General features: G+C 48.0%; 7 protein-coding genes and 1 long non-coding RNA gene across 9 annotated transcripts; 4 read left to right on the top strand and 4 right to left on the bottom strand.

The window, feature by feature from the left end:
* The first annotated feature begins 58160 nt into the window (after positions 1-58160).
* Positions 58161-60062, top strand: atoh1b (atonal bHLH transcription factor 1b). The gene has a single exon (XM_029655245.2). The coding sequence runs from the start codon at positions 58385-58387 to the stop codon at positions 59195-59197; it is 813 nt and encodes a 270-aa protein (XP_029511105.1). The 5' UTR covers positions 58161-58384; the 3' UTR covers positions 59198-60062.
* A 12755-nt stretch (positions 60063-72817) lies between these two features.
* LOC115125703 (protein FAM193B-like) lies at positions 72818-126535 on the bottom strand. The gene is made up of 11 exons (XM_065018281.1): positions 126253-126535; positions 124042-124320; positions 113359-113545; positions 112690-112902; positions 109320-110034; positions 105811-106000; positions 95766-96002; positions 86116-86358; positions 78276-79236; positions 77848-77923; positions 72818-77604 (listed from the first exon to the last, which is right to left on the bottom strand). Exons 1-11 carry the CDS (start codon positions 126397-126399, stop codon positions 77508-77510), a joined length of 3345 nt encoding a protein of 1114 aa, XP_064874353.1. The 5' UTR covers positions 126400-126535; the 3' UTR covers positions 72818-77507.
* A 14242-nt stretch (positions 126536-140777) lies between these two features.
* mxd3 (MAX dimerization protein 3) lies at positions 140778-173307 on the top strand. The gene is given in 7 exon segments (XM_065018204.1): positions 140778-140957; positions 148636-148660; positions 148662-148736; positions 151204-151233; positions 169605-169719; positions 172099-172378; positions 172842-173307. Coding segments are annotated over 7 exon segments (720 nt in total). The 5' UTR covers positions 140778-140887; the 3' UTR covers positions 172967-173307.
* A 10998-nt stretch (positions 173308-184305) lies between these two features.
* On the top strand, positions 184306-186339 carry LOC115115589 (uncharacterized). Its single transcript, XR_010463893.1, has 2 exons — positions 184306-185914; positions 185969-186339. It is a non-coding gene; the product is annotated as an uncharacterized LOC115115589 (long non-coding RNA).
* Positions 186340-188175: 1836 nt separating this feature from the next.
* LOC135571748 (PRELI domain-containing protein 1, mitochondrial-like) lies at positions 188176-200187 on the bottom strand. 2 transcript variants are annotated; one of them, XM_065018279.1, is made up of 6 exons: positions 200060-200187; positions 199425-199566; positions 196107-196332; positions 195649-195762; positions 193925-194003; positions 188176-191000 (listed from the first exon to the last, which is right to left on the bottom strand). In XM_065018279.1, the coding sequence occupies exons 2-6, from the start codon at positions 199514-199516 to the stop codon at positions 190876-190878; spliced, it is 636 nt and encodes a 211-aa protein (XP_064874351.1). In that variant the 5' UTR covers positions 199517-199566; positions 200060-200187; the 3' UTR covers positions 188176-190875. The 2 variants fall into 2 exon arrangements, with proteins under 2 accessions (XP_064874351.1, XP_064874352.1); XM_065018280.1 differs by having other exon boundaries at positions 199425-199563.
* Positions 200188-200758: 571 nt separating this feature from the next.
* Positions 200759-243535, bottom strand: LOC135571843 (spidroin-2-like). Its single transcript, XM_065019016.1, has 7 exons — positions 243450-243535; positions 203214-204043; positions 202780-203161; positions 202563-202695; positions 201986-202467; positions 201526-201903; positions 200759-201434 (listed from the first exon to the last, which is right to left on the bottom strand). The coding sequence occupies exons 1-7, from the start codon at positions 243533-243535 to the stop codon at positions 200759-200761; spliced, it is 2967 nt and encodes a 988-aa protein (XP_064875088.1).
* Positions 243536-244519: 984 nt separating this feature from the next.
* On the bottom strand, positions 244520-245639 carry npy7r (neuropeptide Y receptor Y7). The gene has a single exon (XM_065018203.1). The coding sequence runs from the start codon at positions 245600-245602 to the stop codon at positions 244520-244522; it is 1083 nt and encodes a 360-aa protein (XP_064874275.1). The 5' UTR covers positions 245603-245639.
* A 17603-nt stretch (positions 245640-263242) lies between these two features.
* trim105 (tripartite motif containing 105) lies at positions 263243-284904 on the top strand. Its single transcript, XM_029655462.2, has 9 exons — positions 263243-263350; positions 265224-265594; positions 272810-272905; positions 275782-276015; positions 276871-276884; positions 277247-277362; positions 280993-281174; positions 284001-284162; positions 284550-284904. Exons 2-9 carry the CDS (start codon positions 265310-265312, stop codon positions 284763-284765), a joined length of 1305 nt encoding a protein of 434 aa, XP_029511322.1. The 5' UTR covers positions 263243-263350; positions 265224-265309; the 3' UTR covers positions 284766-284904.
* Positions 284905-288358: the final 3454 nt, after the last annotated feature.

The raw sequence follows: 288358 nt of genomic DNA, 5'->3' as shown, positions 1-288358 counted from the left end.
CTATTTGAACAGTCGAAATGTTTACAAATTAGATTTTGCTGAAATGAAAGCAACTTCTGACAAGAAACTCATTGAATATAGTGATACTATGTTTACAGTGCCTTGCGAAAGTATTCGGCCCCCTTGAACTTTGCGACCTTTTGCCACATTTCAGGCTTCAAACATAAAGATATAAAACTGTATTTTTTTGTGAAGAATCAACAACAAGTGGGACACAATCATGAAGTGGAACGACATTTATTGGATATTTCAAACCTTTTTAACAAATCAAAAACTGAAAAATTGGGCGTGCAAAATTATTCAGCCCCTTTACTTTCAGTGCAGCAAACTCTCTCCAGAAGTTCAGTGAGGATCTCTGAATGATCCAATGTTGACCTAAATGACTAATGATGATAAATACAATCCACCTGTGTGTAATCAAGTCTCCGTATAAATGCACCTGCACTGTGATAGTCTCAGAGGTCCATTAAAAGCGCAGAGAGCATCATGAAGAACAAGGAACACACCAGGCAGGTCCGAGATACTGTTGTGAAGAAGTTTAAAGACGGATTTGGATACAAAAAGATTTCCCAAGCTTTAAACATCCCAAGGAGCACTGTGCAAGCGATAATATTGAAATGGAAGGAGTATCAGACCACTGCAAATCTACCAAGATCTGGCCGTCCCTCTAAACTTTCAGCTCATACAAGGAGAAGACTGATCAGAGATGCAGCCAAGAGGCCCATGATCACTCTGGATGAACTGCAGAGATCTACAGCTGAGGTGGGAGACTCTGTCCATGGGACAACAATCGTATATTGCACAAATCTGGCCTTTATGGAAGAGTGGCAAGAAGAAAGCCATTTCTTAAAGATATCCATAAAAAGTGTTGTTTAAAGTTTGCCACAAGCCACCTGGGAGACACACCAAACATGTGGAAGAAGGTGCTCTGGTCAGATGAAACCAAAATTGAACTTTTTGGCAACAATGCAGAACGTTATGTTTGGCGTAAAAGCAACACAGCTCATCACCCTGAACACCCCATCCCCACTGTCAAACATGGTGGTGGCAGCATCATGGTTTGGGCCTGCTTTTCTTCAGCAGGGACAGGGAAGATGGTTCAAATTGATGGGAAGATGGATGGAGCCAAATACAGGACCATTCTGGAAGAAAACCTGATGGAGTCTGCAAAAGACCTGAGACTGGGATGGAGATTTGTCTTCCAACAAGACAATGATCCAAAACATAAAGCAAAATCTACAATGGAATGGTTCAAAAATAAACATATCCAGGTGTTAGAATGGCCAAGTCAAAGTCCAGACCTGAATCCAATCGAGAATCTGTGGAAAGAACTGAAAACTGCTGTTCACAAATGCTCTCCATCCAACCTCACTGAGCTCGCCTCCTGCGCTCCCTCCTCCGGCAATGAAAGGCCTCATTGCCTGCTTCCGTAATGGGTCTGAACGGCCAAAGACCACCCCTCATCACTGTCAAACGCTTCCTAAAACACTTCAGCGAGCAGGCCTTTCTAATCGACCTGGCCCGGGTATCCTGGAAGGATATTGACCTCATTCTGTCAGTGGGAGATGCCTGGCTATTCTTTAAAAGTGCTTTCCTCACCATCTTAAATAAGCATGCCCCATTGAAAAAATGTAGAACCAGGAACAGATATAGCCCGTGGTTCTCTCCAGACCTGACTGCCCTTGACCAGCACAAAAACATCCTGTGGCGTATTGCATTAGCATCGAATAGCCCCCGCGATATGCAACTTTTCAGGGAAGTTAGGAATCAAGATACACAGGCAGTTAGGAAAGCAAAGGATAGCTTTTTCAAACATAAATGTGCATCCTGCAGCACAAACTCCAAAAGGTTCTGGGACACTGTAAAGTCCATGGAGAATAAGAGCACCTCCTCCCAGCTGCCCACTGCTCTGAGACTAGGAAACACTGTCACCACCGATAAATCTCCGATAAACCCCCGAGCCCATTCCCCCCCCGAGCCCATTTCCCCCGAGCCCATTACCCCCCGAGCCCATCCCCCCGAGCCCCGAGCCCATTTCCCCCCTCCAGCCCATTCCCCCCGAGCCCATTCCCCCGAGCCCATTTCCCCCCGAGCCCATTTCCCCCCGAGCCCATTCCCCCCGAGCCCATTCCCCCCGAGCCCATTTCTGCCCATCCCCCTCCCCCGAGCCCATTTCCCCCGAGCCCATTTCCGCCCCCCGAGCCCATTTCCCCCGAGCCCATCCCCCCCGGCTTAATGCCCACCGACATCATATTAAGGAAAATAAGAGCAAAGAGAAAGAATTCGGCAGACAGTGGGAGGGTCGTCACAACACAATCACACACATGAGCATCATAGCCCATCATTGTCACCTAGAAGATTCTGGATAGACAAAGGAAAGGAGCACTCTGTAGCCTTACTATATAGTGTTTACTCATCACAGACACAGACACAGACCCACATCTGTGCCCTGGAACTGTGAATGTGAGTCAAATCCTTAAATAGAACCACATAGGGTTGTCACGATACCAGTATCGCGATACTCAGAAGTTCAGCATCGTGGCAAGGAAACAAAACATGAAGCGGACTGATTTCCTCTCCGAAACAAGCAGCCTTATGTTGTCCCCCAGATTCACATGTTTATGTTCCAGGCTATAGCACAATATTTTCCATAGTGCTGGTTTTAAAGGCCCAAAGAGTTTAATCTGCTTCGTGTTTTCCTTGTTGCCACGTAGGATCACCATACTGATATCATGACATAAAATCTCTGCTCGGGAACTGTGAATTAAATTAATAAAGTTAAAATCCTTTAAAGAGAAACACTTTCCAAACAGAGACAAGACTACACACACAAAACACAAAGAAAATGATAACACTCTCTCATACACACATACACACTCTCTCTCTCTCCTTTCCCACACTCTCAACAAACTCTTGGAAAACATGTAAATGTTATTTATGATTGAAAGCCCATTCAGATGGAGAGTAGCTCTTCTACTCTCTAAGTGGTGTGTGTGAAGTGGTGGACTATATGAATACAGGGCCCAGGGCTGGATGTGTTAGCTCTCCGTCAGACTCTTTGATAAAGGATGAGTCCCAAGTGCACTCTATTCCCTACGTAGTGCACTACTGTTAACTGTGGACCCTGTTCTAAAGCACTATGAATAAGGCCGCATTTGGGACTCCTACTGAGTTAATCTCCCAGAATCCGCTCCAGGACACGTCCTCTATGCATGAATACATTTCAGACAACAAATAGGTGTCTATTACCTTTGAAAATAAAAGCTAAAAGCTACGATTGATTGGTTGTAAAATGCTGACATGTTGTTTCCCTATTTATAGTGGAGTGCATGAAGAAGACAGACTGATCAGGTGACAGACTGACCGGGTGACAGACTGATCGGGTGACAGACTGACCGGGTGACAGACTGATCGGGTGACAGACTGACCGGGTGACAGACTGATCGGGTGACAGACTGACCGGGTGACAGACAGATCGGGTGACAGACAGATCGGGTGACAGACTGACCGGGTGACAGACTGACCGGGTGACAGACTGACCGGGTGACAGACAGATCGGGTGACAGACTGACCGGGTGACAGACTGATCGGGTGACAGACTGACCGGGTGACATACTGACCGAGTGACAGACTGATCGGGTGACAGACTGACCGGGTGACAGACTGACCGGGTGACATACTGACCGGGTGACATACTGACCGAGTGACAGACTGATCGGGTGACAGACTGACCGGGTGACAGACTGATCGGGTGACAGACTGACCGAGTGACAGACTGATCGGGTGACATACTGACCGGGTGACAGACTGACCGGGTGACAGACTGACCGGGTGACAGACTGACCGGGTGACATACTGACCGGGTGACAGACTGATCGGGTGACAGACTGACCGGGTGACAGACTGACCGAGTGACAGACTGACCGGGTGAAAAGCTATGATTTCTTATTGATGACTTGAGACAACTGAGACATGGATTGTGTATGTGTGCTATTCAGAGGGTGAATAGTGTGTGTGTCAAGAACTGCAATGCTGCTGTGATTTCCACACTCAACGGTTTCTCGTGTGTATCAAGAATGGTCCACCACCTAAAGGACATCCAGCCAACTTGACACAACTGTGGGAAGCTTTGGAGTCAACATGGGCCAGCGTCCCTGTGGAACGTTTTCCACACCTTGTAGAGTCCAAGGCACCGACGACTTGAGGCTGAAGGGGGTGCAACTCAATATTAGGAATGTTTCCTTAATTATTTGTAACACTCAGTGTATGTTCTACTTTCACTATTCAAGCATCATCATCTACAGACATCTCCAGCCCAATGTTTTATGTACAGTTGAAGTCGGAGTTTACATACACCTTGGCCAAATACCTTTAAACTCAGTGTTTTCACAATACTTGACATTTAATCCTATTAAAAATTCCCTGTCTTAGGTCAGTTAGGATCACCGCTTTATTTTAAGAATGTGAAATGTCAGAATAATAGTAGAGAATGATTTATTTCAGCTTTTATTTCTTTCATCACATTCCCAGTGGGTCAGAAGTTTACATACACTCAATTAGTATTTGGTAGCATTGCCTTTAAATTGTTGAACTTGGGTCAAACGTTCGGGTAGCCTTCCACAAGCTTCCCACAATTAGTTGGGTGAATTCTGGCCCATTCCTCCTGACAGAGCTGGTGTAACTGAGTCAGGTTGGTAGGACTCCTTCCTCGCACATGCTTTTTCAGTTCTGCCCACAAATGGACTTTGTTATCCTTAAGTCATTTTGCCACAACTTTGGAAGTATGCTTGGGGTCATTGTCCATTTGGAAGACCCATTTCTGACCAAGCTTTAACTTCCTGACTGATGTCTTATGAGGTTGCTACAATATATCCACATAATTGTCCTCCCTCATGATGCCATTTATTTTGTGAAGTGCACCAGGCCCTCCTGCAGCAAAGCACCCCCACAACATGATGCTGCCACCCCCGTGCTTCACAGTTGGGATGGTGTTCTTCGGCTTGCAAGCCTCTCCCTTTTTCCTCCTAACATAACAATGGTCATTATGGCCAAACAGTTCTATTTTGTTTCATCAGACCAGAGGACATTTCTCCAAAAGTACGATCTTTGTCCCCATGTGCAGTTCAAACCGTAGTCTGGCTTTTTCTGGTGGTTTAGGTGCAGTGGCTTCTTCCTTGCTGAGTGGCCTTTCAGGTTATGTCGATATAGGACTCGTTTTACTGTGGATATAGATACTTTTGTACCTGTTTCCTCCAGCATCTTCACAAGGTCCTTCGCTGTTGTTCTGGGATTGATTTGCACTTTTCGCACCAAAGTACATTCATCTCTAGGAGACAGAATGCGTCTCCTTCCTGAGCGGTATGATGGCTGCGTGGTCCCATGTTGTTTATACTTGCGTACTATTGTTTGTACAGATGAACGCGGTAACTTCAGGCGTTTGGAAATTGCTCCCAAGGATGAACCAGACTTTTGGAGGTCTACCATTTTTTTCTGAGGTCTTGGCTGATTTATTTTGATTTTCCCATGATGTCAAGCAAGGAGGCACTGAGTTTGAAGGTAGGCCTTGAAATACATCCACAGGCACACCTCCAATTGACTCATGTGATGTCAATTTAGAAGCTTCTAAAGCCATGACATCATTTTCTGGAATTTTCCAAGCTGTTTAAAAGTCACAGTCAACTTAGTGTATGAAACTACCCACTGGAATTGTGATACAGTGAATTATGAATTGAAGTGAAATTATCAGTCTGTAAACAATTGTTGGAAAAATTACTTGTGCCATTCACAAAGTAGATGTCCTAACCGACTTGCCCATTACTATAGTTTGTTAACAAGACATTTGTGGAGTGGTTGAAAAGCAATTTGTGATGACTCCAACCTAAGAGTATGTTAACTTCCGTCTTCAACTGAATATACAGGTAACCGCCAAAATAAAGGAAACACCAACATAGTGTCTTAAATAGGGCGTTGGGCCTCCAACCAGAACAGCTTCAATTCAATAGATTGTGGGGGGATGCGACACCATTCTTCCACAAGAAATTCCATAATTTGATGTTTTGTTGATGGTGGTGGAAAACTCTGCCTCAGGTGTCATTCCAGAATCTACCAAAAGTGTTTGGTTGAGATCTGGTGACTGAGACATCCATGGCATATGGCTTACATCATTTTCATGCTCATCAAACCATTCAGTGCCCTGTGGATGGGGGCGTTGTTATCCTGGAAGAGACCACGTAGGTGATGACTCAGAATGGCTGTGTATTTACTGCCATTTAAGGGGTTGAGGAGACCTAAACCATGACAGGAAAAATGCACCATCACAGAACCGTCATTTACTCATGTGTTTCCTTCCTTTTGGTAGTTACATGTATGTATCTCTAACATGACATCAAATGTAAATGTAAATGTCATAATAGTTTATGGGCCCAACCGTTAAGACGCTACAGACAATGTTTTGAGACCGATTTTTGGGACGTGTCATGGTCCTGATAAAAACCGTTCTATATATTTTTTTCATAATTGTATAATTAATAAACTTTTTTTTTTTTTTATCCCACTGAAAACCGGTGTTTCTATGTTAAACTGAAAGGTCTCAACGGGTGATTTGGCCCCTTTATCAGCCTCTCTCCCCTCTGACGCAAGGTCACAAATCAACAGCTGTCAGCAGGGCCCATAAATCAGCAGCTCCCCACTACTCCACAGCCTCCTTGACACCTCCATGTCAACAGCGACCCAAAAACTGAGAACCTAAACTCTGAGAACTCCTTTTCCAATACAACTCTAAAAGTGTAATAAATAAAAAAATCCATATTTATCTGTTATCTCTGCTCACGCATTGAAACATGAATCAGAGACGCTAGTCTACCAAGAGACCCCATCTAGCGATTCCATTCCTTCCTGTAATTTGTACGAAGATTCAGGCAGAAGTCATTGGAAAATGGTCACGTTCTAAACTACAGGAATAAATCTTATTTTTGAGTAAAAGTTGAGTATCTTGTTATTCTATTTAGAATCTTCTATATCGACTGCTTTCCATTCCGTGTCCACTTTCATCAGCAATATAAACAACCTGTGAACCATTTGTTATTTATAGATCTTTTTGAATAATTCCTTTTGTTATAATTTACTTTAGGATGTTGAACCACACACCCCCCCCCCCCCCCCCCTGCTCAGATTAAACCTCTCACCTGGATGAAACTATTTATCAGTCACGTTCCTTTGTCCTCACCTACATAGCTGGCTGAGCTAGTGTTGTATAACCTATTTTCAGCCAACGCAAACAACGCTACTTAGGATATCTAGTTTCTTTAAATGGTACACTGACATGCTGCAAAGCAAGGGACACTGTTTATAGTGTCTGTAGGATATCTTGGGGCTAAAATAAATAATAATCTACCACCTAACTACTAGACATGAACATAATTGTATTTATTTCACCTTTCAGGAAGGAAAGTGTATCCTCTCTCCTTGATGACAAAGAAGATAAGTACTACTACTCACCACAGCTGTGTCCCTGATCAGAGATCCCATTTACATCCTGTAAGGAAGTGCTATTTCTTATGCAGGTGACCAGCCTACTGCTATTACATTGCTATAACTGAGACAACGTATTTTCACAGTAAAACATGTTAGGTCCCATACAGGATAGCTCCCACACCCACACACACAGCACACACACATTACACACACTAACTGCCGAGGACACACAGATAAGACATACACCCACACATTGGGAGGAAGAGACAGCCTTGACTTGCAGAAACCAGCGCACACACCTAATCTCCTTTCTAGCCGAACATTGTGTGACTGAGGACAACGCACACACCTAATCTCCTTTCTAGCCGAACATTGTGTGACTGAGGACGAGACCCGGAGGAACGACGGACGGCTCAACAGGACCAATCCAAGAAAACAACACCTCAACTGTGGCCAATCAAAAGCCAGAGACTTTCAGACTCAACCCACTTTTTGTACTGTACTTAACATGCGTACAATCTGTTATCGGCGCTCTTTCTGATGGTTTTCCAAATGAATGAGCCCGAATACGTTGTACCAGATATCTTTACTCTGAATAAACTGTCGCTTGTCATATAATTGACCATCTTGTCCGAATCGATCCTTGACCGACTCGCCCTATCTACATATCCCATCATCAACAAAATGGTAGCAGAGGATGGTTAACTAACGACCCAGTCCAGAGTGGTTGATGTGGGTGTGAGGGGGCGAATTGGTGGAAGGACGGTTCGTGGAGGACAGGTGAAGACATTCGGGGGAGGACAACAATTCTGCTCAACTCGGGAAACTGATCACAAGGGTCGACCTTAAACAAGGTAAGCAAAACCTGTTAAATCAAACTTTGCATATTGTCGTATAGTCTATCCAAATTTTGATCAGTATGACCGAGTGAGTATGAATTCTTGACTAAATTTATATATACGAATGACAAGTTAACGATAAAAATATGTGGTATTAAATCTGCCCGATGGCCTGTCTGAGAACAGTAGGGGATAGATTTAATTTGTATGTCTATTGTGTAAATCTGCCCGATGGCCTGTCTGAGAACAGTAGGGGATAGATTTAATTTGTATTTCTATTGTGTAAATCTGCCCGATGGCCTGTCTGAGAACAGTAGGGGATAGATTTAATTTGTATTTCTATTGTGTAAATCTGCCCGATGGCCTGTCTGAGAACAGTAGGGGATAGATTTAATTTGTATTTCTATTGTGTAAATCTGCCCGATGGCCTGTCTGAGAACAGTAGGGGATAGATTTAATTTGTATTTCTATTGTGTAAATCTGCCCGATGGCCTGTCTGAGAACAGTAGGGGATAGATTTAATTTGTATGTCTATTGTGTAAATCTGCCCGATGGCCTGTCTGAGAACAGTAGGGGATAGATTTAATTTGTATTTCTATTGTGTAAATCTGCCCGATGGCCTGTCTGAGAACAGTAGGGGATAGATTTAATTTGTATGTCTATTGTGTAAATCTGCCCGATGGCCTGTCTGAGAACAGTAGGGGATAGATTTAATTTGTATTTCTATTGTGTAAATCTGCCCGATGGCCTGTCTGAGAACAGTAGGGGATAGATTTAATTTGTATTTCTATTGTGTAAATCTGCCCGATGGCCTGTCTGAGAACAGTAGGGGATAGATTTAATGTATTTCTATTGTGTAAATCTATCCATTAAAACCGGTAGCGGCCGGTCTGTCTGAGTACAGTAGGGGATATATTGAGAACAATATCTGAGGGGGAAAAGAACAGTGGAAGTCTATAAAGAAGGTTTGAGAGGGGTTAAGGTTAAAATGGACACAGGAAGGTTATCTAGGAGGGGGGCCGCCAACCGGGGTTCAGCTGAGTACGATGGAATGTGGGTTAAGAGAGACGCTGAAGGAAGCTAGAGATAAGGAGGCAGAAAAGAAAAAAAGAAAAAAATCATTTTTTAAGAAAGAAGGGACTAAACAGAGAGAGAAAGGGCAGAAGCTGAACTAAAAATAGGAACTTGGGCTATCGAAGAGACACGGAGGGTACAACTGAAAAAAAAAAACAGAAATGATGGGAGTGGCCACCCCCACGGAGGAGGAAGAAGTAATGGATACCTCACCGAAAGATCCAACTAGTCTGAATATATATTTCAATTGGTCAAAATATACATATATATTTACTAAAACATACAATACATGACAAATGGTGACCCCGACGTGATCTGGTAAAAGGACATCGCTGGACATTGGTGTGCCAGCCGATTGGCCAGTACTGTCGTCGGACGGTGTGTCTCACAAATCCTGACCGGTCAAATAAAAAGGGTAAGCAGACACCTGTTGAGAAAAACTATAAAGTTCTGCACATTGGAGTTATCCAAATTTAGTTTTGTGAGACACCTGTTTGATGTAAGTTACTAAATTTAAACTATTATGATGTGTGAGATTGGAAAATAGTTGAGAAAGTAGTATCTCCAGTGGCAACTGCAATTTTATTATTGATCAACCATACTTAATGGTGCATTGTGTATGGGATGTACTAGTATGCCTGGCTGGTAGGTGGTAACAGAGAACACTTACTACATGTGTGAATGATGGGTAACGGGTGACCACCAAAGCTTGAATGGATAGTCTGGGACTACATGTATGAGTGGTGGGTGACGAGTGATCACCAAAGTGCGAATAGAAAGCCATATGATGCGAACGTGATGTATTAGGCAGGGCCAAGTGTGAATGACGGATATTTAAATTGATTACTCGGACTTGAGACCGATTTAGCCTTCGGGAAAGGGTCTCTCTAAGGTCCTAACAAAGCATAGGTGTGTGTGAAGTACATGGGGTAGTGAAGAAAAGGTGATAATCCGGGGGACACTAGACTTCTTAATACCCTAGGGGACCCACAGTGCATAATTGAGTTCTTACTTTAGACCTAATTGGGGGCCGATTTGGCCGTAGGGAAGGGGTACCACTTGGGTTTTAGTAAAGGCGTGGGTTGTTGGCAGTATTGTACTGTACATGGAATGTCGTTGGAAATGGAAAAGGTGTTGAGAACGCTGAAGTCCATTCTAGAATTCAATAAAGGCAGAGAGGGCAAGGAGTGGAGGAGACGGGGTGAGAAGCTGTACAGAGAATGGACAGAAGGTGGGGCCATTGCATCTCCTACTGGTCTGCTTGCTGGGGAGAATGAGGATTTGTGTACTGTCTGCTTGCTGGGGAGAATGAGGATTTGAAGTTTACTGGCGTAAATGAAGATTTGTGAGACTCAAATCGTATGCATGAAATACGCTTGATATTCAGTCGGGGACTAATATCGGTATGAATGAGGTCGGGGACCAAGCGAGTGTGGTACATTAGGTATTTCAGTTGGAGCTGGTACCGGTGAGAATGTTGAAAAAAGTCGCAGGCTTGCTGATGACAGTTATATCATAGAATATTGAGGGGGTGTGCATGACTGTTGGAAAAGGTGTTAAACTCTATTAACGTAAAATTCTGTGTGTAGATTTATATTATGAGGTTTGAACTATACTAATATTGTAGAATTACATAATCAACATCTGAACATACTTACGTTAAACATTAATTGAGCCACTGAGTAATAGATAAGATATACACTAGGTACGGGGCGACGGGTGTGGTCGATGTAAGACGGGAGTGGTGTTCTAACCAAGTGCTGAGAAATAAGGTAGATTTATTTTGTTCTTTTAATTAATTTACACAGGTACTTCCCGGTTATTGATTTTGGTTTGATTGTTCAGATAACACCACTGGGAACAATGAAAGGCCCGCAGAGGGGATTGCAGGCTGAGGTTTTTATGTTAAAGGGACAGTGCACGTTTATCACAGTTGTGTGTGTGTCTAATGGCTGGGTAGTTAAGGCAGATAGGGGAAAAGGCAGGCAGAGGGGCCCTCCCCCGCACTGCAGAGACCTTGAAAGTTGGAGAGAAGAGAGGAGAGTTTTGGAAGGGGGGCCAGGATAGGCAAAGATAGCAGTTGCTGAGTGGAGACAGGGGAGAGAGTTGGACATGTGGAAAATGATGGGGGCGCTCCTACAGGATAATGTCAGAACAGAAGGATAATATACTAATCTTACCTAAGTCATTATTTAGAGTAGGTAAGGTTGTTACCTGGGCAGAGCCAGGTATCAAAAGGGGGATGGGTAAATTGTGGTCTAGGATAGGATGGGGACTATTGGATAAGAAACTAATAATTTTTAAAAAATGTAGCTAACAAATGGGCATAGAAGTTAAAGATATAATCAGATAAAACATATGAGAAATTGTTTGTTAACCAAGCCTGTATGTCCAGGATTTTATGCATTACAGGTGAACTACAGGTGAAGTCACTCAATCCAGTCCCAGAGGCTTTTTTTTTCCAAATGAATGAGCCTGTATACATTGTACCAGATATCTTTACTCTGAATAAACTGTCGCTTGTCATATAATTGACCACCTTGTCCGAATCGATCCTTGACCGACTCGCCCTATCTACATATCCCATCATCAACAATCCCGATAAAAACATTCAAAGGTATCTGTACAGCCCCCTTTAATGTGACATGTATTTTCCTTGCCTGTCTTGTATTATGTTGTGTATGTTTGAGTCTGGAACAAATGGGCCGTGGACCAGAGCTGCTACCAATAAAATCATTTAATTATTAAAATGCGCCACAGCATCTGTTGTTTAAAGAGTTACCATCTCCTGAATTAAACACTATCAGGTATGTACCTATAACATCCATAAAACAGTCAACATATTAAATCATAACCTCTTATCATGTCATCATTCTGAACAGTTGTAACCTTCTTGGATCTGCAAAAACCCAAGCCTTACTCGTGATTCAGTACGACACAAATTGGTTTAATTATTTATTTACAAGTTAGCTAAATAATAACACAGAAAGAAAGAAAGAAAGAAAGAAAGAAAGAAAGAAACTAATCGTTGATACATTTGGAAACTACTCTCACAGTAATCATTTACTTTGCACACGAACCACCGCCCGTTTCAAAAGCGGTTCGTGCTTTCAGTTTCACGCTGACATCAATCCACAGTTTCTGGTTAGGGAAGGTTTTAATGATCACAAAGGCTACGACATCTCCGATGCACTTGCTAATAAACTCACTGAATCAGCGTATTCATCAATGTTGTTGTCCGTCGCTATCCGGAACATATCCCAGTCCACGTGATCAAAGCAATCTTCAGGCGTGGAATCGGATTGGTCGGACCACCGTTGAACAGACCTGAGCACGGGCGTTTCCTGTTTTAGTTTCGGTCTATAGGCTGGGAGCAACAAAATGGAGTCGTGGTCAGATTTACTGAAAGAAGGGAGGGCTTTGTATGCATCGTGGAAGAGTATCAATGAACAGCTGGGGCCTTGATGAACAGCTGGGGCCTTGGTGAACAGCTGAGGCCTTGGTGAACAGCTGAGGCCTTGGTGAACAGCTGGGGCCTTGGTGAACAGCTGGGGCCTTGGTGAACAGCTAAGGTCAAGATGAACAGCTGAGTAGTTAGAATCAGGTTTGGTAGCACTGAGCTAAAAAAGAACATTCTGCACAACGCTGTGGATTGTCAAGAGCCATTTAGATAACTCCTGATACAAACACTGCAACAAATGACAAACTGCTGAGAAACACCTGTAAAATACAGTCATTAGACAAGTATGCTGCTGCCATTTACAAATCTGAAATTGGATAATTCTGTACACTTCCATCTCCAGTAAAACAACATACATTCCCACATTTATAAATAGCCGTATAAATATGAAAACGGGTGGGACTACTCCCAGATGTGAAACAGAACATACAGGAGATGTTAAGTATTGATAGTGTGCATTTGACATAAGTTGCTTTTCAGTTCCACACAGACCAGCTTGCATTTCCCCGTGACAGGCACATTCCCACAATCCCCCACTCTGCCATAACGCATTGTGTCCCTGGGCAGTACCGTAGGGATGGCGTTCATCTCACGGATGAGGGCCTCTTTCATTTGAGTCTGAAAGCTGGTCTCTCCGTCTCTAGCAAGACGCATGCAGTAGTACACATCACCACGCTCACTGCCCCTTGTCTGCCACTCCACCAACCCAAAGGCTCTTTAAAGAACCATCTAAGGGGAGGGGAGGGAGGAGGGGAGGGAGGGGAGGGAGAGGAGGGAGAGGAGGGAGGGAGGGAGGGGGAGAGGGGGAGAGGAGGGAGGGGAGGGAGAGGAGGGGAGGGGAGGGGAGGGAGAGGAGGGAAGGCGGTGGCTGTCAAAACTATAAACGAAATAATAGTCCAAATGTATTCTCCGGGAGGCAAACCCACAATCTTCAGATCCACAGGCGGTAATTCTAACCATTAGACTGCAAACCTTTTTCTTTAAAACATTGATTTCAACAGACCATTTAAATGGACAGCCTGGAAGCTTTCGTTCCAAAGTGATTTAGTTCATTCACTCAGTACCGATTGAACATTTATCTGTCTTGCTTGGTTAAAATACAACAGTCTACAGTTGATTTGCTGAAAACAGACTTATTTAAATCCCGTAGCTAACCAAGTTAGCAAGCATGTCATTTTCTGTTGACTGTACACAGCATGGCGTACAATTGAAGCAAGCAGAGGGGAGGTTCGATTTCATCTGGCTATGACCCATCCAACGTCATTGGGCGAAAGCAGGAAGGGAAGGCAGATAGTGTTTTTATCAAAATAAATCCCTTTCGCATGTCAAAACACAAATCCTACTCATTACTACACATGATTAAATTACATCACTTGTTTTTGAGCCGACTTCACCGTCAGACCGTAAACTTCTGACCCACTGGATTTATAAGTGAAATAATCTGTCTGTAAACATTTGCTGTAAAATTTGCTGTAAAATTTGCTTGTGTCATGCGCAAAGTAGAAATTTGTGAAGTGGTTGAAAAACGAGTTTTAATGACTCCAACCTAAGTGTATGTAAACTTCCGACTTCAACTGTAAATAAGGACTACATGACACATGTCTTTCATGTAATGGACTTAGCAAAAGGACTGGTCTTGCGATATATATAGGTTGTTTTCTCTGCAATTTTTTCTTTTTTTTCAAACAATTGAAACCAATGAACTGAGCAGGCTGGGAACAGCTGAGCAGGCTGGGAACAGGCTGGGAACAGGATGATCCACTCCACTCTTGTCCTGCTGCAGTAGAACAGCACCAACACCTCTGGCACTAGCATCTACCTGAAGGTTAAACAGTTGTTCAAAGCCTGGAGCAGCAAGTACAAGGGTACTACATAAGATTTAGCAGATTCAAAAGCTACCTGACAATCAGGGGACCACACAAATGATCTAGCCGGACTGAGCAAATCGGTTAACTTATTGGATATAGGGGGCGCTCTTTTAATTTATGGATAAAAAAAACGTTCCCGTTTTAACCTGTTAGTCCTCTAGGGGCATTATTTCATTTTTGGATAAAAAGACGTGCCCGTTTTAAGCGCAATATTTTGTCACGAAAAGATGCTCGACTATGCTTGGAATTGATAGTTTTGGAAAGAAGACACTGACGTTTCCAGAACTGCAAAGATTTTCACTGTGAGTGCCTTAGAACAAAAGCTTCAGGCAAAACCAAGATGTTTGAGCGACCAGGAAATGAACAGGATTTCTGAAGCTACGTTTTCCATGATCGCCTTATATGGCTGTGAATGCGACAGGAATGAACGGACCCTTTCTATCGTTTCCCCAAGGTGTCTGCAGCATTGTGACGTATTTGTAGGCATATCATTGGAAGATTGACCATAAGAGACTACAATTGCCAAGTGTCCCGCACGGTGTCTGCGTGGAAATTGGTGCGCAAAAGTCAGCTACCAGTATGCAGGCTTCCAGGAACGGCATTTCAATGAAGAGATATATGACAAAACACCTTGAGGATTGATTCAAACAACGTTTTCCATGTTTCAGTCGATATTATGGAGTTAATTCGGAAAAAAATTTGACGTGTAGGTGACTGAATTTTCGGTTAGTTTCGGTAGCCAAATGCATAGTAACAAAACGGAATGATGTGTCCTACACAAGAATCTTTCAGGAAAAACTGGACATCTGCTATGTAACTGAGAGTCTCCTCATTGAAACATCTGAAGTTCTTCAAAGGTAAATTATTTTATTTGATTCCTTTGCTGGTTTTTGTGAATATGTTGCGTGCTAAATGCTAACGCTAAATGCTAAGCTAGCTATCACCACTCTTACACAAATTATTGATTTTCTCTGGTTCTAAAGCATATTTTGAAAATCTGAGACGACAGGATTGTTAAGAAAAGGATAAGCTTGAGAGCAGGCATATTTATTTCATTTCATTTGCGATTTTTAGAAATCGCTAACGTTGCGTTATGGTAATGAGCTTGAGGCTGTAGTAACGATACCGCATGCGGGATGGGGCGGACTATGAGGTTAAACAAGATATTTTGTCACGAAAAGATGCTCGACTATGCATATAATTGACAGCTTTGGAAAGAAAACACTCTGACGTTTCCAAAAACTGCAAAGATATTGTCTGTGAGTGCCACAGAACTAATGCTACAGGCGAAACCAAGATTAAATTTCATACAGGAAGTGCCCCAAATTTGGAATGCGCTGTGTTCCAATGTCTCCTTATATGGCTATGAATGGGTCACGAATGAGCTTAGACTTTCTGTCCTTTCCCCAAGGTGTCGACAGCTTTGTGACGTATTTGTAGGCAAATCTTTGGAAGATTGACCTTAAGAGACTACATCTACCAGGTGAACGCTTGATGTCCTCCGTTGCAATTATTGCGTAATCTCCAGCTGCGTGTATTTTTCGTTTGCTTCGAGGAGAAACACAGCTGCCACGAATGATTTATCATCGAATAGATATGTGAAAACACCTTGAGGATTGATTCTAAACAACGTTTGCCATGTTTCTGTCGATATTATGGAGTTAATTTGGTAAAAAGTTCGGCGTTGTAGAGACTGCATTTTCTGATTTTTTTCTTAGCCAAACGTGATGAACAAAATGGAGCGATTCCTCCTACACAAGTAATCTTTTTGGAAAAACTGAACATTACATTTACATTTACATTTAAGTAATTTAGCAGACGCTCTTATCCAGAGCGACTTACAAAGTGGTGCATTCACCTTATGACATCCAGTGGAACAGTAGTACATCTAAATCTTTTAAGGGGGGAGGGGGGGTGAGAGGGATTACTTCATCCTATCCTAGGTATTCCTTAAAGAGGTGGGGTTTCAGGTGTCTCCGGAAGGTGGTGATTGACTCCGCTGTCCTGGCGTCGTGAGGGAGTTTGTTCCACCATTGGGGGGCCAGATCAGCGAACAGTTTTGACTGGGCTGAGCGGGAACTGTACTTCCTCAGTGGTAGGGAGGCGAGCAGGCCAGAGGTGGATGAACGCAGTGCCCTTGTTTGGGTGTAGGGCCTGATCAGAGCCTGGAGGTACTGAGGTGCCGTTCCCCTCACAGCTCCGTAGGCAAGCACCATGGTCTTGTAGCGGATGCGAGCTTCAACTGGAAGCCAGTGGAGAGAGCGGAGGAGCGGGGTGACGTGAGAGAACTTGGGAAGGTTGAACACCAGACGGGCTGCGGCGTTCTGGATGAGTTGTAGGGGTTTAATGGCACAGGCAGGGAGCCCAGCCAACAGCGAGTTGCAGTAATCCAGACGGGAGATGACAAGTGCCTGGATTAGGACCTGCGCCGCTTCCTGTGTGAGGCAGGGTCGTACTCTGCGGATGTTGTAGAGCATGAACCTACAGGAACGGGCCACCGCCTTGATGTTAGTTGAGAACGACAGGGTGTTGTCCAGGATCACGCCAAGGTTCTTAGCGCTCTGGGAGGAGGACACAATGGAGTTGTCAACCGTGATGGCGAGATCATGGAACGGGCAGTCCTTCCCGGGAGGAAGAGCAGCTCTGTCTTGCCAAGGTTCAGCTTGAGGTGGTGATCCGTCATCCACACTGATATGTCTGCCAGACATGCAGAGATGCGATTCGCCACCTGGTCATCAGAAGGGGAAAGGAGAAGATTAATTGTGTGTCGTCTGCATAGCAATGATAGGAGAGACCATGTGAGGTTATGACAGAGCCAAGTGACTTGGTGTATAGCGAGAATAGGAGAGGGCCTAGAACAGAGCCCTGGGGGACACCAGTGGTGAGAGCACGTGGTGTGGAGATGGATTCTCGCCACGCCACCTGGTAGGAGCGACCTGTCAGGTAGGACGCAATCAAGCGTGGGCCGCGCCGGAGATGCCCAACTCGGAGAGGGTGGAGAGGAGGATCTGATGGTTCACAGTATCGAAGGCAGCCGATAGGTCTAGAAGGATGAGAGCAGAGGAGAGAGAGTTAGCTTTAGCAGTGCGGAGCGCCTCCGTGATACAGAGAAGAGCAGTCTCAGTTGAATGACTAGTCTTGAAACCTGACTGATTTGGATCAAGAAGGTCATTCTGAGAGAGATAGCGGGAGAGCTGGCCAAGGACGGCACGTTCAAGAGTTTTGGAGAGAAAAGAAAGAAGGGATACTGGTCTGTAGTTGTTGACATCGGAGGGATCGAGTGTAGGTTTTTTCAGAAGGGGTGCAACTCTCGCTCTCTTGAAGACGGAAGGGACGTAGCCAGCGGTCAGGGATGAGTTGATGAGCGAGGTGAGGTAAGGGAGAAGGTCTCCGGAAATGGTCTGGAGAAGAGAGGAGGGGATAGGGTCAAGCGGGCAGGTTGTTGGGCGGCCGGCCGTCACAAGACGCAAGATTTAATCTGGAGAGAGAGGGGAGAAAGAGGTCAGAGCACAGGGTAGGGCAGTGTGAGCAGAACCAGCGGTGTCGTTTGACTTAGCAAACGAGGATCGGATGTCGTCGACCTTCTTTTCAAAATGGTTGACGAAGTCATCTGCAGAGAGGGAGGAGGGGGAGGAGGATTCAGGAGGGAGGAGAAGGTTGCAAAGAGCTTCCTAGGGTTAGAGGCAGATGCTTGGAATTTAGAGTGGTAGAAAGTGGCTTTAGCAGCAGAGAGGGAAGAGGAAAATGTAGAGAGGGAGTGAAAGGATGTCAGGTCCGCAGGGAGGCGAGTTTTCCTCCATTTCCGCCGGCTGCCCGGAGCCCTGTTCTGTGAGCTCGCAATGAGTCGTCGAGCCACGGAGCGGGAGGGGAGGACCGAGCCGGCCTGGAGGATAGGGGACATAGAGAGTCAAAGGATGCAGAAAGGGAGGAGAGGAGGGTTGAGGAGGCAGAATCAGGAGATAGGTTGGAGAAGGTTTGAGCAGAGGGAAGAGATGATAGGATGGAAGAGGAGAGAGTAGCGGGGGAGAGAGAGCGAAGGTTGGGACGGCGCGATACCATCCGAGTAGGGGCAGTGTGGGAAGTGTTGGATGAGAGCGAGAGGGAAAAGGATACAAGGTAGTGGTCGGAGACTTGGAGGGGAGTTGCAATGAGGTTAGTGGAAGAACAGCATCTAGTAAAGATGAGGTCGAGCGTATTTCCTGCCTTGTGAGTAGGGGGAAGGTGAGAGGGTGAGGTCAAAAGAGGAGAGGAGTGGAAAGAAGGAGGCAGAGAGGAATGAGTCAAAGGTAGACGTGGGGAGGTTAAAGTCGCCCAGAACTGTGAGAGGTGAGCCGTCCTCAGGAAAGGAGCTTATCAAGGCATCAAGATCATTGATGAACTCTCCGAGGGAACCTGGAGGGCGATAAATGATAAGGATGTTAAGCTTGAAAGGGCTGGTAACTGTGACAGCATGGAATTCAAAGGAGGCGATAGACAGATGGGTAAGGGGAGAAAGAGAGAATGACCACTTGGGAGAGATGAGGATCCCGGTGCCACCACCCCGCTGACCAGAAGCTCTCGGGGTGTGCGAGAACACGTGGGCAGATGAAGAGAGAGCAGTAGGAGTAGCAGTGTTGTCTGTGGTGATCCATGTTTCCGTCAGTGCCAAGAAGTCGAGGGACTGGAGGGAGGCATAGGCTGAGATGAACTCTGCCTTGTTGGCCGCAGATCGGCAGTTCCAGAGGCTACCGGAGACCTGGAACTCCACGTGGGTCGTGCGCGCTGGGACCACCAGATTAGGGTGGCCGCGGCCACGCGGTGTGGAGCGTTTGTATGGTCTGTGCAGAGAGGAGAGAACAGGGATAGACAGACACATAGTTGACAGGCTACACAAGAGGCTACGCTAATGCAAAGGAGATTGGAATGACAAGTGGACTACACGTCTCGAGTGTTCAGAAAGTTAAGCTTACGTAGCAAGAATCTTATTGACTAAAATGATTAAAATGATACAGTACTGCTGAAGTAGGCTAGCTGGCAGAGGCTGCGTTGTTGACTATGTAGGCTAGCTGGCAGTGTCTGCGTTGTTGACACTACACTAATCAAGTCGTTCCGTTGAGTGTAATAGTTTCTACTGTGCTGCTATTCGGGGCTAGCTGGCTAGCTAGCAGTGTTGATTACGTTACGTTGCGTTAAAAGAACGACAATAGCTGGCTAGCTAACCTAGGAAATCGCTCAAGACTACACAATTATCTTTGATACAAAGACAGCTATGTAGCTAGCTACTGAGAGTCTCCTCATTGAAAACATCCGAAGTTCTTCAAAGGTAAATTATTTTATTTGAATGCTTTTCTTGTTTTTGTGAAAATGTTGCCTGCTGAATGCTAGGCTTAATGCTATGCTAGCTATCAATACTCTTACACAAATGCTTGTGTAGCTATGGTTGAAAAGCGTATTTTGAAAATCTGAGATGACAGTGTTGTTAACAAAAGGCTAAGCTTGTGAGTGAATATATTTATTTCATTTCATTTGCGATTTTCATGAATAGTTAACGTTGCGTTATGGTAATGAGCTTGAGGCTATAATTACGCTCCCGGATACGGGATTGCTCGACGCTAGAGGTTAATGGAGCAACTAACGCAGAGAAGTTTTTACAGAAACTACGGTAGTAGCCAACCATCCCTAAAACGCGGCGTAGCCCTCGTCTGGTGGTAGGTGCAGGGAATGCAGTTATAGCCAAGACCTTGGCATCAACAGGGCGCACCTGTCCATGGCCAACCTCTTTACCGAGATAGGTAACAGTAGCCTTCCCAAACTCGCAGGGTTTGAGAAGCAGCTGCCAAATGTTCATATACTACCCTTAGAGAGTTAACATGATCTGACCACTCAGATTAATAAATCACTAGATCATCAATGTAGGCACTACAATTGGGAATGCCAGCTAATAAGGGGTTAACCAGTCGTCGGAAAGTGGTTGGTGCATTCTGCATCCCAAAAGCCATGACAGAGTATTGTAGAAAGCTGTCTGGGGTCACAAACGCAGAATTCTCAGAAGCACGTGAGGAGTTTGAAGCACATAGTCAGTTTCACTTATTTTCTTTTCAATTAAATAAGGACCAGAGAAACGAGCTGACAGTGAAGATCCTGGACCAAGCAATAACACCAGTACTTGGTCACGAGGCTGTAGTGGACGAGAAACAGCCTGTTTATCATAATGTCTTTTCATACTTCATAGCTTCCTTTGCAAGAGCACAGGCTTGACGTAGGCTCTCACGAAAGCGACTAACGTAGTCCAACACATTCTCATCTCCCGCACACAACTCTTGGGACAAAAACGGTTCTTTAAGGACTTTCATTGGTCCTCTCACTGTGTGACCAAACACTAGTTCAGCCGGGCTGAACCCTAGAGACTCCTGTACAGTTTCACGAGCAGCAAACAAAACTAGAGGAAGTCCCTCATCCCAATCTTTCTCAGATTCCAAACAATATTTACGTAGCATAGACTTCAGTGTCTGATACCATCTTTCAAGCGCACCCTGAGACTCTGGGTGATAGGCGCTTGACACACGGTGCGTAATTGACAAGGATTTTAACACCTGCCTGAAGAGCTTTGATAGGAAATTGGTACCTTGATCATTTTGTACCACCTTAGGTAATCCAAATGTTGTGAAGAATTTAATTAAGGCATTACTCACTACTGTGGCTGTAATCCTTCACAGAGGAATGGCCTCGGGGTATCTTGTTGCCATACACATGATTGTTAACAGAAACTGGTTACCCGATTTTGTCTTCGGTAACTGTCCGACACAATCATGACATGTCCGACAGAACTGAGCCACATCTTGTTTTAAACCCGGCCAAAAGAAATGTCCGGACCACTGGTGATCATGAGCAAGGGATAACACATTTTGTCGAAAGGCTGTAGGAATCACTATTTGGTAAACAGCATTCCAATCTCCACCCGCGTCAACATGGGATGTTCATTTACGCACGAGGAGATTACCATCAATGAAGTAAGCCACGTTCTTCTTCTTCTTCACATCTTCCAATCAGCAAGTTCAACATACTTCGATTGGGGGGGTTGGGTAAGGGAAAAAGGAGCAGGTGTCTTCTGATTGGCGGCACCTGTGAATAGGGCAGAAGGAAAGAAAATAGATACACACACAGGATATCCGTAACAGTCAATAACACATTAGGAAAAAAGTCTATATACAGTGTGTGCAAATGAGGCAAGTTAATACAAAAGATCCAAATGATCAAACTGATCCACGAGGTAGATGGATTATTTTAAATATGGGACCAAAAATGGATCTGGATAATTAATCCATATAATAATATTCTTCGAATTTATATTTAATAATCTGTTGAGCTCACAAGTAACAAAAATAATATATTATTATGGTGGGAGATTATAATACGGATTAAGTACCTCAATGGATTGTAAAAAGGAAATCACTCTACAAACTATCACCCTCAAGAACTTGATCATGGATACATTAGAACTAGTGGATATATGGAGGTTTAATATCCTGACCTAGTGAGATATACATGGAGGTTTAATATCCTGACCTAGTGAGATATACATGGAGGAGGTTTAATATCCTGACCTAGTGAGATATACATGGAGGAGGTTTAATATCCTGACCTAGTGAGATATACATGGAGGAGGTTTAATATCCTGACCTAGTGAGATATACATGGAGGAGGTTTAATATCCTGACCTAGTGAGATATACATGGAGGAGGTTTAATATCCTGACCTAGTGAGATATACATGGAGGAGGTTTAATATCCTGACCTAGTGAGATATACATGGAGGAGGTTTAATATCCTGACCTAGTGAGATATACATGGAGGAGGTTTAATATCCTGACCTAGTGAGATATACATGGAGGAGGTTTAATATCCTGACCTAGTGAGATATACATGGAGGAGGTTTAATATCCTGACCTAGTGAGATATACATGGAGGAGGTTTAATATCCTGACCTAGTGAGATATACATGGAGGAGGTTTAATATCCTGACCTAGTGAGATATACATGGAGGAGGTTTAATATCCTGACCTAGTGAGATATACATGGAGGAGGTTTAATATCCTGACCTAGTGAGATATACATGGAGGTTTAATATCCTGACCTAGTGAGATATACATGGAGGAGGTTTAATATCCTGACCTAGTGAGATATACATGGAGGAGGTTTAATATCCTGACCTAGTGAGATACCCTACATGGAGGAGGTTTAATATCCTGACCTAGTGAGATATACATGGAGGAGGTTTAATATCCTGACCTAGTGAGATATACATGGAGGTTTAATATCCTGACCTAGTGAGATATACATGGAGGTTTAATATCCTGACCTAGTGAGATATACATGGAGGAGGTTTAATATCCTGACCTAGTGAGATATACATGGAGGTTTAATATCCTGACCTAGTGAGATATACATGGAGGAGGTTTAATATCCTGACCTAGTGAGATATACATGGAGGTTTAATATCCTGACCTAGTGAGATATACATGGAGGTTTAATATCTAGTGAGATATACATGGAGGAGGTTTAATATCCTGACCTAGTGAGATATACATGGAGTTTTAATATCCTGACCTAGTGAGATATACATGGAGGTTTAATATCTAGTGAGATATACATGGAGGAGGTTTAATATCCTGACCTAGTGAGATATACATGGAAGAGGTTTAATATTTTTAAAAATATGTCAAACATCACAGCACAATTGAAAAATATATGGCACATGGAAACCAAACGAGGGTGGTCTATGGTGATAGGGGGGATGGGCTGAGAGAGGCTGAGGGGTGGGATTAAAGAGCTGAGGTCTATGGTGATAGGTGGGATGGGCTGAGAGGGGCTGAGGGGTGGGATTAAAGAGCTGAGGTCTATGGTGATAGGTGGGATGGTCTGAGAGAGGCTGAGGGGTGGGATTAAAAGAGCTGAGGTCTATAGTGATAGGTGGGATGGACTGAGAGAGACTGAGGGGTGGGATTAAAGATCTGAGGTCTATGTTGATAGGTGGGATGGGCTGAGAGAGGCTGGGGGGGTGGGATTAAAGAGCTGAGGTCTATGGTGATAGGTGGGATGGGCTGAGGGGTGGGATTAAAGAGCTGAGGTCTATGCTGATAGGTGGGATGGGCTGAGAGAGGCTGAGGGGGTGGGATTAAAGAGCTGAGGTCTCACTGTAATAAATATGTGGAACTCTACTCACGCTGCGCCTTGGTCCAATTATTTATTCAACGTGACAGAATATTCCACCACTACAGGACCAAGCAGCCCAGGAGGTTAAGGAGAGCTGGACATGGGAGGAAATACTGGGTGGATGCGAGACCCTTCCTTGGCGGGAGAAGGTGTAATGGAGGACAGCGACAACGCCGGGGTCCGCGGCCACAAGGAAACCAAGGGCAACCCCAATAAAAAAAATTGGGAGGGGGCACAAGGGATTGTCGGCCGAGCCAAGGAGAGAGCCAGAGACCGTCTGGGAGTCGATGGAGCAGCTGGAGGAGGGAGATCGTAGAGAGATGTTGGTTCTGCACCGCACTTGCCCTGAAGAGCGTGTCATCAGTCCAGTGCCACCTTTGCCGGCTCCAAGCACCAGGCCTCCAGTGCGCCTCCCCAGCCCGGTACATCCTGTGCCGGCTCCCCACACTCGCTCTGAAGAGCGTGTCATCAGTCCAGTGCCACCTGTCCCGGCTCCTCACACTCGCTCTGAAGAGCGTGTCCTCGCTAGTTGCCCACCATACCCTCCCCATCTGGGTTCAGGTTTTGCGGTCAGAGTCCACACCTTTGGGGGGGTACTGTCACGCCCTAACCATAGAGAGCCCTCGGGGTTCTCTATGGTGTTTTAGGTCAGGGCGTGACTAGGGGTGTTTCTAGGTATTATATTTCTATGTTGGTGTGTGTGTATGCAGAAGGTGGATATTCGCTGACATAACACCCAGGCGAGTGTGACAACATGTGCACAGTGGTCAGAAGTGTCAGAATGGAATTTGTCCTGCTATCACCATGGCTCCCAGCACCACGTATGCATGCAGCGAGGGAGCTATGTGGAACTCTACTCACGCTGCGCCTTGGTCCAATTATTTATTCAACGGACATAACAGAGAGAGAGGGAAATATATATCAACAGAGAGAGAAATATATATATATCCACAGTATATCCACAGAGAGAAATATACAAACAGAGAGAGAAATATACAAACAGAGAGGGAGAAATATATATCAACAGAGAGAGAAATATATATCAACAGAGAGAGAAATATATAACAGAGAGAGAAATATCAACAGAGAGAGAGAAATATATATCCACAGAGAGAGAAATATATATCCACAGAGAGAGAAATATATATATATCCACAGTATATCCACAGAGAGAAATGTACAAACAGAGAGAGAAATGTACAAACAGAGAGAGAAATGTACAAACAGAGAGAGAAATGTACAAACAGAGAGAGAAATATATATCAACAGAGAGAAATATATATATATATATATATATATATCCACAGTATATCCAGAGAGAAATATCAACAAAGAGGGAGAAATATATATCCACAGAGAGAGAGAAATATACATCCACAGAGAGAGAGAAATATACATCCACAGAGAGAGAGAAATATATATATCCACAGAAACAGAGAGAAATATATATATATATATCCACAGTATATCCAGAGAGAAATATCAACAGAGAGGGAGAAATATATATCCACAGAGAGAGAAATATACATCCACAGAGAGAGAGAGAAATATATATCCACAGAAAGAGAGAGAAATATATATCCACAGAGAAATATATATCCACAGAGAAATATATATCCACAGAAAGAGAGAGAAATATATATCCACAGAGAGAAATATATATCCAGAGAGAGAGGGAAATATATATCAACAGAGAGAGAAATATATATATATCCACAGTATATACACAGAGAGAAATATACAAACAGAGAGAGAAATATACAAACAGAGAGGGAGAAATATATATCAACAGAGAGAGAAATATGTAACAGAAAGAGAAATATATAACAGAAAGAGAGAGAAATATATATCCACAGAGAGAGAGAAATATACATCCACAGAGAGAGAGAAATATACATCCACAGAGAGAGAGAAATATATATATCCACAGAAAGAGAGAGAAATATATATATATATATCCACAGTATATCCAGAGAGAAATATCAACAGAGAGGGAGAAATATATATCCACAGAGAGAGAAATATACATCCACAGAGAGAGAGAGAAATATATATCCACAGAAAGAGAGAGAAATATATATCCACAGAGAAATATATATCCACAGAGAAATATATATCCACAGAAAGAGAGAGAAATATATATCCACAGAGAGAAATATATATCCAGAGAGAGAGGGAAATATATATCAACAGAGAGAGAAATATATATATATCCACAGTATATACACAGAGAGAAATATACAAACAGAGAGAGAAATATACAAACAGAGAGGGAGAAATATATATCAACAGAGAGAGAAATATGTAACAGAAAGAGAGAGAAATATATATATATCCACAGTATATCCACAGAGAGAAATATATATCCACAGAGAGAGAAATATATATCCACAGAGAGAGAAATATATATCTATCCACAGTATATCCACAGAGAGAAATGTACAAACAGAGAGAGAAATGTACAAACAGAGAGAGAAATGTACAAACAGAGAGAGAGGGAAATATATATCAACAGAGAGAGAGGGAAATATATATCAACAGAGAGAGAGGGAAATATATATCAACAGAGAGAGAGGGAAATATATATCAACAGAGAGAGAGGGAAATATATATCAACAGAGAGAGAAATATATATATATATATATATATATATATATATCTCCACAGTATATCCAGAGAGAAATATACAAACAGAGAGAGAAATATCAACAGAGAGGGAGAAATATATATCCACAGAGAGAGAAATATATATCCACAGAGAGAGAGAAATATATATCCACAGAGAGAGAGAAATATATATCCACAGAGAGAGAAATATGTAACAGAAAGAGAAATATGTAACAGAAAGAGAGAGAAATATATATCCACAGAGAGAGAGAAATATACATCCACAGAGAGAGAGAAATATACATCCACAGAGAGAGAGAGAAATATATATCCACAGAGAGAGAGAGAGAAATATATATCCACAGAAAGAGAGAGAAATATATATCCACAGAGAAATATATATCCACAGAGAAATATATATCCACAGAGAAATATATATCCACAGAGAAATATATATCCACAGAAAGAGAGAGAAATATATATCCACAGAGAGAAATATATATCCAGAGAGAGAGAGAGAGAAATATATATCAACAGAGAGAGAAATATATATCCCCAAAGAGAGAGAAATATATATCCACAGGGAGAGAGACATATATATCCACCGAAAGAGAGAGAAATATATATCCACAGAGAGATAAATATATATCCACAGAGAGAAATATACAAACAGAGAGAGAAATATCAACAGAGAGGGAGGGAAATATATATATATCCACAGTATATCCACAGAGAGAAATATACAAACAGAGAGAGAAATATACAAACAAACAGAGAGGGAGAAATATATATCAACAGAGAGAGAAATATATATCAACAGAGAGAGAAATATATATCAACAGAGAGAGAAATATATATATATCCACAGTATATCCACAGAGAGAAATATACAAACAGAGAGAGAAATATACAAACAAACAGAGAGGGAGAAATATATATCAACAGAGAGAGAAATATATATCAACAGAGAGAGAAATATATATATATCCACAGTATATCCACAGAGAGAAATGTACAAACAGAGAGAGAAATGTACAAACAGAGAGAGAAATATACAAACAAACAGAGAGGGAGAAATATATATCAACAGAGAGAGAAATATATATCAACAGAGAGAGAAATATATATATATCCACAGTATATCCACAGAGAGAAATGTACAAACAGAGAGAGAAATGTACAAACAGAGAGAGAAATATACAAACAAACAGAGAGGGAGAAATATATATCAACAGAGAGAGAAATATATATATATCCACAGTATATCCACAGAGAGAAATATACAAACAGAGAGAGAAATATACAAACAGAGAGAGAGGGAAATATATATCAACAGAGAGAGAGGGAAATATATATCCACAGAGAGAGAAATATATATCCACAGAGAGAAATATACAAACAGAGAGAAATATACAAACAGAGAGAGAAATGTACAAACAGAGAGAGAGAAATATATATCCACAGAGAGAGAAATATATATATATCCACAGTATATCCACAGAGAGAAATGTACAAACAGAGAGAGAAATGTACAAACAGAGAGGGAAATATATATCAACAGAGAGAGAGGGAAATATATATCAACAGAGAGAGAGGGAAATATATATCAACAGAGAGAGAGGGAAATATATATCAACAGAGAGAGAGGGAAATATATATCAACAGAGAGAGAAATATATATCAACAGAGAGAGAAATATATATCAACAGAGAGAGAAATATATATCAACAGAGAGAGAAATATATATCAACAGAGAGAGAAATATATATCAACAGAGAGAGAAATATATATATATATATATATATATATATATCCACAGTATATCCAGAGAGAAATATACAAACAGAGAGAGAAATATCAACAGAGAGGGAGAAATATATATCCACAGAGAGAGAAATATATATCCACAGAGAGAGAGAAATATATATCCACAGAGAGAGAAATATGTAACAGAAAGAGAAATATGTAACAGAAAGAGAGAGAAATATATATCCACAGAGAGAGAGAAATATACATCCACAGAGAGAGAGAAATATACATCCACAGAGAGAGAGAGAAATATATATCCACAGAGAGAGAGAGAGAAATATATATCCACAGAAAGAGAGAAATATATATCCACAGAGAAATATATATCCACAGAGAAATATATATCCACAGAGAAATATATATCCACAGAAAGAGAGAGAAATATATATCCACAGAGAGAAATATATATCCAGAGAGAGAGAGAGAGAAATATATATCCCCAAAGAGAGAGAAATATATATCCACAGGGAGAGAGACATATATATCCACCGAAAGAGAGAGAAATATATATCCACAGAGAGATAAATATATATCCACAGAGAGAAATATACAAACAGAGAGAGAAATATACAAACAGAGAGAGAAATATCAACAGAGAGGGAGAAATATATATCAACAGAGAGAAAGGGAAATATATATATATCCACAGTATATCCACAGAGAGAAATATACAAACAGAGAGAGAAATATACAAACAAACAGAGAGGGAGAAATATATATCAACAGAGAGAGAAATATATATCAACAGAGAGATATATATATATATCCACAGTATATCCACAGAGAGAAATATACAAACAGAGAGAGAAATATACAAACAGAGGGAGAAATATATATCAACAGAGAGAGAAATATATATCAACAGAGAGAGAAATATATATCAACAGAGAGATATATATATATATCCACAGTATATCCACAGAGAGAAATATACAAACAGAGAGAGAAATATATATCCACAGAGAGAAATGTATATCAACAGAGAGAGAAATATATATATATATCCACAGTATATCCACAGAGAGAAATATACAAACAGAGAGAGAAATATCAACAGAGAGAGAAATATATATATATCCACAGAGAGAAATATACAAACAGAGAGAGAAATATATATCCACAGAGAGAGAAATATACAAACAGAGAGAGAAAAATATATATCCACAGAGAGAGAAATATGTAACAGAAAGAGAAATATATAACAGAAAGAGAGAGAAATATATATCCACAGAGAGAGAGAGAGAAATATACATCCACAGAGAGAGAGAGAAATATACATCCACAGAGAGAGAGAGAGAAATATACATCCACAGAGAGAGAGAGAGAAATATACATCCACAGAGAGAGAGAGAGAAATATACATCCACAGAGAGAGAGAGAGAGAAATATACATCCACAGAGAGAGAGAGAAATATATATCCACAGAGAGAGAGAGAGAAATATATATCCACAGAGAGAGAGAGAGAAATATATATCCACAGAGAGAGAGAGAGAGAAATATATATCCACAGAGAGAGAGAGAGAAATATATATCCACAGAGAGAGAGAGAAATATATATCCACAGAGAAATATATATCCACAGGGAAATATATATCCACAGAAAGAGAGAGAAATGTATATCCACAGAGAAATATATATCCACAGAAAGAGAGAGAAATATATATCCACAGAGAGAAATATATATCCAGAGAGAGAGAGAGAGAAATATATATCAACAGAGAGAGAGAGAGAAATATATATCCCCAAAGAGAGAGAAATATATATCCACAGGGAGAGAGACATATATATCCACCGAAAGAGAGAGAAATATATATCCACAGAGAGATAAATATATATCCACAGAGAGATAAATATATATCCACAGAGAGATAAATATATATCCACAGCGAGATAAATATATATCCACAGAGAGAGAGAGCAAGAGGGGAAAGGAGGATACCTAGTCTGTTGTACAAGATTGGACAGAGCGAGAGAGAGGACAGAGTGAGAGAGATTGCTAGAGAGCGTGAGAGAGGACAGAGCAAGAAAAAGGACAGAGAGAGAGAGTGAGGACAGAGAGGGAGAGAGTAAGAGCGAGGGCAGAGAGAGGGGGGGGGGACAGCGAGAGAGAGAGAGAGAGAGGCCAGAGCAAGAAAGAGAGAGGACAGAGAGAGAGTGATGAATGATAACTGATTGTAAATTAGTTTTCAGCACTGAGCTAGTAGTGGAGATATGGAGGTCATATGGAAACTAAAGGAAACACCCAAAACAGCAGCATGGGATTCATATACACACACACACTTTCATGACCTCACTCTTCTTCTCTTCCACCATGTTCTCCTGGAGTGTAAAGGTCACGGAGGTCAATGGCCAGAAGAAGAGAGGCTGCTCTGAACTGTGATGGTTGAAGGTCTGTGGTCTCACATACTAAAGGTGCGCTCTACTGCCATCTAGTGGAGGGAGTTGGAGAGGTGCACACACACACACACCAGAGGAGATTGGTCAGGCGTAATTGCGTTCTCTTATCAAAGCAGCTTCTCTCCATCTTATCAGGAATAACACTGAGGTGACAGAAAGTTCTGGTGAGAAGGCTGAGTCCCAAATAGTACCTATACACTGAGTGTACACAACTTTAGGAACACATTCCTAATATTGAGTTTGCACCCCCTTCAGCCTCAAGTCGTCGGTGCCTTGGACTCTACAAGGTTTGGAAAATGTTCCACAGGGACGCTGGCCCATTTTGACCCCAATGCTTCCCACAGTTGTGTCAAGTTGGCTGGATGTCCTTTGGGTGGTGGACCATTCTTGATACACACAGGAAACTGTTGAGCGTGAAAAACCCAGCAGCGTTGCAGTTCTTGACTCAAACCGGTGAACCTGGCACCTACTAGGTGATTTGTTCAAAAAGGCACAAATCTTTTGTCTTGCCCATTCACTCTGAATGGCACACATACACAGTCCATGTTTCAATTGTCTCTTTAGCCTGTCTCCTCCCCTTCATCTACACTGATTGAAGTGGATTTAACAAGTGACATCACTAAGGGATCATAGCTTTCACCTGGACTCACCTGGCCAGTCTGTGTCATGGAAAGACCAGGTGTTCCGGATGTTTTGTATATATGACAGCAATCTTAATGAAATTTTGCAAATCAACTTGGAGGTACACAACACACTCCCTGCCTCTCGTCGTGAGCCGTCTGTCTGTTACCAAGAATATGGCATCACTTCCGTCTCAGGTAGGAATGTGGAGAACGCTGAGTATAATGTAGAGAGAGTTGAGAGTTCAGATAAAACATGTCTAGGTCACAGGGGATCCCGCTGAGGAGCTGAGAGATAGTTGAGAGCTCAGGGAAGAATGTTGCGTTCCCAGAAAGTGGAGTTGAGAACAAGAAAATAAGGGTGGAGCACGCTTCTTCCTGTTCACCTTGTAATCGTAGCACTGATTTTTGTTATAATGCCATTGATTGGCTAGCTAAATGGAAGGCGGGACCCATAGGTTTACATCTCCAGGTTGGTACCTAACAAGTTTACTAACATTGTAAACTCTCAGCAAGTCACTACTTATCAGGTTAAAAAAAAGGTAGATTGCTAAGTCAGCCTAATGCTCTTTCTACGCGATTTTGATCTAATTTATGTAAAGATTCGGAATGGTAGACTCAGTAATTCCAGTTTAGCTATAAACCTTTTTCTGATGTGATTTCATTCCTTCGGATTTCGTCACTCAATTATCTAGATAATTGTCTCACATTGCATTCATCCAAGCTACTGTACCATCAACAGGCTTGCTATATTAGCCACTTCTAGATGCGAGGGGAAATTAATAATTAATAATAACTATAAAGATTATAAAAATGACATTTGGTAGGTTGTACTCCTGGTGAAGAGCTAGCTAGCTAGATAACTAACTGGGGAAGAGCTAGCTTGCTAGATAACTAACTGGGGAAGAGCTAGCTTGCTAGATAACTAACTGGGGAAGAGCTAGCTTGCTAGATAACTAACTGGGGAAGAGCTAGCTAGCTAGATAACTAACTGGGGAAGAGCTAGCTAGCTAGCTAGATAACTAACTGCATCTGCGGAGTTCATCAGTGTAACTAATAATATGTTTAAAGAAAATAAACAATATTTGCTAGCTAAGTTTGAAAGACTTAAGCACATAACACCCAGACAGATGTAGAACTTTAGGGACTTCCCACCAGGGAAATCTCATTGTTCTTGGTGTTTATTCAGGAAGGTGCAGCATGTTAGATAAAAATAAAGGCAACAGCTGAGTGTAGAGAGAATCGTTTCATTAAACATGATACAGACAGGTAACTGCCAAAACAATAGTTTACAGTTGACTAAATGAGGGATATAAAGTATATTATATAAAGTATATTGAAAGCAGGTGTTTCAACACAGGTGTGGTTCCTGAGTTAATTAAGCAATTAACATCCCATCATGCTTGGGGTTATGTATAACAATACTGTGCAGGATATTATTTTGGATAGCATGGCTCTGCCTCCATAGGATGACAATGCCCCTATCCACAGAGCACGAGTGGTCCCTGAATGGTTTGATGAGCATGAACGCGATGTAAACCATATGCCATGGCCGTCTCAGTATTAATCCTGTTCTGGCTCGTGGTGACCCAACGCCCTATTAAGACATTACGTTGGTGTTTATTTTTATTTTTGTGTAGCTACCTGTAGATCCACACGTTATTGTCTATCTCATTGTAACTTAGGAAGCTCATTCTATAATACAGACGTGGTTGATTTCTCTCCCAGGTATTTGCTAAAAACAAATGTAAAAATCTGGTAACTTTCCCAAAACCTGGTTGAAATATTCCCAGGAACCAGGAGGGGGACAAGCAGGAGATCAAGACATCTCATCAGAACCACGAGTTCTGGAAAACCGGGGGAAAGTTACTGGATTTTCTGCAGCCCTAGTCCCAGGGAACTGTTTGCACGTTTTTTAATTCCTGCCTCTGTCTTCCACGTAGACCACAAGTAGTTGAGTGGTGGAACCTATAGACCACAAGTAGTTGAGTGGTGGAACCTATAGACCACAAGTAGTTGAGTGGTGGAACCTATAGACCACAAGTAGTTGAGTGGTGGAACCTATAGACCACAAGTAGTTGAGTGGTGGAACCTATAGACCACAAGTAGTTGAGTGGTGGAACCTATAGACCACAAGTAGTTGAGTGGTGGAACCTATAGACCACAAGTAGTTGAGTGGTGGAACCTATAGACCACAAGTAGTTGAGTGGAGGAACCTGTTGACTCCTGTGTAAACTGTGGCTGTCTTCACTACAATTGTCTAAATACAAGTACCATATTGTTTTTTGCTAATCCATGCAGGTTTGTCATGGGATTTCTAAAGGATTCTGGCGGAGATAGATACAACTGCATCCAGGTTAAGGCCTGCTACCAGCCGGAACATGGACCACCCCATGTCAGTGTCAAAAAGTCATGACGGCACACATCCCTCACAGTTGAGACGAGCACAGGGTCAAGCTGGATGGAGAGCATGTTGTGATGTTAAGGTCCTTGCTCAAGGGCTCAACAGTAGGGGAATATCTTTAGGCTGTGAACCCAGCAGTCCTCCAGTTGCCAGATCAATTCTCTCCTTTTTGTCCCCAGCAGCTGGTCGAGGATTCAACTCCTATGAGGAGTGGAGAAGTCCTATTCACCATAAACCTATCTACTGGAGTAACTTCCTGTCAGAGAGACTGATTAGAGGGTTAGACAGGAGGCCCTGGGCCAATGGGAGGTCACGGGTGAAGGCTTAGGGCTCAGAGAGTGAGCCAGTTCGTTTTAACAAGCCCAGTGCCCCGGGTGCCGTGAGATTGCACATTTTAGACCATTCTATTGGTCCTTCAGTGAGATCTCCATCCATCCGGGGCACCGGGCCATGCAAAACAAACTGCCTCAGTAAGAGGGAAAGTTAGATGTGAAGATCGACACACATAGTGAGGATGCGGCAGTGGTGAGGAAAAACAGTTTTCAATTAATAAGTCTTTGCAACTTTTCTGACGGACAGCGCGACACAGAGCCAGGGCCTCCCGACACAGAGCCAGGGCCTCCCGACACAGAGCCAGGGCCTCCCGACACAGAGCCAGGGCCTCCCGACACAGAGCCAGGGCCTCCCGACACAGTGACAGGGCCTCCCGACACAGTGACAGGGCCTCCCGACACAGTGACAGGGCCTCCCGACACAGTGACAGGGCCTCCCGACACAGAGCCAGGGCCTCCCGACACAGAGCCAGGGCCTCCCGACACAGAGCCAGGGCCTCCCGACACAGAGCCAGGGCCTCCCGACACAGTGACAGGGCCTCCCGACACAGTGACAGGGCCTCCCGACACAGTGACAGGGCCTCCCGACGCAGTGACAGGGCCTCCCGACGCAGTGACAGGGCCTCCCGACGCAGTGACAGGGCCTCCCGACACAGTGCCAGGGCCTCCCGACACAGTGCCAGGGCCTCCCGACACAGAGCCAGGGCCTCCCGACACATTAACAGGGCCTCCCGACACATTAACAGGGCCTCCCGACACATTAACAGGGCCTCCCGACACATTAACAGGGCCTCCCGACACAGTAACAGGGCCTCCCGACACAGTAACAGGGCCTCCCGACACAGTAACAGGGCCTCCCGACACAGTAACAGGGCCTCCCGACACAGTAACAGGGCCTCCCGACACAGTAACAGGGCCTCTAGACACAGTAACAGGGCAGTGTTATCAGTTGAACGTCAGCAGGCAGTGTTATCAGGTCAATATGGAGAGATACTTCGCTTTGGGAAGGGTAAAGCGTTCACCTTCTCAATTTCCCAAAATACCTCCGCTCCATTCCTTATCGCTCACCTGCAGCATCAATCCGGTCCACTGTGGCTTGTTGATTCGAAGTTCGTCCTCCCGTCGAGTCACATGGGAACTAAAGGCTCAATCCACAGGCACACTGGCTTTAATGAGCAACACAGTAGAGAACGTCAGAATACAGCTCTGTCAGCGACTAAGTTTGAATTGGATATAGAGGTACTCAGCTTTGGGAAGAGTGACCCATTCACCAATTTCCATGAAAGCCTTCTCTGGTCCCGGACTGCTCCAGCAGCACAAGTTCTCCTCAGTCGCCTCGGCTCCGGCTCTGCAACCAAGCAGCTCCAGGCTCACATACAGTGAGGGAAGTAAGCATTTGATCCCCTGCTGATTTTGTACGTTTGCCCACTGACAAAGACATGATCAGTCTATAATTTTAATGGTAGGTTTATTTGAACAGTGAGAGACAGAATAATAACAAAATATCCAGAAAAACGCATGCCAAAAATGTTATAAATGGATTTGCATTTTAATGAGGGAAATAAGTATTTGTCCCCCTCTCAATCAGAAAGATTTCTGGCTCCCAGGTGTCTTTTATACAGGTAACGAGCTGAGATTAGGAGCCCACTCTAAATCAATCAATCAGATTCCAAACTCTCCACCGTGGCCAAGACCAAAGAGCTCTCCAAGGATGTCAGGGACAAGATTGTAGACCTACACAAGGCTGGAATGGGCTACAAGACCATCGCCAAGCAGCTTGGTGAGAAGGTGACAACAGTTGGTGCGATTATTCGCAAAGGGAAGAAACACAAAGGAACGGTCAATCTCCCCTCGGCCTGGGGCTCCATGCAAGATCTCACCTCGTGGAGTTGCAATGATCATGAGAACGGTGAGGAATCAGCTTAAAACTACAGGGGAGGATCGGGTCAATGATCTCAAGGCAGCTGGGACCATAGTCACCAAGAAAACAATTGGTAACACACTACGCCGTGAAGGACTGAAATCCTGCAGCACCCGCAAGGTCCCCTTGCTCAAGAAAGCACATATACATGCCCTTCTGAAGTTTGCCAATGAACATCTGAATGATTCAGAGGACAACTGGGTGGAGGTGTTGTGGTCAGATGAGACCAAAATGGAGCTCTTTGGCATCAACTCAACTCGCCGTGTTTGGAGGAGGAGGAATGCTGCCTATGACCCCAAGAACACCATCCCCATCGTCAAACATGGAGGTGGAAACATTATGCTTTGGGGGTGTTTTTCTGCTAAGGGGACAGGACAACTTCACCGTATCAAAGGGACAATGGATGGGGCCATGTACCGTCATCTTGGGTGAGAACCTCCTTCCCTCAGCCAGAGCATTGAAAATGGTTCGTGGATGGGTATTCCAGCATGACAATGACCCAAAACACACGGCCAAGGCAACAAAGGAGTGGCTCAAGAAGAAGCACATTAAAGGTCCTGGAGTGGCCTAGCCAGTCCCCAGACCATAATCCCATAGAAAATCTGTGGAGGGAGCTGAAGGTTCGAGTTGCCAAACGTCAGCCTCGAAACCTTAATGACTTGGAGAAGATCTGCAAAGAGGAGTGGGACAAAATCCCTCCTGAGATGTGTGCAAACCTGGTGGCCAACTACAAGAAACGTCTGACCTCTGTGTTTGCCAACAAGAGTTTTGCCACCAAATACCAAGTCATGTTTTGCAGAGGGGTCAAATACTTATTTCCCTCATTTAAAATGCAAATCAATTTATAACATTTTTAACATGCGTTTTTCTGGATTATTGATGTTGTTATTCTGTCTCTCACTGTTCAAATAAACCATTAAAATTATAGACGGATCATTTCTTTATCAGTCGGCAAACGTACAAAATCAGCAGGGGATCAAATACCTTTTTCCCCTCACTGTAGATGGCGTGCTGCTTCTGGTACAAGCAACTCCCAAGTCCCAGTCGGTGACATGTCAACTGATTACTGCTGTGATCAACAGGGGGGACAGTTATCAGGGGAAAAAGGAAATGCACCTTATATTTGTCTGGGTGAATTAGGTTCTGGTCATATAATGCAATGAATGGAGGAAGCATCAAATAGATACATAGTCAATATAATGATAGAAATAGTCAATGTAATGATAGATATAGTCAATGTAATGATAGATATAGTCAATGTAATGATAGAAATAGTCAATGTAATGATAGATATAGTCAATGTAATGATAGATATAGTCAGTATAATGATAGATAGTCAATTTTTAGGCGTCGGATAAGGCCTAGACCACAGCGTCCAGAAAGTGAATATTCGACTTGCCACTTTTCGGGCTGAATACGTCGGAAGAGGCAGCCGTTTGAATTAAATATATCATTTAAATCACTCTCAAGTGCACATTTCCGTCCACTAAGAAAAAATACTGACAATGCTAACATCTTTCCAACCGAATCTCAGAGTTATATTTAACCGGGTCAAGCAACTTGGTTGCTCGGCAACAACAGCGCTGCTGTTGGCTAACGTCAGCTTCCTTGTACACTCAGTGTAGTGCACTACGTAGGGCATAGGGTGACCAACTGAGGAAAAGCCTTAGTCTTATCATATCAGGATTTGTCATGTTGGAGAAAGTAGTAATTTGTTATTTCTAAGAGAAATGGTTTGTTAGAATGTGAAACCTGTTTGTCGGAGATAGGATGTCATTTGGGATTTGTACTAAGGGCCCTGGGTCAAAAGCAGTATATATGGAAAGGGGTGTCATTTGGGACTCAGAGATAGGATGGTGTCTGACAAGCAGCTCGGCACGTAGAGAATAATCCCATGAACTGAGGAGGACTTGATGAAGATACAGCTTTATCTGTCTTACAACACACACATCTTCATCATCACACACACACACACACACACATATCCTCACACACACACACACCTGTATCACCCTTACAACAAATGGCTGTGTCTGTTTGTCAACCAAATGGCTGTGTCTGTTTGTCAACGTTCAGACAACGTCTCCAGAGATAGCTACACCCAAGTGATTGTCAGTCCATCTCCTGCTGAATGCCTTCCAGACCCAGTCCGAGTCCCAAATGGCACCCCATGCCTTATATAGTGCACTACCTTTGACCACAGCCTAAATGGCCCTGGTCAACAGTAATGTACTATCAAGGGAATAGGGAACCACTTGAAACAACACTCAGTCTTTGTCCCCAGGACAGAATCAGCAATCTCTCACACAATAATCATGTAAATCTTTGTCCCCAGGACAGAATCCACAGTCTCTCATACAATAATCATGTAAAATGGTTTGAAGCATGACATGATTTGTATTGAATAACAGTTTTGATAAGGAGTTGATTGAAAACGTAAACCTCATGGAGTTTGTATATTGGGGGTAGAAGCCTCTTGTGTGCCGTATGACTGATCATAGAGGTGCTGATGCAGGAATGTTGTGTTGGCGCCATCAAGTGGGCGTGTAGTGAAATGACAGGCGAAAAAGGTTATTTCGCTTCGACTGCATCAATAGCTCTCTTACAGTTTTTCTCAATTTCTAAAATACAATTTCTGAAACCATTTCCTGAAAACATTTAAACCTCATCTTCAAGCACTATTTACATAACCTCTGACTCCTCTCGCAAAATGAAACAATTCGCCTCAAAACAGTTTTACCTGTTGTTCAAAATCAAACACTGCTCTCAATTCATAAACAAAGTTTATCAAAATGATATACACTCTCAAGCAGTCAGTAAACAACACCGAAATATAGAAAACACATTGTTCAAAACATACAATTCTCAGGGAGAAGTACATTTTTTTAATCTAAAAAAAGATATTCATATTTTTCCCGTCATTGTCTTTTGATGAACGAAAACAGGTTCTATCATAGTAGCTCAAAATTGATCAGAAATTACTACTCTGCTTTGCTCTTTGCAATTTAGTTTTTGGTTCTTCCTCCTCCTTGTACCCCTATTTTTACAGTACTGTACCCTGCATCTCACAAACTTGTCCTTTGTCTCTGTGATACTGTAAATCTTGTTCTTTGTTGATATGAACCTGCAACCAGTCAACATCTATTGAGCAGTCAGTACTGTTAATAAATGGAAAGCACAATGTTTAGGGCCATACAATGTGTCCATTATACAGTATACAGCCTGCAATGCACTGTACTACAGTATACAGCCTACAATGCACTGTACTACAGTATACAATACTACAAGGGACAACAATCAAAGGAGTAAACATGTGATCAATGTGGTTCTTCTTGTCTTTGGGCCGGGTCAGACCAGAGCACTTCATCGACATCACAAGCTATATTGTCCCTCCTGAGGCTGGGTCAGACCAGAGCACTTCATCGACATCACAAGCTATATTGTCCCTCCTGAGGCTGGGTCAGGCCAGAGCACTCCGTCAACATCACAAGCTATATTGTCCCTCCTGAGGCAACGGGGGAAGAAGCCTCTTGTGTGCCGTATCCAGCCCTGACATGATTCCTCACCTATATCACCACAGGCTAAATCCATGGCTTGCAGCAGGTTTACTCTGGAGTAGGGTTGTCTATCATACACTTTCCATCTCCAAGAGGAGAAAAACTCCTCAATCGGATTCAGGAAAGGCGAGTATGGAGGGAAGTACAAGTTCATAAACTGCCCATTGATGTGAAACCATTCCCTTACCTGAGCAGCTCGGTGGAAACTGACATTGTCCCACACTATCTCATAGGTGGGAATGGGATTCTCATTTAGCTCTTTGACCCTGCTGCTCTTGAACCTGCTGCTCAAGTAAAATATCTCTTAGATTGGCAATAAATCTTAGAAGGTGCTGGGTGTTATATGGCCCGAGTGTAACATGGTGATGTAGAACACCATGGTTGCTGATAGCAGCACAGATTGTGACATTGTCACCTCGTTGACCAGGGACTTCAACAATGGCCCGCTGTCCAATCATGTTTGGGCCTCTCCTTCTCCTCTTTGTCAGATTGAAGCCTGCTTCACCGACAGAGATGAACTCATGGGGTCTGTCCAAGGATTCCAAGTCAAATATTGTCTGTGTAGAAATACAATATACCGCATGTAGGATTTTGTAAGTCGTACAGAGACAGTTCTATACTGTAGAGTACAATTAGGCTTCTGATTCACATACATTGTACGTACTGAAGAGTAATGTCATTCACATATCAAATCAAAATCAAATCAAATGTATTTATATAGCCCTTCGTACATCAGCTGATATCTCAAAGTGCTGTACAGAAACCCAGCCTAAAACCCCAAACAATGCAGGTGTAGAAGTATGTGTTAGTACTGTAGACAATCTGGATTACAGTAAATGTTTCTGAATGTACACTTACTTGCACATACTGAGCTCGCAGTTCTTTCACCCCTTGGTGAGTTGCGCTCAAAAGGTTCTCTGTATACTTGTTTCATTCGCATCCTGTTACGATGGAGGACACGGTCAATTGTGGAAATGCTCACACTGTCGATTCCCTGGAAGTGTGTGTTGTCTTGTATCACTCGTTCCTGGATTTCTCTGAGTCTTATTGCATTATCGTGAAGGACCATGCCAACTATAACGGCCTCTTGCTCCCGAGTGAATATAGCTGTCCTTCCACCTGCATGTGGCAGCCTTGCAATTCTACAAAAAGTAGTTGTGCAGTTACAAAACATATTCATGAAGTACAATACATACAGTGATTAACTTTACAAATGTCTATTGAAACAGCCTCATATAGGGTAGTACAGTAAATTTGCAATTACAAAAATACAGTATTATACTGTACCTGTTCTCTTCTCTGAATGTCCTTACTTCGGTGGACACAGAAAATCGGCTCAAATTGGGTTGCACTCTAAGTCCTGCTCCCCTCATTGTCAGTCCATGGACAAGAACATGGTCTTTAACTGCTGCTAGAATTTCATCAGATGTTTCCACTCTTTGACTTCCTCTTCCTCTTCGTCCTCCTCTCCCTCTTTCTTGCCCTCCTCTTCCTCCTCGTCGTCGCCCACCTCGCATACGTCCTCGTCCTCTCACATTGTTTCTTCTCTCCATTCTCAGACTTTCACCTTCCCATCTTCAACAACCTGTTTTCTCTCTGAACTGAGCTTATATTGGTTGTGTCGCATCATTTGAAACAGGTTAAATCAATGTTGAGTGGTTGTGTTCAATCAATGACACATGGTCTCTATTTGTATTTGATTGTTGCCACTTGTGTTTACCAGTATGGATGACATGTGCATTAGAGTGCAGAATGTGTTTTGAGAATGAGAATGTGTTTAGCGTTTTGCTGAAGAGTCTAAGTGAGATCTGCAAATGGTGTTTTACCATGTGAAAAAGGTTTAAGGTATTGACAACAGACTGCATAATTAGCTAAATGAGTCCAGGCAACTGAGAACTTTGTTCAGCCAATGGGTTTTAGTGTTGAAAAACTGCAAATCTCTTGCGGGCCTATAAGGGACATATACTAATGTATTTATGCATATAAAAAAAAGAGGTTTAGAGATATAACCAATGGTGATGAAATGTTTCAGATTCACATTTGCACTCATCCACAAAGTAACGCTACATGAGATCGTGTGTCCACTCTTTGGCTAATGAAAGTAGCCATCCATCAAATGTTAATTAAAGTATATCTATTCTTTTGTATTCTCCTATGTGTATTGTATTCCCTGACAGCTACAGCGTCTCTGGCATTGTGGCGTGTTTGAGGGTGGGCTAGTTCTATCTGCGCTCTTCTATCTACCATATGCTGGTGTGGGACAATAGAAGCCTGACTCTTTAGAGTTATACTGACTTCTAACCACGTGTCTCTCTCTCTCTCTCTCTCCAAATCTATTGTCATAGATTAGATACCTCTTTAGTTAACTGAACTCTAACCACGTGTCTCTCTCTCTCTCTCTCTCCAAATCTATTGTCATAGATTAGATACCTCTTTAGTGGTATACTGACTTCTAACCACGTGTCTCTCTCTCTCTCTCTCTCCAAATCTATTGTCGTATATTAGATACCTCTTTAGTTAACAGACTTCTAACCACGTGTGTCTCTCTCTCTCTCTCTCCAAATCTATTGTCATAGATTAGATACCTCTTTAGTTAACAGACTTCTAACCACGTGTGTCTCTCTCTCTCTCTCTCCAAATCTATTGTCATAGATTAGATACCTCTTTAGTTAACAGACTTCTAACCACGTGTGTCTCTCTCTCTCTCTCTCCAAATCTATTGTCATAGATTAGATACCTCTTTAGTTAACAGACTTCTAACCACGTGTCTCTCTCTCTCTCCAAATCTATTGTCATAGATTAGATACCTCTTTAGTTAACAGACTTCTAACCACGTGTCTCTCTCTCTCTCTCTCTCCAAATCTATTGTCATAGATTAGATACCTCTTTAGTTAACAGACTTCTAACCACGTGTGTCTCTCTCTCTCTCTCTCTCCAAATCTATTGTCATAGATTAGATACCTCTTTAGTTAACTGAACTCTAACCACGTGTCTCTCTCTCTCTCTCTCCAAATCTATTGTCATAGATTAGATACCTCTTTAGTGGTATACTGACTTCTAACCACGTGTCTCTCTCTCTCTCTCTCTCTCTCTCCAAATCTATTGTCATAGATTAGATACCTCTTTAGTTAACTGAACTCTAACCACGTGTCTCTCTCTCTCTCTCTCTCTCTCTCTCTCCAAATCTATTGTCATAGATTAGATACCTCTTTAGTTAACAGACTTCTAACCACGTGTCTCTCTCTCTCTCTCTCCAAATCTATTGTCGTATATTAGATACCTCTTTAGTGGTATACAGAGTAGTATATTTATAATGTGTTTAATGTCATTTACAGAACAGTAGTGTATATTATAGAGGCGTTTTTGGTTCCTCAATATTTCCTTGATAGAAGCAGAACTGTTGTGCTGCAGCTGTATTCAGGTAATTAGTTAAATAGATCAAGAAAAACACAACACCTTCAGGATATGTTGTTGCTGGAGATTCAGGGTTTTTTCGTCTCAAAGTTTTATTTACCTCTGCGTGCTGAGTCCCCCTACAAACACACACATGTTTACCTCTGCGTGCTGAGTCCCCCTACAAACACACACATGTTTACCTCTGCGTGCTGAGTCCCCCTACAAACACACACATGTTTACCTCTGCGTGCTGAGTCCCCCTACAAACACACACGTTTACCTCTGCGTGCTGAGTCCCCCTACAAACACACACGTTTACCTCCTCTCCCCCTACAAACAACACACGTTTGCTGAGTCCCCCTACAAACACACACATGTTTACCTCTGCGTGCTGAGTCCCCCTACAAACACACACACGTTTACCTCTGCGTGCTGAGTCCCCCTACAAACACACACGTTTACCTCTGCGTGCTGAGTCCCCCTACAAACACACACATGTTTACCTCTGCGTGCTGAGTCCCCCTACAAACACACACACGTTTACCTCTGCGTGCTGAGTCCCCCTACAAACATGTTTACCTCTGCGTGCTGAGTCCCCTACAAACACACACATGTTTACCTCTGCGTGCTGAGTCCCCCTACAAACACACACATGTTTACCTCTGCGTGCTGAGTCCCCCTACAAACACACACATGTTTACCTCTGCGTGCTGAGTCCCCCTACAAACACACACATGTTTACCTCTGCGTGCTGAGTCCCCTACAAAACACACATGTTTACCTCTGCGTGCTGAGTCCCCCTACAAACACACATGTTTACCTCTGCGTGCTGAGTCCCCCTACAAACACACATGTTTACCTCTGCGTGCTGAGTCCCCCTACAAACACACATGTTTACCTCACATGTTTACCGTGCTGAGTCCCCCTACAAACACACACATGCTGAGTACAAACACACATGTTTACCTCTGCGTGCTGAGTCCCCCTACAAACACACATGTTTACCTCTGCGTGCTGAGTCCCCCTACAAACACACATGTTTACCTCTGCGTGCTGAGTCCCCCTACAAACACACATGTTTACCTCTGCGTGCTGAGTCCCCCTACAAACACACATGTTTACCTCTGCGTGCTGAGTCCCCCTACAAACACACACATGTTTACCTCTGCGTGCTGAGTCCCCCTACAAACACACACATGTTTACCTCTGCGTGCTGAGTCCCCTACAAAACACACATGTTTACCTCTGCGTGCTGAGTCCCCCTACAAAACACACACATGTTTACCTCTGCGTGCTGAGTCCCCTACAAACACACACATGTTTACCTCTGCGTGCTGAGTCCCCCTACAAACACACATGTTTACCTCTGCGTGCTGAGTCCCCCTACAAACACACATGTTTACCTCTGCGTGCTGAGTCCCCCTACAAACACACATGTTTACCTCTGCGTGCTGAGTCCCCCTACAAACACACATGTTTACCTCTGCGTGCTGAGTCCCCTACAAACACACATGTTTACCTCTGCGTGCTGAGTCCCCTACAAACACACATGTTTACCTCTGCGTGCTGAGTCCCCCTACAAACACACATGTTTACCTCTGCGTGCTGAGTCCCCCTACAAACACACACATGTTTACCTCTGCGTGCTGAGTCCCCCTACAAACACACACATGTTTACCTCTGCGTGCTGAGTCCCCCTACAAACACACACATGTTTACCTCTGCGTGCTGAGTCCCCCTACAAACACACACATGTTTACCTCTGCGTGCTGAGTCCCCCTACAAACACACACATGTTTACCTCTGCGTGCTGAGTCCCCCTACAAACACACACATGTTTACCTCTGCGTGCTGAGTCCCCCTACAAACACACACATGTTTACCTCTGCGTGCTGAGTCCCCCTACAAACACACACATGTTTACCTCTGCGTGCTGAGTCCCCCTACAAACACACACATGTTTACCTCTGCGTGCTGAGTCCCCCTACAAACACACACATGTTTACCTCTGCGTGCTGAGTCCCCTACAAACACACACATGTTTACCTCTGCGTGCTGAGTCCCCCTACAAACACACACATGTTTACCTCTGCGTGCTGAGTCCCCCTACAAACACACACATGTTTACCTCTGCGTGCTGAGTCCCCCTACAAACACACACATGTTTACCTCTGCGTGCTGAGTCCCCCTACAAACACACACGTTTACCTCTGCAAGCTGAGTCCCCCTACAAACACACACATGTTTACCTCTGCGTGCTATGCAAGCTGAGTCCCCCTACAAACACACACATGTTTACCTCTGCGTGCTGAGTCCCCCTACAAACACACACATGTTTACCTCTGCGTGCTGAGTCCCCCTACAAACACACACGTTTACCTCTGCGTGCTGAGTCCCCCTACAAACACACACATGTTTACCTCTGCGTGCTGAGTCCCCCTACAAACACACACATGTTTACCTCTGCGTGCTGAGTCCCCCTACAAACACACACATGTTTACCTCTGCGTGCTGAGTCCCCCTACAAACACACACATGTTTACCTCTGCGTGCTGAGTCCCCCTACAAACACACACATGTTTACCTCTGCGTGCTGAGTCCCCCTACAAACACACACATGTTTACCTCTGCGTGCTGAGTCCCCCTACAAACACACACATGTTTACCTCTGCGTGCTGAGTCCCCCTACAAACACACACATGTTTACCTCTGCGTGCTGAGTCCCCCTACAAACACACACATGTTTACCTCTGCAAGCTGAGTCCCCCTACAAACACACACATGTTTACCTCTGCGTGCTATGCAAGCTGAGTCCCCCTACAAACACACACATGTTTACCTCTGCGTGCTATGCAAGCTGAGTCCCCCTACAAACACACACATGTTTACCTCTGCGTGCTATGCAAGCTGAGTCCCCCTACAAACACACACATGTTTACCTCTGCGTGCTATGCAAGCTGAGTCCCCCTACAAACACACACATAGACACACACACAGACACACCAACAACACCCCCCGCAACCCCTGCAGAGTGCGACAGATCAGACACCAGTGGCCCTTCTTATAGACTATCTATGGCTACCATTAAGTCTTCACTTAGTGTGTAACTACAGACACACACTGACACCACCTCACCCTGAGAGTAAAACCATAACCCATTACCTTCACCACCTGCAGACCACGGCCAGACCACCTTTTTTTTAACCTTTATTTAACTAGGCAAGTCAGTTAAGAATAAATTCTTATTTTCAATGACGGCCTAGGAACAGTGGGTTAACTGGGGCAGAACGACAGATTTTTACTTTGTCAGGCTCAGGGATTCAATCTTGCAACCTTTCAGGTTACTAGTCCAACACTCTAACCACTAGGATACCCTGCTGCACCACCTCCCCCTGAAGATTTGGACATTCAGGGTTCATCTTAAATTAAAAGTTTTTAAATTAACAATTGTAGGCTATTAGTGGAACGTTTTTTGGAGGTATGAGTAATAATTGATCTTACTAAAATGCAGGTTTAATATATCCATTACATCTACGCCTGTATTCTTTCCCTACTTTAAAAAAAATTGAGGCATGGTTTCTTTATCTAATCCAAAAGGCAGGGCTCCTGCTATCAGCTCTCTGTCTCACATCAGAATGAGATGTCCATCCATATTTCTCAAACTCAAATCTCTAAATTGTTCCAAACACAACATTTCGAAGTGATTAAGTTTAGGCATTAACTAGTAATTGCTAATGTTAGAGTTAAATTCAGGCATTAGCTGCTACTTCTTAATGTTCGGCACTAACTTAGATTGGTTACGTTAAGGGTTAAGGTTTGGGATAGACTTCAAACAAAAAATATCACAAACAACTTGCAACCTTTGTAAATCCGAGGCAGATGCTTCCGCCCGTCCACAACGCCATAGCAAAACCGGCCCCCGAAGCCTAGCTGAAGGTAACAGAGCTCACTGTTGCCCCTAGACCTGCTATAGGAGTATGAGCGCCGCCGCCGCACATAACGACGGAGGATTTCTCACAGGAAACGGTTCTGTTCCTGACTAATAGTTGGTCAATTAGCCCGCTACCACAGATAACGTTGATCTAATGAGCCGTTAGGCTGCTGTAACTACATCCTTACTTCCCATCCCTAAATTAATGAGACTACTAATTGTGGCTAATGTGGTTGAAACCCTGGCATTAGACGTCAGACACGAACTCCACCTCTCTACTCCATGTCACCTCCGTAGCTTGGGGTGGACGGGGTTAATGATAGGGCCGAGAAATCAAACATCAAGGGGTATATTTGGACAGACAGACCCCTGTTCCTCAGACAGGCGGACACTGTTTTTCCCTGCACCTCTGTGTCTATGTGATATTGTCTATTGTGTGAAAAGTGGAAGCATTTGATTATATAACGAGTCTTTAATTAAAGAGAGTCGTGAAAGAGAGACAACGCAGGTGCGCGCGCCTGGGCGGTTGGCCGGTGTCGTGTGTTTGGCACCGTCCCCTGTAGCTCAGCTCCACTGCACCGGGAGAAAGGAGCTGTCTCAGACCCCTGCTCTGATCTCCAGTGAAGGAACGTGTGCTGTTTATCTTGGCTAAATGAACCATGATTTGTTGCTGGAAATCGTTCTCAGCAGGTAAGGTAGATGTGTTCATGGTCCAGTTAACTAATTAGGCCACCGGTTGCTTAATTAGGCCTTGCACACCTGCAGTCAATCGTTAATGCAAAGCAGCTAAACCAATATTAAAACAGCAAATTAACACCTTGGAAATTCGAATCATAAAACAGCGGAATACACTTTAATGAAAACGTATTTAATCACGTTGAACGAAAATAGTTTAGTTTACGTGAGGAGGTCATAATGAAGTCGGCCTATTTGAATCATACAATCAAGATTAATTGAATAAACGTATTAATTTCAAGAGTTTATTTGCCATGGGGTCCAATTCCCGACCTGAGTTAAGCCATGTAAACGGAACTTAATTCCCTTTTTAATTCATGCACGTTTCTCTCTAGGGAAGGGGTTCCCAAACTTGGTCCTGCAAATAAATACGTAATAAATATTCTCGCTCCATAATAATCCCATCATATAGACTAGCCTACCCCCGACCGTATCGGAGCTGTTGGCTGGAGAGCATGTGCCAAGACACCAGTAGGCATGAAGAAGATATGTGCATTCTCCCACCAGTGGTGTTTCAAAACAAATCTTGCTGCAGATGAAAATGTGTGATGAGGTAGTAATGTACTTTCCAAGATATGTAACTTTTAAAATACAGAATTGTGGCCTGTGTGATGCAAAATGTATGAGACAGATTTAGGTTATTTTTGAAAGTTAAATATCTTGAACACTTGATTGCTGACATGCAAAACATTTTTGGAACTATATCAACAATAGACTAATACAATACAATATACCAAAATATAGTTTATTGATGGAGTTTTCCCTTTAACTTTTCAAAAAAGAAAAATCCAATGTTCATTGTGTGTCCATCACATTTTCAACTCTATGTCACAACTGTTGTGTTAAATAGTAAATGTGCCTACTGTGGTCTTGGCACATGCTCTCCAGCCAACAGCTCTCAGAGGGGGGGGGGGGTTAAGCTGGTCTACATGATGGCATTATGGATAAGAGCAATAATGTTTTTATTTGTCAAAACAGCAGTCAAGCATCTATCAAACTGAAATGGTCCACCCACACAGACAGCATGGTGAAGAAGGCGCAACAGCATCTCTTCAACCTCAGGAGGCTGAAGAAATTTGTCTTGGCACCTAAAACCCTCACAAACCTCTACAGATACACTATTGAGAGCATCCTGTCAGGCTGTATCACCACCTGGTATGGTAGCTGCACCGCCTGCAACCGCAGGGCTCTCCAGAGGGTGGCACGGTCTGCCCAACGCATCACCAGGGGCAAACTACCTGCCCTCCAGGACACCTACAGCACCCGATAACACAGGAATCACAAAAAGATCATCAAGGACAACAACTACCCGAGGCAATGCCTGTTCACCCCGCTATCATCCAGAAGGTGAGGTCAGTGCAGGTGCATCAAAGCTGGGACTGAGAGACTGAAAAACAGCTTCTATCTCAAGGCCATCAGACTGTTAAATAGCCATCACTAGCCGGCTACTCAACCCTGCACCTTAGAGGCTGCTGCCCTATATACATAGACTTGAAATCACTGGCCACTTTAATAAATGGAACACTAGTCACTTTAATAATGTTTACCATTTTTGCATTACTCATATGTATCTATTGTATTCTATTCTAATGTATCTTAGTCTATGCATTACTCATCTCATATGTATATACTGTATTCTATTCTATTCTAATGTATCTTAGTCTATGCATTACTCATCTCATATGTATATCCTGTATTCTATTCTATTCTACTGTATCTCAGTCTATGCATTACTCATCTCATATGTATATACTGTATTCTATACTATTCTACTGTATCTTAGTCTATGTATTACTCATCTCATATGTATATACTGTATTCTATACTATTCTACTGTATCTTAGTCTATGCATTACTCATCTCATATGTATATACTGTATTCTATTCTATTCTAATGTATCTTAGTCTATGTATTACTCATCTCATATGTATATACTGTATTCTATTCTATTCTAATGTATCTTAGTCTATGCATTACTCATCTCATATGTATATCCTGTATTCTATTCTATTCTACTGTATCTCAGTCTATGCATTACTCATCTCATATGTATATACTGTATTCTATACTATTCTACTGTATCTTAGTCTATGTATTACTCATCTCATATGTATATACTGTATTCTATACTATTCTACTGTATCTTAGTCTATGCATTACTCATCTCATATGTATATACTGTATTCTATTCTATTCTAATGTATCTTAGTCTATGTATTACTCATCTCATATGTATATACTGTATTCTATTCTATTCTAATGTATCTTAGTCTATGCATTACTCATCTCATATGTATATCCTGTATTCTATTCTATTCTACTGTATCTCAGTCTATGCATTACTCATCTCATATGTATATACTGTATTCTATACTATTCTACTGTATCTTAGTCTATGTATTACTCATCTCATATGTATATACTGTATTCTATACTATTCTACTGTATCTTAGTCTATGCATTACTCATCTCATATGTATATACTGTATTCTATTCTATTCTAATGTATCTTAGTCTATGTATTACTCATCTCATATGTATATACTGTATTCTATACTATTCTACTGTATCTTAGTCTATGCATTACTCATCTCATATGTATATACTGTATTCTATACTATTCTACTGTATCTCAGTCTATGCATTACTCATCTCATATGTATATACTGTATTCTATACTATTCTACTGTATCTCAGTCTATGCATTACTCATCTCATATGTATATACTGTATTCTATACTATTCTACTGTATCTTAGTCTATGCATTACTCATCTCATATGTATATACTGTATTCTATACTATTCTACTGTATCTCAGTCTATGCATTACTCATCTCATATGTATATACTTTATTCTATTCTACTGTATCTCAGTCTATGCATTACTCATCTCATATGTATATACTGTATTCTATACTATTCTACTGTATCTCAGTCTATGCATTACTCATCTCATATGTATATACTGTATTCTATACTATTCTACTGTATCTCAGTCTATGCATTACTCATCTCATATGTATATACTGTATTCTATACTATTCTAATGTATCTTAGTCTATGCATTACTCATCTCATATGTATATCCTGTATTCTATACTATTCTACTGTATCTTAGTCTATGTATTACTCATCTCATATGTATATCCTGTATTCTATACTATTCTACTGTATCTTAGTCTATGCATTACTCATCTCATATGTATATACTGTATTCTATACTATTCTACTGTATCTCAGTCTATGCATTACTCATCTCATATGTATATACTGTATTCTATACTATTCTACTGTATCTTAGTCTATGCATTACTCATCTCATATGTATATACTGTATTCTATACTATTCTACTGTATCTCAGTCTATGCATTACTCATCTCATATGTATATACTGTATTCTATACTATTCTAATGTATCTTAGTCTATGCATTACTCATCTCATATGTATATACTGTATTCTATACTATTCTACTGTATCTTAGTCTATGCATTACTCATCTCATATGTATATACTGTATTCTATACTATTCTACTGTATCTTAGTCTATGCATTACTCATCTCATATGTATATACTGTATTCTATACTATTCTACTGTATCTTAGTCTATGCATTACTCATCTCATATGTATATACTGTATTCTATACTATTCTACTGTATCTTAGTCTATGCATTACTCATCTCATATATATATACTGTATTCTATTCTAATGTATCTCAGTCTATGCATTACTCATCTCATATGTATATACTGTATTCTATACTATTCTACTGTATCTCAGTCTATGCATTACTCATCTCATATGTATATACTGTATTCTATACTATTCTAATGTATCTTAGTCTATGCATTACTCATCTCATATGTATATACTGTATTCTATACTATTCTACTGTATCTTAGTCTATGTATTACTCATCTCATATGTATATACTGTATTCTATACTATTCTACTGTATCTCAGTCTATGCATTACTCATCTCATATGTATATACTGTATTCTATACTATTCTACTGTATCTTAGTCTATGTATTACTCATCTCATATGTATATACTGTATTCTATACTATTCTACTGTATCTCAGTCTATGCTGCTCTGACATTGCTCATCCATATATTTAGATACTCTTAATTCCATTATTTTACTTCTATTTGTGCGTATTGGGTAAATGTTGTGAAATTGTTAGATATTACTGTCAGAGCTAAAAACACAAGCATTTCGCTACACCCACAATAACATCTGCTAAACACGTGTATGTGACCAATAAAATGTGATCATCTCACCAGAATAAGACCCTGGATATTCATTGGAAAGGAGCATCAAGCTCATCACCGTGCACGTTCACCACCCTGTGACGTTCAGAATGTAATTCATCTGTAGCCTAATTTAAACTGCATGGTTTCCCTAGTCGTAGTGGAAGTACCACACACTGTCATCGCACGACTCCCAAGTTTACTTTGATATGATGGTGTTTATACTTGCGTACTATTGTTTGTACAGATGAACGTGGTACCTTCAGGCATTTGGAAATTGCTCCCAAGGATGAACCAGACTTGTGGAGGTCTACAATTTTTTTTTCTGACATCTTGGCTGATTTCTTTTGATTTTCCCATGATGTCAAGCAAGGAGGAACTGAGTTTGAAGGTAGGCCTTCAAATACATCCACAGGTACACCTACAATTGACTGAAATTATGTCAATTAGCCTATCAGAAGCTTCTAAAGCCATGACATAATTTTCTGGAATTTTCCAAGCTGTTTAAAGGAACAGTCAACTTAGTGTATGTAAACTTCTGACCCACTGGAATTGTGATACAGTGAATAATAAGGGGCGGTACAATTATTTTGGGAAAGGGGAGACAGGTAGCCTAGTGGTTAGAGCGTTGGACTAGTAACCGAAAGGTTGCAAGTTCGAATCTGTCTTTCTGCCCCTGAACAGGCAGTTAACCCACTGTTCCTAGGCTGTCATTGAAAATAAGAATTTGTTCTTAACTGACTTGCCTAGTTAAATAAAGGTAAAAAAATAATCTGTCTGTAAACAATTGTTGGAAAAATTACTTGTGTCATGCACAAAGTAGATGTCCTAACCGACTTGCCAAAACTATAGTTTGTTAACAAGACATTTGAGGAGTGGTTGAAAAACAAGTTTTAATGACTAAGTGTAACAGTAAACTTCAACTGTATCTGTTACTTGAACTCTGTGAAGCATTTATTTCGGGTGCAATCTGAGGCAGGTAACTCTAATGAACTTATCCTCTGCAGCAGAGGTAACTCTGGGTCTTCCTTTCCTGTGGTGGTCCTCATGAGAGCCAGTTTCATCATAGCGCTTGATGTTTTTTGCACTGTAAGAAACTTTCAAAGTTCTTGATGTTTTCCAGATTGACTGACCTTCATGTCTTAAAGTAATGATGGACTGTCGTTTCTCTTTGCTTATTTGAGCTGTTCTTGCCATAATATGGACTTGGTCTTTTACCAAATAGGGCTATCTTCTGAATACCCCCTACCTTGTCACAACACAACTGATTGACTCAAACTCATTAAGCAGGAAAGAAATTCCACATATGAACTTTTAACAAGGCACAACTGTTAATTGAAATGCATTCCAGGTGACTACCTCATGACGCTGGTTGAGAGAATGCCAAGAGTGTGCATAGCTGTCATGAAGGCAAAGGCTACTTTGAACAATCTCAAATATAAAATACATTTTGATTTGTTGAACACTTTTGTGGTTACTACATGATTCCATATGTGCTATTTCATAGTTTTGATGTCTTCACTATAATTCTAAATATAGAAAATAGTTTTAAAAAATGTTTTAAAAAACCCTGCAATGAGTAGGTGTGTCCAAACTTTTGACTGGTACTGTACATGTCAACAGGAGTAGTAATGACCAGTAGCAGGATAAATAGATACTAATGGTAATCAATAATCAATGGACAGCCGTGTAATGGAGTAATAAATTGAATCAGTCATCATTGTAGCAGCAGGGTAAGTTGTGACTGTGGATGTGAATGGAGTCAGTGGGAGAGCAGTAGTTGTTCGTCATTTATTAACAGTTTTATTACCAGAGGATAGAAGCTGTGATTTTTCATAATCATGGGAGCCACCACACAAGATAAAACTTGAATAAAAACTATTCAAGCGAGTTGGTGTCTGACAGGGCTTGTTGTTAGGGTATGTTGGGGGTGGGGCTTGTTGTTAGGGTATGTTGGAGGTGGGGCTTGTTGTTAGGATACGGGGGGAGGGTACAGGGGAACTAGAGGTTGCCCTCCGCCCTATTTTGCCTCGCGTGTTTAAGTCAGCGATCATCTTTCACCACGACTTCTAAAGTTGACCTCGGTAATGTTCTTCTCACACCTCCCATGGTCTCCTCCTCCGCCTCCCCCGGCCTCCCCCGGCCTCCCCGCGGCAGATGGGGAGTGTAGCTGGGCGCCTCAGCCCACATTTTGGCAGGTCTGCAGGCTGTTGCGGCCTGGCGGTTGGGAGGGCCTAGCCGGAGAGATTAAATATTCATGTTAGGCAGAGTGAATGGGCTCCCTGGGCGTAAGGAGCGTGCCTGAGTGTTGTTCAGGCCGGCCTATAGGTCTCATTAGCCTGCTGACGGGGGAGCAGGTCATGGTGATTTACACAGTTTTTCTACAATCCAGGCCTACCGCCTGTCATGCACGCACACACACACAGCACAAGAACACACACACAGAGCGCATGTCAATACACACACACACACAGCACAAGAACACACACACAGAGCGCATGTCAATACACACACACACACAGCACAAGAACACACACACAGAGCGCATGTCAATACACACACACACACAGCACAAGAACACACACACAGAGCGCATGTCAATACACACACACACACAGCACAAGAACACACACACAGAGCGCATGTCAATACACACACACGCACAGCACAAGAACACACACACAGAGCGCATGTCAATACACACACACGCACAGCACAAGAACACACACACACACAGCACAAGAACACACACAGCACAGGAACACACACACAGCACAAGAACACACACACACACAGCACAAGAACACACACACACACAGCACAAGAACACACACACACACAGCACAAGAACACACACACACACCGCACAGGAACACACACACAGCACAAGAACACACACACACACACACAGCACAGGAACACACACACAGCACAAGAACACACACACACACAGCACAAGAACACACACACACACAGCACAAGAACACACACACACACAGCACAAGAACACACACACACACAGCACAAGAACACACACACACACAGCACAGGAACACACACACACACACAGCACAGGAACACACACACACACAGCACAAGAACACACACACACACAGCACAAGAACACACACACACACAGCACAAGAACACACACACACACAGCACAAGAACACACACACACACAGCACAAGAACACACACACACACAGCACAAGAACACACACACACACAGCACAAGAACACACACACACACAGCACAAGAACACACACACACACAGCACAAGAACACACACACACACAGCACAAGAACACACACACACACAGCACAAGAACACACACACACACAGCACAAGAACACACACACACACAGCACAGGAACACACACACACAGCACAGGAACACACACACACACAGCACAGGAACACACACACACACAGCACAGGAACACACACACAGCACAGGAACACACACACAGCACAGGAACACACACGGAGCACATGTCAACACACACGGCGGAAGTACACACTCACAGAGTTGTATAACCTATCTGGATTCTAGAATCCTTGTCTATATGTTTTATAACCTATCAGACTGGATTCTAGAAGCCTTGGCTATATGTTTTATAACCTGTTAGACTGCATTCTAGAAGCCTTGGTTAATATGTTTTATAACCTATCAGACTGGATTCTAGAAGCTACATGTCATTCTAGAGGCTACATGTCATTCTAGAGGCTACATGTCATTCTAGAGGCTACATGTCATTCTAGAAGCTACATGTCATTCTAGAAGCTACATGTCATTCTAGAAGCTACATGTCATTCTAGAAGCTACATGTCATTCTAGAAGCTACATGTCATTCTAGAAGCTACATGTCATTCTAGAGGCTACATGTCATTCTAGAAGCTACATGTCATTCTAGAAGCTACATGTCATTCTAGAAGCTACATGTCATTCTAGAAGCTACATGTCATTCTAGAGACTACATGTCATTCTAGAAGCTACATGTCATTCTAGAAGCTACATGTCATTCTAGAGGCTACATGTCATTCTAGAAGCTACATGTCATTCTAGAGGCTACATGTCATTCTAGTGCTTCTACACCTGCATTGCTTGCTGTTTGGGGTTTTAGGCTGGGTTTCTGTGTAGTACGTTGATATATCAGCTGATGTAAGAAGGGCTTTATAAATACAATTGATTTGATATGTGTGGCTGTGTGTTTGTTTGCTTGATGCAGTATCCACCACATGAGGTTGGTGGCACCTTTAATTGGGGAGGATGGGCTCCACAGTAGCCTATCCCACCTTATCATTTATCATTTTATGGAGGTCAAATAGACGCAGTCATCATCATTCACATTACCCGGTCAGCAACTCTCAAGGGCTCTGACGCCTCTTGTCTTTCCAAAGGAGTCTCCCGTCAGATGGGGCTGTTGAGGAAACGGCTGCTGCTATTCTAATGACTGACTCGTATCTCGGTAACAAACTATAAACAGTGTGAAAGTTAAGACTCTCCATGCGAGGCAGCAGATGGGAGATGTGGGTGACTGTACGTCTGGCTATGTGACAGAGAGAGAGGGAACGTGAGAGAGCGAGAGAAACGGAGGGAGAGAGAGAGAAAGAGGGGAGAGAGATGAGAGCGAGAGATTGTTGATGTTGTTTTGTGTGTTCTCACTTTTGTTTGTTAATTTCACTTGCTTTGGCAATGTAAACATGTTTTCCAATGCCAGTAAATCCCCTTTGAATTGAATTGAATCAAATTAAATTGAGAGAGTGAAAGCCAAGGGACACCAGCTGATAGGTAGACTGAGTGAGGACTTTTCACTTTACTCAAAGCGCAGCTAATAGATGTTATGAGGTCGACTAAGGAGCCATGACACGCTGACTGTTCTATGTGCCACTGTTGAACTGTAAATACTGAAATGAAGTAGAATAGAGTACTGGATCAGACAGCGACGATGGCGAGTATGATGGTTTTAATTGACATGGTGCATGGCGATAATAAGCTAGGCTATATGAGGAGGATGAAGATGGTGATTGTGATTATCATCATCTCTTCCTCATCGTCACCATTTTGGGGTAAATAAATGCTTAATAATACATTCATTATTTGTCATTATCTTTATCTAAAAAAAATAGCATGAGCTGGCGCACACCCAGAGAAAATGTTTATATGTAGAGGAGTTGACTGACGGAGAATAAACTATACGCTATGAAAATAAATAAAGTGACTCGGGACACTCTGAATACAAACACCCTGTAATTTATTTGATAAACCGCAAACGTTTTGGCATCACTCGGCCTTTTTCACCACTATCAGCATCAGTGATTTTCTAAGCTTTTATCCAGAGCGACTAACAATAAGCATTTCCGTACTTTCACCTATTGTCACCAGAAGCCCAAGCCAGTAGACGTTATGCTTTTATTCTCTAATATTGGCTCCTATAACTACTAAATGATTCATAGCTGTAGTTATACCTACCAGCCCTGTAGTCAGACATATCTGTTATCAGTGATCCGGGTTGTGTCGGAGACAGGTGTGTCCAGCTCTCTGCCTCTCCCTGCCTACCACCTGGCTACTTTTATTACCGCAAATAATCCACAGAGATTGTCCATTTTTTACTGTTTATTTATTTTTCAGTTCTCCCTCTACGAGTCTTCTTCTCCCGAGCCAATTCCGTTGCTTATCTGCACTAAATTATATTGTTAAGGGATAAGGATGTGGGTAAGTTTTTAACTGATGTTGGCAGCAACACAAACTAGAGGAAGATCAATATTCAGATGAAGTTTGGGGAGATGACAAGGCGAGTACTCCACAACACGTAGTCGTGTATTGGTTGTACTATTTATATACATAATTCATCTGTTTATAGGTGAAAGACCTCAAACAATAGCCCTTAGAAAAAATGTGTATTCGATCAACAGAAATTGTTCGTTTTTTTTAATGAGACCGAAAAGTCCTCCAATATTATCTGGAATCCAATAAACACAAATACACTCTAGTCGTGAGAATTAATTCGTTTTAAAAATAAAAATAATACGTTATTTTCTCCAAGAAAAAAATTCAACTTCTTCAGACAGAATAATAAATGACCTCATATAACAATGAAGCCAAATGTCAATCAACATCATGATTGACTTACAACGAACAATAGTTTCAGAAAATAAATTAAGATTGCCCCAATTGTTTTCTTTTGTCGGAAAGACGCAACCATTCGCTATTGGCTGTGCGATCCAATCCTGTGTGCCTCCTAGGGCGGGGTTGGGTGGAGGGGGATATAGTACTGCGCCGTACTTGGAGTTTGGAGACACATTTGCAGCGCTGTCCAAACCTGGTTTTGGTGGAATTCTTTAGATTTCACCTTTTTTTGGGGGGGCTCTGAATTTCCTCATAATTCTCCAACTAACTTTTACCGCTGTCCTTGAATATTCAAGATACGTTCCACTGCTGTGCAAATATTAGTTATCAAAGATAGCGCGAAATAACTCACAAAGCTCTCCAACCGAATCGTGGATGTCTGTAGCGGTTATGGCAGCTAAAACCGAACTGTCCGGCTGGCCAGACTTCTCAGCTGAGGACTTCCCCCTGTTAGAACAGTCGAAACTGGGACATCTCGGATCCAGAACCTGGGTAAAATCTCCAGGAGGAGGACAGTCTCCATACTCACCAAGAGATACGGGCCATTACGCACACAGCGGCTCCATGGATCTCTCACTGGAGAAACTCATGTCGGTGAGTAAACTAGCGGACAGTGGTGTCAGGATAGAGATGGACCTGGATACAGTACAGGCGGACCAGGGAGAAGGAGGTAACCGTAAGCAGAAACGCCGGCGCGTCGCAGCTAACGCCCGGGAGAGGCGAAGGATGCACGGGCTAAACAAGGCGTTTGACACGTTGCGGAGCGTGATCCCGTCCAACAATAATAAATTGTCCAAGTATGATACTCTCCAGATGGCTCAGATCTACATCCAGGAGCTTTCGGAGCTGCTCACCGGGGTGGTGAAGCCAGAGGCCCGGGGAGGGTCGCGGAGTGGATGCACCTCTCCGCTGGGGTCTTTCTCTCCAGAGCCCCGGGAGTGCGGTGGCAGGATGACTGGGATCAGCTCAACAAGCCTGCAGGACTCCACCTCCCCGCTGCCTCAGAACAGGAGACTGATCGGAGATCAGGAGAACACTGGCCCCGTTGGTCACCTCATCATTCTGTCTGTGCCTAAATCTGATCTAGGATCGGGGAATAAGAGGGTCTCTAACACATCTAACGGGAGTGATGGAGAGTCGTCGCATTACAGTGATTTTGAGGACGGGCAGGCCGGCAGACAGTGCTAATTTTAGAGACTGAACGACACAACAGGAACTCTTATGGGAGACGTTTTAATATGGAATGTTTAATATTTGATATAAACTGTCTGTGTTTTCGAAGACATAATTACGGACACCAAATGGTTTAGATTGAGACAGTAGTCTATGCCTACTCTCCACTACATTTAGTCAAGAACACATTGGTCTCATCTTGCCATATGTATTAGATATGGACACCAGGGTTGGGGTCAATTCCATGTTCAACTCCCGTCAGTTCTATAAGTACACTGAAATTAAAAATGAAAATCTCTTCAATGGCTTGCCAATGGGGAAAAATTGGAATCTGAATGTATCCTAAACTCTGCTTGTCGGCCATCTTGAAAAGTTCTGGGTTAGATTGAAATGGTAGTCTAGCCTACATTTAGACAAGAACTCGAATATCCCAGTGAGCAAAAAGATGTCCCTTTTTATTAAAAAACAAAAACAAATTGCAGTAAAAAGTGTTGTTTTGGGAGGCAGTAGTTGCAGACAAACTGCAGTTAAACTACACTTATTATTTCAAATAAGGGTTTGAAAATGAGCCTTCTACTCATAGGGACGTATTTCTTTTTAAATATCGACACTGATAAATCAAAAAAGAGGTAGCCCACTGTGTGATATTGTAGACTGTATTACGTATTTAAACAAGGCCTTGTAGTATGACTTCTCATAGGGCTTTTCTTTCCTTCCTTGCACTTTATTGACTAAATAAGTCTGGAACATTTGTCGGGCTACATTTATATCCATTTTTTTTTTTTTTTAAACATAACTACTTTGTGTATTGTTATTTTTGTATTCTTGCAATATTCGTTTTTTTTGATGGAATAAATAAAGTTTAGTATTTGGTAGATACATATTTCAAATGTTTTCTTCTTCTTCTTCAATTTCTCCAGGATAATTCAGTCTTTGTCTGATTTAATTTCAACAGCTTTAACACTTACTATGCTAATCAATATATTTTGTTTCAATATATTTTTAATTTAATGCAAGAGATACATCCATAATATGTCAATGTTGAAATACAAAAAATGCACACATTACACTTTTGATGTAGCCCTACACTTTGAATACTGAGGGTATAACAGTCACAAGTCACCTCCCCATGTCTTCTAGTTCTGATGGACCTGATAGAGCTGGTATAACAGTCACCTCCCCATGTCTTCTAGTTCTGATGGACCTGATAGAGCTGGTATAACAGTCACCTCCCCATGTCTTCTAGTTCTGATGGACCTGATAGAGCTGGTATAACAGTCACCTCCCCATGTCTTCTAGTTCTGATGGACCTGATAGAGCTGGTATAACAGTCACCTCCCCATGTCTTCTAGTTCTGATGGACCTGATAGAGCTGGTATAACAGTCCCCTCCCCATGTCTTCTAGTTCTGATGGACCTGATAGAGCTGGTATAACAGTCACCTCCCCATGTCTTCTAGTTCTGATGGACCTGATAGAGCTGGTATAACAGTCACCTCCCCATGTCTTCTAGTTCTGATGGACCTGATAGAGCTGGTATAACAGTCACCTCCCCATGTCTTCTAGTTCTGATGGACCTGATAGAGCTGGTATAACAGTCACCTCCCCATGTCTTCTAGTTCTGATGGACCTGATAGAGCTGGTATAACAGTCACCTCCCCATGTCTTCTAGTTCTGATGGACCTGATAGAGCTGGTATAACAGTCACCTCCCCATGTCTTCTAGTTCTGATAGAGCTGGTATAACAGTCACTGTTTTTTAGTGACGGTATGCATTAGTATTCACTGCCTCTTGGTGTCACTGTGGCCAGGGGGGGTAGGCAGGGCTGGGGGGGGTTGGAACTTAGCCCGATCCTTACACACAATGTCAGAGAGCTTCTGTTTAAAACTGACATGGACCCCCAGTGGGGGTGATGGAGCCACCCGAGCCCATCTCTTCTTCTCACTGTAGCTGGGCCTGCAGGTGGGACAGGTTTGGCATAGATCGGGACTGGGTTTGGGATTGAGGCAGGGCCCAGTGGTTGGGTCACTAAAGCATAGACACACTTTGAGCTAACCCACATCCGATCTCTCTCTCTCCCTCTTCTCCTCTGCCCTCCCAATAATACCCCTTCTCAGGTTGTAATAAGGAGACGCCTCACCCCAGCCCTGTACCCAGTCCCAGTTTGTTCAGGTCGACAGTATCCAAAGAGTGACACCTCTCCTCCTCCTCCTCTTCCTCCTCATAGAGATGCAGGCGGTGCTGCATCCTGAGTGGGGCTGGCGGGTGTTTCATTCTGGGCAGGAGGTGGTCCTCTATAGTGGCATACAGATCACAATCAGAGTCAGCCATTGGCTCAGACCCCAGAACCAGTTCAGTAACAGGAGTTATGATTGGAGGGCTGGTTAAGAGGTTGTTTCTCATTGGTAGAGGAGGGGCAGTGGGTCTGTCTGATAGGTCGATCAGGGAGCGGGTGTGGACTCTGTGTTTGTCAGGAGGATGAGGAGACGACGAGGAGGTGTGATGGACTTTAGGAGAGGAGGAAGATGTGCGAAGAGAGGAGTGGTGAGGAGGGTGAGGAATGAAGGAAGTTGAGGTGAGGAGGAGTTATGTGGAAGCTGAGGAGAGGAGGAAGAATGAGGGAGTAGAGGTGAGGAGAGGAAGAGTTGCTAGGAGGCCGGGTAGAGATCTTGATGTCTTCAATGTCCATCTCGCCGTGCAGAGTAAGAGTATCTTCCATGACCTAATAGATCTGAGGAGCGTGCTCAGACAGGACGGGGAATTAACCCTCTCCCGAGATACAGTGGCGAAGCCCCCTGTCAATCACACACAACACAAGCTTACTCAGTCCCTCCAGGATGGACCAATCACTGCATTATTACAACATAAAACAGGCAAATCCTCACGATATTATTGCAGAAAACTGACCCATCACCACACTACAAAAAGAGGGCTCACAATTTCAACCAATCGCCACACATTTACCGCATAATATCGTTCAGTCAAGCCACAAGGCAACAAACTCTTTTCCTCGTCAGCATGTTTTTGTGACAAATTGGACAAAACCATTGCATATTGCCATGTAACAAAAAATGTCAGAATTGCTGCCACAAAATTCTGGAGGGATTGGTTATTCAGTTCTGATGATCAACACAACTAGTTGAAATCTACTGAACATTACCACTGAATAATCAGACTAATCTGAATCCTGACCTTTCACTCTGACCTCTAACCCTTTACCTTGACCCGTCCAAAGCGTTGTAGGAGCTGGTAGAGCCCAGCAGTAGAGGGTGTGACCTCTGACCTTTCACCCTGACCTCTAACCCTTTACCTTGACCCGTCCAAAGCGTTGTAGGAGCTGGTAGAGCCCAGCAGTAGAGGGTGTGACCTCTGACCTTTCACCCTGACCTCTAACCCTTTACCTTGACCCGTCCAAAGCGTTGTAGGAGCTGGTAGAGCCCAGCAGTAGAGGGTCTGACCTCTGACCTTTCACCCTGACCTCTAACCCTTTACCTTGACCCGTCCAAAGCGTTGTAGAAGCTGGTAGAGCCCAGCAGTAGAGGGTCTGACCTCTGACCTTTCACCCTGACCTCTAACCCTTTACCTTGACCTGTCCAAAGCGTTGTAGAAGCTGGTAGAGCCTAGCAGTAGAGGGTCTGACCTCTCACCCTGACCTCTAACCCTTTACCTTGACCCGTCCAAAGCGTTGTAAAAGCTGGTAGAGCCCAGCAGTAGAGGGTGTGCCCTCTGACCTTTCACCCTGACCTCTAACCCTAGGCTAGGGGAGGGAGATGGGGTTTGAGATGTGGCTAGGGAGAGGGAGATGGGGTTTGAGATGTGGCTAGGGGGAGGGTAAGAGGAGACAGGGTTTGAGAGGAGGCTAGGGGGAGGGTAAGAGGAGACATGGTTTGAGAGGAGGCTAGGGGGAGGGGAAGAGGAGACAGGGTTTGAGAGGAGGCTAGGGGGAGGGGAAGAGGAGACAGGGTTTGAGAGGAGGCTAGGGGAGGGGAAGAGGAGACAGGGTTTGAGAGGAGGCTAGGGGAGGGGAAGAGGAGACAGGGTTTGAGAGGAGGCTAGGGGAGGGGAAGAGGAGACAGGGTTTGGGAGGAGGCTAGGGGAGGGGAAGAGGAGACAGGGTTTGAGAGGAGGCTAGGGGAGGGGAAGAGGAGACAGGGTTTGAGAGGAGGCTAGGGGAGGGGAAGAGGAGACAGGGTTTGGGAGGAGGCTAGGGGAGGAGAAGAGGAGACAGGGTTTGAGAGGAGGCTAGGGGGAGGGGAAGAGGAGACAGGGTTTGAGAGGAGGCTAGGGGAGGGGAAGAGGAGACAGGGTTTGAGAGGAGGCTAGGGGAGGGGAAGAGGAGACAGGGTTTGGGAGGAGGCTAGGGGGAGGAGAAGAGGAGACAGGGTTTGAGAGGAGGCTAGGGGAGGGGAAGAGGAGACAGGGTTTGAGAGGAGGCTAGGGGAGGGGAAGAGGAGACAGGGTTTGAGAGGAGGCTAGGGGGAGGGGAAGAGGAGACAGGGTTTGAGAGAGGAGGCTAGGGGAGGGTAAGAGGAGACCTGGGTTTGAGAGGAGGGAAGGGGAAGAGGAGACAGGGTTTGAGAGGAGGCTAGGGGGAGACAGGGTTTGAGAGGAGGCTAGGGGGAGGGTAAGAGGAGACAGGGTTTGAGAGGAAGCTAGGGGGAGGGTAAGAGGAGACAGGGTTTGAGAGGAGGCTAGGGGGAGGGGGGAGAGGAGACAGGGTTTGAGAGGAGGCTAGGGGAGGGGAAGAGGAGACAGGGTTTGGGAGGAGGCTAGGGGAGGAGAAGAGGAGACAGGGTTTGAGAGGAGGCTAGGGGAGGGGAAGAGGAGACAGGGTTTGAGAGGAGGCTAGGGGAGGGAAGAGGAGACAGGGTTTGAGAGGAGGCTAGGGGGAGGGGAAGAGGAGACAGGGTTTGAGAGGAGGCTAGGGGAGGGTAAGAGAAGACCTGGGTTTGAGAGGAGGGAAGGGGAAGAGGAGACAGGGTTTGAGAGGAGGCTAGGGGGGAGACAGGGTTTGAGAGGAGGCTAGGGGAGGGTAAGAGGAGACAGGGTTTGAGAGGAAGCTAGGGGAGGGTAAGAGGAGACAGGGTTTGAGAGGAGGCTAGGGGAGGGGAGAGGAGACAGGGTTTGAGAGGAGGCTAGGGGAGGGAAGAGGAGACAGGGTTTGGGAGGAGGCTAGGGGAGGGGAAGAGGAGACAGGGTTTGAGAGGAGGCTAGGGGAGGGGAAGAGGAGACAGGGTTTGAGAGGAGGCTAGGGGAGGGTAAGAGGAGACCTGGGTTTGAGAGGAGGGAAGGGGTAGAGGAGACAGGGTTTGAGAGGAGGCTAGGGGAGGGGAAGAGGAGACAGGGTTTGAGAGGAGGCTAGGGGGAGGGTAAGAGGAGACCTGGGTTTGAGAGGAGGGAAGGGGAAGAGGAGACAGGGTTTGAGAGGAGGCTAGGGGGGGGGGACAGGGTTTGAGAGGAGGCTAGGGGAGGGTAAGAGGAGACAGGGTTTGAGAGGAAGCTAGGGGGAGGGTAAGAGGAGACAGGGTTTGAGAGGAGGCTAGGGGGAGGGGAAGAGGAGACAGGGTTTGAGAGGAGGCTAGGGGAGGGGAAGAGGAGACAGGGTTTGAGAGGAGGCTAGGGGAGGGGAAGAGGAGACAGGGTTTGAGAGGAGGCTAGGGGGAGGGGAAGAGGAGACAGGGTTTGAGAGGAGGCTAGGGGGAGGGGAAGAGGAGACAGGGTTTGGGAGGAGGCTAGGGGGAGGGGAAGAGGAGACAGGGTTTGAGAGGAGGCTAGGGGGAGGGGAAGAGGAGACAGGGTTTGTGTAAACAGCAGTAAGGAGAAGGAGAAGTGAATTGGTGACCAACTGTTGTTATCAGGACTACTTCCTCATTGTTGCCAGTGGCTTTGCTTGCATCCCAAATGGCACCCTATGGTCAAAATTGAGTGCAGTACATAGGGAATGAGGAATAGGGAATATCATGCCTTATAGAATGTACCCTATAGGGAATATCATGTCTTATAGAATGTACCCTATAGGGAATATCATGTTTTATAGAATGTACCCTATAGGGAATATCATGTCTTATAGAATGTACCCTATAGGGAATATCATGTTTTATAGAATGTACCCTATAGGGAATATCGTGCCTTATAGAATGTACCCTATAGGGAATATCATGCCTTATAGAATGTACCCTATAGGGAATATCATATGTCTTATAGAATGTACCCTATAGGGAATATCATGCCTTATAGAATGTACCCTATAGGGAATATCATGTCTTATAGAATGTACCCTATAGGGAATATCATGTTTTATAGAATGTACCTTATAGGGAATATCATGTCTTATAGAATGTACTCTATAGGGAATATCATGCCTTATAGAATATACCCTATAGGGAATATCATGCCTTATAGAATATACCCTATAGGGAATATCATGTCTTATAGAATATACCCTATAGGGAATATCATGCCTTATAGAGATTATTATTCTTTTCCTTCCGTCAGTCTCATTCCAAACGTTGCAAAATTCTTGGTTATCTGCACGAACCCTAGCATATATTATGGGATATACAAATTGGCTTAATTATTTAATTACTAACTCACTAATCAAATCACAGAAACACATGAAAACACATACAATTAGTTCATACAGTGGGTTGCTACATGATACAAAGAAAAAAGGGTTCATCTATAAGGCACGGTACCCCTGTAGGGTTCATCAGAGTCTCTTCATTGAAGTCACACAGTCTTTCTCGGTTAGAATAGATACTTCAGACTGCCATTCAGAAATGTTCTCATAGAATAGCTGCTCCGGAGATTGTCGGTATTCTCGTTGTAGATTTACGTCATTTCTATCTGCAGACTATTAATTGTGCGTCTAAGATTTGCTCTTACTCTGTAGTGATCGATAGTCTCAGGCTTTAAACATTTCCATCCGTGTAGCCAATGTTCCACGTGGAATAGTCTTGTCCTTTTGTCGAGTTGTAGTTTAAACCACTTCCTACACCAGCGATGTTCCAATTCTAACTGTTAAATCATTCCAATTCTACCTGTCAAATCATTCTAATTCTACTGGTCAAATCATTCCAATTCTACTGGTCAAATCATTCTAATTCTACTGGTCAAATCATTCCAATTCTACTGGTCAAATCATTCTAATTCTACTGGTCAAATCATTCCAAATCTATCTGTCAAATCATTCCAAATCTATCTGTCATATCATTCCAAATCTATCTGTCAAATCATTCCAAATCTATCTGTCAAATCATTCTAATACTACCTGTCAAATCATTCCAAATCTATCTGTCATATCATTCCAAATCTATCTGTCATATCATTCTAATACTACCTGTCAAATCATTCCAAATCTATCTGTCATATCATTCCAAATCTATCTGTCATATCATTCCAAATCTATCTGTCAAATCATTCCAAATCTATCTGTCAAATCATTCCAAATCTATCTGTCAAATCATTCTAATACTACCTGTCATATCATTCCAAATCTATCTGTCAAATCATTCTAATACTACCTGTCATATCATTCCAAATCTATCTGTCAAATCATTCTAATACTACCTGTCAAATCATTCTAATACTACCTGTCAAATCATTCCAGTTCTACCTGTCAAATCATTCCAGTTCTACCTGTCAAATCATTCCAGTTCTACCTGTCAAATCATTCCAGTTCTACCTGTCAAATCATTCCAATTCTATCTGTCAAATCATTCCAATTCTATCTGTCAAATCATTCTAATACTACCTGTCATATCATTCCAATTCTATCTGTCAAATCATTCTAATACTACCTGTCATATCATTCCAAATCTACCTGTCAAATCATTCTAATACTACCTGTCAAATCATTCCAAATCTACCTGTCAAATCATTCCAAATCTACCTGTCAAATCATTCTAATACTACCTGTCATATCATTCCAAATCTACCTGTCAAATCATTCTAATACTACCTGTCAAATCATTCCAAATCTACCTGTCATATCATTCCAAATCTACCTGTCAAATCATTCTAATACTACCTGTCAAATCATTTCAAATCTACCTGTCAAATCATTCTAATACTACCTGTCATATCATTCCAAATCTATCTGTCAAATCATTCTAATACTACCTGTCAAATCATTCTAATACTACCTGTCAAATCATTCCAAATCTACCTGTCAAATCATTCTAATACTACCTGTCATATCATTCCAGTTCTACCTGTCAAATCATTCCAATTCTACTGGTCAAATCATTCCAAATCTACCTGTCAAATCATTCCAAATCTACCTGTCAAATCATTCCAAATCTACCTGTCAAATCATTCCAATTCTACTGGTCATATCATTCCAGTTCTACCTGTCAAATCATTCTAATACTACCTGTCATATCATTCCAAATCTACCTGTCAAATCATTCTAATACTACCTGTCAAATCATTCCAAATCTACCTGTCATATCATTCCAAATCTACCTGTCAAATCATTCTAATACTACCTGTCAAATCATTTCAAATCTACCTGTCAAATCATTCTAATACTACCTGTCATATCATTCCAAATCTATCTGTCAAATCATTCTAATACTACCTGTCAAATCATTCTAATACTACCTGTCAAATCATTCCAAATCTACCTGTCAAATCATTCTAATACTACCTGTCATATCATTCCAGTTCTACCTGTCAAATCATTCCAATTCTACTGGTCAAATCATTCCAAATCTACCTGTCAAATCATTCCAAATCTACCTGTCAAATCATTCCAAATCTACCTGTCAAATCATTCCAATTCTACTGGTCATATCATTCCAGTTCTACCTGTCAAATCATTCCAATTCTACTGGTCAAATCATTCCAAATCTACCTGTCAAATCATTCCAGTTCTACCTGTCAAATCATTCCAAATCTACCTGTCAAATCATTCCAATTCTACTGGTCAAATCATTCCAATTCTACTGGTCAAATCATTCCAATTCTACTGGTCAAATCATTCCAATTCTACTGGTCAAATCATTCCAAATCTATCTGTCAAATCATTCCAATTCTACCTGTCAAATCATTCCAATTCTACCTGTCAAATCATTCCAATTCTACCTGTCAAATCATTCCAATACTACCTGTCATATCATTCCAATTCTACCTGTCAAATCATTCCAAATCTACCTGTCAAATCATTCCAATTCTACCTGTCAAATCATTCCAATTCTACCTGTCAAATCATTCCAATTCTAACTGTCAAAACATTCCAATTCTACCTGTCAAATCATTCCAATTCTACCTGTCAAATCATTCCAATACTACCTGTCATATCATTCCAATTCTACCTGTCAAATCATTCCAATTCTACCTGTCAAATCATTCCAATTCTACCTGTCAAATCATTCCAAATCTAACTGTCAAAACATTCCAATTCTAACTGTCAAATCATTCCAGTTCTACCTGTCAAATCATTCCAGTTCTACCTGTCAAATCATTCCAATACTACCTGTCAAATCATTCCAATTCTACCTGTCAAATCATTCCAATTCTACCTGTCAAATCATTCCAATACTACCTGTCATATCATTCCAATTCTACCTGTCAAATCATTCCAATTCTACCTGTCAAATCATTCCAATTCTACCTGTCAAATCATTCCAAATCTACCTGTCAAATCATTCCAATTCTACCTGTCAAATCATTCCAATTCTACCTGTCAAATCATTCCAATTCTAACTGTCAAAACATTCCAATTCTACCTGTCAAATCATTCCAATTCTACCTGTCAAATCATTCCAAATCTACCTGTCAAATCATTCCAAATCTACCTGTCAAATCATTCCAAATCTACCTGTCAAATCATTCCAATTCTACTGGTCATATCATTCCAGTTCTACCTGTCAAATCATTCCAATTCTACTGGTCAAATCATTCCAAATCTACCTGTCAAATCATTCCAGTTCTACCTGTCAAATCATTCCAAATCTACCTGTCAAATCATTCCAATTCTACTGGTCAAATCATTCCAATTCTACTGGTCAAATCATTCCAATTCTACTGGTCAAATCATTCCAATTCTACTGGTCAAATCATTCCAAATCTATCTGTCAAATCATTCCAATTCTACCTGTCAAATCATTCCAATTCTACCTGTCAAATCATTCCAATTCTACCTGTCAAATCATTCCAATACTACCTGTCATATCATTCCAATTCTACCTGTCAAATCATTCCAAATCTACCTGTCAAATCATTCCAATTCTACCTGTCAAATCATTCCAATTCTACCTGTCAAATCATTCCAATTCTAACTGTCAAAACATTCCAATTCTACCTGTCAAATCATTCCAATTCTACCTGTCAAATCATTCCAATCACCTGTCATATCATTCCAATTCTACCTGTCAAATCATTCCAATTCTACCTGTCAAATCATTCCAATTCTACCTGTCAAATCATTCCAAATCTAACTGTCAAAACATTCCAATTCTAACTGTCAAATCATTCCAGTTCTACCTGTCAAATCATTCCAGTTCTACCTGTCAAATCATTCCAATACTACCTGTCAAATCATTCCAATTCTACCTGTCAAATCATTCCAATTCTACCTGTCAAATCATTCCAATACTACCTGTCATATCATTCCAATTCTACCTGTCAAATCATTCCAATTCTACCTGTCAAATCATTCCAATTCTACCTGTCAAATCATTCCAAATCTACCTGTCAAATCATTCCAATTCTACCTGTCAAATCATTCCAATTCTACCTGTCAAATCATTCCAATTCTAACTGTCAAAACATTCCAATTCTACCTGTCAAATCATTCCAATTCTACCTGTCAAATCATTCCAATACTACCTGTCATATCATTCCAATTCTACACTTACATACACTTAGGTACAAGTTAGGTTTGTGTACATATACTTAGGTTTGAGTCATTAAAACTCGTTTTCAACCACTCCACAAATTTCTTGTTAACAAACTATAGTTTTGGCAAGTGGGTTAGGACATCTACTTTATGCATGACACAAGTAATTTTTCCAACAATTGTTTACAGACAGATTATTTCACTTATAATTCACTGTATCACAATTCCAGTGGGTCAGAAGTTTACATACACTAAGTTGACTGTGCCTTTAAACAGTTTGGAAAATGCCAGAAAATGATGTCATGGCTTTAGAAGCTTCTGATAGGCTAATTGATATAATTTGAGTCAATTGGAGGTGTACGCGTGGATGTATTTCAAGGCCTACCTTCAAACTCAGTGCCTCTTTGCTTGACATCATGGGAAAATCAAAAGAAATCAGCCAAGACCTCAGAAAAAAAAGTAGACCTCCACAAGTCTGGTTCATCCTTGAGCAATTTCCAAACGCCTGAAGGTACCATGTCCATCTGTACAAACAATAGTATGCAAGTATAAACTCCATGGGACCACACAGCCATCATATCGCTCAGGAAGGAGATGCATTCTGTCTCCTAGAAATGAACGTACTTTGGTGCGAAAAGTGCAGGTTCAAAAGTATCTATATTCAAAGTAAAACGAGTCCAATATCGACATAACCTGAAAGGCCGCTCAGGAACGAAGAAGCCACTGTTCCAAAACCACCATAAAAAGCCAGACTACGGTTTGCAACTGCACATGGGGACAAAGATCGTACTTTTTGGAGAAATGTCCTCTGGTCTGATGAAACAAAAATAGAACTGTTTGGCCATAATGACCATTGTTATGTTTGGAGGAAAAAGGGGGAGGCTTGCAGGCCAAAGAATACCATCCCAACCGCGAAGCACGGGGGTGGCAGCATCATGTTGTGGGGGTGCTTTGCTGCAGGAGGGACTGGTGCACTTCACAAAATAGATGGAATCATGAGGCAGGAAAATTATGTGGATATATTGAAGCAGCATCTCAAGACATCACTCAGGAAGTTAAAGCTTGGTCGCAGATGGGTCTTCCAATTGGACAATGACTCCAAGCATACTTCCAAAGTTGTGGCAAAATGGCTTAAGGACAACAAAGTCAAGGTATTGGAGTGGCCATATATTTTTGACCCACTGGGAATATGATGAAAGAAATAAAAGCTGAAATAAATGAAATGATTTCTTTCTACTATTATTCGGACATTTCACATTCTTCTTAAAGTAAAATGGCGCTGACCCATAACGGATGCAGGCAATGAGGCAGTGATCGCTGAGATGTTGGTTGAAAACAGCAGAGGTGTATTTAGAGGGCAAGTTGGTTATGATGATTTCTATGAGGGTGCCCATGTTTACGGCTTTGGGGTGGTACCTGGTAGGTTCATTGATAATTCTAGCCAAGACCGAGAAAGGGGACAGAAGAAGTTAACGGATTGGAGTCTCCGAGCGCGCTGGTGAACGGTAGCTGAAAGTGTCGGCTAGAGATGACATTCCTGCAGGAAGTTGAGGTCTTCTCTGTTGCCAGGGTAAGTCTACACGAGACGCAGACCTTGTATGAAGTAGTTCAAAAATCCAAGATGCAAATATGAATAGGGAAGAAAAAAAAATGATTGGAACCATCAGGATTTTGCATTAAAAATAAAACTGTGCCATGGTTCGTCGGACAAAGGCAATGAGGAAAATGAATGATAAACGCAGAAATTATGTAATAAATACAAAGGCTTCATAATTCATAAAGGTTATGTTAACCAACTGCTATTATCTCATAAAACAATCTCCTCAGCCTGTGTTTACCTCAGATCAGATCCCCTCAGCCTGTTTATCTCAGATCAGATCCCCTCAGCCTGTTTACCTCAGATCAGATCCCCTCAGCCTGTTTATCTCAGATCCGATCCCCTCAGCCTGTTTATCTCAGATCAGATCCCCTCAGCCTGTTTACCTCAGATCAGATCCCCTCAGCCTGTTTACCTTAGATCAGATCCCCTCAGCCTGTTTACCTCAGATCAGATCCCCTCAGCCTGTTTATCTCAGATCAGATCTCCTCAGCCTGTGTTTACCTCAGATCAGATCCCCTCAGCCTGTTTACCTCAGATCAGATCCCCTCAGCCTGTGTTTACCTCAGATCAGATCTCCTCAGCCTGTTTACCTCAGATCAGATCCCCTCAGCCTGTTTACCTCAGATCAGATCCCCTCAGCCTGTTTACCTCAGATCAGATCCCCTCAGCCTGTTTACCTCAGATCAGATCCCCTCAGCCTGTTTACCTCAGATCAGATCCCCTCAGCCTGTTTACCTCAGATCAGATCCCCTCAGCCTGTTTACCTCAGATCAGATCCCCTCAGCCTGTTTACCTCAGATCAGATCCCCTCAGCCTGTGTTTACCTCAGATCAGATCTCCTCAGCCTGTTTACCTCAGATCAGATCCCCTCAGCCTGTTTACCTCAGATCAGATCCCCTCAGCCTGTTTACCTCAGATCAGATCCCCTCAGCCTGTTTACCTCAGATCAGATCTCCTCAGCCTGTGTTTACCTCAGACCTCCTTTTCTGCATTTCTTCCAAAACCCCATTCATTTCCCCCAACGAGCTGTCAGTAAGACTTTGAGAGCTGGTGTAAACCCTAACCCTTGTGTCTGCCATCCTCTGGTAGTCTGGACATGACCTTTTAAAAGAGGACTTTGGTTGAAAATATTAAGACAATTTACTTATCACGATGCATCCTTAAAACCACTCAGAAATAAAACACGACACTTAATTTTGTCAAAACTGTAATGTTTTAATCTTTCTGAACGAAAGATTTTCACAGTATCAAAAGTGAATAATAATAATAATTAAAAAAAAACAGAAACAGAAAGGCCAACTTGTCTTCGGCCGACATTAACGGTATAGTGTACATCTACATTCCACACATTTCAGATCATGTCCTCTAGTTGAATACAAAACTGGGATACAACATTTCAGAAACAGATTTTCTGGAAAGGAAAAAAATAAAATAAAACATAAAGTCACGGAAACTTGAGACATGTTTTTTTTGATGACCAACTTGGAATCGTCGAAGCACCACTTCTATCGGAAACATCACTTTAAAACTATTGATCGTTTTTCTGATCAGAAAAGGGAACTCAGAAGAGTGACAGCAGAGGTTCTTATTGAGATGTATGACCTCACAAGAGTCAAGAGAGCATTGTGAATTTTTGTACCATGGTTGAATACCTCACCAAACCTCAGTGAGACCAGGTTATAATTGCGGACTTGTTTAAAATGCCCCCAAAATCACTTTTATGTACAAAAAATGTTCAACTGGAAAAAAAAAAAAACGAAAAAAAAAAAACAGTTGTTAAAATGGACAAGTCGTCCCTTCCTGTTTGTCTGTTTTCGTTCGCTGGATACCTCATGAAGACTGTATGTGAAGGACTTGAGAGATCAAAACAGTATGAGGCAGCCATGGTGTAGCGTCCCAAATAGCACCCTATTCCCTATATAGTACACTACCCTATGGGCCATGGTCACAAGTAGTGCACTACCCTATAGGCCATGGTCACAAGTAGTGCACTACCCTATAGGCCATGGTCACAGGTAGTGCACTACCCTATGGGCCATGGTCACAGGTAGTGCACTACCCTATAGGCCATGGTCACAGGTAGTGCACTACCCTATAGGCCATGGTCACAGGTAGTGCACTACCCTATAGGCCATGGTCACAGGTAGTGCACTACCCTATGGGCCATGGTCACAGGTAGTGCACTACCCTATGGGCCATGGTCACAGGTAGTACACTACCCTATGGGCCATGGTCACAGGTAGTGCACTATATAGGGAATAGCGTGCCGTTTGAGAACATGGCCACAGTATAGAACCATAATCACAGACCACCATAGGGGAAGATATCAGCTCTGATTAGCAGTTACATCAACAACCAATGGGAGATATCAGCTCTGACTAGCAGTTACTTCAACAACCAATGGGAGATATCAGCTCTGACTAGCAGTTACTTCAACAACCAATGGGAGATATCAGCTCTGACTAGCAGTTACTTCAACAACCAATGGGAGATATCAGCTCTGACTAGCAGTTACTTCAACAACCAATGGGAGATATCAGCTCTGACTAGCAATTACATCAACAACCAATGGGAGATATCAGCTCTGATTAGCAGTTACATCAACAACCAATGGGAGATATCAGCTCTGACTAGCAGTTACTTCAACAACCAATGGGAGATATCAGCTCTGACTAGCAGTTACTTCAACAACCAATGGGAGATGTAACTTTGAAGCATAAAGAGAAGTATGGAGCATGGCTCGATATCAGAACATGGGGAGGCTGACCACTGAATGACTTATATAGAATATACAGGTGGGAGAAATCAATCTGGTTTCATTTAACCACATCTTGTGAAGATGTGATTCCAAGTGTTAAACATAGTAACCAGATAAATATTTTGTTTATTTCAACAACAAAAAAAGATCGAGTTTATATTAGTGTCGTTGATTACTTTCCAAAAAAAAAAAAAATTTTTTGTTAAAACACAACCATTTGTCACAATTTCATACAAAATAATAGCATTGTACAAGAGGGGTAATGAATCTATTGGTCTGTGTCATCCACTGTCGTTGACAGTTTGAGGAACATTTGACATCGAACATTGATAAACTACACCATAATGACTTACTCAATGGGACTCTATGGTTGCACCCTATTCCCTATATAGTGCACTACTTTTCACTATAGCCCTACGGGGGTCCACGTCTAAAGGAGTGCACTACATAGCGAATAGGGCACAATCTTGAACTCAGACTTGATGTTGAAGCTACAAACCATTAAATGAACGAACAGTGTTGGTTCAACCTGTGATGTCATAATGAGGGGGTCACGTTGGCACAATCAGAGCAGTACGAGTCGGGGTCATGAGAGCACAATACCAGGATAGATAACCAACCCACACATGGTGTCCATGACAGTATAGATAACCAACCCACACATGGTGTCCATGACAGTATAGATAACCAACCCACACATGGTGTCCATGACAGTATAGATAACCAACCCACACATGGTGTCCATGACAGTATAGATAACCAACCCACACATGGTGTCCATGACAGTATAGATAACCAACCCACACATGGTGTCCATGACAGTATAGATAACCAACCCACACATGGTGTCCATGACAGTATAGATAACCAACCCACACATGGTGTCCATGACAGTATAGATAACCAACCCACACATGGTGTCCATGACAGTATAGATAACCAACCCATACATGGTGTCCATGACAGTATAGCTAACCAACCCACACATGGTGGTGTCCATGACAGTATAGATAACCAACCCACACATGGTGTCCATGACAGTATAGATAACCAACCCACACATGGTGTCCATGACAGTATAGATAACCAACCCACACATGGTGTCCATGACAGTATAGATAACCAACCCATACATGGTGTCCATGACAGTATAGATAACCAACCCACACATGGTGTCCATGACAGTATAGATAACCAACCCATACATGGTGTCCATGACAGTATAGATAATCAACCCACACATGGTGTCCATGACAGTATAGATAACCAACCCATACATGGTGTCCATGACAGTATAGCTAACCAACCCACACATGGTGTCCATGACAGTATAGATAACCAACCCATACATGGTGTCCATGACAGTATAGCTAACCAACCCACACATGGTGGTGTCCATGACAGTATAGCTAACCAACCCACACATGGTGGTGTCCATGACAGTATAGATAACCAACCCACACATGGTGGTGTCCATGACAGTATAGATAACCAACCCATACATGGTGTCCATGACAGTATAGATAACCAACCCACACATGGTGTCCATGACAGTATAGATAACCAACCCACACATGGTGGTGTCCATGACAGTATAGATAACCAACCCACACATGGTGTCCATGACAGTATAGATAACCAACCCACACATGGTGGTGTCCATGACAGTATAGATAACCAACCCACACATGGTGGTGTCCATGACAGTATAGATAACCAACCCACACATGGTGGTGTCCATGACAGTATAGATAACAAACCCACACATGGTGTCCATGACAGTATAGCTAACCAACCCACACATGGTGGTGTCCATGACAGTATAGATAACCAACCCACACATGGTGTCCATGACAGTATAGATAACCAACCCACACATGGTGTCCATGACAGTATAGCTAACCAACCCATACATGGTGTCCATGACAGTATAGATAACCAACCCACACATGGTGTCCATGACAGTATAGATAACCAACCCACACATGGTGTCCATGACAGTATAGATAACCAACCCACACATGGTGTCCATGACAGTATAGATAACCAACCCACACATGGTGTCCATGACAGTATAGATAACCAACCCATACATGGTGTCCATGACAGTATAGATAACCAACCCACACATGGTGTCCATGACAGTATAGATAACCAACCCACACATGGTGTTGGTGTCCATGACAGTATAGATAACCAACCCACACATGGTGGTGTCCATGACAGTATAGATAACCAACCCACACATGGTGTCCATGACAGTATAGCTAACCAACCCATACATGGTGTCCATGACAGTATAGATAACCAACCCACACATGGTGTCCATGACAGTATAAGGTGCGTTAACCTGACATCCCCCATACCATAAGACCTATTCTGATCTTAAAATCAACGTAAGATCAACATTGAACTTAAAAATCAACGTAAAATCCTTTAGAGACAATTGATTATCTAAAAGAGTGCCAATAAACAGAGGGCTGTGTGTTGAGGGAGAGATGGGGGAGATTACCCTAAACTAAAGACAGTAAAAGTGGGTCAGTACCTTTAGAGAACAGAAGCACCAAATAGATCCAACCAATAACAATCCAAGAAGGTTTCTACAATGTTAAAATGTCCCACAATTACAATAAAAACACATTTTTTATTGTAAAAAAAGGTAACTGTTTTCCATACTACATAGTGAAGTACACAGTAGATCTGATCTTGACAGACGGAGAACCAACCCTGGATCTCTCATCTCCCTCGTTGTGAAACAGCAAAGAGGCGAGTCCTCAGTCGGGCCCGTGTGTGTGAATGATCCCCGGCTGTCAGCCAATAGCATCGCAGTCCTGACCAATGGAAAATGGTGTTGCACCAGGGTTCCTCGGCTTGGTGAGGAAGAAGAGGAAGAGTGGGAATGAGAGAAGGCCTCAGGCCGTCGGGGTTGTATGGACATAGTCACGTTGGGGGGGGGGGGGTTCTGCATTCTAGAACCCGTCAGTTACTGGGCTGGTTCTGTATTCTAGAACCCGTCAGTTACTGGGCTGGTTCTGTATTCTAGAACCCCGTCAGTTACTGGGCTGGTTCTGCATTCTAGAACCCCGTCAGTTACTGGGCTGGTTCTGTATTCTAGAACCCCGTCAGTTACTGGGCTGCGTTGGAAGGAACCTTTTTGAGGGTAAAGTTGGACCAGTTTACTGCAACCTTCTGGCGGGGCTGTTTAGCAGAGTCGAGGCAAAACCTACGGAGAGACGAGAGAGATATATCAGTATCTGGTTCAATGAACAGGAGGCTGGTGGAGGCAAAACCTACAGAGAGGAGAGAGATATATCACAACATGGTTCTATTACCAGGAGGCTGGTGGCGCCCCAAAAAGTCCAGTTTCCCCAGACGAAGACTAAGTCTAGAATCCCTTTTAATGGAGAATGTCTGCTTGGTAAAGCGGCCCTAAATGTTTGGGATTGTCACCGAGGCCGAGCGTTACCTTTTGAAGTATTCCACCTCACGATCAATCTCATCCATTTCTTTTGGGTCCACGTCTTTAGGGAGAAACACATCGTCTGGGGAAGAAAGAAACAGGACAGAAACATCACAACCAACGAACGGTCGCGCTGTCTGATCGCTTTATCATTCACACTGACGTCTCCCTTCCTACATGTATAACACAAGAGACAGTCAACTAGAGGGTTATCTAAACTAACATACCTGACATGTCTCCTACAGCATGTATAACACAAGAGACAGTCAACTAGAGGGTTATCTAAACTAACGTACCTGTCTCCTCTCCTACAGCATGTATAACACAAGAGACAGTCAACTAGAGGGTTATCTAAACTAACATACCTGACATGTCTCCTACAGCATGTATAACACAAGAGACAGTCCACTAGAGGGTTATCTAAACTAACGTACCGATGTTGCGGCTGGTTTTCTCTCCCTTGTTCTTGTTCTTCTTATTCTTCCCCTTGGGTTGCTGCTGCTGCTGGGCTTGGTTGTGATTGGTTGAGGTGACAGAGTGACCTTTGGCCTCTTGCTCCTCCCCCTTCCCTCTTTGGGTGCTGGGAGCACCGGAGCTACTCGCTGTCCCGTTGGTGGCCTGCTGCCGGGTGGGTCTGGTCTCCTCCGCCCTCCTTGCCCCGGTTCTCTGGCTCTCAGCCGAGTGAGGTGGTGGTTTGGAACCAGAACCAGCCTTAGAACCCACAGCATCAGAACCAGTTTTCTGCGACTCCGCAGCTGCTTTGGATCCGGGTCTGGTCTGGTTCTGTTCTGGAGGCAGCTGGTCCTGACGTTGCTGCTTCTTGCCCTTCTTCAGCTTGCCAGCCCCAGGAGTAGGAGTAGTAATGTTCTTACCAGCCCCAACATTAACCCCAGGAGGAGGAGTAGTAATGTTCTTGGGCTCCGCTGGGGTCTCCTCTTTAGGCTTAGCTACCTTAATAGAGGCCTGGGTCTGGATCGAAGCAGGGGCCTGGTGTTTATTCTCAGGCCTAGCAGAGGGGCACCTCTCTGGGGAGCGCACCCGGATCAGCTTGGAGAGGCTGGAGGTGGTGTGGAGCCTGTGAACATCCTTCCCCCCAGTACCAACCCCTGGTCCCCCTACCCCAGATACAGTAGTACTAGCAGGGGTTGAGATGGGGCCGATGGGGGAGTTGTCCCGGGGATGGGCCTCCTCCCAGCCGCTGACCAGGTCCAGATGGCTCTTGAAGGTACCCAGGGAGAGAGGGGCCAGGTCGAGGTCTATCTGCTGCAGGTCAGAGCAGGAGGAGCCGTTGAGGTGGGAGAGAAGATGGTTGCCCTCCAGAGTAGCAGCCTTCTTCGGGAAGTCATTCACATCCAGGTTGAGGTCGTACATGGAGAACGACGCACGGATAGAGTCCTGCAAGGTCGAAGGTCAACGTTGTTATTTTAGAAAAGAGAAGAAAAGCAGCAATAAGTTTACTGAACCAACATTTAAAACTGCTAAACTGTCAGTTTAATAAACCAACATTTAAAACAGCTCAACTCCCTTAAATCAGGGTTTCAACTGTTTATCAGATTGCCCATAATAGACTCACTGAAACACTGATATTAACAGATTGAGGGCTGGTTTCCTGGACACAGATTACGCCTAGCCTGTTTTAGACGGAGACGCTCCAATGAGCTTGGTGTTTTTGGTCCAGGACTATGCTTGACTTGTGTCTGAGAAACCGCCCCTAAAAGACTCCAACCCCAGATAACATTGGATGGGTCGCAATCAACTGGTCGACCTCGAGTTCCTACTTCGTTTAGCGCTGTTGGCGGTAGGTGCACTTGATTCAACAGCCCTAGTGGCCCGGGGAAGACAAAGCGTTCCCTTGCACAGTTTCCTCGAGCCATAGACCGACACAAGAATCCCAGAGCGCACAGCAAAGTTGATAACCTTAAATGATGCCAGAGGCAGAAATAATGCAGTGGGACTTGAGGTTACAGCGGAGGGACGGCGTCCCCTTTCCTCAGAGGAGGGACGGCGTCCCCTTTCCTCAGAGGAGGGACGGCGTCCCCTTTCCTCAGAGGAGGGACGGCGTCCCCTTTCCTCAGCGGAGGGACGGCGTCTTGAGGTTACACCATCCGCTGGAGCGTCCCCTTTCCTCAGCGGAGGGACGGCGTCCCCTTTCCTCAGCGGAGGGACGGCGTCCCCTTTCCTCAGAGGAGGGACGGCGTCCCCTTTCCTCAGCGGAGGGACGGCGTCCCCTTTCCTCAGAGGAGGGACGGCGTCCCCTTTCCTCAGCGGAGGGACGGCGTCCCCTTTCCTCAGAGGAGGGACGGCGTCCCCTTTCCTCAGCGGAGGGACGGCGTCCCCTTTCCTCAGCGGAGGGACGGCGTCCCCTTTCCTCAGAGGAGGGACGGCGTCCCCTTTCCTCAGAGGAGGGACGGCGTCCCCTTTCCTCAGAGGAGGGACGGCGTCCCCTTTCCTCAGAGGAGGGAGAGGCGAGAGGCAGCCTCACCACTGAGTATCAGTCGCAGCCCGTCAGTCCAGTAACTCAGTAATATAACTAATTATCTATTACCACTGTGATATAGCCTACTGACCATGTGATAATGTACTAGGCCTATAGCCTACTGAACAGTGATAATGTACTGGGCCTATAGCCTACTGAGCATAGCCAATATGCAGTGATAATGTACTGGGCCTATAGCCTACTGAGCATAGCTAATATGCAGGGATAATGTATTGGGCCTATAGCCTACTGAGCATAGCCAATATGCAGTGATAATGTACTGGGCCTATAGCCTACTGAGCATAGACAATAAGCAGGGATAATGTAATGTACTGGGTCTATAGCCTACTGAGCATTGACAATATGCAGGGATAATGTACTGGGTCTATAGCCTACTGAGCATAGCTAATATGCAGTGATAATGTACTGGGCCTATAGCCTACTGAGCATAGACAATAAGCAGGGATAATGTAATGTACTTGGTCTATAGCCTACTGAGCATAGCTAATATGCAGTGATAATGTACTGGGCCTGTAGCCTACTGAGTATAGCCAATATGCAGTGATAATGTATTGGGCCTATGACCTAATGAGCATAGCTAATATGCAGTGATAATGTATTGGGCCTATGACCTACTGAGCATAGCCAATAAGCAGTGATAATGTACTGAGCCTATAGCCTACTGAGCATAGCTAATATGCAGGGATAATGTATTGAGCCTATAGCCTACTGAGCATAGCCAATATGCAGGGATAATGTATTGAGCCTATAGCCTACTGAGCATAGCCAATATGCAGTGATAATGTACTGGGCCTATAGCCTACTGAACAGTGATAATGTACTGGGCCTATAGCCTACTGAGCATAGACAATAAGCAGGGATAATGTAATGTACTTGGTCTATAGCCTACTGAGCATAGCTAATATGCAGTGATAATGTACTGGGCCTGTAGCCTACTGAGTATAGCCAATATGCAGTGATAATGTATTGGGCCTATGACCTAATGAGCATAGCTAATATGCAGTGATAATGTATTGGGCCTATGACCTACTGAGCATAGCCAATAAGCAGTGATAATGTACTGAGCCTATAGCCTACTGAGTATAGCTAATATGCAGGGATAATGTATTGAGCCTATAGCCTACTGAGCATAGCCAATATGCAGGGATAATGTATTGAGCCTATAGCCTACTGAGCATAGCCAATATGCAGTGATAATGTACTGGGCCTATAGCCTACTGAACAGTGATAATGTACTGGGCCTATAGCCTACTGAACAGTGATAATGTGCTGAGCCTATAGCCTACTGAACAGTGATAATGTACTGGGCCTATAGCCTACTGAACAGTGATAATGTACTGGGCCTATAGCCTACTGAACAGTGATAATGTACTGAGCCTATAGCCTACTGAACAGTGATAATGTACTGGGTCTATAGCCTACTGAACAGTGATAATGTACTGGGCCTATAGCCTACTGAACAGTGATAATGTACTGGGCCTATAGCCTACTGAACAGTGATAATGTACTGAGCCTATAGCCTACTGAACAGTGATAATGTACTGGGCCTATAGCCTACTGAGCATAGCTAATATGCAGTGATAATGTACTGGGCCTATAGCCTACTGAGCATTGACAATAAGCAGGGATAATGTACTGGGCCTATAGCCTACTGAGCATAGCCAATATGCAGGGATAATGTAATGGGCCTATGACCTACTGAGCATAGCTAATATGCAGTGATAATGTACTGGGCCTATAGCCTACTGAGCATTGACAATAAGCAGGGATAATGTACTGGGCCTATAGCCTACTGAGTATAGCCAATATGCAGGGATAATGTATTGAGCCTATAGCCTACTGAGCATAGACAATATGCAGTGATAATGTACTGGGCCTATAGCCTACTGAACAGTGATAATGTACTGGGCCTATAGCCTACTGAACAGTGATAATGTACTGAGCCTATAGCCTACTGAACAGTGATAATGTACTGGGCCTATAGCCTACTGAGCATAGCCAATATGCAGTGATAATGTACTGGGCCTATAGCCTACTGAGCATAGACAATAAGCAGGGATAATGTAATGTACTGGGTCTATAGCCTACTGAGCATAGCTAATATGCAGTGATAATGTACTCGGCCTATAGCCTACTGAGTATAGCCAATATGCAGGGATAATGTAATGGGCCTATGACCTACTGAGCATAGCTAATATGCAGTGATAATGTACTGGGCCTATAGCCTACAGAACAGTGATAATGTACTGGGTCTATAGCCTACTGAGCATAGCCAATATGCAGTGATAATGTACTGGGCCTATAGCCTACTGAACAGTGATAATGTACTGGGCCTATAGCCTACTGAACAGTGATAATGTACTGGGCCTATAGCCTACTGAACAGTGATAATGTACTGGGCCTATAGCCTACTGAACAGTGATAATGTAATGGGCCTATAGCCTACTGAGCATAGCCAATATGCAGTGATAATGTACTGGGCCTATAGCCTACTGAGCATAGACAATAAGCAGGGATAATGTAATGTACTGGGTCTATAGCCTACTGAGCATTGACAATAAGCAGGGATAATGTAATGTACTGGGCCTATAGCCTACTGAACAGTGATAATGTACTGGGTCTATAGCCTACTGAGCATAGCCAATATGCAGGGATAATGTACTGGGTCTATAGCCTACTGAGCATAGCCAATATGCAGGGATAATGTACTGGGTCTATAGCCTACTGAGCATAGCTAATATGCAGTGATAATGTATTGAGCCTATAACCTACTGAGCATAGCCAATATGCAGGGATAATGTAATGAGCCTATAGCCTACTGAGCATAGCCAATATGCAGGGATAATGTACTGAGCCTATAGCCTACTGAACAGTGATAATGTACTGGGTCTATAGCCTACTGAACAGTGATAATGTACTGGGCCTATAGCCTACTGAGCATAGCTAATATGCAGTGATAATGTACTGGGCCTATAGCCTACTGAGCATAGCCAATATGCAGGGATAATGTACTGAGACTATAGCCTACTGAACAGTGATAATGTACTGGGTCTATAGCCTACTGAACAGTGATAATGTACTGGGCCTATAGCCTACTGAGCATAGCTAATATGCAGTGATAATGTACTGGGCCTATAGCCTACTGAACAGTGATAATGTACTGGGTCTATAGCCTACTGAGCATAGCCAATATGCAGGGATAATGTACTGGGCCTATAACCTACTGAGCAGTGATAATGTACTGGGCCTATAGCCTACTGAACAGTGATAATGTACTGGGCCTATAGCCTACTGAACAGTGATAATGTACTGGGCCTATAGCCTACTGAGCATAGCTAATATGCAGTGATAATGTACTGGGCCTATAGCCTACTGAGCATAGCTAATATAGACTATACACAGTAGAGAGGCTATAGACAGTAGGGAGGCTATATACAGTAGAGAGGCTATATACAGTAGAGAGGCTATATACAGTAGAGAGGCTATATACAGTAGAGAGGCTATATACAGTAGAGAGGCTATATACAGTAGAGGGGCTATATACAGTAGAGAGGCTATATACAGTAGAGAGGCTATATACAGTAGAGAGGCTATATACAGTAGAGGGGCTATATACAGTAGAGGGGCTATATACAGTAGAGAGGCTATATACAGTAGAGAGGCTATATACAGTAGAGAGGCTATATACAGTAGAGAGGCTATATACAGTAGAGAGGCTATATACAGTAGAGGGGCTATACACAGTAGAGAGGCTATAAACAGTAGAGGCTATATACAGTAGAGGGGCTATATACAGTAGAGAGGCTATATACAGTAGAGGGGCTATACACAGTAGAGAGGCTATAAACAGTAGAGGCTATATACAGTAGAGGCTATATACAGTAGAGAGGCTATATACAGTAGAGAGGCTATATACAGTAGAGAGATTATATACAGTAGAGAAGCTATACACAGTAGAGAGGCTATATACTATTTCACAGTGCCCTATGCCTATTTCACAGTGCCCTATGCCTATTTCACAGTGCCCTATGCCTATTTCAGAGCCCTATTTCACAGTGCCCTATGCCTATTTCAGTGCCCTATGCCCATTTCACAGTGCCCTATGCCCATTTCACAGTGCCCTACGCCTATTTCACAGTGCCCTATGCCTATTTCACAGCGACCTATGCCTATTTCACAGTGCCCTATGCCTATTTCACAGTGCCCTATGCCTATTTCACAGTGCCCTATGCCTATTTCACAGTGCCCTATGCCTATTTCACAGCGCCCTATTTCACAGTGCCCTATTTCACAGTGCCCTATTTCACAGTGCCCTATTTCACAGTGCCCTATTTCACAGAGCCCTATTTCACAGAGCCCTATTTCACAGTGCCCTATTTCACAGTGCCCTATTTCACAGAACCCTATTTCACAAAGCCCTATTTCACAGTGCCCTATTTCAGAGCCCTATTTCACAGAGCCCTATTCCACAGTGCCCTATTTCAGTGCCCTATGCCCATTTCACAGTGCCCTATGCCTATTTCACAGCGCCCTACGCCTATTTCACAGTGCCCTATGCCTATTTCACAGTGCCCTATGCCCATTTCACAGTGCCCTATGCCTATTTCACAGTGCCCTATTTCACAGTGCCCTATGCCTATTTCACAGAGCCCTATTTCAGCGCCCTATTTCACAGCGCCCTATGCCTATTTCACAGCGCCCTATTTCACAGTGCCCTATTTCACAGTGCCCTATGCCTATTTCACAGCGCCCTATTTCACAGAGCCCTATTTCACAGCGCCCTATTTCACAGCGCCCTATGCCTATTTCACAGCGCCCTATTTCACAGCGCCCTATTTCACAGTGCCCTATTTCACAGTGCCCTATGCCTATTTCACAGCGCCCTATTTCACAGAGCCCTATTTCACAGCGCCCTATTTCACAGCGCCCTACGCCTATTTCACAGCGCCCTATTTCACAGTGCCCTATGCCTATTTCACAGTGCCCTATGCCTATTTCACAGCGCCCTATTTCACAGAGCCCTATTTCACAGTGCCCTACACCTATTTCACAGCGCCCTATTTCACAGTGCCCTATGCCTATTTCACAGAGCCCTATGCCTATTTCACAGAGCCCTACGCCTATTTCACAGCGCCCCTATTTCACAGTGCCCTATTTCACAGTGCCCTACGCCTATTTCACAGCGCCCTATTTCACAGCGCCCTATTTCACAGCGCCCTATTTCACAGTGCCCTATTTCACAGTGCCCTATTTCAGAGCCCTATTTCACAGCGCCCTACGCCTATTTCAGTGCCCTATTTCAGAGCCCTATTTCACAGCGCCCTACACCTATTTCAGTGCCCTATTTCAGTGCCCTATTTCACAGTGCCCTACACCTATTTCACAGTGCCCTATTTCAGTGCCCTATTTCAGAGCCCTATTTCACAGTGCCCTACGCCTATTTCACAGTGCCCTATTTCAGAGCCCTATTTCAGTGCCCTATTTCAGAGCCCTATTTCACAGCGCCCTACGCCTATTTCAGTGCCCTATTTCAGAGCCCTATTTCACAGCGCCCTATGCCTATTTCACAGTGCCCTACGCCTATTTCACAGCGCCCTATTTCACAGTGCCCTATTTCACAGCGCCCTATTTCACAGTGCCCTACATATGGACAGTGATCATGCGACTCCCAAATGGCACCCTATTTCCTATATAGTGCACTACCATGGGCCCTGGTCAACAGTAGTGCATAATTTAGGGAATGGGGTGCCTAACCTTAGGGACGCAGATATCCTTACCTTGATGGTGTTCTTGATCTCCTCTAGCCGAGAAGTCAGGAAGGAGTTGACCCTCTCTAGTTCCAGCTGGGGCCACTCCAGCAGCCGACTAGCCTCCGGGCCCTCACCGTACTCCCCATCCACATCCTCCTCCTCCTCCTCCAGGCTGAGGTGGTCTGGGTCCTCACTGGGCTCTGGAGGGGTGGAGGGGGGGTCGCTACCAGCTCCCTCACCATCACCACTACCCGCCTGGGTCTGCTTCTCCTGATGTGGGGAGAGACAGACGGTCAGATGGACGCGGTCAGACACACAGACAGACAGATAGACAGTCAGACAGACGGTTAGACAGTCAGACAGATGGTTTGACAGTCACAGACGGTTTGACAGTCAGACAGACAGTCAGATGGACACGGTCAGACAGACAGACAGTTAGACAGTCAGATAGACACGGTCAGACAGACATACAGTTAGACAGTCAGACAGACAGTTAGACAGTCAAACAGACGGTTTGGCGGTCAGACAGACGGTTTGACGGTCAGACAGACGGTTTGACGGTCAGACAGACATACAGAGACAGACAGACGGTTGACGGTCAGACAGACGGTTAGACAGTCAGACAGACATACAGATGGTTAGGTGGTCAGACAGACAGATGGTCAGACAGACAGACAGACAGATGGTCAGACAGACAGATGGTCAGACAGACAGATGGTCAGACAGACAGATGGTCAGACAGACAGACGGTTAGACAGTCAGACAGACGGTTAGACAGACAGTTAGACGGTCAGACAGACGGTTAGACGGTCAGACAGACATACAGATGGTTAGGCGGTCAGACAGACAGATGGTCAGACAGACAGACAGACAGATGGTCAGACAGACAGATGGTCAGACAGACAGATGGTCAGACAGACAGATGGTCAGACAGACAGACGGTTAGACAGTCAGACAGACGGTTAGACAGTCAGACAGACGGTTAGACAGTCAGACAGACAGACGGTTAGACAGTCAGACAGACAGACGGTTAGACGGTCAGACAGACAGACGGTTAAACGGTCAGACAGACAGACGGTCAGACAGACAGACGGTCAGACAAACACACGGTCAGACAAACACACGGTCAGACAGACAGACGGTCAGACAGACAGATGGTTAGACGGTCAGACAGACAGACGGTCAGACAGACAGACGGTTAGACGGTCAGACAGACAGACGGTCAGACAGACAGACGGTCAGACAGACGGTCAGACAGACAGACGGTCAGACAGACGGTCAGACAGACAGACGGTCAGACGGTCAGACAGACAGACGGTCAGACAGACAGACGGTCAGACAGACAGACGGTCAGACAGACGGTCAGACAGACAGACGGTCAGACAGACGGTCAGACAGACAGACGGTTAGACGGTCAGACGGTCAGACAGACAGACGGTTAGACGGTCAGACGGTCAGACAGACAGACGGTTAGACGGTCAGACAGATGAGTACTGAGACAGACAGACGGTCAGACAGACAGACGGTCAGACAGACAGATGGTTAGACGGTCAGACAGACAGACGGTCAGACAGACAGACGGTCAGACAGACAGATGGTTAGACGGTCAGACAGATGGTTAGACGGTCAGACAGACAGACGGTCAGACAGATGAGTACTGAGACAGACGGTCAGACAGACAGACGGTTAGACGGTCAGACAGACAGACGGTCAGACAGACAGACGGTTAGACGGTCAGACAGACAGACGGTCAGACAGACAGACGGTCAGACAGACAGACGGTCAGACAGACAGACGGTTAGACGGTCAGACAGACAGACGGTCAGACAGACAGACGGTTAGACGGTCAGACAGACGGTTAGACGGTCAGACAGATGGTTAGACGGTCAGACAGACAGACGGTCAGACGGTTAGACGGTCAGACAGACAGACGGTTAGACAGTCAGACAGATGAGTACTGAGACAGACAGAAAACATCTAATTACAACGATGAAAATGTGGTTACTTTCCATTATAAATTCATTATTGGCAAATATACACGGAGCATCCTGTCCAGGGGGTGTCCTGTACATCAGAAACAGGAGACAGACTAGTGTCCTGTCCAGGGGGTGTCCTGTACATCAGAAACAGGAGACAGACTAGTGTCCTGTCCAGGGGGTGTCCTGTACATCAGAAACAGGAGACAGACTAGTGTCCTGTCCAGGGGGTGTCCTGTACATCAGAAACAGGAGACAGACTAGTGTCCTGTCCAGGGGGTGTCCTGTACATCAAGCTGTCTCACTACAGAAACAGGAGACAGACTAGTGTCCTGTCCAGGGGGTGTCCTGTACAGCAGAAACAGGAGACAGACTAGTGTCCTGTCCAGGGGGTGTCCTGTACATCAAGCTGTCTCACTACAGAAACAGGAGACAGACTAGTGTCCTGTCCAGGGGGTGTCCTGTACATCAAGCTGTCTCACTACAGAAACAGGAGACAGACTAGTGTCCTGTCCAGGGGGTGTCCTGTACATCAAGCTGTCTCACTACAGAAACAGGAGACAGACTAGTGTCCTGTCCAGGGGTGTCCTGTACATCAAGCTGTCTCACTACAGAAACAGGAGACAGACTAGTGTCCTGTCCAGGGGGTGTCCTGTACATCAAGCTGTCTCACTACAGAAACAGGAGATAGACTAGTGTCCTGTCCAGGGGGTGTCCTGTACATCAAGCTGTCTCTCTACAGAAACAGGAGACAGACTAGTGTCCTGTCCAGGGGGTGTCCTGGTACATCAAGCTGTCTGACTACAGAAACAGGAGACAGACTAGTGTCTAGCGCCTCTAGCACTGAGATGTCTTAGACCTCTGAACCAGGGTCTGTAGTGACGCCTCTACCACTGAGATGCCTTAGACCTCTGAACCAGGGTCTGTAGTGACGCCTCTAGCACTGAGAGGCAGTGACCTCTGAACCAGGGTCTGTAGTGACGCCTCTAGCACTGAGATGCCTTAGACCTCTGAACCAGGGCCTGTAGTGACGCCTCTAGCACTGAGATGCCTTAGACCTCTGAACCAGGGTCTGTAGTGACGCCTCTACCACTGAGATGCCTTAGACCTCTGAAACAGGGTCTGTAGTGACGCCTCTAGCACTGAGAGGCAGTGACCTCTGAACCAGGGTCTGTAGTGACGCCTCTAGCACTGAGATGCCTTCGACCTCTGAACCAGGGTCTGTAGTGACGCCTCTAGCACTGAGATGTCTTAGACCTCTGAACCAGGGTCTGTAGTGACGCCTCTAGCACTGAGAGGCAGTGACCTCTGAACCAGGGTCTGTAGTGACGCCTCTACCACTGAGATGCCTTCGACCTCTGAACCAGGGTCTGTAGTGACACCTCTACCACTGAGATGCCTTAGACCTCTGAACCAGGGTCTGTAGTGACGCCTCTAGCACTGAGAGGCAGTGACCTCTGAACCAGGGTCTGTAGTGACTCCTCTACCACTGAGATGCCTTAGACCTCTGAACCAGGGTCTGTAGTGACGCCTCTAGCACTGAGAGGCAGTGACCTCTGAACCAGGGTCTGTAGTGACGCCTCTAGCACTGAGATGCCTTAGACCTCTGAACCAGGGTCTGTAGTGACGCCTCTAGCACTGAGATGCCTTAGACCTCTGAACCAGGGCCTGTAGTGACGCCTCTAGCACTGAGATGCCTTAGACCTCTGAACCAGGGCCTGTAGTGACGCCTCTAGCACTGAGAGGCAGTGACCTCTGAACCAGGGTCTGTAGTGACTCCTCTAGCACTGAGATGCCTTAAGACCGCTGAACCAGGGTCTGTAGTGACGCCTCTAGCACTGAGAGGCAGTGACCTCTGAACCAGGGTCTGTAGTGACGCCTCTAGCACTGAGATGCCTTAGACCTCTGAACCAGGGTCTGTAGTGACGCCTCTAGCACTGAGATGTCTTAGACCTCTGAACCAGGGTCTGTAGTGACGCCTCTAGCACTGAGATGTCTTAGACCTCTGAACCAGGGTCTGTAGTGACGCCTCTAGCACTGAGAGGCAGTGACCTCTGAACCAGGGTCTGTAGTGACGCCTCTAGCACGGAGATGTCTTAGACCTCTGAACCAGGGTCTGTAGTGACGCCTCTAGCACTGAGATGCCTTAGACCTCTGAACCAGGGTCTGTAGTGACGCCTCTAGCACTGAGATGCCTTAAGACCGCTGAACCAGGGTCTGTAGTGACGCCTCTAGCACTGAGAGGCAGTGACCTCTGAACCAGGGTCTGTAGTGACGCCTCTAGCACTGAGATGCCTTAGACCTCTGAACCAGGGCCTGTAGTGACGCCTCTAGCACTGAGATGCCTTAGACCTCTGAACCAGGGTCTGTAGTGACGCCTCTACCACTGAGATGCCTTAGACCTCTGAAACAGGGTCTGTAGTGACGCCTCTAGCACTGAGAGGCAGTGACCTCTGAACCAGGGTCTGTAGTGACGCCTCTAGCACTGAGATGCCTTCGACCTCTGAACCAGGGTCTGTAGTGACGCCTCTAGGCACTGAGATGTCTTAGACCTCTGAACCAGGGTCTGTAGTGACGCCTCTAGCACTGAGAGGCAGTGACCTCTGAACCAGGGTCTGTAGTGACGCCTCTACCACTGAGATGCCTTCGACCTCTGAACCAGGGTCTGTAGTGACACCTCTACCACTGAGATGCCTTAGACCTCTGAACCAGGGTCTGTAGTGACGCCTCTAGCACTGAGAGGCAGTGACCTCTGAACCAGGGTCTGTAGTGACACCTCTACCACTGAGATGCCTTAGACCTCTGAACCAGGGTCTGTAGTGACGCCTCTAGCACTGAGAGGCAGTGACCTCTGAACCAGGGTCTGTAGTGACGCCTCTAGCACTGAGATGCCTTAGACCTCTGAACCAGGGTCTGTAGTGACGCCTCTAGCACTGAGATGCCTTAGACCTCTGAACCAGGGCCTGTAGTGACGCCTCTAGCACTGAGATGCCTTAGACCTCTGAACCAGGGTCTGTAGTGACGCCTCTACCACTGAGATGCCTTAGACCTCTGAAACAGGGTCTGTAGTGACTCCTCTAGCACTGAGAGGCAGTGACCTCTGAACCAGGGTCTGTAATGACTCCTCTAGCACTGAGATGCCTTAAGACCGCTGAACCAGGGTCTGTAGTGACGCCTCTAGCACTGAGAGGCAGTGACCTCTGAACCAGGGTCTGTAGTGACGCCTCTAGCACTGAGATGCCTTAGACCTCTGAACCAGGGCCTGTAGTGACGCCTCTAGCACTGAGATGTCTTAGACCTCTGAACCAGGGTCTGTAGTGACGCCTCTACCACTGAGATGCCTTAAGACCTCTGAAACAGGGTCTGTAGTGACGCCTCTAGCACTGAGAGGCAGTGACCTCTGAACCAGGGTCTGTAGTGACGCCTCTAGCACTGAGATGCCTTCGACCTCTGAACCAGGGTCTGTAGTGACGCCTCTAGCACTGAGATGTCTTAGACCTCTGAACCAGGGTCTGTAGTGACGCCTCTAGCACTGAGAGGCAGTGACCTCTGAACCAGGGTCTGTAGTGACGCCTCTAGCACGGAGATGTCTTAGACCTCTGAACCAGGGTCTGTAGTGACGCCTCTAGCACTGAGATGCCTTAGACCTCTGAACCAGGGTCTGTAGTGACGCCTCTAGCACTGAGATGCCTTAAGACCGCTGAACCAGGGTCTGTAGTGACGCCTCTAGCACTGAGATGCCTTAGACCTCTGAACCAGGGTCTGTAGTGACGCCTCTAGCACTGAGATGCCTTAAGACCTCTGAACCAGGGTCTGTAGTGACGCCTCTAGCACTGAGATGCCTTAGACCTCTGAACCAGGGTCTGTAGTGACGCCTCTAGCACTGAGATGCCTTAAGACCGCTGAACCAGGGTCTGTAGTGACGCCTCTAGCACTGAGAGGCAGTGACCTCTGAACCAGGGTCTGTAGTGACGCCTCTAGCACTGAGATGCCTTAGACCTCTGAACCAGGGCCTGTAGTGACGCCTCTAGCACTGAGATGCCTTAGACCTCTGAACCAGGGTCTGTAGTGACGCCTCTACCACTGAGAGGCAGTGACCTCTGAACCAGGGTCTGTAGTGACGCCTCTAGCACTGAGATGCCTTCGACCTCTGAACCAGGGTCTGTAGTGACGCCTCTAGCACTGAGATGTCTTAGACCTCTGAACCAGGGTCTGTAGTGACGCCTCTAGCACTGAGAGGCAGTGACCCCTGAACCAGGGTCTGTAGTGACGCCTCTACCACTGAGATGCCTTCGACCTCTGAACCAGGGTCTGTAGTGACACCTCTACCACTGAGATGCCTTAGACCTCTGAACCAGGGTCTGTAGTGACGCCTCTAGCACTGAGAGGCAGTGACCTCTGAACCAGGGTCTGTAGTGACGCCTCTAGCACTGAGATGCCTTAGACCTCTGAACCAGGGTCTGTAGTGACGCCTCTAGCACTGAGATGCCTTAGACCTCTGAACCAGGGCCTGTAGTGACGCCTCTAGCACTGAGATGCCTTAGACCTCTGAAACAGGGTCTGTAGTGACGCCTCTAGCACTGAGAGGCAGTGACCTCTGAACCAGGGTCTGTAGTGACGCCTCTAGCACTGAGATGCCTTCGACCTCTGAACCAGGGTCTGTAGTGACGCCTCTAGCACTGAGATGTCTTAGACCTCTGAACCAGGGTCTGTAGTGACGCCTCTAGCACTGAGAGGCAGTGACCTCTGAACCAGGGTCTGTAGTGACGCCTCTACCACTGAGATGCCTTCGACCTCTGAACCAGGGTCTGTAGTGACACCTCTACCACTGAGATGCCTTAGACCTCTGAACCAGGGTCTGTAGTGACGCCTCTAGCACTGAGAGGCAGTGACCTCTGAACCAGGGTCTGTAGTGACGCCTCTAGCACTGAGATGCCTTAGACCTCTGAACCAGGGTCTGTAGTGACGCCTCTAGCACTGAGATGCCTTAGACCTCTGAACCAGGGCCTGTAGTGACGCCTCTACCACTGAGATGCCTTAGACCTCTGAAACAGGGTCTGTAGTGACTCCTCTAGCACTGAGAGGCAGTGACCTCTGAACCAGGGTGTGTAGTGACTCCTCTAGCACTGAGATGCCTTAAGACCGCTGAACCAGGGTCTGTAGTGACGCCTCTAGCACTGAGAGGCAGTGACCTCTGAACCAGGGTCTGTAGTGACGCCTCTAGCACTGAGATGCCTTAGACCTCTGAACCAGGGTCTGTAGTGACGCCTCTAGCACTGAGATGTCTTAGACCTCTGAACCAGGGTCTGTAGTGACGCCTCTAGCACTGAGAGGCAGTGACCTCTGAACCAGGGTCTGTAGTGACGCCTCTAGCACGGAGATGTCTTAGACCTCTGAACCAGGGTCTGTAGTGACGCCTCTAGCACTGAGATGCCTTAGACCTCTGAACCAGGGTCTGTAGTGACGCCTCTAGCACTGAGATGCCTTAAGACCGCTGAACCAGGGTCTGTAGTGACGCCTCTAGCACTGAGAGGCAGTGACCTCTGAACCAGGGTCTGTAGTGACGCCTCTACCACTGAGATGCCTTCGACCTCTGAACCAGGGTCTGTAGTGACACCTCTACCACTGAGATGCCTTAGACCTCTGAACCAGGGTCTGTAGTGACGCCTCTAGCACTGAGAGGCAGTGACCTCTGAACCAGGGTCTGTAGTGACGCCTCTAGCACTGAGAGGCAGTGACCTCTGAACCAGGGTCTGTAGTGACGCCTCTAGCACTGAGATGCCTTAGACCTCTGAACCAGGGTCTGTAGTGTCGCCTCTAGCACTGAGATGTCTTAGACCTCTGAACCAGGGTCTGTAGTGACGCCTCTAGCACTGAGAGGCAGTGACCTCTGAACCAGGGTCTGTAGTGACGCCTCTAGCACGGAGATGTCTTAGACCTCTGAACCAGGGTCTGTAGTGACGCCTCTAGCACTGAGATGCCTTAGACCCCTGAACCAGGGTCTGTAGTGACGCCTCTAGCACTGAGATGCCTTAAGACCGCTGAACCAGGGTCTGTAGTGACGCCTCTAGCACTGAGAGGCAGTGACCTCTGAACCAGGGTCTGTAGTGACGCCTCTAGCACTGAGATGCCTTAGACCTCTGAACCAGGGTCTGTAGTGACGCCTCTAGCACTGAGATGTCTTAGACCTCTGAACCAGGGTCTGTAGTGACGCCTCTAGCACTGAGAGGCAGTGACCTCTGAACCAGGGTCTGTAGTGACGCCTCTAGCACTGAGATGCCTTAGACCTCTGAACCAGGGTCTGTAGTGACGCCTCTACCACTGAGATGCCTTAGACCTCTGAACCAGGGTCTGTAGTGACGCCTCTAGCACTGAGAGGCAGTGACCTCTGAACCAGGGTCTGTAGTGACGCCTCTAGCACTGAGATGCCTTAGACCTCTGAACCAGGGTCTGTAGTGACGCCTCTAGCACTGAGATGTCTTAGACCTCTGAACCAGGGTCTGTAGTGACTCCTCTAGCACTGAGAGGCAGTGACCTCTGAACCAGGGTCTGTAGTGACGCCTCTAGCACTGAGAGGCAGTGACCTCTGAACCAGGGTCTGTAGTGACGCCTCTAGCACTGAGAGGCAGTGACCTCTGAACCAGGGTCTGTAGTGACGCCTCTATCACTGAGATGCCTTAGACCTCTGAACCAGGGTCTGTAGTGACGCCTCTAGCACTGAGAGGCAGTGACCTCTGAACCAGGGTCTGTAGTGACGCCTCTAGCACTGAGATGCCTTAGACCTCTGAACCAGGGTCTGTAGTGACGCCTCTAGCACTGAGAGGCAGTGACCTCTGAACCAGGGTCTGTAGTGACTCCTCTAGCACTGAGATGCCTTAAGACCGCTGAACCAGGGTCTGTAGTGACGCCTCTAGCACTGAGAGGCAGTGACCTCTGAACCAGGGTCTGTAGTGACGCCTCTAGCACTGAGAGGCAGTGACCTCTGAACCAGGGTCTGTAGTGACGCCTCTAGCACTGAGAGGCAGTGACCTCTGAACCAGGGTCTGTAGTGACTCCTCTAGCACTGAGATGCCTTAAGACCGCTGAACCAGGGTCTGTAGTGACGCCTCTAGCACTGAGAGGCAGTGACCTCTGAACCAGGGTCTGTAGTGACTCCTCTAGCACTGAGATGCCTTAAGACCGCTGAACCAGGGTCTGTAGTGACGCCTCTAGCACTGAGAGGCAGTGACCTCTGAACCAGGGTCTGTAGTGACTCCTCTAGCACTGAGATGCCTTAAGACCGCTGAACCAGGGTCTGTAGTGACGCCTCTAGCACTGAGAGGCAGTGACCTCTGAACCAGGGTCTGTAGTGACTCCTCTAGCACTGAGATGCCTTCGACCTCTGAACCAGGGTCTGTAGTGACTCCTCTAGCACTGAGATTCCTTCGACCTCTGAACCAGGGTCTGTAGTGACGCCTCTAACACTGAGAGGCAGTGACCTCTGAACCAGGGTCTGTAGTGACGCCTCTAGCACTGAGATGTCTTAGACCTCTGAACCACTCGGGAGACCAAGCTGCCTCACGTAACAGAAACAGGCGATTACTACAAATATTAAGTACTTCCACAAATACACATGTAGACGTCCCAAACAAACACCGATACTTTAATATGTATTAACTGATCTGTATTGGTGACTATTCCCACCACGTCATGTGACATCACCTTCTTCTTCTGTTTATGGCGTGCCCGCTTGGCAGCCTTAGCGCTGTTGGCTGGTTTGTGCTCTGAGGAGTTGATGAAGTCCAGCAGCTCGTCCACGTCTCGGTGGTCGATGGAGGTGGACACGGCCGGGTCAGAGTCCCGTCTCTGGGGAAGACACTCCTCCTTGCGTCGCGTCAGCCGGGACCGGAGCTTCTCTCGGATCTCTGTGTAGTTACGGCTGGTCGGAGCCGCCGGGGGCTAGAGGGAGGACAGGATATGATCAGAGGAGAGATGATCCTTCAATAGCATGCGTTTCATTTCAATATCTTTCTGTCTTCCTTTGCCCTTGTTCGCTCCCCTTTAGACATCTGTAAAGGTTGGATAGGTGACAGTAACATGGCAGAAACTAGTTGGAGACCTATCCAGCCATCTCAGATGTAGGGGAAGGATGGCAGAAGGGAGGAGAGCATCTTTGTGGATTGAAACCGAGCCATAATCTTTTAGAGAGAGAGACCAAGATGAAAGGTAGGAGAGAGAGAGCGACCAAGATGAAAGGTAGGAGAGAGAGAGCGACCAAGATGAAAGGTAGGAGAGAGAGAGAGACCAAGATGAAAGGTAGGAGAGAGAGAGAGACCAAGATGAAAGGTAGGAGAGAGAGAGAGACCAAGATGAAAGGTAGGAGAGAGAGAGAGACCAAGATGAAAGGTAGGAGAGAGAGAGAGACCAAGATGAAAGGTAGGAGAGAGAGAGAGACCAAGATGAAAGGTAGGAGAGAGAGCGACCAAGATGAAAGGTAGGAGAGAGAGAGACCAAGATGAAAGGTAGGAGAGAGAGAGACCAAGATGAAAGGTAGGAGAGAGAGAGACCAAGATGAAAGGTAGGAGAGAGAGAGACCAAGATGAAAGGTAGGAGAGAGAGAGACCAAGATGAAAAGGTAGGAGAGAGAGACCAAGATGAAAGGTAGGAGAGAGAGAGACCAAGATGAAAGGTAGGAGAGAGAGCGACCAAGATGAAAGGTAGGAGAGAGAGAGACCAAGATGAAAGGTAGGAGAGAGAGAGACCAAGATGAAAGGTAGGAGAGAGAGCGACCAAGATGAAAGGTAGGAGAGAGAGCGACCAAGATGAAAGGTAGGAGAGAGAAAGACCAAGATGAAAGGTAGGAGAGAGAGAGACCAAGATGAAAGGTAGGAGAGAGAGAGACCAAGATGAAAGGTAGGAGAGAGAGAGAGACCAAGATGAAAGGTAGGAGAGAGAGAGAGACCAAGATGAAAGGTAGGAGAGAGAGAGAGACACCAAGATGAAAGGTAGGAGAGAGAGAGAGACCAAGATGAAAGGTAGGAGAGAGAGCGACCAAGATGAAAGGTAGGAGAGAGAGCGACCAAGATGAAAGGTAGGAGAGAGAGCGACCAAGATGAAAGGTAGGAGAGAGAGCGACCAAGATGAAAGGTAGGAGAGAGAGCGACCAAGATGAAAGGTAGGAGAGAGAGAGACCAAGATGAAAGGTAGGAGAGAGAGAGACCAAGATGAAAGGTAGGAGAGAGAGAGAGACCAAGATGAAAGGTAGGAGAGAGAGAGAGAGACCAAGATGAAAGGTAGGAGAGAGAGCGACCAAGATGAAAGGTAGGAGAGAGAGCGACCAAGATGAAAGGTAGCAGAGAGAGCGACCAAGATGAAAAGGTAGGAGAGAGAGAGAGACCAAGATGAAAAGGTAGGAGAGAGAGAGAGACCAAGATGAAAGGTAGGAGAGAGAGAGAGACCAAGATGAAAGGTAGGAGAGAGAGAGAGACCAAGATGAAAGGTAGGAGAGAGAGAGAGACCAAGATGAAAGGTAGGAGAGAGAGAGAGACCAAGATGAAAGGTAGGAGAGAGAGAGAGACCAAGATGAAAGGTAGGAGAGAGAGAGAGACCAAGATGAAAGGTAGGAGAGAGAGAGAGACCAAGATGAAAGGTAGGAGAGAGAGAGAGACCAAGATGAAAAGGTAGGAGAGAGAGAGAGACCAAGATGAAAAGGTAGGAGAGAGAGAGAGACCAAGATGAAAAGGTAGGAGAGAGAGAGAGACCAAGATGAAAAGGTAGGAGAGAGAGAGACCAAGATGAAAAGGTAGGAGAGAGAGAGAGACCAAGATGAAAGGGTAGGAGAGAGAGAGACCAAGATGAAAGGTAGGAGAGAGAGAGAGAGACCAAGATGAAAGGTAGGAGAGAGAGAGAGACCAAGATGAAAGGTAGAGAGAGAGAGAGACCAAGATGAAAGGTAGGGAGAGAGAGAGAGACCAAGATGAAAGGTAGGAGAGAGAGAGAGACCAAGATGAAAGGTAGGAGAGAGAGAGAGACCAAGATGAAAGGTAGGAGAGAGAGAGAGACCAAGATGAAAGGTAGGAGAGAGAGAGAGACCAAGATGAAAGGTAGGAGAGAGAGACCAAGATGAAAAGGTAGGAGAGAGAGAGACCAAGATGAAAAGGTAGGAGAGAGAGAGACCAAGATGAAAAGGTAGGAGAGAGAGAGACCAAGATGAAAGGGTAGGAGAGAGAGAGACCAAGATGAAAGGTAGGAGAGAGAGAGAGAGACCAAGATGAAAGGTAGGAGAGAGAGAGAGACCAAGATGAAAGGTAGGAGAGAGAGAGAGACCAAGATGAAAGGTAGGAGAGAGAGAGAGAGACCAAGATGAAAGGTAGGAGAGAGAGAGAGACAAAGATGAAAGGTAGGAGAGAGAGAGTGTTGAAAGAGCAGTGGGTTGGATTCCGAGCCATGCTGGCAGTGGTACATCGTACATGTGCAACACAGGCAGAGGGTTAAGGCTGTTGGACCATCCGAAGGTCACCGGATGGCACATTTCACAACCAAATGGGTTTACATTTGGCCCCAACGTGAACACAATGTTTGCCAAGTGAAAAGCCAAGTGCTCCATACATTCAATCACAATCCATTACTAAAGTGTCCAAAGAACTTACTTTTGTCACTCACTGTTTATACTGTTCATGCTTTTAATGCTATTTCAATAAATGACTAAGTGTGCCATACTATAAATTAGGAATGAGAATTGCCAGGGACCTCACGATATCTATATGTATTGCGATTCGGGACTGTGATTTTATTGCGATTCGGGACTGTGATTTTATTGCGATTCGGGACTGTGATTTTATTGCGATTCGGGACTGTGATTTTATTGCGATTCGGGACTGTGATTTTATTGCGATTCGGGACTGTGATTTTATTGCGATTCGGGACTGTGATTTTATTGCGATTCGGGACTGTGATTTTATTGCGATTCGGGGCTGTGATTTTATTGCGATTCGGGGCTGTGATTTTATTGCGATTCGATGTCCCAAACATATTGGCCGTGCAGCTGTCTACGAGAACCCGTCGCATGACTCATTGTTGGAGGTAAAAGCAGTAATATTTTGGTTGTTTTGGATACTTTAAAACTATTTCCATTATAGTAATTATTTAGCTCAATGTGAAAACGCAAGCTCAAACTTCCCTGGGAGAGTGTCGCAGCCGACACAAGATAACAGGCCACAAATCAATGACGTTTGGCTGGTTTAGGACACAGAATAATTAGCTAGCCAGCTAGTAATAGTTGTCATTCACAATCAACTATTTTTTATTTTGTCTACAGGTAGCCAGCCGTACACCGGAGCCAACGCTCATAAAAAGGGTTGCACTTTCTTCTGATGTTGTTTGATTGGTGTGTAGGCCCATTGATCGGTGTGTAGGCCCATTGATTGGTGTGTAGGCTCATTGATTGGTGTGTAGGCCCATTGATTGGTGTGTAGGCCCATTGATTGGTGTGTAGGCCCATTGATTGGTGTGTAGGCCCATTGATTGGTGTGTAGGCCCATTGATCGGTGTGTAGGCCCATTGATCGGTGTGTAGGCCCATTGATCGGTGTGTAGGCCCATTGATCGGTGCGTAGGCCCATTGATCGGTGTGCAGGCCCATTGATCAGTGTGTAGGCCCATAGATCAGTGTGCAGGCCCATTGATCAGTGTGCAGGCCCATTGATCGGTGTGTAGGCCCATTGATCGGTGTGTAGGCCCATTGATCGGTGTGTAGGCCCATTGATCGGTGTGTAGGCCCATTGATCGGTGTGTAGGCCCATTGATCAGTGTGTAGGCCCATAGATCAGTGTGTAGGCCCATTGATCGGTGTGCAGGCCCATTGATCGGTGTGTAGGCCCATTGATCGGTGTGTAGGCCCATTGATCGGTGTGTAGGCCCATTGATCGGTGTGTAGGCCCATTGATCGGTGTGTAGGCCCATTGATCAGTGTGTAGGCCCATTGATCAGTGTGTAGGCCCATTGATCAGTGTGTAGGTCCATTGATCAGTGTGTAGGCCCATTGATCAATGTGCATCCCGTTTAGAATAAGGCTGTAACTAAACAAAAACAAGTTGAAAGTCAAGAGGTCTGAATACTTCACTGGGCCAGACAGATCTTGGTGAGAGTGAAACCTCAGACTTCTTCTCTTTCTTCCAAGCCCCACCTCACAACAACAACAAAGATGATCACTTCTTTCCTCTCTGACAAAACAGGTTCAACTCGCTATTTTGTATTTGAGGTTTGGTCCAACATTAAGGGTCATAAGGACAGGCCAGCATGCTGTTCTAACAGTTGGAGACGGACAGGCCAGCATGCCGTTCCAACAGTTGGAGACGGACAGGCCAGCATGCCGTTCCAACAGTTGGAGACGGACAGGCCAGCATGCCGTTCCAACAGTTGGAGACGGACAGGCCAGCATGCCGTTCCAACAGTTGGAGACGGACAGGCCAGCATGCCGTTCCAACAGTTGGAGACGGACAGGCCAGCATGCCGTTCCAACAGTTGGAGACGGACAGGCCAGCATGCCGTTCCAACAGTTGGAGACGGACAGGCCAGCATGCCGTTCCAACAGTTGGAGACGGACAGGCCAGCATGCCGTTCCAACAGTTGGAGACGGACAGGCCAGCATGCCGTTCCAACAGTTGGAGACGGACAGGCCAGCATGCCGTTCCAACAGTTGGAGACGGACAGGCCAGCATGCCGTTCCAACAGTTGGAGACGGACAGGCCAGCATGCCGTTCCAACAGTTGGAGACGGACAGGCCAGCATGCCGTTCTAACAGTTGGAGACGGACAGGCCAGCATGCCGTTCCAACAGTTGGAGACGGACAGGCCAGCATGCCGTTCTAACAGTTGGAGACGGACAGGCCAGCATGCCGTTCTAACAGTTGGAGACGGACAGGCCAGCATGCCATTCCAACAGTTGGAGACGGACAGGCCAGCATGCCGTTCCAACAGTTGGAGACGGACAGGCCAGCATGCCGTTCCAACAGTTGGAGACGGACAGGCCAGCATGCTGTTCCAACAGTTGGAGACGGACAGGAGGTCGTGTTCCTATTCCAACTGTTTTGACTTTTTAGCTGTATTCCAGAATTTATCAAATTATACCTTGATCCAAGTTGGCTGAACTTGAAGTCTAAATATTAGCTGGCTACTCACTAACACGTGGGCTTGTTCTTGAGAGATTGTTTATGAGACCGGTGTTCATTTACTATAATGGCTGCTACACAAGTTAATGTGTATTATGCATGGTTCAGGTTAAATCTGTAACCAAAAGGTCATTTTTTATAGAAGACCTGAAAGTCAGATCAGGGAATATTGCAAACAATAAAAGGCAGGTACAACTTTTTTGATAAAATAATGAAATTATTAGAGGTTCTTATGATTATGGCATATATTCAGCCTCAGGTAAAATTTACCAAGACATGAATTCATTAGATTATAGGCTACCTGCCGCCTCTACGCTCTAATCACCGGGCTACCCTGCCGCCTCTACGCTCTAACCACCGGGCTACCCTGCCGCCTCTACGCTCTAACCACCGGGCTACCCTGCCGCCTCTACGCTCTAACCACCGGGCTACCCTGCCGCCTCTACGCTCTAACCACCGGGCTACCCTGCCGCCTCTACGCTCTAACCACCGGGCTACCTGCCGCCTCTACGCTCTAACCACCGGGCTACCTGCCGCCTCTACGCTCTCACCACCGGGCTACCCTGCCGCCTCGACGCTCTCACCACCGGGCTACCCTGCCGCCTCGACGCTCTCAGCACCGGGCTACCCTGCCGCCTCGACGCTCTCACCACCGGGCTACCCTGCCGCCTCGACGCTCTCACCACCGGGCTACCCTGCCGCCTCGACGCTCTCACCACCGGGCTACCCTGCCGCCTCGACGCTCTCACCACCGGGCTACCCTGCCGCCTCGACGCTCTCACCACCGGGCTACCCTGCCGCCTCGACGCTCTCACCACCGGGCTACCCTGCCGCCTCGACGCTCTCACCACCGGGCTACCCTGCCGCCTCGACGCTCTCACCACCGGGCTACCCTGCCGCCTCTACGCTCTAACCACCGGGCTACCTGCCGCCTCTACGCTCTCACCACCGGGCTACCCTGCCGCCTCTACGCTCTCACCACCGGGCTACCCTGCCGCCTCTACGCTCTCACCACCGGGCTACCCTGCCGCCTCGACGCTCTCACCACCGGGCTACCCTGCCGCCTCTACGCTCTCACCACCGGGCTACCCTGCCGCCTCTCTAAAATTGACCTGAATTCATTAGATTATTGCTGAATGGTTTAAATGCAGTGTATTTGACCGCTAATTCTTTCTTGATTTAAATGTTTTAAGGATTTGTTGTTGACAGCTCATAAATCTGACTGAAATGTATTATTTAGGCTCTCGATGTGTATCTGTTATTTCAACAATATAATCTTTTGGTGTAAAAATAATATTGCGATATTGTCAAAAATATTGTAATACATTTTCTAAAGTATTCAGACCCCTTGACTTTTTCCACATAGTTACGTTACAGCCTTGTTCTGAAATGGATTAAATAGTTTTTTTCCCCTCATCAATCTACACACAACACCCCATAATGACACCACAATACCCCATAATGACATCACAACACCCCATAATGACACCACAACACCCCATAATGACATCACAACACCCCATAATGACATCACAACACCCCATAATGACACCACAATACCCCATAATGACATCACAACACCCCATAATGACACCACAACACCCCATAATGACATCACAACACCCCATAATGACATCACAACACCCCTCCATCACTACTATACATACAACACCCCATAATGACATCACAACACCCCATAATGACATCACAACACCCCATAATGACACCACAACACCCCATAATGACATCACAACACCCCATAATGACACCACAATACCCCATAATGACACCACAACACCCCATAATGACATCACAACACCCCATAATGACACCACAACACCCCATAATGACATCACAACACCCCATAATGACACCACAACACCCCATAATGACATCACAACACCCCATAATGACATCACAACACCCCATAATGACATCACAACACCCTCCATCACTACTATACATACAACACCCCATAATGACATCACAACACCCCATAATGACATCACAACACCCCATAATGACATCACAACACCCCATAATGACACCACAACACCCCATAATGACATCACAACACCCCATAATGACATCACAACACCCCATAATGACACCACAACACCCCATAATGACATCACAACACCCCATAATGACATCACAACACCCCATAATGACATCACAACACCCCTCCATCACTACTATACATACAACACCCCATAATGACATCACAACACCCCATAATGACATCACAACACCCCATAATGACACCACAACACCCTCCATCACTACTATACACACAACACCCCATAATGACATCACAACACCCCATAATGACATCACAACACCCCATAATGACACCACAACACCCCATAATGACACCACAACACCCCATAATGACATCACAACACCCCATAATGACACCACAACACCCCATAATGACATCACAACACCCCATAATGACACCACAACACCCCATAATGACATCACAACACCCCATAATGACATCACAACACCCCTCCATCACTACTATACATACAACACCCCATAATGACATCACAACACCCCATAATGACATCACAACACCCCATAATGACACCACAACACCCCTCCATCACTACTATACACACAACACCCCATAATGACATCACAACACCCCATAATGACATCACAACACCCCATAATGACATCACAACACCCCATAATGACATCACAACACCCCATAATGACATCACAACACCCCATAATGACACCACAACACCCCTCCATCACTACTATACACACAACACCCCATAATGACATCACAACACCCCATAATGACATCACAACACCCCATAATGACATCACAACACCCCATAATGACATCACAACACCCCATAATGACATCACAACACCCCATAATGACATCACAACACCCCATAATGACACCACAATACCCCATAATGACATCACAACACCCCATAATGACACCACAACACCCCATAATGACATCACAACACCCCATAATGACATCACAACACCCCTCCATCACTACTATACATACAACACCCCATAATGACATCACAACACCCCATAATGACATCACAACACCCCATAATGACACCACAACACCCCATAATGACATCACAACACCCCATAATGACAATACCCCATAATGACACCACAACACCCCATAATGACATCACAACACCCCATAATGACACCACAACACCCCATAATGACATCACAACACCCCATAATGACACCACAACACCCCATAATGACATCACAACACCCCATAATGACATCACAACACCCCATAATGACATCACAACACCCTCCATCACTACTATACATACAACACCCCATAATGACATCACAACACCCCATAATGACATCACAACACCCCATAATGACACCACAACACCCCATAATGACATCACAACACCCCATAATGACACCACAACACCCCATAATGACATCACAACACCCCATAATGACATCACAACACCCCATAATGACACCACAACACCCCATAATGACATCACAACACCCCATAATGACATCACAACACCCCATAATGACATCACAACACCCCTCCATCACTACTATACATACAACACCCCATAATGACATCACAACACCCCATAATGACATCACAACACCCCATAATGACACCACAACACCCCTCCATCACTACTATACACACAACACCCCATAATGACATCACAACACCCCATAATGACATCACAACACCCCATAATGACACCACAACACCCCATAATGACACCACAACACCCCATAATGACATCACAACACCCCATAATGACACCACAACACCCCATAATGACATCACAACACCCCATAATGACACCACAACACCCCATAATGACATCACAACACCCCATAATGACATCACAACACCCCTCCATCACTACTATACATACAACACCCCATAATGACATCACAACACCCCATAATGACATCACAACACCCCATAATGACACCACAACACCCCTCCATCACTACTATACACACAACACCCCATAATGACATCACAACACCCCATAATGACATCACAACACCCCATAATGACATCACAACACCCCATAATGACATCACAACACCCCATAATGACACCACAACACCCCATAATGACACCACAACACCCCATAATGACATCACAACACCCCATAATGACACCACAACACCCCATAATGACACCACAACACCCCATAATGACATCACAACACCCCATAATGACACCACAACACCCCATAATGACATCACAACACCCCATAATGACATCACAACACCCCATAATGACACCACAACACCCCTCCATCACTACTATACATACAACACCCCATAATGACATCACTACTATACATACAACACCCCATAATGACATCACAACACCCCTCCATCACTACTATACATACAACACCCCATAATGACATCACAACACCCCATAATGACATCACAACACCCCTCCATCACTACTATACATACAACACCCCATAATGACATCACTACTATACATACAACACCCCATAATGACATCACAACACCCCTCCATCACTACTATACATACAACACCCCATAATGACATCACTACTATACATACCGCGTTGTGTCCGAAGAACTCACAGTAGCAGCAGTCACAGTACTTCCCATCCTTCTGGTTGTTTGAGGAGGAAGCACAGGAGCTCCTCTCAGAACTAGAGTCCTCGTCCTCTCCCTCCTCCAGCTCCGAAGGGGGGTGACACAACCCCCCCGCCCCGTTAGACAGCTTATGTCCTTTACACGCCTGGTCCCTGGAGCACGGACACGGGATGCAGAGAACAGATAGTCAGATGTAGAGACAGAGAGAGACAGAAACCATGTTGAGTGAGGTGACTTTTAGAAGAATTCAGCAGTGATGACAGGTAGAACCACGACCATGTCTCATCACTAGATTCTAGAGCAGTGATGACAGGTAGAACCATGTCTCATCACTAGATTCTAGAGCAGTGATGACAGGTAGAACCATGTCTCATCACTAGATTCTAGAGCAGTGATGACAGGTAGAACCATGTCTCATCACTAGATTCTAGAGCAGTGATGACAGGTAGAACCACGACCATGTCTCATCACTAGATTCTAGAGCAGTGATGACAGGTAGAACCATGTCTCATCACTAGATTCTAGAGCAGTGATGACAGGTAGAACCACGACCATGTCTCATCACTAGATTCTAGAGCAGTGATGACAGGTAGAACCATGTCTCATCACTAGATTCTAGAGCAGTGATGACAGGTAGAACCATGTCTCATCACTAGATTCTAGAGCAGTAATGACAGGTAGAACCATGTCTCATCACTAGATTCTAGAGCAGTGATGACAGGTAGAACCATGTCTCATCACTAGATTCTAGAGCAGCAGACAGGTAGAACCATCTCATCACTAGATTCTAGAGCAGCAGACCGGTAGAACCATCTCATCACTAGATTCTAGAGCAGTGATGACAGGTAGAACCATGTCTCATCACTAGATTCTAGAGCAGCAGACCGGTAGAACCACGACCATGTCTCATCACTAGATTCTAGAGCAGTGATGACAGGTAGAACCACGACCATGTCTCGTCACTAGATTCTAGAGCAGTGATGACAGGTAGAACCATGTCTCATCACTAGATTCTAGAGCAGTGATGACAGGTAGAACCATGTCTCATCACTAGATTCTAGAGCAGCGATGACAGGTAGAACCATGTCTCGTCACTAGATTCTAGAGCAGCGATGACAGGTAGAACCATGTCTCATCACTAGATTCTAGAGCAGTGATGACAGGTAGAACCATGTCTCGTCACTAGATTCCAGAGGAGGCCATCTGAAATAATGTCTGTGTTCCAGTATCTCATGCAAATCGTTTAGTGTCCTCGCATGTTAGCGTGAAATGTACGACTTCATGTAATAAAATGTCTCTGCATTAGGGCAACACTCCCCAAACAAACACATCTTAGAGTCTGACATTTAGTCAGTGGTTATCAATTTAACCAGCTAAATAGTATTAGCAATCTGTTTGCAATCGAGCAATACATTTGATGGATCTACAGTGGCAAGAAACAGTACGTGAACCCTTTGGAATACATTTACATTTACATTTAAGTCATTTAGCAGACGCTCTTATCCAGAGCGACTAATAACCTGGACTTCTGCATAAATTGGTCATAGATGAAGATCAGATCAAATTTTAAGTCACAGCAATAGACAAACACGGTCTGCTTAAACTAATAACACACAATTATACGTTTTCATGTCTTTATTGAACACACAGTGTAAACACTCACAGTGCAGGGTGGGAAAAGTAGGTGAACCCTTGGATTTAATAACTGGTTGACCCTCCTTTGGCAGCAATAACCGCAACCAAACGTTTTCTCTGTAGTTGAGGATCAGACCTGCACAACGGCCAGGAGGAATTTTGGACCATTTCTCTTTACAAAACTGTTTCAATTCAACAATATTCTTGGGATGTCTGGTGTGAACTGCTCTCTTGAGGTGGTGCCACAGCATCTCAATCAGGTTGAGGTCAGGACTCTGACTGGGCCACTCCAGAAGGTCAGGACTCTGACTGGGCCACCCCAGAAGGTCAGGACTCTGACTGGGCCACTCCAGAAGGTCAGGACTCTGACTGGGCCACTCCAGAAGGTCAGGACTCTGACTGGGCCACTCCAGAAGGTCAGGACTCTGACTGGGCCACTCCAGAAGGTCAGGACTCTGACTGGGCCACTCCAGAAGGTCAGGACTCTGACTGGGCCACTCCAGAAGGTCAGGACTCTGACTGGGCCACTCCAGAAGGTCAGGACTCTGACTGGGCCACTCCAGAAGGCGTATTTTCTTCTGTTGTTGATTTACTTCTGTGTTTTGGGTCGTTGTCCTGTTGCATCACCCAACTTCTGTTGAGCTTCAATTGGCGAACAGATAAGACTTACGTTCTCCTGCAAAACGTCTTGATGAACTTCTGGTTGAATTCATTTTCCCGTCGATGATCGCAAGCTGTCCAGGTCCTGAGGCAGCAAAGCATATTCAAACCATGATGCTCCCTCCACCATACTTTACAGTTGGGTTTGGTGTTGGTCTTCTGTGCTGTGCCTTTTTTTTCTCCACACATAGTGTTGTGTGTACCTTCCCAACAACTCAACTGTAGTTTCACCTGTCCACAGAATATCTTTGCCAGTAGCACTGTGGAACATCCAGGTGCACTTTTGCAGATTTTAGAAGTGCAGCAATGTTTTTTTTGGACAACAGTGGCTTCTTCCGTGGTGTCCTCCCATGAACACCATTCTTGTTTAGTGTTTTACGTATCGTAGACTCGTCAACAGAGATGTTAGCATGTTACAGAGATTTCTGTAAGTCTTTAGCTGACACTCTAGGATTCTTCTAAATCTCATTGAGCGTTCTGCTCTGTGCTCTTGCAGTCATCTTTGCAGGACGGCTACTCCTAGGGAGAGTAGCAACAGTGCTGAACTTTCTCCATTTATAGACAATGTGTCTTACAGTAGACTGATGAACATCAAGGCTTTTAGAGATACTTTTGGAACCCTTTCCAGCTTTATACAAGTCAACAATTCTTAATCTTGTGTCTTCTGAGATCTCTTTTGTTCGAGGCATGGTTCTTGTGAATAGCAAACTCAAATGTTGTGAGTGTTTTTTATAGGGCAGCTCTAACCAACATCTCCAATCTCGTCTCATTGATTGGACTCCAGGTTAGCGTGACTCCTGACTCCAATTAGCTTTTGGAGAAGTCGTTAGCCTAGCGGGGGGGGTTCACATACTTTCACAACCTACACTGTGAATGTTTAAATGACACATTCAATATAGACAAGAAAAATACAATAATCAGTGTGTTATTAGTTTGAGCAGACTGGGTTTGTCTGGTGTCGTGACCTAGATGAAGATCAGATCACATGACCAATTTATGCAGAAGTCCAGTTAATTCCAAAGGGTTCACATACTGTTTCTTGCCACTGTAGCTAGACTAATATAACTTAGAGTACCCCGCTATGTGGTGTAAACAGAAGTCCAGGTAAATCCAAAGGGTCCACATACTGTCGTTCTCCCATCTAATTCCTGTGAAACTATCTACAAAACTACCAACCTGCAGGCGCCAGCGGACAGGTGTTGCCCAGCGGACAGGTGTTGCCCAGCGGACAGGTGTTGCCCAGCGGACAGGTGTTGCCCAGCGGTCAACGTGTTGGAAGAGGGCAGCGCCCCCCCACTGTGGCCATTACAGGGGTGGTTACAGCCCATCTGGGAGGGGCCCAGTTTGCTGTGCTGGCCGTTCACAGGAGGAATGTGTGAGTTCTTACACGCCAAGGGCTTATGGAGGGCCGCTGCTGAGCAGTCAGGGCCACCCAAGGCCCCCAGCTTGGCCCCTGTTGGGCAGTCAGGGCCACCCAAGGCCCCCAGCTTGGCCCCTGTTGGGCAGTCAGGGCCACCCAAGGCCCCCAGCTTGGCCCCTGCTGAGCAGTCAGGGCCACCCAAGGCCCCCAGCTTGGCCCCTGCTGAGCAGTCAGGGCCACCCAAGGCCCCCAGCTTGGCCCCTGCTGAGCAGTCAGGGCCACCCAGGGCCCCCAGCTTGGCCCCTGCCGCGGGGACGTGGAGGTTTGGTACCAGCGGGGAGAAGGGGGCGTGAGCAGCTAGACCGGGAGAGGAGGAGGAGGATGTGACATGGCCGTGCTGCTGCCCTCCGGAGCTCGGCTTGAGGGGAAGGAGAGAGGAATGCTGAGAGGAGGAGGAGAGGCCAGTGGGGCTGTTGGGGGGGACAGACAGGTCTGAGTGTTGGTGGTGGTCGCTGGGGTGGAATGCTTCCCCTGGAGGACAGAGGAGAGACAAGTGTTGAGTGGAATATTGGACAAACATAGTTGTGATTCCCAGTGGTTACAGATGTCTGCTTGTCTCTAGAAGTGTAATCCATGGGCCATATCTCTGCTTCTCTCTAGATTAATAATCTATGGGCCATATCTCTGCTTCTCTCTAGATTAATAATCTATGGGCCATATCTCTGCTTCTCTCTAGAGGTGTAATCCATGGGCCATATCTCTGCTTCTCTCTAGAGGTGTAATCTATGGGCCATATATCTGCTTCTCTCTAGAGGTGTAATCTATGGGCCATATCTCTGCCTCTCTCTAGATTAATAATCTATGGGCCATATCTCTGCTTCTCTCTAGATTAATAATCTATGGGCCATATCTCTGCTTCTCTCTAGAGGTGTAATCTATGGGCCATATCTCTGCCTCTCTCTAGATTAATAATCTATGGGCCATATCTCTGCTTTTCTCTCTAGAGGTGTAATATATGGGCCATATCTCTGCTTCTCTCTAGAGGTGTAATCTATGGGCCATATCTCTGCTTCTCTCTAGAGGTGTAATCTATGGGCCATATCGCTGCTTCTCTCTAGAGGTGTAATCTATGGGCCATATCTCTGCCTCTCTCTAGATTAATAATCTATGGGCCATATCTCTGCCTCTCTCTAGATTAATAATCTATGGGCCATATCTCTGCCTCTCTCTAGATTAATAATCTATGGGCCATATCTCTGTTTCTCTCTAGATTAATAATCTATGGGCCATATCTCTGCTTCTCTCTCTAGAGGTGTAATCCATGGGACATATCTCTGCTAATCTCTAGATTAATAATATATGGGCCATATCTCTGCTTCTCTCTAGAGGTGTAATCTATGGGCCATATCTCTGCTTCTCTCTAGAGGTGTAATCTATGGGCCATATCTCTGCTTCTCTCTAGAGGTGTAATCTATGGGCCATATCTCTGCCTCTCTCTAGATTAATAATCTATGGGCCATATCTCTGCTTCTCTCTAGATTAATAATCTATGGGCCATATCACTGTTTCTCTCTAGATTAATAATCTATGGGCCATATCTCTGCTTCTCTCTCTAGAGGTGTAATCCATGGGACATATCTCTGCTAATCTCTAGATTAATAATATATGGGCCATATCTCTGCTTCTCTCTAGAGGTGTAATCTATGGGCCATATCTCTGCTTCTCTCTAGAGGTGTAATCTATGGGCCATATCTCTGCTTCTCTCTAGAGGTGTAATCTATGGGCCATATCTCTGCTTCTCTCTAGATTAATAATCTATGGGCCATATCTCTGCCTCTCTCTAGATTAATAATCTATGGGCCATATCTCTGCTTCTCTCTAGATTAATAATCTATGGGCCATATCTCTGCTTCTCTCTAGATTAATAATATATGGGCCATATCTCTGCTTCTCTCTAGAGGTGTAATCTATGGGCCATATCTCTGCCTCTCTCTAGATTAATAATCTATGGGCCATATCTCTGTTTCTCTCTAGATTAATAATCTATGGGCCATATCTCTGCTTCTCTCTCTAGAGGTGTAATCCATGGGCCATATCTCTGCTAATCTCTAGATTAATAATCTATGGGCCATATCTCTGCTTCTCTCTAGATTAATAATCTATGGGCCATATCTCTGCTTCTCTCTCTAGAGGTGTAATCCATGGGACATATCTCTGCTAATCTCTAGATTAATAATATATGGGCCATATCTCTGCTTCTCTCTAGAGGTGTAATCTATGGGCCATATCTCTGCTTCTCTCTAGAGGTGTAATCTATGGGCCATATCTCTGCTTCTCTCTAGAGGTGTAATCTATGGGCCATATCTCTGCTTCTCTCTAGAGGTGTAATCTATGGGCCATATCTCTGCTTCTCTCTAGATTAATAATCTATGGGCCATATCTCTGCTTCTCTCTAGAGGTGTAATCTATGGGCCATATCTCTGCCTCTCTCTAGATTAATAATCTATGGGCCATATCTCTGCCTCTCTCTAGATTAATAATCTATGGGCCATATCTCTGCCTCTCTCTAGATTAATAATCTATGGGCCATATCTCTGTTTCTCTCTAGATTAATAATCTATGGGCCATATCTCTGCTTCTCTCTCTAGAGCTGTAATCCATGGGCCATATCTCTGCTTCTCTCTAGATTAATAATCTATGGGCCATATCTCTGCTTCTCTCTAGATTAATAATCTATGGGCCATATCTCTGCTTCTCTCTAGAGGTGTAATCTATGGGCCATATCTCTGCCTCTCTCTAGATTAATAATCTATGGGCCATATCTCTGCCTCTCTCTAGATTAATAATCTATGGGCCATATCTCTGCCTCTCTCTAGATTAATAATCTATGGGCCATATCTCTGTTTCTCTCTAGATTAATAATCTATGGGCCATATCTCTGCTTCTCTCTCTAGAGCTGTAATCCATGGGCCATATCTCTGCTTCTCTCTAGATTAATAATCTATGGGCCATATCTCTGCTTCTCTCTAGATTAATAATCTATGGGCCATATCTCTGCTTCTCTCTCTAGAGCTGTAATCTATGCGCTATTGTCAACAGGACACGTGAACAGTAATTCAGGTTAGATGCCGGTATGTCTTGAATTCTCTGTGTCCTAAAAAGGGTGGAGAGAAAGAGAGATCTCACCAGGCGGTGTTGGTCGTCGGCACATGGTCTTGAAGTGCTTTGGGGTGGTCTTACAGAGGTCCCCGGAGGTAGAGAGCGGGCTCCCGGGGGAAGAACCACTGGAATTCTGGGAAGGGTGGCTGTAGGGGCACACTTTGGCCCCAGGCGTTTTAGCAGATTTCCCAGGAGCCTCGTGAGAGACTCGCTTCTCATGACACGCTGGTCCCCCTGTTCCTATTGGACCAGAGGAGGAGGGATAATGAAGAGGAGAGAAGGAAGAAGGTTTTACTCAGAGGAGTAACAGGTTGTGTTTCTGTAGTCAGTAGCTAGCTACACACTGAAGTCGTTCCCTCTATTTGGTCAGTGTAAATGTCGGCAAATGTTACAATTTTGTTAACGTAAATTAATTGAAAACATGCCAAATAATGAAATGTCTAAATTAGTTTGCATCTGTTTACGACTTAACCTTGAGAGATCTGAGCAGAGAGAGAGAGAGAGAGAGAGAGAGCAGGAGAGAGAGAAGAGAGCAGAGAGAGAGAAGAGAGCAGAGAGAGAGCAGGAGAGAGACAGAGAGAGAGAGAGAAGAGAGAAGAGAGCAGAGAGAGAGCAGGAGAGAGACAGAGAGAGAGAAGAGAGCAGAGAGAGAGCAGGAGAGAGAGAGAGAGAGATGTAAACACACCGTGACCTCACCTTGCTGTGCGTGCGAGGCAGTGCTGTGGTTGCAGTGAATCCCTCCGTTGCTGTGAGCCGAGTTCCAGAGACCAGAAAGCTTATGGGCTGAGAGGAAGGAGGATGGGTCCCAGTCTACCGAGCTCTGCTCTGGGTAACCTTCACTACAGCTCTGAGCCCTACACGATGATGAGTGGGACAACGGAACCTGGGGGGGGGAGATGCTAGTTCAGGACATGGTTGATGGGTACAGCCCCCCCCACCCACTAACATTTGATGCTGTAGCTAGAGCACATGTTGTAGCTATGCTCTAAAGCAGCATCCAGATCCATAGGATGTAGTGATCACAATATAGTAGCCATATCTAGGAAAACCATAGGATGTAGTGATCACAATATAGTAGCCATATCTAGGAAAACCATAGGATGTAGTGATCACAATATAGTAGCCATATCTAGGAAAACCATAGGATGTAGTGATCACAATATAGTAGCCATATCTAGGAAAACCATAGGATGTAGTGATCACAATATAGTAGCCATATCTAGGAAAACCAAAGGATGTAGTGATCACAATATAGTAGCCATATCTAGGAAAACCATAGGATGTAGTGATCACAATATAGTATCCATATCTAGGAAAACCATAGGATGTAGTGATCACAATATAGTAGCCATATCTAGGAAAACCATAGGATGTAGTGATCACAATATAGTAGCCATATCTAGGAAAACCATAGGATGTAGTGATCACAATATAGTAGCCATATCTAGGAAAACCAAAGGATGTAGTGATCACAATATAGTAGCCATATCTAGGAAAACCAAAGGATGTAGTGATCACAATATAGTAGCCATATCTAGGAAAACCATAGGATGTAGTGATCACAATATAGTATCCATATCTAGGAAAACCAAAGGATGTAGTGATCACAATATAGTATCCATATCTAGGAAAACCATAGGATGTAGTGATCACAATATAGTAGCCATATCTAGGAAAACCACAGGATGTAGTGATCACAATATAGTAGCCATATCTAGGAAAACCATAGGATGTAGTGATCACAATATAGTAGCCATATCTAGGAAAACCAAAGGATGTAGTGATCACAATATAGTAGCCATATCTAGGAAAACCAAAGGATGTAGTGATCACAATATAGTAGCCATATCTAGGAAAACCATAGGATGTAGTGATCACAATATAGTAGCCATATCTAGGAAAACCATAGGATGTAGTGATCACAATATAGTAGCCATATCTAGGAAAACCAAAGGATGTAGTGATCACAATATAGTAGCCATATCTAGGAAAACCATAGGATGTAGTGATCACAATATAGTAGCCATATCTAGGAAAACCATAGGATGTAGTGATCACAATATAGTAGCCATATCTAGGAAAACCATAGGATGTAGTGATCACAATATAGTAGCCATATCTAGGAAAACCATAGGATGTAGTGATCACAATATAGTATCCATATCTAGGAAAACCAAAGGATGTAGTGATCACAATATAGTAGCCATATCTAGGAAAACCATAGGATGTAGTGATCACAATATAGTAGCCATATCTAGGAAAACCATAGGATGTAGTGATCACAATATAGTAGCCATATCTAGGAAAACCAAAGGATGTAGTGATCACAATATAGTAGCCATATCTAGGAAAACCATAGGATGTAGTGATCACAATATAGTAGCCATATCTAGGAAAACCATAGGATGTAGTGATCACAATATAGTAGCCATATCTAGGAAAACCATAGGATGTAGTGATCACAATATAGTAGCCATATCTAGGAAAACCATAGGATGTAGTGATCACAATATAGTATCCATATCTAGGAAAACCAAAGGATGTAGTGATCACAATATAGTAGCCATATCTAGGAAAACCAAAGGATGTAGTGATCACAATATAGTAGCCATATCTAGGAAAACCATAGGATGTAGTGATCACAATATAGTAGCCATATCTAGGAAAACCAAAGGCTGGAACTAATATAGTGTATAAGAGGTCATATCTAGGAAAACCACAGTTCCAAAGCTTTGGGGCTTTTCATCTTCAATTAAATGTTGGGCAAAAAGGCAAACTCAGCGCCATCATTCATTGAATCAGATTCGTCACTAAACCCACTGATATATACTTTAAAGATAAAAAAAAAAATGTATTGGCAAGATTATTACGTTAGGGATGACATGCCAGCAACAAACACCAAATATAACTGATCAAATTATGAAAGACAAGCATTGTTACCAACCCATAGTAAACGTCTGGGGGAAAAAAAATGGCCCAGATACACTGCTATTTGACAGGAAACAAATTGACAACAGACTTTCAGCACGCTTACATGGAAGGACACTCAACAAGCACAGCACTTACACAAATGACAGATGATTGGCTGAGAGAAATTGATGATAAAAAAAGGTTGTGGGAGCCGTTTTTGTTAGACTTCAGTGGGGCTCGTGACATTATCGATCAGAGTCTGCTGCTGGAAAAACGTATGGCTTTACACCCCCTGCTATAATGTGGATAAAGAGTTACCTGTCTAACAGAACACAGAGGGTGTTATGGCTTTACACCCCCTGCTATAATGTGGATAAAGAGTTACCTGTCTAACAGAACACAGAGGGTGTTATGGCTTTACACCCCCTGCTATGATGTGGATAAAGAGTTACCTGTCTAACAGAACACAGAGGGTGTTATGGCTTTACACCCCCTGCTATAATGTGGATAAAGAGTTACCTGTCTAACAGAACACAGAGGGTGTTATGGCTTTACACCCCTGCTATGATGTGGATAAAGAGTTACCTGTCTAACAGAACACAGAGGGTGTTATGGCTTTACACCCCCTGCTATAATGTGGATAAAGAGTTACCTGTCTAACAGAACACAGAGGGTGTTATGGCTTTACACCCCTGCTATGATGTGGATAAAGAGTTACCTGTCTAACAGAACACAGAGGGTGTTATGGCTTTACACCCCCTGCTATGATGTGGATAAAGAGTTACCTGTCTAACAGAACACAGAGGGTGTTATGGCTTTACACCCCCTGCTATGATGTGGATAAAGAGTTACCTGTCTAACAGAACACAGAGGGTGTTATGGCTTTACACCCCCTGCTATAATGTGGATAAAGAGTTACCTGTCTAACAGAACACAGAGGGTGTTATGGCTTTACACCCCCTGCTATAATGTGGATAAAGAGTTACCTGTCTAACAGAACACAGAGGGTGTTATGGCTTTACACCCCCTGCTATGATGTGGATAAAGAGTTACCTGTCTAACAGAACACAGAGGGTGTTATGGCTTTACACCCCCATGCTATGATGTGGATAAAGAGTTACCTGTCTAACAGAACACAGAGGGTGTTATGGCTTTACACCCCCTGCTATGATGTGGATAAAGAGTTACCTGTCTAACAGAACACAGAGGGTGTTATGGCTTTACACCCCCCTGCTATGATGTGGATAAAGAGTTACCTGTCTAACAGAACACAGAGGGTGTTATGGCTTTACACCCCCTGCTATGATGTGGATAAAGAGTTACCTGTCTAACAGAACACAGAGGGTGTTATGGCTTTACACCCCCTGCTATAATGTGGATAAAGAGTTACCTGTCTAACAGAACACAGAGGGTGTTATGGCTTTACATCCCCTGCTATGATGTGGATAAAGAGTTACCTGTCTAACAGAACACAGAGGGTGTTATGGCTTTACACCCCCTGCTATAATGTGGATAAAGAGTTACCTGTCTAACAGAACACAGAGGGTGTTATGGCTTTACACCCCCTGCTATGATGTGGATAAAGAGTTACCTGTCTAACAGAACACAGAGGGTGTTATGGCTTTACACCCCCTGCTATGATGTGGATAAAGAGTTACCTGTCTAACAGAACACAGAGGGTGTTATGGCTTTACACCCCTGCTATAATGTGGATGAAGAGTTACCTGTCTAACAGAACACAGAGGGTGTTATGGCTTTACACCCCTGCTATGATGTGGATGAAGAGTTACCTGTCTAACAGAACACAGAGGGTGTTATGGCTTTACACCCCCTGCTATGATGTGGATAAAGAGTTACCTGTCTAACAGAACACAGAGGGTGTTATGGCTTTACACCCCCTGCTATGATGTGGATGAAGAGTTACCTGTCTAACAGAACACAGAGGGTGTTATGGCTTTACACCCCCTGCTATGATGTGGATAAAGAGTTACCTGTCTAACAGAACACAGAGGGTGTTATGGCTTTACACCCCCTGCTATGTGGATAAAGAGTTACCTGTCTAACAGAACACAGAGGGTGTTATGGCTTTACACCCCCTGCTATAATGTGGGTAAAGAGTTACCTGTCTAACAGAACACAGAGGGTGTTATGGCTTTACACCCCCTGCTATAATGTGGATAAAGAGTTACCTGTCTAACAGAACACAGAGGGTGTTATGGCTTTACACCCCCTGCTATAATGTGGATAAAGAGTTACCTGTCTAACAGAACACAGAGGGTGTTATGGCTTTACACCCCCTGCTATAATGTGGATAAAGAGTTACCTGTCTAACAGAACACAGAGGGTGTTATGGCTTTACACCAAACTGCTATATTGTGGATGAAGAGTTACCTGTCTAACAGAACACAGAGGGTGTTATGGCTTTACACCCCCTGCTATGATGTGGATAAAGAGTTACCTGTCTAACAGAACACAGAGGGTGTTATGGCTTTACACCCCCCTGCTATGATGTGGATAAAGAGTTACCTGTCTAACAGAACACAGAGGGTGTTATGGCTTTACACCCCCTGCTATAATGTGGATAAAGAGTTACCTGTCTAACAGAACACAGAGGGTGTTATGGCTTTACACCCCCTGCTATAATGTGGATAAAGAGTTACCTGTCTAACAGAACACAGAGGGTGTTATGGCTTTACACCCCCTGCTATAATGTGGATAAAGAGTTACCTGTCTAACAGAACACAGAGGGTGTTATGGCTTTACACCCCCTGCTATAATGTGGATAAAGAGTTACCTGTCTAACAGAACACAGAGGGTGTTATGGCTTTACACCCCCTGCTATAATGTGGATAAAGAGTTACCTGTCTAACAGAACACAGAGGGTGTTATGGCTTTACACCCCCTGCTATAATGTGGATAAAGAGTTACCTGTCTAAGTCAGTTAAGAACACATTCTTATTTATATTGACGGCCTACTGGGGAACGGTGGGTTAAACTGCCTTGTTCAGGGGAACAGTGGGTTAACTGCCTTGTTCAGGGGAACGGTGGGTTAACTGCCTTGTTCAGGGGAACGGTGGGTTAACTGCCTTGTTCAGGGGAACGGTGGGTTAAACTGCCTTGTTCAGGGGAACGGTGGGTTAACTGCCTTGTTCAGGGGAACGGTGGGTTAACTGCCTTGTTCAGGGGAACGGTGGGTTAACTGCCTTGTCCAGGGGAACGGTGGGTTAACTGCCTTGTTCAGGGGAACAGTGGGTTAACTGCCTTGTTCAGGGGAACGGTGGGTTAACTGCCTTGTCCAGGGGAACGGTGGGTTAACTGCCTTGTTCAGGGGAACAGTGGGTTAACTGCCTTGTTCAGGGGAACAGTGGGTTAACTGCCTTGTTCAGGGGAACAGTGGGTTAACTGCCTTGTTCAGGGGAACGGTGGGTTAACTGCCTTGTTCAGGGGAACGGTGGGTTAACTGCCTTGTTCAGGGGAACGGTGGGTTAACTGCCTTGTTCAGGGGAACGGTGGGTTAACTGCCTTGTTCAGGGGAACGGTGGGTTAACTGCCTTGTTCAGGGGAACAGTGGGTTAACTGCCTTGTTCAGGGGAACAGTGGGTTAACTGCCTTGTTCAGGGGAACAGTGGGTTAACTGCCTTGTTCAGGGAACGGTGGGTTAACTGCCTTGTTCAGGGGAACGGTGGGTTAACTGCCTTGTTCAGGGGAACAGTGGGTTAACTGCCTTGTTCAGGGGAACAGTGGGTTAACTGCCTTGTTCAGGGGAACAGTGGGTTAACTGCCTTGTTCAGGGGAACAGTGGGTTAACTGCCTTGTTCAGGGGAACAGTGGGTTAACTGCCTTGTTCAGGGGAACAGTGGGTTAACTGCCTTGTTCAGGGGAACAGTGGGTTAACTGCCTTGTTCAGGGGAACAGTGGGTTAACTGCCTTGTTCAGGGGCAGAGCGACAGATTTTTACATTGTGAGCTCTGGGATTCGAATAAGCAACCTTTTTGTTACTGTCCTAACGCTCTAACCACTAGGCTACCTGCCGTCTCTACGCTCTAACCACTAGGCTACCTGCCGTCTCTACGCTCTAACCACTGGGCTACCTGCCGTCTACGCTCTAACCACTGGGCTACCTGCCGTCTCTACGCTCTAACCACTAGGCTACCTGCCGCCCCTACGCTCTAACCACTAGGCTACCTGCCACCTCTACGCTCTAACCACTAGGCTACCTGCCGTCTCTACGCTCTAACCACTGGGCTACCTGCCGTCTCTACGCTCTAACCACTAGGCTAACCTGTCGTCTCTACGCTCTAACCACTGGGTTACCTGTCGTCTCTACGCTCTAACCACTGGGCTACCTGCCGTCTCTACGCTCTAACCACTGGGCTACCTGTCGTCTCTACGCTCTAACCACTGGGCTACCTGTCGTCTCTACGCTCTAACCACTAGGCTACCTGTCGTCTCTACGCTCTAACCACTAGGCTACCTGCCGTCTCTACGCTCTAACCACTAGGCTACCTGCCGTCTCTACGCTCTAACCACTAGGCTACCTGCCGTCTCTACGCTCTAACCACTGGGCTACCTGCCGTCTCTACGCTCTAACCACTGGGCTACCTGCCGTCCCTACACTCTAACCACTGGGTTACCTGCCGTCTCTACGCTCTAACCACTGGGCTACCTGCCGTCTCTACGCTCTAACCACTGGGCTACCTGCCGTCTCTACGCTCTAACCACTGGGCTACCTGCCGTCTCTACGCTCTAACCACTGGGCTACCTGCCGTCTCTACGCTCTAACCACTAGGTTACCTGCCGTCTCTACGCTCTAACCACTGGGCTACCTGCCGTCTCTACGCTCTAACCACTGGGCTACCTGCCGTCTCTACGCTCTAACCACTGGGCTACCTGTCGTCTCTACGCTCTAACCACTAGGCTACCTGCCGTCTCTACGCTCTAACCACTAGGCTACCTGCCGTCTCTACGCTCTAACCACTAGGCTACCTGCCACCTCTACACTCTAACCACTGGGCTACCTGCCGTCTCTACACTCTAACCACTGGGCTACCTGCCTGACTAAATTGCTACAACACTATCAACAAGGCAGGTCCTAGTTTCTACCTTCTTAACAACACTATCAACAAGGCAGGTCCTACAGGCCCTAGTTTCTGAATAATGTGCTCCCCCGTTTAACATGAATAATGTGCTCCCCCGTTTAACATGAATAATGTGCTCCCCCGTTTAACATGAATAATGTGCTCCCCCGTTTAACATGAATAATGTGCTCCCCCGTTTAACGTGAATAATGTGCTCTCCCGTTTATGGACCTCGCTTTGTGCACGGGGCATTGTCATGCTGAAACAGGAAAGGGCCTGACCCCCAATTGGTGGAGGGATTCATCACTCCAGAGAACACCTTTCCACTGCTCCAGAGTCCAATGGCGACGAGCTTTACACCACTCCAGCTGACGCTTGGCTTTGCGCATGGTGGTGATCTTAGGCTTGTGTGCTGCTCGGCCGTGGAAACCCATTTCATGAAGCTCCCAACCAACAGTTGTTGTGCTGACGTTGCTTCCAGAGTCAGTTTGGAACTCGGTAGTGAGGGTTGCTTCCAGAGTCAGTTTGGAACTCGGTAGTGAGTGTTGCTTCCAGAGTCAGTTTGGAACTCGGTAGTGAGGGTTGCTTCCAGAGGCAGTTTGGAACTCGGTAGTGAGTGTTGCTTCCAGAGGCAGTTTGGAACTCTGTAGTGAGTGTTGCTTCCAGAGGCAGTTGGGAACTCGGTAGTGAGGGTTGCTTCCAGAGGCAGTTTGGAACTCGGTAGTGAGTGTTGCTTCCAGAGGCAGTTTGGAACTCGGTAGTGAGAGTTGCTTCCAGAGTCAGTTTGGAACTCGGTAGTGAGGGTTGCTTCCAGAGGCAGTTTGGAACTCGGTAGTGAGGGTTGCTTCCAGAGGCAGTTTGGAACTCGGTAGTGAGGGTTGCTTCCAGAGGCAGTTTGGAACTCGGTAGTGAGTGTTGCTTCCAGAGGCAGTTTGGAACTCGGTAGTGAGTGTTGCTTCCAGAGGGCAGTTTGGAACTCGGTAGTGAGTGTTGCTTCCAGAGGCAGTTTGGAACTCGGTAGTGAGGGTTGCTTCCAGAGGCAGTTTGGAACTCGGTAGTGAGGGTTGCTTCCAGAGGCAGTTTGGAACTCGGTAGTGAGGGTTGCTTCCAGAGTCAGTTTGGAACTCGGTAGTGAGGGTTGCTTCCAGAGGCAGTTTGGAACTCGGTAGTGAGGGTTGCTTCCAGAGGCAGTTTGGAACTCGGTAGTGAGTATTGCTTCCAGAGTCAATTTGGAACTCGGTAGTGAGGGTTGCTTCCAGAGGCAGTTTGGAACTCGGTAGTGAGGGTTGCTTCCAGAGGCAGTTTGGAACTCGGTAGTGAGGGTTGCTTCCAGAGGCAGTTTGGAACTCGGTAGTGAGTGTTGCTTCCAGAGTCAGTTTGGAACTCGGTAGTGAGGGTTGCTTCCAGAGGCAGTTTGGAACTCGGTAGTGAGGGTTGCTTCCAGAGGCAGTTTGGAACTCGGTAGTGAGGGTTGCAACCCGAGAACAGATGATTTTTAATGCGCTACGGCACATTCAGCACATGTGCATTTCATTTAAATACGTAAAGTGTTTATGTAAAAATGCCTCTAAGACAGAAAGTATATTTTTTTCAAGAATCCACATGAATAACACTACCTCAGTGCCTCAGTGCTTGTGAAAAGAGAAGCACAAGTCTGACAGAGAACAAACAGCTTCCAAAGAGACAGGATTCTTAGATGTGGTATTCATTTAGCCATGCAGAATGGAGCACTGTAACACCACAAACAGCCACAGGATAGTAGTACTGACACTGCCTGTATCCATCCACAGTACTGACACTCTTACCGGTGCAGGTGTCTCCTGGGCACTCCGTCTCTTCTCCTCCTCCTCCTCTCCCTCCCTCCCTCTCTTACCGGTGCAGGTGTCTCCTGGGCACTCCGTCTCTTCTCCTCCTCCTCCTCTCCCTCCCTCCCTCTCTTACCGATGCAGGTGTCTCCTGGGCACTCCGTCTCTACTCCTCCTCCTCCTCTCCCTCCCTCCCTCCCTCTCTTACCGGTGCAGGCGTCTCCTGGGCACTCCGTCTCGTCTCTTCTCCTCCTCCTCTCCCTCCCTCCCTCTTACCGGTGCAGGTGTCTCCTGGGCACTCCGTCTCTCCTCCTCCTCCTCTCCCTCCCTCTCTTACCGGTGCAGCCGTTTCATGTGCACTCAGTCTCTCCTCCTCCTCTCCCTCTCTTACCGGTACAGGTGTCTCCTGGGCACTCAGTCTCTCCTCCTCCTCCTCACCATCCCCCTCTTACCGGTGCAGCCGTGTCCTGTGCGCTCCGTCTCTCCTCCTCCCTTCCTCCTCCTCTTACCGGTACAGGTGTCTCCTGGGCACTCCGTCTCTCCTCCTCCTCTCCCTCCTTCCCTCCCTCTCTTACCGGTACAGGTGTCTCCTGGGCACTCCCGTCTCTCCTCCTCCTCCTCCCCCTCTTACCGGTGCAGGCGTCTCCTGGGCACTCAGTCTCTCCTCCTCCTCCTCCTCTCCATCCCCCTCTTACCGGTGCAGCCGTTTCCTGTGCGCTCCGTCTCTCCTCCTCCTCCTCCTCCTCTCCATCCCCCTCTTACCGGTGCAGCCGTTTCCTGTGCGCTCAGTCTCTCCTCCTCCTCTCCATCCCCCTCTTACCGGTGCAGCAGTTTCCTGTGCGCTCCGTCTCTCCTCCTCCTCCTACTCTCCATCCCCCTCTTACCGGTGCAGCAGTTTCCTGTGCGCTCCGTCTCTCCTCCTCCCTTCCTCCTCCTCCTCTCCATCCCCCTCTTACCGGTACAGGTGTCTCCTGGGCACTCATTCTCTCCTCCTCCTCTCCCTCCCTCTCTTACCGGTGCAGCCGTTTCCTGTGCGCTCCGTCTCTCCTCCTCCTCTCCTTCCCTCTCTTACCGGTGCAGGTGTCTCCTGGGCACTCCGTCTCTCCTCCTCCTCCTCTCCCTCCCCCTCTTACCGGTGCAGGCGTCTCCTGGGCACTCCGTCTCTCCTCCTCCTCCTCCCTACCTCCTCCTCCTCTCCATCCCCCTCTTACCGGTGCAGCCGTGTCCTGTGCGCTCAGTCTCTCCTCCTCCTCCTCCCTTCCTCCTCCTCCTCCTCTCCATCCCCCTCTTACCGGTGTAGCAGTTTCCTGTGCGCTCCGTCTCTCCTCCTCCTCCTCCCTTCCTCCTCCTCCTCTCCATCCCCCTCTTACCGGTGCAGCCGTGTCCTGTGCGCTCCGTCTCTCCTCCTCCTCCTCCCTTCCTCCTCCTCCTCTCCATCCCCCTCTTACCGGTGCAGCCGTGTCCTGGGCGCTCCGTCTCTCCTCCTCCTCCCTTCCTTCCTTCTCCTCCTCCTCCCTTCCTCCTCCTCCTCCTCTCCCTTCCTCCTCCTCCTCCTCCTCCCTTCCTCCTCTCCATCCCCCTCTTACCGGTGCAGCCGTGTCCTGTGCGCTCCGTCTCTCCTCCTCCTCAACACTCTTCCGACAGCTCTGGCAGATCCAGAGTGGCACCTCTCCCAGTAGAGACTGGCTTAGCGAAGGCACGGTGTCGGACAGCTTCTGGCCCGGCACCTCTCTGAGCAGGGCCTGGGACAGTGCTGGGACAGCGTCGGCTAGCTTCGCCCCGTGGCCCCCAGGCAGACCGTTGGCTGAGCTCGCCCCCCAGTCCTTAAACTCACGGTGACACAGGAGGCAGCAGGTGTGCATTGGCTGGGGGAGAGCGAAAGAGAGGTGAGCCAGTGACATTAGGAATGCAGTGGAGAGGAGAGAGAGGTCAATCATCTAGGTGAAGGACAGGTGGAAGATGGGAGGAGAAGAGATGAGAAGAAGAGAGGAGGAGGAGGACGGGGAGGAGAAGAGAGGAGGATGGGGAGGAGAAGAGAGGAGGACGGAGAGGAGGACGGGGAGGAGAAGAGAGGAGGACGGGGAGGAGAAGAGAGGAGGACGAGAGGAGGACGGGGAGGAGAAGAGAGGAGGACGGGGAGGAGAAGAGAGGAGGACGGGGAGGAGAAGAGAGGAGGACGGGGAGGAGAAGAGAGGAGGACGAGAGGAGGACGGGGAGGAGAAGAGAGGAGGACGGGGAGGAGAAGAGAGGAGGACGGGGAGGAGAAGAGGAGGACGGGGAGGAGAAGAGGAGGACGGGGAGGAGAAGAGATGAGAAGAAGAGAGGAGGAGGATGGGGAGGAGAAAAACTAGGAGAATAGAGAAAAGGGGAGGATGGAAGAGGGTTGGAGGAGAGCAGAGAGGAGGATGTTTTAGGTCAAGATCGGGGGTGGAGGAGAAAATGGGGTCTGAGGAGAGGGGTGGAGGAGAAAATGGGGTCTGAGGAGAGGGGTGGAGGAGAAAATGGTGTCTGAGGAGAGGGGTGGAGGAGAAAATGGGGTCTGAGGAGAGGTGGATGTTAGTGAGATTGACATGGAGCATGATTGAAGTTGTCCTCTGGACACTGATCTAAGGTCAGGTTTTTAACACAGAGATTAGAATTTCACGAGTAATATCTGACCATGTTGACAATGATCACAACAATATTTGTATTGCAAAGAGGAAGTAAAAGTTGCCCGTGGCGCCAGCTTGGCACATGTAGTGGTTTCTTAGAACAAACAGTGGCTAAAATGTAGTGATTTCATGTGTCCCATGTCCACACTAGCTAGTGGTCTGCTGGTACAGTAAGCTTTGTTTACTACCACAATACCCCATTCACCTACAAGGCCGTCCATGTAATGTTTCGGTAAAAACTTCCGACGCATGCATATATGACACTTGAGATGGGCAGAGAAAATGCTAACTTAACAAAAGCAAAGCCATGCAATGGTGCTAGTCAAACGTTAACACTATTTACAGCTAAAGTTAGTCAGAAGACTACCCCCTCCGGGATGTGGTTTGTTAGTCAACGAGCTCGCACGTGTACCGGCGCACAGTATATATGGTGTACTAGCTGCCAAGTGTGATAGCATGTCAGTAAACTTTCCATTTGGGGCGACAGGGTAGCCTAGTGGTTAGAGCGTTGTGGACTAGTAACCGGAAGGTTGCAAGTTCGAATCCCCGAGCTGACAAGGTACAAATGTCGTTCTGCCCCTGAACAGGCAGTTAACCCACTGTTCCTAGTCCATCATTAAAAATAAGAATTTGATCTTAACTGACTTGCCTAGTTAAATAAAGGTAAAAATGATCACCGTGAGCCTAGGAGCTAACAAACTAGATGCAACATTTTACCGTGGCAGACGCACAACAATGTCAATCTTGCGGCTGACACTAACTACCATTAAAATGCAAACTGGTATATCTTTAACTAACTAGCCTAGTTGACTAAAACTAATGTGAATGTGTGTATTTATTGATGGCTTGCACAATTTACTACGCTGGCTAAGTTTTAATGATTTATTAAAGCGAGTGGAGCGAACTATTACCCGGCCTCGACCAGATTTGTAACTGAACAACAACCAAAAAAATACACAAAAAATACAATCCCTGGAGCACTAGTTAGTTATGCAACTTAGCTAGAATCACCAATCAACCACCCAAACACAGGAGGAATTAACGTTAGCAGAAATACAAGGTATGGCCCTAAACGATTAGTAGGTTAGTTAACCTCTTTAGTTAGCCCACTAGTTATTTGTATTTATTGCGGTTAGCTAACGTTACCTGGTTCGCCCTGGCCGCCAGTCTATCCAGCCCTGCATCCCCGCCAGCTGCATCTCCGGGAGAAACGGGGCTCTTCGATATGCTCTGTTGTCCGGACACCAGCTCCTTGCTCGCGACTCCTTGTTGTTTGCTTTTCTTCCTCGCCATCACGCAGATCTCGGATATATCCTTTGGTCAAGGTAGCACTAGTTTAGAGATGTTAAAAAGCACGGTTTCGATTTGTTCTAGGATCACAAATGGTCACCCTATCTTCTCCAGTCAAGACAACAGTCAATATGGCGGAGCGCTGCCACACTCTGGGGGTTCATAGGTCAAAGATAGTGCTGGCAAAATGGCTTCACCATGATGAAGCTAAGCAGTCGCCATGTTGAGTGAGGGCAACGGTTCCAAGGTAAATCACACAGTATAACGTTTTGTAAAAAATTAAAAATAAAAATCTCTGGTGTACAGGCTACAAATTGGTGCATTTCACATTTTGCATTTATTGGCATTATGAATATTTCCACCTGAACTATTATATAATGATAATAGTCTATCTATGACTGGCTACCACACCATTCAACGTCATGTTACTACACACAGCGTGGTGTTATTACACACAGCATGGTGTTATTACACACAGCGTGGTGTTACTACACACAGCGTGGTGTTACTACACACAGCGTGGTGTTACTACACACAGCGTGGTGTTATTACACACAGCGTGGTGTTATTACACACAGCGTGGTGGTATTACACACAGCGTGGTGTTATTACACACAGCGTGGTGTTACTACACACAGCGTGGTGTTATTACACACAGCGTGGTGGTATTACACACAGCGTGGTGTTACTACACACAGCATGGTGTTATTACACACAGCGTGGTGGTATTACACACAGCGTGGTGCATGGTGTTATTAGCGTGGTGGTATTACACAGCGTGGTGTTATTACACACAGCGTGGTGTTATTACACACAGCGTGGTGTTACTACACACAGCGTGGTGTTACTACACACAGCGTGGTGTTATTACACACAGCGTGGTGTTATTACACACAGCGTGGTGTTACTACACACAGCGTGGTGTTATTACACACAGCGTGGTGGTATTACACACAGCATGGTGGTATTACACACAGCGTGGTGTTACAGTGTGGTGTTACACACAGCGTGGTGTTACTACACACAGCGTGGTGTTATTACACACAGCGTGGTGTTATTACACACAGCGTGGTGGTATTACACACAGCGTGGTGTTACTACACACAGCGTGGTGTTATTACACACAGCGTGGTGTTACTACACACAGCGTGGTGTTACTACACACAGCGTGGTGTTACACAGCGTGGTGTTATTACACACAGCGTGGTGTTATTACACACAGCGTGGTGTTATTACACACAGCGTGGTGTTACTACACACAGCGTGGTGTTATTACACACAGCGTGGTGGTTATTACACACAGCGTGGTGTTACACACAGCGTGGTGTTATGCGTGGTGTTACTACACACAGCGTGGTGTTACTACACACAGCGTGGTGTTATTACACACAGCGTGGTGTTACTACACACAGCGTGGTATTACACACAGTGTGGTGTTACTACACACAGCGTGGTGTACACACAGCGTGGTGTTAGCGTGGTGTTACACACAGCGTGGTGTTACTACACACAGCGTGGTGGTATTACTACACACAGCGTGGTGTTACTACACACAGCGTGGTGTTACTACACACAGCGTGGTGTTATTATTACACAGCGTGGTGGTATTACACACAGCGTGGTGTTATTACACACAGCGTGGTGTTACTACACACAGCGTGGTGTTACTACACACAGCGTGGTGTTATTACGTGGTGTTACACACACAGCGTGGTGTTACTACACACAGCGTGGTGTTACTACACACAGCGTGGTTACTACACACAGCGTGGTGTTACTACACACAGCGTGGTGTTACTACACACAGCGTGGTGGTTAGCGTGGTGTTACTACACACAGCGTGGTGTTATTACACACAGCGTGGTGTTACTACACACAGTGTGGTGTTATTACACACAGCGTGGTGTTACTACACACAGCGTGGTGTTATTACACACAGCGTGGTGTTACTACACAGCGTGGTATTACACACTACTACACACAGCGTGGTGGTATTTACACACAGCGTGGTGTTACTACACACAGCGTGGTGGTTACACACAGCGTGGCGTTATTACACACAGCGTGGTGTTTGTACACACAGCGTGGTGTTTACACACAGCGTGGTGTTACTACACACAGCGTGGTGTTACTACACACAGCGTGGTGTTACTAGCACACAGCGTGGTGTACACACAGTGTGGTGTTACTACACACAGCGTGGTGGTATTACACACAGCGTGGTGTTACTACACACAGCGTGGTGTGGTGTTACTACACACAGCGTGGTGTTATTACACACAGCATGGTGGTATTACACACAGCGTGGTGTTACTACACACAGCGTGGTGTTACTACACACAGCGTGGTGTTATTACACACAGCGTGGTGGTATTACACACAGCGTGGTGTTATTACACACAGCGTGGTGTTACTACACACAGCGTGGTGTTACTACACACAGTGTGGTGTTACTACACACAGCGTGGTGGTATTACACACAGCGTGGTGTTATTACACACAGCGTGGTGTTACTACACACAGCGTGGTGGTATTACACACAGCGTGGTGGTATTTACACACAGCGTGGTGTTACAGCGTGGTGTTACTACACACAGCGTGGTGTTACTACACACAGCGTGGTGTTACTACACACAGCGTGGTGGTATTACACACAGCGTGGTGTTACTACACACAGCGTGGTGGTATTACACACAGTGTGGTGTTACTACACACAGCGTGGTGGTATTACACACAGCGTGGTGTTACTACACACAGCGTGGTGTTACTACACACAGCGTGGTGTTACTACACACAGCGTGGTGTTATTACACACAGCATGGTGGTATTACACACAGCGTGGTGTTACTACACACAGCGTGGTGTTACTACACACAGCGTGGTGTTATTACACACAGCGTGGTGGTATTACACACAGCGTGGTGTTATTACACACAGCGTGGTGTTACTACACACAGCGTGGTGTTACTACACACAGTGTGGTGTTACTACACACAGCGTGGTGGTATTACACACAGCGTGGTGTTATTACACACAGCGTGGTGTTACTACACACAGCGTGGTGGTATTACACACAGCGTGGTGGTATTACACACAGCGTGGTGTTATTACACACAGCGTGGTGTTACTACACACAGCGTGGTGTTACTACACACAGCGTGGTGTTACTACACACAGCGTGGTGTTATTACACACAGCGTGGTGTTACTACACACAGCGTGGTGTTACTACACACAGCGTGGTGTTACTACACACAGCGTGGTGTTACTACACACAGTGTGGTGTTACTACACACAGTGTGGTGGTATTACACACAGCGTGGTGTTACTACACACAGCGTGGTGTTACTACACACAGCGTGGTGTTATTACACACAGCGTGGTGTTACTACACACAGTGTGGTGTTATTACACACAGCGTGGTGTTACTACACACATTACACACAGCGTGGTGTTACTACACACAGCGTGGTGGTATTACACACTACTACACACAGCGTGGTGTTACACTATTACACACAGCGTGGTGTTACTACACACAGCGTGGTGGTATTACACACAGCGTGCGTGTTATTACACACAGCGTGGTGTTACTACACACAGCGTGGTGTTACTACACACAGCGTGGTGGTATTACACACAGCGTGGTGTTACTACACACAGCGTGGTGGTATTACACACAGTGTGGTGTTACTACACACAGCGTGGTGGTATTACACACAGCGTGGTGTTACTACACACAGCGTGGTGTTACTACACACAGCGTGGTGTTACTACACACAGCGTGGTGTTATTACACACAGCATGGTGGTATTACACACAGCGTGGTGTTACTACACACAGCGTGGTGTTACTACACACAGCGTGGTGTTATTACACACAGCGTGGTGGTATTACACACAGCGTGGTGTTATTACACACAGCGTGGTGTTACTACACACAGCGTGGTGTTACTACACACAGTGTGGTGTTACTACACACAGCGTGGTGGTATTACACACAGCGTGGTGTTATTACACACAGCGTGGTGTTACTACACACAGCGTGGTGGTATTACACACAGCGTGGTGTTATTACACACAGCGTGGTGTTACTACACACAGTGTGGTGTTACTACACACAGCGTGGTGGTATTACACACAGCGTGGTGTTATTACACACAGCGTGGTGGTATTACACACAGCGTGGTGTTACTACACACAGCATGGTGTTATTACACACAGCGTGGTGGTATTACACACAGCGTGGTGTTATTACACACAGCGTGGTGTTATTACACACAGCGTGGTGTTACTACACACAGCGTGGTGTTACTACACACAGCGTGGTGTTATTACACACAGCGTGGTGTTATTACACACAGCGTGGTGTTACTACACACAGCGTGGTGTTATTACACACAGCGTGGTGGTATTACACACAGCATGGTGGTATTACACACAGCGTGGTGTTACTACACACAGTGTGGTGTTACTACACACAGCGTGGTGTTATTACACACAGCGTGGTGTTATTACACACAGCGTGGTGGTATTACACACAGCGTGGTGTTACTACACACAGCGTGGTGTTATTACACACAGTGTGGTGTTACTACACACAGCGTGGTGTTATTACACACAGCGTGGTGTTACTACACACAGCGTGGTGGTATTACACACTACTACACACAGTGTGGTGGTATTACACACTATTACACACATCGTGGTGTTACTACACACAGCGTGGTGTTATTACACACAGCGTGGTGTTATTACACACAGCGTGGTGTTACTACACACAGCGTGGTGGTATTACACACTACTACACACAGCGTGGTGGTATTACACACTATTACACACAGCGTGGTGTTACTACACACAGCGTGGTGGTATTACACACAGCGTGGCGTTATTACACACAGCGTGGTGTTATTACACACAGCGTGGTGTTACTACACACAGCGTGGTGTTACTACACACAGCGTGGTGTTACTACACACAGCGTGGTGTTACTACACACAGCGTGGTGGTATTACACACAGCGTGGTGTTACTACACACAGCGTGGTGGTATTACACACAGTGTGGTGTTACTACACACAGCGTGGTGGTATTACACACAGCGTGGTGTTACTACACACAGCGTGGTGTTACTACACACAGCGTGGTGTTACTACACACAGCGTGGTGTTATTACACACAGCATGGTGGTATTACACACAGCGTGGTGTTACTACACACAGCGTGGTGTTACTACACACAGCGTGGTGTTATTACACACAGCGTGGTGGTATTACACACAGCGTGGTGTTATTACACACAGCGTGGTGTTACTACACACAGCGTGGTGTTACTACACAGTGTGGTGTTACTACACACAGCGTGGTGGTATTACACACAGCGTGGTGTTATTACACACAGCGTGGTGTTACTACACACAGCGTGGTGTTATTACACACAGCGTGGTGGTATTACACACAGCGTGGTGTTATTACACACAGCGTGGTGTTACTACACACAGCGTGGTGTTACTACACACAGCGTGGTGTTATTACACACAGCGTGGTGTTACTACACACAGCGTGGTGTTACTACACACAGCGTGGTGTTACTACACACAGCGTGGTGTTACTACACACAGTGTGGTGTTACTACACACAGTGTGGTGGTATTACACACAGCGTGGTGTTACTACACACAGCGTGGTGTTACTACACACAGCGTGGTGTTATTACACACAGCGTGGTGTTACTACACACAGTGTGGTGTTATTACACACAGCGTGGTGTTACTACACACAGCGTGGTGTTATTACACACAGCGTGGTGTTACTACACACAGCGTGGTGGTATTACACACTACTACACACAGCGTGGTGTTACACACAGCGTGGTGTTACTACACCAGCTAGCGTGGCGTTACACACAGCGTGGTGTTGTACACACAGCGTGGTGTTACTACACACAGCGTGGTGTTACTACACACAGCGTGGTGTTACTACACACAGCGTGGTGTTACTACACACAGCGTGGTGGTATTACACACAGCGTGGTGTTACTACACACAGCTACACACAGTGTGGTGTTACTACACACAGCGTGGTGGTATTACACACAGCGTGGTGTTACTACACACCGTGGTGTTTACACACAGCGTGGTGTTACTACACACAGCGTGGTGTTATTACACACAGCCACACAGCGTGGTGTTACTACACACAGCGTGGTGTTACTACACACAGCGTGGTGTTATCACACAGCGTGGTGGTATTACACACAGCGTGGTGTTTACACACAGCGTGTGGTGTTACTACACACAGTGTGGTGTTTACACACAGCGTGGTGGTATTACACACAGCGTGGTGTTATTACACACAGCGTGGTGTTACTACACACAGCGTGGTGGTATTACACACAGCGTGGTGGTATTACACACTAGCGTGGTGTTTACACACAGCGTGGTGTTACTACCCAGCGTGGTGTTACTACACACAGCGTGGTGTTACTACACACCGTGGTGTTTTACACACCTGGTGTTACTACACACAGCGTGGTGTTACTACACACAGCGTGGTGTTACTACACACAGCGTTACACACAGTGTGGTGTTACTACACACAGTGTGGTGGTATTACACACAGCGTGGTGTTACTACACACAGCGTGGTGTTACTACACACAGCGTGGTGTTATTACACACAGCGTGGTGTTACTACACACAGTGTGGTGTTATTACACACAGCGTGGTGTTACTACACACAGCGTGGTGTTATTACACACAGCGTGGTGTTATTACACACAGCGTGGTATTACTACACACAGCGTGGTGTTATTACACACAGCGTGGTGTTATTACACACAGCGTGGTGTTACTACACACAGCGTGGTGTTACTACACACAGCGTGGTGGTATTACACACAGCGTGGTGGTATTACACACAGCATGGTGGTAATACACACAGCGTGGTGTTATTACACACAGCGTGGTGTTACTACACACAGCGTGGTGGTATTACACACAGCATGGTGGTAATACACACAGCGTGGTGGTAATACACACAGCGTGGTGTTATTACACACAGCGTGGTGGTATTACACACAGCGTGGTGTTATTACACACAGCGTGGTGTTACTACACACAGCGTGGTGTTACTACACACAGCGTGGTGGTATTACACACAGCGTGGTGTTATTACACACAGCGTGGTGGTATTACACACAGCGTGGTGTTATTACACACAGCGTGGTGGTATTACACACAGCGTGGTGTTATTACACACAGCGTGGTGTTATTACACACAGCGTGGTGGTAATACACACAGCGTGGTGTTATTACACACAGCGTGTTGGTATTACACACAGCGTGGTGTTATTACACACAGCGTGGTGTTACTACACACAGCGTGGTGGTATTACACACAGCGTGGTGCACAGCGTGGTGGTATTACACACAGCGTGGTGGTATTACACACAGCGTGGTGGTATTACACACAGCGTGGTGGTATTACACACAGCGTGGTGTTATTACACACAGCGTGGTGGTATTACACACAGCGTGGTGTTATTACACACAGCGTGGTGGTATTACACACAGCGTGGTGTTATTACACACAGCGTGGTGGTATTACACACAGCGTGGTGGTATTACACACGTATTATATGACTTGCATTATATGTCTAAGATCTAAATGTAAATGAACAAATAACATCATGTAGATTGATGCAGCCCTATATTCCCTGGGCCCTATATTCCCTGGGCCCTATGTTTCCTGGGCCCTATGTTTCCTGGGCCCTATGTTTCCTGGGCCTATGTTCCCTGGGCCCTATGTTCCCTGGGCCCTATGTTCCCTGGGCCCTATGTTCCCTGGGCCCTATGTTTCCTGGGCCCTATGTTTCCTGGGCCCTATGTTTCCTGGGCCTATGTTCCCTGGGCCCTATGTTTCCTGGGCCCTATGTTTCCTGGGCCCTATGTTCCCTGGGCCCTATGTTTCCTGGGCCCTATGTTTCCTGGGCCCTATGTTCCATGGGCCCTATGTTCCCTGGGCCCTGTGTTCCCTGGGCCCTATGTTCCCTGGGCCCTATGTTCCCTGGGCCCTATGTTCCCTGGGCCCTATATTCCCTCAACCTATGTTCCCTGGGCCCTATGTTCCCTGGGCCCTATATTCCCTCAACCTATGTTTCCTGGGCCCTATGTTCCCTGGGCCCTATGTTCCCTGGGCCCTATGTTTCCTGGGCCCTATGTTCCCTGGGCCCTCTGTTCCCTGGGCCCTATGTTCCCTGGGCCCTATGTTCCCTGGGCCCTATCTTTCCTGGGCCCTTTCCTGGGCCCTATGTTCCCTGGGCCCTATGTTTCCTGGGCCCTATGTTCCCTGGGCCCTATGTTTCCTGGGCCCTATGTTTCCTGGGCCCTATGTTCCCTGGGCCCTATGTTTCCTGGGCCCTATCTTCCCTGGGCCCTATGTTTCCTGGGCCCTATGTTTCCAGGGCCCTATGTTCCCTGAGCCCTATGTTTCCTGGGCCCTATGTTCCCTGGGCCCTATGTTCCCTGGGCTCTATGTTCCCTGGGCCCTATATTCCCTGGGCCATATGTTTCCTGGGCCCTATATTCCCTGGGCCCTATGTTTCCTGGGCCCTATGTTTCCTGGGCCCTATGTTCCCTGGGCCCTATGTTCGCTGGGCCCTATGTTCCTGGGCCCTATGTTTCCTGGGCGCTATGTTTCCTGGACCCTATGTTCCCTGGGCCCTATGTTCCCTGGGCCCTATGTTGCCTGGGCCCTATGTTTCCTGGGCCCTATGTTTCCTGGGCCCTATGTTCCCTGGGCCCTATGTTCCCTGGGCCCTGTGTTTCCTGGGCCCTATGTTTCCTGGGCCCTATGTTCCCTGGGCCCTATGTTCCCTGGGCCCTGTGTTTCCTGGGCCCTATGTTTCCTGGGCCCTATGTTCCCTGGGCCCTATGTTTCCTGGGCCCTATGTTTCCTGGGCCCTATGTTCCCTGGGCCCTATGTTTCCTGGGCCCTATGTTTCCTGGGCCCTATGTTTCCTGGGCCCTATGTTCCCTGGGCCCTATGTTCCCAGGGAACATAGAGCTGAGGGAACATTGATTGAGGGAACATAGGGCCCAGGGAACTTAGAGCTGAGGGAACATTGATTGAGGGAACAGGGCTGAGGGAAGATAGGGCTGAGGGAAGATAGGGCCCAGGGAACTTAGAGCTGAGGGAACATAGAGCTGAGGGAACATTGATTGAGGGAACAGGGCTGAGGGAAGATAGGGCCCAGGGAACTTAGAGCTGAGGGAACATTGATTGAGGGAACAGGGCTGAGGGAAGATAGGGCTGAGGGAAGATAGGGCTGAGGGAACAGGGCTGAGGGAAGATAGAGCTGAGGGAACATAGAGCTGAGGGAACATTGATTGAGGGAACAGGGCTGAGGGAAGATAGGGCTGAGGGAAGATAGGGCTGAGGGAACAGGGCTGAGGGAAGATAGAGCTGAGGGAACATAGAGCTGAGGGAACATTGATTGAGGGAACAGGGCTGAGGGAAGATAGGGCTGAGGGGAAGATAGGGCTGAGGGAACAGGGCTGAGGGAAGATAGGGCTGAGGGAAGATAGGGCTGAGGGAACAGGGCTGAGGGAAGATAGGGCTGAGGGAAGATAAGGCTGAGGGAACAGGGCTGAGGGAAGATAGGGCCCAGGGAACTTAGAGCTGAGGGAACATTGATTGAGGGAACAGGGCTGAGGGAAGATAGGGCCCAGGGAACTTAGAGCTGAGGGAACATTGATTGAGGGAACAGGGCTGAGGGAAGATAGGGCTGAGGGGACAGGGCTGAGGGAAGATAGGGCTGAGGGAACAGGGCTGAGGGAAGATAGGGCTGAGGGAAGATAGGGCTGAGGGAACAGGGCTGAGGGGACAGGGCTGAGGGAAGATAGGGCTGAGGGAACAGGGCTGAGGGAAGATAGGGCTGAGGGAAGATAGGGCTGAGGGAACAGGGCTGAGGGGACAGGGCTGAGGGGACAGGGCTGAGGGAAGATAGGGCTGAGGGGAATATTTCAAGTTCCTTAGTGTCCACATCACCAACAAACTATCATGGTCCAAACATACCAAGACAGTTGTGAAGAGGGCACGACAACACCTTTTCTCCCTCAGGAGACTAGCATGGTCCAAACATACCAAGACAGTTGTGAAGAGGGCAAGACAACACCTTTTCTCCCTCAGGAGACTAGCATGGTCCAAACATACCAAGACAGTTGTGAAGAGGGCACGACAAAACCTTTTCTCCCTCAGGAGACTGAAAAGATTTGGCATGGGTCCTCAGATCCTCAAAATGGTGTACAGCTGCACCATCGAGAGCATCCTGACCGGTTTCATCACCACCTGGTATGGCAACTGCTCGGCATCTGACCCTAAGGCGCGACAGAGGGTAGTGTGTACGTCCCAGTACATAAACAGGGACAAGCTTCCTGCCATCTAGGACCTATATACTAGGCGGAAGGAAGGCCCAAACAATTGTCAAAAACTCTAGTTACCCAAGTTATAGACCGTTCTCTCTGCTTCTGCACGGTAAGCGGTACCCGAGCGCCAAGTCTAGGTCCAAGAGGCTCCTTAAAAGCTGCAGAACAATTTATCAAATGGCCACCCGGACTATTTACATTGACCCCCCCTTTGTTTTACACTGCTGCTACCCGCTTATTATCTATGCGTAGTCACTTTACAAACTACCTCAACTTTATTTTTTATTTTTATTTATTTCACCTTTATTTAACCAGGTAGGCTAGTTGAGAACAAGTTCTCATTTGCAACTGCGACCTGGCCAAGATAAAGCATAGCAGTGTGAACAGACAACACAGAGTTACACATGGAGTAAACAATTAACAAGTCAATAACACAGTAGAGAAAAAAGAATGGGAGTCTGTATACATTGTGTGCAAAAGGCATGAGGAGGTAGGCGAATAATTACAATTTTGCAGATTAACACTGGAGTGATAAATGATCAGATGGTCATGTACAGGTAGAGATATTGGTGTACAGCTGCAGCGATCGGTTAGCTGCTCAGATAGCTGATGTTTGAAGTTGGTGAGGGAGATAAAAGTCTCCAACTTCAGTGATTTTTGCAGTTCTGCTGTATTGACTCTGTACCGATATATGTGTATATAGCCTCATTATTGTTTATGTAGTTTTCTTGTGTTACTTTTTGATTTGATTCGATTTTTAAAAAAAAACTATACCTTATTAAGTTTAGTAAATGTTTTCTTAACTCTATTTCTTGAACAGCATTGTTCGTTAAGGGCTCGTAAATACGAACATAGAGTTGAGGGAACATAGGGCTGAGGGAACGTAGGGCTGAGGGAACATAGAGCTGAGGGAACATAGGGCTGAGGGAACATAGAGCTGAGGGAACATAGGACTGAGGGAACATAGAGCTGAGGGAACATAGGGCTGAGGGAACATAGAGCTGCGGGAACATTGGGCTGAGGGAACATAGGGCTGAGGGAACATAGGGCTGAGGGAACATAGGGCTGAGGGAACATAGGGCTGAGGGAACATAGAGCTGAGGGAACATAGGGCTGAGGGAACATAGGGCTGAGGGAACATAGGGCTGAGGGAACATAGAGCTGAGGGAACATAGAGCTGAGGGAACATAGGGCTGAGGGAACATACTGTAGGGCTGAGGGAACATAGGGCTGAGGGAACATAGAGCTGAGGGAACATAGGGCTGAGGGAACATAGGGCTGAGGGAACATAGGACTGAGGGAACATAGGACTGAGGGAACATACTGTAGGGCTGAGGGAACATAGGGCTGAGGGAACATAGGGCTGAGGGAACATACTGTAGGGCTGAGGGAACATAGGGCTGAGGGAACATAGAGCTGAGGGAACATAGAGCTGAGGGAACATAGGGCTGAGGGAACGTAGGGCTGAGGAAACATAGGGCTGAGGGAACATAGGGCTGAGGGAACATAGGGCTGAGGGAACATAGGGCTGAGGGAGCATAGGGCTGAGGGAACATAGAGCTGAGGGAACATAGAGCTGAGGGACTTTAGGGCTGAGGGAACATAGGACTGAGGGAACATAGGGCTGAGGGACTTTAAGGGCTGAGGGAACATAGGGCTGAGGGACTTTAGGGCTGAGGGAACATAGGGCTGAGGGACTTTAGGGCTGAGGGAACATACTGTAGGGCTGAGGGAACATAGAGCTGAGGGAACATAGAGCTGAGGGAACATAGGGCTGAGAGAACATAGAGCTGAGGGAACATAGGGCTGAGGGAACATAGAGCTGAGGGAACATAGGGCTGAGGAAACATAGAGCTGAGGGAACATAGGGCTGAGGGAACATAGGGCTGAGGGAACATAGAGCTGAGGGAACATAGGGCTGAGGGAACATAGGGCTGAGGGAACATAGAGCTGAGGGAACATAGGGCTGAGGGAACATAGGGCTGAGGGACTTTAGGGCTGAGGGAACATACTGTAGGGCTGAGGGAACATAGAGCTGAGGGAACATAGAGCTGAGGGAACATAGGGCTGAGAGAACATAGAGCTGAGGGAACATAGGGCTGAGGGAACATAGAGCTGAGGGAACATAGAGCTGAGGGAACATAGAGCTGAGGGAACATAGGGCTGAGGGAACATAGGGCTGAGGGAACATAGAGCTGAGGGACTTTAGAGCTGAGGGAACATAGGGCTGAGGGAACGTAGGGCTGAGGGAACATAGAGCTGAGGGAACATAGAGCTGAGGGAACATAGAGCTGAGGGAACATAGGGCTGAGGGAACATAGGGCTGAGGGAACATAGAGCTGAGGGAACATAGGGCTGAGGGAACATAGAGCTGAGGGAACATAGGGCTGAGGGAACATAGGGCTGAGGGAACATAGGGCTGAGGGAACATAGAGCTGAGGGACTTTAGAGCTGAGGGAACATAGGGCTGAGGAACATAGGGCTGAGGAACATAGAGCTGAGGGAACATAGAGCTGAGGGAACATAGGGCTGAGGGAACATAGAGCTGAGGGAACATAGGGCTGAGGGAACATAGGGCTGAGGGAACATAGAGCTGAGGGAACATAGGGCTGAGGGAACATAGGGCTGAGGGAACATAGAGCTGAGGGAACATAGGGCTGAGGGAACATAGGGCTGAGGGAACATAGGGCTGAGGGAACATAGAGCTGAGGGACTTTAGAGCTGAGGGAACATAGGGCTGAGGGAACATAGGGCTGAGGGAACATAGAGCTGAGGGAACATAGGGCTGAGGGAACATAGAGCTGCGGGAACATAGAGCTGAGGGAACATAGAGCTGAGGGAACATAGAGCTGAGGGAACATAGGGCTGAGGGAACATAGAGCTGCGGGAACATAGAGCTGAGGGAACATAGAGCTGAGGGAACATAGAGCTGAGGGAACATAGGGCTGAGGGAACATAGAGCTGCGGGAACATAGAGCTGAGGGAACATAGAGCTGCGGGAACATAGAGCTGCGGGAACATTGGGCTGAGGGACTTTAGAGCTGAGGGAACATATAGCTGAGGGAACATAGGGCTGAGGGAACATAGAGCTGAGGGAACATATAGCTGAGGGAACATAGGGCTGAGGGACTTTAGAGCTGAGGGAACATATAGCTGAGGGAACATAGGGCTGAGGGAACATAGGGCTGAGGGAACATAGAGCTGAGGGACTTTAGAGCTGAGGGAACATATAGCTGAGGGAACATAGGGCTGAGGGAACATAGAGCTGCGGGAACATAGAGCTGAGGGAACATAGGGCTGAGGGAACATAGAGCTGAGGGAACATAGAGCTGCAGGAACATTGGGCTGAGGTACTTTAGAGCTGAGGGAACATAGGGTGGACCTAAAGTTCATACAATTTTGCATTTTCAGAACGTTTTGTAGCAGGCTATTGAATTCAGTGTACAATGAAATATTTTGTATTGTCTTTGTAATAATGCACAGTTCGGTGTGTCCTTTGGACGACCATGGAAGCCCCAGACGAGGGTTCCCCAACTGAAACGAGTTTACGATCCCTGCCCTAGACTATTGTGGAATGATTAAAAATATACAGACACAACCCTCTTGAACACCAAAACAGAAGACAAAACGACTGACAGGCAAAAGAACTTCTCACTTTAAAGTTGTTTTCAGTTTCAACGTACTTGGAGGAACGTCGCATTATAAACAAATATATATAAATAAAAACATTGAAAACCTATTTTTTTTTATGTCAATACAACATGTTCTGGATTAAAAAATATATATAATCATTTATTCAGGTCATATTTCGAGAAAATGTGTCGACCTGTTGTTCTGTTCTATTATTAGGCTGTTCATATTTCAAAGTGAAAATCGCGCGCTCTCGGACGGAGGCGGCTGGAAAACAAGGGAGCGGTAGTCTGGGAGGCGGCGGACTGACGTCAATCACGTCGTCAGAGAAGGTGATTCCTCACTGAAGTGCAGAAGACCAAGCACATACTACTGCAGCACTCTGTCGTTGAGATACATTTCGATTGGTATATTTACCTATATTTCAACTATTTACAATGGACGCGAACACTTGCAACATTCAGGTTCTTCTGCAAGCTGCTGAGTTCTTGGAGAGAAGAGAACGAGGTAACGTAAGGTTTCTGTTCTGTCTGTCAACTTCACTTGTCAACCAGCTGGGGCACAATAACGAAATGTACACAAATAGCGAATATCTATTAATTAACTGCAAATATCTGACATAGATTGTGCATGTTACGGTTAAGATCGTTACTATTCAGTAAAAACGCGATGCAGTAAGCAGTTAAGGGAGCCTAGGTTTTATGCGGCGCTTCATATCTGACTCTGTGACCTAGATACGGGACTCATCGTTGTACACAAAGGCGCCAAGTCTGGAGCGGTTTGAAAATAAAGCCAGAGCAGCGATAGAATTTATGAATGACAATGAATGAACCAATAAAGATTTTGCAATTCCAGCAGTTGTTCTTTGTAGCCAACTGGCACGAATAACCAAAATAGTCCATATTGATGTACTGTGATACAATTGGGTGATCGCGCCAAAAACCCCGAAAAAACCAAACGTCAGCAGCATCTGTGTCTGACACTTGGATGGAAGAATAGAACAGACGACACCCGGCTTTCTTTCTTCTGCACAATAGCCAGCCGCATAAAATTGATCTTTGTGTTTGCAATCACAGCTATTTCCTCACTTTACCTGTTTATTGAGTGTTGTTAAATATCCCATGTAGCGGTTAAGTTCTGGGGACTTGTGTATATTTGTCATCTGAAACATCCTACAGTTTGCAGTGCCTTCAGAGAGTATTCAATACCCCCTCGACTTATTCCACATTGTGTTGTGTTACAGCCTTGAATTCTAAATGGGTAAAAACTATTATTTCACCCATCTACACACAATACCCCATAATGAAAAAGTCTAAACATTTAGAAATGTTAGCAAATTTATTGAAAATGAAATACAGAAATATCTATTAGATGTAGGCTAGTTGTCTACTGATATTATTGTTGTCTAGTGATATTGGTGTCTAGTGATATTGGTGTCTAGTGATATTGGTGTCTATCTGTAGGCTAGTTGTCTACTGATATTGGTGTCTAGTGATATTGGTGTCTATCTGTAGGCTAGTTGTCTAGTGATATTGGTGTCTAGTGATATTGTTGTCTATCTGTAGACTAGTTGTCTAGTGATATTGGTGTCTATCTGTAGGCTAGTTGTCTAGTGATATTGTTGTCTAGTGATATTGGTGTCTAGTGATATTGGTGTCTAGTGATATTGGTGTCTATCTGTAGGCTAGTTGTCTAGTGATATTGGTGTCTATCTGTAGGCTAGTTGTCTAGTGATATTATTGGTGTCTAGCTGTAGGCTAGTTGTCTAGTGATATTGGTGTCTAGTGATATTGGTGTCTAGCTGTTGGCTAGTGATATTGGTGTCTAGCTGTTGGCTAGTGATATTGGTGTCTAGCTGTTGGCTAGTGATATTGGTGTCTAGCTGTTGGCTAGTGATATTGGTGTCTAGCTGTTGGCTAGTGGTATTGGTGTCTAGCTGTAGGCTAGTTGTCTAGTGATATTGGTGTCTAGCTGTTGGCTAGTGGTATTGGTGTCTAGCTGTAGGCTAGTTGTCTGGTGATATTGGTGTCTAGTGATATTGGTGTCTAGCTGTAGGCTAGTTGTCTAGTGATATTGGTGTCTAGCTGTAGGCTAGTTGTCTAGTGATATTGGTGTCTAGCTGTAGACTAGTTGTCTAGTGATGTTGGTGTCTAGCTGTAGGCTAGTTGTCTAGTGATATTGGTGTCTAGTGACATTGGTGTCTAGCTGTAGGCTAGTTGTCTAGTGATATTGGTGTCTAGCTGTAGGCTAGTTGTCTAGTGATATTGGTGTCTAGCTGTAGACTAGTTGTCTAGTGATGTTGGTGTCTAGCTGTAGGCTAGTTGTCTAGTGATATTATTGTCTAGTGATATTGGTGTCTAGCTGTAGGCTAGTTGTCTAGTGATATTGATGTCTAAGCTGTAGGCTAGTTGTCTAGTGATATTGGTGTCTAGCTGTAGGCTAGTTGTCTAGTGATATTAGTGTCTAGTGATATTGGCGTCTAGCTGTTGGCTAGTTGTCTGGTGATATTGGTGTCTAGCTGTAGGCTAGTTGTCTGGTGATATTGGTGTCTAGCTGTAGGCTAGTTGTCTAGTGATATTGATGTCTATCTATAGGCTAGTTGTCTAGTGATATTGATGTCTATCTATAGGCTAGGCTAATATCTGGTGATATTGGTGTCTAGCTGTAGGCTAATATCTAGTGATATTGGTGTCTAGCTGTAGGCTAGTTGTCTAGTAGGCTAATATCAGTGATGTTGTTGACCATCATCAGCTGATCCAGGAAATCAAACAAATACTCATAGAAAACAAAAAAAGTTAAATAAGTGAACTACTTCTTGTGGCCACGGATTTCACATAGAACACCAATACCCACGGTGCACCTGGCTAAACAGCTGGAGCCACATAGAAACACCAAGGTAGGTAAACATCTTGGTTTAGACCAAGACACAGAGGTGGGAGGTGTTGCTTTCATTTGGAAGCTTTTATTTTCATATTCACCACTAAAACATATTCACCACTGTATTCACCACTAAAACATATTCACCACTAAAACATATTCACCACTAAACCATATTCACCACTGTAAAACATATTCACCACTGTATTCACCACTAAAACATATTCACCACTGTAAAACATATTCACCACTAAAACATATTCACCACTAAAACATATTCACCACTAAAACATATTCACCACTGTAAAACATATTCACCACTGTAAAACATATTCACCACTGTAAAACATATTCACCACTAAAACATATTCACCACTGTAAAACATATTCACCACTAAAACATATTCACCACTAAAACATATTCACCACTAAAACATATTCACCACTAAAACATATTCACCACTAAAACATATTCACCACTAAAACATATTCACCACTAAAACATATTCACCACTAAAACATATTCACCACTGTAAAACATATTCACCACTAAAACATATTCACCACTGTATTTACCACTGTAAAACATATTCACCACTGTAAAACATATTCACCACTAAAACATATTCACCACTAAAACATATTCACCACTAAAACATATTCACCACTGTAAAACATATTCACCACTAAAACATATTCACCACTGTAAAACATATTCACCACTAAAACATATTCACCACTGTAAAACATATTCACCACTAAAACATATTCACCACTGTAAAACATATTCACCACTGTAAAACATATTCACCACTGTAAAACATATTCACCACTAAAACATATTCACCACTGTATTCACCACTAAAACATATTCACCACTGTAAAACATATTCACCACTATATTCACCACTAAAACATATTCACCACTAAAACATATTCACCACTAAAACATATTCACCACTAAAACATATTCACCACTGTAAAACATATTCACCACTGTAAAACATATTCACCACTGTATTTACCACTGTACAACATATTCACCACTAAACCATATTCACCACTAAAACATATTCACCACTATATTCACCACTAAAACATATTCACCACTAAACCATATTCACCACTAAAACATATTCACCACTAAAACATATTCACCACTAAACCATATTCACCACTAAAACATATTCACCACTAAAACATATTCACCACTAAAACATATTCACCACTAAACCATATTCACCACTAAAACATATTCACCACTAAAACATATTCACCACTAAACCATATTCACCACTAAACCATATTCACCACTAAAACATATTCACCACTGTATTCACCACTAAAACATATTCACCACTGTAAAACATATTCACCACTAAAACATATTCACCACTAAACCATATTCACCACTAAAACATATTCACCACTAAAACATATTCACCACTAAAACATATTCACCACTGTATTCACCACTAAAACATATTCACCACTAAAACATATTCACCACTAAAACATATTCACCACTAAAACATATTCACCACTAAACCATATTCACCACTAAAACATATTCACCACTAAACCATATTCACCACTGTAAAACATATTCACCACTAAAACATATTCACCACTAAAACATATTCACCACTGTAAAACATATTCACCACTGTAAAACATATTCACCACTAAACCATATTCACCACTGTAAAACATATTCACCACTGTAAAACATATTCACCACTGTAAAACATATTCACCACTAAAACATATTCACCACTAAAATAAATAATAGGAGAATGGTTAAATGTCTTTATTTAGAGACCATCCCCAAAGTTAGACTTTTGTTGGATTCAGGGGAGCTGAGGAAAAACCTCCCTGGTCTTTGTGGTTGAATCTGTGTTTGAAATTCACTGCTCGACTGAGGGACCTTACAATTATCTGTATGTGTGGGGGGTACAGAGACGAGGTAGTCATTCAAAAGTCATGTATAAACACTATTATTGCACACAGAGTGAGTCCATGCAACTTATTATGTGACTTGTTAAGCACATTTGTACTCCTGAACCAGTGTTGGCTTGCCATAACAAAACGAGGCTGAATACTTATTGACTAAAGACATTTCAGATTTTCATTTATCTTTATTTTTGTTGTTGTAAACAAAAGTCCACTTTGACATTATGGCATATTGTATGTAGTCCAGTGACACAAACATCTGCATTGAATCCATTTTAACTTCAGTCTGTAACAACACGATGGGTATCAATACGTTCTGTAACAACAACACGATGGGTATCAATACGTTCTGTAACAACACGATGGGTATCAATACGTTCTGTAACAACACGATGGGTATCAATACGTTCTGTAACAACACGATGGGTATCAATACGTTCTGTAACAACACGATGGGTATCAATACGTTCTGTAACAACAACACGATGGGTATCAATACGTTCTGTAACAACAACACGATGGGTATCAATACGTTCTGTAACAACACGATGGGTATCAATACGTTCTGTAACAACACGATGGGTATCAATACGTTCTGTAACAACACGATGGGTATCAATACGTTCTGTAACAACAACACGATGGGTATCAATACGTTCTGTAACAACAACACGATGGGTATCAATACGTTCTGTAACAACACGATGGGTATCAATACGTTCTGTAACAACAACACGATGGGTATCAATACGTTCTGTAACAACACGATGGGTATCAATACGTTCTGTAACAACACGATGGGTATCAATACGTTCTGTAACAACACGATGGGTATCAATACGTTCTGCAACAACAACACGATGGGTATCAATACGTTCTGTAACAACACGATGGGTATCAATACGTTCTGTAACAACACGATGGGTATCAATACGTTCTGTAACAACACGATGGGTATCAATACGTTCTGTAACAACACGATGGGTATCAATACGTTCTGTAACAACACGATGGGTATCAATACGTTCTGTAACAACACGATGGGTATCAATACGTTCTGTAACAACACGATGGGTATCAATACGTTCTGTAACAACAACACGATGGGTATCAATACGTTCTGTAACAACACGATGGGTATCAATACGTTCTGTAACAACAACACGATGGGTATCAATACGTTCTGTAACAACACGATGGGTATCAATACGTTCTGTACGATGGGTATCAACGTTCTGTAACAACACGATGGGTATCAATACGTTCTGTAACAACAACACGATGGGTATCAATACGTTCTGTAACAACACGATGGGTATCAATACGTTCTGTAACAACAACACGATGGGTATCAATACGTTCTGTAACAACACGATGGGTATCAATACGTTCTGTAACAACAACACGATGGGTATCAATACGTTCTGTAACAACACGATGGGTATCAATACGTTCTGTAACAACAACGTTCTGTAACAACACGGGTATCAATACGTTCTGTAACAACACGATGGGTATCAATACGTTCTGTAACAACACGATGGGTATCGTTCTGTAACAACACGTTCTGTAACAACAACACGATGGGTATCAATACGTTCTGTAACAACAACACGATGGGTATCAATACGTTCTGTAACAACAACACGATGGGTATCAATACGTTCTGTAACAACACGATGGGTATCAATACGTTCTGTAACAACAACACGATGGGTATCAATACGTTCTGTAACAACAACACGATGGGTATCAATACGTTCTGTAACAACACGATGGGTATCAATACGTTCTGTAACAACAACACGATGGGTATCAATACGTTCTGTAACAACAACACGATGGGTATCAATACGTTCTGTAACAACACGATGGGTATCAATACGTTCTGTAACAACACGATGGGTATCAATACGTTCTGTAACAACACGATGGGTATCAATACGTTCTGTAACAACACGATGGGTATCAATACGTTCTGTAACAACAACACGATGGGTAACGTTCTGTAACAAACACGATGGGTATCAATACGTTCTGTAACAACAACACGATGGGTATCAATACGTTCTGTAACAACAACGATGGGTATCAATACGTTCTGTAACAACAACACGATGGGTATCAATACGTTCTGTAACAACACGATGGGTATCAATACGTTCTGTAACAACACGATGGGTATCAATACGTTCTGTAACAACACGATGGGTATCAATACGTTCTGTAACAACAACACGATGGGTATCAATACGTTCTGTAACAACACGATGGGTATCAATACGTTCTGTAACAACAACACGATGGGTATCAATACGTTCTGTAACAACACGATGGGTATCAATACGTTCTGTAACAACACGATGGGTATCAATACGTTCTGTAACAACACGATGGGTATCAATACGTTCTGTAACAACACGATGGGTATCAATACGTTCTGTAACAACACACGATGGGTATCAATACGTTCTGTAACAACACGATGGGTATCAATACGTTCTGTAACAACACGATGGGTATCAATACGTTCTGTAACAACACGATGGGTATCAATACGTTCTGTAACAACAACACGATGGGTATCAATACGTTCTGTTCGTTCTGTAACAACACGATGGGTATCAATACGTTCTGTAACAACAACACGATGGGTATCAATACGTTCTGTAACAACAACACGATGGGTATCAATACGTTCTGTAACAACACGATGGGTATCAATACGTTCTGTAACAACAACACGATGGGTATCAATACGTTCTGTAACAACAACACGATGGGTATCAATACGTTCTGTAACAACAACACGATGGGTATCAATACGTTCTGTAACAACAACACGATGGGTATCAATACGTTCTGTAACAACAACACGATGGGTATCAATACGTTCTGTAACAACAACACGATGGGTATCAATACGTTCTGTAACAACACGATGGGTATCAATACGTTCTGTAACAACACGATGGGTATCAATACGTTCTGTAACAACAACACGATGGGTATCAATACGTTCTGTAACAACAACACGATGGGTATCAATACGTTCTGTAACAACAACACGATGGGTATCAATACGTTCTGTAACAACACGATGGGTATCAATACGTTCTGAAGGCTCTGTGAGTGTCAATTAAAAAAGGTATTCAATCGTTCTTCTATAACAAGGCAGAACATGGTATCATCAGTTCTGCCTAAAATTGAACTTTGTGTTTACAATCACATTGATTTGTTAATTTTCCTATTTACAATAGTTCTATGAAAACATGAGTTTACGTTCTGCAACCCAAAGTAAGGGTATCACGACGTTCCCATTAACGATCCTCCCTTTCTATCTCTCTCTCTCCAGAGGCAGAGCATGGTATCATCAGTGTTCTTCTACTGTCCAGGGGACTCTGAAAAGAAGAGTAGGCAGAAGAACAAGAGGCTGCAGGCTGCCGGTAGTAACAGGTGATTATATAACTCTCTTCTGACAGCAACTAGGGACGATGGGTTCTGGTTCTGAAACTACTAGTCTGTCTGACAGCTAGCTAGGGACGGGGTTCTGGCTCTCTGAAACTACTAGTCTGTCTGATACAGCTACACGGGTTCTGGGTATCTGAAACTACGTTCTGTCTGACAGCTAAGGGACGGGGTTCTGGGTATCTGAAACTACTAGTCTTCTGACAGCAGCTAGGGATGGGTTCTGGCGTTCTGAAACTACTAGTGGGTGTCTGACAGCTAGCTAGGGACGGGGTTCTGGTTCTGAAACTACTAGTCTGTCTGACAGCTAGCTAGGGACGGGGTTCTGGCGTTCTGAAACTACTAGTCTGTCTGACAGTATCTAGGGACGGGTTCTGGCTCTCTGAAACTACAGTCTGTCTGACAGCTAGCTAGGGACGGGGTTCTGGCTCTCTGTAAAACTACTAGTCTGTTCTGACAGCTAGCTAGGGACGGGGTTCTGGCTCTCTGAAACTACTAGTCTGTCTGACAGTATCAACGGGGTTCTGGCTCTCTGAAACTACTAGTCTGTCTGGTATCAGGGACGGGGTTCTGGTCTCTAACTGACGATGGGCAATAGTCTGTCTGACAGCTATCTAGGGACGGGGTTCTGGTTCTGAAACTAAGTCTGTCTGACACTAGCTAGGGACGGGGTTCTGGGTCTCTGAAACTACTAGTCTGTCTGAACAAGGGACGGGGTTCTGGGTCTCTGAAACTACTAGTCTGTCTGACAGCTAGCTAGGGATGGGTTCTACGTTCTGAAACAACAGTCTGTCTGACAGCTATCTAGGGACGGGTTCTGTCTCTGAAACTACTAGTCTGTTCTGACAGCTAGCTGGGACGGGGTTCTGGTATCTGAAACTACGTTCTGTGACAGCAAGGGACGGGTTCTGGGTATCTGAAACTACTAGTCTTCTGACAGCTAGCTAGGGGACGGGTTCTGCTCTCTGAAACTACTAGTCTGTGACAGCTAGCTAGGGACGGGGTTCTGGCTCGTTCTGAAACTACTAGTCTGTCTGACAGCTAGCTAGGGACGGGGTTCTGGCTCTCTGAAACTACTAGTCTGTTCTGTAACAGCTAGGGACGGGGTTCTACGTTCTGAAACTAAGTCTGTCTGACAGCTAGCTAGGGACGGGGTTCTGGCGTTCTGTAAAACTACTAGTCTGTTCTGACAGCTAGCTAGGGACGGGGTTCTGGCTTCTGAAACTACTAGTCTGTTCTGACAGCTAGCTATGGACGGGGTTCTGGCTCTCTGAAACACTAGTCTGTTCTGTAACAAGGGACGATGGGTTCTGGCGTTCTGAAACTACTAGTCTGTCTGACAGCTAGCTAGGGACGGGGTTCTGGCTCTCTGAAACTACTAGTCTGTCTGACAGCTAAGGGACGGGGTTCTGCCTCTCTGAAACTTTAGTCTTTCTGACAGCTAGCTAGGGACGGGGTTCTGGCTCTCTAACTGACTAGTCTGTCTGACAGCTAGCTAGGGACGGGGTTCTGGCTCTCTGAAACTACTAGTCTGTCTGACAGCTAGCTAGGGACGGGGTTCTGGCTCTCTGAAACTACTAGTCTGTCTGACAGCTAGCTAGGGACGGGGTTCTGGCTCTCTGAAACTACTAGTCTGTCTGACAGCTAGCTAGGGACGGGGTTCTGGCTCTCTGAAACTACTAGTCTGTCTGACAGCTAGCTAGGGACGGGGTTCTGGCTCTCTGAAACTACTAGTCTGTCTGACAGCTAGCTAGGGACGGGGTTCTGGCTCTCTAACTGACTAGTCTGTCTGACAGCTAGCTAGGGACGGGGTTCTGGCTCTCTGTCTGACAGCTAGCTAGGGACGGGGTTCTGGCTCTCTGAAACTACTAGTCTGTCTGACAGCTAGCTAGGGACGGGGTTCTGGCTCTCTAACTGACTAGTCTGTCTGACAGCTAGCTAGGGACGGGGTTCTGGCTCTCTGAAACTACTAGTCTGTCTGACAGCTAGCTAGGGACGGGGTTCTGGCTCTCTGTCTGACAGCTAGCTAGGGACGGGGTTCTGGCTCTCTAACTGACTAGTCTGTCTGACAGCTAGCTAGGGACGGGGTTCTGGCTCTCTGAAACTACTAGTCTGTCTGACAGCTAGATAGGGACGGGGTTCTGGCTCTCTGAAACTACTAGTCTGTCTGACAGCTAGCTAGGGACGGGGTTCTGGCTCTCTGAAACTACTAGTCTGTCTGACAGCTAGCTAGGGACGGGGTTCTGGCTCTCTGAAACTACTAGTCTGTCTGACAGCTAGCTAGGGACGAGGTGTTGCCATAGTCAGCATTTGGTTGCACTGTAGTATGTGTGCTGACGAGTCTACTTTTTATTGTTAAAATGATATATTATGAATCTGAAATACGTAATAATGCCTTTATGCTTTAAGTGTTTATGAACTCACTAATAATGAATTGTGCTTTCTTCGTCCACAGGACAGTCCATAATGAGTTGGAGAAGCACAGGTAAAGAGCCATTCTATCCTGTGACATTCTACCTTCGGCAACCACTGTGTAGATTTCCATTGGTACATGTTTAATTCTAATAGTAACAATACAGGCATAAAACTAAAGATAACTGTTAAAGAGCCACTGAACGCGCCGATTAACAAAGCGTGTTTTTCTGTCGTTCATTAGGGAAAAAAAACTAATTTCAGCACTTGGGGGTGTGTTTCCTGACAGATTCTGTGTTTGGTTAATGATGATTGTCCCTCATCAGACAATGTAGACTTGGAAGCCTAATTCACTTCCTCTAAATCCCCAGGATTAATCTAAAACAACTCAAGAAGTCTGTAATTAATCTTGACGTTTTTTTTCCCCCAAGGATGTTTTAGTTAGGCAATTGAAATCTATCTAAGTTGTTTGGTGCAGTATTTCACAAGTTAAAACAATTTGCAATGTTTTGTCTTTTGTAAAGAAAGTTGGAGCTGCTGGGCAGGTCTGTCTCACTGTCTAGTGGATAGAGAGCGATCTCAGCAGCTGTTCATTTATTTAACTATTCAAGTCAGTTTAGAACTAATTCTTATTTACAATGACGGCCTACCAAAAGGCCTCCTGTGGCGACAGGGATTAAAAATTAAAACAATATATAAATATAGGACAAAACACACATCACGACGAGACACCAACATGGTAGCACAACACTACACTACATAGAGACAACACTACACTACATAGAGACACCACTACACTACACTACATAGAGACACCACTACACTACATAGAGACACCACTACACTACATAGAGACACCACTACACTACATAGAGACACCACTACACTACATAGAGACAACACTACACTACATAGAGACACCACTACACTACATAGAGACAACACTACACTACATAGAGACACCACTACACTACATAGAGACACCACTACACTACATAGAGACACCACTACACTACATAGAGACACCACTACACTACATAGAGACACCACTACACTACATAGAGACAACACTACACTACATAGAGACACCACTACACTACATAGAGACAACACTACACTACATAGAGACACCACTACACTACATAGAGACACCACTACACTACATAGAGACAACACTACACTACATAGAGACACCACTACACTACATAGAGACACCACTACACTACATAGAGACACCACTACACTACATAGAGACACCACTACACTACATAGAGACACCACTACACTACATAGAGACACCACTACACTACATAGAGACACACCACTACACTACATAGAGACACCACTACACTACATAGAGACACCACTACACTACATAGAGACACCACTACACTACATAGAGACACCACTACAGTACATAGAGACACCACTACACTACATAGAGACACCACTACACTACATAGAGACACCACTACACTACTAGAGACACCACTACACTCATAGAGACACCACTACACTACTAGAGACACCACTAGCTAGAGACACCACTACACTACATAGAGACACCACTACACTCTAGAGACACCACTACACTCATAGAGACACCACTACACTACTAGAGACACCACTACACTACATAGAGACAACACTACACTACATAGAGACACCACTACACTACATAGAGACAACACTACACTACATAGAGACAACACTACACTACTAGGACAACACTACACTACATAGAGACACCACTACACTACATAGAGACACCACTACACTACATAGAGACACCACTACACTACATAGAGACACCACTACACTACATAGAGACACCACTACACTACATAGAGACACCACTACACTACATAGAGACACCACTACACTACATAGAGACACCACTACACTACATAGAGACACCACTACACTACATAGAGACACCACTACACTACATAGAGACAACTACTAGGGACACCACTACTAGAGACACCACTACACTACATAGAGACACCACTACACTACATAGAGACACCACTACACTACATAGAGACACCACACACACTGACAGCTACATAGAGACACCACTACACTACATAGAGACACCACTACACTACATAGAGACACCACTACACTACATAGAGACACCACTACACTACATAGAGACAACACTACACTACATAGAGACACCACTACACTACATAGAGACAACACTACACTACATAGAGACACCACTACACTACATAGAGACAACACTACACTACATAGAGACAACACTACACTACATAGAGACAACACTACACTTAGAGACAACACTACACTACATAGAGACAACACTACACTACATAGAGACAACACTACACTACATAGAGACAACACTACACTACATAGAGACACCACTACACTACATAGAGACACCACTACACTACATAGAGACAACACTACACTACATAGAGACAACACTACACTACATAGAGACAACACTACACTACACTACATAGAGACACCACTACACTACATAGAGACAACACTACACTACATAGAGACAACACTACACTACATAGAGACAACACTACACTACACTACATAGAGACACCACTACACTACATAGAGACACCACTACACAAAGAGAGACAACACTACACTACATAGAGACAACACTACACTACATAGAGACACCACTACACTACATAGAGACAACACTACACTACATAGAGACAACACTACACTACATAGAGACAACACTACACTACACTACATAGAGACACCACTACAACATAGAGACACCACTACACTAGAGACACCACTACACACATAGAGACAACACTACACTACATAGAGACAACACTACACTACATAGAGACAACACTTCTGAGTTAGAGACACACACTACATAGAGACAACACTACACTACATAGAGACACCACTACACTACATAGAGACAACACTACACTACATAGAGACAACACTACACTACATAGAGACAACACTACACTACATAGAGACACCACTACACTACATAGAGACAACACTACACTACATAGAGACACCACTACACTACATAGAGACAACACTACACTACATAGAGACAACACTACACTACATAGAGACACCACTACACTACATAGAGACACCACTACACTACATAGAGACAACACTACAAACATAGAGACACCACTACACTACATAGAGACACCACTACACTACATAGAGACAACACTACACTACATAGAGACAACACTACACTACATAGAGACACCACTACACTACATAGAGACAACACTACACTACATAGAGACACCACTACACTACATATTACACTACATAGAGACAACACTACACTACATAGAGACAACACTACACTACATAGAGACAACACTACACTACATAGAGACAACACTACACTACATAGAGACACCACTACACTACATAGAGACAAGGCACTACACTACATAGAGACACCACTACACTTAGAGACAACACTACACTACATAGAGACACCACTACACTACATAGAGACAACACTACACTACATAGAGACACCACTACACTACATAGAGACAACACTACACACTACACTACATAGAGACACCACTACACTACATAGAGACAACACTACACTACATAGAGACACCACTACACTACATAGAGACATAGAGACACTACACTACATAGAGACACCACTACACTACATAGAGACACCACTACACTACATAGAGACACCACTACACTACATAGAGACACACACTACACTACATAGAGACACCACTACACTACATAGAGACAACACTACACTACATAGAGACACCACTACACTACATAGAGACAACACTACACTACATAGAGACAACACTACACTACATAGAGACACCACTACACTACATAGAGACAACACTACACTACATAGAGACACCACTACACTACATAGAGACACCACTACACTACATAGAGACAACACTACACTACATAGAGACACCACTACACTACATAGAGACAACACTACACTACATAGAGACAACACTACACTACATAGAGACAACACTACACTACATAGAGACAACACTACACTACATAGAGACACCACTACACTACACAAAGAGAGACACCACTACACTACATAGAGACACCACTACACTACATAGAGACACCACTACACTACATAGAGACACCACTACACTACATAGAGACAACACTACACTACATAGAGACACCACTACACTACATAGAGACACCACTACACTACATAGAGACACCACTACACTACATAGAGACACCACTACACTACATAGAGACACCACTACACACATAGAGACACCACTACACTACACAGAGACAGACACTACACTACACTACATAGAGACACCACTACACTACATAGAGACACCACTACACTACATAGAGACAACACTACACTACATAGAGACACCACTACACACTACATAGAGACACCACTACACTACATAGAGACACACACTACACTACATAGAGACACCACTACACTACATAGAGACACCACTACACTACATAGAGACAACACTACACTACATAGAGACACCACTACACTACATAGAGACAACACTACACTACATAGAGACACCACTACACTACATAGAGACAACACTACACTACATAGAGACAACACTACACTACATAGAGACAACACTACACAAATAGAGACAACACTACACTACATAGAGACAACACTACACTACATAGAGACACCACTACACTACATAGAGACACCACTACACTACATAGAGACAACACTACACTACATAGAGACAACACTACACAAAGAGAGACACCACTACACTACATAGAGACAACACTACACTACATAGAGACAACACTACACTACATAGAGACAACACTACACAAATAGAGACAACACTACACTACATAGAGAGACACACACTACACTACACATAGAGACAACACTACACTACATAGAGACACCACTACACTACATAGAGACACCACTACACTACATAGAGACACCACTACACTACATAGAGACAACACTACACTACATAGAGACAACACTACACTACATAGAGACACACTACACTACATAGAGACACCACTACACTACATAGAGACACCACTACACTACATAGAGACAACACTACACTACATAGAGACACCACTACACTACATAGAGACACCACTACACTACATAGAGACAACACTACACTACATAGAGACAACACTACACTACATAGAGACACCACTACACTACATAGAGACAACACTACACTACATAGAGACAACACTACACTACATAGAGACAACACTACACTACATAGAGACAACACTACACTACATAGAGACACCACTACACTACATAGAGACACCACTACACTACATAGAGACACCACTACACTACATAGAGACACCACTACACTACATAGAGACAACACTACACTACATAGAGACACCACTACACTACATAGAGACACCACTACACTACATAGAGACACCACTACACTACATAGAGACACCACTACACTACATAGAGACACCACTACACACATAGAGACAACACTACACTACATAGAGACAACACTACACTACATAGAGACAACACTACACTACATAGAGACACACTACATAGAGACACCACTACACTACATAGAGACAACACTACACTACATAGAGACAACACTACACTACATAGAGACAACACTACACTACATAGAGACACCACTACACTACATAGAGACAACACTACACTACATAGAGACAACACTACACAAAGAGAGACAACACTACACACTACTACTAGAGACACCACTACACTACATAGAGACACCACTACACTACATAGAGACACCACTACACTACATAGAGACAACACTACACTACATAGAGACAACACTACACAAAGAGAGACAACACTACACTACATAGAGACAACACTACACTACATAGAGACAACACTACAGAGAGACAACACTACACTACATAGAGACAACACTACACTACATAGAGACAACACTACACTACATAGAGACAACACTACACTACATAGAGACAACACTACACTACATAGAGACTACACTACATAGAGACACCACTACACTACATAGAGACAACACACTACATAGAGACAACACTACACTACATAGAGACAACACACACACTACACTACACTACATAGAGACACCACTACACTACATAGAGACACCACTACACTACATAGAGACACCACTACACTACACAACACTACACTACATAGAGACAACACTACACTACACTACACTACATAGAGACAACACTACACAAAGAGAGACACTACATACATAGAGACAACACTACACTACATAGAGACAACACTACACTACATAGAGACAACACTACACTACATAGAGACAACACTACACTACATAGAGACAACACTACACTACATAGAGACACCACTACACTACATAGAGACAACACTACACTACATAGAGACAACACTACACTACATAGAGACAACACTACACTACATAGAGACAACACTACACTACATAGAGACAACACTACACTACATAGAGACAACACTACACTACATAGAGACAACACTACACTACATAGAGACAACACTACACTACATAGAGACAACACTACACTACAACACTACACTACATAGAGACACCACTACACTACATAGAGACACCACTACACTACATAGAGACACCACTACACTACATAGAGACAACACTACACTACATAGAGACAACACTACACACATAGAGACACACTACACTACATAGAGACAACACTACACTACATAGAGACACCACTACACTACATAGAGACACCACTACACTACATAGAGACAACACTACACTACATAGAGACACCACTAACACTAGAGACAACACTACACAAGAGACAACACTACACTACATAGAGACAACACTACACTACATAGAGACAACACTACACTACATAGAGACAACACACACACTAGAGACAACACTACATAGAGACAACACTACACTACATAGAGACAACACTACACTACATAGAGACAACACTACTACATAGAGACACCACTACATAGAGACAACACTACACTACATAGAGACAACACTACACTACATAGAGACACCACTACACTACATAGAGACACCACTACACTACATAGAGACAACACTACACTACATAGAGACAACACTACACTACATAGAGACACCACACACATAGAGACAACACTACACTACATAGAGACAACACTACACTACATAGAGACAACACTACACTACATAGAGACAACACTACACAAAGAGAGACACCACTACACTACACAAAGAGAGACAACACTACACTACACAAAGAGAGACACCACTACACTACATAGAGACACCACTACACTACATAGAGACACCACTACACTACATAGAGACACCACTACACTACATAGAGACAACACTACACAAAGAGAGACACCACTACACTACATAGAGACACCACTACACTACATAGAGACAACACTACACAAAAGAGAGACTAAGACAACAACATAGCAGACAACACACACACGACAAGAGAGACAACACAACACTACACAAGAGAGACCTAAGACAACAACATAGCAAGGCAGCAACACAACATGACAACAACATGGTAGCAACACAACATGACAACAACATAGCACAACATGACAACAACATGGTAGCAACACAACATGACAACAACATGGTAGCAGCACAACATGACAACAACATGGCAGCAACACAACATGACAACAACATGGTAGCAGCACAACATGACAGCAGTACAACATGGTAGCAACACAACATGACAACAACATGGCAGCAACACAACATGACAACAACATGACAACAACATGGTAGCAACACAACATGACAACAGCATGGCAGCAACACAACATGACAACAACATGGTAGCAACACAACATGACAACAACATGGTAGCAACACAACATGACAACAACATGGTAGCAGCACAACATGACAACAACATGGTAGCAACACAACATGACAACAACATGGTAGCAGCACAACATGACAACAACATGGCAGCAACACAACATGACAACAACATGGTAGCAGCACAACATGACAGCAGTACAACATGGTAGCAACACAACATGACAACAACATGGCAGCAACACAACATGACAACAGCATGGCAGCAACACAACATGACAACAACATGGTAGCAGCACAACATGACAACAACATGGCAGCAACACAACATGACAGCAGTACAACATGGTAGCAACACAACATGACAACAACATGGTAGCAACACAACATGACAGCAGTACAACATGGTAGCAGCACAACATGACAGCAGTACAACATGGTAGCAGCACAACATGACAACAACATGGTAGCAACACAACATGACAACAGCATGGCAGCAACACAACATGACAACAGCATGGCAGCAACACAACATGACAACAACATGGTAGCAGCACAACATGACAACAACATGGCAGCAACACAACATGACAGCAGTACAACATGGTAGCAACACAACATGACAACAACATGGTAGCAACATGACAGCAGTACAACATGGTAGCAGCACAACATGACAGCAGTACAACATGGTAGCAGCACAACATGACAACAACATGGTAGCAACACAACATGACAACAGCATGGCAGCAACACAACATGACAACATGGTAGCAACACAACATGACAACAGCATGGCAGCAACACAACATGACAACAACATGGCAGCAACACAACATGACAACAACATGGCAGCAACACAACATGACAACAACATGGCATCAACACAACATGACAACAACATGGCATCAACACAACATGACAACAACATGACAACAACACAACATGACAACAACATGGTAGCATCACAACATGACAACAGCATGGCAGCAACACAACATGACAACAACATGGCAACAACATGGCAGCAACACAACATGACAACAACATGGTAGCAACGCAACATGACAACAACATGGTAGCAACGCAACATGACAACAACATGGTAGCAACACAACATGACAACAACATGGTAGCAACATGGTAGCAACACAACATGACAACAACATGGTAGCAACACAACATGACAACAACATGGTAGCAGCACAACATGACAACAACATGGTAGCAACACAACATGACAACAACATGGCAGCAACACAACATGACAACAACATGGCAGCAACACAACATGACAACAACATGACAACATGATAACAACATGGTAGCAACACAACATGACAACAACATGGTAGCAACACAACATGACAACAGCATGGCAGCAACACAACATGACAACAGCATGGCAGCAACACAACATGACAACAACATGGTAGCAACACAACATGACAACAGCATGGCAGCAACACAACAACATGGCAGCAACACAACATGACAACAACATGGCAGCAACACATGACAACAACATGGTAGCAACACAACATGACAACAACATGGTAGCAACACAACAACAACATGGTAGCAACACAATGTGGTAGCAGCACAACATGACAATAACATGGCAGCAACACAACATGACAACAACATGGTAGCAACACAATGTGGTAGCAGTACAACATGGTAACAACAAAACATGGCAGCAGTATAACATGGTAGCAGCACAACATGGTAGCAACACAACATGACAACAACATGGTAGCAACACAACATGACAACCACATGGTAGCAACACAACATGACAACAACATGGTAGCAACATGGTAGCAACACAACATGACAACAACATGGTAGCAACACAACATGACAACAACATGGTAGCAACACAACATGACAACAACATGGCAGCAACACAACATGACAACAACATGGCAGCAACACAACATGACAACAACATGACAACAACATGGTAGCAACACAACATGACAACAACATGGTAGCAACACAACATGACAACAGCATGGCAGCAACACAACATGACAACAGCATGGCAGCAACACAACATGACAACAACATGGTAGCAACACAACATGACAACAGCATGGCAGCAACACAACATGGCAGCAACACAACATATGACAACAACATGGCAGCAACACAACATGACAACATGACAACAACATGGTAGCAACACAACATGACAACAACATGGTAGCAACACAACATGACAACAACATGGTAGCAACACAATGTGGTAGCAGCACAACATGACAATAACATGGCAGCAACACAACATGACAACAACATGGTAGCAACACAATGTGGTAGCAGTACAACATGGTAACAACAAAACATGGCAGCAGTATAACATGGTGGTAGCAACACAATGTGGTAGCAGTACAACATGGTAACAACAAAACATGGCAGCAGTATAACATGGTAGCAACACAACATGGTAGCAGTACAACATGGCAGCAGTACAACATGGTAGCAGCACAACATGGTAGCAACACAAAAACATGGTACAAACATTATTGGGCCCAGACAACAGCACAAAGGGCAAGAAGGTAGAGACAACAATACATCACACAAAGCAGCCACAACCGCCAGTAAGAGTGTCCATGATTGAGTCTTTGAATGAAGAGATGGAAATAAACGGTCCAGTTTGAGTGTTTGTTGCAGCTCGTTCCAGTCGCTAGCTGCAGCGAACTGAATAGAGGTTCACCCCATGTTAGTGGGCAAATGGACATTAGTGGACAAATGGACATTAGTGGACAAATGGACATTAGTGGACAAATGGACATTAGTGGGGCAAATGGACATTAGTGGACAAATGGACATTAGTGGGGCAAATGGACATTAGTGGACAAATGGACATTAGTGGACAAATGGACATTAGTGGACAAATGGACATTAGTGGGCAAATGGACATTAGTGGGCAAATGGACATTAGTGGACAAATGGACATTAGTGGGGCAAATGGACATTAGTGGGGCAAATGGACATTAGTGGGGCAAATGGACATTAGTGGACAAATGGACATTAGTGGGCAAATGGACATTAGTGGACAAATGGCCATTAGTGGACAAATGGACATTAGTGGACAAATGGACATTAGTGGACAAATGGACATTAGTGGACAAATGGACATTAGTGGGCAAATGGACATTAGTGGACAAATGGACATTAGTGGACAAATGGACATTAGTGGACAAATGGACATTAGTGGGGCAAATGGACATTAGTGGGGCAAATGGACATTAGTGGACAAATGGACATTAGTGGACAAATGGACAAATGGACATTAGTGGGCAAATGGACATTAGTGGGCAAATGGACATTAGTGGACAAATGGACAAATGGACATTAGTGGACAAATGGAACCTTCACTTACTTCGTGTGACGCACAGATGTTCCAAACTTAGTTTTAGATGACTGACTTTATTTTAAAAATGTATTTAGTTCTTATTTTTATTTTTTAAAATCCCTTTTTCCTCTAGTGGCACAGCCTACAGCTAGCCTAGGGCAGGAGAGGCAGATAATGACTTCATTACCAAAATGATCCTATTTACACTAAGGAGACCATCTCCTGTTTCTGTAGAGTGAACCAGAACGGCCCGTAGGGCAGGAGACCATCTCCTGTTTCTGTAGAGTGAACCAGAACGGCCCGTAGGGCAGGAGACCATCTCCTGTTTCTGTAGAGTGAACCAGAACGGCCGGTAGGGCAGGAGACCATCTCCTGTTTCTGTAGAGTGAACCAGAACGGCCCATAGGCCAGGAGTCCATCTCCTGTTTCTGTAGAGTGAACCAGAACGGCCCGTAGGCCAGGAGTCCATCTCCTGTTTCTGTAGAGTGAACCAGAACGGCCCGTAGGGCAGGAGTCCATCTCCTGTTTCTGTAGAGTGAACCAGAACGGCCCGTAGGGCAGGAGACCATCTCCTGTTTCTGTAGAGTGAACCAGAACGGCCCATAGGCCAGGAGTCCATCTCCTGTTTCTGTAGAGTGAACCAGAACGGCCCATAGGCCAGGAGACCATCTCCTGTTTCTGTAGAGTGAACCAGAACGGCCCATAGGCCAGGAGTCCATCTCCTGTTTCTGTAGAGTGAACCAGAACGGCCCATAGGCCAGGAGACCATCTCCTGTTTCTGTAGAGTGAACCAGAACGGCCCATAGGGTAGGAGTCCATCTCCTGTTTCTGTAGAGTGAACCAGAACGGCCCATAGGCCAGGAGTCCATCTCCTGTTTCTGTAGAGTGAACCAGAACGGCCCATAGGCCAGGAGTCCATCTCCTGTTTCTGTAGAGTGAACCAGAACGGCCCATAGGGCAGGAGTCCATCTCCTGTTTCTGTAGAGTGAACCAGAACGGCCCATAGGCCAGGAGTCCATCTCCTGTTTCTGTAGAGTGAACCAGAACGGGCCGTAGGGTAGGAGGCCATCTCCTGTTTCTGTAGAGTGAACCAGAACGGCCCGTAGGGCAGGAGTCCATCTCCTGTTTCTGTAGAGTGAACCAGAACGGCCCGTAGGGCAGGAGACCATCTCCTGTTTCTGTAGAGTGAACCAGAACGTGCCCGTGGGCAGGAGTCCATCTCCTGTTTCTGTAGAGTGAACCAGAACGGCCCATAGGCCAGGAGTCCATCTCCTGTTTCTGTAGAGTGAACCAGAACGGCCCATAGGGCAGGAGACCATCTCCTGTTTCTGTAGAGTGAACCAGAACGGCCCATAGGGCAGGAGACCATCTCCTGTTTCTGTAGAGTGAACCAGAACGGCCCATAGGGCAGGAGACCATCTCCTGTTTCTGGAGAGTGAACCAGACAGGAGACCATCTCCTGTTTCTGTAGAGTGAACCAGAACGGCCCGTAGGGCAGGAGTCCATCTCCTGTTTCTGTAGAGTGAACCAGAACGGCCCGTGAGGGCAGGAGTCCAAGAGTGAACCAGAACGGCCCATAGGCCAGGAGTCCATCTCCTGTTTCTGTAGAGTGAACCAGAAATAGGGCAGGAGACCATCTCCTGTTTCTGTAGAGTAAGCCAGAACTGCCCATAGGGCAGGAGACCATCTCCTATTTCTGTAGAGTGAACCAGAACGGCCCGTAGGGCAGGAGTCCATCTCCTGTTTCTGTAGAGTGAACCAGAACGGCCCGTAGGGCAGGGAGTCCATCTCCTGTTTCCTGTAGAGTGAACCAGAACGGCCCGTAGGGCAGGAGACCATCTCCTGTTTCTGTAGAGTGAACCAGAACGGGTAGGGGCAGGAGTCCATAGGAACCATAGGGCAGGAGTCCATCTCCTGTTTCTGTAGAGTGAACCAGAACGCCCGTAGGGCAGGAGACCATCTCCTGTTTCTGTAGAGTGAACCAGAACGGCCCGTAGGGCAGGAGACCATCTTCTGTTTCTGTAGAGTGAACCAGAACGGCCCGTAGGGCAGGAGACCATCTCCTGTTTCTGTAGAGTGAACCAGAACGGCCGTGGGGGCAGGAGACCATCTCCTGTTTCTGTAGAGTGAACCAGAACGGCCCATAGGCCAGGAGTCCATCTCCTGTTTCTGTAGAGTGAACCAGAACGGCCCGTGGAGTCCATCTCCTGTTTCTGTAAGTGAACCAGAACGGCCGTGAGGGCAGGAGTCCATCTCCTGTTTCTGTAGAGTGAACCAGAACGCCCGTAGGGCAGGAGTCCATCTCCTGTTTCTGTAGAGTGAACCAGAACGGCCCGTAGGGCAGGAGACCATCTCCTGTTTCTGTAGAGTGAACCAGAACGGCCCATAGGCCAGAGTCCATCTCCTGTTTCTGTAGAGTGAACCAGAATAGGCCAGGAGACCATCTCCTGTTTCTGTAGAGTGAACCAGAACGGCCCATAGGCCAGGAGTCCATCTCCTGTTTCTGTAGAGTGAACCAGAACGGCCCATAGGCCAGAGACCATCTCCTGTTTCTGTAGAGTGAACCAGAACGGCCCATAGGGTAGGAGTCCATCTCCTGTTTCTGTAGAGTGAACCAGAATGCCCATAGGCCAGGAGTCCATCTCCTGTTTCTGTAGAGTGAACCAGAACGGCCCATAGGCCAGAGTCCATCTCCTGTTTCTGTAGAATGAACCAGAACGGCCCATAGGGCAGGAGTCCATCTCCTGTTTCTGTAGAGTGAACCAGAACGGCCCATAGGCCAGGAGTCCATCTCCTGTTTCTGTAGAGTGAACCAGAACGGGCCGTAGGGTAGGAGGCCATCTCCTGTTTCTGTAGAGTGAACCAGAACGGCCCGTAGGGCAGGAGTCCATCTCCTGTTTCTGTAGAGTGAACCAGAACGGCCCGTAGGGCAGGAGACCATCTCCTGTTTCTGTAGAGTGAACCAGAACGGCCCGTAGGGCAGGAGTCCATCTCCTGTTTCTGTAGAGTGAACCAGAATAGGCCAGGAGTCCATCTCCTGTAGAGTGAACCAGAACGCCCATATGAGACCATCTCCTGTTTCTGTAGAGTGAACCAGAACGGCCCATAGGGCAGGAGACCATCTCCTGTTTCTGTAGAGTGAACCAGAACGGCCCATAGGGCAGGAGACCATCTCCCTGTTTCTGTAGAGTGAACCAGAACGGCCCGTAGGGCAGGAGACCATCTCCTGTTTCTGTAGAGTGAACCAGAACGCCCGTAGGGGCAGGAGTCCATCTCCTGTTTCTGTAGAGTGAACTCGTGAACGGCCCGTAGGCAGGAGTCCATCTCCTGTTTCTGTAGAGTGAACCAGAACGGCCCATAGGCCAGGAGTCCATCTCCTGTTTCTGTAGAGTGAACCAGAACGGCCCATAGGGCAGGAGACCATCTCCTGTTTCTGTAGAGTGAACCAGAACTGCCCATAGGGCAGGAGACCATCTCCTATTTCTTAGAGTGAACCAGAAGGGCAGGGAGTCCATCTCCTGTTTCTGTAGAGTGAACCAGAACGGCCCGCAGGGCAGGAGACCATCTCCTGTTTCTGTAGAGTGAACCAGAACGGCCCGTAGGGCAGGAGTCCATCTCCTGTTTCTGTAGAGTTTTAGGGCAGGAGTCCATCTCCTGTTTCTGCTGAGATGAACCAGAACGGCCCGTGGGCCAGAGTCCATCTCCTGTTTCTGTAGAGTGAACCAGAACGGGGCCCGTAGGCCAGGAGTCCATCTCCTGTTTCTGTAGAGTGAACCAGAACGGCCCGTAGGGCAGGAGACCATCTCCTGTTTCTGTAGAGTGAACCAGAACGGCCCGTAGGGCAGGAGTCCATCTCCTGTTTCTGTAGAGTGAACCAGAACGGCCCGTAGGGCAGGAGACCATCTCCTGTTTCTGTAGAGTGAACCAGAACGGCCCATAGGCCAGGAGACCATCTCCTATTTCTGTAGAGTGAACCAGAACGGCCCGTAGGGCAGGAGTCCATCTCCTGTTTCTGTAGAGTGAACCAGAACGGCCCATAGGCCAGGAGTCCATCTCCTGTTTCTGTAGAGTGAACCAGAACGGCCCATAGGGCAGGAGACCATCTCCTGTTTCTGTAGAGTGAACCAGAACGGCCCGTAGGGCAGGAGACCATCTCCTGTTTCTGTAGAGTGAACCAGAACGGCCCATAGGCCAGGAGTCCATCTCCTGTTTCTGTAGAGTGAACCAGAACGGCCGTAGGGCAGGAGACCATCTCCTGTTTCTGTAGAGTGAACCAGAACGGCCCTAGGGCAGGAGACCATCTCCTGTTTCTGTAGAGTGAACCAGAACGGCCCGTAGGCAGGAGTCCATCTCCTGTTTCTGTAGAGTGAACCAGAACGGCCCATAGGCCAGGAGTCCATCTCCTGTTTCTGTAGAGTGAACCAGAACGGCCCTAGGGCAGGAGTCCATCTCCTGTTTCTGTAGAGTGAACCAGAACGGCCCATAGGGCAGGAGTCCATCTCCTGTTTCTGTAGAGTGAACCAGAACGGCCCGTAGGGCAGGAGACCATCTCCTGTTTCTGTAGAGTGAACCAGAACGGCCCGTAGGGCAGGAGTCCATCTCCTGTTTCTGTAGAGTGAACCAGAACGGCCCATAGGCCAGGAGTCCATCTCCTGTTTCTGTAGAGTGAACCAGAACGGCCCATAGGGCAGGAGACCATCTCCTGTTTCTGTAGAGTGAACCAGAACGGCCCATAGGGCAGGAGACCATCTCCTGTTTCTGTAGAGTGAACCAGAACGGCCCATAGGGCAGGAGACCATCTCCTGTTTCTGTAGAGTGAACCAGAACGGCCCGTAGGGCAGGAGACCATCTCCTGTTTCTGTAGAGTGAACCAGAACGGCCCGTAGGGCAGGAGTCCATCTCCTGTTTCTGTAGAGTGAACCAGAACGGTGAGGGCAGGAGTCCATCTCCTGTTTCTGTAGAGTGAACCAGAACGGCCCATAGGCCAGGAGTCCATCTCCTGTTTCTGTAGAGTGAACCAGAACGGCCCATAGGGCAGGAGACCATCTCCTGTTTCTGTAGAGTGAACCAGAACTGCCCATAGGGCAGGAGACCATCTCCTATTTCTGTAGAGTGAACCAGAACGGCCCGTAGGGCAGGAGTCCATCTCCTGTTTCTGTAGAGTGAACCAGAACGGCCCGTAGGGCAGGAGACCATCTCCTGTTTCTGTAGAGTGAACCAGAACGGCCCGTAGGGCAGGAGTCCATCTCCTGTTTCTGTAGAGTGAACCAGACGGCCCGTAGGGCAGGAGTCCATCTCCTGTTTCTGTAGAGTGAACCAGAACGGCCCAGGCCAGAGTCCATCTCCTGTTTCTGTAGAGTGAACCAGAACGCCCGTAGGCCAGGAGTCCATCTCCTGTTTCTGTAGAGTGAACCAGAACGGCCCGTAGGGCAGGAGACCATCTCCTGTTTCTGTAGAGTGAACCAGAACGGCCCGTAGGGCAGGAGTCCATCTCCTGTTTCTGTAGAGTGAACCAGAACGGCCCGTAGGGCAGGAGACCATCTCCTGTTTCTGTAGAGTGAACCAGAACGGCCCATAGGCCAGGAGACCATCTCCTATTTCTGTAGAGTGAACCAGAACGGCCCGTAGGGCAGGAGTCCATCTCCTGTTTCTGTAGAGTGAACCAGAACGGCCCATAGGCCAGGAGTCCATCTCCTGTTTCTGTAGAGTGAACCAGAACGGCCCATAGGGCAGGAGACCATCTCCTGTTTCTGTAGAGTGAACCAGAACGGCCCGTAGGGCAGGAGACCATCTCCTGTTTCTGTAGAGTGAACCAGAACGGCCCATAGGCCAGGAGTCCATCTCCTGTTTCTGTAGAGTGAACCAGAACGGCCCGTAGGGCAGGAGACCATCTCCTGTTTCTGTAGAGTGAACCAGAACGGCCCATAGGGCAGGAGACCATCTCCTGTTTCTGTAGAGTGAACCAGAACGGCCCGTAGGGCAGGAGTCCATCTCCTGTTTCTGTAGAGTGAACCAGAACGGCCCATAGGCCAGGAGTCCATCTCCTGTTTCTGTAGAGTGAACCAGAACGGCCCGTAGGGCAGGAGTCCATCTCCTGTTTCTGTAGAGTGAACCAGAACGGCCCATAGGCCAGGAGTCCATCTCCTGTTTCTGTAGAGTGAACCAGAACGGCCGGTAGGGCAGGAGACCATCTCCTGTTTCTGTAGAGTGAACCAGAACGGCCCGTAGGGCAGGAGTCCATCTCCTGTTTCTGTAGAGTGAACCAGAACGGCCCATAGGCCAGGAGTCCATCTCCTGTTTCTGTAGAGTGAACCAGAACGGCCCATAGGGTAGGAGTCCATCTCCTGTTTCTGTAGAGTGAACCAGAACGGCCCATAGGCCAGGAGTCCATCTCCTGTTTCTGTAGAGTGAACCAGAACGGCCCATAGGCCAGGAGTCCATCTCCTGTTTCTGTAGAGTGAACCAGAACGGCCCATAGGGCAGGAGTCCATCTCCTGTTTCTGTAGAGTGAACCAGAACGGCCCGTAGGGCAGGAGTCCATCTCCTGTTTCTGTAGAGTGAACCAGAACGGCCCGTAGGGCAGGAGTCCATCTCCTGTTTCTGTAGAGTGAACCAGAACGGCCCGTAGGGCAGGAGTCCATCTCCTGTTTCTGTAGAGTGAACCAGAACGGCCCGTAGGGCAGGAGTCCATCTCCTGTTTCTTAGAGTGAACCAGAACGGCCCATAGGCCAGGAGTCCATCTCCTGTTTCTGTAGAGTGAACCAGAACGGCCGGTAGGGCAGGAGACCATCTCCTGTTTCTGTAGAGTGAACCAGAACGGCCCGTAGGGCAGGAGACCATCTCCTGTTTCTGTAGAGTGAACCAGAACGGCCCGTAGGGCAGGAGACCATCTCCTATTTCTGTAGAGTGAACCAGAACGGCCCAGGGCAGGAGACCATCTCCTGTTTCTGTAGAGTGAACCAGAACGGCCCGTAGGGCAGAGACCATCTCCTGTTTCTGTAGAGTGATGCAGTAATGTACAGTACATCCCTGGACAGGGCAGGGTCTAGTTTATGAATAGTTATATTATTGTAACAGACGTGCTCAGTTGAGACATTGTGTCATTGTGTTGTTGTAACAGAGGTGCTCAGTTGTAACATTGTGTCATTGTGTTGTTGTAACAGACGTGCTCAGTTGAGACATTGTGTCATTGTGTTGTTGTAACAGACGTGCTCAGTTGAGACACCACCTGGAACAGTTGAAGCAGCAGGTTCCTCAGGTGTCTGACTCCATGAGAAACACCACCCTGAACCTGCTGAGACGGGCTCAGACACACATCAAGGTGAGATGAACACACAGCTAAACCCTAAACCCTAACCACTACCCCCTACCCTAACCACTACCCCCTACCCTAACCACTACCCTAACCCTAAACCCTGCCCACTACCCTAAGCCTAAACCCTACCCCCTACCCTAAGCCTAAACCCTAAACCCTACCCTAAACCTACCCTAACCCTAAACCCTACCTTAACCCGAACCACTACCCTAAACCCTACCCTAAACCCTAACCACTACCTAAACCCTACCTAACCCTAAACCCTACCTTAAACCAACCACTACCCTAAACCCTAAACCCTAACCACTACCCTAAACCCTACCCTAACCCTAAACCCTACCTTAACCCGAACCATTACCTAAACCCTACCCTAAACCCTAACCACTACCCTAAACCCTACCCTAACCCTAAACCCTAACCTTAACCCTAAACCCTACCCTAAACCCTACCCTAAACCCTAACCACTACCTAAACCCTACCTAACCCTAAACCCTAACCACTACCCTAAACCCTAACCATTACTAGCTTTACTCACCTCTATAACTGTCCTCATCTCTCTCTGTATAACTGTCCTCATCTCTCTCTCTGTATAACTGTCCTCATCTCTCTCTGTATAACTGTCCTCATGTCTCTCTGTATAACTGTCCTCATGTCTCCTCTGTATAACTGTCCTCATGTCCTCTGTATAACTGTCCCGTGTCTCTCTGTATAACTGTCCCGTGTCTCTCTGTATAACTGTCCTGTGTCTCTCTGTATAACTGTCCTCGTGTCTCTCTGTATAACTGTCCTCATGTCTCTCTCTCTCTCTCTGTATAACTGTCCTCGTGTCTCTCTGTATAACTGTCTCGTGTCTCTCTGTATAACTGTCCTCGTGTCTCTCTGTATAACTGTCCTCATGTCTCTCTCTGTATAACTGTCCTCTGTATAACTGTCCTCGTGTCTCTCTGTATAACTGTCCTCATGTCTCTGTATAACTGTCCTCGTGTCTCTCTGTATAACTGTCCTCGTGTCTCTCTGTATAACTGTCCTCGTGTCTCTCTGTATAACTGTCCTCGTGTCTCTCTGTATAACGTGTCCTCTGTATAACTGTCCTCATCTCTCTCTGTATAACTGTCCTCATGTCTCTCTGTATAACTGTCCTCATGTCTCTCTCTGTATAACTGTCCTCGTGTCTCTCTAACTGTCCTCGTGTCTCTCTGTATAACTGTCCTCGTGTCTCTCTGTATAACTGTCCTCGTGTCTCTCTGTATAACTGTCCTCATGTCTCTCTCTCTGTATAACTGTCCTCATGTCTCTCTGTATAACTGTCCTCGTGTCTCTCTGTATAACATGTCTCTCTGTATAACTGTCCTCATGTCTCTCTGTATAACTGTCCTCATGTCTCTCTCTCTGTATAACTGTCCTCATGTCTCTGTATAACTGTCCTCGTGTCTCTCTGTATAACTGTCCTCATGTCTCTCTGTATAACTGTCCTCATGTCTCTCTCTCTCTGTATAACTGTCCTCATGTCTCTCTGTATAACTGTCCTTGTGTCTCTCTGTATAACTGTCCTCGTGTCTCTCTGTATAACTGTCCTCGTGTCTCTCTGTATAACTGTCCTCATGTCTCTCTCTCTGTATAACTGTCCTCATCTCTCTCTGTATAACTGTCCTCATGTCTCTCTCTGTATAACTGTCCTCATGTCTCTCTGTATAACTGTCCTCATGTCTCTGTATAACTGTCCTCGTGTCTCTCTGTATAACTGTCCTCGTGTCTCTCTGTATAACTGTCCTCGTGTCTCTCTGTATAACTGTCCTCATGTCTCTCTCTCTCTCTGTATAACTGTCCTCATCTCTCTCTGTATAACTGTCCTCATGTCTCTCTCTGTATAACTGTCCTCGTGTCTCTCTGTATAACTGTCATCGTGTCTCTCTGTATAACTGTCCTCGTGTCTCTCTGTATAACTGTCCTCGTGTCTCTCTGTATAACTGTCCTCGTGTCTCTCTGTATAACTGTCCTCGTGTCTCTCTGTATAACTGTCCTCATGTGTCTCTCTGTATAACTGTCCTCGTGTCTCTCTGTATAACTGTCCTCGTGTCTCTCTGTATAACTGTCCTCGTGTCTCTCTGTATAACTGTCCTCGTGTCTCTCTGTATAACTGTCCTCGTGTCTCTCTGTATAACTGTCCTCGTGTCTCTCTGTATAACTGTCCTCATGTTTCTCTCTGTATAACTGTCCTCATCTCTCTCTGTATAACTGTCCTCATGTCTCTCTGTATAACTGTCCTCATGTCTCTCTCTGTATAAGTGTCCTCATCTCTCTCTGTATAACTGTCCTCATGTCTCTCTCTGTATAAGTGTCTCTCTGTATAAGTGTCCTCATGTCTCTCTCCTTCGCCCCCATCAGAAGCTGCAGGATCAGGATGAACGTGCAGAGCAGTTGAAGGGTCGTCTGCGTTGGGAGCAGAGAGAGCTGAGGGTGAGGCTAGAGCAGCTCCAGGGACATGGAGGCCTGGGGGGTCTGACTGGTCTGGGCCCTGGGGGTCTGACTGGTCTGGGCCCTGGGGGTCTGACTGGTCTGGGCCCTGGGGGTCAGGGAGGAGCTGGAGCGGTCTCAGAGAGGATGAGGAACGACAGCCTGGGATCAGCAGCCATGTCCTCTTCAGAGAGATCTGACTCTGACAGAGGTGAGTCTCACGGTCGTCACAGCTCTCTTCTCCAATCACAGCTCTCTTCTCCAATCACAGCTCTCTTACCCATGTTTAGTAACCAATCACAGCTCTCTTACCCATGTTTAGTAACCAATCACAGCTCTCTTACCCATGTTTAGTAACCAATCACAGCTCTCTTACCCATGTTTAGTATCTTTCTCAAAATGTAACCTGGGAATATCCATTTTTTTAGGGATGTAGGTCTACAACTTCAGGTTTTGTCGACCGAAGTGTCCGGAGGTGTTCATGTTTAAAGTTATTCAGCTTAATGTTTCATATCAGAAATACGGTGTCTTAAGTACAACTAAAACACACATTGATTTTAGGAGAAATTTGAGTCTACGATTTGAACAGATTTGTATTTTTTCCCAGTCATATTTGACAGATTATAGATTGTCTTTGATAACCTGAGATGTGTTGTTTTTTTTGTTTTTTGCAGAAGACGTGGAGGTTGATGTGGAGAGTATAGTGTTTGACTGTCTGGACTCTGATGGACTGGGGACGGTCCCTCACTCAGGCACAGATCACTGTTACTCCAGCAGCCTCGCCTGGGCCGGGCTATGACCTACCTACCACTGTATACACACGCCTCTGGGAGGGACACACACCGGCCTCTGGGAGGGACACACCGGCCTCTGGGAGGGACACACCGGCCTCTGGGAGGGACACACCGGCCTCTGGGAGGGACACACCGGCCTCTGGGAGGGACACACCGGCCTCTGGGAGGGACACACACCGGCCTCTGGGAGGGACACACCGGCCTCTGGGAGGGACACACACCGGCCTCTGGGAGGGACACACACCGGCCTCTGGGAGGGACACACCGGCCTCTGGGAGGGACACACACGCCTCTGGGAGGGACACACCGGCCTCTGGGAGGGACACACCGGCCTCTGGGAGGGACACACCGGGCCTCTGGGAGGGACACACCGGCCTCTGGGAGGGACACACAGGCCTCTGGGAGGGACACACCGGCCTCTGGGAGGGACACACCGGCCTCTGGGAGGGACACCGGCCTCTGGGAGGGACACACCGGCCTCTGGGAGGGACACACGCCTCTGGGAGGGACACACACGCCTCTGGGAGGGACACACACGCCTCTGGGAGGGACACACACGCCTCTGGGAGGGACACACCGGCCTCTGGGAGGACACACCGGCCTCTGGGAGGGACACACCGGCCTCTGGGAGGGACACACCGGCCTCTGGGAGGGACACACCGGCCTCTGGGAGGGACACACACGGCCTCTGGGAGGGACACACCGGCCTCTGGGAGGGACACACCGGCCTCTGGGAGGGACACACACGCGTCTGGGAGGGACACACCGGCGTCTGGGAGGGACACACCGTCTGGGAGGGACACACGCCTCTGGGAGGGACACACGCCTCTGGGAGGGACACACACGCTCTGGGAGGGACACACACGCCTCTGGGAGGGACACACCGGCCCTCTGGGAGGGACACACACGCCTCTGGGAGGGACACACCGGCCCCTGGGAGGGACACACCGGCGTCCTACGTCGGACTTTAAAGGGACGAGCGTTGGAGTGACGTCACTTGACGAAGACGCAGGGGACACAAAGGACAAAAAATAAGGAAAGAAGAGAATGAGGAACAACCTCAACATTACTGAACAGGAGGAACAACCTCAACATTACTGAACAGGACAGGAGGAACAACCTCAACATTACTGAACAGGAGGAACAACCTCAACATTACTGAACAGGACAGGAGGAACAACCTCAACATTACTGAACAGGACAGGAGGAACAACCTCAACATTAATGAACAGGAGGAACAACCTCAACATTAATGAACAGGAGGAACAACCTCAACATTACTGAACAGGACAGGAGGAACAACCTCAACATTACTGAACAGGAGGAACAACCTCAACATTAATGAACAGGAGGAACAACCTCAACATTACTGAACAGGACAGGAGGAACAACCTCAACATTAATGAACAGGAGGAACAACCTCAACATTAATGAACAGGAGGAACAACCTCAACATTACTGAACAGGACAGGAGGAACAACCTCAACATTACTGAACAGGAGGAACAACCTCAACATTACTGAACAGGACAGGAGGAACAACCTCAACATTACTGAACAGGACAGGAGGAACAACCTCAACATTACTGAACAGGAGGAACAACCTCAACATTACTGAACAGGACAGGAGGAACAACCTCAACATTACTGAACAGGAAAGGAGGAACAACCTCAACATTAATGAACAGGAGGAACAACCTCAACATTACTGAACAGGACAGGAGGAACAACCTCAACATTACTGAACAGGACAGGAGGAACAACCTCAACATTACTGAACAGGACAGGAGGAACAACCTCAACATTACTGAACAGGAGGAACAACCTCAACATTACTGAACAGGAGGAACAACCTCAACATTACTGAACAGGAGGAACAACCTCAACATTACTGAACAGGAGGAACAACCTCAACATTACTGAACAGGAGGAACAACCTCAACATTACTGAACAGGAGGAACAACCTCAACATTACTGAACAGGAGGAACAACCTCAACATTACTGAACAGGAGGAACAACCTCAACATTACTGAACAGGAGGAACAACCTCAACATTACTGAACAGGAGGAACAACCTCAACATTACTGAACAGGAGGAACAACCTCAACATTACTGAACAGGACAGGATGAACAACCTCAACATTACTGAACAGGAGGAACAACTGCTCAACATTACTGAACAGGACAGGAGGAACAACTTCAACATTACTGAACAGGACAGGAGGAACAACCTCAACATTACTGAACAGGAGGAACAGGGCCTCAACATTACTGTACTGGAGAACATTACTGTACTGGAGGAACATTACTGTACTGGAGGAACATTACTGTACTGGAGGACTACACACAACAACAACCGGGGAAAAGTGATCACTTTTCAAAACATTTGACTTGATCTAACTTTCGTTCAGCTCTGACTTACTGTGAGCTGGATCTGTTTTTAAATATATATTTTGCTCAAATCTCTGAGCAGGTTTTAAAAAAAAAAAAAAAAAAAATCTTAGTCTGACCTCTTAAACAGCATCAAACTCAAGGACTTGGTGGATGGTTTTATTTGTCTTCTTTTACACCAGTGTGTATTATCAGCATGTGTGGATTGGAAATGTGTTTTGTTTCCATGCCTCAACTCTCCCCTGAGACACCTTCAGAGTCACAGCCTTGGGGGTTAGCCATTATCATTAAGTGCCTTGCTCAAGGGCACATCGACAGATTTTTCACCCCGTCTGCTTGCAGATTCAAAGTAACAACCTTTCAGGGTGACTGGTCGCTAACTTTAGCAGGGCTAGCTGCACTCGTATGAATGGCGGTAGGAATCATTGAAGCTCCATTTTTGACTTTCTTACCACAGTATCATTGACTTCAAATAGACACAACAGGGTAGTATTCATTACAAAACACACTGAAACAAGGAGAGACTTACCTGTCCAATAAGAAGAGCTCTGGTTCAGGGTTTTCCGTTGCAAAACGTTTTGCCACCGTGTGCTCTAATGAATACGATCCGTGTGATGAAGGCGATTCCACCGAGTCGTGGATTGAATAGGTGCTCTGCTCACTGTAGGGATTGTGTCCCAAATGGAAGCTTGACAGGGCCTGTTTCCTATATAGTGCACTACTTTAGACAGGGCCCAATAATGTAGTGCACTACTTTAGACAGGGCCCAATAATGTAGTGCACTACTTTAGACAGGGCCCAATAATGTAGTGCACTACTTTAGACAGGGCCCAATAATGTAGTGCACTACTTTAGACAGGGCCCAAAAATGTAGTGCACTACTTTAGACAGGGCCCAATAATGTAGTGCACTACTTTAGACAGGGCCCAATAATGTAGTGCACTACTTTAGACAGGGCCCAATAATGTAGTGCACTACTTTAGACAGGGCCCAATAATGTAGTGCACTACTTTAGACAGGGCCCAATAATGTAGTGCACTACTTTAGACAGGGCCCAAAAATGTAGTGCACTACTTTAGACAGGGCCCAATAATGTAGTGCACTACTTTAGACAGGGCCCAATAATGTAGTGCACTATATAGACAGGGCCCAAAATGTAGTGCACTACTTTAGACAGGGCCCAATAATGTAGTGCACTACTTTAGACAGGGCCCAATAATGTAGTGCACTACTTTAGACAGGGCCCAATAATGTAGTGCACTATATAGGACAGGGCCCAATAATGTAGTGCACTACTTTAGACAGGGCCCAATAATGTAGTGCACTACTTTAGACAGGGCCCAATAATGTAGTGCACTACTTTAGACAGGGCCCAATAATGTAGTGCACTACTTTAGACAGGGCCCAATAATGTAGTGCACTATATAGGACAGGGTTTCCCGTAGCTGATTGTATTGATTTATTGTTGTACGTCAGACTACAAAAATACCAGCAAATCAATTTGGTTTAATCTACTAACTATCTGTAATTATAATCTTAGGCACCCGTACCAGTTCACCGAACGGTGCTACAATCTGTTGCCCTAAGGTCTTCTTCACAATATCTCTATATTGGAAAACGCTGCCTTAAACTCTCCAGCCTTTCGCTCCAGCTAACAAGCTTCAGGAATATTATAACGTATTGTCATCATGTACAGCACTTAAGTCTGTAGTCTGTCTGTTCTGTTATTGTGACTGAGTCTGTTCTGTTATTGTGACTGAGTCTGTTCTGTTATTGTGACTGAGTCTGTCTGTTATTGTGACTGAGTCTGTTCTGTTATTGTGACTGAGTCTGTTCTGTTATTGTGACTGAGTCTGTCTGTTATTGTGACTGAGTCTGTTCTGTTATTGTGACTGAGTCTGTTCTGTTATTGTGACTGAGTCTGTCTGTTATTGTGACTGAGTCTGTCTGTTATTGTGACTGAGTCTGTCTGTTATTGTGACTGAGTCTGTCTGTTATTGTGACTGAGTCTGTCTGTTATTGTGACTGAGTCTGTCTGTTATTGTGACTGAGTCTGTTCTGTTATTGTGACTGAGTCTGTCTGTTATTGTGACTGAGTCTGTTCTGTTATTGTGACTGAGTCTGTTCTGTTATTGTGACTGAGTCTGTCTGTTATTGTGACTGAGTCTGTCTGTTATTGTGACTGAGTCTGTTATGTTATTGTGACTGAGTCTGTTCTGTTATTGTGACTGAGTCTGTTCTGTTATTGTGACTGAGTCTGTCTGTTATTGTGACTGAGTCTGTCTGTTATTGTGACTGAGTCTGTCTGTTATTGTGAGTCTGTCTGTCTGTTATTGTGACTGAGTCTGTCTGTTATTGTGACTGAGTCTGTTCTGTTATTGTGACTGAGTCTGTCTGTTATTGTGACTGAGTCTGTTCTGTTATTGTGACTGAGTCTGTCTGTTATTGTGACTGAGTCTGTTCTGTTATTGTGACTGAGTCTGTCTGTTATTGTGACTGAGTCTGTCTGTTCTGTTATTGTGACTGAGTCTGTCTGTTCTGTTATTGTGACTGAGTCTGTCTGTTATTGTGACTGAGTCTGTCTGTTATTGTGACTGAGTCTGTTATTGTGACTGAGTCTGTTATTGTGACTGAGTCTGTTCTGTTATTGTGACTGAGTCTGTTCTGTTATTGTGACTGAGTCTGTTCTGTTATTGTGACTGAGTCTGTTCTGTTATTGTGACTGAGTCTGTCTGTTATTGTGACTGAGTCTGTCTGTTATTGTGACTGAGTCTGTTCTGTTCTGTTATTGTGACTGAGTCTGTCTGTTATTGTGACTGAGTCTGTTCTGTTATTGTGACTGAGTCTGTCTGTTATTGTGAGTCTGTTCTGTTATTGTGACTGAGTCTGTTCTGTTATTGTGACTGAGTCTGTCTGTTCTGTTATTGTGACTGAGTCTGTCTGTTCTGTTATTGTGACTGAGTCTGTCTGTTATTGTGACTGAGTCTGTCTGTTATTGTGACTGAGTCTGTCTGTTATTGTGACTGAGTCTGTTCTGTTATTGTGACTGAGTCTGTCTGTTATTGTGACTGAGTCTGTTCTGATATTGTGACTGAGTCTGTTCTGTTATTGTGACTGAGTCTGTCTGTTATTGTGACTGAGTCTGTCTGTTATTGTGACTGAGTCTGTTCTGTTATTGTGACTGAGTCTGTCTGTTATTGTGACTGAGTCTGTTCTGTTATTGTGACTGAGTCTGTCTGTTATTGTGACTGAGTCTGTTCTGTTATTGTGACTGAGTCTGTTCTGTTATTGTGACTGAGTCTGTTCTGTTATTGTGACTGAGTCTGTCTGTTATTGTGACTGAGTCTGTCTGTTATTGTGACTGAGTCTGTCTGTTATTGTGACTGAGTCTGTCTGTTATTGTGACTGAGTCTGTCTGTTATTGTGACTGAGTCTGTTCTGTTATTGTGACTGAGTCTGTCTGTTATTGTGACTGAGTCTGTTCTGTTATTGTGACTGAGTCTGTCTGTTATTGTGACTGAGTCTGTCTGTTATTGTGACTGAGTCTGTTCTGTTATTGTGACTGTCTGTCTGTTATTGTGACTGAGTCTGTCTGTTATTGTGACTGAGTCTGTTCTGTTATTGTGACTGAGTCTGTCTGTTATTGTGACTGAGTCTGTTCTGATATTGTGACTGAGTCTGTTCTGTTATTGTGACTGAGTCTGTCTGTTATTGTGACTGAGTCTGTCTGTTATTGTGACTGAGTCTGTTCTGTTATTGTGACTGAGTCTGTCTGTTATTGTGACTGAGTCTGTTCTGATATTGTGACTGAGTCTGTTCTGTTATTGTGACTGAGTCTGTTCTGTTATTGTGACTGAGTCTGTTCTGTTATTGTGACTGAGTCTGTTCTGTTATTGTGACTGAGTCTGTCTGTTATTGTGACTGAGTCTGTTCTGTTATTGTGACTGAGTCTGTTCTGTTATTGTGACTGAGTCTGTTCTGTTATTGTGACTGAGTCTGTCTGTTCTGTTATTGTGACTGAGTCTGTCTGTTATTGTGACTGAGTCTGTTCTGTTATTGTGACTGAGTCTGTCTGTTATTGTGACTGAGTCTGTTCTGTTATTGTGACTGAGTCTGTTCTGTTATTGTGACTGAGTCTGTCTGTTCTGTTATTGTGACTGAGTCTGTCTGTTATTGTGACTGAGTCTGTTCTGTTATTGTGACTGAGTCTGTTCTGTTATTGTGACTGAGTCTGTTCTGTTATTGTGACTGAGTCTGTCTGTTCTGATATTGTGACTGAGTCTGTTCTGTTATTGTGACTGAGTCTGTCTGTTATTGTGACTGAGTCTGTCTGTTATTGTGACTGAGTCTGTTCTGTTGAGTCTGTTTGTTATTGTGACTGAGTCTGTCTGTTATTGTGACTGAGTCTGTTCTGTTATTGTGACTGAGTCTGTCTGTTATTGTGACTGAGTCTGTTCTGTTATTGTGACTGAGTCTGTTCTGTTATTGTGACTGAGTCTGTTCTGTTATTGTGACTGAGTCTGTCTGTTATTGTGACTGAGTCTGTTCTGTTATTGTGACTGAGTCTGTCTGTTATTGTGACTGAGTCTGTTCTGTTATTGTGACTGAGTCTGTCTGTTATTGTGACTGAGTCTGTTCTGTTATTGTGACTGAGTCTGTTCTGTTATTGTGACTGAGTCTTCTGTTATTGTGACTGAGTCTGTTCTGTTATTGTGACTGAGTCTGTTCTGTTATTGTGACTGAGTCTGTTCTGTTCTGTATTGTGACTGAGTCTGTTCTGTTATTGTGACTGAGTCTGTCTGTTATTGTGACTGAGTCTGTTCTGTTATTGTGACTGAGTCTGTTCTGTTATTGTGACTGAGTCTGTCTGTTATGTGTGAGTCTGTCTGTTATTGTGACTGAGTCTGTTCTGTTATTGTGACTGAGTCTGTTCTGTTATTGTGACTGAGTCTGTTCTGTTATTGTGACTGAGTCTGTTCTGTTATTGTGACTGAGTCTGTTCTGTTATTGTGACTGAGTCTGTTCTGTTATTGTGACTGAGTCTGTCTGTTATTGTGACTGAGTCTGTCTGTTATTGTGACTGAGTCTGTCTGTTATTGTGACTGAGTCTGTCTGTTATTGTGACTGAGTCTGTCTGTTATTGTGTGAGTCTGTCTGTTATTGTGACTGAGTCTGTCTGTTATTGTGACTGAGTCTGTCTGTTATTGTGACTGAGTCTGTCTGTTATTGTGACTGAGTCTGTCTGTTATTGTGACTGAGTCTGTCTGTTATTGTGACTGAGTCTGTTCTGTTATTGTGACTGAGTCTGTCTGTTATTGTGACTGAGTCTGTTCTGTTATTGTGACTGAGTCTGTCTGTTATTGTGACTGAGTCTGTTCTGTTATTGTGACTGAGTCTGTTCTGTTATTGTGACTGAGTCTGTTCTGTTATTGTGACTGAGTCTGTTCTGTTATTGTGACTGAGTCTGTCTGTTATTGTGACTGAGTCTGTTCTGTTATTGTGACTGAGTCTGTCTGTTATTGTGACTGAGTCTGTTCTGTTATTGTGACTGAGTCTGTCTGTTATTGTGACTGAGTCTGTTCTGTTATTGTGACTGAGTCTGTCTGTTATTGTGACTGAGTCTGTTCTGTTATTGTGACTGAGTCTGTTCTGATATTGTGACTGAGTCTGTTCTGTTATTGTGACTGAGTCTGTCTGTTATTGTGACTGAGTCTGTTCTGTTATTGTGACTGAGTCTGTTCTGTTATTGTGACTGAGTCTGTTCTGTTATTGTGACTGAGTCTGTTCTGTTATTGTGACTGAGTCCTTTATTTGATTTCATTTATATTTGTTATTTTGTTTTGTTGCACAAAACTATCCACACAGCACTTCTTCTTTGCATCCCAAAAAAGCACAATAATTCTCTTTTCTAGTGCACTACTGTTGACCAGGCTCCATAAGGCTTCGGTTAAAGTAGTGCACTACTGTTGACCAGGCTCCATAAGGCTTCGGTTAAAGTAGTGCACTACTGTTGACCAGACTCCATAAGGCTTCGGTTAAAGTAGTGCACTACTGTTGACCAGGCTCCATAAGGCTTCAGTTAAAGTAGTGCACTACTGTTGACCAGGCTCCATGAGGCTTCGGTTAAAGTAGTGCACTACTGTTGACCAGGCTCCATAAGGCTTCGGTTAAAGTAGTGCACTACTGTTGACCAGGCTCCATAAGGCTTCGGTTAAAGTAGTGCACTACTGTTGACCAGACTCCATAAGGCTTCGGTTAAAGTAGTGCACTACTGTTGACCAGGCTCCATAAGGCTTCAGTTAAAGTAGTGCACTACTGTTGACCAGGCTTTCATCAGGGACCCCTCTCATAATCAGAACTGGAGTGTGATTAAAAACAGAACTGTACTAGGACAAGGGCAGTGCATGGCTTCCCTCCACATGGAGCCTCCGACCACATTTTCGGATCCAGCATAAATGGTCTCTTAATCGGATCGAGCATAAATGGTCTTTATTGGAATTATTCCACTGATCCCTTGTACAAAACGTGTTTAATTAAAAACAACAACGTATATTTGAGACCCCCTGGTCTGGCTGCTGACCCCCTGGTCTGGCTGCTGACCCCTTGCAGTACAGACCCCACTTTGAGACCCCCTGGTCTGGCTGCTGACCCCTTGGTCTGGCTGCTGACCCCCTGGTCTGGCTGCTGACCCCCTGGTCTGGCTGCTGACCCCTTGCAGTACAGACCCCACTTTGAGACCCCCTGGTCTGGCTGCTGACCCCTTGCAGTACAGACCCCACTTGGAGAACCCCTGGTCTGGCTGCTGACCCCTTGCAGTACAGACCCCACTTGGAGAACCCCTGGTCTGGCTGCTGACCCCTTGCAGTACAGACCCCACTTGGAAGAACCCTGGTCTGGCTTCTACTGAACTGTGATCCTGAGCCTTGCAGTACTGAACTGTGGGGTATCCTGAGCAATACTTCTACTGAACTGTGGGGTATCAGAGCAATGCTTCTACTGAACTGTGGGGGAGAACCCTGATATAATGGATAGGGTATCACTCTGAGCAATATTTGGGTGATGTACTGAACTGTTATATACTGTAAATGCTTTGTGGGGGCAATATCACTCTGAGCAATGCAATGGGGCTTCTGAACTGTGGGGTATCACTCTGAGCAATGCTTCTACTGAACAATGTGGGTATCACTGAGCAATGCTTCTACTGAACTGTGGGGTATCACTCTGAAGCAATACTTCTACTGAACTGTGGGGTATCACTCTGAGCAATGCTTCTACTGAACTGTGGGTATCACTCTGAGCAATGCTTCTACTGAACTGTGGGGGTATCACACTGAGCAATGCTTCTACTGAACTGTGGGGTATCACCTGAGCAATGCTTCTACTGAACTGTGGGGTATCACTCTGAGGTATACTGAACCTGAGCAATGCTTCTACTGAACTGTGCTTCTACTGGGTATCACCTGAGCAATGAACTTCTACTGAACTGTGGGGTATCACTCTGAGCAATGCTTCTACTGAACTGTGGGGTATCACTCTGAGCAATGCTTCTACTGAACTGTGGGGTATCACTCTGAGCAATGCTTCTACTGAACTGTGGGGTATCACTCTGAGCAATGCTTCTACTGAACTGTGGGGTATCACTCTGAGCAATGCTTCTACTGAACTGTGGGGTATCACTCTGAGCAATGCTTACTGAACTCACTGAACTGTGGGGTATCACTCTGAGCAATGCTTCTACTGAACTGTGGGGTATCACTCTGAGCAATGCTTCTACTGAACTGTGGGGTATCACTCTGAGCAATGCTTCTACTGAACTGTGGGGTATCACTCTGAGCAATGCTTCTACTGAACTGTGGGGTATCACTCTGAGAACAATGCTACTCTACTGAACTGTGGGGTACTCTGAGCAATGCTTCTACTGAACTGTGGGGTATCACTCTGAGCAATACTTCTACTGAACTGTGGGGTATCACTCTGAGCAATGCTTCTACTGAACTGTGGGGTATCACTCTGAGAAATGCTACTACTGAACTGTGGGGTATCACTCTGAGCAATGCTTCTACTGAACTGTGGGGTATCACTCTGAGCAATGCTTCTACTGAACTGTGGGGTATCACTCTGAGCAATACTTCTACTGAACTGTGGGGTGAGTTCCTCCAGAAGACAAAGATTATCTTTAGCCTTCAGAACATTGTCTATCCATTGGACTTGAGATGATATTTTACGTTTTTTAGGAAACGTACCCCTGGACTTTCCCCAGACACAAATTAAGATTAGTAGTCCTGGACAAAACAATATTTTTGATATAGATTTTCCTTTGAGCTTTTGCTTTTTAATCCACGGCTGAGGCAGGGATTAAATCTGGTCGCAGGTTACAGGCACTGTTCCCACGTCCGTGGAGAACCCATTCACAGTAGACGTCCGTGGAGAACCCATTCACAGTAGACGTCCGTGGAGAACCCATTCACAGTAGACGTTCGTGGAGAACCCATTCACAGTAGACGTCCGTGGAGAACCCATTCACAGTAGACGTCCGTGGAGAACCCATTCACAGTAGACGTCCGTGGAGAACCCATTCACAGTAGACGTCCGTGGAGAACCCATTCACAGTAGACGTCCGTGGAGAACCCATTCACAGTAGACGTCCGTGGAGAACCCATTCACAGTAGACGTCCGTGGAGAACCCATTCACAGTAGACGCTACGTGGAGAACCCATTCACAGTAGACGTCCGTGGAGAACCCATTCACAGTAGACGCTACGTGGAGAACCCATTCACAGTAGACGCTACGTGGAGAACCCATTCACAGTAGACGTCCGTGGAGAACCCATTCACAGTAGACGCTACGTGGAGAACCCATTCACAGTAGACGTCCGTGGAGAACCCATTCACAGTAGACGCTACGTGGAGAACCCATTCACAGTAGACGAACCCATTCACAGTAGACGTCCGTGGAGAACCCATTCACAGTAGACGTCCGTGGAGAACCCATTCACAGTAGACGTCCGTGGAGAACCCATTCACAGTAGACGTCCGTGGAGAACCCATTCACAGTAGACGCTACGTGGAGAACCCATTCACAGTAGACGTCCGTGGAGAACCCATTCACAGTAGACGCTACGTGGAGAACCCATTCACAGTAGACGTCCGTGGAGAACCCATTCACAGTAGACGTCCGTGGAGAACCCATTCACAGTAGACGTCCGTGGAGAACCCATTCACAGTAGACGCTACGTGGAGAACCCATTCACAGTAGACGTCCGTGGAGAACCCATTCACAGTAGACGTCCGTGGAGAACCCATTCACAGTAGACGCTACGTGGAGAACCCATTCACAGTAGACGCTACGTGGAGAACCCATTCACAGTAGACGTCCGTGGAGAACCCATTCACAGTAGACGCTACGTGGAGAACCCATTCACAGTAGACGCTACGTATGGCAGCTCAATCCGAAATGACCTTTTAAAAAAAAAGCAACGCTTATAAACCCGCGATCGGATTGAATCCGGTCTAAATCGTGTGCCCAGGAAACCACCATCTTTCAGTTACCTAGCCTTATTGTAACAGACTGTATTTAATTAGTTTCACGTTTCTGACGTGGACATTATGGAACTCATAGGAAATGCAGGCGTCTTTGCTAAGTGTCCATAGGGGTGCTTCAATGATGCATATTTTGCAATTGACAATTGCTCGTATGAACTTAGAGCCATTGAATATGCATTACTCAGTATATCCTGATTATACCTGCAATAGAGGCCACCATGTTTGGGCACAAAGCATTATTTTGATATGTGATACAGTACTTTACATGTATGCAACTGTAGCCTTGGATACCAGGCGTAGCCAACGAGACCAGACTGTAGCCTTGGATACCAGGCGTAGCCAACGAGACCAGACTGTAGCCTTGGATACCAGGCGTAGCCAACGAGACCAGACTGTAGCCTTGGATACCAGGCGTAGCCAACGAGACCAGACTGTAGCCTTGGATACCAGGCGTAGCCAACGAGACCAGACTGTAGCCTTGGATACCAGGCGTAGCCAACGAGACCAGACTGTAGCCTTGGATACCAGGCGTAGTCAACGAGACCAGATTTGGAAGGATGGCTCCGCGAGACTAATGCAACGGTCTTACAAGTACCGGTCTACTAAAACAAAACTCACTGTGGATTTGATCCTCTGAGTTGACTGACTGGATGTTACCCACTGAGGTGACTGACTGACTGGATGTTACCCACTGAGGTGACTGACTGACTGGATGTTACCCACTGAGGTGACTGACTGACTGGATGTTACCCACTGAGGTGACTGACTGGATGTTACCCACTGAGGTGACTGACTGGATGTTACCCACTGAGGTGACTGACTGGATGTTACCCACTGAGGTGACTGACTGGATGTTACCCACTGAGGTGACTGACTGGATGTTACCCACTGAGGTGACTGACTGACTGGATGTTACCCACTGAGGTGACTGACTGACTGGATGTTACCCACTGAGGTGACTGACTGACTGGATGTTACCCACTGAGGTGACTGACTGACTGGATGTTACCCACTGAGGTGACTGACTGGATGTTACCCACTGAGGTGACTGACTGGATGTTACCCACTGAGGTGACTGACTGACTGGATGTTACCCACTGATGTGTGCTGACTGCCTGCCTGTTACCCACTGAGGTGACTGCCCGACTGCCTGCCTGTTACCCACTGAGGTGACTGACTGACTGGATGTTACCCACTGAGGTGACTGACTGCCTGCCTGTTACCCACTGAGGTGACTGCCTGTTACCCACTGAGGTGACTGACTGCCTGCCTTCAGGATGTTTATACCCCAACAAGATGCCTTATGACCTTGTCATCGCAACAAGAAAATGTCTGTATATCTATATGCACTTAGTCTTCCTCTGTCCCAGTACTATCATGTAGCATTTGTATAGGTATGTATGCCTTTTGTATGAATAAATATTTGTCATATTTAACACTAATCACTTCCTTGTTATTCAGAGGCAGTATGAGATTATTTGAGGAAGACAACGGAAAAATGATCCAGAAACAGAAAGTATTTATTAGTATTCATCAATACAAGTCCATACTGTTGCTCAAACATTACATCATTTGTATACATACATTTTCTTTTAAAAGATTCTCAGGTACTTGTGTAGTAGTTAGCAGTTAGCTGCTACAGTAGTTATGAAAGTTAGCAGTTAGCTGCTACAGTAGTTATGAAAGTTAGCAGTTAGCTGCTACAGTAGTTATGAAAGTTAGCAGTTAGCTGCTACAGTAGTTATGAAAGTTAGCAGTTAGCTGCTACAGTAGTTATGAAAGTTAGCAGTTAGCTGCTACAGTAGTTATGAAAGTTAGCAGTTAGCTGCTACAGTAGTTATGAAAGTTAGCAGTTAGCTGCTACAGTAGTTATGAAAGTTAGCAGTTAGCTGCTACAGTAGTTATGAAAGTTAGCAGTTAGCTGCTACAGTAGTTATGAAAGTTAGCAGTTAGCTGCTACAGTAGTTATGAAAGTTAGCAGTTAGCTGCTACAGTAGTTATGAAAGTTAGCAGTTAGCTGCTACAGTAGTTATAGTTAGTTAGCTGCTACAGTAGTTATGAAAGTTAGCAGTTAGCTGCTACAGTAGTTATGAAAGTTAGCAGTTAGCTGCTACAGTAGTTATGAAAGTTAGCAGTTAGCTGCTACAGTAGTTATGAAAGTATGTGGTACCCGAAAATGGTGTACTACGTCATATATGTGTACTACGTCATTGCTCTGCTGTGTGTGCAACCTTACTAGCTGTCACTCAAATTGGTTGGGGGCCTGAAGCTCAGAACTCTAATTGGTTGGGGGCTGGCCCATGTAGGGGGAAAAGGGTTAGAAAAAACAGTCTTTCAAACGAGGGATTTCGTGGCTAATTGAGGTTTAAAAAAAATAGTAATTCTGCTCATAGATTATCTCATGTTTATAAACGGGATGATCAGAGGCCTTGAATGCTGATTGGCTGACAGCCATGGTATATCAGACCATATACCACAGGTATGAGAAAACATACATTTTTACCCAGTTTATAATAGCAATAAGGCATCTCAGGGAGGTTTGTGATATATGACCAATATACCACGGCTAAGGGCTGTGTCCAGGCACTCCGCGTTGCGACGTGCCATATACCACACCCCCTCGTGCCTTATTGCTTAAACTAACTATACATTGACACATCCAGCCCGTTTAAGAAAACAAAAAAAACAGTTGTCAAAGTTCCGGAGCATGTCTTTAAGTGAAATTACACCATTTTTTTGTGTGCAAATTTGGCTAATTTTCTGAAGCTAATTTCTTCAAGCACAGACAGACATTGATATCCACAGCAATCCTGTCTTTTCACAATGTCAAGAGAGAGCCAAGTAGCAGCTCTCCCTCTAGCCAAGGATGATCACTTCCAAGAGAGAGCCAAGTAGCAGCTCTCCCTCTAGCCAAGGATGAGCACTTCCAAGAGAGAGCCAAGTAGCAGCTCTCCCAAGAGAGAGCCAAGTAGCAGCTCTCCCTCTAGCCAAGGATGAGCACTTCCAAGAGAGAGCCAAGTAGCAGCTCTCCCTCTAGCCAAGGATGAGCACTTCCAAGAGAGAGCCAAGTAGCAGCTCCAAGAGAGAGCCAAGTAGCAGCTCTCCCTCTAGCCAAGGATGAGCACTTCCAAGAGAGAGCCAAGTAGCAGCTCTCCCTCTAGCCAAGGATGAGCACTTCCAAGTAGCATCGCTTCCAAGAGAGAGCCAAGTAGCAGCTCTCCCTCTAGTCAAGGATGATCACTTCCAAGAGAGAGCCAAGTAGCAGCTCTCCCTCTAGCCAAGGATGAGCACTTCCAAGAGAGAGCCAAGTAGCAGCTCTCCCTCTAGCCAAGGATGAGCACTTCCAAGAGAGAGCCAAGTAGCAGCTCTCCCTCTAGCCAAGGATGAGCACTTCCAAGTGAGAGCCAAGTAGCAGCTCTCCCTCTAGCCAAGGATGAGCACTTCCAAGAGAGAGCCAAGTAGCAGCTCCAAGAGAGAGCCAAGTAGCAGCTCTCCCTCTAGCCAAGGATGAGCACTTCCAAGTGAGAGCCAAGTAGCAGCTCTCCCTCTAGCCAAGGATGAGCACTTCCAAGAGAGAGCCAAGTAGCAGCTCTCCCTCTAGCCAAGGATGAGCACTTCCAAGAGAGAGCCAAGTAGCAGCTCTCCCTCTAGCCAAGGATGAGCACTTCCAAGAGAGAGCCAAGTAGCAGCTCTCCCTCTAGCCAAGGATGAGCACTTCCGAGTAACGACTGCAAAATAACTTGGACCCCCCCCCCTCATCACACCGGTAACAACTTCAATTTGAAGCAATGAATTACATTCATTACAACAATGTAGTGCCATAACTGAAATCAATTAACCTGTAACGAAGATTCAGGGAGATTACTTTGAGATTGGCTTTTTTTGTTGAGTAGTCTAGTTAACAGAAAACAAAAGATGATTTTGAAAAATATTAAATATTTACAAATCGTAAGCCTAAAATCTAAAGTAACTGAAGATACGCAGTCAGTCTCATCTACAGTGTGAGAAACAAAACTATATGAAGGTCAAGGACAGACAGGAGAAATGGAATGGAATAGACAGAAGTGCACGAGGGGTTAAAAGAGTCCATAAGTCTCTGGTCTAAAGTAGTACACTATATAGGGAATAGGGTGCCATTTGGGACTGAGTTGGAGGGAAATGGTGGGTAGGCCTACAGATCTAGGATCAGCTTCCCCTCTAACCAATCCTAACCTTAGCCATTATTGGGAAAATGATAAAAACTGACCCACTATCAACGAGGAACTCCCTATGACAGTATTCAGTAGGTCACGAAAAACAACTCGAGTCCCACAGTCATTTCTGGAGACATGAACCAGTCTCTTGTACTAGCTAGCCACCAATAAAAGGACAAGACCGACCAACACCAACGTCAGCCGTGCCTGTCCTGTCCCCAATGCTGCCACATGCCTCCCAACAAGATCAACCCAGTTACTCAGTTTACATTCTCTGCAGGTACAGTAACCACTTCTATAGCGTTTAGCCTCATCTCTTTCTGCTGCAGGTTTGTCTCATTGAGATAAGCATCTACACACCAACTGATAAGACCACGATGGACGGAGGGAGTAGAATGGAAACTAGCCCGGCGCGTTCACCTCCCTGTTAGTGTACTGTACTGAAGGAAAGGAGACAAGGAAAGGAAGCTAGTGAGGACTATTGAGACCCAGCCCAGACACTTGTGTTAGTAGACAGGAGTCTAAAAAAGGTGTCGCATGGTCAATCCGATGTCTGTCGCGGCAGTACAGAGTGTTACGGTGTCGCGGTAGAACAGCGTGTTACTGTGTCGCGGCAGCACAGAGTGTTACTGTGTCGCGGTAGAACAGAGTGTTACTGTGTCGCGGTAGAACAGCGTGTTACTGGGTCGCGGTAGAACAGCGTGTTACTGTGTCGCGGTAGAACAGAGTGTTACTGGGTCGCGGTAGAACAGCGTGTTACTGGGTCGCGGTAGAACAGCGTGTTACTGGGTCGCGGTAGAACAGCGTGTTACTGTGTCGCGGCAGCACAGAGCGTTACTGTGTCGCGGTAGAACAGAGCGTTACTGTGTCGCGGCAGCACAGCGCGTTACTGTGTCGCGGCAGCACAGAGCGTTACTGTGTCGCGGCAGCACAGAGCGTTACTGTGTCGCGGTAGAACAGCGTGTTACTGTGTCGCGGCAGCACAGAGCGTTACTGTGTCGCGGTAGAACAGCGTGTTACTGTGTCGCGGCAGCACAGCGTTACTGTGTCGCGGTAGAACAGCGTGTTACTGTGTCGCGGCAGCACAGAGCGTTACTGTGTCGCGGTAGAACAGAGCGTTACTGTGTCGCGGCAGCACAGAGCGTTACTGTGTCGCGGCAGCACAGGCAGTACAGCGCGTTACTGTGTCGCGGCAGCACAGGCAGTACGGCGTGTTACTGTAACGCAGCCTCTGCAGAAGTCAGAGCAAACATACTTTTTGGAGCTTCCCAGAGCTGTTGTGAAGGAAGTAGTCGAGGGAGTTAGGTTGTTTATACAGGACCTCTCACCCTCCCGTCAACCAATCATGTCAATGCGGAGCTATACACCTAGAGTCACACAATTACAGAAACATTCACAAAACTACCAGGTTTTCCAGAAATCCTGGTTGGAGGATTCCGGATTTCCTCCTTAGGGTAATCTTTCAATTTCTGGAAAACCTGGTAATTTTAGTTAACGGATTTTGCATCCATAACCACAGATCTAGGATCAGATTCCCCTACCTCAATAAGATCTGATCCCAGATCTGAGTAGGGACAACCAGACCTGGATTCAAATAGTGCCAGCCAGGCATGCTCAATCCATCCCAGATAAAGTCTTTGAATCAAGGCAGGACTGACAGGGGCCCATGTCTACTTCCTCCCACTGGCACCTCGCATTCTGGGTTTAAGTTTCTAGGATCAGCTTCGCCTGCCCCAATCCTAACCATATCAGCATCTAGGGGAAACTTCACCCTACACTGGCAGCTCAGACATACTGTTGTTTCTTGTGAGCCTGTGAGGCCAGGCCTTTGGCTTTCTCTTTAGCTACCAGAGCCGTCTCCCTGGCCCTCTCTGCAGCATGCTCAGCCAGGGTCCTGGAGGGGGTATCACCTGGAGGAGAGAGGAAAACATGGTGGTTAGAGAAGGGACTGGTTTCAGGGCCTGGTTTAGACCTGGGACACCAGCCATTGTTCCTCTGTAATCAGGGCCTGGTTTAGACCTGGGACACCAGCCATTGTTCCTCTGTAATCAGGGCCTGGTTTAGACCTGGGACACCAGCCATTGTTCCCCTGTAATCAGGGCCTGGTTTAGACCTGGGACACCAGCCATTGTTCCTCTGTAATCAGGGCCTGGTTTAGACCTAGGACACCAGCCATTATTCCGATGTAATCAGGGCCTGGTTTAGGCCAGAAAAGCAGCAGGAGTTTGAACCTCATAGGGTAAGAATTACATGTAGTCGTTGAATATTATTGTAATTGATGAGAAGACTAGACTCCAGTCTTGTTGCTATGAAAGATTCTAGCGAATAGCCCGTCCCTTTAATAGCACATTGAACTGTAAAACTAGAGAGTAGTAATAGCCCGTCCCTTTAATAGCACATTGAACTGTAAAACTAGAGAGTAGTAATAGCCCGTCCCTTTAATAGCACATTGAACTGTAAAACTAGAGTAGTAATAGCCCGTCCCTTTAATAGCACATTGAACTGTAAACTAGAGTAGTAATAGGCCGTCCCTTTAATAGCACATTGAACTGTAAACTAGAGTAGTAATAGCCCGTCCCTTTAATAGCACATTGAACTGTAAAACTAGAGTAGTAATAGCCCGTCCCTTTAATAGCACATTGAACTGTAAAACTAGAGAGTAGTAATAGCCTGTCCCTCACCTACAGCAGTTCATACATCTGATTCAACTGTTTCCACCCCAACACAGTCCCGTTACCGCCCCAACACAGTCCCGTTTCCGCCCCAACACAGTCCCGTTTCCGCCCCAACACAGTCCCGTTTCCACCCCAACACAGTCCCGTTTCCGACCCAACACAGTCCCGCCAACACAGTCCCGCCAACACAGTCCCGCCAACACAGTCCCGTTTCCGCCCCAACACAGTCAGTCCCGTTTCCGCCCCAACACAGTCAGTCCCGTTTCCGCCCCAACACAGTCCCGTTTCCGCCCCAACACAGTCCCGTTTCCGCCCCAACACAGTCCCGCCAACACAGTCCCGTTTCCGCCCCAACACAGTCCCGTTTCCGCCCCAACACAGTCCCGCCAACACAGTTCCGTTTCCGCCCCAACACAGTCCCGTTTCCGCCCCAACACAGTCCCGCCAACACAGTCCCGTTTCCGCCCCAACACAGTCCCGTTTCCGCTCCAACACAGTCAGTCCCGTTTCCGCCCCAACACAGTCAGTCCCGTTTCCGCTCCAACACAGTCCCGTTTCCGCCCCAACACAGTCCCGCCAACACAGTCCCGTTTCCGCCCCAACACAGTCCCGTTTCCGCCCCAACACAGTCAGTCCCGTTTCCGCCCCAACACAGTCAGTCCCGTTTCCACCCCAACACAGTCAGTCCCGTTCCGCCCCAACACAGTCCCGTTTCCGCCCAACACAGTCCCGTTTCCGCCCCAACACAGTCCCGTTTCCGCCCCAACACAGTCCCGTTTCCGCCCCAACACAGTCCCGTTTCCACCCCAACACAGTCAGTCCCGTTTCCGCCCCAACACAGTCAGTCCCGTTTCCACCCCAACACAGTCCCGTTTCCACCCCAACACAGTCCCGTTTCCGCCCCAACACAGTCCCGTTTCCGCCCCAACACAGTCCCGTTTCCGCCCCAACACAGTCCCGTTTCCGCCCCAACACAGTCCCGTTTCCGCCCCAACACAGTCCCGCCAACACAGTCCCGTTTCCGCCCCAACACAGTCCCGTTTCCGCCCCAACACAGTCCCGTTTCCGCCCCAACACAGTCCCGCCAACACAGTCCCGTTTCCGCCCCAACACAGTCCCGTTTCCGCTCCAACACAGTCAGTCCCGTTTCCGCCCCAACAGTCAGTCCCGTTTCCGCCCCAACACAGTCCCGCCAACACAGTCCCGTTTCCGCCCCAACACAGTCCCGTTTCCGCCCCAACAGTCAGTCCCGTTTCCGCCCCAACACAGTCAGTCCCGTTTCCGCCCCAACACAGTCAGTCCCGTTTCCGCCCCAACACAGTCAGTCCCGTTTCCGCCCCAACACAGTCAGTCCCGTTTCCGCCCCAACACAGTCAGTCCCGTTTCCGCCCCAACACAGTCCCGTTTCCGCCCCAACACAGTCCCGTTTCCGCCCCAACACAGTCCCGTTTCCGCCCCAACACAGTCAGTCCCGTTTCCACCCCAACACAGTCCGTTTCCACCCCAACACAGTCCCGTTTCCACCCCAACACAGTCCCGTTTCCGCCCCAACACAGTCCCGTTTCCACCCCAACACAGCACTGCTAATAATAAGGAACTGAACTGATCGCCCCAACACAGTCCCGTTTCCACCCCAACACAGTCCGTTTCCACCCCAACACAGTCCGTTTCCACCCCAACACAGTCCCGTTTCCACCCCAACACAGTCAGTCCCGTTTCCACCCCAACACAGTCAGTCCCGTTTCCACCCCAACACAGTCAGTCCCGTTTCCACCCCAACACAGTCAGTCCCGTTTCCACCCCAACACAGTCAGTCCCGTTTCCACCCCAACACAGTCAGTCCCGTTTCCACCCCAACACAGTCAGTCCCGTTTCCACCCCAACACAGTCCCGTTTCCACCCCAACACAGTCAGTCCCGTTTCCACCCCAACACAGTCAGTCCCGTTTCCACCCCAACACAGTCAGTCCCGTTTCCACCCCAACACAGTCCCGTTTCCACCCCAACACAGTCCCGTTTCCACCCCAACACAGTCCCGTTTCCACCCCAACACAGTCCCGTTTCCACCCCAACACAGTCCCGTTTCCACCCCAACACAGTCCCGTTTCCGCCCCAACACCTTATTTGACAGCGTAATAACACAACTGGCCTCCATCTTACCTTGCATTTTGGCCAGGACGTATTCAAACCCTTTCATGGTCTTTGCAACACTGGTCTTGAACCGGGCAAGGCCGAATTCCTGTAAAATGAGGCCAGACATTAATTAAAGTTATCACTAACAGGAATCTGTTTAGACACAGAAGAAGCTTCCTCACTAACACATCAGTCATACCATCACAACAAGACCATCACTCCCCATCAGTCATACCATCACAACAAGACCAGTATTCCCCATCAGTCAGACCATCACTCCCCATCAGTCATGCCATCACAACAAGACCATCACTCCCCATCAGCCATCAGATGGCTACGCACTATAGATGGCTACACACTAGAGATGGCTACACACTAGAGATGGCTACACACTAGAGATGGCTACGCACTAGAGATGGCTACGCACTAGAGATGGCTACGCACTAGAGATGGCTACACACTAGAGATGGCTACACACTAGAGATGGCTACACACTAGAGATGGCTACGCACTAGAGATGGCTACACATCTACATAGACGGCTACATACTAGAGATGGCTACACATCTACATAGACGGCTACATACTAGAGATGGCTACACATCTACATAGACAGCTACATACTAGAGATGGCTACACATCTACATAGACAGTTACACACTAGAGATGGCTACACACTAGAGATGGCTACAAATCAAATCAAATTTTATTTGTCACATACACATGGTTAGCAGATGTTAATGCGAGTGTAGCGAAATGCTTGTGCTTCTAGTTCCGACAATGCAGTGATAACCAACAAGTAATCTAACTAACAATTCCAAAACTACTGTCTTTTACACAGTGTAAGGGGATAAAGAATATGTACATAAGGATATATGAATGAGTGATGGTACAGAGCAGCATACAGTAGATGGTATCGAGTACAGTATATACATATGAGATGAGTATGTAGACAAAGTAAACAAAGTGGCATAGTTAAAGTGGCTAGTGACATAAGGATGCAGTCGATGATCTAGAGTACAGTATATACGTATGCATATGAGATGAATAATGTAGGGTAAGTAAACATTATATTAGGTAGCATTGTTTAAAGTGGCTAGTGATATATTTACATCATTTCCCATCAATTCCCATTATTAAAGTGGCTGGAGAGACACTATAGATGGCTACACACTATAGATGGCTACACACTATAGATGGCTACACACTATAGATGGCTACACACTATAGATGGCTACACACTATAGATGGCTACACACTATAGATGGCTACACAATGGCTACACACTATAGATGGCTACACATTATAGATGGCTACACAATGGCTACACACTATAGATGGCTACACAATGGCTACACACTATAGATGGCTACACACTATAGATGGCTACATACTATAGATGGCTACACACTATAGATGGCTACACACTATAGATGGCTACACACTATAGATGGCTACACACTATAGATGGCTACACACTATAGATGGCTACACACTATAGATGGCTACACACTATAGATGGCTACACACTATAGATGGCTACACACTATAGATGGCTACACACTATAGATGGCTACATACTATAGATGGCTACATACTATAGATGGCTAGATAGATGGTGGTGGAAAGATTGTCAAGTCAGGGGCTTTCTAGGGACCCCACCCTTCCAGTACCACAGTACCAGTGGATATGGTTTCCACTGGCCTGGATAAACACACACACACACACACACACACACACACACACACACACCTGTATAGCTCTGGAGAGCCCGTAGATGTTAGAGGAGATCCAGGCCTCTCTGTTAATCTCCGTCCAGCTGGTGTTGTCAGGGTTAATTCTGTACTCACAACGCTCCTCCACAGACTGTCAGGGGAATCGAAACATAGACCTTATTATGATAGTATATGCAGCCCATGGAGTCTTATAATGTGATTTAACAACTGGAGTAGGAGATGTAGAGTAGTATTACGAGCTGGTCGTCATAGTGACTTCAGGGTAACTTCCCACCAGAGAAATATGGCTCAAATTCAAATAGATTCAGATTGAAAGATGAAGACTTGCGTTGGCTCCCTGAGCGAATGCCTAGGCTTTAGCTCAGCGGGCTAACACAGTCACAGACCAACAGGAGACCCACGTTCAATTCCCGGTCGGTCACACATACCATGGCTAATACGGTCACGGTTCAATTCCCGGTCGGTCACACATACCATCATGCGTGCGTGGCTGATGTTCCAAGTCAGCGTTGTCATGGTTCTGTTCTGGGGGTCCACGATGGAATCCTCGATGATGTAGGCGTGCCTGGCCATGGTAACCGGCAGGTACTTCTCCATCCAGCGAGGGGCGCGGTTAGTTTTGGTCAGCAGTCGCCTAGAGACCAGACGGTTACCGGGAGTTACTTCCCTGAAGATGATGTCCTCCGTTAGGACATGGTTACTATGGGGAGAGAAGAGATGACAATTGTAAAAACAGTATCAGAGACTTTAGGGAGAGAGAGGAGATGAGAGTTTATTGTAATATTGTATTACTGTTAGAGACATGCTGGGGAGAGAGGAGATGAGAGTTTATTGTAATATTGTATTACTGTTAGAGACATGCCAGGGGAGAGAGGAGATGAGAGTTTATTGTAATATTGTATTACTGTTAGAGACATGCTGGAGAGAGAGGAGATGAGAGTTTATTGTAATATTGTATTACTGTTAGAGACATGCTGGAGAGAGAGGAGATGAGAGTTTATTGTAATATTGTATTACTGTTAGAGACATGCTGGGGAGAGAGAGGAGATGAGAGTTTATTGTAATATTGTATTACTGTTAGAGACATGCTGGAGAGAGAGGAGATGAGAGTTTATTGTAATATTGTATTACTGTTAGAGACATGCTGGAGAGAGAGGAGATGAGAGTTTATTGTAATATTGTATTACTGTTAGAGACATGCTGGAGAGAGAGGAGATGAGAGTTTATTGTAATATTGTATTACTGTTAGAGACATGCTGGAGAGAGAGGAGATGAGAGTTTATTGTAATATTGTATTACTGTTAGAGACATGCTGGAGAGAGAGGAGATGAGAGTTTATTGTAATATTGTATTACTGTTAGAGACATGCTGGGGAGAGAGAGGAGATGAGAGTTTATTGTAATATTGTATTACTGTTAGAGACATGCTGGGGAGAGAGGAGATGAGATGGTTGAATTAGATTGGATTCAGAGAGACTTTCCAGCTTAAAGGGATACTGCAAGATTATAGGTCACAACGATGTCTACGCGTCTCGATGCTACAACGTTGCGATGTCTACGCGTCTCTATGCTACAACGTTGCGATGTCTACGCGTCTCGATGCTACAACGTTGCGATGTCTACGCGTCTCGATGCTACAACGTTGCGATGTCTACGCGTCTCTATGCTACAACGTTGCGATGTCTACGCGTCTCGATGCTACAACGTTGCGATGTCTACGCGTCTCGATGCTACAACGTTGCGATGTCTACGCGTCTCTATGCTACAACGTTGCGATGTCTACGCGTCTCTATGCTACAACGTTGCGATGTCTACGCGTCTCGATGCTACAACGTTGCGATGTCTACGCGTCTCGATGCTACAACGTTGCGATGTCTACGCGTCTCGATGCTACAACGTTGCGATGTCTACGCGTCTCGATGCTACAACGTTGCGATGTCTACGCGTCTCGATGCTACAACGTTGCGATGTCTACGCGTCTCTCTTTCCCCAACCTGGTTGGGGGGGTAATCTTTCTTACCTGTAGGGGTTGGGGGTAATCTTTCTTACCTGTAGGGGTTGGGGGCAATCTACACCGTAGGGGGTTGTGGGGGTAATCTTTCTACCTGTAGGGGTTGGGGGCAATCTTTCACCTGTAGGGGCTATGCTACAACTTTCTTACCTGTAGGGGTTGGGGGTAATCTTTCTTACCTGTAGGGGCTGGGGGTAATCTTTCTTACCTGTAGGGGCTGGGGGTAATCTTTCTTACCTGTAGGGGGTTGGGGGTAATCTTTCTACCGTAGGGGTTGGGGGGTAATCTTTCTTACCTGTAGGGGTTGGGGGTAATCTATGCTACCTGTAGGGGCTGGGGGGGTAATCTTTCTTACCTGTAGGGGTTGGGGGTAATCTTTCTACAACTGGGGGGTAATCTTTCTTACCTGTAGGGGTTGGGGGTAATCTTTCTTACCTGTAGGGGTTGGGAGGGTAATCTTTCTTACCTGTAGGGGTTGTGGGGGGGGTAATCTTTCTACCTGTAGGGGTTGGGGGCAATCTTCTTACGTAGGGGTTGTGGGGGGCTAATCTTTCTTACCTGTAGGGGCGGGGGGTAATCTTTCTTACCTGTAGGGGCTACAATCTTTCTTACCTGTAGGGGCTGGGGGCAATCTTCTTACCTGTAGGGGCTGGGGGTAATCTTTCTTACCTGTAGGGGTTGGGGGGTAATCTACAAGGGGCTGGGGGGTAATCTTTCACCTGTAGGGGTTGGGGGCAATCTTTCTTACCTGTAGGGGTTGGGGGGGTAATCTTTCTTACCTGTAGGGGTTGGGGGTAATCTTTCTTACCTGTAGGGTTGGGTAATCTTTCACCTGTAGGGGTTGGGGGCATCTTCTTACCTGTAGGGGCTGGGTAATCTTTCTTACCTGTAGGGTTGGGGGGGTAATCTTTCTTACCTGTAGGGGTTGGGGGTAATCTTTCTTACCTGTAGGGGTTGTGGGGGTAATCTTTCTTACCTGTAGGGGTTGGGGGCAATCTTTCTTACCTGTAGGGGCTACATCTTCTTACCTGTAGGGGTTGGGGGTAATCTTTCTTACCTGTAGGGGTTGGGGGGTAATCTTTCTACCTGTAGGGGTTGGGGGGTAATCTTTCTTACCTGTAGGGGTTGGGGGTAATCTTTCTTACCTGTAGGGGTTGGGGGTAATCTTTCTTACCTGTAGGGGTTGGGGGTAATCTTTCTTACCTGTAGGGGTTGGGGGTAATCTTTCTTACCGTAGGGGTTGGGGACAACCTCTAGGTGGTCTTACCTGTAGGGGTTGGGGGGGTAATCTTTCTTACCTGTAGGGGTGGGGGGGTAATCTTTCTTACCTGTAGGGGTTGGGGGGTAATCTTTCTTACCTGTAGGGGTTGGGGGGTAATCTTTCTTACCTGTAGGGGTTGGGGGTAATCTTTCTTACCTGTAGGGGTTGGGGGTAATCTTTCTTACCTGTAGGGGTTGGGGGGGGTAATCTTTCTTACCTTTAGGGGTTGGGGGTAATCTTTCTTACCTGTAGGGGTTGGGGGTAATCTTTCTTACCTGTAGGGGTTGGGGGGGGTAATCTTTCTTACCTGTAGGGGTTGGGGGCAATCTTTCTTACCTGTAGGGGTTGGGGGGGGTAATCTTTCTTACCTGTAGGGGTTGGGGGTAATCTTTCTTACCCTTTAGGGGTTGGGGGTAATCTTTCTTACCTGTAGGGGTTGGGGGGGGGTAATCTTTCTTACCTGTAGGGTTGGGGGGGGTAATCTTTCTTACCTGTAGGGGTTGGGGGGTAATCTTTCTTACCTGTAGGGGTTGGGGTATCGCTCCCAGAAAGCGATGCAGACTTGGTCCCAGGAACTTTTCAGATGACCCACGCAGGCAAAGTACTTCACCATTGTTCCCGAAAAATGATGACATATGTAACTTACACTTTGGCAAATACCTGCTAGAAGAACAGGACACGTGAGTCAACTCAAATGAACTCGTACGTTATCAATTGCATGCACGCTCGCCCAATCAATCGTGAAATTAGAAGGCTGCACTAAAAAATAAACGAAACTCCTAGATAAAGCATAGGAAGTGGAATGGTGTATTTTAAATGACAGCTGTCAATCAAATGTAGTGAAATTAAATCAGTAACGTGCGCACTAGTCACAGCTAACGTTTACCTGTTCATAATATAGCTATATTTATGTCCATATATACCACTCGATATGCAACGTATTTCTTCTAAGAACGTCGTTAGTGACAGATAATGGAATACAAACTGAAATCTACAAACTGAAATGGTCACGTCCACAAGCAGTCCCTCGAGTCTTCCTAGAATGCTAAGATAAAGATCTAGCTAGCTAGCTTAGCATAGCGTTGGAGTCAACGCCATGAATTAATTAACTACATAATTTGACCGATTTTCATGAAGAAGAAAAAATAATGATTACCTCATTGGCAACACCATTTACAGCGGAGATAAGTGCATTTTCTACTACTTTTAGAAGAATGTAGCTTGCAGCTACATGACAAACTGACTTGGGCGGAAGGTCAGCAACAACGACATATCCGGTGCGAGGAGGGTAAAGGAAGGAAGAGACGTCGCGAGAGAAAAATAAAAAAGGAAGAGGCGTCGCGAGAGGTATAACTGACTCCAAAAATCGGTCTTTCTCCAGCAGGCGGCGTTGTTTCGGGGGAGGGACGAGGTTACAAGCGAAGAAGAAGCTTGAATCTGATTGGGGAGGAAATAAGGATGAATTGACTTTTGTCCCCAAAAGGATGGAAAAATAAGTACAATTATTTTGGGTAGCCTAGTGGTTAGAGCGCTGGACTAGTAACCGAAAGGTTGCAAGTTCGAATCCCCGAGCTGACAAGGTACAAATCTGTCGTTCTGCCCCTGAACAGGCGGTTAACCCACTGTTCCTAGTCCCTCATTGAAAATAAGAATTTGTTCTTAACTGACTTGCCTCGTAAAATAAAAAAGGAATCCACATTATATCAATTCAAATACAGACATTAGTTTAATTTTTGTCTCATTTCTTTGTGGAATCCCTCTGGCTGTTATATGTTTATGTTTTGCATGTTACTGTAATAAAAATTGGGCGCCTCTTCCTCTTCTGTTAAATACGAGGGCGCCTCTTCCTCTTCTGTTAAATACGAGGGCGCTTGTATTGGTTTCGTGTGTTTCTGCCGACCAGAAGGAACGTTTGTTGGCCTCGCTTGATTTCATTATTATCCTGTCGTGTTTTGAGCTGCGGAACAGGACACCTGTCAGGGCCGCTAGAGTTGGGCCCATGGCCGCTAGAGTTGGCCCCAGGGCCCCTAGAGTTGGGACCAGGGCCCCTAGAGTTGGACCCAGGGCCGCTAGCGTTGGCCCCAGGGCCGCTAGAGTTGGGCCCAGGGCCCCTAGAGTTGGGCCCAGGACCGCTAGAGTTGGGCCCAGGGCCGCTAGAGTTGGGCCCAGGGCCGCTAGAGTTGGGCCCAGGGCCGCTAGAGTTGGGCCCAGGGCCGCTAGAGTTGGGCCCAGGGTCATGTTTAAGTTGGGCCCAGGGCCCTAGAGTTGGGCCCAGGGCCGCTAGAGATGGCCCCAGGGCCGCTAGAGTTGGGCCCAGGGCCGCTAGCGTTGGGCCCAGGGCCGCTAGAGTTGGGACCAGGCCCCTAGAGTTGGACCCAGGGCCGCTAGAGTTGGACCCAGGGCCGCTAGAGTTGGGCCCAGGGCCGCTAGAGTTGGGCCCAGGGCCGCTAGAGTTGGGCCCAGGGCCGCTAGAGTTGGGCCCAGGGCCGCTAGAGTTGGGCCCAGGGCCCCTAGAGTTGGGCCCAGGGCCGCTAGAGATGGGCCCAGGGTCGCAGAGATGGCTAGAGTTGGGCCCAGGGCCGCTAGAGTTGGGCCCAGGGCCGCTAGAGTTGGGCCCAGGGCCGCAGAGTTGGGCCCAGGGCCGCTAAAGTTGGGCCCAGGGCCCCTAGAGTTGGGCCCAGGGCCGCTAGAGATGGGCCCAGGGCCGCTAGAGATGGCCCCAGGGCCGCTAGAGTTGGGCCCAGGGTCGCTAGAGTTGGGCCCAGGGCCGCAGAGTTGGGCCCAGGGCCCAGAGTTGGGGCCCAGGCCCTAGAGTTGGGCCCAGGGCCCCTAGAGTTGGGCCCAGGTCCGCTAGAGTTGGGCCCAGGGTCGCTAGAGTTGGCCCCAGGGGGAGTTGGGCCCAGGGCCCTAGAGTTGGGCCCAGGACCGCTAGAGTTGGGCCCGCTAGAGTTGGGCCCAGGGTCGCAGAGTTGGGCCCAGGGCCCAGAGTTGGGCCCAGGGCTCAGAGTGGGGGCCCAGGGTCACAAGTTGGGCCCAGGGCCCTAGAGTTGGGCCCAGGCCGCAGAGATGGCCCCAGGGTCGCAGAGTTGGGCCCAGGGCCGCTAGCGTTGGGCCCAGGGCCGCTAGAGTTGGGACCAGGGCCCCTAGAGTTGGACCCAGGGCCGCTAGAGTTGGACCCAGGGTCGCTAGAGTTGGGCCCAGGGCAGAGTTGGGCCCAGGGCCGCTAGAGTTGGGCCCAGGGCCGCTAGAGTTGGGCCCAGCAGAGTTGGGCCCAGGGCCCCAGAGTTGGGCCCAGGGTCGCAGAGATGGGCCCAGGGCCGCTAGAGATGGCCCCAGGGCCGCTAGAGTTGGGCCCAGGGCCGCTAGAGTTGGGCCCAGGGCCGCTAGAGGGCCCAGGGCCGCAGAGTTGGGCCCAGGGCCGCTAAGTTGGGCCCAGGGCCCTAGAGTTGGGCCCAGGGTCGCAGAGATGGGCCCAGGGTCGCTAGAGATGGCCCCAGGGCCGCTAGAGTTGGGCCCAGGGCCGCTAGAGTTGGGCCCAGGGTCGCAGAGTTGGGCCCAGGGCCCCTAGAGTTGGGCCCAGGGCCCTAGAGTTGGGCCCAGGGCCCCTAGAGTTGGGCCCAGGTCCGCTAGAGTTGGGCCCAGGGCCGCTAGAGTTGGGCCCAGGGCTTAAAGTTGGGCCCAGGGCCCCTAGAGTTGGGCCCAGGGCCGCTAGAGATGGCCCCAGGGCCGCTAGAGTTGGGCCCAGGGCCGCTAGCGTTGGGCCCAGGGCCGCTAGAGTTGGGACCAGGGCCCCTAGAGTTGGACCCAGGGCCGCTAGAGTTGGACCCAGGGCCGCAGAGTTGGGCCCAGGGTCGCTAGAGTTGGGCCCAGGGTCACAGAGTTGGGCCCAGGGTCGCTAGAGTTGGGCCCCTAAAGGGCCCAGGGCCCCTAGAGTTGGGCCCAGGGTCCGCTAGAGATGGGCCCAGGGCGCTAGAGATGGCCCCAGGGCCGCTAGAGTTGGGCCCAGGGCCGCTAGAGTTGGGCCCAGGGCCGCTAGAGTTGGGCCCAGGGCCGCTAGAGTTGGGCCCAGGGCCGCTAAAGTTGGGCCCAGGGCCCCTAGAGTTGGGCCCAGGGCCGCTAGAGATGGGCCCAGGGCCGCTAGAGATGGCCCCAGGGCCGCTAGAGTTGGGCCCAGGGCCGCTAGAGTTGGGCCCAGGGCCGCTAAAGTTGGGCCCAGGGCCCCTAGAGTTGGGCCCAGGGCCGCTAGAGATGGGCCCCGCTAGAGATGGCCCCAGGCCGCTAGAGTTGGGCCCAGGGCCACAGAGTTGGGCCCAGGGCCGCTAGAGTTGGGCCCAGGGCCGCTAGAGTTGGGCCCAGGGCCGCTAAAGTTGGGCCCAGGGCCCCTAGAGTTGGGCCCAGGGCCGCTAGAGATGGGCCCAGGGCCGCTAGAGATGGCCCCAGGGCCGCTAGCCCAGGGCCCAGGGCCGCTAGAGTTGGGCCCAGGGCTCCGCTAGAGTTGGGCCCAGGGCCCCTAGAGTTGGGCCCAGGGCCCCTAGAGTTGGGCCCAGGGCCCCTAGAGTTGGGCCCAGGGCCCCTAGAGTTGGGCCCAGGTCCCCTAGAGTTGGGACCAGGGCCCCTAGAGTTGGGCCCAGGGCCGCTAGAGTTGGGCCCAGGGCCGCTAGAGTTGGGCCCAGGGCCCCTAGAGTTGGGCCCAGGTCCCCTGGAGTTGGGCCCAGGGCCCCTGGAGTTGGGCCCAGGGCCGCTAGAGTTGGGCCCAGGGCCGCTAGCGTTGGGCCCAGGGCCGCTAGAGTTGGGACCAGGGCCCCTAGAGTTGGACCCAGGGCCGCTAGAGTTGGACCCAGGGCCGCTAGCGTTGGCCCCAGGGCCGCTAGAGTTGGGCCCAGGGCCGCTAGAGTTGGGCCCAGGGCCCCTAGAGTTGGGCCCAGGGCCCCTAGAGTTGGGCCCAGGTCCCCTAGAGTTGGGCCCAGGGCCCCTAGAGTTGGGCCCAGGGCCGCTAGAGTTGGGCCCAGGTCCCCTAGAGTTGGGACCAGGGCCCCTAGAGTTGGGACCAGGGCCCCTAGAGTTGGGCCCAGGGCCCCTAGAGTTGGGCCCAGGGCCCCTAGAGTTGGGACCAGGGCCCCTAGAGTTGGGCCCAGGGCCCCTAGAGTTGGGACCAGGGCCCCTAGAGTTGGGCCCAGGGCCGCTATTTTTATTTTTGTATTATTTAACCCTTATTTCACCAGGTAAGTTGACTGAGAACAAGTTCTCATTTACAGCAACGACCTGGGGAATAGTTACAGGGGACAGGTGGGGGGATGAATGAGCCAATTGTAAACTGGGGATTATTAGGTGACCATGATGGTTTGAGGGCCAGAGTGGGAATTTAGCCAGGACACCGGGGTTAAACACCCCTACTCTTACGATAAGTGCCATGGGATCGTTAATGACTTCAGAGAGTCAGGACACCCTACACAGGGCAGTGTCCCCAATATTTTTTTAGACCAGAGGAAAGAGTGCCTCCTACTGGCCCTCCAACACCACTTCCATTAGCATCTGGTCTCCCATCCAGGTACTGACCAGGAACAACCCTGCTTAGCTTCAGAAGCAAGCCAGCAGTGGTATGTAGTGCTGCTAACGGGGCCCAGGGCTGCTAACGGGGCCCAGGGCTGCTAACGGGGCCCAGGGCTGCTAAAGGGGCCCAGGGCTGCTAAAGGGGCCCAGAGCTGCTAACGGGCCCAGAGCTGCTAAAGGGGCCCAGGGCTGCTAAAGGGGCCCAGAGCTGCTAAGGGCCCAGAGCTAAAGGGGGCCCAGGGCTGCTAAGGGGCCCAGGGGCCCAGGGCTGCTAACGGGGCCCAGGGCTGCTAAAGGGGCCCAGGGCTGCTAAAGGGGCCCAGGGCTGCTAAAGGGGCCCAGAGCTGCTAAGGGCTGGGGCCCAGGGCTGCTAAGGGGCCCAGGGCCCAGGGCTGCTAAAGGCCCAGGGCTGGGGCCCAGGGCTGCTAAAGGGGCCCAGGGCTGCTAACGGGGCCCAGGGCTGCTAAAGGGGCCCAGGGCTGCTAAAGGGGCCCAGAGCTGCTAACGGGCCCAGAGCTGCTAAAGGGGCCCAGGGCTGCTAACGGGGCCCAGGGCTGCTAAAGGGGCCCAGGGCTGCTAAAAGGGCCCAGGGCTGCTAAAGGGGCCCAGAGCTGCTAAAGGGCTGCGGGCCCAGAGCTGCTAAAGGGGCCCAGGGCTGCTAAAGGGGCCCAGGGCTGCTAAAGGGGCCCAGGGCTGCTAACGGGGCCCAGGGCTGCTAACGGGGCCCAGGGCTGCTAAAGGGGCCCAGGGCTGCTAAAGGGGCCCAGAGCTGCTAACGGGCCCAGAGCTGCTAAAGGGGCCCAGGGCTGCTAAGGGGCCCAGGGCTGCAACGGGGCCCAGGGCCCAGGGCTGCTAAAGGGGCCCAGGGCTGCTAAGGGGCCCAGGGCTGCTAAAGGGGCCCAGGGCTGCTAAAGGGGCCCAGGGCTGCTAAAGGGGCCCAGGGCTGCTAAAGGGGCCCAGGGCTGCTAACGGGGCCCAGGGCTGCTAAAGGGGCCCAGGGCTGCTAAACGGGGGCCCAGGGCTGCTAAAGGGCCCAGGCCTAAAGGGGCCCAGGGCTGCTGGGCCCAGGCCCCAGGGCTGCTAAAGGGCCCAGGGCTGCTAACGGGGCCCAGGGCTGCTAAAGGGCCCAGGGCTGCTAAAGGGGCCCAGGGCTGCTAAAGGGCCCAGGGCTGCTAAAGGGGCCCAGGGCTGCTAAAGGGGCCCAGGGCTGCTAAAGGGGCCCAGGGCTGCTAACAGGGCCCAGGGCTGCTAAAGGGGGCCCAGGGCTGCTAAAGTTGGGCCCAGGCTGCTAAAGGGGCCCAGGGCCCAGGGCTGCTAAAGGGGCCCAGGGCTGCTAACGGGGCCCAGGGCTAAAGGGCCCAGGCTGCTAAAGGGGCCCAGGGCTGCTAAAGGGGCCCAGGGCTGCTAAAGGGCCCAGGGCTGCTAACGGGGCCCAGGGCTGCTAAAGAGGACCAGGGCTGATAAAAGGGGCCCAGGGCTGCTAACGGGGCCCAGGGCTGCTAAAAGGGCTCAGGGCCCAGGCTGCTGCCCACAGGGCCCAGGGCTGCTAAAGGGGCCCAGGGCTAAGGAGGCCAGGGCTAGCTAAAGGGCCCAGGGCTGCTAGAGTTGGGCCCAGAGCTGCTAAAGGGGCCCAGGGCTGCTAAAGGGCCAAGGCTGCTGACAGGGCCCAGGCTGCTAAAGGGCCAAGGGCTGCTAAAGGGCCCAGGGCTGCTAAAGGGGCCCAGGGTTGGGCCCAGGCTGCTAAAGGGCCCAGGGCTGCTAAAGGGGCCCAGGGCTGCTGAAAGGGCCCAGAGCTGCTAACGGGGCCCAGGGCTGCTAACGGGGCCCAGGGCTGCTAGCTGCTGGGCCCAGGGCTGCTAAAGGGGCCCAGGGCTGCTAAAGGGGCCCAGGGCTGCTGAAGGGGCCCCTGTTAAAGGGGCCCAGGGCTGCTAAAGGGCCCAGGGCTGCTAAGGGGCCCAGGGCTGCTGGGCCCAGGGCTGCTAAAGGGGCCCCTAAAGGGCCCAGGGCTGCTAACGGGGCCCAGGGCCCTGCTAAAGGGCCCAGGCTGCTAAAGGGCCCAGAGCTGCTAAAGGGCTCAGGCTGGGCCCCAGGGCTGCTAGAGTTGGGCCCAGAGCTGCTAAAGGGGCCCAGGGCTGCTAACGGGGCCCAGGGCTGCTGACAGGGCCCAGAGCTGCTAAAGGGGCCCAGGGCTGCTAGAGTTGGGCCCAGAGCTGCTAAAGGGGCCCAGGGCTGCTAAAGGGGCCCAGGGCTGCTGAAGGGCCCAGGGCTGCTAAAGGGGCCCAGGGCTGCTAAAGGGCCCAGGGCTGCTAACGGGGCCCAGGGGCTGCTAAAGGGCCCAGGGCTGCTAACGGGGCCCAGGGCTGCTAAAGGCCCAGGCTGCTAAAGGCTCAAGGCTGACAGGGCCCAGAGCTGCTAAAGGGGCCCAGGGCTATTAAAGGGCCCCAGGGCTGCTAGAGTTGGGCCCAGAGCTGCTAAAGGGGCCCAGGGCTGCTAAAGAGGCCCAGGGCTGCTAAAGGGGCCCAGGGCTGCTGAAGGGGCCCAGGGCTGCTAACGGGGCCCAGGGCTGCTAAAGAGGCCCAGGGCTGCTAACGGGGCCCAGGGCTGCTAACAGGGCCCAGGGCTGCTAACGGGGCCCAGGGCTGCTAAAGGAGCTCAGGTGTGCTAACGGGCCCCAGGGCTGCTAATAACGGGGCCCAGGGCTGCTGAAGAGGCCCATGGATGCTAAAGGAGCTCAGGTGTGCTAACGGGCCCCAGGGCTGCTAAAGGGGCTCAGGGCTGCTGACAGGGCCCAGAGCTGCTAAAGGGGCCCAGGGCTACTAAAGGGGCCCAGGGCTGCTAGAGTTGGGCCCAGAGCTGCTAAAGGGGCCCAGGGCTGCTAAAGGGGCTCAAGGCTGCTGACAGGGCCCAGAGCTGCTAAAGGGGCCCAGGGCTATTAAAGGGCCCCAGGGCTGCTAGAGTTGGGCCCAGAGCTGCTAAAGGGGCCCAGGGCTGCTAACGGGGCTCAAGGCTGCTGACAGGGCCCAGAGCTGCTAAAGGGGCCCAGGGCTGCTAACGGGGCCCAGGGCTGCTAAAGGGGCCCAGGGCTGCTAAAGGGGCTCAAGGCTGCTGACAGGGCCCAGAGCTGCTAAAGGGGCCCAGGGCTATTAAAGGGGCCCAGGGCTGCTAGAGTTGGGCCCAGAGCTGCTAAAGGGGCCCAGGGCTGCTAAAGAGGCCCAGGGCTGCTAAAGGGGCCCAGGGCTGCTGAAGGGGCCCAGGGCTGCTGAAGGGGCCCAGGGCTGCTAACGGGGCCCAGGGCTGCTAAAGAGGCCCAGGGCTGCTAACGGGGCCCAGGGCTGCTAACAGGGCCCAGGGCTGCTAACGGGGCCCAGGGCTGCTAAAGGAGCTCAGGTGTGCTAACGGGCCCCAGGGCTGCTAATAACGGGGCCCAGGGCTGCTGAAGAGGCCCATGGATGCTAAAGGAGCTCAGGTGTGCTAACGGGCCCCAGGGCTGCTAAAGGGGCTCAGGGCTGCTGACAGGGCCCAGAGCTGCTAAAGGGGCCCAGGGCTACTAAAGGGGCCCAGGGCTGCTAGAGTTGGGCCCAGAGCTGCTAAAGGGGCCCAGGGCTGCTAAAGGGGCTCAAGGCTGCTGACAGGGCCCAGAGCTGCTAAAGGGGCCCAGGGCTATTAAAGGGCCCCAGGGCTGCTAGAGTTGGGCCCAGAGCTGCTAAAGGGGCCCAGGGCTGCTAACGGGGCTCAAGGCTGCTGACAGGGCCCAGAGCTGCTAAAGGGGCCCAGGGCTATTAAAGGGCCCCAGGGCTGCTAGAGTTGGGCCCAGAGCTGCTAAAGGGGCCCAGGGCTGCTAACGGGGCTCAAGGCTGCTGACAGGGCCCAGAGCTGCTAAAGGGGCCCAGGGCTGCTAGAGTTGGGCCCAGAGCTGCTAAAGGGGCCCAGGGCTGCTAAAGGGGCCCAGGGCTGCTAAAGGGGCCCAGGGCTGCTAACGGGGCCCAGGGCTGCTAACGGGGCCCAGGGCTGCTAACGGGGCCCAGGGCTGCTAAAGGGGCCCAGGGCTGCTAAAGGGGCCCAGAGCTGCTAACGGGGCCCAGGGCTGCTAACGGGGCTGCTAAAGGGGCCCAGGGCTATTAAAAGGGCCCCAGGGCTGCTAGAGTTGGGCCCAGAGCTGCTAAAGGGGCCCAGGGCTGCTAACGGGGCCCAGGGCTGCTAAAGAGGCCCAGGGCTGCTAACGGGGCCCAGGGCTGCTAACAGGGCCCAGGGCTGCTAACGGGGCCCAGGGCTGCTAAAGGAGCTCAGGTGTGCTAACGGGCCCCAGGGCTGCTAATAACGGGGCCCAGGGCTGCTGAAGAGGCCCATGGATGCTAAAGGAGCTCAGGTGTGCTAACGGGCCCCAGGGCTGCTAAAGGGGCTCAGGGCTGCTGACAGGGCCCAGAGCTGCTAAAGGGGCCCAGGGCTACTAAAGGGGCCCAGGGCTGCTAGAGTTGGGCCCAGAGCTGCTAAAGGGGCCCAGGGCTGCTAAAGGGGCCCAGGGCTGCTGAAGGGGCCCAGGGCTGCTAAAGGGGCTCAAGGCTGCTGACAGGGCCCAGAGCTGCTAAAGGGGCCCAGGGCTATTAAAAGGGCCCCAGGGCTGCTAGAGTTGGGCCCAGAGCTGCTAAAGGGGCCCAGGGCTGCTAACGGGGCTCAAGGCTGCTGACAGGGCCCAGAGCTGCTAAAGGGGCCCAGGGCTGCTAGAGTTGGGCCCAGAGCTGCTAAAGGGGCCAAGGGCTGCTGAAGAGGCCCAGGGCTGCTGAAGGGGCCCAGGGCTGCTAACGGGGCCCAGGGCTGCTAAAGAGGCCCAGGGCTGCTAACGGGGCCCAGGGCTGCTAACGGGGCCCAGGGCTGCTAACAGGGCCCAGGGCTGCTAACGGGGCCCAGGGCTGCTAAAGGAGCTCAGGTGTGCTAACGGGCCCCAGGGCTGCTAATAACGGGGCCCAGGGCTGCTGAAGAGGCCCATGGATGCTAAAGGAGCTCAGGTGTGCTAACGGGCCCCAGGGCTGCTAAAGGGGCTCAGGGCTGCTGACAGGGCCCAGAGCTGCTAAAGGGGCCCAGGGCTACTAAAGGGGCCCAGGGCTGCTAGAGTTGGGCCCAGAGCTGCTAAAGGGGCCCAGGGCTGCTAAAGGGGCCCAGGGCTGCTGAAGGGGCCCAGGGCTGCTAAAGGGGCTCAAGGCTGCTGACAGGGCCCAGAGCTGCTAAAGGGGCCCAGGGCTATTAAAAGGGGCCCAGGGCTGCTAGAGTTGGGCCCAGAGCTGCTAACGGGGCCCAGGGCTGCTAACGGGGCCCAGGGCTGCTAACGGGGCCCAGGGCTGCTAAAGAGGCCCATGGCTGCTAAAGGGGCTCAGGTGTGCTAACGGGCCCCAGGGCTGCTAAAGGGGCTCAGGGCTGCTGACAGGGCCCAGAGCTGCTAAAGGGGCCCAGGGCTACTAAAGGGGCCCAGGGCTGCTAGAGTTGGGCCCAGAGCTGCTAAAGGGGCCCAGGGCTACTAAAGGGGCCCAGGGCTGCTAGAGTTGGGCCCAGAGCTGCTAAAGGGGCCCAGGGCTACTAAAGGGGCCCAGGGCTGCTAGAGTTGGGCCCAGAGCTGCTAAAGGGGCCCAGGGCTGCTAAAGGGGCCCAGGGCTGCTGAAGGGGCCCAGGGCTGCTAAAGGGGCTCAAGGCTGCTGACAGGGCCCAGAGCTGCTAAAGGGGCCCAGGGCTATTAAAAGGGGCCCAGGGCTGCTAGAGTTGGGCCCAGAGCTGCTAACGGGGCCCAGGGCTGCTAACGGGGCCCAGGGCTGCTAATAACGGGGCCCAGGGCTGCTAAAGAGGCCCATGGCTGCTAAAGGGGCTCAAGGCTGCTGACAGGGCCCAGAGCTGCTAAAGGGGCCCAGGGCTATTAAAGGGCCCCAGGGCTGCTAGAGTTGGGCCCAGAGCTGCTAAAGGGGCCCAGGGCTGCTAAAGGGGCCCAGAGCTGCTAACGGGGCCCAGGGCTGCTAACGGGGCCCAGGGCTGCTAACGGGGCCCAGGGCTGCTAAAGGGGCCCAGGGCTGCTAAAGGGGCCCAGAGCTGCTAACGGGCCCAGAGCTGCTAAAGGGGCCCAGGGCTGCTAACGGGGCCCAGGGCTGCTAACGGGGCCCAGGGCTGCTAAAGGGGCCCAGGGCTGCTAAAGGGGCCCAGAGCTGCTAACGGGCCCAGAGCTGCTAAAGGGGCCCAGGGCTGCTAACGGGGCCCAGGGCTGCTAAAGGGGCCCAGGGCTGCTAAAGGGGCCCAGGGCTGCTAAAGGGGCCCAGGGCTGCTAAAGGGGCCCAGAGCTGCTAACGGGCCCAGAGCTGCTAAAGGGGCCCAGGGCTGCTAACGGGGCCCAGGGCTGCTAACGGGGCCCAGGGCTGCTAAAAGGCCCAGGGCTGCTAAAGGGGCCCAGAGCTGCTAACGGGCCCAGAGCTGCTAAAGGGGCCCAGGGCTGCTAACGGGGCCCAGGGCTGCTAAAGGGGCCCAGGGCTGCTAAAGGGGCCCAGGGCTGCTAACGGGGCCCAGGGCTGCTAAAGGGGCCCAGGGCTGCTAAAGGGGCCCAGGGCTGCTAACGGGGCCCAGGGCTGCTAACGGGGCCCAGGGCTGCTAAAGAGGACCATGGCTGATAAAAGGGGCCCAGGGCTGCTAACGGGGCCCAGGGCTGCTAAAGGGGCTCAAGGCTGCTGACAGGGACCAGAGCTGCTAAAGGGGCCCAGGGCTATTAAAGGGGCCCAGGGCTGCTAAAGGGGCCCAGGGCTGCTAAAGGGGCTCAAGGCTGCTGACAGGGCCCAGAGCTGCTAAAGGGGCCGAGGGCTACTAAATGGGCCCAGGGCTGCTAGAGTTGGGCCCAGAGCTGCTAAAGGGGCCCAGGGCTGCTAAAGGGGCCCAAGGGGCCCAGGGCTGCTAAGGGGCCCAGAGCTAACGGGGCCCAGGGCTGCTAAAGGGGCCCAGGGCTGCTAAAGGGGCCCAGGGCTGCTAAAGGGGGCCAGGGCTGCTAAAGGGCCCAGGGCTGCTAAAGGGGCCCAGGGCTGCTAAAGGGGCCCAGGGCTGCTAAAGGGCCCAGGGCTGCTAACGGGCCCAGGCTGCTAAAGGGGCCCAGGGCTGCTAAAGGGCCCAGGGCTGCTAAAGGGGCCCAGGGCTGCTAAAGGGGCCCAGGGCTGCTAACGGGGCCCAGGGCTGCTAAAGGGGCCCAGGGCTGCTAAAGGGGCCCAGGGCTGCTAACGGGGCCCAGGGCTGCTAACGGGGCCCAGGGCTGCTAAAGAGGACCATGGCTGATAAAAGGGGCCCAGGGCTGCTAACGGGGCCCAGGGCTGCTAAAGGGGCTCAAGGCTGCTGACAGGGACCAGAGCTGCTAAAGGGGCCCAGGGCTATTAAAGGGGCCCAGGGCTGCTAGAGTTGGGCCCAGAGCTGCTAAAGGGGCCCAGGGCTGCTAAAGGGGCTCAAGGCTGCTGACAGGGCCCAGAGCTGCTAAAGGGGCCGAGGGCTACTAAAGGGGCCCAGGGCTGCTAGAGTTGGGCCCAGAGCTGCTAAAGGGGCCCAGGGCTGCTAAAGGGGCCCAGGGCTGCTGAAGGGGCCCAGAGCTGCTAACGGGGCCCAGGGCTGCTAACGGGGCCCAGGGCTGCTAACGGGGCCCAGGGCTGCTAAAGAGGCCCATGGCTGTTAAAGGGGCCCATGGCTGCTAACGGGGCCCAGGGCTGCTAAAGGGGCTCAAGGCTGCTGACAGGGCCCAGAGCTGCTAAAGGGGCCCAGGGCTATTAAAGGGCCCCAGGGCTGCTAGAGTTGGGCCCAGAGCTGCTAAAGGGGCCCAGGGCTGCTAACGGGGCTCAAGGCTGCTGACAGGGCCCAGAGCTGCTAAAGGGGCCCAGGGCTGCTAGAGTTGGGCCCAGAGCTGCTAAAGGGGCCAAGGGCTGCTAAAGGGGCCCAGGGCTGCTAAAGGGGCCCAGGGCTGCTAAAGGGGCCCAGGGCTGCTAAAGGGGCCCAGGGCTGCTAACGGGGCCCAGGGCTGCTAAAGGGGCTCAAGGCTGCTGACAGGGCCCAGAGCTGCTAAAGGGGCCCAGGGCTATTAAAGGGCCCCAGGGCTGCTAGAGTTGGGCCCAGAGCTGCTAAAGGGGCCCAGGGCTGCTAAAGAGGCCCAGGGCTGCTAAAGGGGCCCAGGGCTGCTAACGGGGCCCAGGGCTGCTAAAGAGGCCCAGGGCTGCTAACGGGGCCCAGGGCTGCTAAAGAGGCCCAGGGCTGCTAACGGGGCCCAGGGCTGCTAACAGGGCCCAGGGCTGCTAACGGGGCCCAGGGCTGCTAAAGGAGCTCAGGTGTGCTAACGGGCCCCAGGGCTGCTAATAACGGGGCCCAGGGCTGCTGAAGAGGCCCATGGATGCTAAAGGAGCTCAGGTGTGCTAACGGGCCCCAGGGCTGCTAAAGGGGCTCAGGGCTGCTGACAGGGCCCAGAGCTGCTAAAGGGGCCCAGGGCTACTAAAGGGGCCCAGGGCTGCTAGAGTTGGGCCCAGAGCTGCTAAAGGGGCCCAGGGCTGCTAAAGGGGCTCAAGGCTGCTGACAGGGCCCAGAGCTGCTAAAGGGGCCCAGGGCTATTAAAGGGCCCCAGGGCTGCTAGAGTTGGGCCCAGAGCTGCTAAAGGGGCCCAGGGCTGCTAACGGGGCTCAAGGCTGCTGACAGGGCCCAGAGCTGCTAAAGGGGCCCAGGGCTGCTAACGGGGCCCAGGGCTGCTAAAGGGGCCCAGGGCTGCTAAAGGGGCTCAAGGCTGCTGACAGGGCCCAGAGCTGCTAAAGGGGCCCAGGGCTATTAAAGGGGCCCAGGGCTGCTAGAGTTGGGCCCAGAGCTGCTAAAGGGGCCCAGGGCTGCTAAAGAGGCCCAGGGCTGCTAAAGGGGCCCAGGGCTGCTGAAGGGGCCCAGGGCTGCTGAAGGGGCCCAGGGCTGCTAACGGGGCCCAGGGCTGCTAAAGAGGCCCAGGGCTGCTAACGGGGCCCAGGGCTGCTAACAGGGCCCAGGGCTCTAACGGGGCCCAGGGCTGCTAAAGGGGCCCAGGTGTGCTAACGGGCCCCAGGGCTGCTAATAACGGGGCCCAGGGCTGCTGAAGAGGCCCATGGATGCTAAAGGAGCTCAGGTGTGCTAACGGGCCCCAGGGCTGCTAAAGGGGCTCAGGGCTGCTGACAGGGCCCAGAGCTGCTAAAGGGGCCCAGGGCTACTAAAGGGGCCCAGGGCTGCTAGAGTTGGGCCCAGAGCTGCTAAAGGGGCCCAGGGCTGCTAAAGGGGCTCAAGGCTGCTGACAGGGCCCAGAGCTGCTAAAGGGGCCCAGGGCTATTAAAGGCCCCAGGGCTGCTAGAGTTGGGCCCAGAGCTGCTAAAGGGGCCCAGGGCTGCTAAAGGGGCTCAAGGCTGCTGACAGGGCCCAGAGCTGCTAAAGGGGCCCAGGGCTGCTAGAGTTGGGCCCAGAGCTGCTAAAGGGGCCAAGGGCTGCTAAAGGGGCCCAGGGCTGCTAAAGGGGCCCAGGGCTGCTAACGGGGCCCAGGGCTGCTAAAGGGGCCCAGGGCTGCTAACGGGGCCCAGGGCTGCTAAAGGGGCCCAGGGCTGCTAAAGGGGCCCAGAGCTGCTAACGGGGCCCAGGGCTGCTAACGGGGCCCAGGGCTGCTAAAGGGGCCCAGGGCTGCTAGAGTTGGGCCCAGAGCTGCTAAAGGGGCCCAGGGCTGCTAAAGGGGCCCAGGGCTGCTGAAGGGGCCCAGGGCTGCTAACGGGGCCCAGGGCTGCTAAAGAGGCCCAGGGCTGCTAACGGGGCCCAGGGCTGCTAACAGGGCCCAGGGCTGCTAACGGGGCCCAGGGCTGCTAAAGGAGCTCAGGTGTGCTAACGGGCCCCAGGGCTGCTAATAACGGGGCCCAGGGCTGCTGAAGAGGCCCATGGATGCTAAAGGAGCTCAGGTGTGCTAACGGGCCCCAGGGCTGCTAAAGGGGCTCAGGGCTGCTGACAGGGCCCAGAGCTGCTAAAGGGGCCCAGGGCTACTAAAGGGGCCCAGGGCTGCTAGAGTTGGGCCCAGAGCTGCTAAAGGGGCCCAGGGCTGCTAAAGGGGCCCAGGGCTGCTGAAGGGGCCCAGGGCTGCTAAAGGGGCTCAAGGCTGCTGACAGGGCCCAGAGCTGCTAAAGGGGCCCAGGGCTATTAAAGGGCCCCAGGGCTGCTAGAGTTGGGCCCAGAGCTGCTAACGGGGCCCAGGGCTGCTAACGGGGCTCAAGGCTGCTGACAGGGCCCAGAGCTGCTAAAGGGGCCCAGGGCTGCTAGAGTTGGGCCCAGAGCTGCTAAAGGGGCCAAGGGCTGCTGAAGAGGCCCAGGGCTGCTGAAGGGGCCCAGGGCTGCTAACGGGGCCCAGGGCTGCTAAAGGGGCCCAGGGCTGCTAACGGGCCCAGAGCTGCTAAAGGGGCCCAGGGCTGCTAAAGGGGCCCAGGGCTGCTAAAGGAGCTCAGGTGTGCTAACGGGCCCCAGGGCTGCTAATAACGGGGCCCAGGGCTGCTGAAGAGGCCCATGGATGCTAAAGGAGCTCAGGTGTGCTAACGGGCCCCAGGGCTGCTAAAGGGGCTCAGGGCTGCTGACAGGGCCCAGAGCTGCTAAAGGGGCCCAGGGCTACTAAAGGGGCCCAGGGCTGCTAGAGTTGGGCCCAGAGCTGCTAAAGGGGCCCAGGGCTGCTAAAGGGGCCCAGGGCTGCTGAAGGGGCCCAGGGCTGCTAAAGGGGCTCAAGGCTGCTGACAGGGCCCAGAGCTGCTAAAGGGGCCCAGGGCTATTAAAAGGGGCCCAGGGCTGCTAGAGTTGGGCCCAGAGCTGCTAACGGGGCCCAGGGCTGCTAACGGGGCCCAGGGCTGCTAACGGGGCCCAGGGCTGCTAAAGAGGCCCATGGCTGCTAAAGGGGCCCAGGGCTGCTAACGGGCCCCAGGGCTGCTAAAGGGGCTCAGGGCTGCTGACAGGGCCCAGAGCTGCTAAAGGGGCCCAGGGCTACTAAAGGGGCCCAGGGCTGCTAGAGTTGGGCCCAGAGCTGCTAAAGGGGCCCAGGGCTACTAAAGGGGCCCAGGGCTGCTAGAGTTGGGCCCAGAGCTGCTAAAGGGGCCCAGGGCTGCTAAAGGGGCCCAGGGCTGCTAGGAAGGGGCCCAGGGCTGCTAAAGGGCCCAGGGCTGCTAAAGGGGCCCAGGGCTGCTGAAGGGGCCCAGGGCTGCTAAAGGGGCTCAAGGCTGCTGACAGGGCCCAGAGCTGCTAAAGGGGCCCAGGGCTATTAAAGGGGCCCAGGGCTGCTAGAGTTGGGCCCAGAGCTGCTAAAGGGGCCCAGGGCTGCTAACGGGGCCCAGGGCTGCTAACGGGGCCCAGGGCTGCTAAAGAGGCCCATGGCTGCTAAAGGGGCCCAGGGCTGCTAAAGGGCCCAGGGCTGCTAAAGGGGCCCAGGCTGCTGACAGGGCCCAGGGCTGCTAAAGGGGCCCAGGGCTGCTAAAGGGGCCCAGGGCTGCTAGAGTTGGGCCCAGAGCTGCTAAAGGGGCCCAGGGCTGCTAAAGGGGCCCAGGGCTGCTAAAGGGGCCCAGGGGCTGCTAAAGGGCCCAGAGCTGCTAACGGGCCCAGGGCTGCTAAAAGGGCCCAGAGCTGCTAAAGGGGCCCAGGGCTGCTAAAGGGCCCAGGGCTGCTAGAGTTGGGCCCAGAGCTGCTAAAGGGCCCAGGGCTGCTAAAGGGGCCCAGGGCTGCTGAAAGGGCCCAGGGCTGCTAAAGGGGCTCAAGGGCTGCTGACAGGGCCCAGAGCTGCTAAAGGGGCCCAGGGCTATTAAAAGGGGCCCAGGGCTGCTAGAGTTGGGCCCAGAGCTGCTAAAGGGGCCCAGGGCTGCTAACGGGGCCCAGGGCTGCTAAAGGGCCCAGGGCTGCTAAAGAGGCCCATGGCTGCTAAAGGGGCCAGGCTGCTAAAGGGGCCCCAGGGCTGCTAAAGGGGCTCAGGGCTGCTGACAGGGCCCAGAGCTGCTAAAGGGGCCCAGGGCTACTAAAGGGGCCCAGGGCTGCTAGAGTTGGGCCCAGAGCTGCTAAAGGGGCCCAGGGCTGCTAAAGGGGCCCAGGGCTGCTAACGGGGCCCAGAGCTGCTAAAGGGGCCCAGGGCTACTAAAGGGGCCCAGGGCTGCTAGAGTTGGGCCCAGAGCTGCTAAAGGGGCCCAGGGCTGCTAAAGGGGCCCAGGGCTGCTGAAGGGGCCCAGGGCTGCTAAAGGGGCTCAAGGCTGCTGACAGGGCCCAGAGCTGCTAAAGGGGCCCAGGGCTATTAAAAGGGGCCCAGGGCTGCTAGAGTTGGGCCCAGAGCTGCTAACGGGGCCCAGGGCTGCTAACGGGGCCCAGGGCTGCTAACGGGGCCCAGGGCTGCTAAAGAGGCCCATGGCTGCTAAAGGGGCCCAGGGCTGCTAAAGGGGCCCAAGGCTGCTAAAGGGGCTCAAGGCTGCTGACAGGGCCCAGAGCTGCTAAAGGGGCCCAGGGCTATTAAAGGGCCCCAGGGCTGCTAGAGTTGGGCCCAGAGCTGCTAAAGGGGCCCAGGGCTGCTAAAGGGGCCCAGGGCTGCTAACGGGGCCCAGGGCTGCTAACGGGGCCCAGGGCTGCTAAAGGGGCCCAGGGCTGCTAAAGGGGCCCAGGACTGCTAAAGAGGCCCAGAGCTGCTAACGGGGCCCAGGGCTGCTAAAAGGGCCCAGAGCTGCTAAAGGGGCCCAGGGCTATTAAAGGGCCCCAGGGCTGCTAGAGTTGGGCCCAGAGCTGCTAAAGGGGCCCAGGGCTGCTAAAGGGGCCCAGGACTGCTAAAGAGGCCCAGAGCTGCTAACGGGGCCCAGGGCTGCTAAAAGGGCCCAGAGCTGCTAAAGGGGCCCAGGGCTATTAAAGGGCCCCAGGGCTGCTAGAGTTGGGCCCAGAGCTGCTAAAGGGGCCCAGGGCTGCTAAAGGGGCCCAGGGCTGCTAGAGTTGGGCCCAGAGCTGCTAAAGGGGCCCAGGGCTGCTAAAGGGGCCCAGGGCTGCTAAAGGGGCCCAGGGCTGCTAACGGGGCCCAGGGCTGCTAACGGGGCCCAGGGCTGCTAACGGGGCCCAGGGCTGCTAAAGGGGCCCAGGGCTGCTAAAGGGGCCCAGGGCTGCTAGAGTTGGGCCCAGAGCTGCTAAAGGGGCCCAGGGCTGCTAAAGGGGCCCAGGGCTGCTAAAGGGGCCCAGGGCTGCTAACGGGGCCCAGGGCTGCTAAAGGGGCTCAAGGCTGCTGACAGGGCCCAGAGCTGCTAAAGGGGCCCAGGGCTGCTAGAGTTGGGCCCAGAGCTGCTAAAGGGGCCAAGGGCTGCTAACGGGGCCCAGGGCTGCTAAGGGGCCCAGGGCTGCTAAAGGGCCCAGGGCTGCTAAAGGGGCCCAGGGCTGCTAAAGGGGCCCAGGGCTGCTAGAGTTGGGCCCAGAGCTGCTAAAGGGGCCCAGGGCTGCTAAAGGGGCCCAGGGCTGCTAACGGGGCCCAGGGCTGCTAAAGGGGCCCAGGGCTGCTAACGGGGCCCAGGGCTGCTAACGGGGCCCAGGGCTGCTAAAGGGGCTCAAGGCTGCTGACAGGGCCCAGAGCTGCTAAAGGGGCCCAGGGCTATTAAAGGGCCCCAGGGCTGCTAGAGTTGGGCCCAGAGCTGCTAAAGGGGCCCAGGGCTGCTAAAGAGGCCCAGGGCTGCTAAAGGGGCCCAGGGCTGCTAAGGGGCCCAAGGGGCCCAGGGCTGCTAACGGGCCCAGGGCTGCTAAAGAGGCCCAGGGCTGCTAACGGGGCCCAGGGCTGCTAACAGGGCCCAGGGCTGCTAACGGGGCCCAGGGCTGCTAAAGGAGCTCAGGTGTGCTAACGGGCCCCAGGGCTGCTAATAACGGGGCCCAGGGCTGCTGAAGAGGCCCATGGATGCTAAAGGAGCTCAGGTGTGCTAACGGGCCCCAGGGCTGCTAAAGGGGCTCAGGGCTGCTGACAGGGCCCAGAGCTGCTAAAGGGGCCCAGGGCTACTAAAGGGGCCCAGGGCTGCTAGAGTTGGGCCCAGAGCTGCTAAAGGGGCCCAGGGCTGCTAAAGGGGCTCAAGGCTGCTGACAGGGCCCAGAGCTGCTAAAGGGGCCCAGGGCTATTAAAGGGCCCCAGGGCTGCTAGAGTTGGGCCCAGAGCTGCTAAAGGGGCCCAGGGCTGCTAACGGGGCTCAAGGCTGCTGACAGGGCCCAGAGCTGCTAAAGGGGCCCAGGGCTGCTAACGGGGCCCAGGGCTGCTAAAGGGGCCCAGGGCTGCTAAAGGGGCTCAAGGCTGCTGACAGGGCCCAGAGCTGCTAAAGGGGCCCAGGGCTATTAAAGGGGCCCAGGGCTGCTAGAGTTGGGCCCAGAGCTGCTAAAGGGGCCCAGGGCTGCTAAAGGGGCCCAGGGCTGCTAACGGGGCCCAGGGCTGCTAACGGGGCCCAGGGCTGCTAACGGGGCCCAGGGCTGCTAAAGGGGCCCAGGGCTGCTAAAGGGGCCCAGAGCTGCTAACGGGGCCCAGGGCTGCTAACGGGGCCCAGGGCTGCTAAAGGGGCCCAGGGCTGCTAGAGTTGGGCCCAGAGCTGCTAAAGGGGCCCAGGGCTGCTAAAAGGGGCCCAGGGCTGCTGAAGGGGCCCAGGGCTGCTAAAGGGGCCCAGGCTGCTAAAGGGCCCAGGGCTGCTAACGGGGCCCAGGGCTGCTAACAGGGCCCAGGGCTGCTAACGGGGCCCAGGGCTGCTAAAGGAGCCCAGGGCTGCTAACGGGCCCCAGGGCTGCTAATAACGGGGCCCAGGGCTGCTGAAGAGGCCCATGGATGCTAAAGGAGCTCAGGTGTGCTAACGGGCCCAGGGCTGCTAAAGGGGCTCAGGGCTGCTGACAGGGCCCAGAGCTGCTAAAGGGGCCCAGGGCTACTAAAGGGCCCAGGGCTGCTAGAGTTGGGCCCAGAGCTGCTAAAGGGGCCCAGGGCTGCTAAAGGGGCCCAGGGCTGCTGAAGGGGCCCAGGGCTGCTAAAGGGGCTCAAGGCTGCTGACAGGGCCCAGAGCTGCTAAAGGGGCCCAGGGCTATTAAAAGGGCCCCAGGGCTGCTAGAGTTGGGCCCAGAGCTGCTAAAGGGGCCCAGGGCTGCTAACGGGGCTCAAGGCTGCTGACAGGGCCCAGAGCTGCTAAAGGGGCCCAGGGCTGCTAGAGTTGGGCCCAGAGCTGCTAAAGGGGCCAAGGGCTGCTGAAGAGGCCCAGGGCTGCTGAAGGGGCCCAGGGCTGCTAACGGGGCCCAGGGCTGCTAAAGAGGCCCAGGGCTGCTAACGGGGCCCAGGGCTGCTAACAGGGCCCAGGGCTGCTAACGGGGCCCAGGGCTGCTAAAGGAGCTCAGGTGTGCTAACGGGCCCCAGGGCTGCTAATAACGGGGCCCAGGGCTGCTGAAGAGGCCCATGGATGCTAAAGGGGCCCAGGGCTGCTAAAGGGGCCCAGGGCTGCTAAAGGGGCTCAAGGCTGCTGACAGGGCCCAGAGCTGCTAAAGGGGCCCAGGGCTATTAAAAGGGGCCCAGGGCTGCTAGAGTTGGGCCCAGAGCTGCTAAAGGGGCCCAGGGCTGCTAAAGGGGCCCAGGGCTGCTGAAGGGGCCCAGGGCTGCTAAAGGGGCTCAAGGCTGCTGACAGGGCCCAGAGCTGCTAAAGGGGCCCAGGGCTATTAAAAGGGGCCCAGGGCTGCTAGAGTTGGGCCCAGAGCTGCTAACGGGGCCCAGGGCTGCTAACGGGGCCCAGGGCTGCTAACGGGGCCCAGGGCTGCTAAAGAGGCCCATGGCTGCTAAAGGGGCTCAGGTGTGCTAACGGGCCCCAGGGCTGCTAAAGGGGCCCAGGGCTGCTAAAAGGGCCCAGAGCTGCTAACGGGGCCCAGGGCTGCTAAAGGGCCCCAGGGCTGCTAGAGTTGGGCCCAGAGCTGCTAAAGGGGCCCAGGGCTGCTAAATGGGCCCAGGGCTGCTGAAGGGGCCCAGGGCTACTAAAGGGGCCCAGGGCTGCTAGAGTTGGGCCCAGAGCTGCTAAAGGGGCCCAGGGCTGCTAAAGGGGCCCAGGGATGCTAAAGGGGCCCAGGGATGCTAAAGGGGCCCAGGGCTGCTAAAGGGGCCCAGGGCTGCTAAAGGGGCCCAGGCTGCTAAAGGGCCCAGGCTGCTAAAGGGGCCCAGGGCTGCTAAGTTGGGCCCAGAGCTGCTAAAGGGGCCCAGGGCTATTAAAGGGGCCCAGGGCTGCTAAGTTGGGCCCAGAGGGCTGCTAAAGGGGCAGGGCCAGGGCTGCTAAAGGGGCCCAGGGCTGCTAAAGGGGCCCAGGGCTGCTAAAGGGGCCCAGGGCTGCTAAAGAGTTGGGCCCAGAGCTGCTAAAGGGGCCCAGGGCTGCTAACGGGGCCCAGGGCTGCTAAAGGGGCCCAGGGCTGCTAAAGGGGCCCAGGGCTGCTAAAGGGGCCCAGAGCTGCTAAAGGGGCCCAGGGCTGCTAAAGGGGCCCAGAGCTGCTAAAGGGGCCCAGGGCTATTAAAAGGGGCCCAGGGCTGCTAGAGTTGGGCCCAGAGCTGCTAACGGGGCCCAGGGCTGCTAACGGGGCCCAGGGCTGCTAAAGGGGCCCAGGGCTGCTAAAGGGCCCAGGGCTGCTAAAGGGGCCCAGGGCTGCTAAAGGGGCCCAGGGCTACTAAAGGGCCCCAGGGCTGCTAGAGTTGGGCCCAGAGCTGCTAAAGGGGCCCAGGGCTGCTAAAGGGGCCCAGGGCTGCTAACGGGGCCCAGGGCTGCTAACGGGGCCCAGGGCTGCTAAAGGGGCCCAGGGCTGCTAAAGGGGCCCAGGACTGCTAAAGAGGCCCAGAGCTGCTAACGGGGCCCAGGGCTGCTAAAAGGGCCCAGAGCTGCTAAAGGGGCCCAGGGCTATTAAAGGGCCCCAGGGCTGCTAGAGTTGGGCCCAGAGCTGCTAAAGGGCCCAGGGCTGCTAAAGGGGCCCAGGCTGCTAAAGGGGCCCAGGGCTGCTAACGGGGCCCAGGCTGCTGACAGGGCCCAGAGCTGCTAAAGGGGCCCAGGGCTACTAAAGGGGCCCAGGGCTGCTAGAGTTGGGCCCAGAGCTGCTAAAGGGGCCCAGGGCTACTAAAGGGGCCCAGGGCTGCTAGAGTTGGGCCCAGAGCTGCTAAAGGGGCCCAGGGCTGCTAAAGGGGCCCAGGGCTGCTGAAGGGGCCCAGGGCTGCTAAAGGGGCTCAAGGCTGCTGACAGGGCCCAGGGCTGCTAAAGGGGCCCAGGGCTGCTAAAGGGGCCCAGGGCTGCTAGAGTTGGGCCCAGGCTGCTAAAAAGGGCCCAGGGCTGCTAAAGGGGCCCAGGGCTGCCACAGGGCCCAGGGCTGCTAAAGGGGCCCAGGGCTGCTAAAGGGCCCAGGGCTGCTAAAGGGGCCCAGGGCTGCTAAAGGGGCTCAAGGCTGCTGACAGGGCCCAGAGCTGCTAAAGGGGCCCAGGGCTATTAAAAGGGGCCCAGGGCTGCTAGAGTTGGGCCCAGAGCTGCTAAAGGGGCCCAGGGCTGCTAAAGGGGCCCAGGGCTGCTAACGGGGCCCAGGGCTGCTAACGGGGCCCAGGGCTGCTAAAGGGGCCCAGGGCTGCTAAAGGGGCCCAGGGCTGCTAACGGGCCCAGGGCTGCTAAAGGGGCCCAGGGCTGCTAAAAGGGCCCAGAGCTGCTAAAGGGGCCCAGGGCTAAAGGGCCCAGGGCTGCTAAAGGGGCCCAGGGCTGCTGACGGGGCCCAGGGCTGCTAAAGGGGCCCAGGGCTGCTAAAGGGGCCCAGAGCTGCTAAAGGGGGGCCCAGGGCTGCTAACGGGGCCCAGGGCTGCTAAGGCTGCTGGGCCCAGAGCTGCTAAAGGGGCCCAGGGCTAAAGGGCCCCAGGGCTGCTAGAGTTGGGCCCAGAGCTGCTAAAGGGGCCCAGGGCTGCTAAAGGGGCCCAGGGCTGCTAAAGGGGCCCAGGGCTGCTAACGGGGCCCAGGGCTGCTAAAGGGGCTCAAGGCTGCTGACAGGGCCCAGAGCTGCTAAAGGGGCCCAGGGCTGCTAAAGGGGCCCAGGGCTGCTAACGGGGCCCAGGCTTAACAGGGGCCCAGGGCTGCTAACGGGGCCCAGGGCTGCTAACAGGGCCCAGGGCTGCTAAAGGGGCCCAGGGCTATTAAAGGGCCCCAGGGCTGCTAGAGTTGGGCCCAGAGCTGCTAAAGGGGCCCAGGGCTGCTAAAGGGGCCCAGGGCTGCTAAAGGGGCCCAGGGCTGCTAACGGGGCCCAGGGCTGCTAAAGGGGCTCAAGGCTGCTGACAGGGCCCAGAGCTGCTAAAGGGGCCCAGGGCTGCTAGAGTTGGGCCCAGAGCTGCTAAAGGGGCCCAGGGCTGCTAACGGGGCCCAGGGCTGCTAACGGGGCCCAGGGCTGCTAAAGGGGCCCAGGGCTGCTAACGGGGCCCAGGGCTGCTAAAGGGGCCCAGGGCTGCTAACGGGGCCCAGGGCTGCTAAAGGGGCCCAGGGCTGCTAAAGGGGCCCAGGGCTGCTAAAGGGGCCCAGGGCTGCTAAAGGGGCCCAGGGCTGCTAGAGTTGGGCCCAGAGCTGCTAAAGGGGCCCAGGGCTGCTAAAGGGGCCCAGGGCTGCTAAAGGAGCTCAGGTGTGCTAACGGGCCCCAGGGCTGCTAATAACGGGGCCCAGGGCTGCTGAAGAGGCCCATGGATGCTAAAGGAGCTCAGGTGTGCTAACGGGCCCCAGGGCTGCTAAAGGGGCTCAGGGCTGCTGACAGGGCCCAGAGCTGCTAAAGGGGCCCAGGGCTATTAAAAGGGGCCCAGGGCTGCTAGAGTTGGGCCCAGAGCTGCTAAAGGGGCCCAGGGCTGCTAAAGGGGCCCAGCCCAGGGCTGCTAAAGGGGCCCAGGGCTGCTAACGGGGCCCAGGGCTGCTAACGGGGCCCAGGGCCCAGGGCTGCTAAAGTTGGGCCCAGGCTGCTAAAGGGGCCCAGGGCTGCCAGGGCTGCTGACAGGGCCCAGAGCTGCTAAAGGGGCCCAGGGCTGCTAAAGGGGCCCAGGGCTGCTAACGGGGCCCAGGGCTGCTAACGGGGCCCAGGGCTGCTAAAGGGCCCAAGGCTGCTGGGGCCCAGGGCTGCTAAAGGGGCCCAGGGCCCAGGGCTGCTAAAGGGGCCCAGGGCTGCTAGAGTTGGGCCCAGAGCTGCTAAAGGGCCCAGGGCTGCTAAAGGGGCCCAGGGCTGCTAAAGGGGCCCAGGGCTGCTAACGGGGCCCAGGGCTGCTAAAGGGGCCCAGGGCTGCTAAAGGGGCCCAGGCTGCTAAAGGGCCCAGGGGGCCCAGGGCTGCTAAAGGCCCAGGGCCCAGGAGCTGCTAAAGGGGCCCAGGGCTGCTAAAGGGGCCCAGGGCTGCTAGAGTTGGGCCCAGAGCTGCTAAAGGGGCCCAGGGCTGCTAAAGGGGCCCAGGGCTGCTAAGAGTTGGGCCCAGAGCTGCTAAAGGGGCCCAGGGCTGCTAAGGGCCCAGGGCTGCCAGGGCTGCTAAAGGGGCTCAAGGCTGCTGACAGGGCCCAGAGCTGCTAAAGGGGCCCAGGGCCTAAAGGGGGGCCCAGGGCTGCTAGAGTTGGGCCCAGAGCTGCTAAAGGGGCCCAGGGCTGCTAAAGGGCCCAGGGCTGCTAGAGTTGGGCCCAGAGCTGCTAAAGGGGGCCCAGGGCTGCTAAAGGGGCCCAGGGCTGCTGAAGGGGCCCAGGCTGCTAAAGGGGCTCAAGGCTGCTGACAGGGCCCAGAGCTGCTAAAGGGGCCCAGGGCTATTAAAAGGGCCCAGGGCTGCTAGAGGGGCCCAGGGCTGCCCAGGGGCCCAGGGCTGCTAAAGGGGCCCAGGGCTGCTAAAGGGGCCCAGGGCTGCTAAAGGGGCCCAGGGCTGCTAAAGGGCCCAGGGCTGCTAAAGGGGCCCAGGCTGCTAAAGGGCCCAGAGCTGCTAACGGGGCCCAGGGCTGCTAAAAGGGCCCAGGCTGCTAAAGGGGCCCAGGGCTGCTAAAGGGCCCCAGGGCTGCTAGAGTTGGGCCCAGAGCTGCTAAAGGGGCCCAGGGCTGCTAAAGGGCCCAGGGCTGCTAAAGGGCCCAGGGCTGCTAAAGGGGCCCAGGGCTGCTAAAAGGGCCCAGGCTGCTAAAGGGGCCCAGGGCTGCTAAAGGGGCCCAGGGCTGCTAGAGTTGGGCCCAGAGCTGCTAAAGTTGGGCCCAGGGCTGCTAAAGGGGCCCAGGGCTGCTAAAGGGGCCCAGAGCTGCTAACGGGGCCCAGGGCTGCTAACGGGGCCCAGGGCTGCTGACAGGGCCCAGGGCTGCTAAAGGGCCCAGGGCTGCTAAAGGGGCCCAGGGCTGCTAAAGGGGCCCAGGCTGCTAAAGGGCCCAAGGCTGCTGACAGGGCCCAGGGCTGCTAAAGGGGGCCCAGGGCTGCTAAAGGGCCCAGGGCTGCTAGAGTTGGGCCCAGAGCTGCTAAAGGGGCCCAGGGCTGCTAAAGGGGCCCAGGGCTGCTAAAGGGGCCCAGGCTGCTAACGGGGCCCAGGGCTGCTAAAGGGGCTCCAGGCTGCTGACAGGGCCCAGAGCTGCTAAAGGGGCCCAGGGCTGCTAACGGGGCCCAGGGCTGCTAAAGGGGCCCAGGGCTGCTAAAGGGGCCCAGGGCTGCTAAGGGGCCCAGGGCTGCTAATTTGGGCCCAGGGCTGCTAAAGGGGCCCAGGGCTGCTAAAGGGGCCCAGGGCTGGGCCCAGGGCTGCTAACGGGGCCCAGGGCTGCTAACGGGGCCCAGGGCTGCTAAAGGGGCCCAGGGCTGCTAAAGGGGCCCAGGGCTGCAGGGCCCAGAGCTGCTAACAGGGGGCCCAGGGCTGCTAAAGGGCCCAGGGCTGCTAAAGGAGCTCAGGGGTGCTAACGGGGCCCAGGCTGCTAACGGGGCCCAGGCTGCTGAAGAGGCCCAGATGCTAAAGGGCCCAGGGATGCTAACGGGGCCCAGGGCTGCTAAAGGGGCTCAGGGCTGCTGACAGGGCCCAGAGCTGCTAAAGGGGCCCAGGGCTACTAAAGGGGCCCAGGGCTGCTAGAGTTGGGCCCAGAGCTGCTAAAGGGGCCCAGGGCTGCTAAAGGGGCCCAGGGCTGCTAAAGGGGCCCAGGGCTGCTAAAGGGGCTCAAGGCTGCTGACAGGGCCCAGAGCTGCTAAAGGGGCCCAGGGCTATTAAAAGGGGCCCAGGGCTGCTAGAGTTGGGCCCAGAGCTGCTAAAGGGGCCCAGGGCTGCTAAAGGGGCCCAGGGCTGCTGAAGGGGCCCAGAGCTGCTAACGGGGCCCAGGGCTGCTAACGGGGCCCAGGGCTGCTAATGGGGCCCAGGGCTGCTAAAAAGACACATGGCTGCTAAAGGGGCCCAGGGCTGCTAACGGGGCCCAGGGCTGCTAAAGGGGCCCAGGGCTGCTAAAGGGGCTCAAGGGGCCCAGGGCTGCTAAAGGGGCCCAGGGCTGCTAAAGGGGCCCAGGGCTGCTAAAGGGGCCCAGGGCCAGGGCAACGGGCCCAGGCTGCTAACGGGGCCCAGGGCTGCTAAAAGGCTGCTGACAGGGCCCAGAGCTGCTAAAGGGGCCCAGGGCTACTAAAGGGGCCCAGGGGCTCCTAAAGGGGCCCAGGGCTGCTAGAGTTGGGCCAGAGCCGGTAAAAGGGCCCAGAGCTGCTAAAGGGGCCCAGGGCTGCTAAAGGGGCCCAGGGCTGCTAACGGGGCCCAGGGCTGCTAAAGGGGCCCAGGGCTGCTAAAGGGGCCCAGGGCTGCTAACGGGGCCCAGGGCTGCTAACGGGGCCCAGGGCTGCTAACGGGGCCCAGGGCTGCTAAGGGGCCCAGGGCTGCTAAAGGGCCCAGGGCTGCTAGAGTTGGGCCCAGAGCTGCTAAAGGGGCCCAGGGCTGCTAAAGGGGCCCAGGGCTGCTAAAGGGCCCAGGGCTGCTAAAGGGGCCCAGGGCTACTAAAGGGGGCCCAGGGCTGCTAGAGTTGGGCCCAGAGCTGCTAAAGGGGCCCAGGGCTGCTAAAGGGCCCAGGGCTGCTAACGGGCTCAGGGCTGCTAATAAGGGCCCAGGGCTGCTGAAGGGCCCAGAGCTGCGGGGCCCAGGGCTGCTAAAGGGCCCAGGGCTGCTAAAGGGGCCCAGGGCTGCTAAAGGGCCCAGAGCTGCTAAAGGGGCCCAGGGCTGCTAAAGGGGCCCAGGGCTGCTAAGCTGCTAAAGGGGCCCAGGCTGCTAACGGGGCCCAGGGCTGCTAACGGGGCCCAGGGCTGCTAAACGGGGCCCAGGGCTGCTAAAGGGCCCAGGGCTGCTAACGGGGCCCAGGGCCCAGGGCTGCTAAAGGGGCTCAAGGCTGCTGACAGGGCCCAGAGCTGCTAAAGGGGCCCAGGGCTGCTAAAGGGGCCCAGGGCTGCTAGAGTTGGGCCCAGAGCTGCTAAGAGTTGGGCCCAGGCTGCTAAAGGGGCCCAGGGCTGCTAACGGGGGCCCAGGGCTGCTAAAGGGGCCCAGGGCTGCCCAGGGCCCAGGGCTGCTAAAGGGGCCCAGGGCTGCTAAAGAGGCCCAGAGCTGCTAACGGGGCCCAGGGCTGCTAAAGGGCCAGGGAGCTGCTAAAGGGGGGCCCAGGGCTGCTAAAGGGCTGCTAAAGGGGCCCAGGGCTGCTAGAGTTGGGCCCAGAGCTGCTAAAGGGGCCCAGGGCTGCTAAAGGGGCCCAGGGCTGCTAAAGGGGCCCAGGGCTGCTAGGGCTGCTAAGGGGCCCAGAAGCTGCTAATGGCTGCTAAAGGGCCCAGGGCTGCTAAAGGGGCCCAGGGCTGCTAAACAGGGCCCAGGGCTGCTAAGGGGCCCAGGGCTGCTAACGGGGCCCAGGGGCTAACGGGGCCCAGGGCTGCTAACGGGGCCCAGGGCTGCTAAAGGGGCCCATGGCTGCTAGGGCTCACGGGCCCCAGGAGCTGCTAACGGGCCCAGGGCTGCTAAAGGGGCTCAGGGCTGCTGACAGGGCCCAGAGCTGCTAAAGGGGCCCAGGGCTACTAAACGGGCCCAGGGCTGCTAGAGTTGGGCCCAGAGCTGCTAAAGGGGCCCAGGGCTGCTAAAGGGGCCCAGGGCTGCTGAAGTTGGGCCCAGAGCTGCTAACGGGGCCCAGGGCTGCTAAAGGGGCCCAGGGCTGCTAACGGGGCCCAGGGCTGCTAAAGGGCCCAGGGCTGGGCCCAGGGCTGCTGACAGGGCCCAGAGCTGCTAAAGGGGCCCAGGGCTGCTAAAGGGGCCCAGGGCTGCTAAAGTTGGGCCCAGGGCTGCTAAAGGGCCCAGGGCTGCTAACGGGGCCCAGGGGCTAAAGGGCCCAGGGCTGCTAAAGGGGCCCAGGGCTGCTAAACGGGGCCCAGGGCTGCCCAGAGCTGCTAAAGGGCCCAGGGCTGCTAACGGGGCCCAAAGGGGCCCAAGGCTGCTAACAGGGCCCAGGGCTGCTAAAGGGGCCCCTAAAGGGCCCATATGCTAAAGGGGCCCAGGGCTGCTAGAGTTGGGCCCAGAGCTGCTAAAGGGGCCCAGGGCTGCTAAAGGGGCCCAGGGCTGCTAAAGGGGCCCAGGGCTGCTAACGGGGCCCAGGGCTGCTAAAGGGGCCCAGGGCTGCTAAAGGGCCCAGGGCTGCTAAAGGGGCCCAGGGGCCAAGCTGGGGCCCAGGGCTGCTAAAGGGGCCCAGGGCTGCTAACGGGGCCCAGGCTGCTAAAGGGGCCCAGGGCTGCTAAAGGGCCCAGGGCTGCTAAAGGGCCCAAGGGGGCCCAGAGCTAAAGGGGCCCAGGGCTAAAGGGGCCCAGGGCTGCTAACGGGGCCCAGGGCTGCTAAAGGGGCCCAGGGCTGCTAACGGGCCCAGGGGCCAGGGCTGCTAAAGGGGCCCAGGGCTGCTAAGGGCCCAGGGGCTAAAGGGCCCAGGGCTGCTAAAGGCCCAAGGGCCCAGGGCTGCTAAAGGGGCCCAGGGCTGCTAAAGGGGCCCAGGGCTGCTAAAGGGGCCCAGGGCTGCTAAGGGCCCAGGGGCCCAGGGCTGCTGAAAGGGCCCAGGGCTGCTAACGGGGCCCAGGGCTGCTAAGTTGGGCCCAGGGCTGCTAAAGGGCCAGGGCTGCTGAAGGGGCCCAGGGCTGCTAAAGGGGCCCAGGGCTAAAGGGCCCAGGGCTGCTAAAGGGGCCCAGGGCTGCTAAAGGGGCCCAGGGCTGCTGAAGGGCCCAGGGGCTAAAGGAGCTCAGGTGTGCTAAAGGGGCCCAGGGCTGCTAAAGGGGCCCAGGGCTGCTAAAGGGGCCCAGGGCTACTAAAGGGCCCAGGGCTGCTAAAGGGGCCCCAGGGCTGCTAAAGGGGCCCAGGGCTGCTAAAGGCCCAGGGCTGCTAAAGGGGCCCAGGCTGCTAAAGGGCCCAGGGCTGCTAAGCTGGGGCCCAGGGCTGCTAAAGGGGCCCAGGGCTGCTGAAGGGGCCCAGGGCTGCTAAAGGGCCCAGGGCTGGCCCAGGGCTGCAGGGCCCAGGGCTGCTGAAGGGGCCCAGAGCTGCTAACGGGGCCCAGGGCTGCTAAAGGGGCCCAGGGCTGCTAAAGGGGCCCAGGGCTGCTAAAGGGGCTCAGGGCTGCTGACAGGGCCCAGAGCTGCTAACGGGCCCCAGGGCTGCTAACGGGGCCCAGGGCTGCTAACGGGGCCCAGGGCTGCTAAAGAGGCCCATGGATACTAAAGGACTCAGGTGTGCTAACGGGCCCCAGGGCTGCTAAAGGGGCTCAGGGCTGCTGACAGGGCCCAGAGCTGCTAAAGGGGCCCAGGGCTACTAAACGGGCCCAGGGCTGCTAGAGTTGGGCCCAGAGCTGCTAAAGGGGCCCAGGGCTGCTAAGGGCCCAGGGGCCCAGGGCTGCTAAAAGGGGCCCAGGGCTGCTAAAGGGGCCCAGGGCTGCTAACGGGGCCCAGGGCTGCTAAGGGCCCAGGGCTGCTAAAGGGGCCCAAAGGGGCCCAGGGCTGCTAAAGGGGCCCAGGGCTGCTAAAGGGCCCAGGGCTGCTAAAAGGGCCCAGGGCCAGTTGGGCCCAGAGCTGCTAAAGGGCCCAGGGCTGCTAAAGGGGCCCAGGGCTGCTGCTAAGGGGGCCCACAGGGCTGCTAAAGGGGCCCAGGGCTGCTAACGGGGCCCAGGGCTGAGGGGCCCAGGGCTGCTAAAAGGGCTGCTTAACAGGGCCCAGGGCTGCTAAGGGCCCAGGGCTGGAAAGGGCCCAGGGCTGCTAGAGGGGCCCAGGGCTGCTAAAGGGGGCCCAGGGCTGCTAAAGGGCTGGGCCCAGGGCTGCTAAAAGGGCCCAGGCTGCTAAAGGCCCAGGGGGCCCAGTTGGGGGCTGCTAAAGGGGCCCAGGGCTGCTAAAGGGCCCAGGGCTGCTAAAGGGCCCAGGGCTGCTAAAGGGCCCAGGGCTGCTAGAGTTGGGCCCAGAGCTGCTAGGGCTGCTAACGGGGCCCAGGGCTGCTAAAGGGCCCAGGGCTGCTAAAGGGCCCAGGGCTGCTAAAGGGGCTGCTAAAGGGCCCAGGGCTGCTGAAGGGCCCAGAGCTGCTAAAGGGGCCCAGGGCTGCTAAAAGGGCCCAGGGCTGCTAGAGTTGGGCGGGGCCCAGAGCTGCTAAAGGGGCCCAGGGCTGCTAAAGGGGCCCAGGGCTGCTGAAGGGGCCCAGGGCTGCTAAAAGGGCTGCTAACGGGGCCCAGGGCTGCTAAGGGCTGCTGGGGCCCAGAGCTGCTAAAGGGGCCCAGGCTGCTAAAACGGGCCCAGGGCTGCAGGGCTGCTAAAGGGGCCCAGGGCTGCTAAAGGGGCCCAGGGCTGCTAAAGGGCCCAGGCTGCTAAAGGGGCCCAGGCTGCTAACGGGGCCCAGGGCTGCTAAGGGGCCCAGAGCTGCTAAAGGGCCCCAGGGCCCAGGGCTGCTAAAGGGCCCAGGGCTGCTAAAGGCCCAGGGCTGCTAACGGGGCCCAGGGCTGCTAAAGGGGCCCAGGGCTGCTAAAGGGGCCCAGGGCTGCTAAAGGGCCCAGGGCTACTAAAGGGCCCAGGGCTGCTAACAGAGGGGCCCAGGGCTGCTAAGGGGCCCAGGGCTGGGGGCCCAGGGCTGCTAAAGGGCCCAGGGCTGCTAAAGGGGCCCAGGGCTGCTAAAGGGGCCCAGGGCTGCTAAAGGGCCCAGGGCTGCTAAAGGGGCCCAGGGCTGCTAAAGGGCCCAGGGCTGCTAAAGGCCCAGGGCTGCTAAAGGGGGCCAGGTTGCTAACGGGCCCAAGCTGGGCCCAGAGCTAAAGGGGCCCAGGGCTGCTAAAGGGCCCAGGGCTGCTAAAGGGGCCCAGGGCTGCTAAACGGGGCCCAGGGCTGACAGGGCCCAGGGCTGCTAAGGGCCCAGGCTGCAGGACAGGGCCCAGAGCTGCTAAAGGGCCCAGGGCTGCTAAAGGGGCCCAGGGCTGCTAGAGTTGGGCCCAGAGCTGCTAAAGGGGCCCAGGGCTGCTAAAGGGGCCCAGGGCTGCTAAAGGGCCCAGAGCTGCTAAGGGGCCCAGGGCTGCTAACGGGGCCCAGGGCCTAAAGGCCCAGGCGCAACAGGCCCAGGGCTGCTAAAGGGGCCCAGGGCTGCTAACGGGGCCCAGGGCTGCTAAAGGGGCCCAGGGCTGCTAGAAGGGCCCAGGGCTGCTAAAGGGGCCCAGGGCTGCTAAAGGGGCCCAGGGCTGCTAAAGGGGCCCAGGGCTGCTAACGGGGCCCAGGGCTGCTAACGGGGCCCAGGGCTGCTAAAGGGGCCCAGGGCTGCTAACGGGGCCCAGGGCTGCTAACGTTGGGCCCAGGGCTGCTAAAGGGCCCAGGGCTGCTAACGGGGCCCAGGGCTGCTAACGGGCCCAGGGCTGCTAACGGGGCTCAGGGCTGCTGACAGGGCCCAGAGCTGCTAACGGGCCCCAGGGCTGCTAACGGGGCCCAGGGCTGCTAACGGGGCCCAGGGCTGCTAAAGAGGCCCATGGCTGCTAAACGGGGCTCAGGGCTGCTAACTGACAGGGCCCAGGGCTGCTAAAGGGGCTCAGGGCTGCTGCAGGGCCCAGAGCTGCTAAAGGGGCCCAGGGCTACTAAACGGGGCCCAGGGCTGCTAGAGTTGGGCCCAGAGCTGCTAAAGGGGCCCAGGGCTGCTAAAGGCCCAGGCTGCTGAAGGGCCCAGGCTGCTAAAGGGGCCCAGAGCTGCTAAAGGGGCCCAGGGCTGCCCAGGGCTGGGGCCCAGGCTGCTAAAGGGGCCCAGGGCTGCAGGCCCAGGGCTGCTAAAGGGGCCCAGGGCTGCTAAAGGGGCCCAGAGCTGCTAAAGGGGCCCAGAGCTGCTAAAGGGGCCCAGGGCTGCTAAAGGGGTCCAGGGCTGCTAAAGGGGCCCAGAGCTGCTAAAGGGGCCCAGGGCTGCTAACGGGGCCCAGGGCTGCTAATAACGGGGCCCAGGGCTGCTGAAGAGGCCCATGGATGCTAAAGGAGCTCAGGTGTGCTAACGGGCCCCAGGGCTGCTAAAGGGGCTCAGGGCTGCTGACAGGGCCCAGAGCTTCTAAAGGGGCCCAGGGCTACCAAAGGGGCCCAGGGCTGCTAGAGTTGGGCCCAGAGCTGCTAAAGGGGCCCAGGGCTGCTAAAGGGGCCCAGGGCTGCTGAAGGGGCCCAGAGCTGCTAACGGGGCCCAGGGCTGCTAAAGGGGCCCAGGGCTGCTAACGGGGCCCAGGGCTGCTAAAGGGGCCCAGGGCTGCTAAAGGGGCCCAGGGCTGCTAAAGGGGCTCATGTGTGCTAACGGGCCCCAGGGCTGCTAAAGGGGCTCAGGGCTGCTGACAGGGCCCAGAGCTGCTAAAGGGGCCCAGGGCTACTAAAGGGGCCCAGGGCTGCTAGAGTTGGGCCCAGAGCTGCTAAAGGGGCCCAGGGCTGCTAACGTGGCCCATGGCTGCTAAAGGGGCCCAGGGCTGCTAAAGGGGTTCAGGGCTGCTGACGGGGCCCAGAGCTGCTAAAGGGGCCCAGAGCTGCCCTGGGCCCAACTCTAACCTTTCTCCACAGAGAGAAATGGAATCTTTGTTTTACAGCATCAGAACCTCAAAGTAGCAGATTCATATAGTTGTTTAACATCTTCCAAGAACATCCATTTATTTATATTCTGTAGTAGCAGAAACAACATGTCATCTATATACACTGCTCAAATAAAGGGAACACTAAAATAACACATCCTAGAACTGAATGAATGAAATATTCTTATGAAATACTTTTTTCTTTACATAGTTGAATGTGCTGACAACAAAATCACACAAAAATGATCAATGGAAATCTAATGTATCAACCCATGGAGGTCTGGATTTGGAGTCACACTCAAAATTAAAGTGGAAAACCACACTACAGGCTGATCCAACTTTGATGTAATGTCCTTAAAACAAGTCAAAATGAGGTTCAGTAGTGGGTGTGGCCTCCACGTGCCTGTATGACCTCCCTACAACGCCTGGGCATGCTCCTGATGAGGTGACGGATGGTCTCCTGAGGGATCTCCTCCCAGACCTGGACTAAAGCATCCGCCAACTCCTGGACAGTCTGTGGTGCAACGTGGCGTAAGTGGATGGAGCGAGACATGATGTCCCAGATGTGCTCAATTGGATTCAGGTCTGGGGAACGGGCCAGTCCATAGCATCAATGCCTTTCTCTTGCAGGAACTGCTGACACACTCCAGCCACATGAGGTCTAGCATTGTCTTGCATTAGGAGGAACCCAGGGCCAACCGCACCAGCATATGGTCTCACAAGGGGTCTGAGGATTTCATCTCGGTACCTAGTCGGGCCCTCATTACCACCCTCATGGAGTCTGTTTCTGACCGTTTGAGCAGACACATGCACATTTGTGGCCTGCTGGAGGTCATTTTGCACGGCTCTGGCAGTGCTCCTCCTGCTCCTCCTTGCACAAAGGCGGAGGTAGCGGTCCTGCTGCTGGGTTGTTGCCCTCCTACGGCATCCTCCACGTCTCCTGATGTACTGGCCTGTCTCCTGGTAGCGTCTCCATGCTCTGGACACTACACTGACAGACACAGCAAACCTTCTTGCCACAGCTCGCATTGATGTGCCATCCTGGATGAGCTGCATTACCTGAGCCACTTGTGTGGGTTGTAGACTCCGTCTCATGCTACCACTAGAGTGAAAGCACCGCCAGCATTCAAAAGTGACCAAAACATCAGCCAGGAAGCATAGGAACTGAGAAGTGGTCTGTGGTCACCACCTGCAGAACCACTCCTTTATTGGGGGGTGTCTTGCTAATTGCCTATAATTTCCACCTGTTGTCTATTCCATTTGCACAACAGCATGTGACATGTAATGTCAATCAGTGTTGCTTCCTAAGTGGACAGTTTGATTTCACAGAAGTGTGATTGACTTGGAGTTACATTGTGTTGTTTAAGTGTTCCCTTTATTTTTTTGAGCAGTGTATATATATATATAAACTTTAAATCCCCCAAATCCTCCATTATGAAGTGGACCCCTGGGCCACAGGCGAGTAGCCACGTACCGGGCCATGACAGACGGACAGGGGAGACTCTGTCTCATACAGGTGTGGATGAAACAATGACCCAGTACTTGGTGTCTGTGTATCGCTGAGCTGAGGGTTGGCATTTGGACCATCAGTTAGTACAGCAAACATCATTCACAGTCTTCACATCAAACACACCAACCAAATCCCATTATAGATACACCCTGGTCTACAGATACACCTACAATGTCCCTCCCTCTACTACTGATGACCAACCAGCAGTAATATACACAACTACAATGTCCCTCCCTCTACTACTGATGACCAACCAGCAGTAATATACACAACTACAATGTCCCTCCCTCTACTACTACTGACCAACCAGCAGTAATATACACAACTACAATGTCCCTCCCTCTACTACTACTGACCAACCAGCAGTAATATACACAACTACAATGTCCCTCCCTCTACTTACTATACACCCTCCCACATGTCTAGATATGAGCCTAGTTGTGTTGGGAGAAATTAGCAGTTGTTTTGATATTATTGCGAACGAAAGTTATTGCGAACAAGAGATTTAATGGTCTGTTGAATGTCTGATTAAAAACCTACTTTACCTCGCTTAAAAAAGTCAAGAAAGATTGACATGATTGTTTCTGGGATGAATTTTTTTGTTAGGTTACAGCGTTATTCTAAAATTGATTAAATTGTTTTTCCCCCCCCTCATCAATCTACACACAATACCCATAATGACAAAGCAAAAACATATTGACCAGCAGGTGGCAGTATATGACCTGTTAACATCTCTTATCCTCATATTAACCAGCAGGTGGCAGTGTATGACTGTGTTATCCTCACATTGACCAGCAGGTGGCAGTATATGACCATGTTAACATCTCGTATCCTCATATTGACCAGCAGGTGGCAGTATATGACCTGTTAACATCGATTATCCTCATATTGACCAGCAGGTGGCAGTATATGACCTGTTAACATCTCTTATCCTCATATTGACCAGCAGGTGGCAGTATATGACCTGTTAACATCTCTTATCCTCATATTAACCAGCAGGTGGCAGTGTATGACTGTGTTATCCTCACATTGACCAGCAGGTGGCAGTATATGACCATGTTAACATCTCGTATCCTCATATTGACCAGCAGGTGGCAGTATATGACCTGTTAACATCGATTATCCTCATATTGACCAGCAGGTGGCAGTATATGACCTGTTAACATCTCTTATCCTCATATTGACCAGCAGGTGGCAGTGTATGACCTGTTAACATCTATTATCCTCATATTGACCAGCAGGTGGCAGTGTATGACTGTGTTATCCTCACATTGACCAGCAGGTGGCAGTATATGACCAGTTAACATCTCTTATCCTCATATTGACCAGCAGGTGGCAGTGTATGACCTGTTAACATCTATTGTCCTCATATTGACCAGCAGGTGGCAGTGTATGACCATGTTAACATCTCTTATCCTCATATTAACCAGCAGGTGGCAGTGTAGGACTGTGTTATCCTCACATTGACCAGCAGGTGGCAGTGTATGACCTGTTAACATCTATTGTCCTCATATTGACCAGCAGGTGGCAGTGTATGACCTGTTAACATCTATTATCCTCATATTGACCAGCAGGTGGCAGTGTATGACCTGTTAACATCTCTTATCCTCATATTAACCAGCAGGTGGCAGTGTAGGACTGTGTTATCCTCACATTGACCAGCAGGTGGCAGTGTATGACCTGTTAACATCTATTGTCCTCATATTGACCAGCAGGTGGCAGTGTATGACCTGTTAACATCTATTATCCTCATATTGACCAGCAGGTGGCAGTGTATGACCTGTTAACATCTATTGTCCTCATATTGACCAGCAGGTGGCAGTGTATGACCTGTTAACATCTATTGTCCTCATATTGACCAGCAGGTGGCAGTGTATGACCATGTTAACATCTCGTATCCTCACATTGACCAGCAGGTGGCAGTATATGACCAGTTAACATCTATTGTCCTCATATTGACCAGCAGGTGGCAGTGTATGACCTGTTAACATCGATTATCCTCACATTGTCCAGCAGGTGGCAGTATATGACCAGTTAACATCTATTGTCCTCATATTGACTAGCAGGGGGCAGTGTATGACCATGTTATCCTCATATTGACCAGCAGGGGGCAGTTTATGACCATGTTATCCTCATATCGACCAGCAGGTGGCAGTGTATGACCATGCTATCCTCATATCTACCAGCAGGGGACAGTGTATGACCATGTTATCCTCATATTGGCCAGCAGGTGGCAGTGTATGGCCTGTTTTTCTTTTTACCTTTATTTAACCAGGTAGGCTAGTTGAGAACAAGTTCTCATTTGCAACTGCGACCTGGCCAAGATAAAGCATAGCAGTGTGAACAGACAACACAGAGTTACACATGGAGTAAACAATTAACAAGTCAATAATACAGTAGAAAAAAGGAGAGTCTATATACATTGTGTGCAAAAGGCATGAGGAGGTAGGCGAATAATACAATTTTGCAGATTAACACTGGAGTGATAAATGATCAGATGGTCATGTACAGGTAGAGATATTGGTGTGCAAAAGAGCAGAAAATAAAATAAATAAAAACAGTATGGGGATGAGGTAGGTAAAATGGGTGGGCTATTTACCAATAGACTATGTACAGCTGCAGCGATCGGTTAGCTACTCAGATAGCAGATGTTTGAAGTTGGTGAGGGAGATAAAAGTCTCCAACTTCAGTGATTTTTGCAATTCGTTCCAGTCACAGGCAGCAGAGAACTGGAAAGAAAGGCGGCCAAATAAGGTGTTGGCTTTAGGGATGATCAGTGAGATACACCTGCTGGAGCGCGTGTTCCGGGTGGGTGTTGCCATTGTGACCAGTGAACTGAGATAAGGCGGAGCTTTACCTAGCATGGACTTGTAGATGACCTGGAGCCAGTGGGTCTGGCAACGAATATGTAGCGAGGGCCAGCCGACTAGAGCATACAGGTCGCAGTGGTGGGTGGAATAAGGTGCTTTAGTGACAAAACGGATGGCACTGTGATAAACTGCATCCAGTTTGCTGAGTAGAGTGTTGGAAGCAATTTTGTAGATGACATCGCCGATGTCGAGGATCGGTAGGATAGTCAGTTTTACTAGGGTAAGTTTGGCGGCGTGAGTGAAGGAGGCTTTGTTGCGGAATAGAAAGCCAACTCTTGATTTGATTTTCGATTGGAGATGTTTGATATGAGTCTGGAAGGAGAGTTTACAGTCAAAAGCCAGACACCTAGGTACTTATAGATGTCCACATATTCAAGGTCGGAACCATCCAGGGTGGTGATGCTGGTCAGGCGTGCGGGTGCAGGCAGCGAACGGTTGAAAAGCATGCATTTGGTTTTACTAGCGTTTAAGAGCAGTTGGAGGCCAAGGAAGGAGTGTTGTATGGCATTGAAGCTCGTTTGGAGGTTAGATAGCACAGTGTCCAAGGACGGGCCGGAAGTATATAGAATGGTGTCGTCTGCGTAGAGGTGGATCAGGGAATTGCCCGCAGCAAGAGCAACATCATTGATATATACAGAGAAAAGAGTCGGCCCGAGAATTGAACCCTGTGGCACCCCCATAGAGACTGCCAGAGAACCGGACAGCATGCCCTCCGATTTGACACACTGAACTCTGTCTGCAAAGTAATTGGTGAACCAGGAAAGGCAGTCATCCGAAAAACCGAGGCTACTGAGTCTGCCGATAAGAATATGGTGATTGACAGAGTCGAAAGCCTTGGCAAGGTCGATGAAGATGGCTGCACAGTACTGTCTTTTATCGATGGCGGTTATGATATCGTTTAGTACCTTGAGCGTGGCTGAGGTGCACCCGTGACCGGCTCGGAAACCAGATTGCACAGCGGAGAAGGTACGGTGGGATTCGAGATGGTCAGTGATCTGTTTGTTGACTTGGCTTTCGAAGACCTTAGATAGGCAGGGCAGGATGGATATAGGTCTGTAACAGTTTGGGTCCAGGGTGTCTCCTCCTTTGAAGAGGGGGATGACTGCGGCAGCTTTCCAATCCTTGGGGATCTCAGACGATATGAAAGAGAGGTTGAACAGGCTGGTAATAGGGGTTGCGACAATGGCGGCGGATAGTTTCAGAACTAGAGGGTCCAGATTGTCAAGCCCAGCTGATTTGTACGGGTCCAGGTTTTGCAGCTCTTTCAGAACATCTGCTATCTGGATTTGGGTAAAGGAGATCCTGGAGAGGCTTGGGCGAGTAGCTGCGGGGGGGGGCGGAGCTGTTGGCCTAGGTTGGAGTAGCCAGGCGGAAGGCATGGCCAGCCGTTGAGAAATGCTTGTTGAAGTTTTCGATAATCATGGGTTTATCGGTGGTGACCGTGTTACCTAGCCTCAGTGCAGTGGGCAGCTGGGAGGAGGTGCTCTTGTTCTCCATGGACTTCACAGTGTCCCAGAACTTTTTGGAGTTGGAGCTACAGCATGCAAACTTCTGCCTGAAGAAGCTGGCCTTAGCTTTAACTGACTGCGTGTATTGGTTCCTGACTTCCCTGAATAGTTGCATATCGCGGGGACTATTCGATGCTATTGCAGTCCGCCACAGGATGTTTTTGTGCTGGTCGAGGGCAGTCAGGTCTGGAGTGAACCAAGGGCTATATCTGTTCTTAGTTCTGCATTTTTTGAACAGAGCATGCTTATCTAAAATGGTGAGGAAGTTACTTTTAAAGAATGACCAGGCATCCTCAACTGACGGGATGAGGTCAATGTCCTTCCAGGATACCCGGGCCAGGTCGATTAGAAAGGCCTGCTCACAGAAGTGTTTTAGGGAGCGTTTGACAGTGATGAGGGGTGGTCGTTTGACTGCGGCTCCGTAGCGGATACAGGCAATGAGGCAGTGATCGCTAAGATCCTGGTTGAAGACAGCGGAGGTGTATTTGGAGGGCCAGTTGGTCAGGATGATATCTAAGAAGGTGCCCTTGTTTACAGATTTAGGGTTGTACCTGGTGGGTTCCTTGATGATTTGTGTGAGATTGAGGGCATCTAGTTTAGATTGTAGGACTGCTGGGGTGTTAAGCATATCCCAGTTTTGGTCACCTAACAGAACAAACTCTGAAGCTAGATGGGGGGCGATCAATTCACAAATGGTGTCCAGGGCACAGCTGGGAGCTGAGGGGGGTCGGTAGCAGGCGGCAACAGTGAGAGACTTATTTCTGGAGAGAGTAATTTTTTAAATTAGTAGTTCGAACTGTTTGGCTATGGACCTGGAAAGTATGACATTACTTTGCAGGCTCTCTCTGCAGTAGACTGCAACTCCTCCCCCTTTGGCGGTTCTATCTTGACGGAAAATGTTATAGTTGGGTATGGAAATCTCCGAATTTTTGGTGGCCTTCCTGAGCCAGGATTCAGACACGGCAAGGACATCAGGGTTAGCAGAGTGTGCTAAAGCAGTGAGTAAAACAAACTTAGGGAGGAGGCTTCTGATGTTGCATTGCATGATTTTTCGATCACAGAAGTCAACAAATGAGGGTGCCTGGGGACATGCAGGGCCTGGGTTTACCTCCACATCACCCGCGGAACAGAGGAGGAGTAGTATGAGGGTGCGGCTAAAGGCTATCAAAACTGGTTGCCTAGAGCGTTGGGGACAGAGAGTAAAAGGAGCAGATTTCTGGGCATGGTAGAATATATTCAGGGCATAATGCGCAGACAGGGGTATGGTGGGGTGCGGGTACAGCGGCACTGGGTGATGATGAGAGAGGTTGTATCTCTGGGCATGCTGGTTGTAATGGGTGAGGTCACCGCATGTGTGGGAGGTGTGACAAAGGAGGTATCAGGGGTATGAAGAGTGGAACTAGGGGCTCCATTGTAAACTAAAACAATGATAACTAACCTGAACAACAGTATACAAGGCATATTGACATTTGAGAGAGACATACAGCGAGGCATACAGTAATCACAGGTGTTGAATTGGGAGAGCTAGCTTAACAGTAGGTGAGACAACAACAGCTAATCAGCTAGCACAACAACAGCAGGTAAAATGGCGTTGACTAGGCAGGGAGGGTCGGATTAACTACACACAGAGCCTGAGTGCGGCTGGGGCCGACAGATAAAACATAAACAAGCAGAATGGAGTACTGTGATTAATGGACAGTCCAGCATGCATCAGCTATGTAGCCAAGTGATCAGTGTCCAGGGGGCAGCGGTGGATGGGACTGGCGAGTATTATCCAGGTAAAAAAAACTGTCTGGCTGTGCAGAAGGTAAAGCCGCTAGCAGTGGCTAACAATGACTAAATAGCTTGTAGCTAGTTAGCTGGTTAGCTTCTGGAGGTTCTTGAATGTGTTCTAAAAATTAAAAATAATAGCGATTCCATATCACATTGGGTGAGGCAGGTTACCGGAAGGTATAATCAAATTAAAAATCGAAAAGAGATTGAAAGTAAATATGGGTCCAGTGAGTGGTTGGGCTGGCTGGGGACGCGGCGATTCAGACAGTTAGCAGGCCTGTGCTAACAAGCTAACAGTTAGTAGGCCGGGGGTGAGCAAGGTAGCAGTTAGCGGACCGGGGCTAAACAAGCTAGCAGTTAGCAGGCCGAATTAGCAAGCAAGCAGATAGCAAGGGCTAGAAAGTTAGTCTTTGGGGGACGTCGTGATGGGGTGAGTCTGTTTATGCCTCTTCATGCGGTGACATCGATAGACCGGTCGTGGGTCCGGATATTGTAGCCCAGGAGTATGCTTCGGTGGTAGCACAGGAGCTCTCTAAATGGATGGAAACGCTAGCCAGGAGTAATCATCCGGGGTTGCGGTTAGCGAGTTAGCTAGTTGTGAAGATCCAGCTGAAAATGTTCCGTTTGCGGTGGGAATCCGGTGGGAATCCGGTGGGAATCCGGGGATAAAATAAATAAATAATAATAGGTCCGTTATGCTCTGGTTAGAGTCGCGTTGTTCGAACTGACGAGAGCTTTCCGAGCTAAAGGTTAGCTGATGACCGCTAGCAATGGTTTGCTGGTAGTTAGCTGGCTAGCTTCAGTTGAGGGGTTCCGGATCCGAAGTAAATATAAGTACTTTAGGAAAAAAAAGCAGATCCGCGCTACATTGGGTGAGGCGGGTTGCAGGAGAGTATTTAGATGTTGAGGTTTAGCAAAATGTTTTAAAAGATATGCGAAGAAAAATATGTAAAAAAACGATATATACAAGGGACATGACACGACAAGACGTCCGACTGCTACGCCATCTTGGTTATCCTCATATTGACCAGCAGGTGGCAGTGTATGACCTGTTATCCTCATATTGACCAGCAGGTGGCAGTGTATGACCTGTTATCCTCATATTGACCAGCAGGTGGCAGTGTATGACCTGTTATCCTCATATTGACCAGCAGGTGGCAGTGTATGACCTGTTATCCTCATATTGACCAGCAGGTGGCAGTGTATGACCTGTTATCCTCATATTGACCAGCAGGTGGCAGTGTATGACCTGTTATCCTCATATTTACCAGCAGGTGGCAGTGTATGACCTGTTATAATATCACTCCATACAGCAGTATAGTGTTCTGTTACAACCAAAGATAACGGGCTTGATCAATCAACACATTTTTGAATTCATTGGACAAGAGTAGTTTAATTATTTAGAAGTACCATAGACAGTTAGATGAAGTAGGGGCACATCAAACATTTACACATGCAATGCCTTCTCTCAACTTTAAACCTCAAGTCAGTCAGTCAGGTAGAAACCAGGTAATCATTACAATGCCTTCTCTCAACTTTAAACCTCAGCCAGTCAGTCAGGTAGAAACCAGGTAATCATTACAATGCCTTCTCTCAACTTTAAACCTCAGCCAGTCAGTCAGGTAGAAACCAGGTAATCATTACAATGCCTTCTCTCAACTTTAAACCTCAGCCAGTCAGTCAGGTAGAAACCAGGTAATCATTACAATGCCTTCTCTCAACTTTAAACCTCAGCCAGTCAGTCAGGTAGAAACCAGGTAATCATTACAATGCCTTCTCTCAACTTTAAACCTCAGCCAGTCAGTCAGGTACAGTTTTGACTGGGCTGAGCGGGAACTGTACTTCCTCAGTGGTAGGGAGGCGAGCAGGCCAGAGGTGGATGAACGCAGTGCCCTTGTTTGGGTGTAGGGCCTGATCAGAGCCTGGAGGTACTGAGGTGCCGTTCCCCTCACAGCTCCGTAGGCAAGCACCATGGTCTTGTAGCGGATGCGAGCTTCAACTGGAAGCCAGTGGAGAGAGCGGAGGAGCGGGGTGACGTGAGAGAACTTGGGAAGGTTGAACACCAGACGGGCTGCGGCGTTCTGGATGAGTTGTAGGGGTTTAATGGCACAGACAGGGATTACAATGCCTTCTCTCAACTTTAAACCTCCGTCAGTCAGGTAGAAACCAGGTAATCATTACAATGCCTTCTCTCAACTTTAAACCTCAGTCAGTCAGTCAGGTAGAAACCAGGTAATCATTACAATGCCTTCTCTCAACTTTAAACCTCCGTCAGTCAGGTAGAAACCAGGTAATCATTACAATGCCTTCTCTCAACTTTAAACCTCCGTCAGTCAGGTAGAAACCAGGTAATCATTACAATGCCTTCTCTCAACTTTAAACCTCAGTCAGTCAGGTAGAAACCAGGTAGAAACCAGGTAGAAACCAGGTAATCATTACAATGCCTTCTCTCAACTTTAAACCTCAGTCAGTCAGGTAGAAACCAGGTAGAAACCAGGTAATCATTACAATGCCTTCTCTCAACTTTAAACCTCAGTCAGTCAGGTAGAAACCAGGTAGAAACCAGGTAATCATTACAATGCCTTCTCTCAACTTTAAACCTCAGTCAGTCAGGTAGAAACCAGGTAGAAACCAGATAGAAACCAGGTAATCATTACAATGCCTTCTCTCAACTTTAAACCTCAGTCAGTCAGGTAGAAACCAGGTAGAAACCAGGTAGAAACCAGGTAATCATTGTAAGGCCATTCAGGCCAGACAGTTGCAGTTTCACCACAACCTTATTAAGGTCCTTATAAAGTGTCATATTAATCCTCAAATAGGGCCAGGAGTTTTTCCTGGTCAGGTAACTATAGGGTCTAGAGTATCCTAGTCATACCATATGGTCAGGTAACTATAGGGTCCAGAGTTTTTCCTGGTCAGGTAACTATAGGGTCTAGAGTATCCTAGTCATACCATATGGTCAGGTAACTATAGGGTCCAGAGTTTTTCCTGGTCAGGTAACTATAGGGTCTAGAGTATCCTAGTCATACCATATGGTCAGGTAACTATAGGGTCCAGAGTTTTTCCTGGTCAGGTAACTATAGGGTCTAGAGTATCCTAGTCATACCATATGGTCAGGTAACTATAGGGTCCAGAGTTTTTCCTGGTCAGGTAACTATAGGGTCTAGAGTATCCTAGTCATACCATATGGTCAGGTAACTATAGGGTCCAGAGTTTTTCCTGGTCAGGTAACTATAGGGTCTAGAGTATCCTAGTCATACCATATGGTCAGGTAACTATAGGGTCCAGAGTTTTTCCTGGTCAGGTAACTATAGGGTCTAGAGTATCCTAGTCATACCATATGGTCAGGTAACTATAGGGGCCAGAGTTTTTCTTGCACAGGTCGCTTGTGAGGTCAGGAAAACTCCTGGTCCTAGTCGTCATCATTGATGAGCTGCTTTAATGTTAAGTGCAGCAATTCAGATGTCCTTTATTTTGGCACTAATATCACTCCATACTTACAGCAGTATAGTGTCCTGTCCAGGGGGTGTACTCCACACAGCAGTATAGTGTTCAGTGTCCTGTCCAGGGGGTGTACTCCATACAGCAGTATAGTGTCCTGTCCAGAGGGTGTAATCCATACAGCAGTATAGTGTCCTGTCCAGAGGGTGTAATCCATACAGCAGTATAGTGTCCTGTCCAGGGGGTGTAATCCATACAGCAGTATAGTGTCCTGTCCAGAGGGTGTAATCAGGAGATGGACTCCTGCCCTACGGACCGTTCTGGTTCACTCTACAGAAACAGGAGATGGACTCCTGCCCTACGGGCTGTTCTGGTTCACTCTACAGAAACAGGAGATGGACTCCTGCCCTAGGGGCCGTTCTGGTTCACTCTACAGAAACAGGAGATGGACTCCTGGCCTATGGGCCGTTCTGGTCCACTCTACAGAAACAGGAGATGGTCTCCTGGCCTATGGGCCGTTCTGGTTCACTCTACAGAAACAGGAGATGGACTCCTGCCCTACGGGCCATTCTGGTTCACTCTACAGAAACAGGAGATGGACTCCTGGCCTATGGGCCGTTCTGGTTCACTCTACAGAAACAGGAGATGGACTCCTGCCCTAGGGGCCGTTCTGGTTCACTCTACAGAAACAGGAGAAGGTCTCCTACCCTATGGACCGTTCTGGTTCACTGTACAGAAACAGGAGATGGACTCCTGCCCTAGGGGCCGTTCTGGTTCACTCTACAGAAACAGGAGAAGGTCTCCTGCCCTATGGACCGTTCTGGCTCCGACAAGGTTTATTTAAAAAAAAATCAGGAGCCTCAGATTCCCTTTGTAATGGTACTAATTTCACTCCACACAGCAGCCTCAATCAGACGGCAGATCAATCAACCTATCAGACCGCAGACCAATCAACCAATCAACCAATCAGACGGCCGTAGGAGGGTGTCCTCCATTCAGAGACATCCTCCTTAGTGACCGGGTCCTGAAGGATCCCTCAGGGTGAATACTGTCTGGTTTAGCCTCACACCTGAACACCATGAGGAACCCATTCCTGTAGTTCTTATTCATCCAGCCGTACAGGAGCGGGTTGGCGAAGGTGGAGCACATGGCTACCATGTGGAAGAGTGTATAGATGAGCTTGTATTGTCTTAAGCTGAGCACCAGGTCTAGGTCACTGGCTAGTTGAAACACGTGGAAGGGTAGCCAGCATGTGGCGAAGACTACAACCACCATAACCAGCATCTTGGTGGTCTTCTTCCTGCGCTGAATGGCGTCGATGCGGCTCGCTGGACTCACGTGGTTCTTCAGCTTCACCCAGATGCAGATGTAGGCATAACTGATGATGGAGAGTGGCAGCACGTACTGCAGCAGTAACATAGACAGGCTGTAAATGACCCCGTCTCTGCTGCTGCCGTAAGGCCACTTCTCATAGCAGACTGAGATCCTCAGGTTGATGGACGGGATCTCCTCCTGACGGTACTCTCTAAAGATGGCGAGCGGGCCGGCCAGCACGGCGGACAGCGTCCAGGTGAGAGCCATGATGAGCAAACTGCTTCGCCAGGTGAGGCGCTGGCCCAGGTGGAACACGATACACCTGTAGCGCTCCAGAGCGATGACGGTCAGCGTCAGGATCGATACGTGCACGCTCAGCGCCTGGGCGAACGGGACCATGTGACACAGCACCGCGCCGAACTTCCACTCGTCGAGCAAGGTATAAACCAGTGTGAACGGTAAACACAACGTATCCACCAACAGGTCGGCCAGGGCCAGGTTAGCTATGAAGAAGTTAGTGACTGTCCTCATGTTCCGGAAGCGGATGATCATGTAGATGACAAGGGCGTTGCCTACTAGACCCAGTAGGATGATCAGACTATACGCTGTGATCAAAGCAGCCTGGACTCCTACATGCTTGGTGATGTCAGAGTGGAACCCCGGCCGGTCGAGGTGGAGGCTGAGACTGTCGTTACCCAGGATGCCTTGTTGCATGTGGGTGGAGGTGGTGTCCATGTGGACTGGCAGGTCAGGTGCTCGGTCGGCCGTGCTGTTGGTGGGACGGAAGGAAGGAAGGAAGGAAGGAAGGAAGGGGGGTGGGGGTTCATTGCACAAGAAGAACTAGGTAGATGGTTGCTAATTAGCTTCTAGTAATTTACATTCAGTGGACACCACATGCATGCTGGTCTGGATCCTATAGATTCTTGGACGGTGAACTTGAGGAAAATACTGAATCATTACTGGCTCAAAAACAATCAGATAAAAATAAGTCCCAAATGGCACCCTGTTCCATAAACAGTGCACTACTTTAAATGTGATCTGATATGATCTATGATCCGATATGATCTATGATCTGATATGATATATGATCTGATATGATCTATGATCTGATATGATCTGATATGATCTATTATCTGATATGATCTATTATCTGATATGATCTATTATCTGATATGATCTGATCTGATCTATTATCTGATATGATCTGATATGATCTATTATCTGATATGATCTGATCTGATATGATCTATGATCTGATATGACCTCCTAGCCTCAGCCTCCAACCCTCCCAGCACCTCATCCTTCCCAGCCTCAGCCTCCAACCCTCCCAGCACCTCATCCCTGCCATCCTCCAAGCACCCCAGCCATGCCAGCCTCCAACCCACCCAGCACCTCATCCCTGCCAGACTCAGCCTCCAATCCTCCCAGCACCTCATCCCTGCCAGCCTCCAACCCACCCAGCACCTCATCCCTGCCAGCCTCAGCCTCCAACCCTCCCAGCCAGCCTCCAATCCTCCCAGCACCTCATCCCAGCCAGCCTCCAACCCTCCCAGCACCTCATCCCTCCCAGCCTCAGCCTCCAATCCTCCCAGGACCTCATCCCTCCCAGCACCTCAACCCTTCCAGCCTCCATCCCTCCCAACTCCAGGGGAGACAAACACAGATAGAAATGGAATGTGTTCTGGAATGCCAGAAAGAATTCCGACTGAAATATGGAATCAGAAGCACGCTGCATGCGTTTGGGTCAGATATAAGGCATATGAATACATCTGGGTTTGTGTTTATTACGCAGGCTATACTGAGTGTAACGGCCCTCGTTTGTAGCATGAAGAGTGGACCAAGGTGCAGCGTGGTAGGCGTACACATCGTCTTTTTATTGATGACACCAAAACAAAACAACAAAGACAACAAAACGAAAGTGAACAGTTCTGTCAGGCACAGACACTAAACAGAAAACAAGATCCCACAAAGCCCAAAAGGAAAATTACAACTTACAGTGCCTTGCGAAAGTATTCGGCCCCCTAGAACTTTGTGACCTTTTGCCACATTTCAGGCTTCAAACATAAAGATATAAAACTGTATTTTTTTGTGAAGAATCAACAACAAGTGGGACACAATCATGAAGTGGAACGACATTTATTGGATATTTCAAACTTTTTTAACAAATCAAAAACTGAAAAATTGGGCGTGCAAAATTATTCAGCCCCTTTACTTTCAGTGCAGCAAATTCTCTCCAGAAGTTCAGTGAGGATCTCTGAATGATCCAATGTTGACCTAAATGACTAATGATGATAAATACAATCCACCTGTGTGTAATCAAGTCTCCGTATAAATGCACCTGCACTGTGATAGTCTCAGAGGTCCGTTAAAAGCGCAGAGAGCATCATGAAGAACAAGGAACACACCAGGCAGGTCCGAGATACTGTTGTGAAGAAGTTTAAAGCCGGATTTGGATACAAAAAGATTTCCCAAGCTTTAAACATCCCAAGGAGCACTGTGCAAGAGATAATATTGAAATGGAAGGAGTATCAGACCACTGCAAATCTACCAAGACCTGGCCGTCCCTCTAAACTTTCAGCTCATACAAGGAGAAGACTGATCAGAGATGCCGCCAAGAGGCCCATGATCACTCTGGATGAACTGCAGAGATCTACAGCTGAGGTGGGAGACTCTGTCCATGGGACAACAATCAGTCGTATATTGCACAAATCTGGCCTTTATGGAAGAGTGGCAAGAAGAAAGCCATTTCTTAAAGATATCCATAAAAAGTGTCGTTTAAAGTTTGCCTCAAGCCACCTGGGAGACACACCAAACATGTGGAAGAAGGTGCTCTGGTCAGATGAAACCAAAATTGAACTTTTTGGCAACAATGCAAAACGTTATGTTTGGCGTAAAAGCAACACAGCTCATCACCCTGAACACCCCATCCCCACTGTCAAACATGGTGGTGGCAGCATCATGGTTTGGGCCTGCTTTTCTTCAGCAGGGACAGGGAAGATGGTTAAAATTGATGGGAAGATGGATGGAGCCAAATACAAGACCATTCTGGAAGAAAACCTGATGGAGTCTGCAAAAGACCTGAGACTGGGACGGAGATTTGTCTTCCAACAAGACAATGATCCAAAACATAAAGCAAAATCTACAATGGAATGGTTCAAAAATAAACATATCCAGGTGTTAGAATGGCCAAGTCAAAGTCCAGACCTGAATCCAATCGAGAATCTGTGGAAAGAACTGAAAACTGCTGTTCACAAATGCTCTCCATCCAACCTCACTGAGCTCGAGCTGTTTTGCAAGGAGGAATGGGAAAAAATGTCAGTCTCTCGATGTGCAAAACTGATAGAGACATACCCCAAGCGACTTACAGCTGTAATCGCAGCAAAAGGTGGCGCTACAAAGTATTAACTTAAGGGGGCTGAATAATTTTGCACGCCCAATTTTTCAGTTTTTGATTTGTTAAAAAAGTTTGAAATATCCAATAAATGTTGTTCCACTTCATGATTGTGTCCCACTTGTTGTTGATTCTTCACAAATAAATACAGTTTTATATCTTTATGTTTGAAGCCTGAAATGTGGCAAAAGGTCGCAAAGTTCAAGGGGGCCGAATACTTTCGCAAGGCACTGTATATATGATCCCCAATCAGAGACAACGATAGACAGCTGCCTCTGATTGGGAACCACACTCGGGCAAAAACAGAGAAATAGAAAACATAGACTTTCCCACCCGAGTCACACCTTGACCTAACCAAGCATAGAGAATAATAAGGATCTCTAAGGTCAGGGCGTGACACTGAGACTGAAGTATTAGGTGCTTAGTGCCTCCAGGGCTTTGTAAAGAGCATTTGATTCCAATAAATGTATATACCACGCAGAAGTCAACTCACCATTTACAGTGGCTTGGGTTTGCGCCAGACATAGCGTTTTCTTTGATGGCCAAAAAGCTCAATTTTATTCTCATCTAACCAGAGAACCTTATTCCATGTATTTGAGTCTCCCACATTTTCTCCCACATGCTTTCTGGCGAACACCAAACGTGTTTGCTTATTTCTTTCTGGCCACTCTTCCATAAAGCCCAGCTCTGTGGAGTGTACGGCTTAAAGTGGTCCTATGGACACATACTCCAATCTCCGCTGTGGGGTTTTGCAGCTCCTTCAGGGTTATCTTTGGTCTCTTTGTTGCCTCTCTGATTAATGCCCTCCTTGCCTGGTCTGTGAGTATTGGTGGGCTGCCCTCGCTTGGCGGGTTTGTTGTGGTGCCATATTCTTTCCATTTTTAATAATGGATTTAATGCTGCTCCGTGGGATGTTCAAAGTGTTTTTATAACCCAACCCTGATCTGTACTTCTCCACAACTTTGTCCCTGACCTGTCTTGAGAGCTCCACGGTCTTCATAGTGCCGCTTGCTTAGTGGTGATGCAGACTCTGGGGCCTTTCAGAACAGGTGTATTTATACTGCGATCATGTGACAGATCATGTGACACTTAGATTGCACACAGGTGGAGTTTATTTAACTAATTATGTGACTTCTGAAGGTAATTTGGTTGCACCAGATCTTATTCAGGGGCTTCATAGCAAAGGGGCTGAATACATATGGACCCACCACTTTTCAGTTTTACATGTTTTTTACATTTTTTAAAACAAGTAATTTTTTTTTCATTTCACTTCACCAATTTGTAATATTTTTGTCCATGTCCATTACACTACTCCTCAAGATTCATGCGTCATTTCATTCTCATTATTGTGTGTTGTGGTTTAAGTCTGTGTGGATGTTATTTAATTATGTCTCAGTAGCCTTAACCAGAATCCATCACGCTGTGTAGCACTGAAACAGGAGATGATGGAAGTGGTTGCGTTAAGCTACGGACGGGTCTTTCTGATCCCTAAACTATTAACTGTGATATTTACCGTCTCGCTTTGATCATCACACGATCAACCTGAAAAAATCAACAGTCATTTTTAATAATGTAATCACGCACGCTTCAAATCAGTTCTATATTATTGTACAGGTAAACTGCATATGTCTTCAGTAACCTATCCACCCGTTCACAAATACTCACCTTTCCCCCTCTTAGTCGCAGGCTATAGCTCCTTGGTAAACGAGTCTTCAAATGAGATGTTGCACGGATCAAGTGAAAATCCTGGAACAAGTGAAAATCCTGAAGCTCCTCGTGAGCAGAGAAGAGAACTGAGGAGAGTGTAGCGCACATATGGTGTGTGTGCCTTCTCTCTCTCTCTCTCTCTCTCTCTCTCTCTCTCTCTCTCTCTCTCTCTCTGTTCTTTCTCTCTCTCTCTCTCTCTCTCTCTTTCTCTCTCTCTCTCTCTCTCTCTCTCTCTCTCTCTCTCTCTCTCTCTCTCTCTCTCTTTCTCTCTCTCTCTCTCTCTCTCTCTGTTCTCTCTCTCTCTCTCTCTCTCTCTCTCTGTTCTCTCTCTCTCTCTCTGTTCTCTCTCTCTCTCTCTCTCTGTTCTCTGTTCTCTCTCTCTCTCTCTCTCTCTCTGTTCTCTCTCTCTGTCTCTCTCTCTCTCTCTCTCTCTCTCTCTCTCTCTCTGTTCTCTCTCTCTCTCTCTCTCTCTGTTCTCTCTCTCTCTCTCTCTCTCTGTTCTCTCTCTTTCTCTGTCTCTGTTCTCTCTCTCTCTCTCTCTGTTCTTTCTCTCTGTTCTCTCTCTCTCTCTCTCTCTCTCTGTTCTCTCTCTCTCTCTCTCTCTCTCTCTCTCTCTCTCTCTCTCTGTTCTCTCTCTCTCTCTCTCTCTCTCTCTCTCTCTCTCTCTCTCTGTTCTCTCTCTCTCTCTCTCTCTGTTCTCTCTCTCTGTCTCTCTCTCTGTTCTCTCTCTCTCTCTCTCTCTCTGTTCTCTCTCTCTCTGTTCTCTCTCTCTCTCTCTCTCTCTGTTCTCTCTCTCTCTGTTCTCTCTCTCTCTCTCTCTCTCTGTTCTCTCTCTTTCTCTGTCTCTGTTCTCTCTCTCTCTCTCTCTGTTCTTTCTCTCTGTTCTTTCTCTCTCTCTCTCTGTTCTCTCTCTCTCTCTCTGTTCTTTCTCTCTCTCTCTCTCTCTGTTCTCTCTTCTCTCTCTCTCTCTCTGTTCTTTCTCTCTCTCTCTCTGTTCTCTCTCTCTCTCTCTGTTCTTTCTCTCTCTCTCTCTCTCTCTGTTCTCTCTCTCTCTCTCTCTCGTGTAAACTAGCAGCAAAATAGGATAAATTATAGAATTGTTAGTGTCACTAAACGTCATTGTCTGTTTTAGCTAGGGAATCTTGACCCTGCGATCTCTGATCAAAATAGTCACTAGACCAGTACATTGTAATATAAGAATATCATAAAGACAGAGTAAGCTCTCAGAATATCGTAAAGACTGAGTAAGCTCTCAGAATATCGTAAAGACAGAGTAAACTCTCAGAATATCGTAAAGACAGAGTAAGCTCTCAGAATATCGTAAAGACAGAGTAAACTCTCAGAATATCGTAAAGACAGAGTAAACTCTCAGAATATCGTAAAGACAGAGTAAACTCTCAGAATATCGTAAAGACAGAGTAAGCTCTCAGAATATCGTAAAGACAGAGTAAGCTCTCAGAATATCGTAAAGACAGAGTAAACTCTCAGAATATCGTAAAGACAGAGTAAGCTCTCAGAATATCGTAAAGACAGAGTAAACTCTCAGAATATCGTAAAGACAGAGTAAGCTCTCAGAATATCGTAAAGACAGAGTAAGCTCTCAGAATATCGTAAAGACAGAGTAAACTCTCAGAATATCGTAAAGACAGAGTAAGGGGGTACCGGTACAGAGTCAATGTGGAGGCTATATACAGGGGGTACCAGTACAGAGTCAATGTGTAGGCTATATACAGGGGGTACCGGTACAGGATGTGGACTTGAAGCTCTCAACCTGCTCCACCACAGCCCTGTCGATGAAAATGGGGGCGTGCTCGGCCCGCCTTTTCCTGTAGTCCACGATCAGCTCTTTTGTCTTGCTCACATTAAGGGAGAGGTTGCTGTCTTTGCACCACACTGCCAGTTCTCTGACCTCCTCCCTATAGGCGGTCTCATCGTTGTCGGTGATCAGGCCTATCACTGTTGTGTCGTCAGAAAACTTAATGATGGTGTTGGAGTCGTGTTTGGCCACGCAGTCGTGGGTGAACAGGGAGTACAGGAGGGGACTAAGCACGCACCCCTGAGGGGTCCCAGTGTTAAGGATCAGCGTGGCAGACGTGTTGTTTCCTGCCCTTAGCACCTTGAGGTGGCCCATTAGGAAGTCCAGGATCCAGTTGCAGAGAGAGGTGTTTAGTCACAGGATCCTTAGCATAATGGTGAGCTTCGTGGTAACTATGGTGTTGAACGCTGAGCTGTAGTCAATGAACAGCATTCTCACATAGGTGTTCCTTTTGTCCAGGTGTGAAAGGGCAGTGTGTCGTGTGATTGAGATTGTGTCATCTGTGGATCTGTTGGAGCGGTATGCGAATTGGAGTGGGTCTAGTTTATCCGGGAGGATGCTGTTGATGGGAGCCATGACCAGCCTTTCAAAGCACTTCATAGCTACCGATGTGAGTGCTACGGAGCAGTAATAATTTAGGCAGCTTACTTCACTTCCTTGGTCACAGGGACTATGGTGGTCTGTTTGAAACATGTAGGTATTACAGACTCGGTCAGGAAGAGGTTGAACATGTCAGTGAAGACACTTGCCAGTTGGTCAGCTCATGCTTTGAGTACACTTCCTGGTAATCCGTCTGGTCCTGCAGCTTTGTGAATGTTGACCTGTTTAAAGGTCTGGCTCACATCGGCTATCGAGAGCGTTATCACAGTCATCCAGAACAGCTGGTGCTCTTGTGTATGCTTCAGTGTTGCTTGCCTCGAAGCGAGCATAAAAGGCATTAAGCCCGTCTGGTAGGCTCGTGTCACTGGGCAGCTCGCGGCTGGGTTCCCCTTGGTAGTTGTAATTGTTTGCAAGCCCTGCAACACGTCCGACGAGCGTCAGAGCTGTGTAGTAGGATTCAATCTTAATCCTGTATTGACTCTTTGCCTGTTTGATGGTTCGTCCGGATTAGTGTCCCGCTCCTTGAAAGCGGAAGCTCTAGCCTTTAGCTCGATGTGGATGTTGCCTGCAATCGATGGATTCTGGTTGGGGTATGTATGTACGGTCACTGTGGGGACGACGTCGTCAATGCACTTATTGATGTAGCCGATGACGGAGGTGGTGTACTCCTCAATGCCATTGGGGGAATCCAGGAACATATTCCAGTCTGTGCTGCAAAACAGTCCTGTAGCTTAGCATCTGCTTCATCTGACTGCATCCATTTTGAGCGAGTCACTGGTACTTCCTGCTTTAGTTTTTGCTTGTAAGCAGGAATCAGGAGGATAGAATTATGGTCAGATTTGCCAAATGGAGGGCAGGGGAGAGCGTTGTATGCATCTCTGTGTGTGGAGTGTGAGGTAGGTCTAGAGTTTGTTTTCCTCTGGTTGTATATGTGACATGCTGGTAAAAATATGGTAAAACTGATTTAAGTTTGCCTGCAGACCCCGGCCACTAGGAGCGCCGCTTCTGGGTGAGCATTTTCTTGTTTGCTTATGGCCTTATAGAGTTGGTTGAATGTGGTCTTAGTGCCAGCATCGGTCTGTGGTGGTAAATAGACGACTATGAATAATATACGGGTGGGGCAAAAAAGTATTTAGTCAGCCACCAATTGTGCAAGTTCTCCCACTTAAGAAGATGAGAGAGGCCTGTAATTTTCATCATAGCTACATTTCAACTATGACAGACATAATGAGAGATAAATAATCCAGAAAATAACATTGTAGGATTTTTTATGAATTTATTTGCAAATTATGGTGGAAAATAAGTATTTGGTCAATAACAAAAGTTTATCTCAATACTTTGTTAATATACCCTTTGTTGGCAATGACAGAGGTCAAACGTTTTCTGTAAGTCTTCACAAGGTTTTCACACACTGTTGCTGGTATTTTGGCCCATTCCTCCATGCAGATCTCCTCTAGAGATTTACCCTTGCCACCTCATTATCCTTCAACCCTAACAGGAAACTCCTTACCACCTCACTATCCTTCAACCCTAACAGGACACTCCTTACCCTTGCCACCTCATTTAACCCTAACAGGACACTCCTTACCCTTACCACATTCTCCTTCAACCCTAACAGGACACTCCTTACCCTTGCCACCTCATTTAACCCTAACAGGACACTCCTTACCCTTGCCACCTCATTATCCTTCAACCCTAACAGGACACTCCTTACCCTTGCCACCTCATTTAACCCTAACAGGACACTCCTTACCCTTACCACATTCTCCTTCAACCCTAACAGGACACTCCTTACCCTTGCCACCTCATTTAACCCTAACAGGACACTCCTTACCCTTGCCACCTCATTATCCTTCAACCCTAACAGGACACTCCTTACCCTTGCCACCTCATTCTCCTTCAACCCTAACAGGACACTCCTTACCCTTGCCATCTCATTCTCCTTCAACCCTAACAGGACACTCCTTACCCTTGCCACCTCATTCTCCTTCAACCCTAACAGGAAACTCCTTACCACCTCATTCTCCTTCAACTCTAACAGGACACTCCTTACCCTTGAATTCAGACGCATGTTCACCCCCACAGTTGCAGCATTTCCCTTCATCTGGCACACAATACTCTTCCCTTCTGCACACACTTGACACATGACCAAATCTTTTACATTTATGACACTGAAGGGGCTTGTGCACAAAAGCTCTTTCAGGGTATTTCATGAATCCAAACTTTATATGAGAAGGGAGAGACTCTTCATCAAAGAACAGTAGCATGGATGAAGTAAATTTATATTCTCCAGCAACCATACGGGTCAGTACATACGGGTCAGTACATACGGGTCAGTACCTACGGGTCAGTACATACGGGTCAGTACATACGGGTCAGTACCTACAGATCAGTACCTACGGGTCAGTACATACGGGTCAGTACCTACGGGTCAGTACATACGGGTCAGTACCTACGGGTCAGTCGACGAGCACCAACCACTCGATTGACGTCTTCAGTTATACCCTCTGCCTTAATTTCTTGCGCCATCCCAGAAATAACCCCCTCGATAGGCGCCATGCTTCGAAAATCCACACGGGAAACATTCCACTCCGATATCTTTTTGAGTCTTAAAACACATTTCTTCTGCTCCTCAGACACACAAAAAAATACAAATAAAACCACTTGTTTTGACTCTCACCAACTCCACACTTTCCTCCAACACATTCCAGATTTTCCTGTAGACGTTAAACAGATTTCCCATGTAGCATTGGTCCAACACCTTCACTCCGACTAAAAACGAGGCTAGGGGTTTCCTAGTTTCCACCACAACTGTTCTTCTCTTGTATCCCTTTTTCATCACCACGGTAACCCACTCACTCTCACTTCCTGTGCTATTAGCTTCACCCGACTCACTAGCAATCTCAAACAAAACCTCAGTTTCCGCCATCTTCTCACTTCCTTGAAGTAATTCCAATCTCCACGAGTTTCCATCTACTGCAGAGAGAGTACGTCGAATTAGTACAGAACAGTTTCTATCTACTGCAGAGAGAGTACGTCGAATTAGTACAGAACAGTTTCTATCTACTGCAGAGAGAGTACGTCGAATTAGTACAGAACAGTTTCTATCTACTGCAGAGAGAGTACGTCGAATTAGTACAGAACAGTTTCCATCTACTGCAGAGAGAGTACGTCGAATTAGTACAGAACAGTTTCTATCTACTGCAGAGAGAGTACGTCGAATTAGTACAGAACAGTTTCTATCTACTGCAGAGAGAGTACGTCGTCAGAAATCTTAGTACAGAACAGTTTCCATCTACTGCAGAGAGAGTACGTCGAATTAGTACAGAACAGTTTCTATCTACTGCAGAGAGAGTACGTCGAATTAGTACAGAACAGTTTCTATCTACTGCAGAGAGAGTACGAATTAGTACAGAACAATTAGTACAGAACAGTGTCTATCTACTGCAGAGAGAGTACGTCGAATTAGTACAGAACAGTTTCCATCTACTGCAGAGAGAGTACGTCGAATTAGTACAGAACAGTTTCTATCTACTGCAGAGAGAGCTTGCAGAGTTCTGTCATGATATTCAGGTCTGTGCCCAAACAGTTAGAGCTTCTACTTTTAAAAATAAGTCTCTCACCGTTGCCGCTTGTTATAGACCCCCCCCCCTCAGCCCCCAGCTGTGCCCTGGACACCATATGTGAATTAATTGCCCCCAATTTATCTTCAGAGGTTGTACTGTTAGGTGACCGAAATTGGGATATGCTTAACACCCCCGGCCGTCCTACAATCTAAGCTAGATGCCCTCAATCTGACACAAATGATCATGGAACCTACCAGGTACAACCCTAAATCCGGAAACACGGGCACCCTCATAAATATCATCCTGACCAACATGCCCTCTAAATACACATCTGCTGTCTTCAACCAAGATCTCAGCGATCACTGCCTCATTGCCTGCGCCCGAAATGGGTCCGCGGTCAAACGACCACCCCTCATCACTGTCCAACGACCACCCCTCATCACTGTCAAACGACCACCCCTCATCACTGTCCAACGACCACCCCTCATCACTGTCCAACGACCACCCCTCATCACTGTCCAACGACCACCCCTCATGTCAAACGAAACCCCTCATCACTGTCCAACGACCACTCCTCATCACTGTCCAACGACCACCCCTCTCACTGTCCAACCCAGCCCTCATCACTGTCCAACGACCACCCTCATCACTGTTGCAACGACCACCCCTCATCACTCCAACGACCACCCCTCATCACTGTCCAACGACCACCCCTCATCACTGTCCAACGACCATCCCTCATCACTGTCAAGTCGACCACCCCTCATCACTGTCCAACACCACCCCTCATCACTGTCCAACGACTTTCACCCCTCATCACTGTCCAATGACCACCCCTCATCACTGTCCAACGACCACCCTCATCACTGTCCCCGACCACCCCTCATCACTGTCCAAGACCACCCCTCATCACTATCAAACGACCACCCCTCATCACTGTCCAACGACCACCCCTCATCACTGTCCAACTGTGCCACCCTTTCTCATCACTGTCCAATGACCACCCTCATGTCAAACGACCACCCCTCATCACTGTCCAACGACCACCCTCTCACTGTCTCAACGACCATTCTCCAGGATGACCTCATCACTGTCCAACGACCACCCCTCATCACTGTCCAACTGACCACCCTCATCACTGTCCAACGACCACCCCTCATCACTGTCCAACTAACTCACCCCTCATCACTGTCAAACGACCACCCCTCATCACTGTCCAACCACCACCCCTCATCCTGTCCACGCTCTCCCCTCATCACTGTCCAACGACCACCCCTCATCACTGTCCAACGACCAGGTGGCCCTCATCACTGTCCAACGACCACCCCTCATCACTGTCCAACGACCACCCCTCATCACTATCAAACGACCACCCTCATCACTGTCCAACGACCACCCCTCATCACTGTCCAACGACCACCCCTCATCACTGTCCAACGACCACCCTCAGGTGGCGTCAAACGTCTCCACACCACCCCTCATCACTGTCCAACGACCACCCCTCATCACTGTCCAACGACCACCCTCATCACTGTCCAACCTCCACCCCTCATCACTGTCCAACGACCACCCTCATCACTGTGACCAACGACCATCCCCTCATCACTGTCCAACGATCACCCCTCATGAACTCGGCAAGACGGAGCTGCTCTTCCTCATCACTGTCCATGACGCCATCACCTCATCACTGTCCATTGTGACCTCCCTCATCACTGAACCTTGACGTGACCCCTCATCACTGTCCAACTAACCACCCTCATCACTGTCCAACATCCCACCCCTCATCACTGTCCAACGACCACCCCTCATCACTGTCCAACGACCACCCCTCATCACTGTCCAACGACCACCCCTCATCACTGTCATTAAACGACCACCCTCATCACTGTCCAACGACCACCCCTCATCACTGTCCAACGACCACCCCTCATCACTGTCCAACGACCCCCTCATCACTGTCCAACGACCACCATGGTGAGGGGAACGGGCACTCTCATCACTGTCCAACGACCACCCCCTCATCACTGTCAAACGACCACCCTCATCACTGTCCAACGACCACCCCTCATCACTGTCCAACGACCACACCCTCATCACTGTCCAACTGGCCACCCCTCATCACTATCAAACGACCCTCAGCCTCATCACTGTCCAACTCTGGCCCCTCATCACTGTCCAACAAACCCTCATCACTGGACAGCGGAGTCCACCCCTCATCACTGAAACCCCACCCCTCATGTAGGAACGTAACCACCCCTCATCACTGTCCAATGCACCACTGTTCCACTCATCACTGTCCAATGACCACCCCTCATCACTGTCCAGACGACCACCCCTCATCAATGTAAAATGTAACCACCCCTCATCACTGTCCAACAAGATCCACGATCCCTCATCACTGTCCAACGACCACCCCTCATCACTGTCAAACGACCACCCCTCATCACTGTCCAACGACCACCTCATCACTGTCCAACGACCACCCCTCATCACTGTCCAACGACCACCCCTCATCACTGTCAAACGACCACCCTCATCACTGTCCAACGACCACCCCTCATCACTGTCCAACGACCACCCCTCATCACTGTCCAACGACCACCCCTCATCACTGTCCAACGACCACCCCTCATCACTGTCAAACGACCACCCTCATCACTGTCCAACGACCACCCCTCATCACTGTCCAACGACCACCCCTCATCACTGTCAAACGACCACCCCTCATCACTATCAAACGACCACCCCTCATCACTGTCAACGACCACCCCTCATCACTATCAAACGACCACCCCTCATCACTGTCAAACGACCACCCTCATCACTGTCAAACGACCACCTCATCACTGTCAAACGACCACCCCTCATCACTATCAACGACCACCCTCATCACTGTCAAACGACCACCCCTCATCACTATCAAACGACCACCCCTCATCACTATCAAACGACCACCCCTCATCACTGTCCAACGACCACCCCTCATCACTGTCAAACGACCACCCCTCATCACTGTCCAACGACCACCCCTCATCACTGTCCAACGACCACCCTCATCACTGTCCAACGACCACCCCTCATCACTGTCCAACGACCACCCCTCATCACTGTCCAACGACCACCCTCATCACTGTCCAACGACCACCCCTCATCACTGTCCAACGACACCCCTCATCACTGTCAAACGACCACCCCTCATCACTGTCCAACGACCACCCCTCATCACTGTCAAACGACCACCCCTCAAGTCAAACGACCACCCCTCATCACTGTCCAACGACCACCCCTCATCACTGTCCAACGACCACCCCTCATCACTGTCAAACGACCACCCCTCATCACTATCCAACGACCACCCCTCATCACTATCAAACAACAACCCCTCATCACTATCAAACAACCACCCCTCATCACTGTCAAACAACCACCCCTCATCACTGTCAAACGACCACCCCTCATCACTATCAAACGACCACCCTCATCACTGTCAAACGACCACCCCTCATCACTGTCCAACGACCACCCCTCATCACTGTCCAACGACCACCCCTCATCACTGTCCAACGACCACCCTCATCACTGTCAAACGACCACCCCTCATCACTGTCCAACGACCACCCCTCATCACTGTCAAACGACCACCCCTCATCACTGTCAAACGACCACCCCTCATCACTGTCAAACGACCACCCCTCATCACTGTCCAACGACCACCCTCATCACTGTCAAACGACCACCCCTCATCACTGTCCAACGACCACCCCCTCATCACTGTCCAACGACCACCCCTCATCACTGTCAAACGACCACCCCTCATCACTGTCCAACGACCACCCCTCATCACTGTCCAACGACCACCCCTCATCACTGTCCAACGACCACCCCTCATCACTGTCCAACGACCACCCCTCATCACTGTCCAACGACCACCCCTCATCACTGTCCAACGACCACCCCTCATCACTGTCCAACGACCACCCCTCATCACTGTCAAACGACCACCCCTCATCACTGTCCAACGACCACCCCTCATCACTGTCCAACGACCACCCCTCATCACTGTCAAACGACCACCCCTCATCACTGTCAAACGACCACCCCTCATCACTGTCAAACGACCACCCCTCATCACTATCAAACGACCACCCCTCATCACTATCAAACGACCACCCCTCATCACTGTCCAACGACCACCCCTCATCACTGTCAAACGACCACCCCTCATCACTGTCCAACGACCACCCCTCATCACTGTCCAACGACCACCCCTCATCACTGTCCAACGACCACCCCTCATCACTGTCCAACGACCACCCCTCATCACTGTCAAACGACCACCCCTCATCACTGTCCAACGACCACCCCTCATCACTGTCAAACGACCACCCCTCAAGTCAAACGACCACCCCTCATCACTGTCCAACGACCACCCCTCATCACTGTCCAACGACCACCCCTCATCACTGTCAAACGACCACCCCTCATCACTATCAAACAACCACCCCTCATCACTATCAAACAACCACCCCTCATCACTATCAAACGACCACCCCTCATCACTATCAAACGACCACCCCTCATCACTATCAAACGACCACCCCTCATCACTATCAAACGACCACCCCTCATCACTATCAAACGACCACCCCTCATCACTATCAAACGACCACCCCTCATCACTATCAAACGACCACCCCTCATCACTGTCCAACAACCACCCCTCATCACTGTCCAACGACCACCCCTCATCACTGTCAAACGACCACCCCTCATCACTGTCAAACGACCACCCCTCATCACTGTCAAACGCTCCCTATAACACTTCAGCGAGCAGGCCTTTCTAATCGACCTGGCCGGGGTTTCCTGGAAGGATATACTACATCCTGTAGCACAAACTCCCAAAAGTTCTGGGACACTAAAGTCCATGGAGAATAAGAGCACCTCCTCCCAGCTGCCCACTGCACTGAGGATAGGAAACACTGTCACCACTGATAAATGGAATTTAATTTTCCTATGGCTGGCCATGCTTTCCACCTGGCTACCCCTACCCCGGTCAACAGCTCTGCACCCCCCACAGCAACCCGCCCAAGCCTTCCCCATTTCTCCTTCACTCAAATCCAGATAGCTGATGTTCTGAAAGATCTGTGAAATCAGGACCCTCACAAATCAGCTGGGCTAGACAATCTGGACCCTCTCTTTCTAAAATTATCCACCGCAATTGTTACAACCCCAATACTAGCCTTTTCAACCTCTCTTTCGTATCGTCTGAGATCCCCAAAGATTGGAAAGCTGCCGCGGTCATCCCCCTCTTCAAAGGGGGAGACACTCTAGACCAAACTGTTACAGACCTATATCTATCCTACCCTGCCTTTCTAAAGTCTTCGAAAGCCAAGTTTCATAAACAGATCAGCAACCATTTTGAATCCCACCGTACCTTCTCCGCTATGCAATCTGGTTTCCGAGCTGGTCATGGGTGCACCTCAGCCACGCTCAAGGTCCTAAATGATATCATAACTGCCATCGATAAAAGACAATACTGTCCAGCCGTATTCATCGACCTGACCAAGGCTTTCAACTCTGTCAATCACTTATCGCCACACTCAACAGCCTTGGTTTCTCAAATGATTGCCTCGCCTGGTTCACCAACTACTTCTCAGACAGAGTTCAGTGTGTCAAATCGGAGGGCCTGTTGTCCGGAACTCTGGCAGTCAATTCTCGGGCGGACTCTCTTGTCTGTATACATCAATGATGTCTCTCTTGCTGCTGGTGATTCTCTGATCCACCTCTATGCAGACGACACCATTCTGTATACTTCTGGCCCTTCTTTGGATACTGTGTTAACAAACCTCCAGACGAGCTTCAATGCCATACTACACTCCTTCCGTGGCCTCAAACTGCTCTTAATTGCAAGTAAAACTAAATGCATGCTATTCAATCGATCACTGCTCGCAGCTGCCCGCCCGTCCAGCATCACTACTCTGGATGGTTCTGACTTAGAATATGTGGACAACTACAAATACCTAGGTGTCTCGTTAGACTGTTAACTCTCCTTCCAGACTCACATTAAGCATCTACAATCCAAAATTAAATCTAGAATCAGCTTCCTATTTCGCAAGCATCCTGACTATCCTACCGATCCTTGACTTCAGCGATGTCATCTACAAAATAGCCACCAACACTCTACTCAGCAAATTGGATGCAGTCTATCACAGTGCCATCCATTTTGTAACCAAAGCCCCAAACTTGTTCTCAAGTCCTCTTTAAGGAATACCTAGGATAGGATAAAGTAATCCTTCTCACCCCCCCCCCTTAAAAGATTTAGATGCACTATTGTAAAGTGGCTGTTCCACTGGATGTCATAAGGTGAATGCACCAATTTGTAAGTCGCTCTGGATAAGAGCGTCTGCTAAATGACTTAAATGTTAAATGTTAAATGTAAATGTAACTGGGGGGGTGAATAAAGATTAAATAAAAAAACAAAATAAATAAAAAACGTTGATGTTGAAACAAACACTGCTCGAATGGATCCTCCTTTCAAACTAGCCACAGCAGAGGTCCAAATGAATAACAAAATCCAGCCATGAGAAGTGAAACAACTGGATAATTTGCTTCCCACTGTTTACTGACCCCGTCAGATGAACCTGGACTCCCGAGTGGTCTAAGAGGCGTCACTACAGACACCCTGGTTTGAATCCAGGCTGTATCACAACCGGCTGTGATTGGGAGTCCCATAGGGCGGTGCACAGTTGGCTGGTGTAGGCCGTCATTGTAAATAAGATTTGTTCTTAACTGACTTGCCTAGTCAAGTTAAATAAAAAAAACAATCACGGAAGCCTTTGTACTTTTGGGGCGTGCGCATTACATCATGTCCTCTGTTACATTGAACTACTTAGAAAACGATGTTGAATTTTTTTTTTTTTTTTTTGCCTACTTCTAAAATTACACCGCGGCCGCCACGCCATTTTTCTTAAAATATATATATATATATATTTCACTGTGACCTGCGGCTGCTTATCAGGCAGTTTGTTGAGTCACCTGACTCAGAGGAGACAGCGCCGTATGCGCACACATCTTGACAACTTTTTTACCAGTTGAAGGTAGGCTATGTAAATTGTCATAATAGAGATATCTACTTCCTACACTTTTTTTTTTCTCCATAAAACATTAACGCGCATCAAATAAATAACGGCGACAAAGCACAGAAACGACTTTTAGGCGCATTAAATAAGTTGAAAGGGAAATGTTTTTCAGGCCTTGTGGGCGGGTTTTTGACTAGGCATTGGCTATAAATGTAAATAGACCTGGCAACCCTGAGTCTGGACTTCCTGGCGAGGCGGGGCTCAGCAGCAGCTAACTAACATCTGGCGAAGAGCTCGAGCTCTCCACCTCGGGCTGCAGAGACAGTAGGTCACATTCCTTCGACTCTTTATACACAAGTTGTAGCTTGCATATCAAATAGTAGCTTGCTAGTGTGTTGTTTAAAAAAAAAAACATGTAGCTAGATACATTAGATACATAGGTGCATTAGTTAACTAGGAGCATGCTTGCCATCTAACTATAACCACCAAGGTTTCTAAACCAGAGGTGCAAATAGGAAAACCTCAGGGGGAAACTTACGAAAGAGACCGAACAAGGCCGGGGTTTGAGAATTAAATTAGAAAGTACAACATGATTCCCTTAGTAGTTAATTTTCTTTCAATCTAAAGTCATCACCAAGTAGTTGAACATGTTATTACACCAACCGCGTGACATTGACAAACTGACACGTTTTAATTTGTGTAAAAAAAAACGACCTTTAGTACTGTATCCTTTGATAAGTATTTTGTTATTACCCCCCCCCAGCTGAACTGTTCCGGTTAATGTCAGCTGACTGAGTCAATATCCAGCTTACTTTCGAGTTTAGAGAACTGTGACCAGCTAACGTGTTATTACGAAAACTACTCAAATGATTTTGTGATTAGTTAACTAATGATAGGCTGGACACATGGACATTTTTAACAAATGTGTTTTTTTATTTTCGTCTCTCTACATAATATTACCATATGTCCCAGCTTGCTTGCCGTTGGTTTGAAGTAAAAACAGAAAAAACAACCCCCAGGCCTTTATTTTAAGGCCGTTTTTCACCCTGCCAACTCCTGTATTAGTAGTTGCGCACCGACTCGCGGTCAGAACCGACTGTTCCCGGTGTGTTGTGTGGCGCAGTGCTTTACTACTGTGGGCAATGAGACCTGTCCACGTTACTGCTCGGTAAAGATGTGAATAACGTGACTCCTGTTTACTCTGAGCTCGTCCCATTCTTTTACTATAGGGGAAATATAGGTCTGTCTATTTGGCCAAATAACTCGTAATGTGTATTTATATTTTTGTTTTTAATTGGCCACCATTTTAAACATCGTATCTTTCTAATTATGTAAGGCAGGGCAGCGCACTCCATTGTCACCAACGCCAGCTCCAAAATACCTTGTGCCCTTTGAACGTTGAGCCCCCCCCCACACACACACACACTAAATATCCCGCAATGTGTTTATTTAGGTTTTTATTTATTCCAGCTCGTACCGCATTTTAGTCAGGATACTCTCCTCTTTCCAATTAAATAAGATTGGACAGCTTACTCTGCTGTCATCGATCGCTTAGACCAGAAATAGTCTAAAGTTGCCCCCCCCTCCCCTACTTCCTCGTTATGCAGACATAAGCAAACTTGGCACCGTCGAGGTTTACTTTCTACACGAGTTGTTTTCCAGTTTCGTCCCCCAGAACAGATTTGTAGTGGTAAAATAATAAAGGCGTAACATGTTTTTGGTGACATTTAGGGGAAATGTAACTAAGTGTCTCTCCAGTCTAAACAGGCGTTCCTCTGCTAATGGCTCGGCTCAGACAACGTTCCTTTGCCAATTTTTCTTTTTTCAGCCTTGAGTGAATTTAGCTTAGTCCTTATTGTCCAGCCTACTAATGAGCTGTAACTGCATGTTTTCTATACTGGACACCCCCATCCTACCCTAATGGTTAGCTGTGTAACAGACCAAATGTTGTTTGCTTGCTGTGGGTGCACTCTCCCTGACGGCTGATGTTACTTTAGCCTGGCTGAAAACAACATCATTTTGTGTTTTTGATCAATTCCATTATAGATGGTGACGAGTTTAGAAGGCTAAACTTTTAGCCTCCCGACAGTTGTCATTGAGATTCAATGTGTACAGCTACTGTACTGATATGAATACTCCTAGCCTAAAAGTGTGTGTGTCTGTGTATAACACAGTCTCTCTCTCTCTCACCCTCCAGTCTCTTAGCGACGAGCCCTGTGGTCTGCCTCTAGCCTGTCTATGAACTGAAGTGCCTCATTTCTAAAAGAACAGAGCGTCCTCATCATGTCTGCAGCAGCTCCCAACAGTAAGAGCCAGTCCAGTCTCAGAGAAGACTTGACCTGCGCCATCTGCTGTGACCTCTTTACTGAGCCGGTGATGCTGGCGTGCATGCATCACTTCTGTAAGCACTGTATCAGTACCTACTGGAGGGGTACCCAGACACCGGTTTCCTGTCCCCAGTGTAGGAAGGAGTTCACCAACAAACACTTCCAGACCAACTATCTGGTGACGGCCATGGTGGAGAAGGTTAGGGCCTCCACCTCTGACTGTTATGTCCAGAATATCCAGGTGAGTTAGATATGTTGAGAATATAGAGGTGAGTTAGTTAGTTAGTTATGTTGAGAATATAGAGGTGAGTTAGATATGTTGAGAATATAGAGGTGAGTTAGATATGTTGAGAATATCCAGGTGAGTTAGATATGTTGAGAATATAGAGGTGAGTTAGTTATGTTGAGAATATAGAGGTGAGTTAGTTATGTTGAGAATATAGAGGTGAGTTAGTTATGTTGAGAATATAGAGGTTAGTTATGTTGAGAATATAGAGGTGAGTTAGTTATGTTGAGAATATAGAGGTGAGTTAGATATGTTGAGAATATAGAGCTGAGTTAGTTAGTTAGTTATGTTGAGAATATAGAGGTGAGTTAGTTATGTTGAGAATATAGAGGTGAGTTAGTTATGTTGAGAATATAGAGGTGAGTTAGTTATGTTGAGAATATAGAGGTGAGTTAGTTAGTTATGTTGAGAATATAGAGGTGAGTTAGTTAGTTATGTTGAGAATATAGAGGTGAGTTAGTTATGTTGAGAATATAGAGGTGAGTTAGTTAGTTAGTTATGTTGAGAATATAGAGGTGAGTTAGATATGTTGAGAATATAGAGCTGAGTTAGTTAGTTAGTTATGTTGAGAATATAGAGGTGAGTTAGATATGTTGAGAATATAGAGCTGAGTTAGTTAGTTAGTTATTTTGAGAATATAGAGGTGAGTTAGATATGTTGAGAATATAGAGGTGAGTTAGTTATGTTGAGAATATAGAGGTGAGTTAGTTATGTTGAGAATATAGAGGTGAGTTAGTTATGTTGAGAATATAGAGGTGAGTTAGTTAGTTAGTTATGTTGAGAATATAGAGGTGAGTTAGTTATGTTGAGAATATAGAGGTGAGTTAGTTAGTTAGTTATGTTGAGAATATAGAGGTGAGTTAGATATGTTGAGAATATAGAGCTGAGTTAGTTAGTTAGTTATGTTGAGAATATAGAGGTGAGTTAGATATGTTGAGAATATAGAGCTGAGTTAGTTAGTTAGTTATTTTGAGAATATAGAGGTGAGTTAGATATGTTGAGAATATAGAGGTGAGTTAGTTATGTTGAGAATATAGAGGTGAGTTAGTTATGTTGAGAATATAGAGGTGAGTTAGTTATGTTGAGAATATAGAGGTGAGTTAGTTATGTTGAGAATATAGAGGTGAGTTAGTTATGTTGAGAATATAGAGGTGAGTTAGTTATGTTGAGAATATAGAGGTGAGTTAGTTATGTTGAGAATATAGAGGTGAGTTAGTTATGTTGAGAATATAGAGGTGAGTTAGTTATGTTGAGAATATAGAGGTGAGTTAGTTATGTTGAGAATATAGAGGTGAGTTAGTTATGTTGAGAATATAGAGGTGAGTTAGTTATGTTGAGAATATAGAGGTGAGTTAGTTATGTTGAGAATATAGAGGTGAGTGAGTTATGTTGAGAATATAGAGGTGAGTTAGTTAGTTATGTTGAGAATATAGAGGTGAGTTAGTTATGTTGAGAATATAGAGGTGAGTTAGTTATGTTGAGAATATAGAGGTGAGTTAGTTATGTTGAGAATATAGAGGTGAGTTAGTTATGTTGAGAATATAGAGGTGAGTTAGTTATGTTGAGAATATAGAGGTGAGTGAGTTATTTACATTACATTTAACATTTACATTTAAGTCATTTAGCAGACGCTCTTATCCAGAGCGACTTACAAATTGGTGCATTCACCTTATGACCTCCAGTGGAACAGTAGTGCATCTAAATCTTTCAGGGGGAGGGGGTGAGAGGGATTACTTTATCCTATCCTAGGTATTCCTTAAAGAGGTGGGGTTTCAGGTGTCTCCGGAAGGTGGTGATTGACTCCGCTGTCCTGGCGTCGTGAGGGAGTTTGTTCCACCATTGGGGGGCCAGAGCAGCGAACAGTTTTGACTGGGCTGAGCGGGAACTGTACTTCCTCAGTGGTAGGGAGGCGAGCAGGCCAGAGGTGGATGAACGCAGTGCCCTTGTTTGGGTGTAGGGCCTGATCAGAGCCTGGAGGTACTGAGGTGCCGTTCCCTCACAGCTCCGTAGGCAAGCACCATGGTCTTGTAGCGGATGCGAGCTTCAACTGGAAGCCAGTGGAGGGAGCGGAGGAGCGGGGTGACGTGAGAGAACTTGGGAAGGTTGAACACCAGACGGGCTGCGGCGTTCTGGATGAGTTGTAGGGGTTTAATGGCACAGGCAGGGAGCCCAGCCAACAGCGAGTTGCAGTAATCCAGACGGGAGATGACAAGTGCCTGGATTAGGACCTGCGCGCTTCCTGTGTGAGGCAGGGTCGTACTCTGCGGATGTTGTAGAGCATGAACCTACAGGAACGGGCCACCGCCTTGATGTTAGTTGAGAACGACAGGGTGTTGTCCAGGATCACGCCAAGGTTCTTAGCGCTCTGGGAGGAGGACACAATGGAGTTGTCAACCGTGATGGCGAGATCATGGAACGGGCAGTCCTTCCCGGGAGGAAGAGCAGTTCCGTCTTGCCGAGGTTCAGCTTGAGGTGGTGATCCGTCATCCACACGGATATGTCTGCCAGACATGCAGAGATTCGATTCGCCACCTGGTCATCAGAAGGGGGAAAGGAGAAGATTAATTGTGTGTCGTCTGCATAGCAATGATAGGAGAGACCATGTGAGGTTATGACAGAGCCAAGTGACTTGGTGTATAGCGAGAATAGGAGAGGGCCTAGAACAGAGCCCTGGGGACACCAGTGGTGAGAGCACGTGGTGTGGAGACGGATTCTCGCCACGCCACCTGGTAGGAGCGACCTGTCAGGTAGGACGCAATCCCAAGCGTGGGCCGCCGGAGATGCCCAACCTCGGAGAGGGTGGAGAGGAGGATCTGATGGTTCACAGTATCGAAGGCAGCCGATAGGTCTAGAAGGATGAGAGCAGAGGAGAGAGAGTTAGCTTTAGCAGTGCGGAGCGCCTCCGTGACACAGAGAAGAGCAGTCTCAGTTGAATGACTAGTCTTGAAACCTGACTGATTTGGATCAAGAAGGTCATTCTGGGAGAGATAGCGGGAGAGCTGGCCAGGACGGCACGTTCAAGAGTTTTGGAGAGAAAAGAAAGAAGGGATACTGGTCTGTAGTTGTTGACATCGGAGGGATCGAGTGTAGGTTTTTTCAGAAGGGGTGCAACTCTCGCTCTCTTGAAGACGGAAGGGACGTAGCCAGCGGTCAGGGATGAGTTGATGAGCGAGGTGAGGTAAGGGAGGAGGTCTCCGGAAATGGTCTGGAGAAGAGAGGAGGGGATAGGGTCAAGCGGGCAGGTTGTAGGGCGGCCGGCCGTCACAAGACGTGAGATTTCATCTGGAGAGAGAGGGGAGAAAGAGGTCAGAGCACAGGGTAGGGCAGTGTGAGCAGAACCAGCGGTGTCGTTTGACTTAGCAAACGAGGATCGGATGTCGTCGACCTTCTTTTCAAAATGGTTGACGAAGTCATCTGCAGAGAGGGAGGAGGGGGAGGGGAGGAGGATTCAGGAGGGAGGAGAAGGTTGCAAAGAGCTTCCTAGGGGCAGATGCTTGGAATTTAGAGTGGTAGAAAGTGGCTTTAGCAGCAGAGAGAGAAGAGGAAAATGTAGAGAGGAGGGAGTGAAAGGATGTCAGGTCCGCAGGGAGGCGAGTTTTCCTCCATTTCCGCTCGGCTGCCCGGAGCCCTGTTCTGAACAGTTATGTTGAGAATATAGAGGTGAGTTAGTTATGTTGAGAATATAGAGGTGAGTTAGTTATGTTGAGAATATAGAGGTGAGTGAGTTATGTTGAGAATATAGAGGTGAGTTAGTTATGTTGAGAATATAGAGGTGAGTGAGTTATGTTGAGAATATAGAGGTGAGTTAGTTAGTTAGTTATGTTGAGAATATAGAGGTGAGTTAGTTATGTTGAGAATATAGAGGTGAGTTAGTTATGTTGAGAATATAGAGGTGAGTTAGTTATGTTGAGAATATAGAGGTGAGTGAGTTATGTTGAGAATATAGAGGTGAGTTAGTTAGTTAGTTATGTTGAGAATATAGAGGTGAGTTAGTTATGTTGAGAATATAGAGGTGAGTTAGTTATGTTGAGAATATAGAGGTGAGTTAGTTATGTTGAGAATATAGAGGTGAGTTAGTTATGTTGAGAATATAGAGGTGAGTTAGTTATGTTGAGAATATAGAGGTGAGTTAGTTATGTTGAGAATATAGAGGTGAGTTAGTTATGTTGAGAATATAGAGGTGAGTTAGATATGTTGAGAATATCCAGGTGAGTTAGATATGTTGAGAATATCCAGGTGAGTTAGATATGTTGAGAATATCCAGGTGAGTTAGTTATGTTGAGAATATCCAGGTGAGTTAGATATGTTGAGAATATAGAGGTGAGTTAGTTATGTTGAGAATATAGAGGTGAGTTAGTTATGTTGAGAATATAGAGGTGAGTTAGTTATGTTGAGAATATAGAGGTGAGTTAGTTATGTTGAGAATATAGAGGTGAGTTAGTTATGTTGAGAATATAGAGGTGAGTTAGTTATGTTGAGAATATAGAGGTGAGTTAGTTATGTTGAGAATATAGAGGTGAGTTAGTTATGTTGAGAATATAGAGGTGAGTTAGTTATGTTGAGAATATAGAGGTGAGTTAGTTAGTTAGTTATGTTGAGAATATAGAGGTGAGTTAGATATGTTGAGAGTTGTCTTTTTCTTTGTGGGTTGTGTTGTAGTATGAAGTGTGATGTGGTGGTCTTGTGTTATTACATGACCGAACGAGTAAAAAGCAATGGCTGGCGCACACCTAAAAGAAAGTAGGTAGAGGTGCATATTAATGGCTGGTGAACTGTAGCCTATAAAAATAAATAGTTGGACAGTCGCTATGTACAAGCTCCCAGTAAGATATTGGGTAAACGGCCAACATTTCGGCACCCCTGAAGGCACAGTGATGCTGAAACATTGTTGGTTTATCCAATAAATGACTGAGTTGGGTTTTATATTCGTGTCTAACTTCAAGCCTTCCTTGACTTTCACTGAAGTTTTGGTTCAGCCTTGCGCGGTAGCTGCCTTGCGGATGACTCTGGTTCTGTTTGAAACCTTTAACGAATAGCAGCTTCAAGTGTAAACATGGACAGAACGTGACCTTTGAGTTCAGGAAATGGGGGGGGGGGGGAATGGCTTCTCATGTGTCCCTCTAGTTCCTCATCTTGCCCCCCCCCCCCCGTATGTTTACGTTGCCAAAGCAATTGAAGTAGATAATAAACAAAAGTGACAAAAAAAATGAAGTGAACATTACTCACAAGTTCCAAAATAATAAAGACATTTCAAATGTGTGTGTCTGTGACCACCTCCTTGTCTCTCTCGCTGTTCCTGTCTCTGTCTCTCTCGCTGTTCCTGTCTCTGTCTCTCTCGCTGTTCCTGTCTCTGTCTCTCTCGCTGTTCCTGTCTCTCTCTCTCTCGCTGTTCCTGTCTCTCTCTCTCTCGCTGTTCCTGTCTCTCTCTCTCTCGCTGTTCCTGTCTCTCTCTCTCTCGCTGTTCCTGTCTCTCTCTCTCTCGCTGTTCCTGTCTCTCTCTCTCTCTCTGTTCCTGTCTCTCTCTCTCTCGCTGTTCCTGTCTCTCTCTCTCTCGCTGTTCCTGTCTCTCTCTCTCTCGCTGTTCCTGTCTCTCTCTCTCTCGCTGTTCCTGTCTCTCTCTCTCTCTCGCTGTTCCTGTCTCTCTCTCTCTCGCTGTTCCTGTCTCTCTCTCTCTCGCTGTTCCTGTCTCTTTCTCTCTCTCTTTCTCTCTCTCTTTCTCTCTCTCTTTCTCTCTCTCTTTCTCTCTCTCTTTCTCTCTCTCTTTCTCTCTCTCTTTCTCTCTTTCTCTCTCTTTCTCTTTCTCTTTCTCTCTCTCTCTCGCTCTTTCTCTCTCTCGCTCTTTCTCTCTCTCGCTCTTTCTCTCTCTCGCTCTTTCTCTCTCTCGCTCTTTCTCTCTCTCTCTCGCTGTTTCTCTCTCTCTCTCTGTTTCTCTCTCTCTCTCTCGCTGTTTCTCTCTCTCTCTCTCGCTGTTTCTCTCTCTCTCTCGCTGTTTCTCTCTCTCTCGCTGTTTCTCCTGTCTCTCTCTCTCTCTCGCTGTTCCTGTCTCGCTGTTTCTCTCTCTCTCTCGCTGTTCCTGTCTCTCTCTCTCTCGCTGTTTCTCTCTCTCTCTCGCTGTTTCTCTCTCTCTCTCGCTGTTTCTCTCTCGCTGTTTCTCTCTCGCTGTTTCTCTCTCGCTGTTTCTCTCTCGCTGTTTCTCTCTCGCTGTTTCTCTCTCTCTCTCGCTGTTTCTCTCTCTCTCTCGCTGTTTCTCTCTCTCTCTCGCTGTTTCTCTCTCTCTCTCGCTGTTTCTCTCTCTCTCTCGCTGTTTCTCTCTCTCTCTCGCTGTTTCTCTCTCTCTCTCGCTGTTTCTCTCTCTCTCTCGCTGTTTCTCTCTTTCTCTCTTTCTCTCTTTCTCTCTTTCTCTCTTTCTCTCTTTCTCTCTCTCTCTCTCTCGCTGTTGAGGTAGTGAAGGCATGTTCCGCCAAGCAGCACAGTGTAATCTAACTGACAATAATTCACTCTAGGGTTCATCCCAAATGACCCTATACTCTTTATAGTGTACTTCTTTTGACTGGGGCCAAAGGTCTCTTATATTCCCTGATACCAGGGATGGGTGACATGTATCCCTGCAGGCCTGTGGTTTATCTTGTTATGTCAGTAACTCAATCAACACATGTTATCTTCCAATAGTTGTGTCCGGAACAGAACCATTATTTTTTTTAACCGATTTGACCCCACCCACCACCACCAAAGTACCTGTTTATATATTTATTTCTACCTTTTGAAATAGATTATTTGTTACTCTGTAGTCCGACATTTAAATGACTTCGCCATTAAATGACTTCGCCATTAAATGTCTTCACCAAACAGTGTGGATACAGCAGCTACAGAAGAGTCGTTCCGGGAGAGGAATGAGACGGACATTTGGCTAAAATGTTTTCCTCGCAAGGAGAGGGGCCCCAAAAGGCTAGGGCTGGCTGGGACTGTAGGGAGGGGGGTACGTGGAGGCACTGCGGCGCCTCGTGATCAGTTCAGGTTTCTGTGCTCCGTTTCTCCCCAATCAAAGTTGCCCATCCCATCAATTGTTCCATATTCTTCCATTTAAGACACAGGAAACGCTTTCCTCATTAACCTGTTTCTTTTGAAGTAGCCTAACATCTTGACCACGTTCTTTTTATGTTTTGTTGTCAGAAACAACAGAAGGATTCGTTGGAGGCCCACAGACGGAGACGAGAGGATTTCATCACTGTTCTAAATGGAGACAAGGACAAGATGGAGAGCATCAAGGTAAAGACCTGTGTGATGCAGAGACGAGGAGTCTATAAAGGTTTAGGATCCATCAACATTAACTCTGTCCTCTTGTCCGTCACCATTTAAAACAAATAGTTGGACATGTAGATTATAGATTTAAGTTGTTAAAAAAATAATTAGTGTCTAGTTTGAGAAACAAGTCCTCAACTGGCAGCTTCATTAAATAGTACCCACAACACCAGTCTCGACCTCAACGGTGAAGAGGCGACTCTGGGATGCTGGTCTTCTAGGCAGAGTTCCTCTGTCCAGTCTCAACGTCAACAGTGAAGAGGCAACTCCGGGATGCTGGCCTTCTAGGCAGAGTTCCTCTGTCCAGTCTCAATGTCAACAGTGAAGAGGCGACTCCGGGATGCTGGCCTTCTTGGCAGAGTTCCTCTGTCCAGTCTCAATGTCAACAGAGAAGAGGTGACCCTGGATGCTGGCCTTCTAGGCAGAGTTCCTCTGTCCAGTGTCTGTTCTTTTGCCCATCTTAATCTTTTATTTTTATTGGCCAGTCTGAGATATGGCTTTTTCTTTGCTACTCTGCCTAGAAGGCCAGCATCCCGGAGTTGCCTCTTCACTGTTGACGTTGAGACTGGTGTTTTGCGGGTACTATTTAATGAAGCTGCCAGTTGAGGACTTGTGAGGTTTCTGAAACTAGACACACTAATGCACTTGTCGTTGTGCACCGGGGCCTCCCACTCTTTCTATTCTAGTTAGAGCCAGTTTGCACTGTTCTGTGAAGGGAGTAGTACACAGCGCTGTTCTGTGAAGGGAGTAGTACACAGCGCTGTTCTGTGAAGGGAGTAGTACACAGCACTGTTCTGTGAAGCGCTGTTCTGTGAAGAGGTAGTACACAGCGCTGTTCTGTGAAGGGAGTAGTACACAGCTGTTCTGTGAAGGGAGTAGTACACAGCACTGTTCAGCACTGTTCTGTGAAGGGAGTAGTACACAGCACTGTTCTGTACACAGCACTGTTCTGTGGGAGATCACAGCACTGTTCTGCAAGCACTGTTCTCAGCAGCTGTTCTGTAATAGCGCTGTTCTGTGAAGGGAGTAGTACACAGCGCTGTTCTGTGAAGGGAGTAGTACACAGCGCTGTACGAGATCAATGGCAATTTCTCGCATTTAATATCCTTCATTTCTCAGAACAATAATAGACTGACGCGTTTCAGAAGAAAGGTCTTTGTTTCTGGCCATTTTGAGCCTGTAATCGAACCCACAAATGCTGATGTTCCTGATACTCAACTAGTCTAAAGAAGGCCCGTTTTAATTGCTTCTTTAATCAGGACAACAGTTTTCAGCTGTGCTCACATAATTGTAAAATGGGTTTCTAATGATCAATTAGCCTTTTTAAAATGATAAACTTGGATTAGCTAACACAACGTGCCATTGGAACACAGGAGTGATGGTTGCTGATAATGGGCCTCTGTACGCCTATGTAGATATTCCATTGGAACACAGGAGTGATGGTTGCTGATAATGGGCCTCTGTACGCCTACGTAGACATTCCACTAAAAAATCTGCCGTTTCCAGCTACAATAGTCATTTACAACATTAACAATGTCTACACTGTATTTCTAATCAATTTGATGTTATTTTAATGGACAAAAAAACACTTCTTTCAAAAACAAGGACATTTCTAAGTGACCCTAACCTTTGAATGGTAGTGTATATATGTTTTTGTATATCAGCCCAGGGATGACAGGTGGAAAAATAAAGAGTTACTGTCAAACCTGTAGTGTGTTGAAGGAGAGGACTGTCAAACCTGTAGTGTGTTGAAGGAGAGGACTGTCAAACCTGTAGTGTGTTGAAGGAGAGGACTGTCAAACCTGTAGTGTGTTGAAGGAGAGGACTGTCAAACCAGTGTGTTGAAGGAGAGGACTGTCAAACCAGTGTGTTGAAGGAGAGGACTGTCAAACCAGTGTGTTGAAGGAGAGGACTGTCAAACCAGTGTGTTGAAGGAGAGGACTGTCAAACCAGTGTGTTGAAGGAGAGGACTGTCAAACCAGTGTGTTGAAGGAGAGGACTGTCAAACCAGTGTGTTGAAGGAGAGGACTGTCAAACCAGTGTGTTGAAGGAGAGGACTGTCAAACCAGTGTGTTGAAGGAGAGGACTGTCAAACCAGTGTGTTGAAGGAGAGGACTGTCAAACCAGTGTGTTGAAGGAGAGGACTGTCAAACCAGTGTGTTGAAGGAGAGGACTGTCAAACCAGTGTGTTGAAGGAGAGGACTGTCAAACCAGTGTGTTGAAGGGAGAGGACTGTCAAACCAGTGTGTTGAAGGAGAGGACTGTCAAACCAGTGTGTTGAAGGAGAGGACTGTCAAACCAGTGTGTTGAAGGAGAGGACTGTCAAAACCAGTGTCAAACCAGTGTGTTGAAGGGGGGACTCAAACCAGTTAAGAGGGTCAAACCATTTACTGTTCCTTCATTATGGACTGTCAAACCAGTGTGTTGGACTGTCAAAACCAGGTGGAAGGGGTTGGTTGTTGGTGGATCAGAAGAGGGGGTTGTTTGTTGGTGTATCAGGAGGGGGTTGGTTCTTGGTGTATCAGAAGGGGGGTTGGTTGTTGGTGTATCAGGAGGGGGTTGTTTGTTGGTGTATCAGGGGGGTTGGTTGTTGGTGTATCGGGGGTTGGGGGTTGGTTGTTGGTGTATCGGGGGGTTGGTTGTTGGTGTTTCCTGATTCATGTCCCATTCAGGTTCATCTCACAATACTATGGATTCATCTTCATTCAGTCAACTTTATTTTCCCCAGAACATTTTTTTAAATGTAGGATTTGATTTATATCCAGGTTGTTATCCATCCTCCTCCCCCATCCATCCCCCCCCATCCTCTCCCCCCCACCCCCATCTCTCCCCTCTGTCTGTAGAGAATTGGCTCTGAGCTGCAGGTGCGGATCCAAGGGGAGTTCCAGGCGTTGCAGGCCTTCCTTGCGGAGGAGGAGGCGTGTGTGTTGGACCGGCTGCGGAGGGAGCAGGAGGTGGCTCTGGAACAGCTGCAGCGCCACCTGGAGGCTGTCCGAGAGGCTGTCAGTCAGCTGGACCACAGTATGAGAATCCTGCATGAGGCTGCTACTACCACGCACCAGACTGGACTAGTAGAGGTATTGAAGGGTTCTTCAGGGTTTATAGAAATCCCAAGTAGGTGTGTCTGTGACTAATAGAAAAGGAAAACGGTGATGTTGAGACTGGAGAAGATTGTTTCCTGAAACTCTCCTTGACTTGAGCCGCAACGACCACATTCCAGTCTGCTTATAGAGGGGACTACTGTTCTGACCCTTCAGGGTTTATAGAGGGGACTACTGTTGGACTGTTCTGACCCTTCAGGGTTTATAGAGGGGACTACTGTTGGACTGTTCTGACCCTTCAGGGTTTATAGAGGGGACTACTGTTCTGACCCTTCAGGGTTTATAGAGGGGACTACTGTACTGACCCTTCAGGGTTTATAGAGGGGACTACTGTTGGACTGTTCTGACCCTTCAGGGTTTATAGAGGGGACTACTGTTCTGACCCTTCAGGGTTTATAGAGGTGACTACTGTTGGACTGTTCTGACCCTTCAGGGTTTATAGAGGGGACTACTGTTCTGACCCTTCAGGGTTTATAGAGGGGACTACTGTTCTGACCCTTCAGGGTTTATAGAGGGGACTACTGTTCTGACCCTTCAGGGTTTATAGAGGGGACTACTGTTCTGACCCTTCAGGGTTTATAGAGGTGACTACTTGGATAAGAGCGTCTGCTAAATGACTTAAATGTAAATGTAAATGTATTTGACCCTTCAGGGTTTATAGAGGTGACTACTGATTTGACCTTTCAGTTTTAAATCAAATGTCCTGCTATGCTACATATTCTAACAGATTTTATGGAAATGTTTGCAGATTTTTTATATATATATATATATATATTTTTTAAACATCTTGACTTCGTAGCTAATATCTCACCCTGATTTCTCTCTCTGCAGCTTCCCCAGATACGGTGAGTGATTCTTGGACTCTTCCTGTCATGGCCAACAGCGTTGAACCTCTTCACGATCTAACAACTAAAAATTGGACTAAAGGAGCAAGAAGGCATTATAGTGCCCTCCGTTTGACCGGTGCTCATACAAAACTAGTGCACTAATTAAGAGAATAGGCTCTGGTCAAAACTAGTGCACTAATTAAGAGAATAGGCTCTGGTCAAAACTAGTGCACTAATTAAGAGAATAGGCTCTGGTCAAAACTAGTGCACTACATAGGGACTAGGGTGCAATTTGGGAGGTAATTAATAGAAATGTCCTTTTGTTGTTTTTAAATGATCAGTTTTCACCAAGTGATTTACATGGTTTCTTTCTTCACCAGGCCTCCATTAGACGTGGGCCCAGGACCAGAGCTAGACTTGAATGGCTTCAGCAGTAGATACATGGCACCGCTGCAGTACATCACGTGGAGGAAGATGTTCAAGTCTCTCAAACCCGGTAAGATCCCGCCCCCTACAGCTGGCCTAGGTACAGGATGCGTGCCAACTGGCCCCCTACGGCTGGCCTAGGTACAGGATGCGTGCCAACTGGCCCCCTACGGCTGGCCTAGGTACAGGATGCGTGCCAACTGGCCCCCTACGGCTGGCCTAGGTACAGGATGCGTGCCAACTGGCCCCCTACGGCTGGCCTAGGTACAGGATGCGTGCCAACTGGCCCCCTACGGCTGGCCTAGGTACAGGATGCGTGCCAACTGGCCCCCTACGGCTGGCCTAGGTACAGGATGCGTGCCAACCAATTCCTCTCCTCTCCTTTCCTCTTCCTGGCACTGAATCCTTTCCTCTTCCTGGCACTGATTCGGCTGTTGGCCGCAGAGTTAACCTCTCCCCCCAGGCCTACTAGACGTATAGACACACTACCTCATAATGACAGTGAAAATGTTTATAAGTTTGCAAAAACACAATCATCAATAACGCCCTGGGGCGGCAGGGTAGCCTAGTGGTTAGAGCGCTGGACTAGTAACCCGAAGGCTGCGAGTTCAAACCCCTGAACTGACAAGGTACAAATCTGTTCTGCCCCTGAACAGGCAGTTAACCCACTGTTCCTAGTCCGTCATTGAAAATAAGAATTTGTTCTTAACTGACTTGCCTAGTTAAAATAAAGGTCAAATAAAAAAACACCTTTTATTTACATAAGTATTCAGACCCTTTGCTATGAGACCTGACATTGAGCTCAGGTGCATCCTGTTTCCATTGATCATCCTTGAGATGTTTCTACAACTTCATTGGCGTCCAGCTGTGGTAAATTTAAAATGTATTGGAGATGATTTGGAAAGGCCTGTCTAACACACACAGTTTTGACTCTGGGGTCAAAATTCCACAAAGATCCAGACCATATTCATTTCAGGTAAAATAACAACTCAAATGTTCATCTCCCGGAACAAATGAGCAAGTTGGCTAAATGTCAATTTGATGTTTTCATGTGTGACAAATTTTAATTTAGTTTCACAGTTTTGATCGTGTCTGGTGTGGATGGACAAAATCAACATGCGAATAATGACAGACGCCTATGTAGTCAGCATATAAGTCATACCATATATCCGACACGATCTCGTGACTGTCCTTCATGTTCCTGTTTTTTAGTTTCTCTCCCCCCTGACATGGAACCAACTCCAGTATCACGTATAGCAGGAAATTGCTGTATACAAATCAAGTGTTCATGGTCACATGTCCAAATGATTAGCAGATGCTATTGCGAGCTTAGTGAAATGCTTCTGCTTTTAGCTCTGACAGTGCAGTAATATATAATATAATGCAGTAATATCAGTAATATCTAACAAATTACACAACACATACACACATCTAAGAAGGAATTAATTAAGACTACCGTAATTTCCGGACTATAAGCCGCTACTTTATTCCCACACTTTGAACCTCGCGGTTTATACAATGACGCGGCTAATTTATGGATTTTTCCCGCTTTCACAAGATTCATGCCGCCGCCAAAAAACTAAGCACCGTCACATAATGTGACGTAAATCGAGCTCAAACTTCCCATCATTCTGATTACGGTAGTAATTTTGTCACCCTCATCATGGCAAAGACACGGAGAAATGCATATGATGCAGCTTTCAAGTTGAAGGCGATCGATCTGGCTGTTGGAAAAGGAAATAGAGCTGCTGCACGGGAGCTTGGCCTTAATGAGTCGATGATAAGACGTATTTGCAGCCACTCGACATCAGTGTAAATCGTGCATTTAAGGTGGCGCTCCGTGTTCAGTGGGAGGCTTGGATGACAAGTGGGGAGAAATCCTTCACTAAAACGGGCCGCATGCGAAGAGCAACTGATGGTCAAGTCTGCCAGTGGGTCCTGACAGCGTGGAGCATTGTCAAAAAATCCACTATCATCAACGGGTTTCGAACGGCTGGACGTGTTGAAGGGGGCAGCATGAGCTCAGCGGGGTATTTGCCTCCGGATGAAAGTGACGAGAGCGACAATGAAAACGATCCAACATCGGATGAAGCAAATCTGAGGCTATTCAACTCCGACACCGAAGGGGATGGTTTCAGTGCACAGGAGGAGGAAGATGGTGACCAATGACTTTCTTGGTAGGCTACTGTTTTAATTTTTTGTTACAAGCCGTGTTTCGTTTCAAGGCTGTATAAAGTTCATTTGTTTCTATGTACCGGTAGGCACCTGCGGCTTATAGACAAAATACATTTAAAAAAATAATAATAATTCAGTGGGTGTGGTTTATATTCATATATTCTTAATAGTCCAGCAATTACGGGAACATGCATATAGATGAAAAATGATGCATAAATCAAAATACTACAAAGTTTTAAGAGCTAGTCGTGATGCTACCATCTTCATCTGCGCCCTCTTGATCCTACGGTTGATTTTAAACCTGTTATGGCTAGGCGTCCCCCGCTAGGCGTCCCCCGCTAGTGGCACACCTCGACAACCATCCTGTGAAATTGCAGAGCGTGAAATTCAAATTACAGAAGTATTTAACATTCATGAAAATACAAATGTTTGACATCAAAATAAAGTAACTTCTTGTTAATCCAGCCGCTGTGTCAGATTTCAAAAAGGCTTTACGGCGAAAGCACACCATGCGATTATCTGAGGACCGCGCCCTGCATGAAAAACTAATTTCAACCAGGCAGGTGCGCCACAAGTCAAATGGCGATTTAATAAATGCCCTTGGAGTGACAACAAAAGATCTTCAAAGGTCCCAGTAGCATCACAAATGGTCCTTTTTGTTCGATAAAGTCCTTCTTTATATCCATAATTCGGTTTAGCTGGCACACTTCATTCAATCCACCCAGTTTCCCTCCATCAAAATGAATCCCAAACGTCACCAATAAACTTATCCAAACAATGTTTATAATCAAACCTCAGGTACCCTAAATGATACAATTTAAGATGGCGAATTGTTATTGTCTTTACCGGAGATAAACAACGCACTCTCATCCACGAGCATGAAAACACTACAGCCAAAATGGGAGCCACTTAGAAAAACTGCAAATGTTTTCCAAAAACCAGCCTGAAACACTTTCTAAAGACTGACATCTAGTGGAAGCCCTAGGAACTGCAATATGGGAGGATTTCACCTCATAATTAAAATGACAGCCATTGGAAACAGTGGTAGGCTGAAATGTGTTTTTGGATGGTTTGTCCTCAGGGCTTTGCCTGCCATATCAGTTCTGTTATACTCTGACATTATTTTATTTTTTAAAACTTTATTTTTTAAAACTTTATTTTTATTTATTTTTTCAAATCTACCATAATATGCATTATGCATTAGGCCCTAGCTTCTGGGCCCGAGTAACAGGCAGTTTACTTTGAGCACGCTTTTCATCCGAACGTCAAATACTGCCCCCTATCCCAAAGAGGATATTAAGTGTGCTCTGTCCTAGTGTTTTTATTTTTCTGTGTAGTTCTCTTCAAGGCTCACTGGGGAAAAGAGACCTGGGCCTCATGGTTGAACGTAACCCCCTCCCTAAACATACGGCCCAAGGTGATCCAGAACAGAACCATTGAACTGTGAATGTAACCCTCTCCCCTCAGGTCCGGCCCACCCCCGGTGACAGAACCATAGCAGTAGACGTAACCCTTCTCCCCTCAGGTCCGGCCCCGGTGACGTTCGACGTGGACACGGCCCACCCCAGTGTCTACGTATCCAGAGACAGAACCATCGCAGTAGACTGTGATAGCATGACCCCCTACCAGCCCAACCCTAAGAGGTTCCTACAGTCTGTCAACGTGCTGGGGGCTCAGGGCTTCCAAGATGGACGCCACTACTGGGAGGTAGGGTGGTATATTCGGGGAGTAGTCAGACCCTTTTGACTTTTCCCACATTTTGTTACGTTACAGCCTTAAACTAAAAAGGATTAAATGGTTTTTACCCCCCAATCTACACACCAAACCCATAATGACGAAGCAAAAACAGGCTAGAAATTTGTGCAAATGTATAAAAAAAGAAAAATGCATATCACATTTACATAATTATTCAGACCCTTTACTCAGTACTTTGTTGAAGCACCTTTGGCAGCGATTACAGCCTCGAGTCTTCTTGGGTATTGGCACACCTGAATTTGTGGAGTTTCTGCGGAGACACACACACTCTATTTTTGTTAAATATAATACTTAAAAAAATAAAAATGGAAATGCAACAATTTTAAAGCAATTTTTTACTTATTTTAGTTCATAATAGAATCAGTGAATTTTAATAAAATTCATTAGGACCTAATCTATGGATTTCACGACTGGTCAGTGGTATAGCAATGGCTGGGCCTGGAAGGGCATGGGCCCGGAAGGGCATGGGCCCGGCCAGCCGCTGGGGAGCCAGGCCCGGCCAGCCGCTGGGGAGCCAGGCCCGGCCAGCCGCTGGGGAGCCAGGCCACTGGGAAAAAAAATCTGCTGCCTTGGCAGGAAACTAATGGGAATATAAATGTAAATCAGAATGAGATTTTTTTTTTTTTTCAACAAAAGGGCTTTATTACCGACAGAGATCCTCCTCGACATGAACATCAAATTCTCTACCAACAGCTTTGGTGGGCGTCTGTGACACAACTACACATTTTAAAGTGGCTTTTTATTGTAAAGTAAGTCTTGTCTGAGACGGAATATCTCCTGTTGCTGTAGTGAGATAGACTAGGGTCCTGTAGTGAGATAGACTAGGGTCCTGTAGTGCGATAGACTAGGGTCCTGTAGTGCGATAGACTAGGGTCCTGAAAATCAAGCTATCTCCTGTTTCTACCCTAAAAATTGTCATGCTCTGCTACCACATGGCAAACGGTACTGGAGCGCCAAGTCTAGGTCCAAGAGGCTTCTAAACAGCTTCTACACCTAAGCCATAAGACTCCTGAACATCTAATCAAATGGCTCCCAGACTATCTGCATTGCCCCCCCCCCCCCCTCTTTTACACCACTGCTACTCTGTTATCTCTGTATAGTCACTTTAACTCTACCTACATGTACATACTACCTCAATTACCTCAACTAACCGGTGCCCCTTCACATTGACTCTGTACTGGTACCCCCTGTATATAGCCTCCACATTGACTCTGTACCGGTACCCCCTGTATGTAGCCTCCACATTGACTCTGTACCGGTACCCCCTGTATATAGCCTCCACATTGACTCTGTACCGGTACCCCCTGTATATAGCCTCCACACTGACTCTGTACCGGTACCCCCTGTATATAGCCTCCACATTGACTCTGTACCGGTACCCCCTGTATGTAGCCTCCACACTGACTCTGTACCGGTACCCCCTGTATGTAGCCTCCACACTGACTCTGTACCGGTACCCCCTGTATGTAGCCTCCACACTGACTCTGTACCGGTACCCCCTGTATGTAGCCTCCACATTGACTCTGTACCGGTAGCCTCCACATTGACTCTGTACCGGTACCCCCTGTATGTAGCCTCCACATTGACTCTGTACCGGTGCCCCCTGTATATAGCCTCCACATTGACTCTGTACCGGTACCCCCTGTATGTAGCCTCCACACTGACTCTGTACCGGTACCACCTGTATGTAGCCTCCACACTGACTCTGTACCGGTACCCCCTGTATGTAGCCTCCACATTGACTCTGTACCGGTACCCCCTGTATGTAGCCTCCACATTGACTCTGTACCGGTGCCCCCTGTATGTAGCCTCCACACTGACTCTGTACCGGTACCCCCTGTATATAGCCTCCACACTGACTCTGTACCGTACCCCCTGTATATAGCCTCCACATTGACTCTGTACCGGTACCCCTGTATGTAGCCTCCACATTGACTCTGTACCGTAACCCCTGTATATAGCATCCACATTGACTCTGTACCGTAATACCCTGTATATAGCCTCCACATTGACTCTGTACCGTAACACCCTGTATATAGCCTCCACATTGACTCTGTACCGTAACCCCTGTATATAGCCTCCACACTGACTCAGTACCGTAACCCCTGTATATAGTCTCCACATTGACTCAGTACCGTACCCCCTGTATATACCCTCCACATTGACTCTGTACCGGTACCCCTGTATATAGCCTCCACATTGACTCTGTACCGGTACCCCCTGTATGTAGCCTCCACATTGACTCTGTACCGGTACCCCTGTATGTAGCCTCCACATTGACTCTGTACCGGTACCCCTGTATATAGCCTCCACATTGACTCTGTACCGGTACCCCCTGTATATAGCCTCCACATTGACTCTGTACCGGTACCCCCTGTATGTAGCCTCCACATTGACTCTGTACCGGTACCCCCTGTATGTAGCCTCCACATTGACTCTGTACCGGTACCCCCTGTATGTACCCTCCACATTGACTCTGTACCGGTACCCCCTGTATATAGCCTCCACATTGACTCTGTACCGGTACCCCCTGTATATAGCCTCCACATTGACTCTGTACCGGTACCCCCTGTATATAGCCTCCACATTGACTCTGTACCGGTACCCCCCCCCCCCACCCTGTATATAGTAAGCATTTCCCTGTTTGACGCATGTGACTAATAAAATTTGATTTGAGACAGCTTGATGTACAGGACACCCCCTGGACAGGACACCAGTCTCTGTTTATTCTATTACAGGATATTGTTGTATTTATTTACTAATATCTGTCCCTCCTAGGTAGGAGTGGGCAGCAAGGCCAAGTGGGACCTGGGTGTGGCATCGGAGAGGGTTGACCGCCAGGCCCGGGTCAAGCTGAGTCCTGAGAGCGGTTACTGGACCCTACGACTGAGAGAGGGAGACCAGTACTCTGCAGGCACACAGCCCTGGACACGGCTCCAGGTGGGATCCTCTGCGCTACACTAGTGACACGTCAGGGTTTAGTGAAACTCAAGTGTTGACTCTTCTTCGGCTGTCCCCACTGGAAAACCATTTTGGGTTCCATTTAGAACCCGATTGGGTTCCACTTAGAACCCGATTGGGTTCCACCTGGAACCCCTTCCTGAAGAAGTTCTACATGGAATCCAAAGGGGTTCTTCAAAGGGTTCTCCCGTGGGGACAGCCAAGAACTGTTTTGGAACTCTTTTTTTTTTTTTTTTTTTCCTTCCTAAGAGTGTATATGCGACCCATGGATTATTGGAGCTGAAGTGGCTCTTTTAATTTAACATTGATCCAGCTTCACCTGATAACATCTGGTTGTTTCTCTCTCCTCCATGTTGTGTCCTGCAGGTTGGGTGTTCTCCCCAGAGGATAGGGGTGTTCCTGGACTGTGATGAGAGGAAGGTGTCCTTCTACAACGCTGATGACATGAGTCTCCTGTACTCTTTTAGTAACGGCCCCAGGGGCAGAGTGCTGCCCTTCTTTAGTCCCTGTGTCAATGATACTAACCGGAAACCACAGCCCATACAGCTGCTGCACTATCCTCCTGTTGACCTGTCCCGTTAGGACAGGTGTGTCAATGATACTAACCGGAAACCACAGCCCATACAGCTGCTGCACTATCCTCCTGTTGACCTGTCCCGTTAGGACAGGTGTGTCAATGATACTAACCGGAAACCACAGCCCATACAGCTGCTCCACTATCCTCAGGTGTATCAATGATACTAACCGAAACCACAGTCCTGTCCTGTTGTCCTGTCCCGTTAGGACAGGTGTATCAATGATACTAACCAGAAACCACAGCCCATACAGCTGCTCCACTATCCTCCTGTTGTCCTGTCCCGTTAGGACAGGTGTGTCAATGAAACTAACCAGAAACCACAGCCCATACAGTTGCTGCACATATCCTCATGTTAGGACACGTGTGTAGAAGACTGGTGTATCAATGACTACAGTCAGAAACCATATCCCATAATGCTCCTCTTGGTCCTGACTGGTGTGTTTTGAGATGGGTTTTCTCTGGTTCTTGATTAGCCGGTTGCTGTAATAGTTTGCCTAAAGTGTCTACTGTTTGAGCTTCCCAAGTCTAAATCACTAAAACGCTCTGTATCACTTCATTCCTCTGAGGCATGTACTTCCAAAGGGTTTTGCAATGGAACAGTTGCTATAGTAAATGTCTCATCACCAGGACTTATCAGCATCATGGGAATCATAACGTGGTCTCATCACCAGGACTTATCAGCATGATGCATCATGGGAATCATAACGTGGTCTCATCACCAGGACTTATCAGCATGTTGTATCATGGGAATCATAACGTGGTCTCATCACCAGGACTTATCAGCATGATGCATCATGGGAATCATAACGTGGTCTCATCACCAGGACTTATCAGCATGATGCATCATGGGAATCATAACGTGGTCTCATCACCAGGACTTATCAGCATGTTGTATCATGGGAATCATATATAACGTGGTCTCATTATAAAGGAGTAGTAGAAATATTGTAATAAATTCTGCTTTAGAGGCTATGTGTACTTTTTGGGTGACCAAATTCTCACAGAAATGTGAGTTATAGATATTTCATTCTACTTACACTTTTTAGACTTGTTTAAGATGTGTGATATTTCTACGCTAAAAGTTGGTTTTTTTCTTTCTTGTGACTTTTGCTTTCGGTTTTGTACACCAGCTTCAAAAAGCTGAAACGACAATGTTATTGAAAATCTATTTCACAGCGGTTTTAGATGGTACAATGATTCTCTACACTCTACTACCTTTGTCACATAAACTGGAATTAGGCGAACTACTAGAGTTTTAGAAGTCAGGAAATGGCAGAGCGGCTTCCTGCATAGTGCATCTTTTAAGTTTCGGCCGTATGCCTGTTGCTCTTTTGACAAAATGGGTCCCGTTGTCCATTTAGTGGATGTTTCCTCCTGTGTTTAAAGAGTCACTGTAGATATTGATATATGCCATAATTACACTGCACATTTAAATCCCCTTGCTTTCTCATCAGGGCTTATGTTATACCTTCTCACCATTTTATGTGATCAGTATTTTTAATCGGTTAAATATAGCTTTAAAAGTGTTCATCACAGTACTTTTTAAATTTTGTTTTTGAGGTCTTTGCAATCATTATTTTTTTTCCCTAATCTGACTACTACACATTTTACATATCTCAGTCAATCTCTGCTCATCAGATTAAATGAAGGACTGATTTTATTGTAATCAGAGAAAGGACTTTTTTTTTTTGGGGGGGGGTGTCATTGACAATAAACAATGAACCAAATCAAATACTTATCACGTCTTGTGTCTATGGTGTTCAGCTTTCAGATGATCTCCTGAGTACTGCAACACAGATTTTGTCTGAAAATTACAGATTGAGCCAATGGTTTTTAAATGGGACTCCTCTGACAAATGATGAACAGCGATTGTATTTTTTTTTTTTCACTGCCAACCTTTTTGTCGTCTGCAGCTCGTCTGAAAATAGTGGAGTGGTGAGGAACTTTCGACAAACTTGACAATTAATTAATGAATGAATTATATACGATTTCCTCTGTGTTCATGAGTCTCGGTTGTCGTCGGGGTTAGCACAGTGCACCTGGGGGAGGAAGTGTGTTGTGTCCCTGAGTAACATCCCTGACATCCCCCTGCCAGTCACCGAGCGAGGTTGCACCTCCGTTATCTCCTCTAACATACCGCTCAGCCACTTCCTGTTTCCTCTTGCAAGGGTCAGAGGTCACACAAACACACTGTGCAGGATGGAGGGTTGGGGATTAGGCCTGCAGCCTTCTAGCTGGTTAATTAACCAGCCCTTCGGGGGGTTATGGATGGCACTGTGCAGGATGGCCAGCAGTGCTTCATTTGTAAATTGGGTGGTCCTGGAACACACAGTAAGTGCGAGAGAAGGGGACGTTTGTCAGAGGTTCCCGGAACACATTGAGAAAAATAGTCAAACACAACGACAGGCTACATGGCTATATAGCCTACTGTCTATGGTGGTGAAACAGACAGGACTCTCCAAGTAGCCTACTGTCTATGGTGGTGAAACAGACAGAACTCTCCAAGTAGCCTACTGTCTATGGTGGTGAAACAGACAGAACTCTCCAAGTAGCCTACTGTCTGAAACAGACAGAACTCTCCAAGTAGCCTACTGTCTATGGTGGTGAAACAGACAGAACTCTCCAAGTAGCCTACTGTCTATGGTGGTGAAACAGTCTATGGTCTATGGGTAAAACAGACAGAACTCCAAAACAGACTGTCTATGGTGGTGAAACAGACAGAACTCTCCAAGTAGCCTACTGTCTATGGTGGTGAAACAGAACTCTCCAAGTAGCCTACTGTCTACGGTGGTGAAACAGACAGACCTCTCCAAGTAGCCTACTGTCTATGGTGGTGAAACAGAACTCTCCAAGTAGCCTACTGTCTATGGTGGTAAAACAGACAGAACTCTCCAAGTAGCCTACTGTCTACGGTGGTGAAACAGACAGAACTCCAAGTAGCCTACTGTCTACGGTGGTGAAACAGACCGAAGTCTCCAAGTAGCCTACTGTCTATGGTGGTGAAACAGACAGAACTCCAAGGTGCTGATTAATTCCCAGCATTTTGGACGTCACTGCAGTATACCCACATACTTGAGTATAGCTGTGGGGCAGTTACACAAGACCACATTTATTAGAGCCTCATTTTCTAGACACCAGTGTACAGGGACATTTTTAGTCGACTGCAGAACATCCACTACAGTGGCTTGCAAAAGTATCCACCCCCCCTTGACATTTTCCCTATTTCGTTGCCTTACAACCTGGAATTAAAATTTAAAAAATTTGGGGGGGGGGGTCATTTGATTTACACAACATACCTACCACTTTGAAGATGTGAAATATTTTTTATTGTGACACAAGAAATAAGAAAAAAACGAATTGAGCGTGGATAACTATTCACCCCCACCAAAAAAAGTCAATACTTCGTAGAGCCACCTTTTGCAGCAATTACAGCTGCAAGTCTCTTGGGGTATGTCTCTAAAGCTTGGCACATCTATCCACTGGGAATTTCTCCCATTCTTCAAGGCAAAACTTCTCCAGCTCCTTCAAGTTAGATGGGTTCCGATGTGTGTACAGCAATCTTTGTCATTCCACAGATTCTTAATTGTATTGAGGTCTG

Source organism: Oncorhynchus nerka, linkage group LG5, assembly GCF_034236695.1.
Source record: "Oncorhynchus nerka isolate Pitt River linkage group LG5, Oner_Uvic_2.0, whole genome shotgun sequence".
Taxonomy (NCBI): domain Eukaryota; kingdom Metazoa; phylum Chordata; class Actinopteri; order Salmoniformes; family Salmonidae; genus Oncorhynchus; species Oncorhynchus nerka.
Note: the sequence above shows the minus strand (reverse complement) of the source record. Positions and strands in the feature narration are given on the sequence as shown.

Excerpts from the sequence above, each read along its gene's own strand:
- atoh1b (XM_029655245.2), top strand. The coding sequence starts at position 58,385 with ATGTCTGTAGCGGTTATGGCAGCTAAAACCGAACTGTCCGGCTGGCCA.
- LOC115125703 (XM_065018281.1), bottom strand. The coding sequence starts at position 126,399 with ATGGCGAGGAAGAAAAGCAAACAACAAGGAGTCGCGAGCAAGGAGCTG. Across the intron at positions 124,321-126,252 it reads TGGCGGCCAGGGCGAACCAG|CCAATGCACACCTGCTGCCT; the intron begins GTAACGTTAGCT and ends GCTCTCCCCCAG. Across the intron at positions 77,605-77,847 it reads GAGGTGGAATACTTCAAAAG|GTTTTGCCTCGACTCTGCTA; the intron begins GTAACGCTCGGC and ends GTCTCTCCGTAG.
- LOC135571748 (XM_065018279.1), bottom strand. The coding sequence starts at position 199,516 with ATGGTGAAGTACTTTGCCTGCGTGGGTCATCTGAAAAGTTCCTGGGAC. Across the intron at positions 195,763-196,106 it reads TCAGCCACGCACGCATGATG|TCTGTGGAGGAGCGTTGTGA; the intron begins GTATGTGTGACC and ends TTCCCCTGACAG. Across the intron at positions 194,004-195,648 it reads GGCTCTCCAGAGCTATACAG|GAATTCGGCCTTGCCCGGTT; the intron begins GTGTGTGTGTGT and ends CTCATTTTACAG.
- LOC135571843 (XM_065019016.1), bottom strand. The coding sequence starts at position 243,535 with ATGACGACTAGGACCAGGAGTTTTCCTGACCTCACAAGCGACCTGTGC. Across the intron at positions 202,696-202,779 it reads GCGACCCTGGGCCCAACTCT|GGGCCCTGGTCCCAACTCTA; the intron begins GTGACCCTGGGC and ends GTCCAACTCTAG. Across the intron at positions 202,468-202,562 it reads GGCCCAACTTTAAGCCCTGG|GGGCCCTGGGCCCAACTCTG; the intron begins GCCCAACTCTAG and ends GCCCAACTCTAG.
- npy7r (XM_065018203.1), bottom strand. The coding sequence starts at position 245,602 with ATGGACACCACCTCCACCCACATGCAACAAGGCATCCTGGGTAACGAC.
- trim105 (XM_029655462.2), top strand. The coding sequence starts at position 265,310 with ATGTCTGCAGCAGCTCCCAACAGTAAGAGCCAGTCCAGTCTCAGAGAA. Across the intron at positions 277,363-280,992 it reads GTTCAAGTCTCTCAAACCCG|GTCCGGCCCCGGTGACGTTC; the intron begins GTAAGATCCCGC and ends TTCTCCCCTCAG. Across the intron at positions 281,175-284,000 it reads ATGGACGCCACTACTGGGAG|GTAGGAGTGGGCAGCAAGGC; the intron begins GTAGGGTGGTAT and ends TGTCCCTCCTAG.